The 288,358-nt window shown below is 45.5% G+C and overlaps 1 protein-coding gene across 4 annotated transcripts; it reads right to left on the reverse strand.

Annotated features, from left to right (window-relative positions):
• Positions 1–5,039: 5,039 nt before the first annotated feature.
• Positions 5,040–195,403, reverse strand: ADCY9 (adenylate cyclase 9). Of its 4 annotated transcripts, none has more exons than XM_090023387.1 (11): positions 192,941–195,403; positions 86,720–86,892; positions 77,457–77,561; positions 71,587–71,804; positions 55,943–56,045; positions 48,519–48,727; positions 34,906–35,065; positions 32,378–32,526; positions 29,285–29,326; positions 27,574–27,702; positions 5,040–10,774 (listed from the first exon to the last, which is right to left on the reverse strand). In XM_090023387.1, exons 1-11 carry the CDS (start codon positions 194,871–194,873, stop codon positions 9,583–9,585), a joined length of 4,413 nt encoding a protein of 1,470 aa, XP_089879513.1. In that variant the 5' UTR covers positions 194,874–195,403; the 3' UTR covers positions 5,040–9,582. The 4 variants fall into 4 exon arrangements, with proteins under 4 accessions (XP_089879513.1, XP_089879512.1, XP_089879515.1 ...); XM_090023386.1 differs by having other exon boundaries at positions 71,587–71,807; XM_090023389.1 differs by lacking the exon at positions 27,574–27,702 and having other exon boundaries at positions 192,941–195,401.
• Positions 195,404–288,358: the final 92,955 nt, after the last annotated feature.

Genomic DNA, 288,358 nt, shown 5'->3' on the forward strand with positions numbered 1-288,358 from the left:
CAACAGAAGTGTTTGTAAACAGGCTATTTCTTCTTTTTGCAAAGGGGAGAGGAGAATGCAGTGTAATTATAGAGATTGCTGGGGATGGGGGGAAAAAAGCAAAGGCATGATGGTTAAAAGTCACCTTGCAGGAAACTGGGATACTTTAAAAAATGTTCCCTGTTTTAACTGGAAAGTTTTAAATAAATAGCTAATACTTTTGTGCTGTTTCCACATGCTTTGGGGGCTGGACAGGCAGTGCTACAATGCCTTGGCTAATACTGTAGTAACATCAGCTTTTAAGAAAGCATATAACAGCACAGGATTGACATCAACCTCCAGGTACACAACACTGCCAAGTAGGAACTTTAAGTGGGCATTTGAAAAGAAATATTTTTGCAAAAAATCATAATTATCTGTGAAACCAAATGAACTCTCATATATTTTGTTTTTCTAACTTTAAAAAGTATCTATTTCAGGCTCTTTATAAATCAATCCTGTCACACCCCAGCCAGTGAGGATAGCTCTCTCTGCATAGGAATTGCTTAGTTAGTGTCACATATATGTAATACTGTATACACCAAAGTACAAAATGTCTCCTCTAAACAACTACAGCCTTCCCTCAGCTCTGGAAACAGGATAGTTGCATCTGAGTTTATAATGCACAAGTTCAATTGCCAGCTCAAGATTGCTCACATGAAAAATTTAAAAAACAAACTAAAACCTGAAAAGGGCAGATGTCATTACAAAATCATTTGGGAGTAATTATGCTGAAGGATAATCTTCTCAATCAGGGCTAAGGGAAGCAGCAGAGTTAATGAACCACAACAGTACAATTAATTTCTCTATGTACATTTCCTTGTTCTTATTGGCTAAGATGTGTCTAATTTGCATAATGACTGTATAGCATACAATTCGTTTTCTGCTTAGCTACTCCTCTCCAAGTGCCACATCCATATGCCTATAGCAAACCAGGCTACCTTAACTTTCCCCTCCATCTCCATCCTACTGACCCAACTGCTTCTACTCTTTCTAGCTCCTTCACTTTGCTCTTGAGGAATACATAGTTATTTTTTCCAATTATATGTAACTTGTTTGCCTTAAAAGCTTTAGAACAGATCATGCCATACAGAACAGATCACATGGGATGTGGGAGTGTGTTGTTTATCCTGCCCAGATGGCCAGTATGCAGGGAGGGCATTCATAACTTCTATTTACTCCCAGTTAATTCAGTAATTTTGGCCCAGGGGTTTATCAGCCTAGAATATGGTTATCATCACCCCAGTAATAGGAGATGTCCTCCATTATCATGTAGGCAAATTCTGTCCAACCTTCCTTATGAATCTGCCACTGTCTTTAAACAGCTGTTAGGACTAGTTAAGGCTCTTGGCTTTTGATTTATTACTATTACATCTTTTTATTACTTCTGAAATTTAAAGCTGTTCTCCCCAAGCATGTTATGAGAGTCCCCAATGCTGCATATACATAACATGGCATTGGAAAACTGCTGTGGTAGTAATATGAGAAATTAAATTTCGGTGAATGTTTCTTTAGTAAGTGGGGGTTGTTACACTAGTACCTGTTAATAGAAAAACATTGTTAGCATTGGAAGGGCTGTTGTCGAGTCTGAAGCAGTGCCAGGTGCTGTAGCAGGTATTGCTTTGGGAAATGGTTTAGAAAAGCCCCCCCCCAAATATTGTAGAAATGGTTCTAGCCCTTAGGATTTGGCAACTTTCATAAGAAAACAGAAAGATGGAATTAAATCTATAAATATTGACTATATAATGGGTGAAATTCTGGCCCTACTGAAGTCAATGGCAAGTTTTGTTGGTTTCAGTAGGGGCAGTATTTCATATTGTGTACACACGCACTCATGTATCCATGTAAATTGTAGTGCATCTTCCAACTATTCATGGGTTAGAATTTGTCTTCAAACTGTAAACAAGTATTTGTGCAACATCTAAAAATAATTGAAATTATTAGAAAAGATACTGCGAGAGAGTGTGAAGGGAATTTTAGAAAGTCCCATTGCTTTGATGTCACTTGAATTATGGTTCCCAGAATTATGGGTAGGTCAGAAGGTATATAAACATTCACAAACCATAGAGCTGAAAAACTATCAACTCTTTAGGCCATGACTCAGTCCACACTTCTACTGTATGTAATTTGCTGATGGTAGCCATGAAATATAAATCAGTTAGAACTTATGGCCAAAAACTAAAATTTAAAAGAATCCTTCCAAAGTCATTTCCTTCTGTGCAGTTTTTAAGATTCACCAAACATTGTCTTTCTAAAGACCAAAATAAGTGCTATTAGAGCAAACCAAAAAAACAAAGAAAGAACAAAGCAGATCATGCACAGCTGAGTCAAGGCTAAGTCGCACAGAACAGACAATAGCCGTAAGACAGCTTTCAGTAACTGGTGAACTCAAATTACCCACTCTCCTGCATTGATTTATGATTAGAAGCTGTTCATATTAGGCAGCTGCTGTTGAAGGCATTAAATGCATTGCATGTGGCATAGTTTGCTTTAAAATGCATTACCTCTATTTCTTTTCCTCATTTTGGGTTTGAAGCAAAGCACATTGAAGTCAATAAATAAAATAAATTTATTATTGACTTCAGTAGGCTTGGATTAGGCCATTACATTAGGCAAACCAGGAATGTTTAAGATTCTGCAAGTAAGACAAGGGGACAAAGTGTTAAGAATCTTTCTCTAACAGTCCCTTTTCAAAATACCATCCTAACTGCAAGTGGAGACATCTCTCCTTAGCTACTAAGAAGGAATATTTGCATACATACCATTTAAGCATGGAAGTATAAATTAGCAGCCATCTCTGTTAACAGCAGACCTGATGAGAAATTTAATCCTGGCAAAGACTTTAAAAATAAATACCTACACTTTTTTTTCTCCTACAGTTCAATTCTTTTTCCTCTGAAGGCACCCAAGTGATACCACCTGTACATCCTTTTCCTCAATCCCATAATACATTGAATGGCTGGTAAAAAAATGTTGCAGCTGTTTGAGTCTATCAAAAACTTGCTCAGTGGCCTCCTTTAAACAACATTAGTAAAAGCAAAGAGAGTATGTTTTGGGGGCCCGAATCTCATTGATACTAAGTAGCCATCTTTGGGAGGACCAAGGGGCTTGAAAATGGGTATAAATTATATTACCATAGCATACGTTAACTCTAAGGCCCCATTACCCTAACAGAGAGGGTATTATGGGACTTCAGCATAAAGGAGATTCATATTTTACTTAAATTTTACGAGCAAGGAAAACAAAGCTTATGAATAAAACTCAGCCTCTAAAACAACTAGACATATGATTATGTTTCTCTTCTCTGTTTTCCAGGCATTTTGTTGAGTTAAGCATGTCGTGTCATGTACTCGTATTATCGATCACCATCACATTAGCAGGACGTCAGTTCCTTTCAAGGGTGGCATAAAGTTTAAAAAGACATCAAAACAATATACTTTGTATTTAAGTGGCTGACTTATCAGATTCAACAGATTTTTAGCTCTTGTCAGCTTGTTAGTATGGCACATCTTATCCTCAGCCTATGCCTGCTGACTTAAGATGTGTGCATGTACTTGTATAACTTTTCTCTGGGGATATGCTTGCTTATATGATGAGAGGACGTGTCTTAGAACACTGTTACTCTGGTTATTCCATATTTATACAAGCAGAGTAGGTTTTCCCTTTCTCTTAGATAAATCCACTGATTTTTGAACCTTGTGTATGATACTGCATTTCTTAATTGAGGATATCTCAGACAATGGGCCAGCTGAATAAAACTACAGGCATATAATATGTCTGTAGGTATTCATTTTGGTGAATGGTTATGATTTTTTTGAAAATATAGTGTATAATTTATGATTTTTAGTACTATAGGGATGTTGAAAACTTCAGAGCCATGACTAATGAATATTCGTAGTAATACTGCATCGCCATTTGGATTTACTCAGTGGGATGCTGCCCCAGAACCAAAAAAAGAAAAATATTCCATTATAGTCTAGAGAATAGGTGTGTAGAGAGTTGAAAAAGTCTTTTTCTGGAATAAGAGCCTGTTCCCTGCAGTTTCCTTCAAAAACACTGCACCTTTCAACTGTCAAAGTTATTATTAGTTCAGTCTCAAAAATGTTCTGAGGTCCAAGTTTTGTCCATCTTCCTGGCTGCATATGTAACCTAAGAGTGGAACTATTTTACCTTGTTACTATGCTGTAGAACTGTGATGCTTAATTTTTTCACCATATGGACCTTCCTCCTTTCCTGCTTGTAAATATGAAAGTCCTCTCCACTCCATTCATAATCATGACAACTCTGTAGTATCTACAAAAATGGCTATAAGAATTGAATGTATTTTTAGCTGTTCTTAATTAAATTAAATTGCTGGAAAGGGAGAACCATCATCATGTCACCAGTGAGTTTCTACATGCTATGGTTTAGGCATATTTGCTGTAGAAAATGGATATGTTTTTCTGAAGCTTTATTACCTTTTCTTCTACAGATGGGAAATTGAAGCAGCATTACGTATTTCATTGACTGGGAATGAAGTGATGAAATAACAGCTATTGCCACAGTGTAATTTTAATATGGGGAGTCTCAAACACTATGAGACGAAGCTTGCACTTTCTGTAAATGTGTTTCATATCGTACGTTTGTCTTTGCAGGTTCATTGAGAAGGTTTTTGTTAACATGGGCCCATCTGAACTTTGCTTCAATGAGATTCCATGCTGCTTGCAATTTCACTTCATGTTACACTCCCTCAGATTGCATTTGCTCGGACTTAGTGTCATACTCTAGTGTTTTTATGTTGTGAGGCCAAATATATTCTTCATAAAGAGAATGCAATAACCAACTGAACAATTTTGATGTGATGTTGTTCTATAACTGCAGAAAAGCAGCTCAAAGTGAGGTAAGGAATAAAAAGGATAGGAAATCAACAGTACAGAAGTAAAATCGTTCCCGGACAAATTAGCATTAACAAAAGAACACGGCAAATAAATCCTATTAAACAAGGGAGTCCAGTTAGAGACTAAAACAGTAGTGAAGCCTGGTTGGAGCAAAAAAGTTCTTTATGAATACAGGATCTGGCACCAAAGAAATTAAAATACTGCTGTTAAAATAGAAAATATAATTCAATGCTGGGGGGAAATGCCCCTCCACATATCCTTTCATGCATAATACAGAAGATTGCAGCTGAAAGGGGAGAAAACAGAAAATCTTGAAACCAGGCAAAAATCTTAGACAAAAATTCGATAAGGTTACAACCAACTTCATGCATGCATATTTATAATCTCTCACTGGTACTTTTTGCACATGCTTTGCAACAGACCAAAATAAAGACATCAACTATTTAAGAACAATCATTCACCTTCCGTATTTTACATGGGAGCAGCATATGATAGTTGACATTTGTCCTGACATTGTAAATCATTTGAAAATTCAGTATCAAAGGAAGTTAAGGAAACAAATTTAAGTTATGCGATTTTAAAATACGAAAGTTTACAGGCATCCTAAAAGACTTTCCTCAATCCAGTGATAAGTCTTCACACACTTGGAAGTGTAGTTTATTTTTGCTAATATTTCTTTTTCTCTTTCCTCACAGATCCCTCTTTTCTATAGTGAACCATGCCCAGATTCAGAGGTAATGCTTTCTGTGAAGCTCTGTCAGTGTTGGCAAATTAGTGTTAAACAAAAGGAGAGTGACAGATGTGGTTGTTTAGCCCTTTTCTACAACTCCATCAACCTGTCTCTATCCTATGCCATCTCAAAGCCCCATTAAATTTCAAGGTTAGGTCTGGACTAAGACTATTAGGGGGAAAGCAGGAGCTGCTGACTAGCAGCTAGCATCTTTAGCACTAGCTGCACTGAATAAGGAGCCAATCAGTTTTGTCTTACAGACCAACTGTATCAGCTCACCGGAAAGGTTGCATCTTCCTCCACTGTCTAAAATCTAACACCACTCAAAAGAGACTGATGGCTGAAGAACAACATCCAGGCTTGAAAACATTTAACAACCTTTTTTTTCTTGGTGATTCTGCAGTAATCTGCCTTAACTCATTTTAAAATATAGAAAAGAGAAAACAAGGCACTAACTTTTTTGTAATATCCATTTAAGGTTACATGGCCAAAAAAAGAATTTTTACATTATTTATGTTTCTTTTAAAACTATGGTGCAAAGAGCAGATCAGACACGAAGTATTCTGTAAAAATCTTTTATACTAACCTACTGCAAGCAAATGTGCAACATGGACTGTCTTTTGGCTCTGAGGAACAGAGACAGTTTTTAAGGACATCCACAGATCCCTTATTTATGCAAGGACTGGCACAACTTTTCAAAGGCACAAATGAGAGTTTGGTATGCACCTCCTACTGACTTCAACAGAAGGACCCTTAGCTGTCCTTTGAACCTTAAAAATTCTCATCTATTAAAACTATTTCAGGGATAGCTTTATTTCTGAATTGCATACAAAAATTCAAGATCTCTGAGATGAAGAAGTGAAGGTGCTGTCATTTTCATGGCAATAAGCTAACAGAGGTACACTATTCACAGACATTAAATTTTGAAGCCAAATAATGTTAGCTGCACTTAATCCAGATATTATCACTACACAGAACAAATCCAGCGCAAGAACAGAGAACATCTCGTTTTCAGAGCCCAGACATATTTCTGTCCTCAGCCATTTTACTTGCATAATGGCACAAGAAAAGGTGGCCATGATACTACTAAGTTATGCAACCATTTCAGTACTCTGATGTTACCAGAACACTAACAATACACATGTGGTAAAACACAGTGACTAACCACTGGCTTTATTCATTTTGTAAGCCTTTGTACTGAAAAATAATTGCTGTAATAATTAAAAACAGGTTCTCTCAGTGGCAGGTCCTATTCCAATCCCTGGACTACACTGTTCCCTTGCATCTAGTTTCAGTATGCATATCTCCTGTAGATGCAAGATCATGATGGGTAGAAGTATAATAATTGCATGGTATTTGAAGTTAGAAATAAGACATGGTCACAGCTCGATGGCTCAGCTGCTAACACTGCTAAAATTAACTTCCATTTAATACCGGTAATACGAGTAATACCATTTAATCACTGGACCTACCTAGGCCATCAAAATCAGAAAGAATAAATGGGGTGAAAAAGGGATGTAGCAACTTCAAGAGACATACTCTGGCATGTAAACAATCTCGGGCAATGCCAACTTCTCCACTAGGAGAAAAGCAACAGTTTAAGAAACTGAAATAAAAATTCTGAAGAGGATTCTAGGAGTATGTCTCAGAGTGCATTACACTCATCTTAAAGGTACACAGAAGAAAAAAAGAGACAAAATGTATAGTCACTGACAATGAAGGATGTTATGCACCTTCACACTGAGAAACCCCCCCCGCAAAACTATGACACTATTGCTTGGCAGCAACTATCAAAATCAGGCATAAAGTATTCTCTGTATGAGGGTGGAAGTTAAATGCCCAGTATAGGTTTTTTGATGTTGTTCATTGCTGGAAGTTTTAACACTACAGTCATGTTAAATAGCTACCATGGCAACCAAGGATTTTTGAAACATAAGAAGAGCTGTTATTGTAACAAGAGTATATAGAATAAGAAGCTGGCACTAAAGTTGGACTGCAGATAGCATCTCAAACAGCTAAGCGAGAGCTTGGGCTCTTTTTATGATTTTAACACTAGAGTCACATTAGGAACAAAAAGTAGCGAGTGTAAATATATTATGGTTTCCGTGTTAAATCACTTCTTCACACTGAAGATGGAAAGTTAATTTAAAAATATGAACATGCAGGCAGAACAGCTCTGCATTTCCCCATGTCACCATATTTACCACAGCCAGTGAATTTATTTGGGGATAAATGTTATTTGATGCAGCTAGTATTTGTCTAAATTGAACTTTACAATGTTTAATGTTATCCAAAGTGGGTCATTCAGTTAATAAAAATAGAAATAAGTGTTCTAAACTATGGAAGAGGAAAACAGGAGACTAGACAGTTACCTTGCTGGGGTCACCTGACCCTCAGTTATCTTTCCTGCTTGGTGCAGGGAGCTGGACCCAATGATCTTCTGAGGTCCCGGCCTTACAATCTAGTAATCTAAGCCCCCTACCCTGCAATTGCTCTGTGCAGACAGACCCTATGTCCACACAGATGCTCACTGATGTCATTTTCTGCAGACTCCAGGGTCTGCAACACAAAGTCTGTTGTAGGATTAGTATATTCTTGTGCTTATCAGCTCATGACAACGAGACTCCATCCTGATTCCTGCATGGGAAGCATTATATTTCCTGCTTCAAAAGCAAAGTATAGGGGCAAATTCTGAAAAATATTGTACAGCACCATTAATTTGGTTCAGGAGGGAAGCTAGGTTTTATCAGAATAAGCCTACATTTGGAGTCTTTAATGGTCTCACCAGTTTTGAAACAAACATTTCCCAGGTAACATCCTCAGAGTGGTTGGTAGTTTGAAGGCTGAAACACTAATGGATATCTAATTACTTTTCATTACACTAATTACCACCCCTGTTAATCCTAAAACCTTCTCAAAAACAAAATGAAAAGAAATAGAATTATAAATAAATAAATAAATACATTGTAACCCCAGAACTTTTATATGTTCTCTCTGAAACTAGACCAGCTTTAGGAGATATCAGCTTGACCTAGAATCTCACAAATTCCAATGGGGTAGGGGGCAAAATGAAAATACCTGAGACTTGGATTGTAGACATTTTAACAGTAATTTGTTTGCTTTTGGAACCCTATCCTGAGAGCTGGTGAAGTCAAAACCCTTCTTCCATACCCACATAGCAATGACCATAGGATGTAAGGAAAGCAATATATCCAAAGCACACAATGACACCTACATTTGATCAAAGCAATTGTAAAGGAGAGTGAAGTTAACAGCAGCTGACTGGCTTGCTGTGTCCAAACACTGAGCCACTGTGGAACTCAACTCTTTCTCCAGCCCAACACAAAGCAAAATTTTGTCATCCCCTCTTCCAGCCTTAAACTCCTGTGAATCTGTGAAAAACATCCTCATGTGGTACATTACTGGCACTTTTTATCTCAGTCTCATATGGTAGATACACATACATTCTGTCTGTGTATTTACACAGAAAAGGTCTGATAAGAGTAAAATATTATTCATACAGATATAAAAAACCCAAGGAGTTGCATTATCCAAAAAAAGTGTTTTGCAGGAAATAATAATAAAAATGCTATCTTAACCACAACTTTTTTTTTTTTAAATTAGAGAGATCCAAAACTATAATTTTACTTGGGGCTTCTGTACCTTGATAGGGAGTTCGATGGAGTATATCTGAAGGCACTTAATATTCTCCTCTCAGCTAAAAGATGTTTACACAGGGAGCTGGGGAGTTTGGGGAGAGGGTTAAGGGGCATGGAGGAAAGATGGATGAAAATGAGCCCTGAAGAACTGTGATCTACACAGCATCAGGTGCAGAAAGGAAAACAAACGTACAACCCAGGCATTGAGAATGTCTTTCTTCAAAAAAGAAAACAGCCAACTGCAAATGTCTTTGTGTTTCTATGGACAGAGCACATCATGCAGCTCTCTGCCACTGCATCATACACTCTTAGAGATATTTAACTTTGTCAGTTCATTTGCCTCCTCAGTTCCTGTGTCCTCACAGTTATTTTTCTCTATAGCTTTTCCAAACCTGCACCTGTCTTCTGCTTTCACTGAATCTTTTTGGAGCCTTTTGGAGGAAGGAAGCATGTCCTTGGGTTCTGAGCTGTTATCTGAGCTACGAGATATCTTGTCAGAATTCTGTACAGAAGGCACCAGATTAGCAATCTCGTCGGTTGGAGACCGCCCGATGCTGCCATCCACTTGAACTCGAATGTCTGGAGATATAGACAACTGGTGATGTGGCACAATCCCATTGTCCATGCATTTTGGATAAAGGTATGTCTTCATTTGACCCTTCCCCTTCACATTGACTGTCCCCCTATAATCAAAGTCATACCCCATCTTGTTTAGGACACGGTAGCTCTCTTCACTCACCTGTATCCGGCACTCCACTCCAGTAGTGTCCATCCTGCTAGCAATGTTAACGGTATCACCCCAAATGTCATATAACAACTTGGTGGTGCCAATAACCCCAGCAGTGAGAGGGCCATGGTTAAAGCCAATACGAAGTTTAAAATTAAACCAGAGCATGTTGTTGTTGAAGTCATCTACCACTCTCATCATTTCTTTGGCAAATTCAAACAGGGTTTGCAAATGTCCGTGTGGATGATTGTTATCCTGAGACTGAGAGGTATTTAGTCCTGAAGCTGCCATGTATGTTGCCCCAATTGTTTTGATTTTCTCAATGCTGCTGTAATGTGGTTTGCTCAGCAGTTCATCAAAGTCCCCGATCAGTTCATTCAGGACACGATAGCACTCCTTGCCTCCCTCATAGTTCTCTTCATAGAACTCACTGAAGTTCACAATACTAGCAAAAATTACTCCACCGCTGTCATGGTTTTTGGAGTAACTCTGGGAGACCTTCAACTGCTCTGCCACATGATATGGAATAATATTCCTTAACAACCAGTCAGCCTGATCCCTCATGCTCTGTATTTTGGTACGATGAAGATCAGCTTCTACATCTCCATGGTAGAGAAGGCGGTAACTGACTTCAAACTCCCGATTCAGAAACCAAACCATAAGAAGCAAAAGAAAGAAAACCAGTATTACTTCCTGACCAATCAGGTCTGCTGGCTTCTTTGTATCATTTGGCTCTGAACTATTGCACGCATTCTTCTTGGAACTGCAGTAGGGGAAAAGAACAGAAACAAAAAATAATGTACATTTTTAATGTACAGGTTCTTGATTTAGCTGCATCATTAAAAAAAATCCTTTACTAAAAATAAATTGAAGAAGCATTATTTTGCATACTTAATTATAACACTTTTCGATTTAATTTTCTATTAACCAAACCCATGTTGTGGAACACTCCTGTCTTAAATTTCATCACTATTAATTTAAAGGGACACTGCTGTGTTTGGTAGACTTAGAAGCTGCCCAAATTTTACAGCAGTTCCATTTTATTATTTTTAAAATTATATTTTATGTATAAATAACTTTACTTGTTATATTATTTAAAACATATATTTTATGTATGTATAACTTAGTATTTTGTTGTATTTAACATGAAATTTTGCTTCCTAGATTTGGAAAACAAGATTTTACAACTGATAACAGAACACTGCTGCTTCAAGGCTCTCTTTATGTTTCCCCAAAGGCCTGAAAAATTATATAAACCTTGCAGTAGGCATTTCAGATCAATCTACTGGGACTCTGTAGGAAAATAATTCCAAAGCTGATGGTATTTTTTAGAGAGCATTTTGTCGTCTTCCTGAAAAATCGGAGGATGTGGTCAGGTCATAACTTGAATTAGGAATAAGCTTGTTATGGGGAAAAAGGAAATTTTTCAAGAAGCCAGGACTGAACCTTCGGTGCTTGTCTAGATCAAGGTCAATATTTTGGACCTCATCCACAATTAATGGCAGCATATGCAGATTATAAAACCTTGTTATAAAATGCTGCCTGTGTCAAGGAGCTCTTAAATAAGTCGGCTGCTGCAAACTGAACCAGATTAACCCTCTCACTGGCATCAGGGTATCATCCATTCAATTTGGGAAGACCATTTATAAACACAACACACAAGTGCACTTCCTGAAACTAGGCTGTAATACATACTAGAAATTCCAAGACTTACTAACAGAGTTACTTAATCACAACCTTTTTTAGTAAACTTACCTCAGACCAGAGGTTTCCTCAGAGACAGGAAACTGGACACAGTTATCCAAAACAAAAACAGGGTTTTCTGACCAGAGGCCTCACAGAAGGCGTCTCCTTGAAAACACCTGCAACCCTAGTTTCCTAAAAATGATGGTAGCCTATCTCCACCCAGACTAGACTCAGTGGCTGTATCTAAATGAGACACTGACTGCGCCATCATTGCTGTGCAGCAGGGGTATGTGAAGCAGGCGCTATTCAATTTGGATTTGGCCCGAATCAGGTCAGTGATCGATTCGTTGATTCAAATCGCTGTCCCTGATTCGATTCGGCCAAATCCAAATTTGAAGACTCAATGCTGATTTGGAGAATCAGTGATTTGGATGTAGACACAGCTTTGGAAGTTTTTTCTGCATACCTTGAGGTAGCAGGCGCAGCTCATGAACTCTGCAACTCAGAAGTGTGGGGGGGGCCCTCCATGTGCTCGGTGGCAAACCCAGAAGTGGACCAGAAGTGTTTCTGATCCACTTCTGGGTCTGCCAGGAAGCTGGAGGGACCCCCTGTGTCTTCCTGGCTCAGCAATTGGCCTCAGGGGGACCCCGGGTGCCCACCCCAGGAGGTACCATTCACTGAGCTGAGGAGTTGTGGTCCCCCTGTGCGCTTCCTGGCAGACCCAGAAGTGGACCAGAAATGCTTCTGGTCCACTTCTGGGTCTGCTGCTGAGCGTGCTGGGGGGCCCCCCATGCTTCTGTGGGACACTCCATTCAACCGAGCATCGCAGCATTCACCTGCCTGCTACCTAGAGGTACACAGAAAAAACATTTAAAGCTGTCTCTATGTCCGAATCTCCAAATCAATTCAGAGGGTTTCAATTTGATTCTGAGAAATTAAAGGGCCCTCTGATTCGATTCAGATTCAGAGATTCAGCCACTGAATTGGGCCAAGTCTCCTCCCAATTGAACCAGGAACCGAAGCTTTGCACAGGCCTACTGTGCAGTAGCATCACCAAATGGCTTTTTCATGATGCTGCCTGTGCAGTAGCCCAAAACTACTGTGCAGCATCGCATCATACTTTCTGCCATGTGATGCTACTGCATGGTAGTTATGGGCTACTGCACAGTCAGTATCTTGTGTAGATGCGGCCAGTGTCTCCAATGCCTTTCTCTAAAAGGCATGCAAATTTTAAGCACAAGGGTGCACATAGATGTGCTCATTACATTCTAACTAGAATGTGTTGGAGCGGACTCAATTAACCAAGTCCGCTATAGATTTCATAGACATTAGGGCTGGAAGGGACCTCAGAAGATCATTGAGTCCAGCCCCCCGCCCAAAGGACAGGAAGTCAGCTGGGGTCATAGGATCTCAGCAAGATAAGCATCCAATGTGATCTTGAAGGTGCTCAATATAGGTGCTTGAACCACCTCCAATGAAAGGCTGTTCCAGACCTTGGGGGCTCAGACAGTAAAGAAATTTTTCCTTATGTCCAGCTGAAAGGATCTTGCAGGAATTTATAACTGTTCAACCTCGTCATCCAAACAAACGTTCCCCCAGATACTGGTGGTCACCCCTGATAAACCTATAGGTGGCCATCAGATCACCCCTGAGCCTACGCTTTTCCATAGTTTCTAGGGTCAGAAGGGACCTGAGCTGATCATCGAGTCCGACCCCCTGCCATGGCAGGAAAGAGTACTGGGGTCAAACGACCCCAGCAAGGTGACTGTCTAGCCTTGTCTTAAAGACTGCCAGGGTAGGAGCCAGCACCACTTCTCTTGGAAGTTGGTTCCAGATCCTAGCCACCCTGACAGTGAAGTAGCGCTTCCTGATATCCAGCCTAAATTTACCCTCTGCCAGCTTGTGACCATTATTCCTAGTCACTCCTGATAGTGCTCGGGGGAACAGGGACTCCCCCAATGCCTACTGGTCCCCTCTGACTAGTTTGTAACAGGCCACTAGATCCCCCATCAGCCTTCTCTTGTGGAGGCTGAACAAGTTCAGGTCCTGTAGCCTCTCCTTGTAGGGCCTGCCCTGCTGCCCCTGATCATGCGAGTGGCCCTCCTCTGGACCCACTCCATGTTGTCCACATCCCTCCTGAAGTGCGGCGCCCAGAACTGGATGCAGTACTCCAGCTGCGGCCTGACCAGTGCCGCATAGAGGGGGAGCATCACCTCCTTGGACCTGCTTGAGATGCATCTGTGGAAGCATGACAAGGTGCGGTTGGCCTTCCTGACTGCATCCCCACACTCCCAGCCTATACGCATCTTGGCATCAATGATGACTCCAAGATCCTTTTCTGACTCTGCACTGACCAGAAGGGAGTTCCCCAGCCTATAGGTATGGTGCTGGTTCTTCCTCCCCAGGTGCATCACCTTGCACTTGTCAGTGTTGAATCCCATCCTAGGCTCATCCACCCACCCCTGTAACTTGTCTAGGTCCGATTGCAGGCTATTCCTTCCTTCTAGCATACCCACATCCTCCCACATCTTAGTGTCATCAGCAAATTTGAACAGGGTGCTTTTTACCCCCTCGTCCAAGTCACTGATGAAGATGTTGAACAGTGCGGGCCCGAGGATTGAGCCCTGCAGAACACCCCTGCCCACATCCCTCCAGGTCAAAAATGACCCATCCACCACCACTCTCTGGGTGCGGCCCTCTAGCCAGCTGGTGACCCATTTGACTGTGTGGGTGTTGACACCACAGCCCCCCAGTTCCTTAATGAGAACAGGGTGAGAGACAGTGTCAAAGCCTTCCAAAAGTCCAGGAAAACTATGTCCACTGCTACCACTGCACCATAGGATTTGGTGATCTGGTCATAGAAGGCCACCAGGTTGGTCTGACAGGACCTGCCGCTAATGAACCCGTGTTGGTTGCCCCTAAGCATAATCTCCCCTGCTGGCCCCTCGTGGACATGTGCCAGAATAATTCTCTCAAAAAGCTTGCCCAGGATTGAGGTAAGACTAACTGGCCTATAGTTTCCCAGGTCCTACTTCCTCCCCTTTTTGAAGATAGGAACCACACTGGTCCTCTTCCAGTCCTCTGGCACCACACCAGAGCACCATGAGTGCATGTAAAGCCGTGCCAGGGGTCCCACAATGACCTCAGCTAATTCTCTCATTACCCGACGGTGGAGATAGTCCAGACCAGCTGACTTGAATACATCCAGTGGCTCCAGAAGTTCCCTAACTAGTTCCTCACTAACCCTTGGCCTAGATGTGCCTCCCCTGGGGTCTGAAGGGGGGCCCAGAGGGAGGGTGGTTGTTCCGGTCTCTGCTCAGGAAAATGGAGGCAAAGAAATCGTTAAATATGTAAACTTTGTCATCTGGTGTGACGAACAAATTTCCTAACGTGTCCTGCAGGGGCCCCAAATTATCCGGAACCTTCTTTTTGCCCCCTATGTATGTATTTAAAGAGCCCCATGGCTCTCGCCTGTTGTCGTAAGGTCTCTTTTTCCTGACCTCTGATCATGCGCGTGGCTCTTCTCTGGACTCTCTCAAGCTTCTCCACATCCTGTTTGAATTGTGGAGCCCAAAACTGGACACAATACTCCAGCTGTGGCCTCACCAAGGCCAAATGCAAGGGGAGAATGACGTCCCAGGATTTGCTTGATAAGCATCTATGGATGCAAGCCAGCATTTTGGTTGCTTTACTAGCCGCAGCATCGCATTGCAGGCTCATGTTTATCTTGTGCTCAATGATGAAACCCAAGTCTCTTTCTTCTGTAGTGCTAGCCAGTGTAGCACTGCCGAGCCTATAAACATGCTGCGGGTTTTTCTTCCCAAGGTGGAGAACCTTGCATTTTTTGGTGTTAAACACCATCAGGTTCTCATCCACCCATTTGTTGAGCCTGTCCAGGTCAGCCTGGATCACCCGCCTGTCTTCTGGTGTGGATGCTTTGCCCCCACGTTTGGTGTCATCGGCGAACTTGGCCAGTTCGCTTCTGACTCCAATGTCCGTATCATTAATGAAGATGTAGAATAATATGGGTCCAAGGACAGAGCCTTGGGGGACCCCACTGGTCACAGGGCACTATGATGATTGACTTCCATCAATTACTACCCTATGGGTCCGACCATGGAGCCAATTTCCCAGCCAGCGGATCATGGTGGACCCAAGGCCACGCCAGTTTCGCCAAGAGGTGATCACGGGATACCAGATCGAAGGTTTTTTTGAAGTCAAGAAATATGACATCAATCTCTTCTCCCTTGTCCAGGTGATAGGTTACCTGGTTGTAGAAGGAAATGAGATTGGTCAAGCAAGACCTACCCGCAACAAACCCATGCTGGCTATCCCTTAGGATGTTGGTGTCTGCCAGTCCATTAAGGATAGCCTCTTTAATAAACTTTTATAAGATCTTCCCTGGGATAGAAGTCAGGCTGATGGGCCTATAGTTAGCCAGATCCACTGTCCTTCCTTTCTTGAAGATAGGCACCACATTGGCCTTCTTTCAGTCTTCAGGCACTACACCAGAGCACCAGGAGTTTTCACAGATCCATGCCAGAGGCTGGGCTATGATGCTCACCAGCTCCTTGAGTACCCTGGGGTTACCCCAGGGCCAGCTGACTTGAAGGTATCCAGCTTTTCAAGGTATTCCTTCATGAGGTATTCCTTCGCAAGGTCAGCATTAATGGAGGGCAGGGGACCTACTTGACCTGGACCTCCCTGTCCCATAGCGGGCATGGACGTCCCATGGGACTGACGAAAGACCAACGCAAAGTACCGATTTAATAGCTTGCCTTTTTCCTAGGCGTCAGTTGTCAGTTGCCCCATCTGGTTCAGCAGGGGTCCAATGTTGCCCTTGCTTTTCCTCTGGCTCCCCACATATCTGAAAAAGGACGCTTTATTGTCCTTGATGCTTGAAGCTAGTTGGAGTTCAGTTGCAGCCTTGGCTTTCCTGGTTTGCTCCGTGCAGAACCGGACCACTGCAGAATAATCCTCCTTGGAGGTGAATCCCATCCTCCATCCTTACTTTTTCACCTCAGGAGGTCTGCTAGATCCCCGGAGAGCCGGGGGGGCTGCTATGCCCTCTTGCTGCCTTTCCTCCAAGATGGAATAGAATTAGCTTGTGCACTGAAGATCACTCCCTTGAGGAGCAACCACTCTTCTTGAACTCCCATCTCCCTGGGGTCATGCTCCCTTAGGGCCTGGCTGACAAGCCTCCTGAGCTTGTCAAAGTCAGCTCAGCTTTCCTGAAGTCAAGGACCTCTGTGTTGCTGACTGACTTGCCAGCTTTACGGCGGATGGTGAAGGTGATCAGCTCATGATCATTGTCACCCAGCTTCCCATCGATCACTAGGTCGCCGATTAGGTCACCCCCAGTATCCAATACCAGGTCGAGCAGCGCTTTACCTCTCGTTGGCCCATAGACTTCTTGAGCCAGGTAGAGGTCATCCACGCATGAGAGGAAGCTTTGCGACCGCTCAGATTTTGCTGAGTGATCCTCTCACAAGATGTCTGGGTAATTGAAGTCACCCATGACAACCGTGCTCCTGGAGCATGCGGCCTCAGCCAGTTCCCGGGCAAACTCCTGGTCAAGCTCTTGACTTCGGGTGGGAGGTCTGTAGTAGACTCCCACTGCTGTGTCCCCTGTGCTGTGTTCCCCATGGATTTTAACCCAGAGGGTCTCCAGTTGTCAACTCTGGTCGCCTACATCAGCTTGCAGGGATGCGTAGCTTTCCTTAACATAGAGAGCTACACCACCGCCCCTTTTATCTACACGATCCCTCCTGTAGAGGGTATAGCCATCTATAGCCATGGTCCAGTCATGGGTGGAGTCCCACCAGGTCTCTGTTATCTCTATGACATCATAATTATTTGCATTAAGCAGGGGGACGAGCTCCTCCTGCTTGTTCCCCAAGCTCCTAGCATTTGTGTACAGGCAGGCAAGTGTCCCCTTGGGGGCTGCCTTGCTCACAGATAGTACCAGGGCTGTGGCAGGGTAGGCTCCCTTAAGTGCTTTGGCCTGCTGGCTTTGCAAGGGTTGCTCAGTGGGCCAGCAGTGGCGGTAGTCCTCCCATCCCCCAGGTGGCTTAATTTAAAGCCCGGTGGAGCAGGTCAGCCAATCTGGCTGAGAAGAGCCTCTTCCCTAGGGGAGAGAGGTGGAGGCCATCTCTTCCCAGCAGCTCGCTGCTTCTCTTGCAAAGAACGGGCTGTGGTCATGGAAGCCAAAACCTTCCCTTTGACACCAGCGCTGCAGTCTTTGCTTGACTACGTAGATCCTCCTCTCCCGCCTCAGCCCATACCCCGAGACTGGGGGGATCGACGAGAACACCACCTGTGCCCCAGACCCTTTAGCCCCACTCCCAAATCCCTGTAGTACCTCATGACCCAGCTGGGAGCGCTCTGAGCCGTGTCACTGGTGCCCACATGAATAAGGAGCATGGGATAGTGGTCTGTGGGCTGGAGGAGCTTAGGGATCCTCCTATGTTTTAATCAGAATGCTTTAGTGTTCACTGTCATATGTACTAAGCCTCTGCATATTTCAAAATGGCCACAGGGCACTTTATTTAAATCTCATCAGTTGAGCTTTAGATAAATCATCCTGTGGCTATTTTGAAACATACAGGGGCTTAATACATGTGATGGTGAGCCATTTTAATTACAGCAGCTGTTTGGGAACCGCTCTAATTGAAACAGCCCCCTCTCCTCACTCCTGAGCATGTGTATAGGCAGCCGAAGATTGTAATCCCAAAGCCCCTTTCGAACACAAATATAGGATAGAGGCTGGAGGTTGATCAAAGATGACTTTTAGTTTGTCTCCACAACATCCTTCATATCCATCAAGGGGACGCTTCCATTTCACAAACCAAATGAGGAAATATTCAGTCATGTTACAGGTGTAATTTCTAGTTGCAGCTATCTACCCAACAATACCAGATCTAGACTGGGCAGGATTCAGGAGATGTACCAAAAATATATATGGCACACTACCACAGTTACCATGGTACAGCTCTCCCCTCCATCATTCCTTGTACAGGTGAGACATTGAAAACAGGTGCCTTTGTTACTGTCTGTATTTCCATCCAAATCTCCAATCACATTAGAGGCACAATCCACTGGAAAATGTTCAGTGTGGCCCTGCACATGCATACATACCTAGGATCATTACAGTCACAGGACAGAAGGGCTGGAAGGGACCTTATGAGCCCATCTAGTCTAGCCCTCTGCTCAAGGCAGGATCACTGCAGAGGTAACAGAATAGCTACCTGCACATAGCTAGCATTTTTTGCATTTATTCAGCTAAAAAGATATTTAGATTCTTGAAGGGGAAATGCTGTTCCCCTGATCATATATGAAAATCTGTCTGAGAATCACTGAAACTCTTCAAGCATCTGCTAGACTTTATGGAAACAAGAGAGATTGTTTCGGAGGTACAGAAGTGAATATTTCCATCGGAATCTGGCTAAGGAAGTACAGCATTATGTTATGTCTCTTTTAGGGCTGATATTTCCCTATTTAATATTCTTCAAGCCATATTTTAGCCAAGCTTAATTGTACAGTAGACTGTTTAACATGTTTTAGAATCCACACGGAAGTGGAAAAGTTATGAAGTTATACTAGGCAAATAAAGCCTTTCACATTATAGCACTGTTTGAACACGAGACACAAGTATGAAGCAGCATAATTATTAATGATTCAGTCAGACCTTGTGAATTGTCAATTTTGGCATCACTAGCAACTTCTGACTGATATATTTTTGAAACTGTTGTGGTAGATCAGACATTGGAAAATAAGTCATACAATACCAGAAAGGGCAGGGAAAGCCTAGAGGTCAGTGCATCAAGTTTCTTAAATAGGATTTCCTAATTTTGGTTGTTCCTGTCAAAATCAGGTTTTCATTTTTCTCTCTTTACCTAATTGACTAATACGGGACTCAAAGACAAGGAGATGGTCATTCATTCTCTCTAAAGAAGATTTCAGTCCCAGGAATGGAATAAGCATTCTTTAAAAAGCCTGAGAGTCCCTGGTTCTGTAATTTGATACCAGCTAGAACTTCATTCTGATTTGCTTCAAATAGGTGATAAATCACATCACCTAGGGAGGAAGGATGTGGTGGAACACCTTGGAACAAGATTTCCTGACTGAAGGATACATAAACGTGATTCAGGAAGTCTGTAGTGACCCTGAATATCTCTGCCAGATGGACTAATTTCAGTGACAAAAAAAGCTTGTGCAGAGCATTCTTCAAGAATTCTTACTTTAACTTCTCCTACATAAACAGAATATGAAAGAACAACCCTGTCTTGATGGATAGCAACATAACTAAGGGGGGGATGACTGGGGCACCAGCTCTGGGTGCCATCTGTGGTGGACGGGGAGGGGAAGGGGGAGGGAGAGGAGGGTGCAAAAATAGCAGCCACTGTGCTGTTTGCCTGGCTGATGTGCAAAAAAATCTCAGGAGTATACTGAAAGAGGAAATTCATTAGACACACAATCCACTGGAAAATATGACTTCTGTCTGAATATACTGGAGCCACTATGGTGAGGGTAAGACATACTACAGCTCCAAGAAACTAATAAAAAAATCCCTCTGTTCCTTTCCCATTTATTTATGTTGTATAGTTGACAACACTTTATTTTGCATGCCTTCAGCAAAAACTGTATGTTATGATTTTATTACATTATACATAATTTTACTGTCCATTTTATTGTAGTTTTAGCAAAAGCTGTAAATAAACTGAGACTAGAAGATACCACTTTATGTGCAATTGGGTAGCAAGGGAGAAACTCACTAGCTGAGAAAACCCTTACAAGCCTCAACCAAGCAAGATAAAAGCTTTCAGATATTTTACAGGAGCTTTTAAGAATTTCAAGACCATTAAACCTGTTTACTCTTCAAGAGAGTAAACTTCCTTACTAGGAAATGGAGTTTTTAAAATTGGTTGATTTAAATCTTAAACTGACAGGACTACTTTAAAACAAACAATTGAAGCAATCGTTGAAGTGCTAGCTGGCACAAAGGCCTGAGAAAGAACTTGGCATCTTTATCCAGACTGTGCGCTGAATATAGTACACATGAGAGTTCCTGAGATGGAGTCAAGAGGTTTTCCTTTGGCTCAATCATAAGTCCTAAATATCACAACATAATTTTTTTTTTCTTATAAAAGAGCCTTTTGGAAAGACATTTTCCCTATGAGCCAGTAATCTCAGTTTAGAATTGGATTTTTCTCTCTACATAAAACAGATGTATAATGGCTGTGTTTTTTAGAAGAATGAAAAGGGTGAACAATGAGAAAAGGAGGGAAGATCAAACAGCTGTGCAATGGAATTTGATGGTTCATGTAGAATCTGAGACAATGTAAATGGGATTCTGCCATGAGTATGAGATGCTAAATATCTGGGAAAGATGAAGAGAGAACTTGTGAACAATTCTGTTCCATACTTTAATGTGAGCACAGAACATAAATCAATTTCAAATTATATTTGGATGGAGACGGTGAAGTGAAATTAGAGGCATTTTTTAAAACTATATAGTAGGTTTGAGTCTTACATCTCAAATGACCTGTTCCTTTTAGGAACTATGAGCAGTTGAGTAAAAATATATTCCAACTACTCTGAGGCAGGAGAAATGATTAAAAAGCTGAGTATTTCATAGCTAGAAGATATACTGTTTGACAACATGACTTTTGAAGTGGCACAAGAAGTGGAATACCTTATACTGAAAGGTCATGATGCAAATTCTATATTTTGATTTAACTACAGTACTCCTTTGCAAAAAGCCAGTTCTCTGGGGAGCTTCCATCTGAGACTCCAAATAGTAGCTCTTACTGATGACTGACAAGGATGTCTGGGGACAAGTCTATCCCAACCATGCAACTGGTCCAATAATCACCCACAAACATCCTTGCCTCTCACATATTTCCTGGACCATCACAACTATTAATAGCACTCCAACACTACCAGCTCTTACGGATACAAATCTCCATAAAATCTTGGACAGGTAAGCCAAATGGGACTCAAAACATACTGCTTATAGATCTGTTGCATGACCTTAGTTATTTCCACAATAAAACATTTTCCAGAAAAACACAGGAAAATCCTGCGTGTTAAGTAAGAATGGTGTCTGGATTTTATGACATAGACAATGATAAACTTTGCTAAGCAGTGTGGCCTTGAGTATGTTTAATTACAATCAGTGTATCATAAAACTTTCCAAACTTGCTTTAAACCAGGTTGTTTGGGTACAGGTAGCTGTCTATTTGCAGCAATGCAGAGTTTAAACTGCTACCAGATTAGAGAGATACGAGATTAGTTTATGTTATACTACAGTCACTGCTCTATGTGCATGTTCTCAGCTTCTTACTGAACCATTAGCTTCCCTCAACTTGGAGAGAAAGTAATTCCTATAAATACAAAATGCTTGACCTTAGAAACGATATTATTTAAAAAAGGTGGAAAGAAAAGTACAATTGTAGGTCTGTGGACATAGTTCTAATTCACAATTCTGTTTTAATCCCAGAACATAACAAAGAAAGAATTTTGCCAATTTAGGGTCTTTACAAAGTTTCACATCTTCAGAGCAGGTAAATTTGCATTTTTTGCAAGCTTAATATTGCATCAATGTAGTTCCCATATTTTATTGGAAAAAGACTGCCAATTAAGAATTATGCATTAATGCTGGTACACATTATGGAGGAAGAGTATATTCTGTATTTACTCAGATATCACCCTTACCTTTCCCCCACAAAATTAACCTTCTAAAACTGAAGTGCATGTCTGTCTTAAGTGGGGAAGCTGATTTGTCTGCCCAAAACACGCATGGAGATGCTTTAAGATGACTGCTACTTCTTTTCCCTCTCTTCCCTCCAGCAGCTGCATGGAGAGAGGGGCAGAGTCCAAAAGGGGCAGATCCAGGGTGCAGTTGCACCTGGCTCCACCCAAAGTTTAAAACCAGCTGCCCAGCAGCAGCAGTAGCTTTTCTATTCCAGCAGTGCTGAGGAAGTCAATAGACTTCATGATTCTTTATAACCTATCTGATGTATGGTAATTGCTTTCCACAGGTGTTAATGTTCCCATCCTCTTTGTAATTGTCTTTATGTTCCACTAATCAAACTATCTTTTCTTTGGCAATGTTTTGCTTCTCCTGTTTCACAGCCCTGCAGGTTGTTCTTAGTTCTTTTCAAATCACAGATCTGCCCCCAGTGTCCAGTCTTTAGTAGCAGCTATGGTTGCAGCTTGTGGCAAAGCAGCCATGATCTGCTGACAATTCAAACCATGTGAAAGGGTTAAACCTGTAACTTTTGTCTGAAAAGGAAAGGGAGGGTAAGTGAGCTGAAGATTAGGCTCTACCCATGCTCTATGCAGCCACAACTCTGGCAAAATCTCCCCCAACCCCTTTTATTCTGCCTTCCCCAAGACAAGGTGCATGTCTTCTTTGGGTGCCATGTGGTATTTGAAAAAATATTGTGGGGCATATGTATACATAAATAGGTATGTATAGACATACATACATACATACATATGGTGGTTCTTACTTTAACTTCTCCTACACTAAAGTTAAAGTAAGGACCACTATATATATGTATGTATGTATGTACGTACATATGTGCGACAGGGGCAAGCTTTCACACTCAGTGCAAGCACCGGTCTGCCTCCCGTCTATGGGCCAGCTGCCCACCTCATTTGTCTGCAATGCCTTGATGTAATAATATGAGGATGTTAATCAGTCAGGAGACTGCCCATTTTGAACCCAGATATTTAGGGGGGTATCCGCAGCTCTGTCCCACCTCTACACTGCAGCCCAAGCCTTGGAAATAGCATCCCAGGCAGCTAAACTCAGCTGTACCCTTTACCCATTAGCTGTGGTCCCTTCCCTGGGACCTTCAGCTCCCCCTTAGGCTCCATCCCCGTCTCAGGCCAGTTGGGATCCTGAGCCTCTTGCTCTCAGGGCATCCCTCATGGTGGGCCCCTGGCCCTTTTGACCCCTCTCTGGGTCCTGGCTCTGGCATGTATCAGTCAGGTAACTTGGGTCAGGTCTAAGCTACTTGCCTGCTCACTGGGTTGCTTGACCCTGTAGCGTCACTCACAACAAGCTCAGGCACTTCAAGAAGCTTAACTGCCCTTCCCTGCATTATGTAACCCATCCAAGCTGGGGGCTGAGGTTAATGTGCCCTGACCCGCCTTCCACTGGGGAGGTGATCACTCCTGGCATTTACATGGGGACTGTTGCACCACCAGCAGCCTCACCAGGCTTTCCTGCCCCAGCAGGGTGCAGTTTTAGGTAAGTCCCAGGACCAGTGAGGCCTCCAAGCCATCCCCATAGCCTCATCCTTACCTCAAATGTGTTCCTGGCAGAGCTCAGCAGAGAGGTGTTTCTCCTCTGCTGGCTGATCACAAACTGCCCTCAGCTTAGGGGCCTGGGTCTTAAAATCATCAGGCACCTGCTCTTCCTTGGCACAGTCCTTAAAGTGGCAGGCATTACCAGTGCCCTGCCACAGTACGCATATGTATATAACTATGTATATACATTCACATATGTAGACACAAACACATATGTATATATTTTAATCCAAAGAATCATTTAGAAAAAAATTACAGAGAGTTTTCCCGATACATTTAAAATGTGACTGCAGTTTGGTATCTGACTTTTTTTCCTCGTTATTTATATTTTATAATTATTTATAAAATATTTATATCTTTAGGCTAGGGCTTGCAAGAAAGGCTGAGGGAACCCAATGACTATCTTTCACAGCCTTCTAGTGGGACTTGAGCCCCTAATTTTATTAGACACCCTTGAAAATGCCAGACTTATTCTCTGTTTATAGCCTTATTTAATCCAGAACAAATTAAACATTACAATTCTGGAAGAAAAATATTTTTTATAGTAGAATAATTATTCTGGCTACTAACTTTGTTATTAAGGACTCTGACAATGTAAAAATATTCACTGCAATTACGTCATACTTGCAAAACGGGTTTTTTAAGGTTATTAGCAGCCTGTGAGGTTTTCTAATATCTGCAGCATTTAGGTATCTGCTACTTAAGTGAGCTGGTCATTGGTAATTTTAAGCAACAGAAAGTACCTTGCTGATTTTATGAATAAATAAGTCAATGAAAACTGTAATGGAGGATGGCATGACATTACTTCCCAGAAATCCAACTGCCTTAGAATTTTCTGATTTACATACGGTTTGCTTTAATGACTTAGCTCATATGTTCTCAGCCCAAACCTTCCAAGTAGTCTGGCTTTTCTAAACTTAGAACATTAAACTTAAAACATTAAAGAAAAGAAAGGTATTTAATAAATCACACATACAAACAGCTGGAGCTCTAAGTACGAAGAGGTCAGGCTTTTACTGATATCTTGTTTTGGACCAACTGTATAGTTGGAATTGCTTCTGGACAAGCTTTTGGTCATCAGGGCTAAGTATAGGCAGTCAAAAAGCCTGAGGCTGAATTGATTCAATCTTTACAGGTTAGTATAAGGTGCACAGACTGAACCGATAAGCAAGTGAACAACAGCCATTCATGTTTGATTCTGGAAATGCAGCCACATGTCTGCAGTGGCCCAGGCCAGAAGCCAGGGTGCACTAGAGAACACCTCCCTTCTAGGCTGGAGCAGATAGCTTGGGCCAAGGCTAGCCCACCCACCCTGTCAAGGGGGTTTGCAAGGGAGATAAAGCATTCTGGGTTGCTGGGGGACTGTGAATTAACTTGAATCTGGAGGGATCTGGGACAGAAGTTTAATGAACCAATTTAACCTAAATCAAGTAAGTCTGATACTACATCCATCCAGGTTTATCTTAAACTGGTTTCAGCCACTTTGAAAGCAGTTTATGTGCACTGAAATGCTGTTATGTTACAGATCTGAATTGGCTTCTAATCACTTGTACTGGTTTATGTGTAATTGTTATCCCCTACCCAGGTGCCCTTCCTCAAGCTTCTCAGGACCTGAGGAAGCACACGATGTCCAAACATTGTCCAGCAGCTCTCCCAACTATACAATTGGTTTAATAAAAGATATCACAAAAAAGTTTGGCCTCTTGGACATTTCTTGGACCACCATAGCTACAACAACACTCCAACCCTATCAAGTGTGAGGACCTTTTTCACTGCTTTAAAAGAAAAGGCGGGGGGCGGGGGTGGAGGGGAGACACAGACGGGACTGCTATTTGGTTAACCTAATATCAACTGTTAAAATATAACTGCTACATCTATTGATCCTGTCCCAGTACAAGTTAGCTAAAGCACTGTACAGGCAGTCCTTGACTTACAACTTTTTGAATTACAATGAACGTCAATTGTGCTGTTTATAAACTGACACCCTGTTTTGACATTCTGACATGGGCTTCAACTTTATGACGATCAATACAGCTGCATCCAGCTAGTAAGTCTGTTGTGGTGGAAGGGGAGGGGGACAGGAAGAGGTGTGTGTGGAGGTGGAAGATTAAGGCTCCTGCAGTGAAGGAGGGACCGAGGCTGGGGCAAGCACTGCCCAGCTGGGGCAGGGTGGGCACGGAACTGAGCTGCAGCTCATCAGGGGGGTGCGGGGAGGGATGGGGTGGTGGTTCCTGCCGGTGCGTGCTGCTCATCTGGTGGCTTGTCTGGCAGTTCCCACCGCTTGTCCGGGAGGGCATGGGGGGTGGGTGTGTGCCTCTGGATGTGCAGGGGTGGGTGGGGCGGGCAGGGCCAGAGCTGCACCGTGTTGCGGTCCAGGCAGGTGGCGGGGGCTATGGCAAATTTTTGGGTGGCTGCAGCCTCCCCATAGTCTCCACTCCACCGCCTGCCCTGTCCCAATCTGGGGGCATATGCCTCTCCATGCCCTCCCGCCGCTCACCCAGCTGGGGCAGGGCAAGCGTAGGACAAAGCCATGGCTCGCCCAGGGTTGCTGGGAGGGAGGGGTGCCTCCTGCCACCATGTGCCGCTTGTCTGGATGCAGCACATCAGTTCCATTCTGTGCCTGCCCCGCCCTGGCAGGGCGAGCAGCAGGAGGGCATAGCCCCCACTCCCAGCGCTGCTGCTGCCAGCATGGAGGGCAGCCTGGTGCAGACCTGACCTTGCCCACTCTAGAGGCACCCCCCACCCCCATGTCCCCCTGGACAAGCAGCAGGAGCAGCCGCGGGAACTGCTGGACAAGCTGCCAGATGAGAAGCACGCAGCGCAAGGAGCCGCCGCCCTTCCCTCCCTGTGCCCCTCTGATGAGCCACAGCTCAGTCCTGCACCTGCCCAGCCCCAGCCCTGGTTCTGGCCCCAGCCCTTGCCCCCCAATGCCCTCTCCTCCCCTCTCCCTTCCACCACAATAGACTTACCAGCTGGATGCAGCTGTATTGAGCACTGTAAAGGAACCAATCCCCCCACTTATAACACTGTTCCTATGGGAAAACCAGACTGTTCCTATGGGAAAACAAAACAGCCCTGGGTCCTGGCAGCACCTGCTGCTCTAGACCCACTGCTGCTGCTGCTCTAGACCCACTCCCCACTTCCCCACCTACTGGCTAGCCTGTCTCCTCCCCTGCCACCAGGCCCATGGCGCCTGGGCTTGGGATGTGAGGGGCTCCCGGCTGACTGGGATGCAGAGCTAGTAGGGCCCCTGCCCTCTCTCCAGGGGACCACGCCAGGGAGGCACCCCGAGGCAGGCCCCCACACGCATTTCCTGTGCCTTGAGTGTGTCCTTGGTGAAAGGGTCCTGGGTATGGGTGTCTGACCCACTATACCCTGCTGCTGATGATCAACATGGTGCTCCAAGTGCACCCAAGAACCTGGCCTGGGACTGAGTTTTGATGGTGCAGTGGGCAAGCCCATGCTTCCACGTAATGTTCGCAGCCTGGAGTGGTACCTGTGCCTATGTTATGTGAGGGAAGGGAGGGGCAGCCCTCCTCCCGGTGTAGGGCTTACCAGGTGGGTGTGGCAGGCGTGCCCGGTGGCCAGAGTCCGTTCCCACTGGTGATGAGGATGTGCGGCTCCACTGTCCTGGGGTGCAGGGGCTTGGAGCTGATGGCTGTAAAAGCTAGGAAAGAAAACTTCCTACACCAAAGACAGTGGCTGGGCAAAATTGGATTGTGGTGACAAGACAAGAAAAATCAAGTCTCCACTAATGGTTGCAACCCATTAGGCGTAAAGAAAGTGGAGCTTGCAGCACCCAATACTAGACTATGATAACAATCATACTGAAGGCCAGGGCAAGAGTGGACGAGGATGGTGAGAGCACTATTGAGAAGAACAAACATTGCTCCACTGTTTGAGTTACATAAGCTTCAACCCTCTACCAAACCCAAGTCTAAAAATAAGAATGAAGGTTCCTGTAAAAGGAAAAAATTGTTGGCAGAGACCTGACACACTCATCACATGTATATATCCAAGCTAAGAGAGCAAGAGAGAAAGGCTGAGCTAGTGTAACTAGAAGGGAAGAAAACTATATATGCAATGCAACTGAACTAGCAACTAAAGAAGACAAAAGACTAAATATACATTTCAAGCAAAACCTGTAAAAGGTCCAGTGGATACAGGAAAGATGTCCTCTGCGTGACAAAAAAATGTATGCCTCACTAAACACATCCTCGTATTTTTCAAAACAGGCGTCCAATGCCTAACGTATCAATCATTCAGTGTCTGTCTGGAGTTTTGTAAATAGACCATCACCGGTACAAGCTATTGTAAATTTGCCCCATTGATAAACAAATACCCAAAGATAGGTAACCAATGCCTCTATGTATCCTGTTTAGCCACTCAAGACCCATCACATTTAATTGCTGAGCTAGTCAGTAGCTGCAAGAAGCAAAGGTCTTCACACCTGGACAAATCCAAAAACAGGAGCTAGGAAATTTAACAATTGTAATGTGATGGTCATCCTTTTCCTTTCTGTTTTGTATGGACTTTAATTGACCAACCATCAGGAAAAAATGCTTTGAAGCTATACAGTTAAACAGTATAAAAAGCAAGACAGAACTGCCAGAAGCCACCCTGCACCCAGCTCACTAGTGAAGGACCCAATGCCCTGTGAAAGCTTTAAAGATAATAACTGCTTCCTGCAGTTAGTCCCAAAGTTTATCCTAAAGTTAGTCCCAAGTTACTGTGCAGTTAGTCCCAAATCAGTCCAAGCACACAGTGTTACTGCGCATGATGCAGGTATCAAATTTACGCTCAAGTTGGCATAAGTTGCCATATTTATTGCACAGCATGGGCGCACACGTGTAGATGTACCAAGCAGTAATTTCGTTTACTTGTGCAGTAAATGCACACATGTAGATGTGTCCTGTATATAGTGCTTAAAAACCACTATAAGAGAATTGTGTAATTTATCCCCAAAAGAAACTCTCCATTTATTGGAAACCCAATTTAATAAGTAAGCAGCAACAACTGCTCCATCAACTTCGATGTTTTTATTCTGTGGCACCTGTATAGTTTGTTTTCCCGAGTACTCACGTTAACACAGACATTGTATGCTGTCTCTCCAAGGACTTGACTGAAATCACAGACTTACATGAGTACTTGTCAAGTTATGCTTTAACTAGTTCATACAATTTTTGTAAATGATAATGCACGAAAAGAAGAATTCAAGAAGACATTCCCTCAAATATAGCAGTCTGACACTCTATGACAAGCTTACCTTATGTTCTGTGCTGAATTTAGGCGGGAAGTTTCTATGGAGCTGAAACATAGATGCAATGAAAAGTTAGATAGAAAAAAGCTATTAAACACAGCAACCTGACAAGATTTCAAGCTAGCTTACTAAACCTTTTCTGTACTATAATTGATAATATGTATTGTACCTGTAGGTACATTTCTGCAAAACTTTGCTTGCATGTGACTAACATTACTTTTTACTTAGGAGTGGCAGAAACAGATATCAGTTTCTTCTTGTAGGAGAAAGTAATGGTGCTATAGTTGGGAGAATATCTTTGAATAAATAATTTTCCAAATAAGCTCATCCTCACACTTAGCTGGGAATGCGTATGAGTAGTTTAAAAACACATAATGCACATAATACCTCAGACTTATCTGACCATTATCTCAGGGATACTTTCAGTTTACTTTATTCGAAGCCCTTCCATCAGCATCAGGTTGAAAGTAAAATAGTCAAGCGTGACAAGCACTTTGCATAGTGTCTACATCAGGACAAAGCTCAGGGTAAGAGGCTGTGGAAGCTCCTAAGAAGTGTAGGCTACCTTGTCTATATATGATCACTGTAATATGAAACACAGAACAAAGTATACTATTCCTTGGACTTGGGGGTTGCTTTTATATAAATGGGCCTTGGTAGAGGCAGTGTGGAAGACAGACGGTACTGTGTGCCAGGGTACTGTTTCTTGAACACTTATACTATCTTCTTACTATGTACTGTGGGCTGATGTAAGGGTGAAGACTCAGCCCACCTCTTTTGGGATGACTGGTACTATCAATTTCATGAAATCTCTGATCTCATGTGAGATGTGGAAGTTAGAAGAACCTATACTTTTCATCCTTTCCACTGGCACTGTCAGGGGAGTTAGTGGAATTGCTCTCATTCAGATTGCCAAAAAAGGACTACAAAGCCTGAATGACAATCACCGAAAAAGAGGGTGGAAGAGGGGGAACACATATTATGCACCAGCACAACCGGTTCATTTGTTTCTCTTCAGGACTGGGAGATAATTAATCCAAGTTTAAGAGAGCACAAAAGCATGTCCTGGGATAGATTAGCTCAATGCAGCAGATCTACAAGGAGGTATAAAGACAGATGCTTTTGGTCCACTATGGAGACCCTAGAACAGAACGGGGATTCCTTTGCTCCAGGATAGTTTAGAAAAAAAATTATTCCGAGCCATATGATGAGGAAAGAGACTTAAGAAATCTTGTTAATAATGAAAGCTACAACCTGGGCAAGAAGCTGACACAGGTGCAAAATACTTTTTACGTGAAAAACTGCCAGGGGAAGTTATAGGAAAGGGCTACAATCAATCCAATACGATCAGATAAGGCAATAGTTTCTTAAAACCATTTATTAACCAGGACAGGGTGTGAAAAGGGAAAGGAAGGAAGTTTTACCACCTGCACTTAACTGATAAAAATGATAAAAAAGGTTTCCAACAGTGGAGTCAGTTACGATAGAACATGCAGGGCAGGGACATTGAAGGAAAGCCCCCTCCCAAAATATTTTATTCATATGTCCACCTGCTGCTGGGACTTGAAGTGTTTGTATGATCTCCCTTGTCATATGGTGACCTTCAGTAAATCCTGAAATGAAGCTATACCAAGGGAACCACATCCTGGCAAAATGTCAAAATCCCAACCACTAGCTTTCAGAAACAGAGGGAGAAAAGAGTTGACTGTTGAATGTCGTTTTGATTGATGCCCTTTTTTATTTCTTTCCAGAGAAATGCATTATTTTCCTCATCTAGAACTGATGTCCACTACTGAATGAATAAGAGCTAGCAAACTTTTCTTTTTGCTTTGAAGACCCAGATTCATACACCTTAGCTTACACAGGAAAAATGCCTGAGATGCTTATTGAAGGATTCTTCCCTTTATGCACAAGTTGCTTGGGTACCCAGATTAAATATATATTTTTAATATTCCTTCACTGTGTAGTTCAGGATGTCTCTAAGGAGGTAAAACACTGGCCTCTGGTAGGAGGAAGAACAGGTTAGTATTAGAAACATCTTGAAGAGGTCACAATAGGACAAGATGCAAAGTTCATTGATCAGAAGCTTTGTGAGCTCCTGAGAAGTGTAACCTGATTCTAAAATGTTAAACAGTGAGAGTGACTGATATGGACTCTCCCTCAAGTAAGCCTCTTGCTAGAAAAGAGGTGAAAAATCTCTCCTCAGAAGGAGTTCACTGCTCAACAGGAGAAACACTTAAACGCTTGAACCATAAACACCCATTTTTCTGGAGATATTCTCCTTGAATTATTTGATCCAAAACAGATGGAACAGAGGATAAGAGGGGTCCTGCCAAGGCAGTCTCCAGTTCCACATATAAAACACCGTCCAGGAAGGAACTAGGGAAAGGGACCTCTCATCACTTAAGGTAAAAAACTAAATAAATCCTTAAAAACAACTGAAGAGGGTATGGTGATTAGAGAGGGACATTTTAGAAGTATCTTATGAAAGACATGAAGGAGCAGCAGATTGTGAAGCCCTGGCCGATATACATATTATATCCTTGGCAGACACTGCAAAGCATATACTGCTTTGCCCGAAACACTGGAAAATTTCCTGGGGAAGCCCTGACACACAGAACCACTGCCTGGGCTAGGAGTGACAAGAATGACAGCCTAAAACCCAACCAAATTTACTGCACTGGTGTGCTGGAACACTACATGTAACTTGGTCCCAACATGGAGGACTGATGATCTCCATAGCAGCTTGGAAAAGATCTAGACTTTGACTGGTTTGACGAGGTCAATTTTTCTTCCTTGAATAAAGACCGAGGCAACAATAAAATAAGTCCAGTTGAAAGATCAGCCAGAAGCACAAGTAACTTCTTGAATCAAGGCAGGAAACAAACTGGATCACATACCTAAAGGGAGCCAGACAAGGGCCAGAGACAGAAGCAAATGTGCTTCATGCACCTTCCTACATAATTGAAGGGTAAGAAGATATAATCTGTCTGTCTATACCAGCAGTACATTTCCTGCTTTGAGACTGAGCCAGGTAATCTTAGGGCAATATATGCAGCACACAATGCACTGCCCACAGTGATAACATGCAAATCTCACCTCACTGGACATAAAGAGATGTAGAGCAAGATGAGAAGCACTGCTCCTACAACAGTGGCCAATGAAGATCTCATCCAGGAGCTAAGCTGGCAGAAGTTACAGTACTGAACAATGGTGATCAGAATCGCACAACACATAAACATGGTATACTGAAATGAAGAAAAAGAATGACAAGTTAGCCCTTTCTTGTTGATCAAAGAACCTATACATACAAACAGTTTAAATACAGTAAGTTTACTGTCTCAGTGTAAACAACCCAATGTCCTTGACATAAAAAATTAGTTGCATATTACGTAGTCTAATACATTGTCTTTTCAGTTAACCCAGATAACTTTTTCAGAACTTCAGCAAGCAGCATGAGACTAGAGCAGTTTCTGCAATTAGCAAGAAAGCTTCTACCATAAGTAATTTGTAAAATTTTTGCTAGAGAGTATTCTGAGTTACAGCTTTTTTTATTGTAATTCCTTCTGCATCTCCAGTTTATCATTATACAGTATTGAGATCCTCTTGTTCAAGAAACTGAGTCTGAACATTCACAGATCACCATCATTTAATACTCCAAATTTCCTCATTAATTATTTTTTATAAGGCTTCTCATTAAATCATGCCTGAGTTTTGAACTAGATACTGGGTAGAAAGTATGAAACCTATTCACGCCCATACTGGCTGGCAGATTATTATTGTTTCACTAACAGCTGAATTTAACGTGATAGTTCTTTTGATAAACAGAGGTTGGGCACAAATACAAAAGTGCTGATTGGCATTTGCATTGACCTAAATGCACAGTACTCATTTTTTTTCTATTTAAGAAATCTCAGAAAATTTCCTATTTTCATATATTTACTACGTAAGTTGCATTTTCAGAAATATCTTAATTAAAATGCTCTTTATAGTTTTTCAAGATTTCTAAGTTTCTCCCCTTATCTTTTATCAGGAATGGAATGGGAGAGCATGTTTTGTTACATAGCCACCAGGTAGAAAATGAAAATCTGAAATATTATAGCACAACAGTTAAGCAAAATAGTAAGGGCACATTCCTATTCGTAGAATAGTTTATCCACTAAATACAAACTAATAAAGTTTACATAACTCATTTTTAAACCAAAAACAAAGATACAAATGGCTAAATGGAATTTTAAAATTTCCACACACAACTTAGTTTAAACTTACTTTTTTCTCCCATTTCGGTCTCCTAAAGTGGCAGAGCACTGGTTCTCACTCCAAGTGATGCCCCAGCATGAAGCCAGCCTAGAGAGGGTCAGTAGGTGTCGTGTTTTACTACGTAAGCATGGCTTTGGAAAGTTTTTTTTTAACAGAATTATTGTTACTTTATATCCAGGGAGGGTATAAAATGCTAGGAATAAAAAAAAAAAAAAACTTTGCAAAACCATGTCATAGTAAAAGATGGCACTTACCTGACCCTCTATAGGTTCCATATTCCCAGAGCTCCATACTTGTTGCAACTTCACTGAGTGCAGGGTTATCTGGGACATCTCTTGGAGTGTGAACCAACAACCCCACAACTCTGGGGGACCTGCAACAGAAAAAAGGGAAGTTCATAAATGGTCTTCTGCTGAATACAATGCTTTTACTCACTACTGCTTGGGGCATTCAATGGGTATGGCCCATGAGGTACAGAAAGATGCAAATCCTAGTGTTATCTTTACTTGATTTATTTTTTAAATAGTTAGATGATGATCAAGCACTGTGGTGACTGTACAAGACAGGCCTATAAGGAAATCAAACAGTTTAAAGTGCTTGGCATTTCTGAGGATCAGGCCTATGATTCTACCATTTCTAATTAAGAAAACTGTAGTTTATTTCCTTCAAATTAAATAAATAGCTAAAAGGTGGTAGTATCTTCACTTTCATTTGTAAATTGCTGAAGGGAAAAATAACTAGAGACCCATTTTGAAGAAGCTCAACAATTTATATCTTGCTGAGCACTCAGCATATTTTGACAGTTTCCCAACACAGCACTGATGTTCATTCAACAAAAAGTCATAGTCCAGCATTACTATGATTTCTGTTGCTGAACTTTAGCAATGGGCCATGCAAGTTGTTAGGGATATTCAGTTTCTTACTATATAAAGAGTTCCAACTCTGGTATTTTTTTCAACATAACAAAAAGTTCCTGAGATGTGTTGAGATTTATTTTAACTATTTTTAAAATCTAAAATCAAAACTAGTAAAAGGTGCTTTATACTATTAGCAATACCAACACGTATATGACAAAACACTTTAACTGAAAAGGGAAATACTGCATTAATTCAGATAATATATATAAATTTAATATGACTCCATTTTGTATGTTAAAGTTTTCCAATAATGGTTTTGATAAGTAGGTTACACTGTTCTTACATAATTAATTATATATGCTAGCATACAGAACCAATCCTATCCCTATTGAGATGTATATAAAATTAAAAGGGAATGAAACTTAGGAGAAGACAGAAAGGCTGGTAACCAACTCTGTTGCATCAAAGAGAGTCATATAATACTATGCAATACAATATCCTCCAACTTACATGGATGTTTGTTTCAAACTCATAGGTGACATGGGAAAAGACAGCAAGAGCAGGGAGGGATACCAGAATTGCACCGATGAAATGTCGAGGCAGCCAGCCAGCAATCACCTCCAGGAGACGCTTAGTGCAAGTCATCACCTCCTCCAGAAAGAATGCCATTCTGAAACAAAAGCACTCAAACTTAACTTTTTTCAACATATCAGCCAACATGCCGTATTCACCTATACGAATATGGTAACTCTAGTAGCTATAGTCCTGGGTTCATAACCAGTCACAGAACAATCTCCAGTAGTCACTTGTGTGCACTGGTAAAAGATAAAAGTTATTTTATTTTTCAAAAACTGAAGAAATATCATTAGCAATTAAGAAAATGTGAAAAATAGGTGCCTGCCATTTATTAGTTTTAAAATTTTCATTAAGTTTAAGAATTTGTTTCAAATACAGGTGCCCAACTGGTGGCATCTGGCAGTTAATTTGTGGCCCTGGGGGCTGCTGCTGCCTCCATCACTCTAGCTGAAGCTGCAGCCACGTTCTCCAAGCTTCCTCTATATCCTCCAGCTCCTACTTCCTGGCCCTGTGTACATAACAAGGTGCAGGCAGGTCGATGCATAGAGTGCAGTTGGGGGATGGTGTCCATGTGTAGGTTACAACCAGAGAGCCATGGCTCATGCTGGTATGGCCCCTGCTGGTGTAGTGTGTAGACATGAGACCCTTGGCCACTTTGAAACTGAACAGTCCTGGTTTACAGTAACATTACAGGTGCTTGAAATGTGGGGCTGTATGTGCTATTAGCAAATCTGTGAATGTTAACTGCAGACTTAGAAACAGTTCAAGTATTTGATTTTCTAACATTTGAAAGCCATCAGAACCAGCTCTCCCAGAACATTTCTAACATTTTAAAACCATCAGAATCAGCTCCTGAAATCAGACTTAGTTACCTCTTATTAAGGAACTTGAGGAGGGTATGGGTTGACAGCTGGCACCATTAGCGTACAAAAAGAGCACCCTCAGTGTACAAAAAGAAGTTATGCTAAGCACAGCTGAGGGCCCCTGACACCTCTCACACTTCTCTTCTGGCCTGTTTGTATTTATTATAGCAGCCATCAGTGCAGCTGGCACTGTACAAAACGCTCCTGAAGAAATGGTTCTTACTACAAGGTGCTTACTACCACATTTACTTGCATACCAGATGCACCCTTCCCCTCAAAATTAGCCAGCCAAAATTAAGGGGTATGTTTTAAGTGTGGAACTTGATTTCTGTGCCCGAATGAAGACATGGGGACACTGCAATGGCTGCCGGAGGCTGTGCTGCCTCTCTAGGCACATGCAGGGGGGCAAAGTCCAGTTCTCTGCCAAACTGGCAACAGCTTTTGGCTGTGAAGCAGCAGCAACTGTGACAGAGTTAAAGCTTTGAGCAAGGAGGGGGGTGAGTGATTAGGGGTGTGGGAAGTGGGCCCTATTCTATTTGGATTCAGCCCAAATCAGGGACAGTGATTCGATTCGTTGATTCGGATCACTGTCCCTGATTCAATTTGGCCAAATCTGAATCTGAAGATTAGATGCTGATTCAGAGAATCAGGGATTTGGACGTAGACACAGCTTTAAATGTTTTTCTACATACCTTGAGGTATCAGCGTGGCTTGTGAACACTGTGATGCTGGATGCATCCCACAGGAGTGCAGGGGGGCCCTCCACGTGCTTGGTGGTGAACCCAGAAGTAGTTCTGGTCCACTTCTGGGTCCCGGATGCCCCCCCGCTCCCCCTAGACCCAGGAGGCACCAGTCACCAAGCCGGTGGGATGCAAACCCCCCCCCTTTCCGCCCCCCCCCCCCCCCGTGGGCTCCCCAGTGGACCTGGAAGTGGACTGGAAGTACTTCTGGTCCACTTCCAGGTCTGCTGCTGAGCGCGCTGGGGAGCCCACCGCACTTCTGTGCGATTCTCCTTGTGCCCCAGCATTGTAGTATTCACAAGCTGCCTGGTACCTTGAGGTACGTAGAAAAAGCATTTAAAGCTGTGTCTATGTCCAAATCGCCGAATCTTTCTGAATTGATTCGGAGGGCTCTGATTTGTTTTGGAGAGATTTAAAGGGTCCTCTGATTCAATTCAGGTTCAGAGATTCAGCCACTGAATCAGGGATCCAAGTTTTGCACAGCCCTATGAGTGATGCTATGTGTACAGATGCTAAGCACTGTATTCTTCCCCTCCTGCATGCATCCAGGAGCACTGAACCATGGCGAGACCATGCTGTAGCAGGGAAGGCCTTGGAAAAATATTTTTTTCTTTATTCTGCCTTCCTAAAACAAGGTGCATGTCTTACTTGAGGATATGTAATATCCCAGAAAATAGGGCAGGTAAAGGTCCAAATCCATTTGCTGCAGCTACACATATCCTAGCTAATTCACAAGCCCTGATCTTCACAAGGGGTTAAGGACCTTAACCGTACAAAAATCCAGGTTCTTCTGTATTATTACAGAATTTAAACTAAAGTGCATCTGTCTTTATATTGTTACATTAAACTACTCCTGTCTTTCTTAACAATACGACCAATTACTAGAAAGAGAGACATGGTTTTACATCTTATCAATCATCACTAAAGATGACTGTCATATGAGAACTGCCTGCAAGAATGTTTAAAAAATATCTGGAATTTCAACTATTCACAGTTCTAATGCAGTGAGACAAAGCACGGGTACAGAGCATAGGCCTACAAGTCATGAAGCAGTGCCATACAGGGACATTCAAGTTAGGTCTTAAGGTGCTAGCCTAGGTATCAGAAGCAGTAAAGGTACATCAGTATGGTGTTTTTCCCAAAGCGCTGTGCTAATTTTCTCTGCAATGGTAGTCAATCCAAGGATAATGCTTCTGGAAACTAAGCTAGCTCCTTCGACCCAACTTTGATATCTGTGCCTGAAACTAGGCCTGTATGAAGCAGCAAGTATTCACTTCAGATTCAGATTCAGCTGATTCGGAGGGACAGTGATTCGATTCGGCTTCAGCGATTCGGCCATAGACTATAACAGGGAATCACTAAAATACCTATAACTTTGTAATTTTCTTTGCAGATTCAGATGAAAACAGCAGAGGTGGTAGCTGAAGGCATGACACCTGCCAAGTTTCAAGGAGACAGGTGCAGGGGTTTCTATGAAAGTGCACCTCAAACTGTTGAAAGTAAAACTCATATCACTTATCTGTGTTAAGGCCGAGCGGGATGAAAATAGTAGGGATGGCAGCCCCTTTGTGCGCCCATGAGACCTTGCTGCAAACCTTCCAAATATCTGATAACTCTGAATCAATTTGGAGGCTTCTGATTCAATTTGGACCTTTTAACGGGTATCCCGATTCGATTTGGATTTGGAGATTCGGCCACCAAATCGAGCCGAATCTCCTCTGAATTGAATCAGTTACCAAAGCTTTGCAGTACCCTACATGATACTGTGGTATGTCATGTGTACACATTAGCAGTTACTGTACTGGGGACTACTCACAAAAATTAGGTCACTTACCAGAACAAAGTTTCACATGTAGGCATCATAGAAATATGCAAAGAATAACAGTCATGCACTTAGAATTACTCAGCTCGTTCAGAAGCAAAAATGTCTTTTTCTACTATATTTTAGACTTAAATGAAAGGCATGATTGAAGTGAAAGGTGAAAGCTTGGCAGAGCTAAAGTTCTCTGGATAGATTTAACATTATTATTCTTTTTCTTTAGGTGGTCTGGTTGTTTGTTACTGTAAATCAATTTTGAATTTCTGAACTTTCTTTTTATAGTTTTTGTGAAGGAACTACAACATTGTTTTAAGCGTTCAAGGTTCCATTTCTTTTCTTTCCTCTTTTATTGTGTTACTCCATGTAGCAGGAATTGGAGTCAAGCCCTTGCTATGAACCAGAGAAGCTGGCTTGGCCAGGGAAGAACTCACCTGAGTGCACCCAGGAGAACCACATAGCCACAGGTGCATCAGGAAAAGGGTCTGGGGGTAACCTGGGGAAGGGGCAGGCCTCCTAGGGCACAGGGTCACGTGTCTGGAGGAGCCCACCTTCATTGGCTCAGTGGACTGGCTGGGCAATTGAACAGAAAGCCAGAAGACGGATCAGCATTTGGCATCTCCCAGAGAGGGGAAGAGTAGGGCTTAGGCATAGTGTTGTACATCCTGTGTGGAGATGTGAGATGCAGATGGCCGAACCAATGAGTCCCACAGAAGCCAGGATAAACCTCAAGTAAAGATCTGACCAACCTGACAGAAAGAGATAAATGCAATGGGTGGCCGGGTTCATAAGGGGCTAGTCTGGTAATTTCGGGGATTGGCAGAGTTGGGATCTGTATCTGAGGCACCCAGTAAAGGCACGGCAGTGTCAGGAATAGATAAGAGATTGGAAGAAAATTAATTTAGGGACTGAGAATGACCTTAGAGAAATGATCAAGAAGCAAGAAGGGAATTCATTTATGAATTATGAATGAGTTTATAGGAATGATTAGGAAGCATGAAGTAAATTAGTTTGTAGGTTTGAATGAATTCGTGGGGGTGAATGGGAAACCCATAAGAGAGTTAAGTTATGGAATTATGGAATGAATTTATAAGATTACTTAAAAGAAAATGAGTGAACTAATTTGAGGACTCCACGAGTGAATGTGCATAACATTATGTTTATAAATAACCAGTCGAAATAACTTCTGGATAGTGATTTTGTGAAAGGGGAGAAAAGAGGAGTTAACTGACAGTATAAGGAATATGGAAGGAACCCAGAGAGAGGGGCCCAGGCTGGAACCTTAACATAGGACTGGTGAGAATCTTTCACGACAAACCTGAGTGGAAAGGGACAGGATGTCAGGGAGGTGGTCCTGCAGACAAACCAGTGGCCTAGCCAGATGGATCTTCACCCAAGGAATTACCTAACCTCCCCACAAAAACCAAAACATCAAGGCATGGCAGGAGTGCGGGACAAAGGTCAAGGCATGTTCCAACATAACGGGGACTTGAAGATCTATATGCACTTACACTGCAATTTAATACAAACCTTTTTGTTTACATGGGAAAACCTATCTATCGTCATAGAAAGTTCTGAATAGCAAAAAAAAACAAAAACAAAAAAAAACAGAGAAGGGACAGAGATGCACTATAATTTAACAAGTGTCCCACTAGAGGGAGATACTAGACTTTTTAAACAGACTGGAAAATACAAAATCCACTTAACAGATTTTCATTTAAGTACAAATAAAACAAAAAAAATCCCCAAGCACCCAACCCCCACCTCTCCAAAAAAACCCCTCAAACAAAAAGTAATAGCAAAAAGTAACAAACCCTACCAAACAACTAAAAACCTATGAAAAGCTAATATGAAATAATTCTGACAACCAATTTTTTTTAGATAGCAAAAAAAATTCCTAGATTATGTACAGTGAAAATGGGGTATTATACTCCCAACTCTATCACTTCTGACAGCTCAGGTAAAAGTCTCAGGTTGCCAGTAAATGTGCTGGGGGCTGCTCTAAAACACTATATTTAAAACATGCCGGAACAGACTGGATTAACTCAGTCTGCTGGAGCATGGTAATTACTGTGCTCCAGCCAGCCTCCACATCTTGCGTATTAGATTGCCACACTTCAAAACGGTGACAGGAGTGCTTTAACTAAAGCTCATTGAATGAGCTTTAGTTCAAGAACCCCCAATGCCATTTTGAAGCATGGGGACACTAATACATGAGACATTTCAGCATTTTACTTAAAATGACCCCTCCCCGCTCTGGCTCCCAGAGCATGTATAAAAGTACCCTCAAAGACTTAAGTGGAAGAAGATTTAGTCCAGGTCTTGAAGATTCCACAGTAAGCTTACTTAAATGTGAAGATCACTTTTCCATACAAAGTGCAAACATTAAAGCCTAAATACACACAGTCAAACAGCACAAGGCTGAACCAATTCAATCTTCACAGGTTAGTCTAAGCTGCATAGATTGAACCAGTAAGTAAGTGAACAGACACTGACTTTTGATTCCAGAAATGCAGCCACATGCCTGCACTGGCCCAGGCCAAAAGCCGGGGGGGGATGGTTTGTGGGGTGGGGGGTGCACTAGAGAACACTTCCATGCTCAGCTGGAGCAGACAGCTTGGGCCACAACTAGCCTAGCTACCCTGTGATGGGGGGTTTGCAGGGAAGGGAACAAAGCATCCTGGGTTTCTGGGGGACTGTGAATTAACTTGAATTTGGAGGAGATTTGGGACAGAAGTTCAATAAACCGATTTAACCTAAAACAGTTAAAGCTGATACTATATCCATCTAGGTTTATCTTAAACCAGTTTTGGCCATTTTGAAAGCAGTTTATGTGCACTGAACTTCTGTTGTGCTACAAATTTGAACTGGCTTCCTATCACTTATATCAGTTTATGTGTAATTTCTGTCCCTAGCCTGAGGGTGGCATTCTATTTCACCATAATCATTTAAGTGGCAGTCTTATAATTTTTCAAGTGGCATTCTTTTCACTTGCATGCAGTTACTAGTTTCCTAGCGGTGTAGATCCATACAAGGGTGTGCCGACTACTCACTGGCCATGCATGAGGCTGGTTCTATACGTATGTTCCTTGTGACTGTGTACCAGCACCTAAGACATAGGTCAGGCATTATCCAGATGCTTCCTTGGTGCTCCATTAGAAATTGGATCCCTGGGGGGTTGCAAGAGAATACTGGACAAGGGTCAGAGTAATACTGGACAAGGGTCATGACCTGCTAGCATGGCTGTTACAGTACCAGGCCAGGAAGTCTGAGAGATGCAGGTTCAAACACGCTGGAAGGAGAAGGGGTTATAATTTGAGGGTGCCTGTACATGAGCGTGGAGGCTGCTCTGATGCACTGTAATTACAGTGCGTCAGAGCAGACTTGATTAAGTGAGTCTGCTGGAACATGGGAATTACTGCTCTCCAATAGCCTACCGCATCTCATGAATCAGTGCCCCTGTGCTTCAAATGATGGTGGGGGCACTTGAACTAAAGCTTATTGAACAAGCTTTAGATCAAGTGTCCCTGCCACCATTTTGTAGCGTGGGGACACTGATACATGAGACATTGCAGCACTTTAATTAGAGCGGCTCCAAAAGGCACTTCTTACCCCTGGAGCACATGTAAAAGTGCCCTGAATCTCTGGCTTTTCTCCCCACCTCCACCCCACCTCCATTTTGTTTCTATGGATTTGCATGAAGGTACATAAATATACATCCATCTGTGAATGCAGGGTTGTGTCCAGGAGCAGAATGTCTATCTGTCATACGTGATAAAAGTACTACTTAAATGACTAAAAAATTGTCATTTAGACAACCACAGGGAAACAGAATGATACTGCAAGAGTTGATATATGGGTGAATTGTGGAATGCCAGGAGAAATGAAATTCAAATACCCACACTATGTGCCTATTCCTCCATTGGTGAAATCCCAGTCAACACAATAGAAAAGTGACAACTTTTGCATTTCAGTTGCAGGCGTCACTAGAGCTACTGGAACTCCACATATGCAGTTATGAGACATCTCCTACCTATTCCCAGTGATCATCTGTGCCACCATAATATAGGCAGGCAGAGAGACAGATTTTGTAACATGCAAGTTATGTGTAGATACCACTGTGCAGCTAGCTTTCTCTAGACTAGCCTGCTACCAGACCCCTGAAGGGATGAGGTAAAGCAGAAGGCCTTCTACTGAACCTCTATACTAGGACAACTGTCACCCTGTGGAAGCCATTATAACCAGCCCACAGTAAACTTGATCAGTTAGTCACCATGATGGAGTCACTTCTATATTCAAATGTTTGAAAAATTAATAGTAATGAATTCCAGAAGAATACAACATTCTACATTTGGCAATACTTACATATTATCTCACAGTGATCTTCTGGAACAGCATTTATAGTAAAGTTCCACATTCTGGTATTAAATCTAATTTCATTCAACCCCATACAACCCTATCTTTTATAATACAATGCCTTCACATGTGGCCAGGACGCAGCAAGTTGAGCTGGGACAGAGCAGCCTGCCAGCTGGGGGGTGACTGTGTCTCATAGATACAGCATTCTCTTTAGGAATCCTATTTATACTGGCTTTTAATTCAGAACAAGAGGACACTGCAATAACAACTAGATAAAAAAACCAAAATGCCTGTATTTACACTTAGTTCATAACCGAATGAATTCATATATAGTATATACTGTCTTCTTGTGCAACTGTTTACAAAACCCTTACATGCTGAAAGCTGTAGCTGGTCAATACTCATCTTCCAAGAAACATTTTATAAAATGCAGAGCTGGAAACATGAAGCTCTCTTATACTTCTAATTACATCTATTGGAAGTTAAAGCAGTAAGGTGTCAAATGGTGGGGGAGAAGGACATTCTTCACACTGTACTTTTGCAACTGGAGATAACACTTTCAATATACTTTTAAAAAGAAGTCCACTGCCAAGAAAATATTTAAGAAAAAACTTCCTCAGGCCCAGAACACACCAAATGGATCCAGACCATGCTATGATAAGAAATGTAAAACCTACCAACACATCTCCTAGCCACCCTGAATGTGAAGTAGTGCCTCCTGATATCTAGCCTGAATCTACTCTCAGTCAACTCATGGCCGTTATTCCTTGTTATTCCCAGTAGTGCTCGGGGGAACAGGGACTTTCCCACTGCCTGCTGGTCTCCCTTGGCCAGTTTAGAGACGGTCACCAGATCCCCTTTCAGCCTTCTCTTGTGGAGGCTGAACAGGTTCAGATCTCGAAGCCTCTCCTCATAGGGCCTGCCCTGCTGTCCCTGATCATGCCAGTGGCCTCCTCTGGACCCTCTCCATGTTGTTCACATCCCTCCTAAAATGCGGCACCCAGAACTGGATGCAGTACTCCAGCTGCAGTCTGACCAGTGTCACATAGAGGGGGAGGATCACCTCCTTGGATTTGCTCGTGATGCATCTGAGGATGCATGACAAGGTGCGATTAGCCTTCCTGACTAATCACACATTGGCAGCCCATGTTCTTCTTGGAGTCTATAATGACTCCAAGATCCTTTTCTGCCTCTGTGCTGACAAGAAGGGAGTTCCTCAGCCTGTAGGTATGCTGCTGGTTCTTCTTCCCTAGGTGTAGTACACTGCACTTGTCAGTATTGAATCCCATCTTACTCTCATCCACTCACCCCTGTAACCTGTCCAGATCCAATTGCAGCCTGTCCCTCCCTTGTAGCCTGCCCACTTCTCCCCACATCTTAGTGTCATCCGCAATTTGAACAAGGTGCTTTTCACCCCTTCGTCCAAGTTGCTGATGAAGATGTTGAACAGTGCAGGCCCGAGGACCACATCCCTCCAGGCTGAAAATGACCCGACCACCACCACTCTCTGGGTGCAGCCCTCCAGCCAACTGGCAACCCATCTGACTGTGTAGGCATCGACACCACAATCTCCTAATTTTTCTAATGAGAATGGGGTGAGAGACAGGGTTGAAGGCCTTCCTAAAGTCTAGAAAGACTACGTCCACTGCGACATCTGCATCCAAGGATTTTGTGACCTGGTCGTAGAAGGCATTAGGTTGGTCTGACAGAACCTGCCTCTAATGAACCCATGTTGGTTGCCCCTAAGCATACTCTCCCCTGCTTGTCCCTCGCAGATGTGCACCTGGATAATTTTCTCAAAGAGCTTCCCCAGGACCAAGGTAAGACTAACAGGCCTATAATTTCCTTGGTCCTCCTTTTTTGAAAATGGGGACCATATTGGTCCTTTTCTAGTCCTCCGGCACCTCTCCAGAGCACCACGAGTGCTCGTAAAGCTGTGCCAGGGGTCCCACAATGACCTCTGCTAATTCCCTCAGCACTCTGGGGTGGAGGTCGTCAGGACCTGCTGATTTGAACATGTCCAGTCCCTCCAGAAGTTCCCTGACTAGGTCTTCACTGACCCTGAGCCTGGCTGCGCCTCCCCTGGGACCATAGGTGATCCTGGTGAGGGGGATGACCTGGTCCCTGCTCACCTCCAGAGTATAATATATCTCATCTAAGGCACCAAATGCCCTGATGGAAAATATGTAGGTGAGACTAAACAACAACTGCGCACCAGAATAAACGCACACCAGAAATCTCTCACAGACAAAAACACCCAATTACCAGTGGGGGCACATTTCTCACAAGAAAACCACTCTCTCGCCAATCTCTCAGCTCTAATCCTCAAAGGAAACTTACAAAACAGTTCTCAGAGATGAGCCTATGAACTTCACTTCATCAACCTCCTGGATATAAAAAATCATGGACTAAATATAGACTTTGGATTTATGACACATTATAACCTGCCTGACATTTGACTCCCCAGGTACCTCTCCGCTATTTAACTGCTACATTCATCCCCCTTCTCCCCCACACCCAGCCTGTCTCTCACCCACTGATTCCTCAATTTATATCTTAAGGCCTTGCTGAAGTCTAAGTAAATGATGTCAACCTCATGTCCCTTGTCCAGCTGGTTAGTTACCTGGTCAGAGAAGGACACCAGGTTTGTTAGGCGTGACCTACCCTTGACAAAGCTGTGCTGGTTGCTTCTTAATACCCCACCAGTTACAAGCTTGTGGTTGATGGCCCCTTGACAATTTTTTCTAAGATTTTCCCAGGACTGAAGTCAGACTGACTGGTCTATAGTTTGCAGGGCTGTTCCTCCTCCCTTTCTTAAAGATGGGTGGGTACCATGTTAGACCTCTTCCAGTCATTCAGGACTACTCCTCGAATTCTACAACTCTTCAGACAGCTTCGCCAGAGGCCCTGTTATGAGTTCAGCCAGTTCTTTCAGGACTCTCAGATGCAGGTCATCTGGCCCAGCAGACTTGAAAACATCCAAATGTTCTAAGAGTACCCTCACCTGTTCAGGACTGATTTCATATGGACTGTTGTCTTCCCCATATTCCCTGGGCTTCTGGACAAGTGAACACTCCCATCTGATTTCAGGAATACCAATGTGAAGTATGTAGGAGCTCTGCCTTTTCACAGGGACCAACTGTGGGCTGCCACCCTGTATTCAGTAAGGGTCCTACAGTGGAGCTTGTGCACTGTGGGACCCCTACCCTACAGTAGGGGTCCCACAGTGGAGCTTCCTAGCAACAAGTCATCATTTGCATTTTTTTAACTTAAATCCATAGCTAGACCTTTTTAGGAAAGAGATCAGAAGAACTTTAGCTTAAAGGATGTATTATTTGCACAGTATGCAAAGTATATTCAGGGAAACATTAGAGACTAAGCCATCAGAGGGAATCAGGAATAAGAAATAGCCCTAAGGAAGAAAAGCTCAAGTTTCATTTTTTCTCTTTAATGCCTCTTAGGGCGGAGTTACATGTTACACTTAGACCACAGTATGGATACTTAAAACGCAAGTGTCCACATATTAAAGCTTCTTACCTTGTGCTAAGTGCCCTCTAAGCGTCTCAAAATGATGCCACTTCTAGCAAAGGTTAACTCTGGGCTGTGCTACGTAGCTCATATTAGGAGAACTTCAGTCTGCTCCACAGAGATGAAACGAGCAATTTGCAATCCTCCAGCACCTCAGCACCCAAACAACCCAGAGAATGGATAGATTCCAGGTGTCCTGCCTCCTAACCACACCCTTGCTCACCAGCCCTTTAGTAACAAGTCAGAGTTGTGCAGCCAAGAAATGGTATTAACTCTTAATGTGCTGCTACTCACAGCATTGTCTAACTCCAACACCACCTAGCATTCCATAATTTAGTCTGGTTTAAGTGTTAACATGTAACTCCACCCTTAGGAACATAGGACTGGAAGAACCTCCCAGGCCATCAAGTCCACAGTCCCTACCATGTGTTGGCAATCATTTACCCAAGGAATCTAAAATCAGCACTTCAAGCTCTCACAAATACAAGGAACAGTACTGGAAACACCAAGGACATTGCAGTATAATATCATAGACAAAAGCAGGGGAGATGAGGGAAATGACAATGCAATGCCACCGAATGATAAGGGAGTCATTGATTAATACAGTCTCAGAAGATCCTAGGAAAAAAGAGCTATGCCTCAAATTAGAGGAAAGCAAACTCTCCACAGTTCATTCCAGTCTGACCTAGATGAAAAATTCCATCCTAATGCAACTCTGGCAATTAGTATGATCCTGAGCAGAAAAGGAAGACATTCTAGCCAGAACTTCTGCGTTTCCTAAGTAGAAGCAGAAGCATCAACACGCCACAGTTAACACACAACCCCTCCACCCCCCTGCTTTAGCTATGACCAACATCCCAGTATTTCAGAAGGCAAAATAAAACACTGGCAGGCAAGTTTCTTTGGGTAGATGTAATATCTTTTATTAGACCAACTAAATAATTGGAGAAAAGTTCTTTGCAAGCTTTCGGGCACACACACCCCTCTTCAGGCATTCAGGGTGTGTGAGCTCATAAGCTTGCAAAGAACTTTTTTGAAACTATTTAGCTGGTCTAATAAAAGATATCACATCTACCCAAAGCAACTTAGACCAACATGGGTACAACCAACAGCCCTGCAAATAAAACACTGTACACCAGAAGGATTTACAAACAGAAAAAAAAATCTTCTTGGTCCCTACCGGTAACCAACAAAAGCAATGAAGCATAAGGCAGCTATTCTACAAGACAATTATTGCTACACCCAAACATGGGAATTGCTAATACCCAATTCCAAATATCAGACACACAGACTATTGAGCCATCAATCCCTGTCCTTTCTATAAAGATATCCGATTCAAACTTAAGGTGAATCAAGTTCTCTGTCCCCACCACCTTGCCTGGAAGAACAAAGCTTTGAAACTGAAGAAAAGGGAAAGAAAAATAGGGCTTCCCATTTCATTCAGAGCACTCAATTTTCTTCCAGAAAAACAAAGGAAAGAGACCCCAGGAAGTTTGTCTGCAGTTTAGTTAGACCCTGGATAAGCACAGAGCAGGCTTTCACAGCAAAAATGTCAAGGGAAGGTACCTAGCTACTAACGCCATTTAAGCACAGTGTATTCAGAATGAAAAATTTGTCTTTTATATAATGTAAACTCCATTACCCTTTACTCATGGGAAGGAAGCACCAAGTCATCTGCTTTGGATACTGTGACCTGTGAGAGCCATCCAAGTAAGGATTTTACTGAATAAAAACTTATCTACAAACTGTTAGGGAGAAAGGTTAGGGAATGTACCCTGTGAGGACCACTGAAAATTTTTTCAGCAGAGTGGATTCTTTGTGTGTCTATTACACATCATATACCTTTACATGTCTATTGATAAAATCAAGTACCCTCATATTTTAAAAATTACTACATTTTTGTCCTCAGTCCCATCACTTATGTAAGTATAGGGCAATAGGGCATCCCCATGGCATCCTTGTGGTGGCTGAAACAGACAGTTTCAGATCTCTCTCTCAGGCTATCTCAGGTTGGACATAGGCTATTAGACTTGGCTTACAATGTATGGATTCATTTGTAGTAAATAATAATACAAAAGAGCAGCACATAAAAACCCTTCATTTAAAAATTTACAACATTTTGTCTTCCATAAATAATAACTTATGAATTACTTTTTAATCAGAAGTTACTAAGCTATAAATAAAACAGTTGTCACCTTTCTGTGACATCAGCCATTTTTTTTAGACTTTCATTCACTTTACCTAATTGAGACGATAAGGGACAGCACTTCCAACAGGATGGCAATGATGAATACAACAACTGCTGCAGGTGGGAGAGGGGAACTGGCCATCCCATGTTTCAGGAAGCAAGTGATAGAGAGTATAAGGAAGACTGTTGTGGAGAGGAACACATCCAGGAGTGAACTGAAGGTAGCACTGGCAAATGTCTTCACAGGTGCATTCCTTATAACCTATTTGGAATACAAGGGTGGGGGAGAGAATATGAACAAGTCTTTTTGTTCTTAATTCTTTTGTATTGTAGATCAACAGATCATTTGAAAACAAATGGAAGCAGGAGGAAATACAGAAATTTCATTCCTTATCAATTCAACATAAGTACTTTATGTTCATGGTGAAAGAAACTGGGGTCTCAGTTCAGTTTCTAGTGGATGAGTCATGCAACAAAAGACATTATCAAATTTACACCCTTGTCTGCCGAAATATTTTTAAAGAGCACCAAAATGTTTTTAGTGTGCTAATAATATAGAAAGCCTGCATAAAAACCATGTAAAGTTTATATAAAAATATTTAGAACTAAAAAACAATGACTTAGAGATGTGAACTCCCCCATTTTCCTTTATTAATCTGTAAAGCTATAAACTAGAATCCAGGTGGAATGAACAGAATGTATAGTTCTATTTTCTTTTGAAGCTTCACCATCTTCAAGGTCAACTTAGATTCTGAAGCAAACAAATCAGGTTTAAACACAAAGTAGCTTGTTTTCAAAGCTGCCATGAGCCGACAATTTGATTCCACAAAGGAATTCCTTTTGATTTACAGAAATACTACACCAATTATAGTCAGCAGAACTGACAAATGAACTTGTTTATCATATGCTGCTCACTCTATGCTCTTAACAGCCTAATGCAATCAGCTGTCTGGCACCATTTCTGTAGTAGTGGTCTGTTGTACAATATTTTGTAATCCAAACAGATCTATTATAACAAGATCCTTGAGGCCATGCACAAAGCTGTATGCAGCTGAAACAAGAAAAGAAGCAAAAGTCTTGGAAAACATATAAAGGTTAGTATTATTTTTAAAATATATTGCTGACATGTTAAAATAAATGACTGCACCATAGCAAATATCTTACCATTAGTAACAGGAAAAGGAACAAAGTTGTTGACTGTGCACAAATGTGCAATAGGATGCTGCTCCCACAAATATGAAGCTTGTACTTTTATATCAATTTATCATGTAATATTGGTGCAAATACTCAATATTTATTCTAACTATAAATGATCAGGATACCCGGTCTGGGGTTGAAAGTTTACCCCTCTTTTAAATTTTATTCAAATGTTGAATAAATCCAATAATTCTTTATTTAGATTTGATGCATGGGTTGTATTCAAATTCTGTTGTGACTTGATCATTTTACTGTAGTTTATTTTTTCCTTTGTCTAAAATGTGTACCAGTCTGGAAGATGTAATATTTAAAGTTAGTGGTGCAAAATCAACATTTTTTTCTCAGTTTGAGGACAATCTAAACAAAAACCACTGCGCAATCCTAAATAAAGGATTTTCAGATTTATTCAACAGTTGAACAACATTTTAATTGCCAGAAACAATGCTACTTACAAGTTATACAAACATAAAATATAAACCAGAGTTCAAAATTAGTAATGAATTCTCATGGGATCAAACCTGATGATGTCATCTAATTACTAACCACATTCTGACAACAGGTTTTAGAAATGTTTTGCTAGTTTAAAATTTCCCTTTTCACTGGGGAAAGTTACTTACTTTTAAAAATGAAAACAGAAAACAGAGCAAAGGTTTTCTACATCATCAGCAAACAATGAGCACATATTTTAAACCAGCTTTAAATCAGTTACTATTAGCTCTTAGTGAAAAATCATTAAAGACCAGTATCTGATAAAAGGCAAAATTCATAAAGAAGGAAACGTAACTTGACTCCCTTCGGGATTCTTAGGATATGGACATATGAACAGCTTACCAATGGGCAAAAGGGGAGGAAGTTTTACTGCATATCGGCTGCACTGTGCTAACTATCATACACTTCTCCTGCAATAAGCGGAAGCTGAATTGCCACTAATATAATGATAGGTGGGTGAGTCCCAGACACTAAAGGAGGCAATAACAGAATGGAGCTAGGGGTGCCTCACTCTCCCATTTCTTCAGCCCTCCTCAGGCACCTTCTCTGCAGCAGCTCTGGCTCCAGCAATGGAGAGGGCAGGGCAGCAGTGGTGCACAGGGCGGGAGCAGCAGCTGGAGGTCCACTGCTGCGGGGGTGGGGGGAAAATGTAACTTATTTTTCTACCACTGAAAACTGGTCTTTAAATGGCCACTCAACACCAAAACAACGAGGTGCTTTCTCACCCTGCAGCAGTGAAACTCCAGCTGTTGCTGCTGTACTGTATGCTGCCGCTGCCCACAGCGAAGTACTAGCCAGTTAATCCTGTGAAGTGCAGAAGTTTAGCCCAGAGTGGCAGAGGGGTAGGTCATCACAGTTTAGCTTCTACCTACTGTGCAATGAGAGTATATGCAAGAGCAGTTACTGTGAGGCAAATACAAAGATGTGGCTTTTCTGGAAAATATTCCAATGCCCTAAATAGAACATGATCTGATTTAGCATGTTTATTTGACTTGTATCTAGTAAACAAAACTAAAAAAATACCCCCGTGTTAATTTTATGTCCCAACAGCCACACATATTTGAACTGAAATATTTGATTAAGAAAAAAATGAAATACAGCACACTTAATGTGGTTGAAATGTTATATTCAAACAAATTCAAAGCTTTATGTTGAAAGCAATTATTTTTATTGGAATACTCATAAAAATGTAAAGACAATACACAATAGCATGTACTTCCTTTACATTGTTTGTTTAAATTTAAGGAAAAAAATGAAGGCACTGAAAACTGCTGACACTAATTTTAGCACACCCAAAGAACTGTGCATGATATGCTGTGCTTTGGTTTTGATTTGACCTGCACAGTCAATTTGTGAATTCATAACTTGCTTTTTGGTATGAATTATTATGTGAGTGTATTTACCCTCCTGTTTACAAATCACTAAAACATATATATACTCTCTCACATTTCCTAGGGATAATCACCTGAAAAACACTAATTACAACTTTGAAACCACCAAGCTTGCCCAATATTGTATTGGTATCCATTCATTGTTACCAATGATTTTTATGAAAAATAAATTTTTAGAAAGGGAAAATTTCTCACGGAAAAATAAAGTACTGGAAAATTTTCTGCCCCACATCTCTGCATGGCAGATATATGGTAAAGCTCTTTTAACTCGTACTAAAATGCCCACTTAAAGAGCCACTGAAAGCTTCTGACATGACTTTTACACAGTTTCTCTACAAGATAGATATTTGCAATAGACTTTGATAATGCTGTGGTCTCCTTTCAGTTCTTACCCTAAGGACTAAATACCATTTCATGTCTCCAAAGCTGTTTATCCACTGTGACAATAATTTCACATCCCATGTTAGGACATACTCAGTCCTGAACAGGAAACCACTTTTCTGAATTTAAAAAAAGTCAAGGCCTTAAAAGTGTTGTGTTTCCAAACTGCAAGGGATATCACTGCAAAGGAAAGACTCGCATCTTACAGCAGGGGATATAACTCTTGCATGTGTTTGTTCATATAACTCCTGTCAAGAGGTATAAGATCTCAGATTCATGACTTATAAACAGATAAACCACTCTAGGTCATTTTTTATTTTTGTGTGGCTTACTTAGCCATACAGTTGGAACACATTGAGGCATCTCGGTTTACAGGTCAAAGAACTAAAAAACTCAAAATAAAATAAAATTAAAACCTTTATAAAATACTTTTTCTGTAATGTGTGTAGCATATAAAAGCATGGAAGTGTGAAGCTGGTTTAGGTTTTCTTCTGATTCTTTGATATAAGCATATTTGTTGCTTTGACATTTACATATAACATACCCATTTTAATATCCAAATAGGTAAAATCTTACTTCCATGATGCACGATTTCTCTAGGATTCATGAATGCCTACATGAATTTAGCAATCTGAGCATTTTTGAAAATTATTTTTGCATATAAAGATGTAGTTCTTGTCCTTCTTTCTTTTACTTCCAGTTGGAAAGAGCTAGAGTTACTGTACTGTAAACAGTGTATGCAAATATTATTACTTATGTCCATATGCACATTGTTTTTAATTTCAAGGACTCTAATGGTTTATAAACAGCAGCAAATATTTGCTAACAGTGATGTTCCATGTAACAGCTTTATTTTTTTTCTTGTTTCTTGTGTTTATTGTAACATAAGGTTTATACATAACAATGATCACAAAAGTAAGTAAAACAAGATATAAATTAATTAAAAAGGACACCAGCATGTAGACAGATATGCATGCAGTAAGGTTCTTCCGACCTTCCCCTTTTTGGCTTAGTACAGACAGTCAAAAAGCCTGAGGCTGAATCATTCAATCTTTGCAGATTAGTGTAAGCTGCATAAATTGAACGGATACACAAGTGAACACACATTCATTTTTGATTCCAGAAATGCAGCCACAGGCCTGCAGTAGCCTAGGCCTGAAGCTGGGGGGCGCTACAGCATGCCTCCCTGCTCAGTTGAAGCAGGCAGCTTAGGCTAAGGCTAGCCCAACCCCACTATGAGAGGCAGTTTGCAAGGGAGGTACAAAGCATCCTCGGGTACTGGGGGGACTGTGAGTGAACTTGAATCTGGAGGGGATCTGGGACAGAAGTTTAATACACCAATTTAACCTAAATCAGTTAAATTTGATACTACATCCATCCAGGTTTATTTTAAACTGGGCTCAGCCACTTTGAAAGTGGTTTACTTGTACTGAACTTCTGTTGTATTACAGATCTGAACTGGTTTCCAATCACTTATACTGGTTTATATGTAATTTCTGTGCTGAGGCTTTGAGATTAATGAAGCACTCTCTTGGCCTACAGACACATCTATCTGAAGTACAAAAGCACAAAAATGAGAGGCTATCACTACACTGCAATGGTCTCTAATGAGATCTGCAGTTGTAATAGGCAGGTGGTGTCGGACCCCGTATTCTGACAGGATATGTTCATGTGGGAAGAATGAGAATGATGACTGAAATCACTGTTTGTGATCTTGCTCATTCTTTGACGAAATAAGAGCAAAATGTGGAATTTTTTTCATTAGTACTGGGCTAATGAAGAAGAAAAAATTTGGCTCCTCTCTAGCAATGACTCACAGCTTGTTCTATACTATCTAGGTGTGTCTGCATTACTTGCACAAAGAATACAGTATCAAAATTAAATTGAATTCCCTGCTTTTAATTTTTTACTTTTCTATTTATACCACTTCATTCTTGTATCACCATATACAATGTTTGATTTTAATCTTGTTTAAATTGGTAGAATGTGTAAAACTCATTGTGTGCTTTTACATATGATGGTAAATTATATAATAATCTGATTTTATTGTTAATTTTGTTTTGTTTTAGCAAAAGCTGTAAATAAACTACTATACTACTCTATAATAAGAGCTGCAATATTAGTATTAAGTTACAAAATGCAGTAAATGACAAAGTTTTCATCAATACACATGTATATACATCAGAAAATAAACTACCAATGTCTCAATCTAAAGTTTTCTGCACTTTTACATGTCACAATATAGCATTTTTGTTTAATTAATTTCCAAACAGAGCTCAGTGTAAGTTTAGGTGAGACAGAGAATAAGGAACAAATTTTGCAAGTTTTCATTTTCAAAAGTTAATGAAAGTTAACTTTTAAATTTACGTTCAAAGGAAGGGCAGAGACTCCCAGAGCAAGAGATACAGGGGCTGGAGGTCCCAGATACTTACGACTAACAGAGCTGAAGCAGAGAGCTTTGGACCCAAATCACTGGGCCAGGGCTGGAAGTTTGGAGCCAGAGAAAAGGGGCAGAGACTGAAAAGACCGAGGCCCCAACAAGGGAGTGACTGTGCAGTGACACCTGCAAGGCATGGGTACTGCTGTAGGGAAGGTCAGAGGCCATGAATAACCCTTAAGGCTTAACAAGGCTAAAGTAACAGAGACCCTGAGGTTCTCTGTTACAATATCATACTCCATTTTACATTTAGAGTTAAAACTTTAACCAGTTCTGAGTTGGAAGTAAGCAGCAAATGCTACTTACTAGCTATTCAAATAACTTTGAAAATAAATTAAAAAATTAACTATCATTAATTTTTGAAAATGAAAGCTTGCAAAATTTGTTATTTGTGGTCCCTAGCTTATCTCTGTCTCAGTGACAGTATAGTGACACCTATGATGCACAGACACTGCTGTAGGGGTGGTTGGAGACCATGAATTACCTTTACAGCTACAATTACCCTGAGGGGACCAGGCAGACCAAGCATGAAGTAGGACTGAGACCCAAGGGGTCAGACGAAATTAGGGCTCGCTCTAGCACCCCTACTCAGCCTCCCTTTCTAGCAATCCATAGTTACATAAAGATGTGGCAGGCAGGCAAAAAGAAGAGGGGCTATCCTACAGCCAGAGCAGGGCAAGGGTTGTGTGGCCACCAGGGGTCGTTATGGCCACCCCTGAAGCACGACTTGCTACAGGTATAAATTTAACAGCTGAAATTTTACCAGATAAATACAGAATGTCAATCTTCAAGGCTCAAAATTAGATTACTGATCAAGCTAGGTGAACTAAAATAAGATGGTAGTTTCTTAGAAAGACACCAGCATTAAGAAACAGCTCGTATCTGAAATCCCAGCATTCTAGTTGATAATTGTAATGACTTTGGAAAATGAGTGTACCGTATTTGCCTAAATACAAGATGACTTTGAATTTAAGACAACTCCCACGTAATTAGATTCTATATACGGAAAATGTAAAAAATTGTTACAATTTCATGTATATAAACTAATTATTGGATTAGATTAGATTTTGGCTTAAATTACAACGCTGCTGTAGTGAGGAAAGTGGCAGCATGGGTGGAGACAGCTTGGGGGGCAAGTGGCCCTCACTACTTGTCTCCCCACCAGGCTCTATCCCCTACCTAACCTGTTGCTGCTTAGTCAGGTACAGCTCTGGCTCTGGCTCCATTCCCTCCTGTGTACAGAGCACGTGTAAACTCTGGCACCTGTCCAGCCATACAGCAGCAGCAGCTCCAGCCCCAGGACACTGCTGCAAGGCTGGGCACAGGTTGGAGCTTGCAAGTGCTCCATAACTGGGATGGAGACAGATACAGAGCCAGAGCCATGACTGACAATGAGCAGTAGGGAAGGGTGGAAGACAGGGCAGAAGCTGCAAGGGGGTAGGTGGAGAGGAGTGACAGATGGCTTCTGCAGATTAACAGGGAAAAAAATCCTCATCTTGGATTGGAGTAAATATGGTATTCGGCTCCTACAAACTATATGGAAAGAGTACTACACAGCAAATCAATTCAAGGAAAAACCCACCTCTTCCTGGTAGCTGGTCCTGTAGGCCATCTCCAAATCCCGATCCAGAAAGTTCAGGCTCAGCTGGTTAATAGGTGGTTTGAAGAAATAGTCTTTCATCAGGCTAAAGAGAAAAGAGAGATTACATGAAGATTTTAAAAGGAAAGGAGTTTAACTAAGCTGGAATCCTTCGTTCAAGATACCATTTCACAGGATTCTCTCTTTGGTTTCTCCTTCCAGTGTCATATTGGAACTTTTAATAATTTCAGCCTATAAGGAACTTACCACACACCAGCAGCTGCAGTACCTACAGTGTGTATTTTTGAGTTGGAAGTGAAAACTCCCTGCAACAACACCCTTTTTGGTATCTGTCACTTTAAAAGACAGGTTGCTCCCAGGTGGCTGCTGAGGGTGGCATTTTAGGGCCCAGCTCAGAGAGCAGTTCGAGATCAGACAGCAGGGAAGAAACATCACCTTGCTGAGCTCCAGCTCCATAAACAACTTGGAGGTAAAGGCAGGAGCTAGGGGGGATGGTTTGGAGGCGCCTAGTCTTAAGTTGAGGCTGCATGCTCCAGGACCATGGTTGTCATGGGTGACTTCAATTACCCAGACATCTCGTGGGAGGATCACTCAGCAAAATCTGAGTGGTCGCAAAGCTTCCTACTGTGCATGGATGACCTCTACCTGACTCAAGAAGTCTACGGGCCAATGAGAGGTAAAGCACTGCTCAACCTGGTACTGGCTACTGGGGATGACCTAATCGGTGACCTAGTAATCGATGGGAAGCTGGGTGACAGTGACCATGAGCTGATCACCTTCACCATCCACCATAAAGCTGGCAAGTCAGTCAGCAACAAGGAAGTCCTTGACTTCAGGAAAGCCGACTTTGACAAGCTCAGGAGGCTTGTCAGTCAGACCCTAAGGGACCACGACCCCAGGGAGAGGGGAGTTCAGGAAGAGGGGCTGCTCCTCAAGGGAGTGATCCTCAATGCACAAGCTAATTCCATACCATCTCAGCAGAAAGGCAGCAAGAGGGCAAAGCAGCCCTTCTGGCTCTCCAAGGATGTAGCAGACCTCCTGAGGCGAAAAAGTAAGGCCTATAAAGGATGGAGGATGGGATTCACCTCCAAGGAGAATTATTCTGCACTGCTTTGGTCCTGCAGGGAGCGAACCAGGAAAGCCAAGGCTGCAGCTGAACTCCAACTAGCTTTGAGCATCAAGGACAATAAAAAGTCCTTTTTCAGATATGTGGGGAGCTGGAGGAAAAGCAAAGGCAACATGGGACCCCTGCTGAATCAGATGAGACAACTGACACCCAGGAAAAAGACAACCTATTAAATTGGTACTTTGCGTTGGTCTTTCATCAGTCCCATGGGACGCCCACGCCTGTTACAGGACATGGAGGTCTGGGTGAGGGAGATCACCTTTCCTCCAGCAAAGCTGACCTCGTGAAGGAACACCTTGAGAGGCTGGATACCTTCAAATCAGCCGGCACTGACAATCTACACCCCAAGGTACTGAAGGAGCTGGCGAGCATCATAGCCCAGCCTCTGGCACAGATCTTTGAAAACTCCTAGCTCTCTGGTGTAGTGCCTAAAGACTGGAAGAAGGCCAATGTGGTCCCTATCTTCAAGAAAGGGAGGAAAGTGGATCTGGCAAACTATAGGCCTGTAAGTCTGACTTCTATCCCGAGGAAAATCTTAGAAAAGTTTATTAAAGAGGCCATCCTTAATGGACTGGCCGACGCCAACATCCTGAGGGACAGCCAGCACGGGCTTGCTGCAGGTAGGTCTTGCTTGACCAATCTCAATTCCTTCTACAACCAGATGACCTATCACCTGGACAAGGGAGAAAAGACTGATGTCATATATCTTGACTTCAAAAAAGCCTTCCATCTGGTATCCCCATGATCACCTCTTGGTGAAATTGGCCAATTGTGGCCTTGGGTCCACCACGATCCACTGGCTGGGAAATTGGCTCCGTGGTCAGATCCAGAGGGTAGTACTTGATGGAAGTCAATCATCATGGTGCCCTGTGACCAGTGCGGTTCCCCAAGGCTCTGTCCTTGGACCCATATAGTTCAACATCTTCATTAATGATGTGGACATTGGAGTCAGAAGCAGACTGGCTAAGTTCGCCAACAACATCAAACTTTGGGGCAAAGCATCCACACCAGAAGACAGGAGGGTGATCCAGGCTGACCTGGACAGGCTTAGCAAATGGGTGGACAAGAACCTGATGGTGTTTAACACCAAAAAATACAAGGTTCTCTACCTTGGGAGGAAAAATTTGCAGCATCCTTATAGACTCGGCAGTGCTACACTGGCTAGTACTAAGGAAGAAAGAGACTTGGGGGTCATGATTGACCACAAGATGAACATGAGCCTGCAATGCGATACTGCAGCTACTAAAGCGACCAAAATGCTGGCTTGCATCCATAGATGCTTCTCAAGCAAATCCTGGGACGTCATTATCTCATTGTACTCAGGAGGCCGCAGCTGAAGTGCTGCGTCCAGTTTTGGGCTCCACAACTCAAAAAGGATAGGGAGACGCTTGAGAGAGTCCAGAGAAGAGCCATGCACATGATCGGAGGTCAGGAAAACAGACCTTACGACAACAGGCTGAGAGCCATGGGGCTCTTTAGCCTGGAAAAGCACAAGCTCAGGGGTGATCTGATGGCCACCTATAAGTTTATCAGGGGTGACCAACAGTATCTGGGGAAAAGTTTGTTCACCAGAGCACTCCAAGGGATGACTAAGTCGAACTGTTATAAACTCCTGCAAGACCGTTTCAGGGTGGACATAAGGAAGAATTTCTTTACTATCCGAGCCCCCAAGGTCTGGAACAGCCTGCCATCAGAGGTGGTTCAAGCACCTATATTGAACACTTTCAAGAGTAAATTGGATGCTTATCTTGCTGGGAAGTCCTATAACCCCAGCTGACTTCCTGCTCTTCGGGCGCGGGGCTGGACTGAATGATCTTCCAAGGTCTCTTCTAGCCCTAATGTCCATGAAATCTATGAAAGCATGACCTAAAACTGCACCCTGCCAAGATAGAAAGGTCTGGTGGACCTGACAGTGGCAGGGCAGGACCACTCAAATGCCAGGACAGAGAACCTACCAGGTGAAGGCAGGTTGGGACACCTAAACCCGTGTCCCCACCTTTGGGTGGTTTACTAAGAGAAGTGGGGCAGGGGGCAGATAAGCTTAGGAGAAGCACCTGAGTCCCATGGCCTGTTGGACCCTGGAGATGGGCCAGGCATGCTCAAAGAGGAGTACCTGAGCCCAAGGGGTGTGAGTACCTGATCCCAAGGGGTGTAAGACCCTGGGCCCTGAGGAAAGGGTGGAGTGAAAGTCAGGCACACTTAAGGGAGAGAAGCACCTGAACCTGTCAAGGTGGAAGACTCCAGGACCCAGTGTAAGAGGCAGAGTTGTGTCCTGAGAGATGGGTGTGGTGGTCCGGTGAGGGGTTATGGGCGAAGTAGGTCCACAGCTGAACAATCGCTCAGTCTGGTTTGGGTGAGGGTCACAGGAGAGGCCCAAAAGACCATGCCAGAGCTGACTGAGGGGTGGAGAGCAAAGCCCCAGGATCTCTTTGTGTAGGGCAAAGTGAATGTGGCCTGGATAGGCAGTATGCAAGAGACAGGTTGAGAGCCAGTGGAATGCAAGAGGCCCCAGTGAAGGGGGGATAGTGTGTGGGTGGCCTTGAAAAGGGCAGTATGCTAAAGATTCAACTATGTGCCCAGTTTGGCCTGGCCTTGAGCCAGAGTATCATTACAAAGTGTGACATCTGTGAGGCATGGAACACACAAAGGGATGGTAGGAGCATGTATATACTGCCCATGGACATTTGGCACACAAAGGGCAGCCTCCTGTCTATTAAACATCCTAATCATTTACCAAAACATGGCAGGTGAACAAGGTGGGTGGTTTGCCCAGAGACAGGGGTGGGCCCATACTGATACTTGGCCTTGAAGGTGCCCTTGTCACACTCCCACAAATCATTTGTAATAAATGGAAACATCTCATAAAAAACAAAAAGACAAAAGTCAAGCTAGATATCAGGAGGCACTACTTCACGGTCAGGGCAGCTAGGAGCTGGAACCAACTTCCAAGGGAAGTGGTACTTGCCCCTACCCTGGGGGTCTTCAAAAGGAGGCTAGACAGCCACCTAACTGGGGTCATTTGACCCAAGCATCCTTTCCTGCCCACGGCAGGGGGTCAGACTACATGATCTGTTTAGGTCCCTTCCGACCCTATGAACTATGAAACTATGAAATAGGATGAAGCATGTTCTCACACTTGCCAGGAAGATGTTAGCAAGTCCTTTCGGATACTATCATGCCCAAGGATAAAAAAACATAGATAAATTATTGGTATATATTAATAGCTGCTTTACAGAAAATGAGAGATATGTGTGACACAACTGTCTTTTTAAAAATTGATACAAATACTTCATAATACGCTAATGATGATAACAAAGATGACAAATGTTAGTAAAATTATTTTCCACTTTGAGCACCAGTCATTTTATAATTGAAGTTGTCAGGAAAAGGTATCTGAGATACAGATGAAGAAATTTAGCTTTACTTCCTAGACAGGATTTCTGAAAAACCTAATGGAGGAACAGGAAGCAATGAGCTCTGGCAAACCAGAACTGATGAGCAAAGCAGCAGTTATTAGAAGTACATGTGCATTGTCTTGTGTTATTTTTCTAGTGCCATATGGAAAAGAAGCTTCAATTCTCATTCAGCAGAAGACAGAATATTCTGAGTTTAATCAAAAGAGATTCAGAGAAGAAAAAGTTCTCTTGTGTTAGCTCTGACATCTATAAAGCTTCTCATCTGCAAATATTTTCTTCTCATAGGAGCAGCTGGATGAACTTGAGGTTTCATATGACATTTCAATGTTCTGAGGCTCCAAGACTGAGAGTAAGCTCATCTTTGCTTATTGCCCTGGAGCTTATTATCAGCACTTCATCTACATACTCTCTAATCTGCAGCTTCAGAACACATGATATTGCTCCAACTGCAACTACATCTCCTTCTGATCCCGTTCACTATTTACCAGGATTTTTTATTATTACCATTGTAGTAGAGTAATAAATTTGCTAGGTGCTCTTTACACACAAAATCCCTGACTTAAAAATGTAATCCCTGAAAAGAATGACCCATTTGAAGCTGGGTGCTTCTTTATTATACACGCTAAGCATGAGGGTCTGATACATACGCTGGTAAAGGTGTCTTTAGTCATTTGTTAAATACAATGACAAGTGGATGAAGATATCAAAAATACTATAAAGCTAGTTTCTGGTCATGTTATTTTCCTTTTGTGTTGTTTACTCCTCTACTGATGACAAGGATGCTCAAATGCAATGGCACAGGATAGCAGAAAGGAGATGTTTTCTTCTGAAATGCAGCTGCAGTTAATCCAAGAGATCTAGTCAATGGCATTGTACTAATTAAAGGGGTTGTTGTTTTTTTATTTTATTTTCCATGTTTGAACTGAAAAGGTCTTATTGTCAAACCCCAGTCCTAGGCTGGATTTCCACAGATGTGCCAGAAGACTTGACCCATGAATAAAGGTGATAATCATATGCCATTATCTTGGCCCTTACCAGTACATTAAAAGTGTTATAGGATGCTCTGAGAAAATGCTAAGATCTAAACTAAGCCCTTCTGCAACTCAGGTGATTTTACTGAGTTCTCCATAAAGACCTGGACATCATTTCAGTAGCTATGGGAGATTTCAAACACTCATGCCAAAGTCACATCACGAAGCAGTATCATAGCACAATGCACAACAACATTGCCAAAGATTTTTTTCTATATGAATTTAATGAGTTTTGTAGAGTGGCTGAACAGGCTTTCTTATTTCATGAAATCTTAATGTCAAAAAATGACAGACATGACAATAGGACTTTAAGTGCCAAAGAAGCCGGAAGGGAGCACTTAAGTCATCCAGCACAAATAAATAACTCGGGCCTCAGTGTACCAAAGGTTAGGGCCAACTGGAATGGGGCATCAAGTTCAGATGATTCTAGAGTCATATGCACAGTTTGTTTCCCATGTGGCCTTGGAGAAATTGTCTGATGTAATCCCATATTGTTGCACAGATGATACCTTTACTTTCCACGGAGCAAACAGTACTGAAAGGTGGGAGATTAAAAGGAAACAAATTTGTTGAAGTTAAACTGAACTATGGGCAAAGAAGCAATGACAAAACGATAAAAGAATTTGGAAAAAAATGAGCTTCAAGTAAACTGGACTAGGAAGGGTGCATTTTCCCTTCAGTGCTTTTCTCCAGGTCACTGCAACCAGAACTTCAAGACACAGAAGTACACAATAAGTGTTGTCATGACTGATGCTTGAGAAAGTTAGTAGCATTTTAGAGCATCAGCAGTTGGAACTAAGAGAGTTTTTGTTGCTCTCGGTGGAAAGAGGAATCCAATGGAAAGAAACCTTTAAAGATTATCTCCCTAAAGCAGTGGTTGTCAACTAGGGAGGTATGCATTCCCCTAGGGATACTTAAAAAGGTCCTAGAGGTACGCAAACCTAAGGTGTCCAATAAATATGTTGTGTGTATGCACAGGGGTGCAGCACAGAATGCAGGTGGCCTAGAAAGCAGCTGGGTCCAACTGATAAGTGTGTTATAAGGGAAGGGTTGGGGCGGGGGCGCAGATCGAGGCCCCAGAAATGGGGGAGGGAGTGGGGCTAGGGCAAGGGCAGGAGCTGCCCACTCAGGGCAGGGTACAGGAATGAGCCACACAGGGGGTGGCTCCCACTGCTGCGCACATCCCAAGAGGGCATGGGGGGTGTATGCATCCAGATCTGTGTAGGGCAGAGCAGGATGCTGCTGTGGGCTGGGGCCGTGGCTGCACTGGGCTTTTTCCAGTGGGGCTGGGCCAGGCTGCACTCGGGGCAGGCAGCAGCAGTGTTGGGAGGGTGCTATGGGAGGGGCTGCAGCCACTCCAAAATTTGCTGCAACCCCTCAGATAGCCCCCCTCCCAGCACCACCACCACCCACCCCCAGCGCAGCACAGCCCAGCCCAGCCTGGGAACAACTCAGTGCCGGCCCCAGCCTGCAGATCCAGAGGCACATGCCCATGTGCCCTCTCAGGGGTGTGCCAGCCCTCCCTCACTGCTGTGCCAGCCCGCCCTGCATGCAGATCCAGCAACACTGTGGCAGGGCACTGTTGGTGCCTGCCACTTTAAGGGCTGAGCCAAGCAGCCAGCAAGTGCTTGACTGCGGGAGCCATTTTAGATCCCTGGTTACCTATATAAACAAAGCAGTTTGCTGCTGGCAGGCCAGGCAGTAACACTGCCTGGCAGCAAAGCTGTATGCAACATCCTGGAGATAAGGGCAGGAGCTGTAGGAGATTGTTTGGAAGCTCCTGGTCCTGGGCATGACATAAAACTGCACCCTGCCACGAGTGGGTGGCCTGGTGGGGCTCTCAGTGGTGCAGGAGCCTCCAGGAAATACCAGGCCAGTTACCACCCTGATGAAAGGTGAGTAGGGGTGCCTTAACCCCAGCCCTCAACTTCAGGTGTGCTATTTGAACCATCTGATCCAGGGAAGGCCAGGTAAGCTTCAGGAAGTGCCTGAGCCTGCTGGAGTGAGTGACCCCACGGAGCCAAGCATGTTTCATGAAGCACCTGAGTCAGGAATGGGGAACCCCAATCCCTGAGCGCAAGCAGGAGACTTAGACCTAACCTGAGAGACCCAACTGGTCAATGCTGGGACCAGGACCCAGATAGGGGTCAAAAGGGCCAGGGGTCCACCACGAGGGATGCTCATATAAAGCAGAGAAGCTCGGGGTCCCAACTGGCTTGAGATGGGGCCAGGGCTTAAAGCGAAGCTGAAGGTCCCAGGGAAGGGGCCACAGCTAATGGGCGAAGGGGATAGTTGAGTTGACCGCCTGAGATGCCATCTGCAAGGCTTGGGCCACAGTGTAGGGGTGGAACAGAGCCGCGGATAGCCCCCACCCCAATATTGGGGTGTATAACAGGCAGCCTCCCGCCTAAATTAACACCTCAGTTGTGTTCCATCAAGGCACGGCAGGCAAGACAGGTGGGGCCATGCCCAAAGGCAGGCAGGGAGACTAGCACTGTCGCTAACCTGGGAGCCCTACTCTGCCATAGGCACAAGCCCCCATGCCCTCCTGAGGTACATGTACTGGTGGGAGCTGCCACCCTCTCCCCATGCCCCCTGGACAAGCTGCTTATGGTTCCATCCCACGCTCTGCCCCAGCTCTGCAGCCCCAGCCCCACTCCCTCCCTCATCACAGGGGCCTCGGTTTGTACCCCTCTCCCCCACCCATTAAAAACAAGGAAAAAAAATATAAAGGGATACCTGAGCTGGAACTTTGAAAGAGAAGGGGTACACTTGTTAAAAAAGGTTGAAAACTCCTGCTCTAAAGGAATTCAGTTTAAACTTTTCAAACTCCCCTATCTCCTATTAACTTTCCCTTCACAATCAGACATGGATAAAAAGAAGTTTATCTGACCAGGAACATGGAAGAAGCGAGAAACTACATTTATACAGCTAAACTTAAAACTCAGAGCAATAGTGTATTGTTTACCAAATACATAAACATAATCCTTGAGAAAGGTTGAACATGTAACTTCTCTGGAAAAAAATAACATACCTTTATATAGATTTCATAGACATTAGGGCTGGAAGGGACCTCGGGAGATCATCGAGTCCAGCCCCCTGCCCAAAGGGCAGGAAGTCAGCTGGGGTTATAGGATCCCAGCAAGATAAGCATCCAATTTACTCTTGAAGGTGTTCAATGTAGGTGCTTGAACCACCTCCGCTGGCAGACTGTTCCAGACCTTGGGGGCTCGGACAGTAAAGAAATTCTTCCTTATGTCCAGCCTAAAACGGTCTTGCAGGAGTTTGTGACCGTTCGACCTCGTCATCCCTTGGGGCGCTCTGGTGAACAAACGTTCCCCCAGATCCTGGTGGTCACCCTTGATAAACTTATAGGTGGCCATCAGATCATCCCTGAGGAACAAACAGCATATGTTGCAATAATGCACTGCAACGTACCACTGTTTCACTTATAACACGGTGCATAGTAATGGGTTTTTTCACAGAAATGAAGGGGGTATGAGTGTCATGATACCACAAAGCTATTACATTGTGTAAAAGGTACTGTCACCTCACTGAACAAACAATGATTATTTTTGCAATCAGAGTTGACTTGCATATAGGTCTTGTTCACAGCAATGAGATTTCAAATGTGTTATTGAGAGCCAGAATTGGTATTTTTGCAATAGAGTGTAGACTAGTTATACCACACAGACAGGGTGCTTACTTATAACACTGTGCAAGACAAATTGATAATCTCAGCAATTCATTCCTCCTGAGTTTATACCTATTTATTTCCAAAGTTCAGTTTTCTTTTTGTTATCCCAAACATAGGCTATCCATAAGCAAGCAAACTAAAAGCAACCTGATTCTTTTGTTGACAACAGAAAAGTAATTCATACTTCTCTACTATTCAGATACAGGTAAGAATCCCGCACAAACAACAATCTTACTAGAGACTACCAATATATTAAGCTTGTGCGGAGCGGCTAATATTCACTTCAGATTCAGCCGATTCAGGGGACAGTGATTCAATTCAGTGATTTGAATCACTGTCCCAAACTGATTCAGCTGAATCGGATTTGGAGATGTGGCCACTGCCGAATCAGTCAAATCTCCAAATCGGCCCCATCCCCCACCTGCTCTCCCAGCTCCGCCAAAGGCTGCCCCGCCCAGGCCCAGCTCCCAGCTCTTTAAAAAAAAAAAGAAAAAAGAAAAAGCCCAGCACTTACCAGATGCTGCCAGGTGGGGGAGCGATCCCTGCTACTCCGTGCTGCGTGGGGGGCTCTGCCACGAGCCCGCTCTCCCAGCCCCCCCATGGCTGCCCCGTCTGCCTCAGCTCCTGGTTCTTAAAAAGATCCGACTCACTGGCTCCTCCCAGGCGGGGAGGGGGGCAATGGGGCAATCCCTACAGCCTCCCATTGCCTTGTACTGCACGGGGGGCTCTGCCACGAGCCCCCAGAAGCCCCAAGGCCACTACAGCAGCTGGCGAGCCCAGGGTGGGTTTTTTTGTTCTTTTAAGAGCCGGGAGCTAGGGCAGGTGGAGCAGCCGTGGGGGGGGGGGGGGCTAGGAGAGTGGGCAGGGGTTGGGGAGCTCATGGCAGAGCCACCCACACAGCATGGGGCAGTGGGGATCGCCCCCCAACCTGGCAGCAGCCAGTGAGGTGGGGCTTTCTTTTTTTTTTTTTTTTTTTTTTTTTTTTTTTTTTTTTTAAAGAGCTGGGGACGGGCAGCAGGCAGGGTTGGAGGGCACTGAGGGAGGCTAGGGGAGCAGGCAGGAGATGGGGTCTAGCATCCCATCTCCTACTTACTAGCACAGAGTCCAGATCAAGCTCCCCGTGGAGAGCTTCAAATCAATTTGGACCTTTTAACTGGTCTCCTGATTCAATTAGGATTTGGAGATTCGGCCACCAAATCAAGCCGAATCTCCTCCAAACCGAATCAGCACCTGAAGCTTTGCACGGCCTTACAATATATGTGTAATACAGTGAAAGTTCTAGGCTTTTTTCTAATAATAATAGCTATAATTTTTAATTTTTTAATTGAGAAATGTTGAAACAGATAAACTTTTATATTTGGTGGGCGTCAGCCAGTTTGTGAGTTCTGTTGATTAGCACGGTTACATGAACTACACTGAGCAAGAAGGTCTCCTTGGCAACAAAAGATGGCCACTTAATATGATGATGCATTATTTAATGGAGGGAAAATTTATCTCTGACTATGATGTTAAATCAGGGCTTCATTTTTGTTCCGAGTCAGACAAAAAGAATGATTCATTTTGGAAATGAAGGAAGAAAGTTCTAAGAATATCAAAGCCTGTGATAAATCATCAAAAGCAAGAAAATAGAATTTATCCTGCTTCTGCAACTTCAATTTTTTGTCTTTATATGTTTTAAACAAACAATGCAATACATGACTGACATTTTTTTGGAAAAAATCATGAAAAATAGAAATAAAGGTTGATGGAACTTCTATTGAGCATGGATGGCCTGGGAAGAACAAAAATTTGGAAGAGGATGAATTGGAAAAGAGGATAGACATTTATAAATAATTGAAGAAACAGACCCCTCCTAATGGTATGTATAAAATGAAAATAGACACAAGTCATTTAAAACAGAAACTGGGAAGAAGTTAAATGGACAACAGTGATTGAAAAACTGTGAGCCAATTTTACTTCACTTTATGCCTGAATGGTAATTTTTCAGCTGTGTGACATTCTTTGGTACTTTCATGCAGTTTGCAATTGTTTTAGCCGTTCATTGTGGAAGCTTGTGTGTCCACACAAATCCAAGACTGGCACCTTGCACAGTTGTTCCCCAAATCCCTAGCTAGAGCAGGGCACGAGCAGCTTTGGGGCTCTCTGTGCCCCCAGTCAGCTGAGGGCAGTGGTGGCAGCAGGTGCGTCCCCCCTTCTTCTGCTCAGAAGTATAATTAGCCGGGTTTGATCCTGAGAGGGGAGATGCCATTGAGAAACAGAAGGGAGGGAGTGCCAAACGCAGGAGTGGGGGAATTCTTACCTGCTCAGAGGACTCAAGAGTCTCTACTGGAGTATGGTCTGAACTCAGTTCCTGTTTGGACACTGCAAGAGACCCAGGCGTCCAGAGTAGCAGGGAAATGGAGCCATCAGCATGTGAGCCACATACCAGGAAACCCATGACATCACACTTCTCCCCCGTCCCCCCAAGATCTGCCCCTGGGAATCCAAAAGAGGGAGACATGTGGGACCAGGAAGAAGAAAATATTCTAAGGGATACATGGTTTAGTAAGCTGGATGCTCCTGTTTTACAGTATAGGCCTAGGTTCTCCATCCCTTTCACTCAATGGGACAAAAATTTCCACCCTGTGTTCCACCAATTTCATCTCGTGACTATTAAATGCAAAGTACAGTGGCCCAGCTTCTAAAGGTGGGCTGTAGAAAACCTAGGTAATTCCTAGCCTGAAGTGTGATGTGGGGTCAGAGAAATGTAGGTTCAAATCACAACTGGTGAGGGAATGAGTACCTAGAACCTGGCTCTCCATAACTAAACAACTACTAGGGCTTAAAACATAGGCGTGCCAGTTTCATTCATCTAATTTATTTAGGAAGTATGCGCAGGGAAGCATGTATGTAACACTGTACCTGCCTCACGCTTAGAGATGTGCAAGTATCCACAGCGTATGGGTAACAGAATTGCAAACTATGTATAAGTGCCAAAAATGCCACTTACACAGCTGGAAAACTAATATTTGGGTGCATAAAATGAAACAGAAATGTGTGCACTTGAATATAATAAAGTCATGCTCTAATCACCCCCAAAGCTAAGCCCGCAAACTGACTGGTGTTTTTGTATGTTATCACAACATAAACAGGAATAACATCAAAAAAGTTATCATCTTCTTAATGGTCCACCATAAAGCCTGTACATAATCAATCAGCAGAGGGTGGGTGTGTGTGCGTATGTGTGCGCGTGTGTGTGTGTGAAGTCACAGACTATTGCATTTAGAGATTATACTTTCCACTTACACAGAACAAGAAAAGTATATTTGGGACAGCCAGCCAATCTTCCCAGATACTATTTTCTACACTTTTAATAAATAGACAGTATCACAGGCCTCAAACTTACTGCCCTTAAAAGTCTGTTACACAATTTTTGTAGCTCCAAGTCTGTGTTAAAATTTGGGTATCAATCCAAGAGATATTTGGTATGTAAATATATATGTATACACACACGCACGGTATAAAATTTGGTAAACGTATCTATATCTATCTATCTATATATACACATACACATATATTTACTGGGTGTAAAACCCCTGTTCGTGACAGTGGAGGGAAAATGAAAACCATGAATTTCATAGATTTCATAGACAATCAGGCTGGAAGGGACAGTGGAGGATCACTGAATCCAGCCCCTTGCCCCAGGGGGCAGGAAGTTAGCAGGGATCATAAGATCCCAGCAAGATAAGCATCCAAATGTGTCTTGAAGGCATTCAAAGTGGGTGATTGAACTGACTCCAGCAGCAGTCTATTCCAAACCTTGGAGGGTCAGACAGTGAAGAAGTTCTTCCTTATGTACAGCCAGAATTGGTCACGGCAGAGTTTGTGACTGTTCGATCCTGTCATCCCTTGGGGCGCCCTGGAGAACAGACATTCCCCCAGATCCTGATGAGCACCCCTGATAAACTTATAGGTGGCCATCAGATCACCCCCGAGCCTCTGCTTTTCCAGGCTGAAGAGTCCCATAGCTCTCAGCCTCTCATCAGAAGTTCTGTTTTCCTGACCTCTGATCACATGCATGGCTCTCCTCTGTACTCTCTCAAGCTTCTCTACATCCTTTTTGAATTATGGAGCCCAAAACTGGACGTAGTACTCCAGCTGTGGCCTCCCGAGTACAACAGGAGAATGATGTCCTGGGATTTGCTTGAGAAGCATCTATGGATGCAAGCCAGCATTTTGGTCGCTTTACTAGCCCCAGCATCACACTGAAGACTCATGTTCATCTTGTGGTCAATCATGACCCCCAAGTCCCTTTCATCTGTAGTGCTAAACAGCATAGCACTGCTGAGCCTATAAGCATGCTGCAGGTTTTTCCAATGTCTGTATCATTGAAGAAGATGCTAAACAGTATAGACCATAGGACAGAGCCTTGAGGGACCCCACTGGTGACCATGCACCAAGATGATTGGCTTCCATCAACCACCATCCTCAGGGTCCTACCACGCAGCCAATTCCCCAGCCAGTGGATCGTGGTGAGGTCGAGGACGCAGTTAGCCAGTTTTGCCAAGAGGTGATCATGGGATACCAGATTGAAGGCTTTTTTGAAGTTAAGATGTATGACATCAATCTCTTCCCCCTTGTCCTGATGATGGGTCACCTGGTGATTAAAGGAAATAAGATTGGTCAAGCAGGCCTACCTGCAACAAACCCGTGATGGGTATCTCTCAGGATATTGCCGTCAGCTAGCCTGTATAGGATGGTCTCTCTGATAATTTTTTCCAAGACTTTCTCCACGATAGAGGTCAGGCTGATGGGCCTGTAGTCTGCTGGATCTACTTTCCTCCCTTTTTTGAAGATAGGCACCACACTGGCCTTCTTCCAATCTTCAGACACTTCACCAGAGCGCCGGAGTTCTTGAAGAATCGTGACAGCTGAGCTATGATGCTAGCCAGCTCCTTGAGTACCCTGGGGTATAAACCATCAGGACCGCCTGACTTGAAGGTAACCAGCCTCTCAAGTGTTCCTTCACGAGGTCAGCTTTGATTTCGCAAGGGATGTCCCTCACCCAGGCCTCTCTGACCCACAGTAGGCAGGGGTGTCCCATGGGACTGGTGAAAAACTGACGCAAAGTACCCATTTAGCAAGTTTGCTTTTTCCTGGGCATCGGTTATCAGTTGTCCCATCTTGTTTAGCAGATTAGGGGTCCTATGTTGCCCTTGCTTTTCCTCCGGCTCCCCACATATCTAAAAAAGGACCTTTTATTGTCCTTGATATTTGTAGCTAGCTGGAGTTCCATCGCAGCCTTGGCTTTCCTGGTTTGCTCTCTGCAGGTCCAGACCACAGCAGAGTATTCCTCCTTGGTGGTGGTTCCAGTCCTCCATCCTTTGTAGGTCTTCCTTTTAAGATGCAGGAAGTCCGCTAGTTCCCTGGAGAGCCAAGGGGGCTGCTGTGCCCTTTTGCTACCTTTCCTCCGAGACAGGATAGACTTTGCTTGCACGTCCAGGATCGCTCCCTTGAGGAGCAAGAACTCTTCCTGAACTCCCCTCCCCTTTGGGTTGTGGCCCCTTAGGGCCTCACTGACAAGCCTCCTTAGCTTGTCAAAGTCAGCTTTCCTCACCTGGGCAGAGGACTTCTGTATTACTGACTGGCTTGCCAGCTTTACAGCAGATGGTAAAGGTGATCAGCTTGTGGTAACTGTCACCCAGCTTCCCTTTGATTGTTAGGTCGCTGATTAGGTCGTCCCCATTTGCCAAACCAGGTCGAGCAGCACTTTACCTCTTGTCGACTTCCTGAATCAGATAGAGCTCATCCACACGAGGGAAAGCTTTGCGAGTGCTCAGATTTGGCTGGGCGCTCCTCTCATGAGATGTCTGGGTAGGTAAAGTCTCCCATGACAACCATACACTGGGAGCCTGTGGCCTCAGCCAATTCCATGGCAAACTCCTGGCCAAGGTCTTGACCCTGGATAGGGGTCTGTAGTAAACCCCCACCATAGTATTCCCTGTGCCGTGTTCCCCACGGATTTTAACCCAGAGGGTCTCCAGTCATCCACCATGGGTGCCAATGTCAGCTTGCAGGGATGCATGGCTTTCCTTGACATAGAGAGCTACACCCGTGCCCCTTTTGTCCACTTGATCCCTCCTGTACAGAGTATAGCCATCTATACCTGTGGTCCAGTCATGGGTTGAATTTATTACTCTTTTTAGTAGAATTCTCAGTGGTGAGTTCCTACTGTAGTTAAATAACAGAACGAGAAATAAGATTACAATATGATAACAACTGACATCAGTCAAGAGAATGAAAATGCAGATTAAGGACATGGAGGCCCATTATTTCTTTGTTGTAGACTATTTTTAAGTTACATAATTCTTTCTTACCTGTCTTCTTTAATCACATCCACAAAATGTGCATCTGTCTTCTCTCTGATGTTTTTAAACCTCAGTGGAAGAAGTGCTGACTGATCCAAGCTCACTCCTACCCATCTTCCTTTCTCTTGCAACATTTCATAAAGTGATGTCTGGCTATTGCTGAGCTTTTCTTCCTGTGGAGGACTCAAAAGTCCATTCTGGGTCTTCGGACTGTGTCCACCAGGAACCTGCTTCATAACAAGTGAATATATGCATACAAAAGGTTAATTATTAGAGGAAAAATATAAACAGCACATAGGTTTTATGAAGTACAGGAAAATATTAGGCTCCACAATGAGCACTAATTTAACTTCTGTTTATGCTTAGGCTTCTATTCGTGTACATCAAAAGCTTGACCCTCCTTATACATAAATCACATCTTTAGCTGGATATCTACAGTGGAGTCTAGTTAATTAGTCAGTGGGATAACTTATCACTATGGTCTTATTAGTTGGTACACGGAATCCCTGCTATGGACTTACTGATTTGTACACAGAACATTTTTGACTAATCTGTTAAAACATAATTAGCCATTTACAAGTGTACAAACATACTAAACCACAATGGAATTTGTTCCTGATAATTAGTTAGCTTACAAGGTATAGTATTTATTTATTTAACCTCACAAAGCCCTGGATATTCTTCAGCTTTTCTTGGCTCAGCAATACATAGACAATCAAGCAATCCATTCTGCAGAATTATCTATTTTGGCAATGAGTGCTTATAGAAGGACAAAACAAAAATCTCGACTGAATATTTCACTCTATCATAATCGTTTACAGCAAATACACTGACATTTTTTTTGTCCTTCAAAAATGGAAAGCATGGCCAAATGAGAAAATCAGAAAAATCACAAACTCTGGCAGATCAAATGTAAAAATGAAATAAGGCAGGACAAAGAAAAAAATGAGAAGCCCCTAGCAAAAGATGCTAAAGTTAATAATAAAAACTTTTAAAAATACATCAGAAGCAGGAAACCAACTAGAGAATCAGTAGAACCATTAGATGACCAAGATATAAGAGGTGCACTTAGGGATGACAAGGCCATAGCAGAGAAACTAAAAAAAACCTCTTTTCATTGGTGTTTATTACAGAAGACACTGGGAAAATTCCCATACTAGGCTGAAGAATTGGCCATGTTAAAGGTGACAACAAAATTAGTTTTGGAACAGATCAATAAACTACATACTAATATGTCACCAGGACTGGATGCCATTCACCTACAGCTCTGATGGAACTCAAGGGTGAAACTGTAGAACTGTTGGCAATAGTATGAAACTATCATTACAAATGGCCTTTATGCCAGAGCACTGGTGGATTGCCTACATAACACCAAACTTCAAAAAGGGTTACAGTGATGGTCCTAGGAATCCCAGACAATGAGTTTCACTTCCATCCCTGGCAAGTTGGTAGAACCAATAATAAAGAATAAAATCAACAGTCACATGGATAAATGTGATCTGTTGGGGAAGGATCAGTACAGTTTTTGCAAAGGGAAATTCTGCCTCACCAATTTACTGCAGTTCTTTGAGGGTGTCAACAAGCATGTGCACAAGGGGGATTCAGCTGACATACTATATATTTGGACTTTCAAAAAGCTTTCAACAAGACCCTCACAAAAAACTTTCAAAAGAAAGTGGACTGCCATGAGATTGGTGGAAGGTTATTTCACGGATTGAGAGCTGGTTAAGATAGGAAGCACAGGGTAGGGTTAAATGGTCACTTTTCAGGATGGAGGGAAGTCAAAAGTGGGGTCCCACAGGGATATGTGGTGAGTCCAATTTTGTTCAAGATTTTCATCAATGGCCTAGAAATGGGGGTGCACAGTAAAATCTCCAAGTTTGCCGATAATACTAAATTATTGCAGGTAGTCAAGTCTGGACCTCCACTTGGAACCATAGAATCACAGAAAATTAGGCTGTAAGTAATTTCAGGAGGTCATCTAGCACAATCCACTGCTCAAAGCAGGACCATCCCCAGATCTGGGGGCACATGCCTGCTCCCATGCCCTCCTGGACCAGCGGTCCTCCCTCCGTCCACCACAACAGACTTACCAGCTGGAGGCAGCTATGTCCAGTGTGGTCAAGGACGACTGCCTGTTTAGTCTCAAGTTGCAGCAAGGAAAAACTTTCTTATGAGTAGTAAAGCACTGTTACAGCCTATCTAGACAGTCTATGAAATCTCTACCCTTAGAGATTTTTAAGACCTGGCTAAACAAAGCCTTGGCTGGGATGACATAGTTGGGGGATGGTCCTGCTTTGAGCACAGGGTTAGACTAGATGGACTCCTGAGGTCCCTTCCAGCCCTAATTTTCTATGATTCCATGATTGCACAAAGGTTGGAGAAAAATGGGTAGAAGTAGTGCAGGACACTGGGTAGCAGGAGCATGTAACGATAGCAAAATATATAGAAAAATGGACTTGAAACAAGTTCCAAGAATACAAGAAACAGATAAGATAGTGGCTAGCATGGCACTGGCATGCAACACACTCAATAAAGTCTGTGTTGTGCAGTCCTGCCTTTTTTTTTTTTTTTTTAACTCAAAGACTGTGTATCAGAGTCCTAGAGAATTAGGGCTGGAAAGGACATCCAGAGGTCATGTAGTCCAACCCTGTGCCTGAGCCAGAATCCTCCCTATTCAAACCATCCCATAGAAACCATAATCTAAATTCTGTGCAAGACTATCCACAACACAGACCCAACAATCTAACCTACCACAGGCAAAGCAGAGGAACAACAGCAGCCAAAGTCCTGGTTGTATGAAATGTTGTCAATATATGGTCAAAGGATCCCGAGCAGAGGGCCATGCCCCCTGCTACAGAGGCAGGAAAAAAATCACCACAGTCCATACTAATCTGACCATGAAGTAAAATTCCTTCCTGACCTCAAATATGGTAATCAGTCTGACCCTGAGCAGAGGGGCAAGACCCTTTAGCCAGTAACCTCTGGCCTTGCTCCCAGCAGAAGTATTGGCACACCTCAGTCAAAAAACCCAGCCTTTGCTGTAGCCAACACCCAGGGCCTCTGAAGGAGGCTGATACATGTAGCAGAAGCAGGGGGTGAGGGCAACCAGCAAAATCCAGAACTATGGAAAATTCCCACAGTAGAACATAGGCATAGTTATGCCTAGATTATCCCTGATCAGTGGTTGTCCAAACTCTTCTTGAACATTTCTAGTGATCAAGAGTCCACAACTTCCCCAGGCAATCTATTCCACTGTCTCACTATTCTAACAATGAAGAAGTTTTCCCTAATTTCCAATATAAACTTACTTTGCTATGACTTCAAGCCATTGCTTCACATCCTCCTCTCTGTAGTAAGAGAGAAAAGGTGTTTTCCCTCTTTTATGGCAGCACTTAAAGTATTTGAAGACTGTTATCATGTTCCCTCTTAAGTGCCTTTTCTGCAAGCTGAATGTGCCTGGATCCTTCAGCCTCCCCTCATGACTTGCTTTACAAGCACTTTATCAATGTCCTTTGATACTCATCACTTCATTAAGTTTATTGCAAAGTGTGGTTTCTTGAAAAGTGTGGAAGTCTGGAACATCTTTCTCCTGAAGGGACATCTTTCCCCCAGGAGAAACTGAATGAATGTAGTTTCTGCTGGGACACCAACAGTTCTCCTGGTGGAAAGGTGTGGTTGGACAAGACCCTCGACTTGACAAAGACTGATAAACTGCATGACTATACCATAAGGAACACAGAAACAGAACTAAGAGAGGGATTATAAAATAAAGCCAGTCTCTTGGGAAGGAGGGCTGCCTAAGAAAACCCACAACCATTCTCCTCAAGAAACCTGAGATGCCTAAGTGGGAAGACCTGGGAACCAAGTTGGTTTTTTTTCTTGTGTGGACCCCATTTTCATTTAAGCAAGTATCCTAAATTCACCAGACAGGCACCTGAACGGGTCTCTTAACTTTCCCTACAGAAACATTTTTCTTCTAGCTACCCACTAGTACTAGTGTAGAAAATGCTAGCGGCATTTTATTCATTACTAAACACAGACCTGCCCTAAACAAGGTTAAATGCCATGGTGGCTGAAATGCCAGCAGTTGATATACACCAATAATGTCAACCACTGCTACCACGGATGGAACTGCGTTGACAGAAAATCTGAAGAAAGACTGAAGAAAAGGCAGCCTCTCTGGGAATTCTGTTTGCTGTACAAAGTCTCTGATGGTCAGTAACTCTTACACTCTGGCACTTACACAGAAGCACACTGGGTATAATCATCCTCCACATACCACCTTGTCATTTTTGAAGAATCATATAACATAGACAATATCTTGTGTCTGAAAGTAAAGCCTCCTGCATTCCTCGGGACCACACTGAAATTCTCTGGCCACTCTGATGTAAATTTATAAGAATGAAAGTTTGTGGTTGTTGTTCATCATCATTGCCATATTGTATACATCCTTGTCAGAAACAAAGGCCCCACTGTTTTACCTCCTGTACTAGCACAGAACAAGATGGTCCCCTCCCCCAAAGACCTTATGATCTAAGTTAGGGATAGGCAACTATTTCCAGCGGTGGACCAGAAAACCCATCCCAGGTCAGAGGTGGATAGTCAGGCAAGCACTAGGACCCTGTTGCTACTGCTGTAGCTTATCCCTACAGCAGCACAGAAAGAGTGCTCATAGCTAAAGCCCTGCCACCCTCCCCACAACCACTGAAGCCCCATGTTTGTGGGCTGGATGCAGCTCATGGGCCATAAGCTGCTGATCCATGATCTGTGTACAGGATAAGAAACTGCAAATAAATATAATCAGACACAGTGTAAGGAAATGAGATATATTAAACAGCTCCCCAAGCAGTGGTCTCTGCATACCACCTGGCAGGGCCCCTGTGGCACCTCTTGGAGACTAGCCAATCACCTACTCTAGCCCTGCCTGGGCCTTCCCATGAGGCTTCTAATAGGGATCAGATGTCCTGGGGGGCAATGGTAGCAGTAAGTCCCTGATGGGAGGGCTATAAAACCCTCCGACTTCCAGCAAGGCCTTATCCTTTCAATACTCTTAATAACCCTAGTCCTTGCCCAACTCATGTATTCCTGCTCCTGTCTTGAACCTCCTGGCTTACATTTCCGGTTATGAATCCCCAACTCATTCTTTGTCTCACCTCTGCCTCAGACTCTCCTGCTTTCCTTTCAAACTTGTTCCTGCCTTAGACCAAAGTACCCCAATTCCTGCTTACCCTATCCAGCATATTGGATTCCCTGGCTCCTGACTTCTGGCCTGGTCTTGACTGTGGGCCCATTTTGAACCCCTGGAATGATACAGTGGACTTGGACTGACACCTGGTATTATGACCCTTAACATTGGCTTGGACTTCAAATATTGTTGATCCTCAGCTTCTTTCTGTGTCCTGACCCCTCATGTCCAGGATGTGCCCATGACACTAGCACTTTAAATCTTGTCATGCTTCCTGTATGCATTGTGGTTAAGTTAAATTTTAAGGAGGGATCTGAAGGAGAACAATGAGGAAATTTACAAGGAGCTCTTCCAAAGCATGAGAGACAGCATGAGTTAAAAAAACAAAGTTATTTGTTTAAAAATTTAACATTTGAACAATGGAAATTGGCATCACATGCCAAATGGAGGTATAAGGTAGGGTAGGGCTGGGGAAAGGGTATGGAGGCTCTGAATTTTGTTTAGAACAGTATTCTGAATGGGTAAGAGTGGGACAAAATTATACTCATCAAAAGCAAAGAAAGAGGTTGTGCAGTAATGGAGACAAGATGATGACAGCCTGGAGGAACATTTTAATTGTGTGCATCAGCTGTCTGTTAAAACTCATGCAGAGGAATCAGGAAAATATATACAGAATGGGAAAATGTGTTACCTTAGTACTGTTTTTATGTTCTTCCTGACAGCCATTTTGGATAGCTCCTTCTTCTATACTGACATCACAGTTGGTGGCAATTGTAACACTACATGAAGGGCAAGTCTACAAAAGACAAAAAAAATAAAATCAGAAATATTCAGATATCACAGCAGCATCCGATTCATAATGGGCCCATTTTTGCCACAACAAATTTAATCTAAAAGCAATATGCATCTGAAGGTTTCCTTTCATTAAGCATTTCACGAACTGTAATTGCAGCTGGAGATGGCTTGCAGTCCTTAAATAATATTCTGAATTTTTGCTGTGTGGTTAAGAGAAGAACAACAGAATTGAAAATACTGAGCTAAAAGGGGACAAGGTCTAAGCAGTGGTGACCCAAGCAGGGTGTGAGACCTGGGGCAAATCAGCCTATGTGGGGCCTCACCCCTGCTCTGGGTCCCAGACCCGAAGAAGCTGCTGCCGCCATTGGCATCAGCAGTGTAGGGAGGGGGCGGGTAGCAAGTGGCTGGACATGGAGCCACTGTTCTGTCCATCTCCATGCTGCCGCTGCTCCACAGGGCCCCCCAAAGTGCAGTTGCCTCGATTTGCACCCTGCTACGGATGACCCTGGGTCTAAGTCTTAGAGCTTGCTCCCTTTTAAGCTCCATATTTTCAATCTAAAAAGTAGTTAAAATGATTTTAAATGAAACATAAAGACTATAAACATTATAATGCCATGTGTAGGACTTGTTGATCTTGTCTGCATGATTTTGGAATCGCAAAAAATTTCCAATGTTTAAATGGGGTCATGCTGAGGAAAATTTTGGGAAGCTGTGGTCTAAGGTGTCAGAGAACAATCCCAGAAAAGCATTCCTGCTGTACACAGCTGCACCAACAGAGCGCCATCCTTTTTTCCACCACAGGAAAATATGTATAAGTAAAAGTGCAGTTTTGTTAGTATGACTGTCTTCACAAATATCTGGGTGTCATTATACAAGCTTATGAAGATTTAGCTCAATGTTTGCCAGCAGTCCCTCAAAGTTGAGGATAACGTCTGTCAGGCTTGATGGGTCCTCAGGTGACTGAGGTGCCCAATTCTGGATGCACACACATTCTTCAGCAATGGAGGCATGTTGTTGCAAGGGTGAGTGGGATTTGTAGCCCCAGGTTGGTCTCCTTCTCCTTCCTCTGCTGCTGCTGGTCCACCTCATTATCAAGTCATTGGGCCTCAAAGTGGCACGCACCTTGGTAGACCAGGTAGCACCACACCAAACAGTCAGCAGGTTGCTCCTCCCAGCCATTGGTGTTGATGCCTCCATGCTTGAGGGTGACCTTGAGCATGTCTTTGTACCATTTCCTTTGGCCGCCCTTTGAGTGTTGGCCAACGGAGAGCTGAGAGAAGTGACTCTGGTGAGGGAGGCGGTTCTCAGATATCTGGACACAGTGGCCCATCCATTGGAGTTGATTTCTCAGGAGCAAAGCTTTGATGCTGGTGGATGCAGCTTCATGGAGAATGTTCATGGTGGTCCAGCAGTCCTCCCATTTGAACTGCAGGATTCGACAAAAGCAGCACTGGTGAAAGCTCTCAAGGGTCTTAATGTGGCATTGATAGATGGTCCAGTTTCACTGCAGTAGAGGAGGGTGGTCAGAACGACAGCCTTACAAACCAGGACCTTTGTCGATTTCTGAAGATCTCTATTTTCAAAGACACGTTGTCATACATTGAAGGCAGCAGCACTGGCACAGTTGACCCAGTGCTGGACTTCTTCATCAATGGTAGCCAGTTGAGAGAGGTGGCTGCCAAGATACGGAAAGTGCTGCACATACTCCAGAGCCTCTTCATCTATGTAGATAGCACGAAGGATGTTCAGCTGGCCTGGGAAGGGTTGATGGAGAACCTTCATCTTGGTGACGTTCAAGGACAGGCCAAGTCTCTTATATGAAGCATTTAACACATCTAGGTTCGCTTGCACATCCTGGTCAGAATAAGCCATCACACAGCAACCATCCGCAAACTGAAAGTCGTGGATGTCCTTGGTGGTGCATTTCGTTTTTGCCCGGAAGTGCCCAAGATTGAAAAGCTTCCCATCCAGTTACTGGATACTAATGCCAGATAGTAGATCATCTCAGATGAGGTGGATGATGATGGTCAGGTAGATGGTGAACAGGGCAGGAGCAATCATGCAAACTTGTTCAGTTTGGATACGGAAGGCGTCAGTTTCAGATCTGTCACTCAGGACGGCAGCAGTCATATCATCATGCAGGAGTCTCAGCATGGTGACAAACTTCAGCAGGCAGCCAAGGTGTTGGAGGATGGTCCACAGAGCTTCATGATTTAAGGAATCGAATGCCTTGGTCAGGTCAATGAAGGCAAGGAACAGTTCTTGATTTTGCTCCCTACATTTCTCTTGGATCTACCTGGCAATGAAAACCATGTCTGCAGTGCCCCAGGATGGTCGGAAGCTACACTGGGTTTCCAGAAGGATATCCTCAGCAACAGGACGAAGGCATTTCAGGAGGATGCAGGCCAGGATCTTACCTGCAACGGACAGGAGGGAAATCCCCCGGTAGTTCCCACAGTCAGATTTGTCCCCCTTTTTGTAGATGGTCACGATGGCTGCATTCTTGAGATCCCCAGGGATGTCTTCTTTGTCCCAAAGGGGGAGGATAAGCTGATGGAGTCATGATGTGAGCCGGAGGTCACCAGCATGGTAAACCTCTGTGGGTATACCACCTGGCCCGGAGGCTTTATTGGTTTTCATCTGTTGGATGGCCCACTTCAGCTCTCCAGTGGTTGGTGGATCACTGACGGAATCCACCACAGGGCATTGCGGGACAGCTTGGAGAGTCTCCTCTGATATGGTGGACTCCTGGTTAAGGAGGAGTTCAAAATGCTTGTTTCAATGAAGACGGATGACACCGTTATCCTTGAGGAGCTGTCCTGTGAGCCAGGAGCCATCCTGTGATTGGAGGAGTTTTTGTCCAATGGAGCGGGTCTGTAGGTTGTCTTAGTAGCCTGGAAGGAGTTACGCATGTCACGCTGGTTGGCATAGCCCTGGATCACGTGCGTCTTCTCCTCCCACCAGTTGTTCTTCATGTCATGGATGCATTGCTGGACCTCAGCCTTCATCCGATGGTACACTGCCGTCTTTCACCGAGTTCATGGATGGCTTTACCAGGGGATGAAGGCTACACACTTCCACCTGAGGAGATCGCAAATCTGAGCATCATTGGCATTGAACCAGCCCTGGTTCCGTCACAATGTGAACCCAATAGCATGGGCACAGGCGTCTTGAACAGCAGACATGAGTTGCTCCCAGTGTGCCTGAATGGAGGTGTCATCAGCGGTAAGGACTTGCTCCAGTATACTATACAACTGGGCGTGGACCTCCTCCCGCTGTCCAGGGTCCTTCAGAGCTGCGATGTTCGGCCATCTCTGGGCAGTCTTCTGAGTCTTCCAGCGTCTTGGCGCCAGGCGGATGTTCATCACAAAGCACACACTGCTGGTAGTCCCCCCAGCAGTCTTCAGTTCCCTTCATGGCCCTCATAACAAGCATGTCCCTCAAGTCTCTCTACCTTGGATGACAATGTAGTCCAAGAGGTGCCAGTGCTCCAACCTCGGATGTCTCCACATCGTCTTGAGCTGGTCTTTCTGGCGGAAGACAGTGTTTGTCACAATCAGGCCGTGTTGGGTGCACTTGGTCAGGAGCAGGATACCGTTGGCATTGGCCTTCCCCATGCCAATCTTGCTGATAGTTCTGCTCCAGATTTCATGGTCATGTCCAACCCAGGCGTTGAAGTCACCCAGGAGAATGATCTACTCATCCCTGGGGATGGAGGCAAGGGTGTTGTTAAGATCAGAGTAGAACCTTTCCTTGACTTCCTCATTGGAATCCAGAGTCGGAGCATATGTGCTGATGACAGTGGTGCGTTGGTTTCGGCTAAGGTGCAGGCAAAGGGTCATCAGCCTTTCACTGACACCCAAAGGGAAATCGGGGAGCACGTCAGCAATCTTGCTCCTAACAGCTAGTTTTATCACCTTGTGGTGGAGAGGCTTGCGTATTCCAATAACTCTGAGAGCAATGCTGTCCAGAGCCCACACTCCTGGTAGGGCCACCCATGGTGGTAAAGTCGAGGGGAAAGTTCCAGACAAAGAATGATCCAAGAAGTCCTCAATGGCAGAGCAGACAGAGGAAGGCTCTACCCCCAGTGGCTGCTGAGGCGGAAGAAAGCTGCAACTGAGAAGTGGCTTCAGTCGTTGTGGTTCACTATACCACTGAACCCAGCCATCAACCGCCAAGACTATGTGTACCTGACTGCACACCAGAGTCCCCACACTAAATATGCCATGCATGGGCTTCCATCAGGTCCAAAAGCCCTGTGGCGATGGAGGATTGGCGACAGGAGCATGGCTGTAATACCTGAAGGCCCCCAGCCAAGAATCTGCACACAGGTGGCAGATGCACGATGGTCGTCAAGCACTTATGTCAGGATGGGGTGTCCTTTGGCAGCTACGTCTGCGACTGAGCAGTTACGTCTGTGACTGAGGATGCCCTCTGCTCACCCAGATGGGGAAGAGACTAGAAAAGGTGCCCCAAAATAGGCTGTCCTGTCTCTTCTGGCTGGGAAAATGCACCCAGCGGGATCACCATTCCTGTGGTCGAAATAAGAAAAAGCTAAACTTCGGAACCTGGAATGTGAGAACACTCACTGACAACCCAAAGAGTGATCACCCAGAAAGACGAACTGCCATTGTGGCTCGGGAGCTAGTAAGGCACAACACTGACATCACTGCTCTCAAAGACACCTGGCTCACCAGGGAGGGACAACTGAGGGAGGTCAGCAGAGGGTACACCTTCTTCTGGAAAGGCAAACCAGACTGCGACCCCCGTATCCGCAGAGTCAGTGTTCATTGGTGGTCCCTTGAAGTCAAGGATAAGGTCCATCAGGTTTGATGGGTCCTCAGGTGACTGAAGTGCCCGATTCTAGATGAACATGTTATTTGGTAATGGGGGCATGTTCCTGCACAGAGGAGTGGGATTCACAGCCCTAGGTTGGTCTCCTTCTCCTTCCTCCATCACTGCCATTCTGCCTCAGTACCAAGTCATTGGCCCTTGAAGTAGCACACGCCTTGGTAGACCAGGTAGTGCCATGCCAAATGGTCAGCAGGTTGCTCCTCCCAGCCATTGGTGTTGATGTCTCCGTGCTTGACCGTGAGCATGTCTTCGTACTGTTTCCTTTGGCTGCCTTTGAGCATTGGCCAACGGAGAGCTGGGAGAAGAGAATCTGCCGAGGGAGGTGGTTCTCAGATATCCAGATGTAGTGGCCTGTTCATCGGAGTTCATTTCTCAAGAGCAAAGCTTCGATGAGAAGGTCCCTAATAATTATGAGAATTATTAGAGAATGGAAAAAACCTGGAGACAGAAATGACTGGATTATTTACTTCAGAAAGAAGATAACTTTGGGGACAGAAAAAATGACACAACAAAAGTAAAAAAAAAGATTTATATTTCAGAGAAGACAAATCAGGAGTTGTATTCTCATCTTACAAGAAAGAGACATTAAATGAAATTGGAATTTCAAGATTGGTTAAAAAAGGAAATAAGTTTTCCACACGGTAAAATTAGACTGTGGATGCCATTAAGGCCAAAATTTAGCAACATTCAAGACAGTTTATTTCAAGTTTATATGGATGTTTATGTGGAAATCAAAGTTATCAAGTTCTAACAGTTAATATTAAACACATTTTGGAATACAAAATCTCATGTTTCTCATTTTAAGAATAAGGACTGCTATTGAGAATTAGGATGTGTTACTGTGGACACAGGAGAGGTTTCAAAATTTTTGGAAATCTTTCTTCTTGGGTCCACTCATTTTCGTTGCATCACATGCCCACTTCAGGGCCTGCGTTAACCTATTTTCAGGATGTTCTAATTATCTTGGATGTTTCTATATCAATATTATAGATACAATGTCAAAGGCTGTAAAAGAGATTATTACAAACAGACCAACAAGCCCTATCCCCTCCAAGATTGTTAGACAATAAGCTTATCAACTGAAATTTGTTAATGCTGAAATTTTAAAAAGTAACACCCTCTACTTACTCTTGCTAATAACCAACTGAAATCCTCACAAACAGTCAGTGCCTGGGGCTAGATTAGAAGAGAAAACCACAAAAGGGGAGCATAATCTTTTGCAAACAGAAAGAAGTTTATCTGCAGTGTATGTACATAGACAAGTCAGTGCCATGGTTGTAATTACTTATTCTAGATATTCACAAATAACCAGCCAGTGTGTGGGCCAGACACAATGAATAATAAATTAATGTTTTTCCCAGAACAACAGAGCAGGCATAACCACATACTAATTTAAGTCTTTGGTGATTATAACGCTTCTACAGTAGATTATGATTTCTAATAATAGCAAAAGAATAAGACTGCCAAATATGGCGATTGCCAAAATACATATTGTATTTACTCGAAACCAAGATGAGGGATTTATCCCAATCAGCATGAGGGAGGGGAGGGGAGGGGAGGGAAGATGGAAGCCTCATTTTGTATTTGGGTACCAGACTGGGGTAGGTGGTAGCTCAGCTCTGGCTTTGGCCTCAGGCTTGGGGCTGAAGCTGAGCTGTCACCTGCCTTAAAGCCAGAATGGCTCATTTGTGAGGAAAGGGAATGTGCCTGGCAAGATGTGCAGGTGAGCATAGGGTGGTAGTAGGGAACCTACAGCCTTCCCCACTACCCCTTACCCCCTGTGCTTGCAGTAGCAGCAGGAGTAGTTAAATTGTTGTGTGTGTGTGTGTGTGTACATGTGTATCTCTGTGTGTGTTTAAACTCTAAAGCCTACTAGGGTCTGGCTGGCAAAAAAAAAAAAAAAAATCAATTGCTTGCCTTTTTGGTTTTTTTTAAAGGAGAGAATTATCACTGTTTGAATACCCTGATTGTAGTTGAAAACTGCTGAACAAATCTATCCTATCTCCAATCACAATTAGCCTTTGACCAGAGAACTGACAAGTAACACATTCAAAAGAGAGTTAGGGAATGTCTTATGCTTGAAACTGCTTGTGGATATTGTAAATTAAGTGATACCCAACAACTGTTGTGTAAGTAGTGCATACACAAAGCACAGTTATCTCATGACTAAGGTAATCTGACTTAATCTCACTGCATTTTCACAGAACTGTAATGTTTCTAAGCAAGCATGTCAAAATTTAAGTATCCAGTAACAGTGACCCCAGAATATTAGATGGAGTGGAGGTAACCAAGACAACCCAGGTAGCAAACAAGGCAGTGTGGGCTTTGGACAGACTTTGAAGGGGTCCAGCAACTGTTCCAGGATGGGGATGCATCCACTTATCTTTTTTTTTTAATGTGCATTTATCTGCAAAGTATAATTCTTAACAAAAAAATTCTGTTTGTGGATGCAAATCACTTTGATGTGAAATAATAAAAATGAATCTTCAACCAATTTCAAGTACCAGCAAGTCCCTAACACTGGTACACTTTTCTCCCAAAATGAGACTTCATTGCAGAGTCTGATAGCAACTAGGCACAAGTACTTTCCCTAAGACTTGAAGCTCATTCTTATGGATCAGCTTAGCCCTGTTTCTTTTTACCATACTCTCATTGTCAGTTAAGTACTCGGAAAGTTTAGCTGCCCCGATTAGCATTTTCTCATCTCCTCGCAAGTGAAGCAGCTTCAGTTTTTGCTCCATTTAATTTGGGCTTCTCTGACCATCTTTACTTGCAGACAGTAGCACAACACAACTGGGTCAGTAGCATATTTTAAAGCTAACCATACAAACTGAATACTACCTGTCTGGTAATTAGATGACCGATGTTCAGGGATCCAGGTTTTCCATTTCCCATGGAAAAACAGAATAAAATGAGGATTTCCCTCCTTATTGGAGTAAAAGGTGGATTTCTCATTTTAGCAGAAAAACCCACAAATTTTACAGTTTTGCAGCAAGCCCTCTTCAGGCTGGCAGAGTTCCAGCCTGTAGGGGGTTAGAGGGAGCAGGAGGAGGGCGGTCAGGCAGGGCGCACCATGTGCACATACATTCACATGGCTCCAGGCAGCCTAGAAAAGCAGCTCCTGTAGGTAAGTGTGGCGGAGGGGGAGGGAGGGAAGAAACTGATATTGCCCTGGCGATACATCCCAACTGCATGGCAGCAGTGAGGGGCACAACCTCATGCCATTGCCTTAACTGCAAGGTAGCACAGCAAGCAGCTTTACTGTGTGCCTGCTGTTCCCTGGCATGCCAGGTTGAGCCCACTGGGCTGTGGAGGCCCTGGGGGAGGGCAGCAGATTGGGAGCTAGAGCCTGCAACCCATGCTCACTCTCACTCCTGCTCTGCACACATATCTGGGGGGTGCAGATAGCCCCCTTTCCCCAGGAGTGCACGTTGCAGTGGAGAGTCGTCCCTCCCACCTGAGCCCGCAGCAGGGGAGAGGTGGGCTCCGCTTCTCTGCAACAGACACCACCTCCTGCCAGGGCCAGGGGGAGCAGGGTGAGGGGTACCAGCAAGGCTGCGGGGGCTATGAGTGAGGCCTTTTATTTTAATCATGGATTTGGGGGGTTTTATTAGAGAATTTGTGAGTTTTTAATCAGAGAATTCATGATTTTTTAAAAGGGAAAACAAGGATCCCTGCTGATGTTTCATTTTGCTTTTTATTTGGTCCTTTTTTAGTCATAAATTATGTTATATATAAGAACTTACTCAAAACATGATTTTTTTTTCATGGAAGCCACAATTTGAGGTGGTTTTTGTGAAAAGTGGCATACTCCACGATTTTCAGCAGAATTGGTGGGGGGGTGGGGGGAACAAACTTACTGAAAATATGTTGGCTACCAGTAGACGCCAGCAGTTCTCACAGCCACTGACACACAGAAAGGGAGCCAAGATGGTGGCTGCGACCTCCAACCTCTATGGCTGACTGACCAAGAGGACTGCCCAATCAGTGGAGGGGGGTGGAACCACATGAATGGCAGCCCCCATGGCCAATCATCAGTGAGGGGTGGGGTCTCCACTAGGGGTACACAGCCATTCAGCAGCACGGGTGGGCCTTGCTGTGAAAAACCATGAAAATGGTTGCAGGCACCGCAATCAGGCCACAAAATTGCCTGCCTGCTTCCTTGATTTTGGTAGGTCCCCAGTTGTATATAAAAATAAACAAGCAAACAAGCAGCAACTCTTCCAAAAACCTGGCCAATAACTTTGTTAGATGACTAGGATTTTTCAAATATTTTTTTCAATTTTTTTTTTTTAATGGACTAACCTTTGTTTTTTGTGAGTGCCTGAGAGTCTTTGTCATGTCACCAATGCTCTCAACTGATGGCGCTGCCTGTACCTTGGTACCATCCCCTGACTCCAGGCCAGAAAGCAATGCTTGTGCACAACTGCAATGGGGCTCCTTGACTTTCTGACCAGATATCAGGTAAGTCTTCAACCCTAAAGAAAAAATGGTACAATCAGAACAGTAGAAAGCCACTTAATGATCAGCTTTGTGTTTCTTACATATGAAATATAGAAAATAGATATTCTAGATGAATATTACAATTCAGAAATATATAAAAAATAGCTAACTTCAGTTGAATACAAAACTCAAGAACATGGATAACATTAACATTAAGAAGTTACCAATTAGAATTGTCTATTGTATTTGGAAATGGAAGATGCATTGTTTAGGATTGTTCAACAACCACTGTGCAGTTTATGGAAAACTGCACATTCCTGAAAATTGTTCTACTCTCCTGTGAATGGGATTGGAGTCATGAACTTCAACATTCTAATCTCACTTTGGACATTCACACCCTCAGTGGTCCTTAACATGTTATACCCTGAATTTTAACTTGCTGACAAGTAGCAGTTCCACTGATATTTACATCTCTCAAGGATGTATTACACATTGACCTAAAAATCAGATTATTGATCTTAACCTCCCTTCCTGCATCTATGCAGCAGAGATAATTTGTACATTGCATACCCACAGACCAGGGGTAGGTAAATTCTGGCCCACAGGCCAAATCCAGCCTGCTGGGCCATTCTATCCAGCCCACAGGTCCCCTAAAAAATTTAGTAAATTAGTATTTATTTGTTCCTGGCTGCCTGTCAAAGATGAAAGGAGCCAGGGGCAGTAGGACCCAGGGGGAGCCAGCAGGACCAAGCAGCCCAGTCCCACCCCACCTCCAGCCAATTCCCTGCCCTCACACTGCTCCAGCACCAAGTGGCTCCCAATTGCATCAATGGACTGCAGGAGCACAGGGCTATGCCAGTATCGAGGGGGCGGGGGGAGAGAGGATTGTAGGGAGGGGCAGCGTGTGTGTGTGTGTGTGTGTGTGTGTGTGTGTGTAAGGAGGGGCAGAGTGTGTGTGTGTGTGTAAGGAGGGACAGAGTATGTGTGTATGTTCGTAGAGTGAGATCCACACACACACCCCACCATACACATGCAACCCCCACTGCCACAGATGCACACCCCACACCCACACCTCCCAGCCACCCTCCCCCCACACACAACCTCCCATAAACCCCATACCCAACCAAACACCACAGCCACACATCCTCAGTCCCCCACAAACCTATACCCTCTACAATATACAAGAGTGAGACTTCATTTTAAGCGATTATATACAATCACCTCTACTATACAAACACAAAAAGACAAAAATATATTTTAAATCAATTAATGAATGTTGTAGATGTTTGCTTTTTAGAATATAATTTGGCATTTTTCTGATTCTGAGATGGCAAGTCCCCTTGCTGAAAGGAGTACTTCAGGGGGCAAGGGGAGGGATTGGGGGAGGGACTTCCAGTCGTAAGATGGCAACCAGCGGGCAGGGCACCTGTGAAGGGGCAGGGCTACCCATGAGGCCCTCGACAGCTTGCCAAAACTTGGTAAGCAGCCCTCCACCCAAAATAATTACCCACCACTGCCACAGGCATATCATAAGGGTTAATTTATGCTATTATTGCTCTGAAAAGGTGAAGTGGTAAATAAATGCTAGAAATTTTAGAGAGGTACAGTTGAATTATAATTAAAGAAGTGTAACACTGGTAAATAATAAATATTATATGTATATTTTTGCAATCATAAAATGATTTGAGACATAGTGGGTGGGATACAAGATCAAACAAAGTCTGGCAAATCCTAGCTTGGCATTGTGAAAAATTAACCAGATCTTAAGCATCCATTTAGAAAAGGAGACCTGAAGACCTAAGTGGTTTATCCTATTCTTAATGTTGTTTATTTTCTCAATATAAAAGTTATGACATTCAAGAACATTCTCTAGGCAAGAAGACACAGACAGATGCAAAAGCACTGGAAGTTTACTCTTTGCTGTGACACTTATTTCCAATGGCTTTCCTTCACCTTTTTATAGCAGTATTTTACAATGTAATACATAATAATGTATTATATTTTGTTGTATTGGTGTCTCTTTTGCTGTGTAGCCTCGGAGCTCTTAGACAATATTTTTGTATATGTGTTTGGTAAACACAATTATCTCCACTTTGACTTCTGGGCCAGGAGGGGCTTGTATTATGGTAATTGGAAATTTGTTTAAAAAAGCAGTTTCCACATTCTCCACAACCTTTAACCGCACTGGATTGTGGCTCCTCCACCCTTCATACTTCCTATACGTGGCAAACCATATTAACCAAAAGCAGGTTTTTGCATTTTGCATTAAGAAGTTCTCACATATGGCTCTGTCTCATGTTTTAGTTCTAGTTTGTTAAAATAACTAATTATTGGCACCAAAAAGAAAACTCTAGTTATAAAAGGCACATCTTACTACCTCCTTTATTCCCTCAACCCCTGCCACACACAGTAAACAAGAGCATAACTCAAAATATTTCATACCAAGAACAGACACACTAATACCCCCATTCTGAAAATATATACATAGATATTTTTGTTATTATTATTACTGTTATTAATAAAAGTAATATAAGCAGAGGTGTTCATGTATTAAAACTAAGCACATTTCAAGGATCAAAGCTTAAGAAATTAAAATGAGAACAATTCTTGTCATTTTTTTAAAAAAATTAACAAAAATGCTTTTAAATTTTGAATCTTTGTAACACTTTCCTAAATAACCTTTTCCACTTATCTATTTTTTTGTTTTTATTTGCTATTATATCTCTGCTATCCTGACAAAATTATATTTGCTTTACTACAGTTTGTTGTGATTATATTTGAAAATGAAGCAAGGTAGCTTCTGTGGTCAGTCTAATGAAAGATTTTTTTAAATAAAAGAGGACAACATTGTTCAATAATCTTCTGAAATTAGTTTATTATTTCTGATAACTGATGGTTAAATTGTTGTAAATCTGCCAAGTTTATCATTTTCCCCTTTCATTTACCATTGTAATAGGTTACTAAATACATTTTATCAATAATTATTTTGTCTGGGTCAAAAACATATATATATTTTTTCTAGGTAACCTATCTATCAGACCACACCACAGCAGGCTAGGTATTGCAGCAGTATTACAGTCAATCTGCTAACAACAGAGGGCAGACTGTTTTAGGTAGAAGACAGCTAATATTTGGTGAAATATTTGTATACCTTGCTGCAAAACAATATGAATCCAAAAATCACAGTAAAGAGAACTGTATGGAATACATTCTCACATTTATAAGGGAAACCATACTTTTTGCTCACTTTAAATAAAAAGTGCTTTAATTTGTTCTGTTCATTTCCTCTCCAACAGATTTATTCTAATTAAGTATTTAAAATACCACCCTTTGAATTCCGCTTTTCAGTGAGAAGCTACATTGCCAAACTTTATCCTGCAGCTTACTTCATCTTTTACTGTGAAAGTAAAATCACTTCAATGAGACCTCTCTGGGGCATCAAATATTTGTGAATTTGCTAATCCCATCAGCAGAGATCCTGTATTTGAATGAAAAATACCCTTAATTTATATACTAAATTATACCCTGATTATAAGATGACCCCCAGTAATTAGGTGCTATACATGGAAAATGTATAAATCTGTTATAATTTTCCAGGTATAAAATCTAATTATTAGCTGTTTGCCTTAAATTTGTGCTCCTCCGACTGCTACAGCAGGGAAAATTAATAAGGGGGGTCAGGTAGTCCTTTGCTTTCTGCTTCCGCATAACTTTTTCCCTTAGCAACCCCTTTCTTCTCTCATTACTCTCAGCCCCCCCGCCGTTCCCCCCAAAAAAGGATCTATGTGCTAATTAGCCTCCACTTATGACTGGAACTGAGTGTTTTTGCCACAAGTCCTGGGATACTCCAAAAATGTATACACAGATGAGGCACAGGGCACAGATACACCACGGCAACCCGGTCTGGGGCTTCACCTCTCGGAGGGCGGGACCACACTTATCATATGTGCCAAGCTAAGGGAGGGGCTGACACAGGGAGCTTTGGCATGCAATGTTGTGGCTCACCATGACATGAAAGAGTTGGCAGTGAAAAGGACTGTGCTTAATGGGCACAACTATATATCTTATTCAGATAGGCTATATTAACCTATCTTGTGGTAGGTTCCAATCAGCATTTCTGGCACTGGGGGAGGGTGTCAGAGCTTGTTCTAGCCTCTCCAAGTGTTGGCCTGGTACTGGAGTACCTCCAGGCCTGGTGTTTACTCCCTCTTGGGAGAGCAATTGCCCTTATTTATTTTTTAAGTGCAGTTATTCATCCTGTTTGTGAGATTCAGGACACTTCAGCAATTTGATGTATGCCTTTCCCTATATAGGGAGTGTGAAAACCATGGCCACCCCGTAGATGGCAGAAGATAGTTAAATTCTTAATCTCATCTGAACTCTTTCACAGTTTCATAGATGTTGGGGGCTGGAAGGGACCTTACAGATCATCAGGTCCAGCCCCCTGCACTTGGGCAGGAAAGACTGCTGGGATCAGATGGCCCCAGCAAGATGGGCATCAAGATGCTTTTTGAAGATTGCCAGGGTGGGTGACTGTATCACCTCTGTGGGGAGCCTGTTCCAGACCCTTGACTCTCAACTTAAAAAGACACACACACACACACACACACACACACAAAGTTTCTAGCAGCATGTTTACTCCAAGTGGACCATATCTTCTATAGTCATGCTCAATGTTGGCTGCATTTAATCAACTGTCTGTAATCAACTTTACAGACAGACTAACAGAAGGCAGTATTCTGAAGGATAGCCAACATGGCTTCATTATAGGCAGCTCATGTTAGACCAACCTCATTTCCTTTAATGATCAGTTAACTCACCACCTGGATAGGGGAAATGAGTTTGATATCATATACTTGGACTTCAAAAAGGCCTTTGACCTGGTCTCCCACAATGTCTTCACAGTAAAATTGGGAAAATGCAGCCTCGACTACTTTACTCTCTGGTGGCTAGGTAACTGGCTCTTGTGCTAGCACCCACAGAGCATTGTTTGATGGAACTGAGTCATCATGGCAGAAGGTGACCAGTGGCATCCCTCAGGGTTCAGTACTCAGACCAGTGCTTTTCAACATGTTCATCAACAATTTGGATTCCAGTATTAAGAGGGAAGTGGCAAATTTCAATGACAACACCAAACTATGAGGGAGTGTGGTCATGCTTGAAGACAGGCTGGCAATATAGGTGGACCTCAGCCTGATGTCATTTCAAACGGAGAAAGGTACAATGTTCCATCTGAGGAGAAATAATCCACAACACTTACAGGCTTGGCAGTGCTATGCTTGCCAGCATCACATCTGAATGAGACCTGGGTGTTTGTAAACAACAAAATGAACATGAGCCACCAACATGATGCTGTAGATGGCAGAACTAGTCAAACACTGGCAAGTATCTACCAAGGCATCTCGAGCACAGCTAAGAATGGCATCCTCCTGCTCTACTCAGCCTTGATGAGACTGCATCCAGTTCTGGGTGCTACACTTCAAGAAGAATGGGGAGAAGCTCAAGAGAGTCCAAAGGAGGGCCACGCACATGATTAGAGGCCTAGAGATCAGGTCGAGAGGCTGAAAGACTTGGGACTGTTCAGCCTGGAGAAAAGAAAACTGAGAGGAGACTTGGTGGCAGCCTATAAGTATATCAGGGGTGTACTTCAAGACTGGGGGGCATCTATTCACCAAGGCCCCTGAGAAGAAGACTAAAAATAATGGGAACAAACTGACTGAAGATTGCTTCAGGCTAGACATAAGGAAAAACTTTTTAAGTTGAGAGTCAAGGGTCTGGAACAGGCTCCCCACAGAGGTGATACAGTCACCCACCCTGGCAATCTTCAAAAAGCATCTTGATGCCCATCTTGCTGGGGCCATCTGATCCCAGCAGTCTTTCCTGCCCAAGTGCAGGGGGCTGGACCTGATGATCTGTAAGGTCCCTTCCAGCCCCCAACATCTATGAAACTGTGAAAGAGTTCAGATGAGATTAAGAATTTAACTATCTTCTGCCATCTACGGGGTGGCCATGGTTTTCACACTCCCTATATAGGGAAAGGCATACATCAAATTGCTGAAGTGTCCTGAATCTCACAAACAGGATGAATAACTGCACTTAAAAACAGATGACATTCTTTATCTGAATATAAGGGAATCAATAAGCAAAAAACTGTCATGGCTGAAGGTACATGCAATTACTACCAGAAAAACTTATGGACTGAAAAATATGAAGAAAATTTCTTCATAATCTCAACAGAAGATCCTGCACAACCAGTCAGCCTCTATGTGGGAAACATCTGGCTTAACTACATTGTCAAGGGGTGTGTCTGACTATTTGCACATACCTTAATTATTCTACTCACTGTCCGAAAAGCAGATAAAAATACTTCAGAAAACTAAAGGAAACTGCCTATTTTCAAAGCTTTGAGTTCTTAAATAGAAGATTTATTACTATTTCTTCAATAAAAAGGAATATACTCTATACCCATGCTTAGACCAATACCCTTTCACACACCAGGAGCAGGAAAAGGAAGGTGAAACAGTGCTCCAAAACATTGATCAATGTAAACCTAAGGTGGCCAAATTATTCCTTTTATGAACTATTGGACCAAATCAATTAATCAGATTCATTCAAGCTTACCTTTCCTACTTGGCATTTCATTAAAAAATAAATGAATCTGTAAAGAAGAGTGAGGTTTGGCAAGCTAGAGGACTTGGGTACCTAGAACAAAGTCTGGGAAGCTGAGGATGTGAAAGGTAATTAGCCACGTTAGTCTGAAACCAGACTAGATTGTCACCTAATTGGCATTCCTTTGATTGTCACCTACAGGCCCCAGCTTGGACACATCATTAATTAGTTCCAAGCCCTCCTGGAAAAGGATGACCATCTCAAGACAGCCATGAGGGACAAACCTGTCCTGGCGTACAGACAACTCCCTAACCTCAAATGATGTTTTTCAAACAAAAAATTAACTAACTCCCATCCTAACCAAGGCATCAGATGTTGAAATGGACCCAAATGCCTGCTGTGCCCCCATGTCAGTACGGGACACATCATCACTGAACCAAATAACAGAGTACAACATCCGAGGTTCATACACCTGCAAGCAGCTCTATCATTGTCATATATGCCAACATCTGCTTATGCTGTCCCTCTGCTGTCTACATCAGATAGATGGGGCAATCTCTGTGTGTAAGAACAAAGGAACACCAATCTGACATCAGCTGAAGAAAGAAACAAAGGGCTGTGACAGAACACTTTAACTTCCTTGGACAATCCATCACTGACCTCAGGATTGCTGTTCTCAGGCGGCGACATTTTAAGAATCAGCTTGAATGGGAAATTGCAGAACAAGAAATCAACCACAGACTGGACTGGTTTAAACAGGGTCTATGAATTCTTACCCCACTACCTGGATTAGCTTTTGTGACCCTTCTGTTTCTATGAGTTCTTTGCCTCTCCTTCTGCCTCCGCTTCTTCTCCCTCCTCCCTTCCCACCCTTTGCATTCAAATCACTCTTATCTTTTCACAGCATCTGATGAAGTGAGCTCAAGTTCAGTGAAGTTTGTACTCTGGATACAGTATTTACTTAAATCCAAGATAAGGCTGGAAGAGAGCAAGCAAGTGGGAACACAACTGTGGTCTAGTGGGTAAGCACTGCCCTGGATGGGAAAGGATCTGGGTTCTGGTCCCTGGTCTCCCAACCCCTGTTCTCAATGCTATTTATCCACTGAATGTAATGCAAAAATGCATACGCAGTCCCATGGATGACTGGTGCCATCTTTGTCAGAGGGGGCATGCCCCCACCCCACGAAGTTAATCTTGCTGATAGAGGGAGGAGGGTCCCCCATGTGGCAAAACTTACCAACTGGTGAGTGGTTGCGGCACTCCTGGAAGTGGCTGCAGGGCTTCCAGAAGCGGCTATGACCTACATCCGGCACTCACTCCCTGGCCAGTGCTCACAGCGGGGGCACCTGCCCCTCTTCCTATTGCCTGAGCAGGGAGCAAGACCTGATTGGGGTACACCAGTGCTCTCAAGGGGTACACATGCATTCCCTATGTATCACCACTGCACAGTCCAGGGAGCCTACTGACTGAAGGGCTATCCAATTTCTCAGAGGCTGGAAGCTGCACAGGCCACACCAGCAGGGACTGCACACCGTTCAGGCATCATAAGTGCAAGCCATGGAACCCCTGTTGCACTAAGCTGGTGGGTGCTGCTCCCACTGCATTGTAGATGCCCCAGTTTCATCCTCAACTCCCCAGCTGCAGGCTTCCCTGCTACACCACTGTGCCCTGCCCCACCCCCTGGGATGGGCACAGGAAGTAGTAGAAGCTAGAGGGGGAGCCTGGAGCCCCTGGCTGCTGCAGCTGGAGCAATGAGGGTAATGGTGGGTGGGAGCAGGGGAGGAGGGGAGGGTACAAAATTAATCCCTCATGGGCTGCCAAATTGGACAGTCCCACGTTACTTTGGCAAGGGGAGTACTGGGGGTCTAATTTCTCTCTCTCAAAGCTATTTATTCAATGACTTTTTAATGCAGAAGGCACAAACTGTCATGGGAGCTGGGACTGGAACCCAGGATTTCCCTGTCCCTTCTGACTGTCTTATTCTGTGCCCTAGTAATCTAGTCTGTCCTCCTGTACATCAGTTGCCACTAAGAACTGCCCCTCCTTTCAACACTTTATCTATATTGGGGGTCAAATTTGCCCTGGGCTGGATCTGGACTGCAGAAGCTCCTCCTAGACCAGATCCATGGAGGCATCAGCAGCTGTGATGGATCCGGGGCCAGGACCAGCAGAGCACACCCAAGGGCTAGCAGCAGCAATAGCTGGGCAGCAGGAATCCAGGAACAGGCCGCAGCACGGTTCAGGGAAATTGAAGAGAATTTGGACAATCAAGGGCTGTATCTGCCCTCTTTTGCCCCATACCACCAAAAGCAATGTTGACTGGGGTCTAGGAAGTGCAAATTTTTGTGGCAGGCCATGCTCCACTGGCTATGCCCCCCAAACTGCCAGTAGTCTGCCAGATAATCAACCGGCTAGATGGTTCCACAGGCCGGATCCAGCCCATGGGCCATATGTTTAACACCCCTGATCCCAATATGCAATCCACATTTGATGCCACAGAGGAAGGCAAACATTTCTGAGATTGGCACCAATCCGGCCTGGAGGAAAATTCCTTCCTTCTCAAATCTGGCAGTCATCTTGACTCAACATAGGAACAAGAAACACCAGCCAAGTACCTGAAAAAGTTCTGTCCCATCTCAAAACAGCACTCTTTCCTGTATAGTGTCCTGCATTCAGCAGTGGCCTTCCCAAATGCATCAAAGAAAAGACAAAAAATTAAAGAAACAAAGCAGTAAATATTTGCTTAATCATGAGTTGGAGAAATAACTCCTTCCTAATCCCCACAGACAACTGACTGAAGCATGAGAGTCCAGTAATTCTTACTTAAGAGTTGCAAGTGTTCTGATGCTTGAACATGTGATGAAACTGGCTTTTAAAGTGGCTTAATTGCCCTTTTGCACCGCTTTAAAGGCATCACTGTTTACACCTGTGGTGGCATACTTCATTTTAATTTCCTTGCACTGTATATGTGCAGTGGCGTATTTAGCTTTAAGTGACTTTGTTATATAGCAAAGTAAAACACATCCAATGTATTTTAGTTTGCTGCATAACAAATGCAACAATACAGCTGGAGAAGGCAGTGGGGGATGGTGCATGGGGCACTGGAAACCCAGGTGTGCTTGGGGAAGCTCGGGCTTGGCAGGCTTTCAGCACACAGTGCACCATCCCCACCACCTTCTCTGGCCTCCAGCACACCCAGCCCCCGCCTGCTGCATTCCCACACTGCCCCAGGGGCAAACCCTACCCAGGTGGTTCCAGGCAGTGGGAAGTTGGTGGGGAAGGTGCACAGGGCTCTGAAAGCCCACCAAGCCTGCGCTTCCCCAAGCACACCTGGGCTTCCCGAGCCCCATGCACTGTTGGATTGGGCCAGGTGCTGCCTGTGACCTGCCTGTGCCTGCTAGCATCCTGCCTGGGTGGCCCCAAGGGGTGCTGCTGCCACAGAGGGAAGCACTAGGCCCCCCACAGCTCAGGGGATGCGCAACTTGGCAGCAGCTCATGCAGGCAGGGTCAGCCGAGAAAAAAAAGAGAAAAGTGGCAAGGGGCCCTTTTTTTCCCCTTCCCCTAGCAGAGCCTGCCCATGTCTCACATGACTGGGAGGCAAGCTGCCAGTGGGCCGAGAGGCCCCTGAGCTGTGGGAGGGAGCCCAGACTGTTCCTCCATGGCAGCAACGCCTGCTCACTAGCACCCCACCTGGGCAGTCCCAAGGGGCAATGCCATCTCAGAGGGAAAGACCACGCCCCCCTGCAGCTCAGGGGCTGCATGACCTAGTGACAGCTCACCCAGGCAGGCTCCACTGACAAAACAAAAAGAAAAAAGTGGTGAGGGGCCTGATCTTCCCCCCCTCACAGAGCCTGCCCACTTCTCCCGCAGCCTGAAGGCGGGCTGCTGGCAGGCCCCAAGCTGTGTGTGTGTGGGGAGACGGGGGGGTCCTTCCCTCTGCAGCAGTGCTGCTCCCCAGGCAGCACCTGCCTGCTAGCAGCCCGCCTGAGCTGTGCTGGGGAATGCCGCCACCATGGAGGGAAGGACTGGGACCCCCTCAAGCTCAGGGGCCAACTGGCCTGCTGGCAGCTCATCCCCCAGCTGTGGGAGAGGTGTGCAGGCTCTGTGAAGAAAAAAAATTAAAATAAAAATCAGGCCTTTTGCCACTTTTTTCTTTTCTCACCGGAGCCTACCCACACAACCTACCACTGGGTCACACAGCCCCTGAGCTGTGGGTGTCCCCAGTCCTTCCCTCCATGTTGGCAGTGTCCCCTAGGGCTGCCCTGGTGGGGTACTAGCAGTCAGGTGCCACGTGGGGCATGCCACTGCTGCAGGGGGAAGGACCAGGCCTCCCCGCAGTCCAGGGGGGGAAAAAAAAGGATTGGGCCTGTCATCAGTTTGTTTTTTTTCTGGCAGAGCCTACCCGCGGTTAGGGGGTGGAGGGAGGGGGAGCTGAGCCATCACTGTTCTGTCATAGTGATGGAAGTCCCCAAATTGAAACGGTGGGATTTTAATCAACAGTTAAAAATCTACCAAATAAAAACCCACCATTTCAACTTAGGGAGAACTAAACTCCCACCATGTGTACAAGCAGACATAAAAGGCAATACTTTCTATTGCCTGTAAAAAGTGAATGAAGATTCACAGGTGTGCAGTCTCCATGGCCAGAAGGGACAACCAAAAGCATGATCTCTTCCAGAAACTGGATTAAAGCATATATTTCAGAAAGATATCTAATCTTAATCTGAAGATTCCAAGTGATGGCAAGGGTACCACTTTGCTTGGAAATTGCATCTTATTCCAAAGTTGAATTTGTCAAGTTATATGCTAGAAGAAAATGATCTGATCACTATCTCCAAAGTTTGCACTTTCTTAGGTCATAGGTTCCTCTAACATGGCAGTTTTTAAACACATGTTAACTACTGCTAAAAATAAGGCCTGCATATTCAAACCTTATCTCAGTAGTGTATAATTATTTGATATGAAATGTTTGTTTTAACTTGTCACCTTTTGGAGTACTGGAGCCAATAGTTAGATAAGTACTGTTTGAAAAGGCATGATAATATTTTGGAAAGATGACTAATGTGTATTTTTCTGCTTATCCAAGTTTCATGTATTGTACTAAGTATTATAGAAATCAGCTTTCTCCCTAAGTATTTATTGGCACTGTAGTTCCTTGGGCATGCTTACTGATCCCTGCATTCTGCAAGAGAAATTAAACATAGTACTATGAAATGGCTTTAAATTCCAGAAAAGAACATTTTTTGGAATTTAACTGTAGTATGCTTATTTCATATTACAGAGTAAACTTCAACAGCTTGAAGAATAGTTCAGCAGGACTATATAAACCTTCACACTTAAAAAAATATGCATGAAACTGACTAAATTAAAAAAAAATATTCAACTCGGATGCAATTCTCACATACACCTATTTATATTATTTATATTTCCCGCAAGTTCATCTCAAATTAAGAAGTATAGAACAGGGTCAATATTTTCTCACATATCAACAAGGCAAACCATGACTGTTTGAACAGTTACCGCTTTAATCAAGAACTCATCATTTTGGTGAATAATTCTTTTTTAATAAGTGAATAAGGAGGGGTTACTTTGTTTTTTCAAATACGTATCTTTTATAAATCTTTCTCACACTGTTATTTTACATGTAGTGTAACCATTCACATGCTATTATTTTGTGCGGTTTATGGAGAAGTGCACCCTATAGCATACATTGTAAAAATTTTGATCACCTGATGGATATAGTGGAGTAGGGCCAGTATATTTAATAGTATGACAGAGCAGCAATACTAGTAACAACTACGGCTGTGCGAAATTTCGCCAGCAGTTTCATTTCGATGCTATTTTGACTCATTTCAAGCTCGTAACAGCAAAATCAAAACAAAAGAGAGAGCTTCGAAACTGTCTCAAAACAAAACGAGGCAAGTCAAAACGTTTTGAGATATTCAAAATGTTTTGAGTTTTGCAGCTCAAGCTGGGCTCGCCTGCAGAGAAACAGAAAGTAAATAAGGAGAGGGAGGGGGAAATGGCGGGAAGGAGTGCTCTCATTATTGACTGTGTAGCTGGCCAGTGAAAGTATTCCTTCCCTGAGGTACCTTCCAATCCCAGTCCTCTGGGGGAGGGATGGAAAAACTGCATAAAAGGCAATGTTGTTTGAACTGCCCTGCTTTCTGCCTTTGTGTCAGTTACTGAGCTGTGTGTTCCAGTTTTGCCGGTCAGCAGTTAGAGGTGCAGGGGCCCAGAACCCAGAAGCCCCTGCACCTATCTCCTTGACAGCTGGCAGGCTTCACGGCCTCAGCAGGGGCTAGCAGGCCTGCAGCTTTCACCCTGCTGAGCCTTAACACACACAGTGTCACCCATGTCACGAGTTTTGCTTGTCTGCAGCTTGAGGTGAAGTTTCCCCAGAACCCCTCCACCTACCTCCTTGAAACTTGGCAGGTTTTGTGGCCTCAGCAGGGATAGCATACCTGCAGTTTTGACTGTGGCTTAACACATACACATGACATGAGTTTTGCTTTCACGATTGGAGCTGCAGTTTCCCTCAAACCCCTGCACCTATCTCCTTGAAACTTTGCAGGCTTCATACCCTCAGAAGTGGCTACCATTCCTGCAAGTTGCATCCAATTCATGCCAGAAATGACAAAGTTATAGTCTGTTTCAAACTTCCCCATTATAGTCTATGGGCAAAACGCTGAAACAGCATCAAAACAGCAAAACTGTTTCAATGGAACAGCAGTTTTGAATCAAAATGAAATTCAAAACAAAACTCTGTTCCACCGAAATGCAAGTCAAAATGGAATGGTGCCATTTCGCACAGCCCTAGTAACAATCTCTTCTATACTGTGGTAACTGTAATATGAACATACTTACTACATTTGGATACAAAAGCACAGTTAAAATTATGTTCATAGATTTCATAGACATTAGGGCTGGAAGGGACCTCGGGAGATCATCGAGTCCAGCCCCCTGCCCAAAGGGCAGGAAATCAGCTGAGGTCATAGGATCCCAGCAAGATAAGCATCCAATTTACTCTTGAAGGTGTTCAATGTAGGTGCTTGAACCACTTCCGATGGCAGGCTGTTCCAGACCTTGGGGGCTCGGACAGTAAAGAAATTCTTCCTTATGTCCAGCCTGAAACGGTCTTGCAGGAGTTTGTGACTGTTCGACCTCGTCATCCCTTGGGGCGCTCTGGTGAACAGATGTTCCCCCAGATCCTGGTGGTCACCACTGATAAACTTATAGGTGGCCAACAGATCACCCCTGAGCCTACGCTTTTCCAGGCTAAAGAGTCCCATGGCTCTCAGCCTGTCATTGTAAGATCTGTTTTCCTGACCTCTGATCATGCACGTGGCTCTCCTCTGGACTCTCTCAAGCTTCTCCACATCCTTTTGGAATTGTGGAGCCCAAAACTGGACGCAGTACTCCAGCTGCGACCTCACCAAGGACGAGTACAAGGGGAGAATGACGTCCCGGGATTTGCTCGAGAAGCATCTATGGATGCAAGCCAGCGTTTTGGTTGCTTTATTAGCCGCAGCATCGCATTGCAGGCTTATGTTCATCCTGTGGTCAATGATGACGCCCAGGTCTCTTTCTTCTGTAGAGCTATCCAATGTAGCACTGCCAAGCCTATAAGGAAGCTGCAAGTTTTTCCCCCCAAGGTGGAAAACCTTGCATTTTTCGGTGTTGAACACCATCAGGTTCTCGTCTGCCCATTTGCTGAGCTTGTCCAGGTCAGCCTGGATCACCCGCCTATCTTCTGCCGTGGATGCTTTGCCCCAAAGTTTGGTGTCATCGGCGAACTTGGCCAGTCCACTCCTGACTCCAATGTCCACATCATTAATGAAGATGTTGAACAGGATGGGTCCAAGGACAGAGCCTTGAGGGACCCCACTGGTCACAGGGCACCACGATGAGTGACTACCATCAATTACAACCCTCTGGGTCCGACCACAGAGCCAGTTTCCCAGCCAGAGGATCGTGGTGGAGCCAAGGCCACAACTGGGCAGTTTGGCCAAGAGGTGATCATGGGATACCAGATCAAAAGCTTTTCTGAAGTCAAGATATATTACATCAATCTCTTCTCCCTTGTCCAGGTGATAGGTCACCTGGTCATAGAAGGAAATGAGATTGGTCAAACAAGACCTACCCGCAACAAGCCCATGCTGGCTATCCCTTCGAATGTTAGCCTGGGCCAGTCCATCAAGGATGGCCTCCTTAATAAACTTTTCTAAAATCTTCCCCAGGATAGAAGTCAGGCTAATGGGCCTGTAGTTAGCCAGATCCACTCTCCTCCCGTTCTTGAAGATCGGCACCACATTGGCCTTCTTCCAGTCTTCAGGCACTACACCAGAGCGCCAGGAGTTTTCAAAGATCCGTGCCAGGGACTGGGCTATGACGCCCACCAGCTCCTTCAGTACCCTGGGGCGCATATCGTCAGGGGCAGCTGACTTGAAGGTATCCAGCTTCTCAAGGTGTTCCTTCACGAGGTCAGCATTTATGGAGGGTAGGAGATCCCCATCACCCGGATCTCCCTGTCCCATAGCAGGCATGGGCGTTCCATGGGACTGATGAAAGACTGACGCAAAGTACCTATTTAATAGGTTGGCTCTTTGCTGGGCGTCAGTTGTCAGTTGCCCCATCTGGTTCAGCAGGGGTCCAACATTGCCCTTGCTTTTCCTCTGGCTCCCCACATATCTGAAAAAGGACTTTTTGTTGTCCTTAATGCTTGAAGCTAGTTGGAGTTCAGTTGCAGCCTTGGCTTTCCTGGTTTGCTCCCTGCAGGACTGGACCAGCGCAGAATAATCCTCCTTGGAGGTGAATCCCATCCTCCATCCCTTGTAGGCTTTCCTTTTTAGCCACAGGAGGTCCGCTAGGTCCCTGGAGAGCCAGGAGGGCTGCTGTGCCTTCTTGCTGCCTTTCCTCCATGTTGGAATAGATTTAGCTTGTGCATTGAGGATCGCTTCCTTAAGAAGCAACCACTCTTCTTGAACTCCCATCTCCCTGGGGTCATGGTCCCTGAGGGCCTGACCGACTAGCCTCTTGAGCTTGTCAAAGTCAGCTTTTCTGAAGTCAAGGATTTCTGTGTTGCTGACTGACTTGCCAGCTTTACAGCGGATGATGAAGGTGATCAGCTCGTGGTTGCTGTCACCCAGCTTCCCATCGATCACTAGGTCGCCGATTAGGTCGTCCCCCATAGCCAGTACCAGGTCGAGCAGCGCTTTGCCTCTCGTTGGCCTATAGACTTCTTGAGTCAGGTAGAGGTCATCCACGCACGAGAGAAAGCTTTGCGACCGCTCGGATTTTGCTGAGTGATCTTCCCACAAGATGTCCGGGTAATTGAAGTCACCCATGACAACCAAGGTCCTGGAGCAAGCGGCCTCAGTCAGTTCCCGGGCGAACTCCTGGTCAAGCTCAGGACTTTGAGTGGGAGGTCTGTAGTAGACTCCCACCGTTGTGTCCCCTGTGCCGTATTCCCCACGAATTTTTACCCAGAGGGTCTCTAGTTGTCCATGCCAGTCGCCAACATCAGCTTGCAGGGACATGTAGCTTTCCTTCACATAGAGAGCTACACCCCCGCCCCTTTTATCTACACGATCCCTCCTGTACAGGGTATAGCCCTCTATACCCGTGGTCCAGTCATGGGTGGAGTCCCACCAGGTCTCCGTTATCCCAATGACGTCATAATTCTTTGCACTGAGCAGGAGGACGAGCTCCTCCTGCTTGTTACCCAGGCTCCTGGCATTAGTGTACAGGCAGGCAAGTGTGCCCTTGGGGGCTCTTGCCTTGCCCACAGATTGTGCCAGGGCTGGGGCAGGGGTGGGCTCCCTTAAGTGCCTTGGTCTGCTGGCTTTGCAAGGGTCACTCAGTGGGCCAGCAGTGGCAGTAGTCCCCCCATCCTCCAGCGGGCTTAGTTTAAAGCCCAGTGGAGCAGGTCAGCCAGCCTGGCTGAGAAGAGCCTCCTCCCCAGGGGAGAGAGGTGGAGGCCATCTCTTCCCAGCAGCTCTCTGCCTCTCTCACCAAAGAGCGGGCTGTGGTCATGGAAGCCAAAGCCTTCCCGATGACATCAGCTCCGCAGTCTTTGGTTCACTGCGTGGATCCTCATTGAGCCATTGAGTTATACAATTTTTGCAATTACATAAATGTGTTGAATTTTATGAAGCCCCAATGGACTTTTAAAGTGGTAAGCAAACTGCGAATAACTTAAAATAATATACTAGCAAACTGCCCTTCAAATATGACGGAGGGGCAGGTGGGGACAGAGGCCTGCATCTGGCCCCTCCCCACTTCTCCCTGCCTTGCACCAGGGCCAGGGCCGTGGCCACTCCGTGCCTCCCCCCAGCCGCTTCAGGCCGGGGCTGGGGCTGTTTCCCCCCTCCCCCTGCTACTTTGGGCTGAGACTGAGGCCACTTCCCCTCTCCCCACCGCTACTTTGGACCGGGGCCGCTCCCCACCTTCCCCCTGCCTCTTTGGCCCAAGGCTGCTCCCCACTCTCCACTTTGGGCTAGGGCTGGCAACCACAGTTGCGACAGTCACAACTGTAATGACAGTCGTGGCAGGATACAGCCATCAATCACCCCCCACTTCCCTTTCTGCTCCCCTCCCTCCCCCTCCCCTCTTCCCCACCACCTACCTCTCCACCCTGGCTGTTGTTGGGTGAGAGAGGGGGCGCTTCAGCCCCTGGCTCCATGGAGCAGTGTGCGGGGAGGCAAGGCCAGCGTTGCACAGCCAGCACCCCGCATCCCCTCCACCTCCAAGGAGCAGGGAGGAGGTGGTGAGGCCAGCACTGCTGGCCTTGCCCCCCCATTTCATGCCCTCTGTCATGGCAGTGCTCCAGTCCCCACTGTCATCCCCTGCCTCCAAGGAACATGGGGGCAGGGTAAGGCCAGCTATGCTGGCCTCGCCCTCCCCTGCTCTGGCCCCTCAGGCCCTGCTGTCATGGCTGGACTCTGCTATGTGTCTGTCTGTCCAGAGCACTCTGATTGGCTGCCGAGGCAACAAACCAGAGTGCAAATAAAGCACTAAGGATAGACAGACTAAGGTTTTTTGTAATATTAGAATGTTAAACTTATGTTGTGTTTTATAAAACCACTATACTTACTCTGATTCTCTATGCCCATAGAAGCCAAAAATAAAATTAATGCAAAAGAAAATACTGAAAATGGCACTGCAACTACAGTGGTGAGTATAGCATAAACAAATAGGGATAACAGACCTACAAAGGATGGAGGACTGGAACCACCACCGAGGAGGAATACTCTGCTCTCGTCCAGACCTGCAGGGAGTGAACAAGGAAAGCCAAGGCTGCAAATGAACTCCAATTAGCTACGAGTATCAAGGATAATAAAAAGTCCTTTTTTAGATATGTGGGGATCCAGAGGAAAAGCAAGGGCAAAATTGGACCCCTGCTAAACTAGATAGGACAACAGACAACCAATACATAGGAAAAAGCCAACCTACTAAACGGGTACTTTGTGTCAGTCTTTCATCAATCCCATGGGACGCCCCTGCCCATTACGGGACAGGGAGGCCCAGGTGAGGGAGATTCCTTGCCCTCTATCAATGCTGATCTTGCAAAGAAACACCTTGAGAGGCTGGACACCTTCAAGTCAGCTGGCCCTGACAGTTTACACCCCAGGGTACTCAAGGAGCTGGCGAGCATCATAGCTCAGGCCCTGGCATGGATCTTTAAGAACTCCTGGTGCTCTGGTGAAGTGCCCAAAGATTGGAAGAAGGCCAACGTGGTGCCTATCTTCAAGAAAGGGAGGAAAGTGGATCTGGCAAACTATAGGCCTATCAGCCTGACCTCTATCCCAGGGAAGGTCTTTAAAAAAAAATCATCAAAGGGGCCATTCTCAATGGACTGGCCGATGGCAACATCCTGAGGGACAGCCAACACGGGTTTGTTGTGGGTGGGTCTTGTTTTCCTTTTACGACCAGGTGACCTATCACCTGGACAAGAGAGAGGAAATGAATGTTGTATATCTTGACTTCAAAAAAGCCTCCAATCTGGTATCCCATGATCACCTCTTGGCAAAACTGGCCATTTGTGGCCTTGGGTCCACCACGATCCGCTGGCTGGGAAACTGGCTCCGTGGTCGGACCCAGAGGGTGGTGCTTGACAGAAGTCAATCGTCATGGTGCCCTGTGACCAGTGGGGTCCCCCAAGGCTCTGTACTTGGACCTATATAGTTCAACATCTTCATTATTGATGTGGACATTGGAGTCAGGAGTGGACTGGCCAAGTTCACCGATGATACCAAACTTTGGGGTAAAGCATCCACACCTGAGGACAGGAGGGCAATCCAGGCTGACCTTGACAGGCTCAGCAAATGGGCAGACAAGTACCTGATGGTGTTTAACACTGAAAAATGCAAGGTTCTCCACCTTGGGAGGAAAAACCTAAAGCATCCTTATAATCTCGGCAGTGTTACACTGGCTAGCACTATGGATGAAAGGGACTTGGGGGTCATGACTGACCACAAGATGAACATGAGCCTTCAGTGTGATGCTGCAGCTAGTAAAACGAGCAAAATCCTGGCTTGCATCCATAGATGCTTCTCAAGCAAATCCCGGGGCATCATTCTCCCCTTATACTCAGCCTTGGTGAGGCCGCAGCTGGAGTACTGCATCCAGTTTTGGGCTCCACAGTTCAAAAAGGATGTGAAGAAGCTTGAGAGAGTCCCAAAAAGAGCCATGTGCATGATCAGAGGTCAGAAAAACAGACCTTACGATAACAGGCTGAGAGCTATGGCACTCTTTAGCCTGGAAAAGCGCAGGCTCAGGGGTGATCTGATGGCCACCTATAAGTTTATCAGAGGTGTTCTCCAGGATCTGGGGGAATGATTGTTCACCAGAGCCCCACAAGGGATGACAAGGTCGAACGGTTATAAACTCCTGCAAGACCATTTCAGGCTGGACATAAGGAAGAATTTCTTTACTGTCTGAGCCCCCAAGGACTGGAATAGCCTGCTTCCAGAGGTGGTTCAAGCACCAACTCTGAACACCTTCAAGAGAAAATTGGATGTTTATCTTGCTGGGATCCTGTGACCCCGGCTGACTTCCTGCCCCTGTGGCAGGGAGCTGGACTCAATGATCTTCCGAGGTCCCTTCCAGCCCTAATTAATCTATGAAAACTATAAAACAGCAAGAGCTGTGTTCTGAGACATCCAGTTCTCCAATAATTAATGAATGAGGAGACCCTGGTTGTACAGATTATAAACAAACAGATAAACATTAAATAAATATTAAGTTTGCAAACTCCAGCACTCAAAATTTACAATTTTCCATCATTATGCTTATTCAAGTGGCCAACTATTTTAGTTGGTCTAATAAAAGATATCAGATTTACCCAAAGGACCCTGTCTGCCTTAGCTGGGGGTAGGGAATTATTTTGGGCAGAGGGCCGCTTACCAAGTTTTGACAATCTGTTGAAGGCTGCTTGAGTAGTCCTGCCCCTTGACAGGTGCCCCATGCCCTGATCATCATCTTGGGACTGGAAGTCCTGCCCCCTAACCCCTGACCTTTGCCACCATAAGCCCCTCCCCTTGCCCCCTGGAATTACTCCTTTCAGCAAAAGGTTTTGTCATCTCTGAAACAGAAAATACCAAATTATATTCTAAAAATCAATGGTCATTAATTTAATTAAAAATATATTTTATCTTGATTTACATGCATTTGTGTAATGTACATAGATTATAGTGATAGTACAATAGCTTAAAATGAAGTCTTACCCTTGTATATTGTGGGAATGTGTGGGTGGGAGGGTGGGTATAGGTTTATGGGTGTGTAGTTTGAGGGGGGTAGACAGGTGTGAGGGGTGTGTGGTTGGGTTTGGGTTTTGGGGTCTTATGGGAGGCTGTGAGTATGTGGGGGGAGGACGACTGGGAAAGGGTGTGGCTTGCATGGAGGGGGAGAGTTTGTCCATAGCCTACCCTTCATTCCCACCCCCCGCCCCCGCCCCGTGACAGAATGAGCCCCTGCTAGCACTTCTGCAAGCCCGGACTCCGTGCTTCTGCTGCTCCTGGTCCCGGGACACTGGCATGGGCCCCATGCTCACTACCACTTGCCCCCCATCTGCCACTGCTGCCCTTCTCCTGCTGCTTCCCCATCTCCCCCTCCCTCCCTAGCCACTCCTATACCATGTCCCAGCTGCTCCTGTGGCAAGTGGGGGGAGCAGGGAAATGGCTGTGGCAGGTGGGGCGAAGGGGCAGCAAGCGGGCATGTAGAGCACAGCAACAGCTCGGTGGGAGCACAGGGCCAGCACCAGCAGGGGCCAGAGTGGGGCAGCAGGAGTGCAAGGTCCAGGCTGCCAGGACCTGAGGTGCACTACTCAAGCAAGGAGAGGAGGGAGCCAGCCCGGTTCCATAGAACCCCTGCTAGCCTGGGCCCTGCCAGTGCTGGCCCTGGTGTGCTGGTGCAGGCTCCACTCTCCCACCCAACTGTTGCTGCCTCTGCGCGCCCACTCACTGTCCCTTCCCTCTGCCTGCCACAGCCATTTCCCTGCTCTCCACTGCTTGCCCACCCGGTGGCCAGCACCACATGATTCCCAGCTGCAGCACAGGGACTGCTGAGAGCTGGAGCAATCGCCCATGGTCCTCCCCTGCCTTCCCTCCCTCCTTCTTATCTGTATTCCCCTTGGAGCAGGGAGGTAGAGACAGTCCCAGGCCAGAAGCCTCTGCTAGGCAGAGGCTTCTGTCTGGGGTTCAGGTTAGGAGGGGCTGGAGCGGTGGGGGGCAGGGCAGGTGGAGCCAGGCTTGCTGCTGTGGCTGTTCAGTTCTGCCGCCTGCTCCCCTGGGTCCTACTGCCTCTGGCTCATGTTATCTCTGACAAGCTTCCAGGGGAAGATAAATATTAATTTTCTAAATTTTTTAGGGGCCCCATGGGCCACAGAGAATGGCTTGGCACCTGGATCTGGCCCATGGGCTGTATTTTGCCCGCCCCTGGTCTAAGCCCTCCATTTGTCCATTTGCATTTAGATGGTCTTTACTTATATGATTACTTACTAATTTTCCAATCTAGCAGTCACCAGCAGATTTGACTGCAGGCCTTACAGATAAGACTTCTGTAACTTAAGCTTTTCTAACTTAAGCCAGCCTTTGCAGTCTAATTTAGACTGCAAAAGCAAGCTGTCAGTGTCTACATGGAGGAGCCACTCAGGGAAGACATGACAGGTGCTTTGCTGGTATGTTGTACAACTATTTGTGAGCCCATTCTAGAACATGGGTTATCATGATGCCAGGTTCTATTCTTGATTCTAGACGGACTGTGTGGTGTAGCACAGTGGTGGGCAAAATATGACCTGTGAGCCACATGTGGCCTGCCAGGCCATTCTATCCAGCCTGTGGGGCCCCTAAAAAATTTAGAAAATTAATATTTATCTGCCTCTGGCTGCTAGTTAAAGATGACAAGATGCCAGCAGCAGCAAGATCCAGGGGGAGCTGGCAGCTGAACCCAGCAGCAGCAGCAGCAAGGCCCAGCTGGCCCTGCCCTACCCCCAGCTGGAAGCTTCTGTTTAGCAGTGGCTTCTGGCCTGGGACCCTGGGGCTGTTCCCCACTTCCTTCTGCCCAAGAGTGGAGAATCAGATAAGAACAGGGGGGGAGGTGAAGGGGAATGATCACCAGCACAGCAGGAGCCCGCCTGGCCCAGTCAGCACCATGTGGTTCCCAACTGGTTCCTGCTGCATGGTGTAGTCCCAGCTGTGCAGCGGGGAGTGGCACGTAGGCAGGTGGAGAGTGGTAGTGGAAGCCAGGGAAGGAAGGGAAGTGGCAGGGGAAGGTCAGGGGTGGGAGGGTAATAGATTTATAGACATTAGGGCTGGAAGGGACCTCAGAAGATCAAGTCCAGGGACAGAAAGTCAGCAGGGAGAGTGCAAGTGGCAGCAGGCAAGAGTGCAAGGCCAGGCCTGGTGGCAGCAGGAGCCACCTAGGAACCACGGAGACCGGGCTGCCTCCTGCTGTGTTCTGCAGTCCTTGCACTGCAGCTGGAAACTGCACACGATGCTACAATGCCAGGACCGCAGAATGCTACAGGAGCCAGTCTGGCCTCCGCAGCTTCTAGCTGGCTCCTGCTGCCACCTCTATCACAGGGGCCTGTAGGGGCCTGCAGCTCCTCCACTCGCACTGGGGGAAGCCCCATGCTGGAGCTGGCTGCCTTCCTCTGCCACACAGGTCCCTAGACTCCGCCAGGAGTGGAGGGAGCCCTGCCCCCTTCTTCCCCGTGGAGTCCACCATGGGGCTTCTCCCAGTGCGAGTGGGGGATGGAGCTGCAGGCGCACAGTGTGGAACCCCCGCCATAGAGGCAGCCAGGCAGGCTGTGCTCCTCACCCTGACATGCAGCACTGGCCACAGCCACATCCCAGTGGGTGCCAGAGCTTGCACCAGGCACAAGCTCCCTGAGCCCTGAACCTCTGCCTGCTGCTGCTGCCAGCAGCAGGGACTGTGTGCCATGTGGGGGAGCAGGTGGGAGTCCCCACACCCCCCACCCTCCCTCACACACCCATATCCTACCCCCAGAATCTCCAATGTCTTATAAGATTCCTTGTTGCCTTTCTCCCACCCTTCTATCTATTGTTCCTTCTTCCTCCAGCTACTGCAGAAGACTTTAGGGAACTGCAAACATATGAAAGCGCTGCTAACTATCCTGGATTACTGAAGGAAGATATGACAGACAAACATGAAAAGTTCCACTCTAACTACTGGGAGAACAAATTTTCTGTCTCATACTTGCTGTTGAATAGGGCTAGGGATCTTAAGTCTACCATGCAGTGTTCCAGGCAGACAAATGCTGAAGAGCTGAATTAGCATAGACCTGAGCAAACATTTAGATGCTCCTTATATAGAACTGTGAGTTTTAAAACTGTGTAATCACAGGACTGGGAAACACTTAGAAGTCTACTTCAATAGCTTGCTTAATAACTTGTCATTTACTACAGTAATGTGCCAGATGAACTAGTCAAGATTACCATTCAAACAAGGTATATATGCATTGTGAGGTTTATATTATGAATATATTTTAATTTTTCATGTAGCAAAATAGCATTTTGCTTAATAAAACTATTTTTAACCTTTTTCAAGATTTATCACTAGTCATTCAATAAATCCTCTTGATCAACATTAGATAATGTGATTCAACTTACTTTTACTTTAGCTTACCACTGTGTTTCATTAGTTCACTGTAATAATGGGCCCTACAAGAAGAGCAACACATTTTTGTCCTAGTACTGACACCAGTGTATTTTTTAGTCAAAAGAAAATACCAAGATATCTGTCAGCCAAATAGCAGGAAAACCTTCAGCTGCCATACAATGGATGGGTGCAGGAAGTACTTCTGCTCCAAGGTTCATTCATTTTATACTTTGTCCCATGTTCTCTTCTGCATTCTATACAAACCTAGCAGTCTCCTTGTTTCAAACCAAAGTTGACCCTAAACAACTAGCTTTTCAGTCCACTTGTATTCTACATGTGATTTATGCATCCTTTGCAAGCACATACTCAGACTTGCTGCAAAAAAAAAAATGGCCGGTTAAGTTTCAAACTTCCTTAAGGCATAAAGTTATTAATGATAAGCATAAGGATGTCCATGCTTTGCAAAGTCAATAAGGCAGACCTTCAGTTGGTTAAAGCGATGCAACTCCACTAACTGATTTATATCAGTAGAAAAGTTGGTCCACTAACAAATCCAGTTAATTTGGAGATACTAATTTAGTCAAGTCCATAATTAACTTAGCATGTGTAAAATATATACATGTTTACAATGGTGATGAGGCAACTCTTTTTATTCAGTGTGGTCTGAATGTTGTTTAAGAGATCCTTAATATCCCATTTTCTACATGAGCATGCTCAACATTTAAATATCCAACTATTCTGAATAATCCATTAATAAATTAATGTATTAATAATAAAAAATGTCAATGGGTCCTGAGCATTTCTTACTTTGAAAAAACAATCTATACACCCATTTCACAGTGATTCATGAAAAGTAATGCCATGATTACCATGATTTTGGTAAAAATATAGCAAATCCAGGAACATTTTATCAATAAAATATGGATTTCCTTTCCAAGTGATAACAACAATAAAAAAACAGATAAGTGAGGTCCATGGCCTCCCAATATATTTACCTTATCTGCTTTTTAAAATTAGTTAAAAGTAGATAATTATTCAGAACTTTTTCAACTTTAAAGCCACAGTGTTTTCAACACTATTTTTAAAAAAGATAATAAAACATCTGTATGAGATTTTGTTTATAAAAAAACAAGTCTTTTTTACAAATATTCCCTAAATATAAACAAATATTTCATCCCTGTCATTGCTATTGACCTGATAGGATGGGAATTAAAGATGATGATGAATATTTCTCAAAATTTTGGAACAAAAAGTTTCCATATGGTTCGATCTTGAGAAATCTCCTAAAGGTATAAACAGCACAATATAAATAACTACAACAGTTAATTAACAATTTCCCATTATCAAACTATATTTATTCTCTGTAAATTCTTGTATCAACCTATCATCAGTATATCCGAATGCCTTTAAGTAATGCAGTAAATTATGCAACTAATATCTAACATGCAAGTCTTGTTTTCTCTTATCCTATCCCCAGGGAGAGATCTGTGTCCTAAATGCACTGTTGTGGTTTAATAGGTTTTATTTTGAGGGCTTTTTCTTTTCATTATTCACTCTGGGCCAATCTTTATTCCCCTTCGTGCAATTTTCAACCCTTCCTTTATGATCTGAACACCTAAGCCTGTGGACTAAGCATGCAAAGTAGGGATATATACTAGCCATGGATGTACTACTTGAGTAGAAAAACTGGGGCGGGGTTAAAGGAAATGATGAAGGATGCCAGGAGGACATGGGAACAGGTGCATATTTCAGCCCTACTAGCTAAATGGTGAGAACAATCACACAGGAAGCAGAAGAGCCAGGTTCTGGAACCTGCAGCTCTGTCTTCCCAGCACCAGGGCACTAGTCAGGCATTGCCTGGACCCCTTTTCCAGCAGTCTTTCTGGAGTGGAGCCATTGCCCCTTCATGTAATAGCCATAGGAAAAAACAGATGGTGAGCAGTACAATAGGCAACATCTGGCCCACTAGGAGCAAGCCTCCAGGTTGCCCTATCTTCCAGGCCAACAATTACCACAGTGAACCACATTTGTTTGCTTTCTCCTGGGCCCACATATCTGCCTCACATGGCTGCCCCTGGAGCAAGTGTCAAAGGAGTGCCACAGAAGAGCCTGGAAATTGTCTGATCTGTGGCATGGCTATTACAGCACTATGCCAAGGGTCCAGAATGGTGCAAATCCCCTGAAGATGCAAGACTTAGAACCAGGTCTCTAGCTTCCCAGGTGACTGCTCTACTTGCTGAGCCACTGAGGCTAAAACACAGCAGTGCTATCTTTCTCCTCCCTGCCACACTACATGGGTTTCTGGTTGACTACATTTTTTAGACTTATATGCAACGCATACATCTCCCCCAGCCACAATACCTTCCTAACCAGTATGTAGCGTATTGCGCAAACTCATGCTCACAGTGCAGGAGTAATATAATTGTTATCTGTGTATAAATGGCTTTTCCCCACTTATGTAGCTAAAAAGCTGCCATTCAGATGCACGAAGGGAAATGAAATTCTACCCTCTATGTTCATGTCAGTAATTATGCTAGGTCAGCAAAGCATACCTTGCGCCTGGAGTGGAAAGTCACGATCTGTGATTGTACTTAGCTCCTGTCAGAATTTGTCTTCACTACAAGCTTCTCCCAAAAACTTATTTTAGTCAGTAGTGTGAAGAAATGTAGTCCCTGGCAAATGTGCCATATTTTCTTGCTTAAAGTGTACACATTCCCTCCAAAAACAGCTGCTGAAAATTAGTGTGCTGTATATTCAAGGAAATGTGGTAAGAACTGTTTCTGCCACTTACCAGACAAAAAAAAAAAGTGAAGTCTGAGGTCTACAGAGAGCAGAACAATGAGCAGGGTTTGCTTCCTAGCTGCTTCTCTATCGCTACTTACTACAAGGAAAGAACAGTTTTTTCTTTAATCTGCCTTTCAAAAATGGTGTATATCTTATGCCAATGCTTCTGCTGAAACTAAAACCTGGAGGTTTCTGGCTAGAGAAGCCAACTGCTCCACTCAGGGTTAGTAAGGTACTTTACCCCACAGTCAGACTGGTAGGGAATTGGGGTGGGTTCATCTTCCTCTGTAGTGGGAAGCTGACCTCTTTGTTGGATCTTAAGCATATCTGAACAGCCCTTGCAGCAGCAGGCCACTGGCAACCATTGTCTTTCTCCTTTATCTGTGCCAGGTTAGGGTGTTATGTTCGCATATAGGTGTCCTTCCTTCTTGTGCCCTTGTCCTTGTGAGAAGGTATTTAGTAGATTCATTGAAGTGAGAAGGTATTTTCATTGAATTCTGACATGACCACGCCGTGAGTGCTTCTGCTACGGCCTCAAACTTGTGACCTCCAGAATGTCAACTCTGCTCCTTAGCACCCATGCCACCCCAGCCCTGTGGATAGTTTGGTAACAGGGTTGACTGTGGAGTTGTAGTAATGGGTTAGACAAGGGTTTTACGGGATAGTTTAGATAAGGATGATCTTTCCTCAGGCAGGGAGTTGGACTAGATGATCTTTAGAGGTCCCTTCCAGCCCTGCTTTTCTATGAATCTATTATGGGGCACATCGTATGTGAAAAAATACAATAAATGTGCCCAAAGAAACCCCAAGTACAAGCCCAGTTTTACAGGCAAATAATACTTTTAACAGTATAGTTTGTTTTGCTAATGGGAGATGGTTCCCACTACATTGTACAGTAGGCAGCTTTGCTGGTATAACTGCCCACGCTAGGAGCACTTCACTAGTATAGCATACCTGTATTACAATATCAGCAAAGCACTTCTATTGTAAGTATTAGGTGTGTGTGAAGCGGGCCCTACTCAATTAGGATTCAGCCTGAATCAGGGACAGTGATTCGATTCGTTGATTTGGCTCACTGTCCTCAATTGGATTCAGCTGAATCTGAATCTGAAGATTTGATGCTGATTCGGAGAATCAGCGATCCAGACAGATACAGCTTATTCTACATACCTTGAGGTAGCAGACACAGCTTGTGAATGCTGCGACGCTGGGGCGCATTGAGTGTCCCACAGAAGCACGGGGGTGCTCCCTAGCGCGCTCAGCAGCAGACCCAGAAGTGGACGGGAAGCACTTCCAGTCCGCTGGGGAGCATGCTGGGCACCTTCCCCAACACACACCTTACCTGCTGCCCAAGTGCACCCTCCCCCCACCACACCCATGAGGAACCAGTTGCTGAGCCGGGGGGTGGCGAGGGAGCACCCCAGCATGCTTCCCAGAGGACCCAGAAGTGGATCAGAAGTGCTTCTGGTCTACTTCTGGGTCTGCTGCTGAGCACGCTGGGGAGCTCCCCTGTGCTTCTGTGGGACACTCCATGTGTCCCAGCACCGCAGCATTCATGAGCCGCCTGCCATCTAGAGGTATGTAGAAAAAAACATTTAAAGGTGTGTCTATGTCCAAATTGCTCAATCTTTCTGAATCTCTCCAAATCGATTCAGACGGTCCCAATTCAATTCAGAGAGATTAAAGGGTCCTCTGATTTGATTTGGATTCAGAGATTCAGCCATCAAATTGGGCCAAATCTCCATCGAATCAAATCAGGGACTGAAGCTTCCCACAGCCTTAGTAAGCATAGTCTCTGACTAGCCCCAAGGAAAGCTCTGTCTCCTGCACAGATGAGCTTAATCTTTTTGGTAGAAAGGTTCATTTTGCCAGAGAAATGGTCTTGATAACCACAGTCCACATTCTGGAACTTTAAGTGATCCTGCAAGTCTCAGAGTTCAGTACTAAACTATTTTAAAAAAAAGGAGGATATCTTTGATCACTTAAGGAAATTCAGCATAATTCTTTGAAAAACAAGTGAGATGTTATTAGTAATATCATATTATGTGCAACTGCTTTAAGGGTAGGACACCTTAAATTTGGGCTGCCACTTAGGGGTCACCTCCACCGACTTGCCTTTCTGTCCTTCCTACCTCCTAGTAAATGGGTGTCTTACTTGCCAGGACCTTGTCGTTATAAAGCACAAGCCCTTGATCCTGGGGGCATTTGAGAGCCACATTCCCTTTTCCTCATCTTCTGGCCCAAACAACAATATAAAAATGCTGAGTCTCAGAGGTCTCTGCTCCTAATTATGCTCAGTTTCTTTGGGCTCTCTGCTGCTCACCAGGCCCAGACTCTCAGGATTCTAACAAGTCTACAGTAATCCATGTGGAGGCTGCCACAAAAAAGTTACCAGTATTAGACCTGGCCACCCACATACTCTCTTTATCGTTTATGTTTTTATAGCCTCCACTGGTGGCCTACTTCAGTAGATCCCACCATCTCCTCCTCCAGGCTTCCTTATTTCAGGGAAGCATTACAATCCTCTATTCCCTCCCTATGGATATAACTTCCTTATTCCAGGGTCTCTCATTCTTTCTACTGTGCTAAGGAGAAAACTGCTTCATTCTTGCTTCTGTACATATTAGGGTGCTGTGTGCCCCCTTTTGCCTGATCCAGACGTGCAGACACGTGGTTTGTGGCACTGCAATGCTCTTTGTGGCACCACAAACCACATGCCTGACACATTAAGTGCTGCAAATTTTCAGTGCAGGGGTAAAACTTGCTACCAGGAAATCCTGATAGCAAAAAAACTAGCACGGAAAAAAAAATGGTGCATGCGAGAGCAGCACGCGCTGGCAGACATGGAGGCTGGGTCCTGCTGGGAGATGCTCTGGCTGCTGGCCAATGACTACAGTGCTTTAGTTGTCCCCCAGTGGGAGCCAGGAGGAGTGGGGAATCAGCAGTTTCCTCAAAGCAGGATAATTTGCCCTATACTAAACCGCACGTTCAGGAGTGTGCACTGTGGCAAAAAGTAGTGGCACAAACTATTTTTGCTGCAGCAAGCACATACCCTTGCATGTGGGGATGTGTCCTTTCTGTCTGTCATTCCAAGAGTACTTTCTTTTCCTCTGCCATATGCAATGAAGTTGTGTCTACACAATAAATTCTGGACCAGTTCGAGCCAGAGTCAGCTGCTCCTGGGTGCAACGTCTACATGTGCACTGGGAAAGCAGCAGTTTGAGCTGGGTCAGAGCAGCCCCAGACTGGCAGCAGTCTCAGGGGGTCAACCCCATAGTATACTGAGAGGACAGAAAGGAGTTATTATATGAGTTGTTCTGAATTAGTATTCAGACTATGGAATTTAAATTAACAGGTAAAAACATGTATTTTTGTACCTACGATGTCAGTGCATAATGTTCAAAAACCACTGCCTATAGAGCAACAAAAGTGCACTAGATGCTTTCTAAATGGGCATACAATCAGTTGCCTGCCTCTTGCACTGTGTATCAAACATTTTCTATATGTCCATAGTGAGGACCATATCTTAGTAGAGAAATATCCTATTGGCTTATCTTGCTTCCTATTCACAATCATACAGACCTCCTGGTTTCCCAATTATGGTCACAAAAAATCCTTGTGGCAAACACTGCTATTTCTCATTAATTGCTTAAGAAAAACTACAATCTCATTGTTCTATTTTTGGAGATGACACTATAGAAACATTTTTGTGAAACAGGCTCCAGCTAAAGAATTATTTTTACAAATACACACTATGAGCTTTTTAGAGTGGGATAATATATTCCTTTGGGTTTTGCCATACTGCAGAAGCTATCAGCATTCAATAGTAGAAGGCAGTCCCAGGATTGCTGACCTCTAGCAGCAAAATTTTAAAAGCCAGTTTCAACAGGAATTTTTGTAACAAGATCTCAACCACAGATTGAACTGTATTTAAACAGGGTTTAAACAGGAACTATGGATTGTTATCCCATTACCTGGATTAGTTTTTGTGATCCCATTGGCTCTATGGGTCCTTTGCCTCTTCGCTCCTCCCAGCACTATCCCTATTACCCCTCCTTCCTCTTCTTTCACCTTTTGTATTCAGATCACTCACTCTACTTTATACTCTGCTCTATGCTGTCCTTTTACAACATCTGATGAACTGAAGTCAAGTTCATGAATGTTTATCTACTCTGCTTTCTGACTAATATAACTACCTCCAACTTCTCAGTGGCTCGGGACTGCACTAGCAAAGGCTACACTAGCAAGGGATATGCCAGCAGGGGCCCTGATCCCCAAGAGCCATATGTACCCCCTGCTGCAGCATGGTGCAGAGCCCACCCCCGCCCCACCCCCATCAAAGCCCCTGCTAAATGACTGGTTTGCTATGGTCAAAATCCCCTGCTACTGAAATCACAGCTCCACAAGCCAAATCCAAAAGTTATGTGGGCTGGATTCAGCTGCTGACCATAAGTTGCTGACCCCTGTGATAGATAATGCCTAGTTCTCCCACCTTGCAGGCTGAAAAATACAACTCAATAGCCATAACTGCTGGTTTACACAAGCCCTAAAGAAATGTAAGTTTTAAACATTTTAATCCCCTTCAGCCTTAGAGCTGAATGACAAATGCTGACCAGATATCTTATAATTCCTAAGTTTAAGTTTGCTTCTCGGAGACAATATTTGAAAACCGAGTAGTAGGAAAATCTGGATATCAGTGACACGGGCAAAATCTGCATGCCAGTATCTCAATACAGACTTACTAAACTCTCTGTCCTTTTTTGACTTAAACAGCATTTTGTGAATAGAAACAGGTAACTTATACTTATGGTTTGAAATAACAGCTTTTAGAGGGTGCTGACAGAAATGACGATTGTAGCGTGATCCAGCCCCTGAAATAGAGGTGTGCTGATATGTCAGTCCATATTGGATCAGCAGCAATAAAAGGAAAATTAGTATTATTGGCAATCAGCTTCTTTTGGCCAGTGTGGCCAATAATGTCTCCAATAAATGCTGTGTGCATATGTGCGGATGCAGCATGCATGTGGCCAGGAATGCAACCCTCTTTGCATTGAATGATAAAACAAACAAGGTCTTTACTTTTCTCAACTGAGCTGTGTGGTTAATAAATACATGGGCAACTTTTATCTCCTGAGTTTGGGGGGGGCAGCAGTGGGGCACAATCAGGGTAGGGGGTCCCTCAGCGGCTGGTGGCTGAGCACACTGGCAGCAGAGGAAGTGCCAGCACTTCCACATACAGCACGGCAGAGCCAGTTTCAGCGGGGGACACTCTGTGCCCCCCTACCAGCTGAAGCATTCGCTGTCAGGGGGACACCAGTGCTCTCGGGGGGGGGGGCATGCCCCCTTGTGCTTTCCTATGCATCACCTATACATTATATTACGGTTCATGAGCAACTTAGCCAGGGGAGGCAGATGCTCCCCCAGCGACCAGTCAACGACCAGGGGGTGGGAAAGGGAGGGGCCAGCAGCCAATCGCACAGACAAGGGGAGAAGGTCCCCTCACGGCCGATTGCAGTGCGGCGCTCCCAGAAATGGCCGCAACACTCCCACTCCACAGCCAGAGCTTGCAGGGTGGGCACGGGCACTCCCGCTTCCCCCTCCACTCATTGACTTACAGGGGAGCGTGGCCTGTCAGGGGGTGCACATGCACCCCCCATGCATCACCGCTGAATAAATACTTTGAGATAGCTGTGGATATCCACAGAATGCTAATTTGTCTTTGAGATGAATTGGAGCTGGAAAGAAGTACAGAAGGACAATTTCCTGTGCTCTTTGGAGCCTGGGGTTAAACTTTGGTGTGAAATCTGTCAGTTCAGAGGTTAAAGAAAATGATCTGCTAATTCAGATGTTCTGTGATTACTACAAAAATGCACTTGAATAGTTAGAAAGTGATTAACCAACTTCAAGAATGGTTCAAATGAAGGGCCCATAATGGCACTGAGAACTAGGCAGGATTTCATAGAAATTTGGGCTGGGAGGGACCCCGGAGGATCAGCGAGTCCAGCCCCCCTGCCCCAGGGGCAGGAAGTCAGCAGGGATCATAGGATCCCAGCAAGATAAGCATCCAAATGTGTCTTGAAGGCATTTGAAGTGGGTGCTTGAACCAACTCCGGCAGCAGTCTATTCCAAACCTTGGGGGCTCAGACAGTAAAGAAGTTCTTCCTTATGTTCAGCCTGAATCGGTCGCAGCAGAGTTTGTGACTGTTCGATCTTGACATCCCTTGGGGCGCTCTGGTGAACAGACATTCCCCAGAATCCTGATGAGCACCCCGATAAACTTATAGGTGGCCATCAGATCACCCCTCAACTTGCGCTTTTCCAGGCTGACAAGCCCCATGGCTCTCAGCCTCTCATCATAAGGTCTGTTTTCCTGACCTCTGACCATGCGCGTGGCTCTCCTCTGCACCCTCTCAAGCTTCTCCACATCCTTTTTGAACTGTGGAGCCTAAAACAGGATGCAGTGCTCCAGCTGCAGCCTAACCAAGGCTGAGTACATTGGGAGAATGATGTCCCAGGATTTGCTTAAGAGGCATCTAGGGATGCAAGCCAGTATTTTGCTTGCTTTACTAGCTGCAGCATCACATTGAAGGCTCATGTTCATCTTGTGGTCAATCATGATCCCCAAGTCTCTTTCTTCTGTAGTGCTAACCAGTGTAGCACTGCTGAGCCTACAAACATGCTGCAGGTTTTTCCTCCCAAGGTGGAAAACCTTGCATTTTTCGGTGTTAAACACCATCAGGTTCTTGTCCGCCCATTTCATGAGCCTGTCAAAATCTGCCTGGATCACTCTCCTGTCCTTAGGTGTGGATGCTTTACCTCAGAGTTTGGTGTCGTCGGCAAACTTGGCCCGTCCGCTTCTGACACCAATGTCCACATCATTGATGAAGAAGTTATACAGTATAGGCCCTAGGACAAAGCCTTGAGGGACCCCACTGGTCACAGAGCATCACAACGATTGACTTCTGTCAACCACCACCCTCTGGGTCCTACCACAGAGCCAATTCCCCAGCCAGTGGATCATGGTGAGGTCAAGGCCACAGTTAGCCAGTTTAGCCAAGAAGTGATTGTGGGATACCAGATCAAAGGCTTTTTTAAAGTCAAGATATACAATGTCGATCTCTTCCCCCTTGTCCAGGTGATAAGTCACCTGGTCATAAAAGGAAATGGGATTGGTCAAGACAGACCTACCTGCAACAAACCCATGCTGGGTATCCCTCAGGATATTGCCTTCAGCTAATCTGTTAAAGATGGCCTCTTCGATAAGCTTTTCCAAGACCTTCCCCAGGATAGAGCTCAGGCTGATGGGCCTGTAGTTTGCTGGATCTACCTTCCTCCCTTTCTTGAAGATAGGCATGACATAGGCCTTCCTCTAAACTTTGGGCACTTCACCAGAGCACCAGGAGTTCTCAAAGATCCATGCCAGGGGCTGAGCTATGATGCTTCCCAGTTCCTTGAGTACCCTTGGGTGTAAACTGTCAGGGCCGGCTGACTTGAAGGTATCCAGCCTGTCAAGGTGTTCCTTCATGAGGTCAGCTTTGATGGAAGGCAAGGAATCTCCCTCACTTGGGCCTCCCTGACCCATAGTGGGCAGGGCCGTCCCATGGGACCGGTTAAAAACTGACTCAAAGTACCCATTTAGCAAGTTCACTTTTTCCTGGGCATCAGTTGTCAGTTGCCCCATCTGGTTTAGCAGGGGTCCAATGTTGCCCTTGCTTTTCCTCCGGCTCCCCACATATCTAAAAAAGGACGTTTTATTGTCCTTGATATTTGTAGCTAGCTGGAGTTCCATTGCAGCCTCAGCTTTCCTGGTTTGCTCTCTGCAGATCCAGACCACAGCAGAATATTCCTCCTTGGTGGCGGTTCCAGTCCTCCATCCTTTTTAGGTCCTCCTTTTAAGACACAGGAGGTTTGCCAGTTCCCTGGAGACCAAGGGGGCTCCTGTGCCCTTTTTCTGCCTTTCCTCTGAGATGGGATGGACTTTGCTTGCACATCCATGATTGCTCCCTTAAGGAGCAACCACACATCCTGAACTCCCTTCTCCATTGGGTTGTGGCCTTTTAGGGCCTCTGTGTCAAGCCTCCTTACCTTGTCAAACTCAGTTTTTCTGAAGTCGAGGACTTCAGTATTACTGACTTGCCAGCTTTACAGCAGATGGTGAAGGTGATCAGCTCATGGTCACTGTCACCCAGCTTCCCTTCGATTGTTAGGTCACTGATTAGGTCATCCCCAGTTGCCAGTATGAGGTCAAGCAGCCTTTTACTCCTGTCAGCCCATAGGCTTCCTGCGTCAGGTAGGTCATCCACACACGAGAAAGCTTTGCAACCGCTTGGATTTCTCCAAGCACTCCTTCCATGAGATGTCTGGGTAGTTAGAGTCTCCTATGACAACCATAGTTTCATAGTAGCTAGGGTCAGAAGGGAACTGAACAGATCATTTAGCCTGACCCCCTGCCACAGGCAGGAATGAATGCTGGGTTCACAAGACCCCAGACAGGTGATCATCCAACCTCCTCTTGAATTTGCCCAAGGTAGGGGCGAGGACCACTTCCTTGGGAAGTTGGTTCCAGATTTTGGCCACCTTAACTGTAAAATATTGCCTCCTGACCTCTAACCTAAACCTATTCTCCATCAGCTTATTACCATTGTTCCTTGTCACCCCAGGTGGTGCTGGGGAGAAAAGGGCTCTACCTATTTCTTGTTGATCCCCCCTGATGAGTCTGTAGGCAGTCACCAGGTCCCCCCTCAGCCTCCTCTTGCTGAGGCTGAACAGGTTTAGGTCCCTCAGTCTCTCCTCATAGGGCCTGTCCTGCTGCCCTCTCATCAAGTGGGTGGCCCTCCTCTGAACCCTCTTGAAGTGCGGCACCCAGTACTGGATGCAGAAGTCCAACTGCGGCCTGAACAAAGTCGCATAAAGGAGGAGTATCACCTCTCTGGACCAGCTTGAGATGCACCTTTGGATGCATGACAAGGTATGACTAGCCTTGCTGGCTGCAGTCTGGCATTGGTGGCTCATGTTCATTTTGGAGTCAATGATAACTCCAAGATCACATTCTGCCCCTGTGCTTTCAAGAGGGGGAACTCCCCAGCCTGTATGTATGCTGTGGATTCCTCACATCTCGCTAGGTTGAGTAGAACCCATCCACCACTATGCTCTGGGTGCACCCCATCAGCCAATTTTTTATCCATCCAACTGTGTAGGCATCAATGCCACAATCGCTTAGTAAGGATGAGGTGAGAGACAGTGTCAAAGGCCTTCTTAAAGTCTAGAAAGACAATGTCCACAGTGACACCATCATCCAAGGATTTAGTCACCTGGTCATAAAAGACAATCAGGTTGGTCAGGCAGGACCTGCCTTTGATGAGCCCATGCTGATTGCCCCTGAGCATGATCTCCCCTGCTGCCCCCCCACAGATGTGCTTCTTGATGATTCTTTCCAAGATCTTCCTGAGCACCAAGATGAGGCTTACAGGCCTATAGTTACCTGGGTCCTCCCTTCTCCCATTCTTAAAAATTGGGACCACATTAGCCAGTTTCCAATCCCTTGGCACCTAGCCAGATGACCACAAATGCTCATACAGCCAGGCCAAGGGCTCTGTGGTGACCCCTGCCAGCTCCTTCAACACCCCTAGGTGGAGGGCATCTGGGCTTGCAGACTTAAAAATGTCTAGCCCTTCCAGAAGATCCCTAACTACATCTGCGCTGACTGAAGGCCTGACAGAGCTATCCCCGAGATTGTCCCTACCTCTGGTAGGTGGAATGTCCCAGTCCCTGTTAAAGAAAACAGGCAAAGAAACTGTTAAAAAAAAATCAGCTTTCTTGTCTGGCGTAGCCACAAGATTACCGTTTGCATCTTGCAGGGAACCTGCATTGCCTTGTGCCTTCTTCTTGCTCCCAAGGTACTTGAAAAAGGACTTTTCGTTGTCCTTAATCCTGGACGGTAGCCTGAGTTCCATCTCTGCCTTGGCCTTCCAAATAGCTGTCCTACACACATGGGCCCAGGAGGAGTACTCCCTGCTTGGTGAAAGCTCCTCCCTTCCACTGGTTGTACACCCCCCTTTTAGTCCTCAGGCATTGCTAAATGCCCTTGCTGAGCCAAGGGGGTTTCTGAGCACTCTTACCCACGTTGCTTTTCTCAGAGACTGTTATCCTTTGGGCCTGGAGGATTGCCCCCTTAAGATACGACCATCCCACGTGGACTCCCATCTCCTCTACCTTCTGAGCCCTCAGTGCCTCCCCCACTAGTCTCCTAAGCTCACTGAAGTGGGCCCTTCTGAAGTCAAGGGTTTTAGCCTTGGTATGAGCCCTTGACACCCTGCATTGGGTAGTGAAATCCAGCAGGCAATGATCGCTATTGCTCAGGTGGTCAAGGACCTGCATCCCTCACTAGGTCATCCCCCGTGGCCAGGACCAGGTCCAGCAAGGAGTTACCCCTCGTGGGGCTGTGCACATCCTGGATAAGGTGATGGTCCTGTAATACAGCCAGGAACATACATGAGCTGCCAGACCTGGCTGTCTGCTCCTCCCAGCAAATGCCTGGGTAGCTTAGGTCACACATGACAATAGCGTCCCTCGATCTCCAATCAACTCCATAAGCTGATTGGAGAAGTCCTGGTCCAGCTCTTCCCCCTGGTTGGGTGGTCTGTAGTAGACACCCACCATAAGGTCCCTTTTGCTACGCCCCCCTTGTTGTTTGACCCACAGTGTCTCTGCCCAACCCTCTAAACCCAAGCTAATCCTTGATGATGTGAGGTGCTCTTTGACATAGAGCGCAACCCCCCCAACCATCCTCTCTGCCCTGTCTCACCTATATAGGGTGTATCCCCAAATGCCCACCACCCAGTCATAGGTAGGGTCCTACCAGGTTTCTGTGAGCCCTACTAAGTCTGAATTCTTACTTGCAATCAGGTGGCACAGTTCCTCCTGCTTACTCCCCATAGTGCGAGCATATACCGGGAGCGTGAGGCCTCAGCCAATTCCCTGGTGAACTCCTGGTCAAGGTCTTGACTCTGGGAAGGGGTCTGTAGTAGACCCCCACCATAGTATCCCCTGTGCCATTTTTCCCTGGATTTTAACCTAGAGGGTGTCAAGTCGTCCACCATGGGTGCCAATGTTGGCTTGCAGGGATGCGTAGCTTTCCTTGACATAGAGAGCTTTTGTCCATTCGATCCCTCCTGTACAGGGTACAGCCATCTATACCCATGGGTGGAGTCCCACCAGGTCTCCGTTATCCCAATGACATCATAGTTATTTGCATTTAGCAGGAGAACAAGTTCCTTCTGTTTATTCCCTAGGCTCCTGGCAACTGTGTATAGACATGCAAGTGTCCCGTTGGGGACCTTGCCCTGCCTACATTTTGTTCCAGGGCTGTGCCTTGGCCTGCTGGCTTTGCAAGGGCTGCTCAGTGGGCCAGCAGTGGCAGTAGTCCCCCATCCTCTAGCAGGCTTAGTTTAAAGCCTGGAGGACCAGGTCAGCCAGTCTGGCTGAGAAGAGCCTTCTCCCCAACGGAGAGAGGTGGAGGCTGTCCCTTCTCAGCAGCTTGCTGCCTCTCTCTCCAAAGAGCGGACTGTGGTCATGGAAGCCAAAGCCTGCCTGATGACACCAGTGCCACAGTCTTTGCTTGACTGCCTGGATCCTCCTTTCCCTCCTCAGCCCATAGCCTGAGACTGGGAGGATCGAAGAAAACACCACCTGTGCCCGCAGACCCTTTAGCCCCGCTCCCAAATCCCTGTAGCACCTCATGACCCAGCTGGGAGCACTCCGAGTTGTGTCATTGGTGCCCACATGGATGAGTAGCATGGGATAGTGGTCAGTGGGCTGGAGGAGCTTATGGATCTTTTCCGCAATATCTCGAATGCGGGTTCCCAGAAAGGAGCAAATTTCCCGGGCTAAGGGATCGGGGTGGCAGATTACCTCCTCAGTCCCCCTCAGGATGGACTCTCCCACGACAAACACTGCGTTTAGTCATAGGGAGAGCAGGGGCAGTAGCTACAGCATTGTCTGTGTTGCCTGCGGGAGCTGGAAACTCACCAGGCTCTGCTGGGGCTGCAAGAGTTTCGTACCTGTTGCAAAGCTCCAGTGGAGCAGGGGCCTTGGTACAGCAGGCCTTGGGGCCCCTTGCCACCTTGGTCCCTGGGCTGGACAGTAAGGGAGGTCCCTGAGTCCTCCCTTGTCCTGGAGGGAGACCGTGATCTACCCTCCACCTCCCGGGGGAGAAGGGCTTGGCAGTAGGAGTCAATCTCTTGCTCACAGTCCCTGATGGAGCGCAGTGTCTGGACTGTGGCCTGGAGCTCCTCCAGCTGGCACGCCAGAGACCCACAAAGGGAGGTAGCCATGCTCCCAGGCCCCAGAGCCTGAAAAAGGGACAGGCAACCCCTGCAGCCGAGAACCAGGGACTCCATCTGCGTGAAGCTCCGAACCATGGGCTCCATCTGGGTGGCGGTCTCCGAGGTGCCAGAGCGGGGCGCCGCAGACCCTGAGGGTTCCATCCGTGTCATGCTGCTGGTGGGCTGGCTATGGCTGGGACTGTCTACTCTGGGGGGCTCACAGGCAGGGCCTCGGGCCCTCTCGCTTGCCCTCCTGTGCTAACCCCTCTGCCGGGCCCAGGAACACATCTGTTTGCATGGCCTCTTTGCATGGCTCCCTGTGGGGCTGGGCGAAGTAGGAGCTGGGGGGGACATGACCCTCCTTCAGCCCACTTAGCCCACTCCCAGCTGACTAGGTCCCTCCCTCCACAGGTCCCTGCTTATCTGCAGGCAGGCCAGGGCTCATCAGGGGTCCTGATGTTGCTGCTGGGATCCCTAGTCTCATTGGGGTGCAGTGGGCTTACACCCCTAATTTGCTTTGGGGTTGCTGCTGGGGTCCCTAGGTCCACAGGGGCACAGCGGGCTTACACCTGCGCATCTCGCACTGGAGCCGGGACTCTAATCCTATAAAAGAACTGAGTGCACTTCAAGAAAGTGTCTGGACATGTGCGCCAAAAATTCCACTGCTTTCCTTGTGCATTTGATCTTTGAGGGTACATTACATAACACAGAAAAGATCTTGAAGTTGCCTTCAACCAGCTCAAGCCATGTAAGCCACCTTTCCCTGTTTATATCACAATTTCTGGCCCATACTGTGCTCCTTGTTTGTGAAGCTGAATCTTTCAAGGAACCAGTATGTAAACTACTGGGCTTATCTCTACTTACGGGCAATAGAAAAGGAAATAATATGTAGAAGGGCTAGAAGTCAGACTTAGAAAATTGTGAGATTGCTGCAGGTGCATTTCCTTGTGCTTTGGGGCTGTACATATCCTAAACACACTGCAGAAAGGGACAGGGTGAGCAGTTGCAGGCCTGATCTTACACCTAGAAGCTCAGCAAAACTTCCAAGATCAGGCTGTAGAGCTGCCAGCAACTAGGCTAAGCAGTTTACAGTATAGACCAGTGATTATCAACCTTTTTAGTTTCACTTTTTTTTTTACTATAGAAAAAGAATACAGTTTTCTGTTGCAAAGAACTCAGAAAGACCACAACCATGGATTTCTATTTGAAATTTTTGAGTTTATTTTATAAATCATGCTTGCATACCTAACAGTGCTAACATTGTGTGGCATTCCACATCACCCTTTAAAGGATCTCAAGGCACCCCAGAGTGCCGTGGAATCCTGTTTGAAAATCACTGGTATAGACAGCTGAGTTTTACTTGAATGTCTGAAATGCCAAACCTAGTCAGAATTCATCATGCAGATTTGTGGTACAAAGGTGAGATTTTTGGCCTGGTGTCCATAAGTAAACCTCAGCCAGGGCCTGGAATATGCTAGATTTCTTTTTCTAAGATAAAAAGTAAAACTACCACCTCTTTTGTATAACTGCTTCAGCTTAAGAGACTCCATCTAAGAGGAAACCGGGTAAGTTCAGACTGTCTATCCCTCCAATCTCCTAAAACCAGGTAACTGCCTTTGCCAAATAGTGTGCACTTAGTGTGAATTTTAATGTGTTCAATCTGAATGGAACTAAATTACCAGTCCTGTGCCTTTCTTGATCTGTGTTTTAGCAAGGAGAAGAGAGACAAACAGAGTCCCTTTGCCATCTTCACAAAAAAGGTACTTGTTGCATTGGCTTTGTGACCCTGCCAGCAAAAGGACTACACTGAAATCTTTAATCCAGGTGGGAGATGCACAGATCTACTGCTGAAGGATCACATTCTTTTACCACTGGGTAGAACATCTCTGCTGGTAGCAACCTTTCTGGAAGATTTGTCCAAATGAGGTACTGCGATGGCATCTACCTAGACTTAGTTAACTGTGAAGGGCCTTTATAATGAAAATTTGACACTTTTAGGTAAAATTCTCTTAGTTAGAAAGGATTAGCCAATGCCAATCAAGGAAATAGGCATATTTATTTTTGGCAGCAATACCGAGATAAGTATTAGCTAATGCACACTGAGCAACTTCCTGGTGTGTGGGAAGTGGAACTAAAATAAATATGGGTCAAAAAGCCCATTCCAGCCTGCCAGAAGCCCAGAAGGGATTCATTTGTGGTCCCCAGACTCTCACCTAGCCATCGCTTGCCCCATTGTTCCAGCTGCAACAGCAGCCAAAGTCTCCAGGCTCCCCCTCCCTCCTCCAGCTGTTGCTTCCTCCCCTTGCCTAAGGGGTTGGGGTTGTGTGGCACAGCACAGAGAGCTGAGGGTGACTCTGGGCCACATGGTGGTGGGGAGGGAAGCTGTGGGCAACAGATCATGCTTGTGCAGAGCAGAGATGTGTGTGTCTGGCGGGGTGGGGGGGAACACCACGAGGATATGTGCCCAATGTGCCCATTCAGTGCACCACTGGGTGGGGAGGGGCATGCACAGCTCAGTTAAAGCAGTGGGAGGTTTCCCAGTATAGTGGTAGGGGGTGCCTGTAGCCGATGCAGATGCACGGAACAGCAGCAGAGGGGTCCACATGGCACAAAGTCTAGAGGCCCATGGCTCACCTGCTGGGGCCCCTGGGGCTTAGAAGCTGGACAGCCTTGACTTACACATTACAGCATAACAACACATAGCAGCAGCTAGTAATGACAGCTGCACATTGACTTGCAATGACATGTAGGGAAAATAACCTGATACTTTTCCAGTTTTGCAGGTATAGTAAGGAAAAGCCTTAACCCATTAGTATATCTACCCTCACATATCCTGTGAGGCCACATATTGTTAGCCTGCAGAGAGGATGTTAGATGTACTAGTCTTCAGTCAAACAGAACGTAGGTTAGGGTGGCTCATTAGAGACTAACTTGTTCAGAGGAGAACCTTTCAAAAGCAACAACCCATTTTGTCAGATGCATCTATGAAAGCTCACATCTCTGAACCAGTTAGCCTCTAAGGGGCCACCCTGCCCTACCTTTTGCCTAGCATGCACAGAACATCTGTTCATCTCAGTCCTAGTTTACAACATTACAAAGATTCAGTATGCTCTTGTCAGAAAATCAGTAACCACCTGGGAATTTTTTATATTTTTCTGTTTGATTCCCTAATTTGGAGACAGACTGCTGGCCTTCTTGCCAAAAAAGTTTATGTACACCAAAAAACACACTTTATGGTGTTGTTTATGTACACCTACAGGAACCAGTATCTATAGTCATTTCTATATTTATTGGTCATGATACCTTTCATGAGGGCAAGGAAAGGAACACAACCTAGGGATTATTGTTAATCCTGCTTTATGCAGTTTGAGAGAAACAGAGGCTTTCTTTCATACACTTAGAATGTCTCATAAAGTAATCTCTGAATCAGATTTTTCAGAATATGAAAGAATCAAGGGCACTTTCTCTCCTCAATACTTCATTATAACACTGTTAGACCTACTACTCTCATACATTTCTGTATCTTCTCTGTTAGATAATTTAAAGAGATAAATTTCTGATTGAGAGTCTGATATTGGAGTGGGGACAGGAAACCTAGTAGTCTTCTGAATGGCTTTCTTGACCTGGGAGGGATTTAAATAGAAGTTTGTATTGGACTGGGTTGAGAAGGGGCTTTCTAAGGTCCTCAGCTTTGTTCAATGGACATTCTTAGGTGCAGCCTTGACGTGGCTAGCACAGGGGCAGCAGTTTCTAGCCCTGAAGGTTGAAGGGAGTTCTTGACCTGCTAGCTGCATTGTGAGAAAGAGGTGGTCTGATGCTATTAGTGGATAGTAAACTTGAACTACTGAGAGGCTGGACAGGTGTTAGATAGAGGTGCACCAATAAATCAGTTCCTATCATATCAGCACTGATAAAAGAAAAACTGATATTACTGGCAATTGGCTTTTTTGACTGATGTAGCCAATAATGTTGTTGATAAATGCCGTGTGCATGGGCGCAGGATGCACACAATCAGGAATGCAGATGGCAGCTTGGAGAGCAGTGTCTGGCCGATAAGTCTGTTGGGGGGAGGGGGCATAGGAGAGGGAAGGTGCAGGAGGGGGACCAGATCAAGGCCCTCCCAGTGAGGGAGGAGCTGGGGCTGGGGCTGGGGCAGGGCTAGGATTCATCAGGGGGGAGGCGGCTCCCACCACTGCACACACCCCCAGGGGAGGCTTGTGGGGACATGGATGTGCACCCTCCAGATCTATGCACGGGGTGAGGACAGGCTGACTCTGTGGGCTTGGGCCAGGGATAGTGCCAGGCTCTTCCCAGCAGGGCGGCTGGGTTGGAGCTGTGCAAGGGCAAGCAGCAGTGGCACTGGGAGGGGAGGCTACAGGGTGGGCTACAGCCACCTCAAAGTTTACTGTAGTCCCCCGTATCCCCCCTCCCAGAGCTACCATCTCCTGCTCCAAGCCCTGGCTCAACCCCCCTGCCAGAAAGAGCCCTGTGCTGCCCCCGGCCCCAGCACACAGGAGCAGCAATCCGCCCTTGTCCCGTGCACAGATCCGGGATGCGTGCAGTGCATATCGGCAATTGGATCGGTATTAGCCGATACAGCTCATTAATAATCAGCCATCAGTATAGGCCCATAAAATCTTTATCAGTGTACCACTAGTGGTAGATCATGCTGTAGACTGAAAGGAAAGGTCTTGTTTACGGGGTCTTCTTACAAGCTTTCCTGGCTCTCTGCCGAGTCACTACTAGTAGTTCTATGCTGCTACAGTCACTGCAATGAAGATGCTGAGTAGCTGCTCCACAATCAAGGCCATGAATCAGTGCTTCAGCAGTTGTGCAGACAGCTTCCTTGGCCCTTTAGCACTCCCCCAACATGGAGAAAGGAGACACTATTGCCTAGGCCAGGTCCACAGAACTCTGCTGCTGTGGTGATATAGTTGCTTTCCAGAACTTTTCTTGTTCTGGGGATGAGCCATCTGGAAACCCTACCTCTGGGTCTCTCCTGAACAAGTAAAAATCTCTATGCATCTACCATACCGGGGTGAGCAGGGGGTAGATACAGTAGACACAGTGTCTCTCTCTCTCTCTCCGTCTTAGTTTTCTCCAGAACGCTGCACACCTTGCATGGATAAGTAGGAAGGAATAGAAAGTCACACTGATTACTAGAGAGAGAAGATCGGGCAGAATGGCACATTAGAAACTAACTGGTTGTAAAGAAAGAAAATCCCCTTTTGCCAACAAAAGACGACCATGAGATGCTGCAGATTTTTACCCAGCCTTTCCCCTGCTTTCTATAACTCTGCTGTGCGAGACAAGCAGAGGCGATATGCAGCTGAAAACACAGACAAAAACCTGAAAGTTCTGAAGCTACAGATTTGGCCTGTCTTCAGTTCTCCAGAAGAACAGGTTCCCAGTGTCACAAATCTATAAACCACATTATGAATAGGAATGAATAGTCAGTGACTGCTAAGGGAGTGGGGGGGAGCTGCAGGTAAAAAACAAAGTCTTTCTTCAAACTCTTTCGTAACTATTCAGATCTTAAATCCATACTGTATTTTCCTTATTGTCAGATCCCCTAATGTCCCCCCTCCCCACCATTTCATAATTCTTTAGCTCAGGGGTAGCTGATCTGCAACACTAGTACTGCAGAGCAGCAGACTGAGCAGAGGAAGGGGTTGGGTGTGGCGTGTGGGGAGGGTATGGCACTAAGTTGTGGGGCACCTGCCAAAAAGGTTAGCCTCTACTGCTCTAGCTCACAAACCCCTAACAATTTATCCAGTGCAGTTATACACTGTGAACAGAACCCTTTAGGACTCTTAAAATGGGAAACCCAGAAACAACCCAAAATAAGCAGCCCAAGAGATACAGGAAATAATGTATTATTCAAGTTCATGTTAAACTAGAGACTGCCAGTTCTGAATATAACTGAAGCAGCTGCAGCTTTTCTAATTAAAAAAAAAAAATTAAACCATTCTGCTAATTTCTGCCCAGCAGATTTACTGGCTAAAGGGGAACAAAAATATTTAATGAAGTCTGAATTGAATTTTGAGTCTTAAATACCTAAGTAGCTTTCTGCCTAGGTTGTACGTGACAATGGAACTGTACCATTGCAAATATAAGTTGGTCCTTCAAACACACACAATGAACTATGACTATGACTTTCTTTAGATACCTCGAATTGTCTTGAAATTAAGATTGAAAAAATATCAGAAGTTTGGAAAACTGAAAATACTTTAAAGCCTTTATGGAAAAAACACCTTAAATTTGTATTCAGTGGCACAAATATTGCAGTCTAAAAAATTATGGTTCCAAAAGATAAATATGTTGGTGGTTGTGAAAGTTTAGTAATCTGAAGCAAAAAACCTCCTGGTCTCCCTGGCAGAACAATTTAAGTTTAAAGCCTTGCATCTATTTATAGAACTTGGGCACATGTCACTACAGTAGTTGATTGTGCTGTGCAGCTGTTTTGTATATCTAGAATGGCAGGAAAGAACAGACTGCACTTTGATCTTTCCCTTTTTTGGAGATTTAGAACAACAACAAAAATTGCCAGTAGGAAGGCAGACAATATTTTTGGATGGCAAGCGTACCAGTTTCAAAAGCTGTGGTTTATATCCATAAGACTCCAGGAGATTATTTTTAGCAACCCTGTAAATGAGAATTCGGAATTTGGAAATGGACAAACTATTACACCTGTCACAAAAATAAAGTTGCACTGAATCTTCCATTTAAGTGATGCACATATAAAGACTACCACACTAGATGGCCCATTCAAACTGAATACCATTATTCTGTAAAGCTACATGGATCATGTCTCAGGAAATGAAAATCAAATATTTGTTCAAGATAGACTTTACAAGATAAGACAACCATGTACAAGCATTAAAACCTGTCAGTTTTTAAGCTATAAATTACATTTAAAATGCACAAAACAGACTTCTTGTATTCATAAAAAAAAATAGAAACATGATTTACAAAAGTTAGATCACAGTTCACAAAACTGCAAAGTATATATACATGGTTATACAAAGTACATTTTTCAGGCATAAATCTGAAACCCATACTTTCCAAAAAGTTCTTCCAAAACTTCTGGCTTGGGCCAATGTCTGTTAAGGCAGAAACTCTTCCCAGACTAGTAGATAAGTTGCTTTGCTTATGCATCCTTAAATTTTGTAGCTCTAACCTCTACATTAATCAGGTATTTTATGAGAAAAATAAACTATCATAAGGGATTAAGATAACCTTACAACATACTCTTATTATTCAACTGTATTGAGTTTTTGGACTTTTTGTGTTAAACTCAGTTTCAAATCTTCAGTGTTCTGAACGAAGAGGAGGGAGTTAAAAGCAAAACAGTTTAAGACAAGGAAAAGGAAAATTTGAGCTGGTGGCAATTCACTGGCAGCCTTTTTGGAAAAGGCCAGCCCATTGGAATTTTCATCAGAAAAAGCTCCTCCAGTGCTACAGCTGAAATGTCAGAAGTTACACAGAAAATGATAACCAACAATTTTATCTTCTTGCAACTATTACATGTTTGCCCATGTAATAATGAGATTGGATTAGTAGAGAAGGTTTTAAAATTAAATCTACTAGTTCAAATTTTATTTACGTACCACCTTACAGTCCACCACCAGCTCTCTGCAAGATAGTGACTAAGAAGATACAAACCTCCAACACCACTAATCAAAAATGATAGGACAAATGGTTAATAAAAAGTCAGAAAGATGTTTTTCCCAAAAGCTGGTGACCAAGTAAAATTTGTAACATCTGCTGCATACTTTTACAATAACTTAGCCAAACTGGTACTCTAAAAATCCCTTCTAGTGATATACATATCCATTCTGGCAAATTCCTCTGGAAAACATGTTTTCATGCCTTTGGCAAGAAGAGAGAGGAGCAAATTGTATGTTATGCCAAAAATCTTCAAGCGACAACAGAAAATTTGGGGGTTTTATCACCTTTTCAGGTAGCATAGCATATAAAGAAAAGAGCCATGAAATTATCCATCTAGTTAGATGCTGCTGCATGTTATACGTAATCTTCAATTTTAAAGAAAGTAAAGGTCAGGGTGAGCAAATGACAGTTTTATAGCGCTCGTTATCATCATATCTGAGCATCTGGAAGAGATTACTGCTGTCACGAAACCTACTCCGACCGTCAGAAATTAAATAAGTCTACACTAAGCATCTATAAAGACTTGGAAGTTCTTCATTTATATCCCACAAAAAACATTTTCTAGTCTGCTGGTGATTTGATTCACACCTTACAGAAATATATACCTTACAGAATCCGAGATGACTTTGAGTTTAAGATGACCCCCCTCCCCCAATAATTAGATTCTAGATATGGGAAATTTATTAATTTGTTTAATAATTTTTCATGTCTAGAATGTTATTATTGGCAGGTCACCTTAAATATGCTCCCCACTACCACTACAATGGGAAAGCAATGGCAGGGAGGCAAGCAGCAAACAAGGAATCACCAGCCTGATCCCAATACCTTGCTCCTCCCCTACATTTTCCATGTGCTGCCACTTGCTCCCCCCACCCTACTATCTGTCCTCTCAGTACCTGCCTCCCCACCGTCACTTACACTCAGTCACAGTTCCACCCCACTCAAACCCAGGGCATGGAGCACATGGTGGCTCAGGCTCCACCTGGCCAGGCAGCAGCAGTTGCAACAGCCCCAGCCCCAGGCAAGAGCTGCTGCGAGTAGGCCAAACAGGGGCCAGAGCCACCCTGTGCTCCATGTCCCAGGCCAGAACAAGGCTCGAGTAATAGCCAGAGTTGGAGCCATCACTGAGGGTAACTGTTGGGGGGGGGGAGGGTGTTTAAGTAAAGCAAGGCAGTGGCTGTAGCTCCAACTCTGGGGCCAGTGGTGCAGCAGCTGCCTGTCCCCTACCTTGTACTTGAATCCAAGATGATGGGCTCCCCCATGAATATTGAACGGGGGGGAACCTCATCTTGGATTTGAGTAAATATGGTACGTGTTAAAATAAATTGTTAAATTACTTAAGTAATGCATAGTTCTGGGCAGCTACCTGGACCTAAGTCTACAAGTATATTTAAAAAATAACCAGCAAATGACCAGGATATGTGTTGAATTAAATATTGTGGGTATTAAGTTGGCACCCACAGGGAGCTAGGTTCTTTCCACACTCACAGAATCCATTCCCTGCTTCCAAGATCTTTTCTAGACTATGAAGTAAAAGGTGTGACATTACCTTGTGGACTCGCTGACACATTCTAAACATGCTAAACTGATTCAGCTAAAACCTAGGAGGAGTCTGGGCTTTAACTCAACGAAGGGTACTGTCAATGGCCTACCACTGCAAGGACAGGAAGTAGTTGTTAAATATGCTCAAGAAATCCAAGAAAGCGGACCATATCCCCTGCTATAGAGAAAGGAAACTCCATTAATCGCTCTCCCCCCATACACACATATCAAGAGGCAGGGCCAATCTAACCATAAATGTGACAACCATAAATGTGGCAATCAGTCTGACCCTGAGTGAAGGAGAAAGACCTCTACCCAGAAACCTCCCAGGCCAGGTTTTTTAAGTCCCAGCAGAAGCATCAACAAACCCCAGTCAAACCACCCAGCCTTGACTAATACCCAATTCTTCTGAAGAAGGTACAACAAGAAAAACTGTGACACCATAGCAACAGAAAGGGAAAAAATTCCTTCCTGGGCAGCTAAACTCAGAAGTATGAGATAACCATACACCTTCCACTCCATGCTGCAACCTGGGGACCACAAACACTACTCCATGTATCAAACACATTATTAGACCAACTAAAAAATTGCCAAAAAAAATCTTTAAAATGATCTTTTTCTGCAGAAAAAAACAATTTGTTTTGTGATCTCTTAGTAGGTCTAATAAAAGGTATCATCTCTGAACCGAGAGTTCTAGAGTTTTGCATTACTCTATGTATCATACATCCTCACTGGACCCAGAACTACCCTTTCTATCCTCCTATCCCCTCCACAAACTTATCCTAGCTATTTTAATTTTTTTTCATAACAAAGCTGGTTGCAGTGTTCCGCATCATTCTCTTTCATTCCGAAGACAAGGTAAAAGACTTCACAGGAGCCTCAATCCTGCTCAGGTACTACTACGTTATGAAAAACAAGTAGGGATGGGAAACAAACATTGGGGCTAGTAAAGAAAAAAAGAGCTATGGTAAAATTTCAAAAGCCTGTAAGACACCTGAAATGTGTCACCTCAAAAGACACTTCAAATGAGACTAACTCTTAAATGACTTAAGGCAGGGGTGTCAAACTCACTCTGTCCCCAGGCCAGATCCCAACTGTGGGGCTCCTCACAGGTTTTATATACATTAGGGCTGGAAGGGACCTCACAAGATCATCAGGTCTAGCCCCTGCCTAAAGGGCAGGAAATCAGCTGAAGTCAAATGATCCCAGTAAGATAGGTATCCAAGTATTTCTTAAAAGTGTCCAGAGTAGATACATGCACCACCTCTGGGGGCAGTCTACTCCAGGCCCTGGGGACTCAGACAGTAAAGAAGTTTTTCCTTATGTCTACCCTAAAATGGTCTTCCAGAAGTTTGTGACCATTGGACCTTGTCTTCCCTTGGGTTGAACCTTGTCTGCCCTGGTGAACAGATGCTCTCCCAGTTTCTGATGCACCCCCCTTATGTACTTATAGGCTGCCACCAAGTCACCCCTGAGCCTACACTTTTCCAGGCTGAAGAGTCCCATGGCTCTTAGCCTCTACACATAAGCACATGGCTCTCCTCTGGACTCTATCAAGCTTCTCCACATCCTTTCTGAATTGCAGAGACCAGGATTGGATGCAGTACTCCAGCTGCGGTCTCACCAAGGCCAAGTAAAGCAGGAAGATGACTTCCTGGGTCTTGCTTGAGATGCATCGGTAGGTGCAAGCCAGAGTTTTGTTTGTTTTGCCAGCTGCAGCATTGCCTTTGTGGCTCATGTTCATCTTGTGGCCAATCATGACCCCCAAGTCTGTTTCAATCATGGTGCTAGCGAGCATAGCACTGCTGAACTTATAAGTGTGATACAGTTTTTTCTCCCAAGGTGGAGCACCTTGCATTTCTCAGTGTTGAATGCCACTAGGCTTTGGTCTACCCACCTTGCAAGCCTGTTGAGGTCAGCCTGGATTGCCAGCCTATCCTCTATGATGACCACACTTCCCCATAGCTTTGTGTCATCAGTGAACTTAGCCAGTCTGCTTCTGACATGAGAATCCAGATCATTTATAAACACACTGAAGACTACAGGTCAGAGAACAGAGCCCTGGGGAATGCCACTGCTCACCATGCGCCATGTTGATTCAGTTCCACTGACTATCACTTTCTTTCTGTGTCCAACCATGGAGCCAGTTCCCCAGCTATCGGACCATAAGGTCGTTGAGGCTGCAGTTCCCCAATTTTACCATGAGAACATCCTGGGGCAGCAGGTTAAAAGCTTTCTTGAAGTCCAAATATATGATATCAACCTCTTCTCCTCTGTCCAAGTGATGTGTCACCTGATCATAGAAGGAAATAAAATTGGTCATGCAAAACGTACCTACAATGAAGACATGCTGGCTCTCTCTCAGGAACTTGACTTCTGTTAGCCTGTTGTTAATGGTTTCTTTGATGAATTTTTCCAAGTTCTTTCCAGGTATTGAGGTCAAATTGACTGGCCTGTAGTTCCCTGGATCTTCCTTCCTCCCTTTCTTGAAGATGGGCACCACACTGGCCCTCTTCCAATCTTCACGTACCTCACCCAAGCGCCACGAGTTCTTGAATATCCTTGCCATTGGCCGCGCTATGTCAACCAGTTCCTTTAGCACTCTTGGATTCATTCCATCCAAGCCAGATGATTTGTGGATGTCCAGCCTCTCAAGGTGTTACCTCACAAGATCTATGCCAATTATGGGCATATGTTCACCCTTTCAGAGGTAATCCTGCATCTTGTCAGGCAGGGTGATCCCCCTGGGCTGGTGGAAGACCAAAGCAAAGTAATCGTTACAGAGATTGGCTTTTCCCTGGGCGTTGATTATCAGCTGCCCCATTTGGTTTCGCAAGGGTCCAATGTTGCCCTTGTTTTTTTTCCGACTTCCCATGTATCTGAAGAAGGACTTATTATTGTCCTTGATTTGTGTAGACAGTTTCAGCTCAGTTTCAGCCTTGGCTTTTCTAGTTTGCTCCCTACAGGTGTGGGTCAGTGCTGAATACTTTTCCTTAGTGGTGTTTCCTGTCTTCCATAAGCTTCTCTTTTTAGATACAGGAGGTCCATGAGTTCCCTATTGAGCCAAGGGGGTCATTCAGCCCTTTTGGTGCTTGTTCTATAGGCTGGAATGGACTTCCCCTGTGCTTCAAGGATTGCATCCTTAAGGGGTCATCACTCATCATGGACTCCCCTCCCTGTCAGATTATGGCCACTCAGGACCTCAACAACTAGCCTCCGAAGCTTGTGAAAATTGGCTTTCCTAAGAGGACTTCTGTATTGCTGACTGGCTCACCAGGTTTGCAGTGGATAAAGAAAGTCATCAACTCATGGTCACTGTCACCCAACTTCCCTTCAATTCTCAGGCCACTCACTAGATTGTCCCCTTGGGCCAGTACCAGGTCCAGCAGTGCCTTACACCTCTTGCTGGCTTGTAGACTTCAAGACAAATAGAGCTCATCAGTGCATGTGAGGAAGCTTTCCGACCAATCAGATTTGGTTGAGTGCTCTTCCCACAAGATGTCAGGGTAGTTGAAGTCTCCCATGACAACCATGCACCGAGAGCATGCAGCCTCTGCCAGTTCCCTAGCAAATTCATGGTCAAGCTCTTGCTCCTGATTAGGAGGTCTGTAGTAGACTCCTACCATTATATCCCCTTGACCACACTCCCCGCAGTATCCCCAGAGGATCTCCAGTCTCCCTCCTTGGTTGCCAATCTCCACTTGTAGGGAAGTGTACTGCTTCTTCACATAGAGAGCTACACCCCAGCCCTTTATTGCAACACAATCTCTCCTGTACAAGGCATAGCCATCTATACCTGTGGTCCAGTCATAGATGGAGTCCCAACAGGTCTCCGTTATCCCTCTGAGATCTTAGTCATTTCTGTTTAGCAGAAGGGCCAGTTCCTCCTGTTTGTTCCCCAGGCTCCTGGCATTTGTGTAGTCAAGTGAGCCTGCCATTGGAGGCCCTAAGCTTTCCTGCACTCCTAGAAGAGCCCTGTCCCTGGGTTGGGGTAGAAGTGAGTTCCCTTGTACAGCTTGACCTGCTGATTTTATGGTTGACACTTGGTGGGCTTCCACTGGTGGTTATCCGCCCATCCACTGATGAACTTAAGTCAAAGCCCAGTCAAGCAGGCCAGCCACTCTGGCTGACAAGAACTTCTTCCCCATTCAAGTTAGGTGAAGGCTGTCCCTTCCCAACAAATCACTGTGGCCATACAACCTAAAGCCTTCATGATGGTGCCACAGTGTTCTGTTTACTTCCTCAATTCATCCCTCCCTCCTATGCCCATGACCCGTAACCTGAACAATTGAGGAGAAAGCCACCTGCTCCCAGAGTCCTGTGGTCATTCATAACGCAGCTGGGACTGCTCTGAGATGTGTCATTTGTGCCCACATGAATAAGGAGCATGGGGTAGTGGTTGGAGGGCTGGATAAGTTTTGGGTTCCTCTCAGCTACATCTCCAATATGAGTCCCTGGGAGGCAGCAGACCTCATGGGTTAAGGGGTCAGAGTGGCAGATCACTCCCTCAGTCCCCCTGAAGAGGGAGTCTCCCACAATGACCACTCCGCATTTCTTCTTAGGGGTGGCTTCTGGCTGCCTTTCTTCCTCAGATTTAGGAGCCAGTGGCTCTGCTGCCTCTACTGATGCTGAGAAGAGTTCACACCTGCTGAGAAGATCCGGGGGGGTGGTGACCCTGGTGTAGCATGACTTGCAGCTGGAGACCTTTGTCCAAGCAACCCCTGGCTGAACATTGTGGGAGCTCCTCTTGTCCACCCTTGTCCTGCCAGCCAATCTTGCCCTTCCTTCTTTCTTCTGGTGAAGAGCCTCACAGTAAGAGTCAAACTCCTCTTCACCATCCCTGATGGCACACAGCCTCTGTACTGCCAGTCACAGAGTATCTCTGGGGTGCAACATGTCCCCACCACGGTACAGATAGCAGTCTGGGCTACTACTGTGTCAACACTTCTCTTCAGGCTTTCCGCCTAGAGCCTCATGCCCCTCCTGCTCGCCCTCCTGTGCGAACTTCTGCACTAACTCATGTTTGTGTGCTCTGTTTGCGCAGCTCCCAGGGAAGCTGGGTCAAGTAGGAGCCAGGGCAGGCATGATGCTCCTTGGCTTCTCTCAGCAGCCTCTAGCAGCTGTCTAGCTCCCACCCATGGCAAGCCCCACCTACTTCCCAGCTGTGCTGGGGGTCAGGGTCTGCCACATGACTCACTGGGGGTCATGGGCTCACAGAAGCACGATGGTCTTCCGCCTGTGCATCTCTCTCCGGAGCGGGCCCCAAACCGCGGCTTCTGCCATTGGCAAACCCTTTTAAATTCTGCATATGTGCAGTGCGCCTGCTGCTGGCGCCACACTGCTCTCAGGGGAAGGGGATCCCTGCCCTGCCAGAGAAGAGAACAGGTAAGTGCCCTCCTTTCCCTATCTCATGTGCCAGGTGGCATCAGTTATGTGGCTCCCTGGGGGAGGATCCAGGTAGGCTAAGTAGGATCCAGATGGGGAGAGGGGATGTGAACCTTCTCAGCTCCTCTCAACTGCCTCCCATAGCTGTCTAGCTCCCATCTACTGTGTGCCCCACCTACCACCCAGCTGCACTAAGGGTAAGGGTTGGGTTCCACTGCATGTCCTGCTGGGGGTCCTGGGGATCCTGGGTTCACCGGGACGTGACAGGCTTCCACCCATGCATCTCTCTCCAGAGCTGGACCCAAACTGCAACAGGCTCATTGGCAGTGGCAGGACAAGTGGTGCCAGGGAGCCATGGGGGTTAATGCAGCTGTAACTCACATCTGTCAACAGCTAGCATCCTGATGCATACCATACCCCTGATTTCAGCACCCCTGCCCCACTTGCCCTGCCCCTGGATTTCCAACTCCTTTAGGAGCCCCACAGGCCAGATAATATGGCTCTGTTCGCCTGATCCAGCCTGCATATCATACATTTGATACCCCTTACTTATGGTATATCTGCACAGGCTAACTCTTAAATGACTTATGGAAGGGGTGTCAAACTCATCTGACTCCACAAACTAGATGAAAAGCACAGTTAATCCACATCAGATGTTAACGTATGGGCTAATTTACACAATGGAGAAAAACGGTATATTATCCTGCACTAAGTTGTGCGCTACCATGGCTACACTGTTTTCAGTATAAGCTTTACATAATTTTAAACTAGTTCATTATCTCTAAATCACATTACAGTGCTCTGTGCATATACACCTTAAGTCAGCGGTGTCAAAGATATGGCCCAGGGGCTGGATCTAGCCTATACAGCCATATATTCTGGCCTGCAGGGATAGAAATTTGACTAGGAAAAGCAGCCATTGCTGTGGCTCCGGGAACCACAGCAATTAACACTGCTTCTGCTCATTCTGCTATCAAATTTCCAGCCCTGAGGGCCAAACAACATGATAGCAGAAGTCAGTTCAGGGTAATTTACTCTTTTTTCTCTGTAGAATAATTTAGCCCAGGGGCAGGAAAAATTGCCTGGTGGGCTGGATCCAGCCTGTGGGCCATGTTTCATATGGCCCAGGATGCCCACCAATAAACTGCAACCCACCAAGCCCTTGCACCCCTGAGGGTGGAAGCAAGACACCCACGCATACAGCCCCCCCAAAACACTCTATTGTGCCTTGCTCCTAGCCTCATGGGTGGAAGGCCCTGGCCCGGCCAGCAAGCAGCTTCCAGGCGGGGCTGCTGCCCCTGCTGCAGCCACCCCCACGGGAACCTGCTTGGCTTTGCTGGTGTCTAGCTTGCAGTCAGTAGAGGAATAGCAGGGTGATGGCTGGTGAGAGCAAAGGAGCTGCAGCTGGGTGGAAGAGCAGAGAGCAGCATGGAGCCCATGCCCAGGGGGGCAGCAGGAACATGGAGCTCAGCTGGGCAGGGTATGGGTAGCAAGCAAAGTGTGCGTGGGGGGGATCATCTCCCCACATCCACCACTCCTATGGTGCACAGCCCCCAATGCCAGCAGTTCATGCCTTGTGCAGGTGCTGGGGTGCTGGCAGCTCCTAGATGCACAATGGGGGGAGTCCCGCACTGGAGCTGGCTATTTTCCCCAACCCTGCTGTGTGGGTCCCCAGAATCTACCAGGAGTGGAGGGAGCCTCGCCCACTGCTTCTCCATGGAATCCATTACGGGGCTTCCCCGAGTGCGAGCACGGGAGCTGCAGGCATGTCACATGGAGCCCCCATGATAGAGGCAGGCAGGGCAGGCGTGCTCCACAACACCATGCACAGCTCTGGCTGGAGCTGTGCCCCACTGGGCAGGAGTGCCCTGAGACCCCCCCCCCCCACTTACTGCTGCTGGCAGCAGGGGCTGCACGGCCATGTGAGGGAGTATGTGGGGGTTTCCAAACCCTACACCCTGCCCCCACAACCGCCACCAACAGATACACATACCCCAACATACCCTATGGCCCCCCACCACACACACCACCCTACACACATATACACCACCATACAGACACAACCCCCACCCCACATGCAACCCACACCCCACACCCAATATACAAGGGTAAGACTTTATTTTTGAGTTATTATGCAATCACCTAGAGGTGACTGCATACACTATGCAAACACAAATCATGACAAAAATATTTTTTGTAATAAAATTAAAATATGTTATAGTAAGTTTTTTACTTTTAGTGTATGATTTGGTTTTTTTCTGGTTCTAAGATGTCAACACCCCCTCTCAAAAAGAAGTATTGGGGGACAGAAGGGGGCAAGAGGAGGGACTTCCAGTGGCAAAGGTCAGGGATTAGGAGGCAGGACTTCTGGTCCCAATATGGCAAACAGGGGCAGGGCAACTGTCAAGGGGCAGAACTACCCATGCAGCCCTCAACAGCTCACCAGCCAAAATAACAGCCCACCCCTGAATTAGCCTATGCTGAGCTTGTTAATGATGTAGGTTTACTGTTCTGGCACATGGTACATTTATTATCTACATCTGAATCTACATAAGATATCTGCATTTACCAATGCAAGCATATTCTTAAGCCCCCAAAGATCTCTCACAGGGAGAGAAAGGTGTCTCAAGGTGGGAATCAGTTTAAGTGTTTTAAGATTGTATCTAAACAACAGAAATTATAAGGAGTGGAAGACAGTGGAGAAACAGTACTATTTTGCAAGTAACACAACAGAATTGACATAAAAGAACAAGTTTGTAGTAGAGGATATCTGTGCAATTATATACTTTTGCCAAAAGTGTTCAACAGCCCACAAAAAATTAAGTACTGAGGACTGTCAGAGATGTTGGTTAAGAAGAAGGATTTTGCATGTTAAGGGCTGAAGAGCAGAATAATGACAACTAAGGTAATAAAGAGAGCAAGTGATGTTCAGTGTGGCAGAGAAATAAAAGGGATGGATGGAAAATAAGTCTAACGCTGAAGCCAAAGATGTGGTGTCTCAATTACCACCTTTTTCTGTGTCAAAAGTGCTTACAATGTTTCAAGAAAAAAGTCTTGCATTCAAAAGCTTGTCTAACTCTAGACTTATTAGTCCAACAAAAGAGATCAACCAAAAATAATTCTTGCCTCACGTATAATACTTTACCTTTTCTAACATTTTATTTTTCCTCACAAGCAGATCTCATTTACTCTTCCACGAACCTTAATCTTTTAATAAACAGGTTGCCAATTTGAATGCTATACAAAATCTTGATTCACAGGACTGATGTTTAAAAGGGAATTTGGATGCTTTCCTTTGCAGGTCCTCATTTGATACCAATACAGATTATGTGAAATGAAATTATTTCTGTAATAAGTTTGATAATGATGGGGATAGATTTGAAATTTACTGAGTATACAGAATGGAACATTAAAGGATACTATTCAAAATATAATTTTAAGAATAAAAACAAAAATATTTATTTTAAAATCCTGTTCATTTTCTTCTTGAGTATGTTTTTCTGCTTGTAGCTCGCATCCCTTTTTCCTCACACTATATTCCTTTTCTTAATAGGGTAAAAAAAAAAAAAAAAAAAAAGTGTCACTCCATAGGCAACTCAATGCCACAAGATACCCAAGAGGTTTCCAAAATGACTACATCAACTCTGTTCTGTTTCAGATTACTCCAACATGGAAACCTCCAGTGGAGATTATTGACAAGAGACTCACCCTTATAGCCCTTAAACAAACATTACAATGAAGCCGATAGCATCACTAAGTCCAGCAAAGTGTGGGAGGTATGATTCAGAATCCACAAGATGCATCATATGTCTCAAAGTAGGTTCACAGTCAATGATTAGCCAAAGTAGATCTGCTGGAATTACACAAATAAAGAGAGAGACTGGTTCAGTGTAGGACAGTTGCTGAATTCAACACCTGTTATGGCAGTATTTTTGAAAGACTGTCACATTGTGTTGATACTGCACTGCAACATTCCAAAAGCCTCAAATTGGCACCATCCTTCTCTTACAGTTCTTTGACACACAAAGGACAAATCGAGGGACTGTTAAGAAAGTGGTGCAAGGTAGAAGATGAAAGGGAAACCCTACCAACAAAATCAAGTGAAAAAACACACTAGGATATCAAGCAGGTCATCTACTCCAGCATCTCAACTGGAGGTGTGCATATTCGGCCAGAACCATTCTAATAAGAGACTGAGCCAATGCAGTACACAAGCTGGCAGAGAAGAATGCAGTGTTGCATTGCTAAATTGGTGTTGAAGATCTAATAGTTGCAGAGACACGTTACTATCCTGAATGCAGGTGGTAGGAACAACAGATGCAACAAGTCTCTTCCTTCCCTTTTGCATGTGGAGATTGCACAAGAAGATATTTTTTCTCTGGAAACAAGAGCATAGCATCAAGTAATCAATGACCTAGATGCCCATTTTGTACAGAAAAGTGTGTACAGTGTGAAAGATACACTTGAAGGATATTGCACTTTAAAAGAAAATGAAGGTGGTGAACATCTTCTGGCCACACTGAAGGAAATGAAGCAAGAACTTCAGACTTACTACAAGACCACCTTCTGGTTTCGGCACCAAAGAAATGCAAATTTTCCACTCCTTATCTTTCAAACTGTGATAACTGGTAAAAATTGTACAAGTAGTTGTAATTTTGCATATAAATGATGAATAAGCTGTTGGCCCGCAGTTCAGAGAAAAGTTTTTGGACACAAAACTTATACTATGCTGCTCTCAAAATCAAAGCAGATTTGAAAGTTACAGCCAGCATGAAAGGATATAGAACTCTGAAGAACAAGCCCAAAAATGTATTTCTGAAAGCCTTTACATATCGATCTATTTGATTTTGGAAGATGACTCAGATGTTGAAAGTCTTGTGCAAAATAAAAATCTAGACAGAGATATAGTTAATATACATGTCAGGATCTGGTTTACCCGCAATTAAGGGGCAAAAAGCTAACACCAAAGCATGTTGGGTTAGGATTGTTGATAAATTATGCAACTAGATCCAAGAAGCTGGTACAAAGTCTCCGTGCTTGTAGATGCAGCATACCACATGACATAGTTCATTGCATCGAGACCACCATTGCTAAGAAAAACTTAAAAGGAATTTTGAAAAAAATGGAGTTATCCCAAGGAATCTCATTCCCAGTTGTTTTGTTAAGTTTTCAGCAGGCAACCTCAACATTTTGGAGGAGACACTGGATGAAAAACAAATACTTCATGAAATGCAAATTGTAGCACTTCAAAAGGACCATTGAAACCAACTGAGATTGAAGAAAGCACCAACAAAATAGGAAGGAAAAGAACCTTGAAAGATGTACCGCCTAAATTTAACAAAGTCATTCCAGCAATGATAACTCCACAAGTCATTGACACCACCCATCCACAGTACAGGTATTAACTGTAATGAAAAGCTTGACAACACAGCTGTTCAACAGATTTCAGCAGAGCTACCATGGATACTGGGTAGAACATCAGCTGACAACCAGGAGATCATTGCCATACCAGAGTGGACAGAGTTTAACAAGTTTCTTTCTGATGATGCTTCACCATCATTGATAGTTGGATTTTGTCCCATGCTGCCTGCACCAGAATCTAGGTACAACACCATTTGGTCTGTCATCATGCAATATAAAACAATTGCAGGACAACTGGCACAACAGTCATAACTTTTGAGCAGACATTGTACTGCAGAGTGAAATGAATGTATGGGCTTGGCCAGAAGGAATAATCATTTGACTGTGAGGCTTGCATATCATCATGGTTTACTTACCAATTGGTCAGCCTTTTGCCACTTCAGGACTTGAAGATTGTTGGACAGAAAGCAAGTTATTTTCAGAAAACACTGCCACCAAAATAATGAAAGGAATATTGTACAACGTGCTATCAGAGCACACAAGATAACATTCAAAGCTATATGGCATATTTTGATAAACAAATTCATTTTGTGGTTGTCCAGTTCAAGCAAAGGATTGGATTATGATGTCACTGACCAACTTTCCAGTAGCATAGCTGTTGCATTCAGAAACAATTATTACAAAGCAGGAAGGAACACAGTAAAAGAACTATAAGCATATCTGCCAATGACTGTCACTCTACTTCCGGAATTTGTGGAAGAATACTCCCATCAAGGTATGTACTGGATGAACTAATTTGGAAGTAGTCAATACTTCCTTGTTCTTCATCAGGGTTGAATGTGAAGGAAACTGGCATAAGCATTTACATGCCTTTGAAGAAATGCTTCTGTTGACAGCTGTGCATGATCATACCAATAACACAGGATGGGCTCTATCTAGAATATCTTAAATGTATGAAGGATTTAGCAAATTTTGCTCATACCGTATATGCAGAGTTTACAGAAGAACGATTCAAGACAAGAAGAAGGGTCAAGACAACTAATCTCCCATTTGTAAACATTAGAGCTATCAAATGACCAAAAATATTGATTGCACTTAGTTGCATGATTTTAGAAAATTAGCTGCAATTAATTGCCATTTTAACTGCACACCTAAAAACTCAAAATTATGCACAGAAAAATTCAAAATTATGCAAAATTATACAGGTACTTCGTATGGTTGAGGTGGGGGTGGGGAAGAATTTGTGAAGGTGTGGGGGGGCTGTGGGGGTGTGTGCAGGCTTTGAAGCCTGGGCTGGGGAGGTCCCCATATGCCCTGGCAGGATACAGGGTCCTGTGGGTCAGGACCGAGGGGCAGCAGCAGGGCAGTGAGGGCTGTGATTTAGGAGTGAGGGGCAGGGGCACAGCATGGGCACATCATTGTCCCACCCTCACCCCCGAGGTGTCCTCTTTTTTAAAACTGGAAATACAATAACCCTACAGGAATGTAGCCCACTGGTGTGTAGATCAACACCCAGCAGGTAAGTCTGTACAGGGGGAAGGGAGAGGCAGATCAAGGCCACTACAGTGACAGAGGGAGTGGGGCAGAGGCAGGGGTTGGGGTAAATGGGGCCCCAGGGTTCGGGTGAATCGTGGCATGGAGCCACAGGCATCTCATCAAGGACGCATGTCCCCTGCCCACCTCGCGGTGGGAGGCACAACATGGCGTTGTGCAGCTCCTGGGGCAAAAGCAGCAGGGTACAAGCTCCAGCCAGCAGCAGGCGGCCAGCCTCTATCCAATACACAAATCCACCTCTGTCCCTTGCACAAATGCCCCCCCATCTTCCCTCTCCCCTTCCACAGACTTACCTGCCGGACACTGCTCTACACACTGCTGGGCTGCTTTCCTGGCCATGTGCATGCTGCGGCTGCTCGTGTGTGTGTGTCTGTGTCTCTATGTGCACCCATCCCCCTGCCCTCCTGTTGCAGCAGCCTGGAGCCTGTGCCCAGACTTCCCTGAGGCTCCTCTGCATTGCAACCACTGCTCTGCTGGGCAGCTGGGAGGCAGTGGTGATGGTGGCTTCAGCGTGGGCTCCAAAACCATGTGCGATTAACGCATTAAAAAAACATAATGCAAGAACTAAGTAACACATTAATTGTGCACATTAACAGCAATTGACAGCCCTAGTAAACATTTCAAATGAGCCAGCACTAGGGCACATTAACAAGGTTTGCAGAATTGCCAGTGGCATTGTAAATATACCATGCAACAAATCAGCTAGACAATGATGGGAGCTGAACTACAACGAAAGAGGTCACCTAACCGACAAGGTAAATCATATGTTTTGGAGCAATACAACACCTTTCAATCATAACCAAACACAAACGACATGAATGAAATGAGATACAATGATGATAAGTTATTACAGAGCAATTTGAAAGGTTCCACTTGTTTAAGGTTTCTAACTATGAGCTGTTACATATTTCTATGGGAGATCTTGTGCTAGAAAACATTGCATTAGACATTCTAAATGCACATGAAAAGGAAGAGAAATCGTGAACGCCATTATCCAGAAATATCTTACTGCAGATGCTACTGAGAGCTTCTATGCACGTACACCCAAAGCAAAACTGAAAACTTTCAACAATGTGAAGTCTACTACGGTATGTTGCAGCAAAATGAAACAGATGCAGAATGCAAAGGAGATCCAGCAAAAGCTACTCACAGTGGTTGCAGCAGGTAGAAGATTAGATGTGCACTCTCTCTTACAGCCCAAACTGTCTGGATAACCTCCATCACTTTTTAAACCTAACAAATAGCTCAACAGGGTTGACAAAGGAGCCTTGTCATAGGTCTTGATTGGAGATAAACAGTAACTGTAACAGATGCTACTTCCAAGAAATCAGCTGTTATTTTTGAAAGCATGGCTCTTGCACAGAGAACAGGAAAGCCAAAAACTGCATGATTACTTGGAGATTTGGCCAATTCCTTCCTGCAACAAGTGTTTGCCAATGATGCCAATATGTGCAATCAAGTTGACATTGTCTTTGATTGATGCATATCACCATCCACAAGTGCAGGCCCAGGAATAATAAGGACTCAAAGTACTAAGGTGATCTGCCAATTCATTAGCAGCAGATTTATTTCAGTACTGGCATCATGGAGTAGTTTTATATCTTCACCAGCAAACAAAGAAAACCTAGTTAATGTTTTGTGAGGGACTTCTTATGGAATCATGCCCGTGTTTCTGAAGGTAACGAGTGCTCATTTTTGGTAGTTTCGCTGAAGGCAAAGCAGAGCGCTCTGGCTCATGTGACAGTTCGCAAATGCATTCACATCAAGAAGAGGCAGACAGAAGAATGACCTTACACAGCAAACATGCAGTCAGTCAGAGATACTCCTCTAGTACTCTCCTGTGATGACACAGACATACCAGTCCTTCTCCTACGGCATAATCTTGCCTAAAGTTTGGATTAAGAGAAGCTACCTAGTAAGATTAATTCCAGTTCATGACATTGTTTCAGAATTGCCTGAGCCATTCCTTGCATTTCTAATTGGAGTCCACAGGGGTTGTGACACCACCAGCCAGTTCATCTGGTCATGCTAAGAAAACTGTTTGGCAAGTATTCGTTCAACAACCATAACTACTGCCAGGTCTAGGAAGAAGGCCTGATGTTGATAAAGATGCGTACAGTTGTGCAGAAAAGTTTGTTGTGTTGTTTGTATCAGCCATCAACATCTTTGACAACCCTTCTCGATGTCAGGGTGAAATTATTCCATCAAGGAAAAGCCCTGGATAAACTTCCACCTACATGTGACACCCTTGTGCACCATGTACATACAGCCAATTATCAAAGTCTTGTTTGGCAAAGTGCGCTTGAACCTAAGCCCACCATTGCCATCACCTGACCAGTGTGGTTGGCAAGCTGCAAATGATGTTTATGTTTCTATCATAAACATGCCTGAACCATTACCAGCAGAATTCCTTTGTATAACAAGTTGCAAATGCAAGACAGAATGCCGGGGACCAGCACACTTGTGCAAGCAAGGTTAATGTACCCTGCACTCCTGGCTGCAAGTGCCAGACGACAGCATGTTGCAATCCATATAATAACTACAGAGATTCAGAAACAGATTCAGAAATTGATTCAAGTGATGAAAAGCTTTGAAAAACTGCAATTAACCATTGTATTAATGTTATATATACTGTTGCATTACCATTATATCAGCATTGGACCAGACTCTTACATTTTCCTATTGCCTTGAGTCAAATGTCTGTGTTTTTCATTGCCACTAAGTTATGTATTATTAATATCTGACTTCTCCGCATTGCAAAATAAAAAAGAAATTGTACTGTCCTATTCAAGATAACTCGAACAAGTAGGCTAGCCTGAGTTATAATGTTTTTCAGTACTGTAGGTCTGCTATGAAATTTGTAGTGATAGAATTTGTGAGGTTTTAGTAGTAGAGTATTGTTTACTAAGCTTTTTAATTACACAAGTGGATACATACATGCTAATATGTCATCCATTTTGGAATCCAATATGGTTACCTTGACAGACATGTTATGAGTGAGCTCCTTGGCTTGTATAGTGTTGGTTTCATCACTGGAATTAATTTGCTAACCCTATTGGGGACTGAAATATTGACCAAAACATGAATTCAAGGCAGTGTCTTGGATTCCAACATAGCAGCTACACGCACTACTTGCCAGATTGGCAACATGATCTTCTGACACAGGTAGACCACCTGTACCTGAAACACACTATTGACACTTGTGGCAATGAGTTACTCATGACAACAAAATCTAAAGACCTTATTGGTAAATTTATACGCTACTATATATTTAGAGTCGATACACTCTGGAACAGCAACAGTCTCTTACTCATTCTTCATATAGCATCTGCCATAATGAGGTCTCAATCTTCATTAGGAATTTGGGGCTTTAGAAGAAGACTAAAATAATTCTAAGTAATAAATGATATTGAATGCCCTTATTTCGGGCACTGGACTGCAACAGCAAAAATTTCTGGTAAATGCAAAACTATATTTTACTACACTTTTAATAACTAAGGAGGACATTTTTCACTCTCTTAGCTACAAATATTTGCTTGGTCAAGTAAATTGATGTAATGTACATGTCTTCCTCAAGAAATAATATAGCTATACATTTCCTGCATTAAATGTTGATACTGGTTTTCACTAGTCTTTCCTGCACATTGGTATTAAAAATCAAAGTGTAAATATAAGTTATTGCCCTTAATTATTCTTTTCCTATTCCAAAATGTATCCAGTGGTGTCACAATTCATCACCATGGAAGCAACAGAATATCAGTCTCTGGACCCAGGAGGAAGGTGAAGAAGTGAGGCTTCAGTAGTTAAAAAATGGCAGGCTATTGTTCATATGCTGGTGGAAATTATAAAACTAGTAGGGTCTCCATGCTTCTCTAAAAGATGTCTAATTAAAGATTCCTAAGCAGAAATAAAGAGGAGGAAGATATTTCCCTGTGAGGGAAGAAGGCAGTTCAGAAGAAAATAATTGGGTAGAAATGCTACCTTACCGCTAGAGGTAGGTATTGGGGAATGTAATGCAGTAGCATTTTTTCAAGTGGATAGCTCCAATGTCTAGAGGGAAAACTGTTCAGAATAGCCTCAAGCCAAAAGCTTAACAGAACTCAGTAATAGTAAAAGATATTAGGGAATGGACAAAAATGAGAAAGTATTAGTTTGCTTGTAATAAATAACAGCACTTCACAATCTATAATAAACAATTGCAATTGTTTATATTTATAAAAGGTATCTCTGCAGGAACATCAGTAGTGGGGTTCCACAGGGCTCAGTCCTCAGGCCCACATTGTTCAACATCTTCATCAGTGACTTGGAAGAGGGCGTAAAAAGCACCCTGTTCAAATTTGCTGATGACACTAAGATGTGGGAGGATGTGGGTATGCTAGAAGGAAGGAATAGGCTACAATTGGACCCAAACAGGTTACAAGGGTGGGCAGATGAGGACAGGATGGGATTCAACACTGACAAGTGCAAGGTGATACACCTGGGGAGGAAGAACCAGCACCATACCTACAGGCTGGGGAACTCCCTTCTCGTCAGTGCAGAGGCAGAAAAGGATCTTGGAGCCATCATTGATGCCAAGATGAACATGGGCCGGCAGTGTGGGGAGGCAGTCAGGAAGGTCAACCGCACCTTGTCATGCATCCACAGATGCATCTCAAGCAGGTCCAAAGAGGTGATCCTCCCCCTCTATGCAGCACTGGTCAGGCCGCAGCTGGAGTACTGCATCCAGTTCTGGGCGCCGCACTTCAGGAGGGATGTGGACAACATGGAGAGGGTCCAGAGGAGGGCCATTCGCATGATCGGGGGCAGCAGGGCAGGCCCTGCGAGGAAAGGCTACAGGTCCTGAACCTATTCAGCCTCCACAAGAGAAGGCTGATGGGGGATCTAGTGGCCTGTTACAAACTAGTCAGAGGGGACCAGTAGGCATTGGGGGAGTCCCTGTTTCCCCGAGCACTGCCAGGATTGACCAGGAATAACAGTCACAAGCTGGCAGAGGGTAGATTCAGATTAGACATCAGGAGGCGCTACTTCACTGTCAGGGTGGCTAGGATCTGGAACCACCTTCCAAGCGAAGTGGTGCAGGCTCCTACCCTGGGGGTCTTTAAGAGGAGGCTAGACGAACACCTTGCTGGGGTCGTTTGACACCAGTACTCTTTCCTGCCATGGCAGGGGGTCAGATTTGATGATCTGCTCAGGTCCCTTCCAACTCTACTGATTATGAAACTATTATATTAGACCATTCTGCAAGAGGCTTAGAAAAAATAAGACATTTCCGAAGTCCAATGTATTCATGTATTGTGTAAAATCCAAGACAACTTCTGATTTTTTAATCAATATATTACAAGCCTAAGGAAATAAACTTTCATTCAAAATATGTTGATTTTTTTCCTTAAATAATCTCCCTAACTATGACCTTGCATGCTACCTTCTAGGCCACAGCAAGTTTTACATAAAAACTGTATGATTTTACAGACAGATTTTGTTACCATCTAAGAAGCTACATTAATACTATGAGAGACCATTATAATGTACTCTTGTTCAGTATGCAAGAAGATGAATCCTCTCAATATTATTCCTACTGCAAAAAACATTAAACATTAAGTTGAAATGTCAGACTGGCTCAGTCTGAGCTAAATTTTAGCTTTAAGTGGTGTCAGCTGTTGTGCAATGACAAAGTATTCTAAAAGCTTCCATCTCATTGGTTTCATGCCCAAATGGAAGTGAGCCACTCTTGATGACATAAATACACTGCAATAAAACTCATGTAATTACTGCTAAACTCAAGAACTATGTTCAAGTAACATTTAGGATCTTACTTAAACCCACAAAGACAGGAAACTCAGAGGAGAGATTTCTGATTCCATTCTTAACTTGTGCCACATGCCTAGATATTTCAGAACAGAAAGTATGTAAAAATACAAAATACTTTTCTAAGCCTGAAACACGAGCTAAAATGCAATTTTCAAATAGAACAACATAATTTAATTATTCCACCTTCTCATTGTGAAAACTAATACTAGTGTTAATGAACACTATATACAAAAGTCAAAAGATGACACATTCAATGCAACAGGGAAAACTTTCACATTGTACTGGACATGTAACATCATTAAAACACAAATAGGAGTACTGGCCTTCACTGGATTTAAAATGAAATCATTATGGCTGGCTCATGCATTGAGCCAAGTCTGCTGATTTAAAGTTTCTACCTACCACAGATCAGACACATCACCTGAGACACACCAAGACATGTATGAACATGCCTAAATTAGAGCAAGTATCTTGACAGAGAAGGCTAAAATGAAACAGAACTTACCAGAGTGCCTAGTGACAGGAACATATTAGACAGCCTTAGATATACTAGAGCAATTCACATTTAGAGAAAACTTTTGTCTATTTGACTGAATTTAGCATATAATTAATAACTTCTGGTTGATTTCTAAAATATGAACTCAATTTTTAAAAACTATGCTGTACAATCAACCAGCAATACATCACACTAACATGGAACTCTATACAATAACTGTACAAAAATAGTTAATGCATGGTGGCCAATTTTTATACTTCAATATTTTAGACAGAATTAGTTCTGAAACATTCTTAGTTTATGTTATATGCCAACAAAATTCAAAACCCTATGCATAAAGGGAAGCTTCAACACAAAAACAATCATCAAAACCAATAAAAGAAGAGAAGAGTGCATAGAGTATGAAATAACTTAATCCAGTTAAATAAGTCTTTACAAATGAGGGGAGAAAAACCTCTCCAGGACAGAGACCTCAAATACCATATTTACACAAATCCAAGGCAACTTTAAATTGAAGACAACTCCCCAATAATTATATTCCAGACATGAAAAATTATAAACTTGCTACAATTGTCCCTGTATAGAATCTAATTATTGAAAGACTGTCTTAAATGCATTCTCCCAAAGCACCAGTGGGGGTAAGGGACAAGACCCCTGCCTGCACCCCCCCCAGCTATTTGCTCCCCTGTGCCTGCCTGTCCCCCTGCCGCCTGCCCCACTTGCTCCTGCCACCCCCTATGCCTGGTCCTGCCCCCTGTTCCTCTTCCTGCTTACCTCCTAAGTGGCTCTGGTTCCAGGGCTGTCAGAAACCTTGTTTTGGCTCCAGCAGCAGCTCCAGCCCCAGCCCAAGCCCCAGCTCTGGCCAGGGAGAAGCAGCAGTAGCAGCTCTGGGCCTAGCCAGCTCAGGGCTAGAGTTGAACCTGAAGTTGAAGTTAAGCAGCAAGAGGAATGGGCAGACATGAGCCACCCCAGCCTGGAACAGATGATGGTTCAGCTCTAGCTCCAGCCCTGAGCCAAAGCCAGAGCTGACCGTTCACCTGCCCCCAGCTGGTGATGAGCCTTTTCCCTGCCCACTCCCTCCCCCCACTCCATTTTGACTGAGGGAAAAAAATCTTGGTTTGGATTCAAGTAAATACAATACTAGAAATATATTTTCTAGCAAGCATCAGTTTTTACTACTATGTTCCTCACGATTTTCAACTCCATTTCTCCCACTTAGTCACAACCCTGGGACCATTTATGAGTTGGCACAGCATATCACTTCCCCTCCCTAAGGCTTCTAAAAAACTAACAATGCAAGTTAGTATAAGTAAATGTTTACTCTTTAAATCTGTACATCATCATAAGGGTGTACCAGCAAGTCACTGGACATTTTTCCAAGTAAGAAAATAAGCTTGGCAGCTAGTTTTGGTGAGAAATTTGTTTCCTTTTATGGACCACAATGTCAGTGAGATGGGAGGTGGAATACAGAAATAACCCATTCTGCATGTTAAGTCATAGCTATTCCCTTTTTGCAAAAGATAAACCTTCCCACAGATACCCTGATGTTTCCTTTGAAACTGCTTAAAAGAACTGCATTAGTTTATTCATTTAAAATAGTTCTGTGATTCATTCACTACTTCAGTAATTTTAAAGTATGAAACAGATGCATCAAATGGATAAAATATGAGTTTATGAAGCATCTCCCATGATAAACTTTATTGTATTAATCCAGAAGTAAGACATTTCATACGCAGAGAGAGAATTAGTCTGAAGTCAACATCACAGGCAGAGGAAGAAAAACAGGGGTGGGCTGAGCACCCTTCATAGATTTCATAGACATTAGGGCTGGAAGGGACCTCGGGAGATCATCGAGTCCAGCCCCCTGCCCAAAGGGCAGGAAGTCAGCTGGGGTCATAGGATCCCAGCAAGATAAGCATCCAATTTACTCTTGAAGGTGTTCACTGTAGGTGCTTGAACCACCTCCGCTGGCAGACTGTTCCAGACCTTAGGGGCTCGGACAGTAAAGAAATTCTTCCTTATGTCCAGCCTAAAACGGTCTTGCAGGAGTTTGTGACTGTTCGACCTCGTCATCCCTTGGGGCGCTCTGGTGAACAGATGTTCCCCCAGATCCTGGTGGTCACCACTGATAAACTTATAGGTGGCCAACAGATCACCCCTGAGCCTGCGCTTTTCCAGGCTAAAGAGTCCCGTGGCTCTCAGCCTGTCATCGTAAGATCTGTTCTCCTGACCTCTGATCATGCGCGTGGCTCTCCTCTGGACTCTCTCAAGCTTCTCCACATCCTTTTTGAATTGTGGAGCCCAAAACTGGACGCAGTACTCCAGCTGCGGCCTCACCAAGGCTGAGCAGAAGGGGAGAATGACGTCCCGGGATTTGCTCGAGAAGCATCTATGGATGCACGCCAGCATTTTGGTCGCTTTACTAGCCGCAGCATCGCATTGCAGGCTCATGTTCATCTGGTGGTCAATGATGACCCCCAAGTCTCTTTCTTCTGTAGTGCTATCCAACGTAGCACTGCCGAGCCTATACGGGTACTGCAGGTTTTTCCTCCCAAGGTGGAGAACCTTGCATTTATCGGTGTTAAACACCATGAGGTTCTCGTCTGCCCATTTGCTGAGCTTGTCCAGGTCAGCCTGGATCACCCGCCTATCTTCTGCCGTGGATGCTTTGCCCCAAAGTTTGGTGTCATCGGCGAACTTGGCCAGTCCACTCCTGACTCCAATGTCCACATCGTTAACGAAGATGTTGAACAGTATGGGTCCCAGGACAGAGCCTTGAGGGACCCCACTGGTCACAGGGCACCATGATGAGTGACTGCCATCAATCACAACCCTCTGGGTCCGACCACGAAGCCAATTTCCCAGCCAGCGGATCGTGGTGGAGCCAAAGCCACAACTGGGCAGTTTGGCCAAGACGTGATCATTCAACAGCTGGTCGAATGGTCTAATGATATATTAGCTTATAACTTGAGAATGGCTGGTCCGATCTACTCTAAACCTTCCAAAATCGCTGAAAACCAATGGAAGAAAATTATAGATGGGTTATTTTTCACTTGACCCTTTTTGGGTCTTCCAGTGACTGGGATTACTTCACTTGTCAGATAAACTGGCACAACTTCATTTTGGATGCAGTGAATTCATTTCAATTGTCACTATTATATTGATGCTCTCTTTTTTTTTTCTTCTCTCCTTGTCAAGTATTAAATGTTAAATATGTTATACTATGTTCTCTAAAAGTAACATCTGCAGGTAAAAATATTGTTTGTACTAAGTTCTTTGAAAAGAAAAACACTGTAATATTGATTTACATGAAAAGCTAGCATATCCATAAAACATTGTGTTCAACTGATGTGTGTGTACGTATATGTAAAATCCACATTTGTTATTATATCTATATAGATAGTGGCATTTCATTTTAATTGCAACAATGTGGAGTTTGGATTTTTTTTATCAGAGAATTTGGGATTTTTAAGCAGAGAAAACCAAGATTGCTGCTAACGATACACAGAAAGGATACTGCCTACTACTACTTAGCAGCTTCTTACATTTAGTAAGTGATTCTCTGTGCTAAGATACATAAAATTAAATCTCACTGATAAGCCATATAGGAGGTCAATATGGCTTTATAAAATTTTTTTTCAATATTTTAAACCTAGGAAGTTATGTAGAAAACTCATTTAAGTGGTATTTTGGCACATATATGTAGGTAGGGTTTCTGTTTCATTGTGGACATGTGCACATAGCTCAGTTGAAGTCTGAACATGTGTAGGTACCTGGCTATGCACACATGCCCCTTGCACATACATAGTGGCATCCAAGGCCTTGAAATGTAGGTAGCCCAAAACTATAATTAGTGTGTGGCAGACAGCAGTTTCTTCAATCATGAGAGGAAGAGCAGTCCTCCCATGCTTTAGTTCCAATAGCCAAGTGATTAGTGCATTCTCTTAGTAGCTGAAGTACCATTCTAGGTTCTAGGGCCCCTTCACCACATCACAGGTCTGGTATTACCCTGGATCTCTGGCACTCTTTTGAAGCTGGCATAAACCAGCCCAGAGTGGTAGATATGTGGGGGCAGGAAGACAGACGCAAGAGAGTGCGGGTAGCTCAGTGAGATGTGTGCTGTCCTGGGAAGGTGTGGGAGGCCTAGGTTCTAGCCTGGAGCTTTGCTCCCATGGAGGCAGAAACTTTTCCTCTGCACAACCTTCCTTTACTCTTTGCTAGTAATTACTATACACAAGGAGTTTCAAGCTCAGCTTGAAAAAGAGAACTAAAGCTGCACCTCAATAACATCTGACTCACAGTATAGTTTGCAAACAGGTGTGCTGGGAAATCAAATACAAGCCCAAAGTACCTCTGGGTGAGGAAGGGTCTAGAACCTGGGTCACTAGCTTTCCAGTTTGAGTGCCCTAACCACTTAGCCTTTGAAGCTAAAACATAGCAGGGCCCCCTCTTCCACTTCATTTCCAACACCTGCCCTCTGGTCTGCATGTACATAGGCAATAATTACAGAATCGCATACTATTTTTCTATAAGCCTGCAGTCTTATTCAATGCACAAGATGAACTGTGCATTGAATAGCTTAATTACAATGTACATTGAATGTGGAGGTCATTTGTAGGTTCCCTGTCTAATTTGCTACAGAAGTTGTAAGATGTCTAGTGAATATAGCAGGGGACAGGTACAAGAAAGATTTAAACATTAAAACAGCTGATGAGTATCACGTAAAGTTGGATTATAGTGCCTACCTGTGAAAGGTTTGCTTTAACTGCACGCTCCCAAGGACAGACCCAGGTGGGTGCAGTAGTGTGGATACACTTTCCTTCTGCCCCTGATGCTGCTGTCTCCAGTTGATCCGGGTACTGGGGGGAGCCCCAGAGCCACTCCAGTCCCACTCCAGCCACAGGTTACAGAAGTGAGGGATGTCAGGCTCGGCAAAGGACAGCAATGGTGGCACACATCTTCCTCTTTCCAGCACCTGCTCCTTGCCCACCCCCACCCCACAAACCCTGTGTGCCCTGCTGATTGGAAGCAGGCACTGGAAGGAGGAACCTGGGCAGAGAGTGAGCCCCAGAGCTGCTCCTGACTGGCTCCTGCCCTGCACTGCAGGGAGCAGTTGTGTGGGGAGTTGAGCTTGGCTGGACCCCAGCTGACTTCTTGCCCATTGAGCAGGGGGCTGAACCCATTATTTCACAAGGTCCCTTCCAGCCCTAATTTCTATGAAATCTATGGAAAGGCAGCACTGGCACACAGGTTCCTCCTTCTAGCACTTGCTCCCAGCCACTAGGGGACACCTGCAGAGGAGGGAAGGTGGCAAGAAGCAGGAGCTGGAAGGACGAAACAGTACGCCACTACCATTGTCCCCAGCCAAGCCTGGGACCCCAGATTGCTGCCCCCAATAGTCCCCCAAAAGAGCAGCTCTGAGAATCAATAGACTAGGGTGCTATAAAGAGAAACTCATTCAAGTTCATGAAACATTAAGATACTATAGGAAAGCCATGGAAAAACCATGACAAAAATTAACGATTCTGAGCACTATTTGGCTATATCTAGTAACTAAGGTATGTGGCCACATACTAAAAAGAGAGTAAAAAATAAAAACTACCCCATGCTCCAAGTGAGGCAGTAGTCCTATGGAAAATAATAATAATAGATCATGTAATTAAATGCAGTATCATAATGCAGGGGTCACCAACCTGTTAGAGCAGCAGGATGGGCTGACAATAGGGTTACCATACATCCAGGTTTTGGACCCCTGTGCTGCACCCAGGTGGGTTTTTAAAATAAGAAGAAACATTCAGGTTTTCTGCTATCTGGGACTGGCTGCGCCACGGTGGGAACAAGAGGCAAACTGATTGGCTCTCGGGGGTCACATGCTCCCCATGTAGGCTCCAGTGACAGAGAGCGTGCGTGTAGGAGAGAGTAAGGGAGGCTGCGGGTTGGGAGTGAGGGACACCACCAAGGCTGGGAGGAATGCAATGGGATGCAGATCACAAGTGAGAGGCACGGGGGACAGCAGGGTGACTGTGGGTTAGGTGTGGCAGTACCAGGGGGCCGTGGGTCAGGAGAGAGGGGCACCAGCAAGGGGTGGGGGATAGGTGCTGCTGTTTGGGAGTGAGGGGCACTGGCACGGCGGGGGTCAGCAGGTCTGGAGTGAGGGGCAGCAGCAGGGTTGGGAAGGGGGGATGTGGCTTATCAGTGAGGGACAACAGAATAGGCAGAGGCAGGACACCCCCCCCCCCATGACAGGTGTCCACTTTTTTGGACCTCAAAATATGGTAATCCTAGCTGACAATCCCTAAACCCTACTGTCAGTCCCCTGCTGTTCCAATCCCCTCTTGCCAGATCTGCCACTCACCAGGTGCTACCTAAAGCTCTGGTGAATGCCAAAAAGGAATGGCAAATCTGGCAGGATACAGAGCATGAGGCTTTAAAAATCTATTTTAATTCAGCCCCTTCAAATTGGTGCCCTATCCCAGCATTTCCCAACCAGTGTACCGTCAGGCACGTCCAGGTGCGTCGCGGCATTTTGGGCTGAAGCCACGCCCCCTGCTGCTGCGGACACAGACACATGGGGAGCATGTCTCCAGCCAAAAATGCAGTCCTGGCTGCACGCGATTCCCCCCAACCCCCCAGTTGGTGTCTGGCTGGTCGCACACCACCTCTCCCCGCTAACTCCGTGTCCAGTGTGCAATAGTGCTTTTTTTATTTAGGTAAGCATGCCATGGGGTGAAAAAGCTTGGGAAACACTGCCTTATCCTCCTGAATTAGAACTTCATGGGCTGGATCAACGTTCTTCATGGGGCAGATCCATCTCACAGGCCATAAGTTGCTGACCCCTGTCATAATGCATAATGTATGCTCATAAAGAGGCTGAATTTAAGGCTAATTCTGCCATTTTCTAGTATTACCACCTTAATGCCCAAGCTTTTTCATTTAATAGTCTTTAAATGAAGTATTTTGGAATGTCATAAATAATAACCAGTAAAGCGACATAGTAATGATTAGTGGCCTTGTTTGTTTCTTCTACTGAAAAACACTTCCTTTTCTTAGTCCAAAAAGATGAGCAGCCAGAGCAAAATATGTCACTCGCCTCCAGAGGACAGGAAATATTTTTTGCCACATGGACTTAGAAGATACATAATCTCATTTACACAAGACAATATACATAATCTTCTGATGAATATATATTCACGAGAAAATTAGCACCCTGTAACACTTTAATGTTTTTATTGCCCCAAAGCTAAACAGTAAAGAAAAGACAAGATCTCGGATTTTTTTCCTCTCTCTCATCTTTAAATAGTTTATATGTATTCTTTAAATATAGTAAAATCCAACTATCTCCCTAGTTTATGTTCAACAATTAAAATAGAGACATAAGAAACCCCCTCAATTTATGGAAATTGGCCTTCACACCGTATAATGAATAACGTTGGTTTCAAGAATTTTTTTATCACTAATAAAAGGTACAAAATTGGGACACTACTGATAGCAGGCCCAAGTGCCAAAATCCGAAGGGTGGACGTTTGGCTTCTAAAAAAGAATGAAGTAACAGGAATTTGAATTCTGAGCTTAAAGGATAGTTTTATCAGAGCTTGCAAGACTTAATTAAGGCCCCATGAGGAAAACCTGGGCACCTCCTGAGAGCAAACAGAACAGTTTCCTATGATAAAAAGAGTAGAAAATATATTGATTTTTAATCCAAGAGTAATCCATTTTGGAAAAATCTGTAATCTTTTTGGACTTCTCAAGCCTTCATATTTTTTTTCCCTAGGCAACTCTATTTGCATTTTAATGAAAATTCCTTTGCAATCCAGTATGTTTTCTCCAAGACGCTAAAAAGCTACTCAACTCTGAAGAGTATTGTTTAAGTTGTATATATTTTTTACCTTTCAATTTCCATGATATGAAGATGACTGATGTGTTTGGATCAGTTTTGAAAATTTCTTTTGAACTGGCAGGATAAGATCATAGAGAGATCAGACAATATAAGGTCCCAAACCATGGTGCTGCACAGCATGGCACAACCTGCAGTCCTGGGAAGGCCTGTGCGAAGCGGCTAGTATGCGCTTCGGATTCAGATTTGGCCGATTTGGGGGACAGCAATTCAATTCGGTGATTCAAATCACTGTCCCAAATCGATCTGGCTGAAATCACACAGGCCCATCCCACACCTGCTCTCCCAACCCTGGCAATGACTGCCCTGCCTGCCCCAGCTCCGGGCATTTATGTGGCCTTTTGCTGCTTTGAAGTTGGGAAGCTCTGCTCTAACTCATAACAAAAAACAGGAATAGCCATATTTATGTCACTGTATGCAGCAGTTAAACAGAAAGGATTAGGCAAGCATCTCAGTTCTCTCCCCGGGGGCGAACTTCCATTTTAGTAGTTTCAGGACAAAAATGGAAAAACATGACTGTGCTGCACAAGAAGTGCAAATGGATCCCGCAAATGGATGATCAGTATCAACATGTCACGCACTAGGCATATCTTGACTAGCTTCACTGTGAATCTACACAGGAGCTGAGGTCCACCTGCAGGAATTACACCTGCAGAAATTAATTTGCAGGATGAAAATCATAGATTGTATGGTACTCAGACACCCTTAAAAAAATGAAAAGTACAATTATAATCCAGTTCAGTCCAATCCAATACAGCTAGAAAAGATGAGGGAACAAATCCTTCTTATACAATGAGAAGGCCTCTGAAGACATCAGTAATGATGTCATTCTAACATTCTGACCTACCTCTTGTAAGCAACTAAAATCCATCCTTAGTCACATAATTCCAGTCCAGTGGTTCCTAGAAGGGGTGCTGCAGCACAGTGGAAGTGCATTGGAAAAAATGATGTTTTTTCTTTCTTTTCTTGTACCCTAAGGTGGGGGGGGGCACAACATGTGTGCAGAGCAGGGCACAGTCATGTCTCCAGGGTGCAGGCAGGGTACAGCAGTAGCACTTTGCAGGAGCGTGTGGGGAGACGCTGCAGGAGCACCATGACCAGACATCTCCAAACTGCTGCTGTTACACCCCAGGGACAAGGCTGCCCTGCACACCTGAGCTCTCAGTACTGCAATCCGATGTGCCCTGCTCTGCACACACGCACTATGCCCACCCCACACTGGGCAGGTAGGTATGGATTCCCCTGCTCCCTTTCCAGGTTCAGCTGCTAATGGGCAGCCTGAAGCCTTCTTGCCCAGCCCTCACCCCTGCCATGCTGAACTCCATCTCACCAACATGTGTCCCTGTGTCCCCTCCCCAGCCATGCCTGTCCCCCAGAGCTTCACAAGGCAGCAAAGAGTTGGTTTACAACCCCCCAGCTCAGTCCTGGGGTGCACAATGAAGAAGTTCTATGAACCCTGTTAGAGAGGCTGCTGTCCTAGTTCAGCCAGATACCACCTCCCCTGAGGAGGGCTTTCACCACTCCTGCCACCACCACTTCTCCTAGCCTCCCCATTTGCCAGCTGTGGCATGAATGCAGCTTCCAGCCGCTGGAAAGCTGCACTGGAACTGGACATCTGCAAACTGCATTTGCACCACCACTTTTCTAAGAGTGAAGTGTGCCACCAAATTTAATCCAGAAAAAATATGCCCCAAGTATCAAAAGTGAGATATATCTAAAAGCAAGTTCAATTAGTTGATTGCATATTATGTCTCCTAATTTTCAGGAGAACCCACAGAGTACTAGACACTCTGCAAATGCAAACATGACAAACTACCTTTACTTTTGTATTAATTAAGAAGAGCTGAAAGGATATTACTTCCCTGTCTGTTGCATCAGAAACTTATCTAGACTAGAAGGTTACAATAATTGCAAAAATCTTCTAAAATGGCATAATGACAAGCGTAGAGAGGGTTAAAATTTAGCAATTTAGAGGAAAAAGAATTAGTAAGAGTGTTTAACGTTCATTTGCTTTTAACACGTTTAATTTAAATTTGACTAAGCAATATTTCAACTCATTGTTAAAAGAGTTAACAGTTACTATTAAGGAACAAAAGCTCAAAATAAATATCCCTGAGAAGCTCCTTAGGTATACTAGAAAAGGCAAAGATATCTAGATATGACATTTCTTATATATCAACATTAAAAAAAACAAGCAGGAAAACACTTTCCGGTGTTGTTCTTTATGAATCGTGAAGCTGGAAAAACGAAAGCTGGAAGCCCACTTTTTAAAAGTACTTCTAATGAAACTCCCAAAATACAATCCTTCCCAAACTTAGCCCCTAATAATATAAAGGCCACTGCAGCCAATGGAAAGACTCCCACTGATTTCAGTGAGTTTACACTCTTTATTCCACATTAAACTTAATTTGAGGAAAAAAATAACATTTCTAGTGCTCATCATTGCCAAAACACAGCTGTAGAAAAGGGCATGAAATAAAGACCATAGAGTCATCTTAAGCTTGGAAACAACCTGAAAAAATATTACTGTAGTGTAAACTACCCCATTTATCTTAACATGTTAATTTAGAAATGACAGCCTTATATATACTGAAAATAGGGAAACAGTTTCATTTAAATTGAATATAATTCCCAGAAAAAGAAAAAAAAATTAAGGTTGGGAGCATATTCTTAATTTGCAGAGATTTACTATTTTTCCCATCTGAGTATTCAACACTTTGGAAACTCTGAGCTAAGGCTACATTGGAAAGAAATCCAAACACAATCAGGTACAGAAAAACACACAGCTAAAATATCGCCAATTTTCACCCCAGTGTATTATGGTACTGTTCAATAACTATACATTTATGGATTAATAAATTAGAATAATTATAGTGCAAGGTCAAACTGATTTCTTAATTGACAGATTTAAGACTACTTTAGTGCACTGAGACTGCATATTTCCACACTTTAATTTCTTTTAAATTTAGTTAAATCTTAATTTCCAAAGACTTTGGAATAATTACAAAATGTCCCTTTTTTTTTTTTTTTTTTAACTTTTGTATTGCCAACATGCACTCAACCTTAATGCCGTTTTAATAGTTTTTACCTGAGAATGTCCTTGGGTTTTTTTTAGAGTTTTTTTTAATGCTATACACAGGCACTAAACACAAAACTCGAAGAGAATGCTACCAGCTTATTTTTCTGATGATTTGGAGACTTGATTTTTTAATTAACTTCTATTCTGTCCCCACTAAGTCCTTTGTTGAAAGTCCCCCTTCCTCTTCTCTGCTGTCTCCCTAAATCTTCTTAAGCATTTCTTATAGTTCTAGTCTTGTCATTCATCCCTGATTATTAGCTCTGGTCTGATGGGTAGGGTTTTTGGGGGACAGAAGAAAGGGAAGTTGGAAGAGGAAAACATTGGGGTCAAACATTTTCCTTAAAGCAGCTTGGCTTCATTTCCATTGAAAGACAGTGACCATTACAAAAGGGCATTCTTCTGATGAAAGGTTTAAAGGTTCCCTCTTACTGGGAAGAATAGGATATTAGGGAAAACAACCATTTTTTAAATGTATCCGCAAGTGCCACTATATTTTGTGAATATTTGCCATGTCACTGCAAGATCTAGAAACTTTGAGACAGAGTACATGTGGCTTTGCTCTTCAGTCCTGTAACTATGGTCTGCTGAAACAGAGGAAGCAAGACAAGATTTATTTAATTAATTAAGTAATTAGTTAAAAGTTCCAGGGTTTCAATCCTATCTTTCAAATTCATAATTTGGAATATGTTTCAGGATACCAAATTATAAAATTTATATCATTTTAACTCTATTCACAACAGTCATTGCATACATCAAATAGCTTACATTTTCAATATATTAGCAAATAGATGCAAACCATTTAAAAAACTAGAAGTAAGCAAAAGAGAGAAATTATAAAGATACAGTTACTTATGTGTGATCCAGTAATGGGTCACAAATAAAAGCATAAATGCAGTCATTTCAATAGAGGAGGAAAAATGCACTGTTTGTTTGTAAAATGTTCTGGTTCTCCTCCAAGTTTTAGGGTCCAGTCTGAAAATAACTATTTAAAACAGTTGCCATATGGGGGGGGGCAGGTTGCTCACCAGTAAATATAATTTTTCTGACTGTGTAAGTCACGGCTTTTATGGCTTGTATCCCATGTTTCAGTGAAGGAGCTATTCTTTTGGGCATCCAAAAGCTATATTCAGAAATGTAAGAGAACATCCAGGAAGAGACAAGTAACCAATATTTCCGAATAAACATAGCAACACTTCACTTTTGATTTATTTCCATCCCCTACTTCTGATAAAAACAAGATACCATTCAATGTGTGCAAATACAATAATTCCCAAAGCAATCACAACAAAACACAGCCAATGAGCTCAAAATAAAACTGGTCCAGAAAGTTATTCTTGCACAAACAGAAGGCAAGGCAGGTAGGCCCCTTAGGAACTAAGTGGTGCAGAGGCATAATCTTTCATAGGCAACAGGGCTACTTTGTCCATGCAAAGAATATTTCCTCACCTCTAGTCCTTAATATTTTTCCTAACCAGTGATCTCATTGTTTTCCTTTGTTGTGAAGGCAACACTTTAAAAGTAGTCTATAAGGAGGACCCGCTTTGTATGCGACAAGCAAGTCTTAGCTAAAGAACCCCTATTTCCAACCCATAATAAACAGAAGGCAGGGCAGGGTGGTAGTTTAGCCTGCTTACAGATGTTAAAAAAAAAAAACACAAAAAATGGTGCTTTACTTTAAATTCAGTGCACTCCTGTGCCAAGCCCAGTACATGCTCAGAAGAAGGACTGTATTAGCTGGACGTGGCTCGTCCAACACCTTTATAGACTGGGCAATTCTGTGGGGCTTTTTGGCAGTTTTATTTAATATCTGATTGAGTTAGCTATTAGATAAAAACACCCGAAAGCCCTGCTGAAGCACCCAATCTATACAGACACTGAGGAGCTGGGATGAACTAACACGCTGCTTCTTCCAGCAGTATGATGCGGTAAAGTATGATGTGGGGGGTCTAACATCTGTAAGCAGCCTCAGAGACTACCTTAGGTTCAGAGAAGCATGGGCTTTCATCAGCAACAATCTACTTTGCCAGAGGTTATAAATGGCCTGAGCATTAAAAATAAATGAGTAAATAAATAAATAAGAGATGCCTTGAGATTCCAGGATAGAGTACATGCAAGTCCCTGCAGGGAGTGATCTAAAGAAATCTTGAGTCATCAAGAACTACAGTAAGACAACAAATGTTGGTGCCATATCCTTCCTTAAAGCACTTGGCACAGAAAGCCTGTCAAACTATTCCAGGAGAGCTATACATTTTAAACATTTTGGTAAGCTCCAAAAACGAGTACAATGACTCCAAAGTGCAAAAAGAAATAAACAATTTGAAAAAAAAAAAAAAAAAAACAATACATTTTTCCAGGATCCTGCTAGCCCCAGTCCCCATGGGTGTTCCCTACAAGCCCAGGAGCAGGCTCCAAGAGGGAGAACCTGCCTGCTGCCACTGCTGTTGCCCTCAGCTTAACCTGCCAATCCTGCACAGACTGCCTGGAGCTCCCGCAGCCCCTGGGTCAGCTGGTGACAGTGGCAACAGCAGGCAGGGAAAGGGCAAATGGAAGGAAAAGTATCAGTGAACACAGAAAGGAGGGGAGCAGTGTTGAGAGCCCAAGAGGGGTATTCTTACTTGACTCATGGACTTAAAAAAAAAAAAAAAAAAGTCCCTAGCTGTTGCTCCTATGGCATAGTCTGTCCATTCTCAGGGGCGGGGTCAGGGGTCTTGGGCGCACCCACCACTGAAATGTTGGTAGCTGCACCTACACCCCCGTTTACAAAATCCTGGATCCACCCATGAGCACCAACACAACAAATGTTGCATACACTCATGCATGGCTAAAACTTGCAATTTGTGTTCTCTCTCTCTCTCTCTCTCATGTAACAAATATTTGTTAATGCTTTAAAGTTTCTAAAATAATTGTCAAATCAAACAATTTTTTTCAGTCATTTATTGAAATGTATGTTTTACTTTAGTAAAAAGTTCTGCTATAAAAAGACAAAAGAAAACCATAAATACAAAAAGTTGAATTCATCATAAATTTGATATTAGTCAAAATAGTAACTTTATAGTTTTCCTTTTTAATAGCTTAAAAGATTAATCTGTATCACTACACAGGTTCCTCCTTTTCTTAACTTCACTGAAAAAAATGATGCTATATTAAGGAAATGTGTGGGAACATGGCTCGTTATGGGAAAACATCCTGCATCGCCGAGTTTTAAGGGTAACTTACAAACAGTGCCCTAAATGGGATAATCAAGCCCACACACACACACACGCATGCACGTGCGTGCGCGCGCGCGCACACACACACACACACACACACACACACACACACCATGGAAACCAAAGCAGCATTCTAATTATAATACGTGGCATTTCATCTATTTGAATGCACACACACTGGAACATTTCTAGAGTTTTCTCTACAAACTTTAAACACAAAGTATTTAGAAGATGACCTTTAAAATAATTCTGCTGCTAAACAAAAAGTAAGCTTCTCTTCCCACAGTCTACTGTATGGCCATATCAGAAAAAATTTAACATTTCTAATATTCTTAATATTTTTAGACAGAAGCATGTTTTGACCTTCCAACTGTTTTCCAGGATTTGGTTAATGAAGTATAGATGAGAGATGTGCCTCCCTATCAACAGCCTGATAAAAGGGACTTTTACATATGGACTTTTCACATTCTTCATTTCTCTCCTCCAGAAAAGCAACAAGTCAGTCTATATTAACCATTGTTGCATATCTACTGAACTTCCCATTCCAAGTACCATGTCCATAAAGAAATCCTGGTGGAATGAGTGCATTTCTTTATGACACTTAGGGACATGACAAACAGTAACTTCCATCAGTCCTCAAGACTGCCAAGAGCACCACAGCCTATATGACAACAATTCTAACACAGACTTATTTTTAACTTTCTTTAAAAAATCTAGGACAGCTATTAGGAAAGGTGGTTCCAAACACAAGGCAGTCACAAGGGGAAGAAAAAGAAATCCTTGCCCCAGAAAGTCAGTCACCACTTAAGGTTTTAAATTAACTTAATCAGGAGAGGAACCTGTTCATTGTTATTTTCCTGGATAATAGCCAACAGCCTAGAATCTAAATGTATTTTTTCCAATCACAAGGGAGTTCAAGAACCTATCTAAAACAGGTTGTCTTTTAGCCATTTAACAGTATTTTGATTGCCATTTACAGGGATTTCATAGATTTCATAGACCCTTGGGCTGGAAGGGACCCTGGAGGATCATCGAGTCCAGCCCCCTGCCCCAGGAACAGGAAGTCAGGAGGGATCATAGGATCCCAGCAAGATAAGCATCCAAATGTGTCTTAAAGGCGTTCAAAATGGGTGCCTGAACCACCTCCAGCGGCAGTCTATTCTGAACCTTGGGGGCTCGGACAGTGAAGAAGTTCATTCTTATGTCCAGCCTGAACTGGTCACAGTGGAGTTTCTGACCATTTGATCTGGTCATCCCTTGGGGGGGCTCTGGTGAACAGTTGTTCCCCCAGATCCTGATAAGCACCCCTGATAAACTTATAAGTGGCCATCAGATCACCCCGAGCCTGCACTTTTCCAGGCTGAATAGCCCCATTGCTGTCAGTCTCTCATCATAAGGTCTGTTTTCCTGACCTCTGATCATGCACGTGGCTCTCCTCTGCACCCTCTCAAGCTTCTCCACGTCCTTTTTGAATTGTGGAGCCCAAAACTGGATGCAGTACTCCAGCTGCGGCCTCACCGATGCTGAGTACAAGAGGAGAATGATGCCCTGGGATCTGCTTGAGAAGCATCTATGAATGCAAGGTAGTGTTTTGCTCACCTTACTAGTCGCAGTATCACACTGAAGGCTCATGTTCATCTTGTGGTCAACCATGACCCCCAAATCCCTTTCATCTGTAGTGCTAACCAGCGTAGCACTGCTGAGCCTATAAGCATGATGCAGGTTTTTCCTCCCAAGGTGGAGAACCTTGCATTTTTCGGTGTTGAACACCATCAGGTTCTTGTCCGCCCATTTTATGAGTCTGTCCAGATCTGGCTGGATCACCCTCCTATCCTCAGGTGTGGATGCTTTACCCTAGAGTTTGGTGTCATTGGCGAACTTGGCCAGTCCACTTCTGACACCAATGTCCACATCATTGGTGAAGATATTAAACAGTACAGGCCCTAAGACAGAGCCTTGTGGGACCCCACTGGTCACAGCGCACCAAGATGATTGGCTCCCATTGACCACCATCCTCTGGGTCCTACTGCGGAGCCAATTCCCCAGCCCGCGGATCGTGGTGACGTCAAGGCCACAGTTAGCCAGCTTAGACAAGAGGTGATCATGGGATACCAGATCGAAGGCTTTTTTAAAGTCAAGGTATACAATGTCAATCTCTTCCCCCTTGTCCAGGTGATAAGTCACCTGGTCATAAAAGGAAATGAGATTGGTCAAGCAAGGCCTACCCGCAACAAATCCATGCTGGGTATCCCTCAGGATATTGCCTTTAGCTAGTCTGTTAAGGATGGCCTCCTTGATAATCTTTTCCAAGACCATCCCCAGGATAGAGGTCAGGCTGATGGGCCTGTAGTTTGCCAGATCTGCTTTCCTCCTTTTCTTGAAGATGGGCACCACATTGGCCCTCTTCCAATAATCGGGCACTTCACCAGAGCACCAAGAACTCTCAAAGATCCATGCCAGGGGCTGAGCTATGATGCTCACCAGCTCCCTGAGTACCCTTGGGCATAACCCATCGTGGCCAGCTGACTTTAAGGTATCCAGCCTGTCAAGGTGTTCCTTCACGAAGTCAGCTTCGATGGAGGGCGAGGAATCTCCCTCAACCGGGCCTCCCTGACCCACAGTGGGCAGGGCTGTCCCATGGGGCTGGTGAAAAAATGATGCAAAGTACCCATTTAGCAAAATTGCTTTTTCCTGGGCGTCAGCTGTCTGTTGCCCCATCTGGTTTAGCAGATTAGGGGTCCAATGCTACCCTTGCTTTTCCTCCGGCTTCCCACATATCTAAAAAAGGATTTTTTATTGTCCTTGATATTTGTAGCTAGCTGGAGTTCCATCGCAGCCTTGGCTTTCTTGGTTTGCTCCCTGCAGGTCCGGACCAGAGCAGAGTATTCCTCCTTGGTGGCAGTTCCAGTCCTCCATCCTTTTGAAGGTCTTCCTTTTAAGACACAGGAAGTCTGCCAGTTCCCTGGAGAGCCAAAGGGGCTGCTGTGTGCTTTCTCTGCCTTTCCTCCGAGATGAGATGGATCCTAAAAACTAATATTTAGTTTCCACTGCAATCGATGGCATTCCTTACGTCACGAAAGGCTTCCCATATAAATAAAAATCTGTAGAACTGGACCCTGATCTGCCAAGTATCTTGACTGCATTTCACTGGCCTTATTCTAGATCAGTGGCTCTCAACCTTTTTAGACTGGAGGCACACCCCAGAAAATGTCAGATCTTAGTTTTTATTTTTCTATAGTAAAAACAATAGTGAAAAGTAGAGCAATTCTTCTGCTGCAAAACTCAAAGTCCACAGCTAGTCATGTTTTTAATATTATGTATTCCTATATGACAACTGGGTTTATCTTACTTGCCCACCTAACAGTGTTAACACTGTGTGACACCCTGCAGCACCTTTGAAAGGATCTTAAGGCACCCTGGTTGAGAATTACCTGGTGAATCTCACTCAAGATCTTCCTCTATTAGCTCTCAGCTGACCAGTGGGTGGGCATAAATTTCAAACTTCCACATAATCATTTAAAATCATAAGGAGAGGGGAGGGAGAAAAGGGAAGGGGGGAAAAAATCTGTTGACATTCTCTGTTAGTCTCTCTGTATGTCCTACACATACATTCATTTTGTACTGTTTTTTAAACATGAGTATAATTTGTTAGAATAGCATTCTGCTTTATTAATAATTGTGATAATTGTTTGTTACTTTAACATGCTTTTCTAACCTAAATATAGTGCGTGGTTGGATGTTGGTGCACTATATATGTATGGCCCCACCACCAACAACTTGAGAAGCCCCCACCCACTATTAAATATTTAGTACATATTTAATATGTACTAAATGTAGCTTTTAAATTACTTGCATTTTTAACAGTTTTTCAGCTATGTACTGCTGTATTGTCATAAAATACTCACAAAGAAATGTACTTTAACGTATATTTTAAAAAACCTAATTTCCATGCACTGATATTTCTGCCATAACAAATTAATGATTTACCCATAAATTGAAGTTATCACCTTATGTGAATTACTACAAAAATAATTCGAATTAGCAAGGTTTATTTTTAAAAAACCCATAAAGTGCTAAGGCTTTATCTAATTTATAAACTAATAGTAAGCAATGTAAGAATTAGCAAAATCCTTTACTCTAAATGGATTAAATAAAGAAAGCATGTTCACCATAACAAAGCACAGCCTTCTCCATTATGGCAAACAATGAAATAATGCATGCACAACATTTTAACTGTACTTGCTCTCTACTCATCAATGAAAAATATTTGATGAATACAATTCACATTGTTACTTAAATTAGCCCCCAAAATATACACACATAAAATGATAAACACACTAGTGAAGTGAAGAACAACGAGCAGAAATTGGGTTGATTATAATGAGCCATGATTGTCAATTGACTCCCTCAGCACTGCTTGAATAGAAATGCCATTGCTGCTGCCAGACAACGGGTTTTAAACTCTGGGTGGAACAAAAATCAAAACAGGGTGCAGTTGCATCACTGCAGCCCACCCTGGATCTGCCCCTACTGGAAAACGCCCCTACTTACAGCTGATGGAGGGACCACTAGGAAAAGCAGCGGTACCAGCCATCTACAAGCATCTCCATGCTTCTACTATAGGCAGAAAATCAACTTCCCCACTTAGGACACACAACCCAATTTTGAGAAGCTAATTTTGTGGAGAAAGGTACAAGTGATATACAAGTAAACACAGTATTAAAAAATACTGTGCATTTTTAATGCCATACAGTGTAAAGAAAAAATCCTTGATATGATACAAGTTTACTTAGTCAATCCATATGCTACCTTTCACAAGAGAGGCTCAGAATGGCTTGCAATAAGAAAACAGAACAACTTAAAACAGGAGAATGAAAAGAGAACAGAAACAACTTAAAAGGAAACTAGAATATCAAGATAAAACAGAGACCCCCTAAACAATATCTCATCTTGGCTTGGTAAATGCCTGCCCAAAGACAAATGTGCTTCTGAAAGATGTCTAGACTGAGGCTCTGGCAAGCCTTAAGAGGGGGGCAGCTCCAGAGCCGAGGAGCAAACGTGGAGAACATCCTCCTACCCATTTGTGCCAAGTGGATTTGGTGTACTGATAGTATTTGTAGGGGGTTGCTCTCAGCTGACTTTACGGACTGCAAAGAGGCATAAGGAAGAAGGCAGTCCCTTAGGTACATAGGGCCCAGACCATTTAGGGCCTTATAGGTCAAAACCAGCATCCTGAATTGCACTCAGAGGACTACTGGGAACCAATGCAGACTCTGGAGCACTGGAAACAACTCTGGTGACCCACCCCTGTATTCCAAATCTCTGCACAGTCTTGCCCAGCAGCCCCATATAATTAGTGAACTGGGGGGAGGGGCAACAAAATGGAGCCCTGGGGGAGCCAAAACAAAAGGTCCTGAGGAGGATGACAAGAACCTACCCATCACCACTTTCTGGGACCTCCTTGCTAGGAAAAAGTGGAAGCAATTTAGAGCTGCCCTACAATTACCCACCAGTCAAGTAAATGCTTTATCAGCACCTCATGGTCTACTGTATTGAAGGCCACTGAAAGATCAAGTAAAATCATCAGGGCACAGTTACCCTTGTTACTATGCAGGCAAACATCACCTACCACAAGCACAGTTTCTATGCTATATCCAGGTTGAAAGCCAGGCTGAAACAGATTATTTAATATTAAAACTGAATTTCACATATAAGGTAAGAGAAGAAAGTGTAATTGAACAGATCAAAAGTTCTTGCTAACCTGCCTACATAATGTAGCAGGAATAAATGGCACAGCATTAGAGGGGTTCCAAACGTTCCTCCAAAATTTGGAAAATAATGGCAATGAATTCCACCTCATCCCTGGAGGTGTTCATCTGTAAGGTCCCAAAGTCTGCCGTACTGCACCCTCTTCTTCTCAGTGCTACATGAGACCACCAAGGGCTTCTCTGCACTGCCATAGCAGTATGCTCCAGCCAGGACAGGTCTAAGCATTCCCTAATCACCTAGACCCTCAAGCACACCCCATACTTGGAAGTAAAGATAAGGATACTGGAGAACATGCCAATGAGGCTGCTCTCAAGCCCTTAGTTTCTAGTGTGTTCACAAGTGACTGCTGGGGACAGCCCTGGAATATCCTCCCTGTCATACTTCCAGATTTGAAGCAAGACAATATGAACAGGGACCAGGGTGTATTCAGATTTGTACTGATCACGATGTTAGAAATGGAATATTGTTAGAAATGGAGTATTGTTAGAAATGCACAGCTTGCATCTTGCACCCGATAAGAAAGAAACGCTGCCAAGGACTTTTTTCCTTTCCCAGCCTTGCCACAGCTTTTCTTATGCTAAATCGCAGACTCTCCCCCAGCTTCTCCCTAGCCTTTCTCATACAGATTACAGAAGCTGGAATTCAACTGACTGTGTCCTTGAAAGGGGGGGGGGGTTGAACTCTTGGTGACCTATAGTAATCTCTGAGCATGCTTAATTAGCTGATGCATATTTACCTCTCCGCCCTGCATACTTAAGTAGTTAATTATACTATACATGCGATGTATCTAGTGATGTAACCACATGTATGCTTGTATGAAACGGAAGTGAGCTGTAAGAGTTCCTGTTTCTGCACATGTGCCCAGGAGGGAAAAGATAAATACAGCCTGCAAAATTCCTTGGTGGGTTCAGAGTAATCTGAGTTTTTGACTCTGCTCTGACCCTATTTGCAAATACACCTTTTGTGCCACCTAATGAGTGTGTCTGTCATTTCTGTGGCCTCCAGAGAAACGAACCGCTTTATGCATCAACGACATACTACCACTGCAATGTAGACAAACCCTGAGGGTCACATGCCCAGTTGTCAACAATGTCCAATGAATGCCACATCACATACTGCATCTACCCCTTCTTCTTTTGTACGACATTTTAGGATTACAACATTCATAAATTAATATCTACATTTGATAACCATTAAACTGCTTCAGGGGTAACTGCATGATTGATTTTAGATTGGCATTAAATGATCTAATTGGGCAATCATTCACAATGTGTTGCACGGTGTGAAAAACTGCACCACAATCATAACCCGAATTCTACCACTGATGTAACTACATCTTCTACTAAAAGGTCAGCTCTTGAATGCAGAGCAGCTGGCTCGGGATGAACCTTGTTAAGACTAAAGTGATGATGGCTGAAAGAAAAAGACAATTTAAACAAGCTAAAAGACTGCCCTCACCTTCCAATGAAGACATATGTATGGGCCCCGTGTGTTACAAGGGATGCAAAAGTCTCAGGGCAAGGGTGTCAAACTTGTCTTTCCCCACAGACCAGATTAAGTGCAAAGCCCGTTCATGGGCAGGACTGGACCCATAGTCTCCCTTCCCCCTTCCACCATGCTGGATCCAGGGCATGTGGCATATGCTCCAGCCACTCTATGCACAGCACTGTTCCAGGATCCACATCACATGCAGAACCCCCTCCCCAGCCATTCTGGGACTGCACCGCATGTGACATAGGTCCCAGAGCAGCCAGAACATGTGCCATAGATCCAAGAGCAGGCACCATGTGCAGGGCATACCATGGGCCCTGCACGCAGGAACAGTTGAGTACGTGCCATGTGTGGGCCACTTCAGGTGTTCAGCTGAAAATGTCTAGGAAAGGACAAGCAAGAAGGAGGCCATAAAGGTGTTCTATCCACCTGGCTGGAAAGTTATAATGTTTGTTCAAAGTGGAGCTTTCCAGCCTGGGGTGATAGATGGCTGCAAGATGGGTCCCCTGGCCTCCAACAGAGCCCAATAATTGAAAGCCTATCCTCTGCCATGAAAGGGGAGAGACTGTCAATGATCAGCTGGCAGCTGCTGAAACAACAGCTACCAAGGACACCCTCCTCCCCACCACCCAGCAGAGATGGTAGGGGCTGAGAGCTGTTCTCCTCATCCCTGCCCCCCTTCCCCTGTAGTGCCACAGACAGAGCTCCAATTCTTCCCAGGGCTCTTTCAGTATCAGCAAGAAAGAATTCCCTCACCCTCAACCTAACTGCCCCCCCTCACTTTGTGCCTACCTGCTCCACTGAGCCTGGGGGCATGTAGCTACTTGGAAAGTCCTGGAGACAGCTGAGACTTGTTTAAGCAGTCATCGCAGCAAGGTCCCTACACGGCTTCCTGACAGCATGTCACTGAGCAGGCTATCAGGAAGTCAATCACTCTACCTCTGTCCTTCTTGAAGAGGAAGGGGAGGGACAGCAGGGGACTGTGGGATACTGGGGGTTCCAGGGACCCTTTTACATGAAACTGAAGAGGTGTTACATGTGGCACTAGAAAACAGGTACCTAGAAAAGTTGCTACTAGAAACAGCTAACAGCTTGTGGCAGAATCACTATGGTTTTCTGCCAGAAATCACTTGGCCACCTGTATGCTCACTTTCTGCGATGGAAGAAGGCTTATTTCCCAACAAAATTTTAAGACATGTCCATGGCCAGAGTTAAGGATAAAACATTCTTAGTGGAGAATATCCAACTATAGAACAATACTTCCAAAGAAGATTAGGATAATCCAGAGTCTGACTGTTTTTAGGAAATCCTGTAAAACACTTAAGTGTTTCCCACCATAGCAAGAATAACATTCACAGTATATCCGCTCCTAAATACTCCCATGTAAATATTCAAAATAAACAACCCAATGTTGTAATACAAAAAAGACCACACATGCACCTACAAAAAATATTATAGACAAGAGTTTTTACTCTCAGAGAACCAGAACTAGGAAGTCAACTCTTGTAACACAGAGTAGAATTCTATTCTTTATGTACCTTAATAGCAATTTTCCAGCCATACAAGTAGCTTTTGTGCAGTTGCACAGTTTGAGGTTCTATCACCTATGCAGTGTGGACACAGACATGCATGTATATTGAGTGTACTCAGTAAACTATGTACTGGTTGGGCAGGTATAGTGCTTCTTTTGAAGCAGTACACCTTGCACCTCAACTGGGTAGAACAGATAGACAGCACAAGGAACCTTTCTGCCCCAGTGGGACCAAAGGTCCAAGCTACAACTCTGATCCTTTCCATCTCAGTAAGCCACACACTCTAGCTTGTTCTTTTCCTCTGCACCACACATTTTCTTCTCTTGGCTACCCACATGACCAGCTTCAAAAAGGAAAGGTGGAGAAGGGATAGAAAAATACCTAACCTATGGTGTGGTAGTTAGAGTATTATGCTGGGAAGTTAATACTAGGCAAGCAAGCTTAGAACTCAACTTTGCAGCTTCCCAGGTAACTGCCCTAACCACTCAGCTGTTGGGGATTAAAACATGGGAGAGGTGTTGCCTCCCTGCTTACTAATCATGGGTGTTTTGTTCAGCTACAACTTCTTGACTTACACATTCACAGTGGGTAAACATATGGAACCACATACCTTCCTGGAGCACAAAGTAAAATCATATTCTGCCCTTAGATATACAGTGATGGGTGGCAGGAAACAAACTTAAAAACAGGGGGGAAGTCATCATTACCGAGCTAACAGACAAACTAAAGAAATGTAGAGGGCTTATTCTGGGAAAAGTAACATATACACAAAAATTGATTCAATTCGTCTAGCTTAAGTCTGAAATTCAAGCTGAATATGGGCTTGTTTTAATTTCTGACAAACCCTAATACATAAATACTTTTTCATGGATTTTTAATAACCATATGTAAGACACATATGGATGTTCCTTTCCAAAATCTTATGCAGTAACTCAAACAAGAATTTGTGTTGTATACAACAGTCTGAGAATGAAAGCAAAAAAATCTAATGATATTAACAAAGATGACACACATATTGCAATTCACTATATATATAGTGAAATAATATTTATAATAAAGGATATTTGATGCTGATCTTTCAATGGGCCTGCTGAAAGTTTCTATAAATGTCAGGTACTTAACTCCTAAAGGTACTTCTGGAAAAATCCCATTTTAAAAGGTTTAGTTTAAACATCCACGGGGTTAATAGACCCTGATCTTGCAAACATACAATGCATTTATTTTAAAAATGTGAGTAGTCACATGGGACTACTCAAACGATTAATACAAGCAGATCTAAGTGTCTGAAAATTGAGGTCTATGAGATTTATTAACTACAACATCTCTCAGCTGCACAGAGACCAATTTTCTAAAGGGTTCTAATTTTAAAATGGCTTTAAAAATTACTAAAAACTATTAAAGACTATAAGGAAATTCAGTTTGTTATTAAAAATAGGAAAATCTTCTGCTTTTGCCTTTATATGACCTAGTCAGATAAAGCATTGAACTACGAGACATGACACCTGAATTCTTTTCCTGCACCTAACAGTGACCTGCTAAGTTACTTTACACAAATACTTCAGCACAATGCCCTGCGCCTCAATTTCTCCATTGGAGAATTTCTCTCATTTCTAAATTGGAAATCATGATAGAGTCTTTTGTAAACTATGGCTGAGATGTTCTATATGAGCTATTATTTATTATTAAATATAACTATTATGTTAGAAATCATATTTTAAAAGGTCTGAATGTAAAGAGCAGACATAATATTTTGCATACATGAGAAAAAAAATTAAGGGTATTTGTACACACATTGCACTTCAGTAAAATAGCAAATAGCTGAAAGTATGTTTATGTAAAAGTATTTTTAAACCCCATTACAAAAATCTACAATCATATACTAATTCAGTAACAGTTTCCTGTCCAGGTAAGAACTATGGCTTCAGTAAATGCTAACAGCCCTCCTGTTTACAACTCTGACTGAAGGGATTTCCAGCAGCAGTCATGTTTCATAACTCATATTTGACCTATTCATTCTAGCATTACCAGTGAAAGAAATTTAATTACTGTGTATTACGGGTCCCTTATTAGCCTCAGGCTTTTCAAAGGACTTAGGCAATCAATGCACCACCACACACTCTTGCAGTATTTTCATCTAAGAAAACTTCTGGTTCTTAATCTACAACACTTCACCAAACAGTAACAACGTTATTTTGATCATATCTTTAATAGTTTAAATATTATATGGCTAGGCAAATATAGATATAATGGTAAAGTCAATTCCAGGAGAGTCAGGCTGAAGAAGTGAAAACTGCAGGTAAAGATTTCTCCCAACTACATACAGCTTTCTATGGAATTCATCAAGAAACACAGATTTTAAAAAACTATGATTTCTATATATATAGGTTTGGTAGGATTTGATTTTTTAATTGGTAAACATTGATAAATGTCAATTTCACCTTACAGTCACAGACCAGCAAAAAAATATTTCCATTGTTAATGAAAGAAATGACAGAAAGAAGATGTAAAAAAAAAAGTGATGGCTCATGGAGTGTGTGGTGACAGGAGGAGCAGTCCTACAGAACTGTGCTAACTGCTGTTTGGATGGCAACTCCCAGACACCCTAGGGGACTGGGAACAAAGGAAAAGGAAGGCCAGATCTTTAGTGAGCTCGCCCTGCCCAACAAGCCACCCCTGCACCAAGCATTTCATGGCCCCCATGATCTCAGTTTCCATATGGGACTCATCCATCACCTCAGCTTGACGGAGACCCCACCAACAGCCTGACTGGTTGCACCAGTGCTCTGTGAGGGAGAAGTATGCATGATCTCCACCCTGGCTGCTGCAGATATCCACAAGGAAGTGTAAGGCTACCTGTGGACCTGCTTTGCACAGCTCCTCCCACAAGTACTTCCCTCATGCCTCATACAGGGAGGGCACCACTGTCCTGCTCAAGGTGGTATGTGCGGGTACTTTGTACGATGGGGCCACAAGCGCCATGAGCTGCCTGAACCCTGGCTGCTCAACTAAGGAGAAGGGCTGGCCATCCACAGCAAGCATCTCCCCAGTGGTCTGGGTGATCTTGCTCGCCTTTGCAACATGCCCCACTTTCTGTCCACCTTCCCCCCACTGTTCCCTGGTGCCTGCCTCTGCTTTGGGGGGACAGAGACTTTGGAGCAAGAGGGGGACTTCTTTTTGGACATGCTCCCACTGGTGCCAGGCTGAGGAGGAGCAAGGGCAATTGGGTGGTGCCTGCAGAGATGCATCAGCATCCCTGTGGTGCTCACATGTTTCGTTCCCTTATCCCAGCTGGTTTTGGCTTGGCAGTGGAGGCAGACAGCATATGTGGGATCATCTGCCAGATCAAAATGATCCCAGACCACACTACACCCTCGCTTCTGGGGTGCGGGTGCATGCGTGGACACTGCTTTTTCCCCCTCCTCAGCAAGCAGAGGCACAGCAACAGAAGGAGCAGACTTGGCTGAGCCACTTGCCTCTACAACCTCTCTCTTAGCCTCCTCTGAAGTGCCTTTTGTGGAAGGAGACCTGGCTTTAGGGAAAACTTGAGAGGTTTGGAGTACAAACTCAGCTGATTTCCTTGCCTTCCCCAGAGTTTCCCTTGCTATGGCACTCAGATCCAGCTCCAGCTCTTTCTCTGGCACTGGATAGAAAGCGGGGCACGTTGCAAAGCTGAACAAGATCACCCAGACCATTAGGGAGATGCTTGCTGTGGATGGCCAGCCCTTCTCCTTAGTTGAGCAGCCAGGGTTCAGGCAGCTCATGGCCCCATCATACCAAGTGCCTGCACATACCACCTTCAGCAGGACAGTGGTGCCTTGTATAAGGCAAGCAGGGAGTACTTGTGGGAGGAGCTGCATAGGGCGAGCACCAGCCATAATCCACCCCTACCACCACCATGACAACAAATAGCATAGGAAGTGAAATGGGGGTGAAGGAGACTTCATGCTGGTGCTGCTTGTTGTCACGGTCGTGGGAGGGAGGGATTATGGCTGGTGCTTTTGGAGGGGATGCAGACTCAGGCAGTGGCACTTCTCCCCTCTCCTTGCTGCCAGTAGAACTGGAAACCTCCTACCTGCTAGTTGTAGCAAAGAGGCTGCATCTCAGTTTGGGGGGAGGCAGTGGAGGTGGGGAAACTTACAGTTCTCCTTCTACCAGCTCTTCTGCCCCTCCCTAAAGGCTTGCCAGCTGCCTTCCCAGCATGCTTCATAGTGTGTTTCATAGTGCATTTGGTGTGCTGGAAAATCTGTGTGTTCTTCTATAATGTAATCTGTATTTATGTAATATATGTAGATAATTGTATGTATGTGTTTATGTAATGTACACATGTATTCATGTAATAAATATATAAATGTATGTATGTGTTCCTGAATAAATTCTATATTATAATATGCAATATATGCTGTGCTTCCCTGAACAGTGAATGGAATGCACACTGTGACAGAAAGCACAGATTTCTTTTCTGGGGGAAAAGAATCAATATAGACTAACAAAAACAAAATGAGGATTTGAGGGGAGGAATAAATTGAAAGGAATGAATTAATATAATAATAAAAGGGCATTAGGAAAGCAAAAGGTATTGGATCCCACTTGCTAATAACAGGCTAGCAAGTAGGAAGTGATAGCTTCTCTCTGATGCTGCTGGAAGACACAGCTCAGTAACTGACCCCAAGGCACACAGAAAGCTCAGTTCAAACACTGCTGCTTTTTATGTTGTTTTTCCATCCCTCCCCCAGAACACTGGGATTGGAAGGCACCTCGGGGAAAGGATCAGTCACTGGCCAACTACACATGTCAATATCAGAGCAGTCCTTCCCCACCGTTCCCCCTCACTCGCCTTAGTTTCTGTTTCCCTGCAAGAAAGCCTAGCTTCAAAACATCTCAAAACTTTCAAAATGTTTCAAGTGTCCTTGTTTTGAGGCTGTTTTGAAGCTTTTCGCTTCATTTCAATTTCACTGTTTCGAGCTCAAAACGAGTCGAAACAACACTGAAACAAAACACCCAGCAAAGTTTCAGACAGCCCTAGTCTATTGTTTTTTCTTGTTTTGTGGGTGACTTGTCTTTTATTGTAAGCTGCCCTGAGCCTGTCTGGGTAGGTCAGCTTATGAATCTAAATCAGGGTTTCAAGCTCATTTGGCCCAGCAGGCACAATGAGTGGCACAAGACTGGTCGATAGGTTGGATGAGTGACATGGACTTGATCAGGCCCACAGCTGGCCCTGTGCACTGGATCCTGCACATCAGGCTGGTCTGGTGCAGACACCATGAGCACCCTGGACCAGTCCTGTGTTCTGAGTGCTACATGTGTACCTGAACTGGCCTCACAAGCCCCATACAATATATGCAAGATCTGGCCCCACACATCATGTCCAGTATGCAGGGCCAGTCCAGCATACACCACATGTAGCATGAGGGTCTGATGTGAAACCAATGGTAGAGAAGGCTGTAAACCAATACAACAGTATATGGTTATAATTGAGATAATCCAGTTTTCAAGGTCACTGATGAAGTGAACCATGAATAGGTAAAACAGCACATTTCTGGCAGACATCAAGGCAGACAGAGCAGTAGTTTGCTATTATAACTAAAATTTCAATTTTCAAAAGTTCAAGGCTTCTTGCATATTAAACTTTTTACATGTCTAAAATATATACTTCTCCATAAAATTGCTGTGTATAGAGGAAATTCCTTTAAATTTTAGTATTCATGTGGACTGGGAAAGAAAGGGACGGGTTTAGGACAGGGATGGGCAAAACAGCGAATATGGCAGTTGAAAAATAGAAGATGAAATAGCAGAAAATAGCAGATGAAATTCAATACTGATAAGTGTAAAGTAGTGCATATGGGGAAAAAATATCCTAAAATATAAATACATGATGATGCCTACATTAACTTTTACCACATTGGAAAGAGAACTCAGAGTTATTGTGGACAGTTTGCTAAAAGCATCAGTTTGGTGTTTAGTCACAGTCAAAAAGGCAAATTAAAATGTTAGGAATTATAAGGAAGGTAATTGCAAGCAAAAGAGAAAGTATCATTAAAAATCTTTATAAATCTGTGATGCATCCATGTCTTAAATATTATATGCAGCTTTAGTCTCCCCACCTCAAAAGAGATTCAGAAGAACTAAAAAAGGCACAAAAAGGACAAGAACAATACTAGAAGTAGGGGACATAAAATGAAATTAATAGGTAGCAGGCTTAAAACTAATAAGAGGAAGTTGCTTTTTTGGGGAGAGGTGGGGTCCATAATTAACTTGTAATTAAATTGTGGAACTCTTTGCCACAAGACCTCATGGAAGCAAATGGCTTAACCCAGTTCAAAAGGTGACTGGACTAAACAAATTCCTGGAAGAAAGGTCCATCAGTAGGTATTGATCATGGAGATGCAGTCTCAAAATCAAAATTTCCTAAAACTAATTGCTAGAAGCTGCAGTGAGAGAGAACCAGGGGACAGAAATCCTAGACATAGCTCAGTTCACCTTTCCTCTCAGCATCCACTTTCTGCCACTGAGAAAGACAGGTCTATTTGTTATGTAGGCATGGTAGAACTAGCCTGACCAGGAAAATAACCCTCAGTGGTTAGAGTAGTGATTCTCAAGCAGGGTGCCCCAGGATGCCCCACAATCTTAGGACAGTTAGGTATGCACACATGAGTCACAAGATAAACCCAGGGATTTCAAATAGGAATCCAGTGTTAAAAACATTCTTATCTATTGCTGTCCTTCTGAGTTCTTTGCAACAGAAAACCTACTCGATATTTTACTACAGAAAAATAAAGTAAAAACTAAGAGCTAGGACCTTCCAAGGGATGCCTTCATCCTAATGAGGGATGTGTCTCAAGTCTACAGATGGGAGCATCAGGTCTAAAAAGGTTGAAAAATACTGGGTTAGAGGTAGGCAACTGACTGTATAAGAGAATATTGGAACAAAGGATTAAAAAAAAGCAGGAATGGAAGTGGAGGTCAAAAGTTAATAACTAGGGTTCCAAGTGGGGACATCAAGCAAAGGACACTGGCCAGCATCCACTGTCCCTTGACCGTATCTAAGGAGCCCACGGACACTACCCAGTGAACTTCTGCTCAGACATATGTATATGGATAAATTTACAGAAAACAGCCCCAAAGTCACCTAGGTTGCTCCCCCACAGCTATTGCCGGCTGCCTGATTTGAAAGATGGGCAGCTTGGTCAGGGCCAGAAGGAGGTTGATCAGAAGGTACTAGGGTTTTGTGGAGCTATGAACTGGGTATGATACTACGCTAAAAGACCTATGGTCTGACCCAGTAAGTGGCATTTCTTAAGTTCACATGTTCTTGTATGCTGGCTGCTCAAAAGTAGGGCTTCATTAGGGTCTATCATACAGGCCTATATGTGTGTTGACTACATGCATAAGTAATTTCTCATTATTTATATACTGTCCAGGTAAAGTGGTTATTATAAAAACTTTTTTAGAACAAGCACTAAACCACATGTCAACATACCATAAAAGGCTTCAAATACCAAGAACACCTGATGTGAAGTTTTAATGTCCCCCTCCCCCACAAATGAATAACCTTTACTTCAGGACTCCATAATATGGAGCAACCAAACAAACTTTATTCAAAATTTAAAGAATTTTACTTTTCTAATGACAGTCTAAAACCTATATGGGGTAATTGGGTAATGAAAGAAAAGCACTGTTAAATATACTTGGCAATAACACTATTATTCCTTTCAAAAACACTCGCTTCATACAAAAGATTTATGATGCTTGATAATTACTTTGGTTTCAGTGCAAAGTTATTTCCCTTCACAAATAAATATTTAGACAACAATTCTTCACAAAACAATGCTACAGCAAGAACAGACAGACAAACCCTGAAGAAACCTAGATGAGAACAGAAATTAGATTCTTCGCCTTTCTTTCCTCCTCTTTCTTTCTGCTAATACACTTCAAACCTACACATCAAGCCAAAAATTTGAAATGCCCATTCTGTATTTTTCCTGTTTATAATTTTATTTCTTCTTGTTAATATGCTTTTGCAGAATTTAACTAAATTAAATACAATTCTTCTACCACCGGGGAGTCAAACTCATTCAGCCCTGTGAGCAGATGAGAGTCTCTGGGCTGGTCTGTGGGCCAGACTGGGCCACCCTGGGACACAGCGCTAGTGCTGTGGGGAGCATGCAATGGCCCTGCTCCAGGGCTTGTGCTGCAGATGGCTCATAGGCTCTACTCAGCACTGTGGGTGCTGCCTACAGCACAGGGTGCTGGCAACAGGGAACACGCTGCACGTGGCGGCCTGCCAGACCGGCCCTGCACACTGGCTCCAGGGCTGGTCCAGAGCAGAAAGCATAAGATATCTGAAAGTAGTCAATACAAATATAGGCCTGAATGATGGGACCTAATGAAGCCCTACTTCTGAGAGACCAGAGTCTCCAGAGTACAAGAACATAAGAGCATAAGTGCCATTTACTGGGTCAGACCATAGGTCCAGCTCACCCAGTATCCTATCAGTCTAGCTCGTGTACCAAACTGGCTCCACATACCACAAAGGGCATATGAGGTTGATTCAAGGCCCTTGGGCCTGGTTATATGGCTCTGTCACCCAGATCCAGCCCTGTGGGCCATACGTTTGACACCCTTGAACTACCACATAGATGCAAGTTTTCTTTGTTCTTAAAGTCTTGCTGAATGCTTTTCATCTTGAAATATAGCGGAGAAGTAGTCAGCACAAAGTAGTGGGGGCCAATCTTTCTGGCAGGTATGCTCCAAGTTAAGTCGCACTCCTTCCCCAAGTGATCCTCACCCCCTCAAGGATACAGTAGTTTGTTTCTCAAGGGAACAGGGCCTCAAGCTTCTGGCTACCCTCAAGAGGAGTATAGCAAAGGCAGGACTCTGCTGGAAGAGGAGCTGTCAACACCAAGAGCCAGATTAACTCTTCCCTAGCCCCACAACTGCTGCAGTTTTACAGGGCTAACAAGGATCAAAAGCCCTGAATTGCATGGCAGCTGCAGGACCAGTGTTAGGTTAACCTAGCTCTTAGCAGTCACATCTGACACCTCTTCTCACATCTGTGGAGACTGAAGCCTCCCCCCTCCCCTCCAATTTAGTGCCTCCCCTTATTGAGTACCTGGGGATCACCTATCACGCAGAAGCTGCTTGTGCCACCTGTGTCATCCATCCCACAGATTGACCATCCCTGGTAAACAACCATAAATAAGATAAAAGTCAAGGGTGCCAGTCATCCACAAAAATAAGCAACATTCACTCAGCTTAATTAGTATGTATGCACTGGTCCCTAATTAACAAGCAACTTATACAATTACTCATTATTCTATTGCCAGGTAACATGACCATATAGGTTAGCTTTTTGTTTTAATTAAACAATTCAATAGAGATGTAATATTTTCTTAATAAAGTGCTGCCTGAACCTTAGATTATGATCTGAAAATAATAAATCTGAAGTTAGAAGAATTCTTTTCTTTTAATACAAAAGCAAAAAATTACTGACATGTTTATAATGATCACTGTCAAATAGGTGACATTTATTCAATATTATAGAATACATGAATTCCAAAACAGAAGCCTAAGCAGCCTTTGTTTTGTTGGTCTACATTTGTTCTTAGTAAATACCTGGAACAAACAAGTAGAAAAGGGGAAAATCTCACCTTATTTCCAGCTATGACCCCCTCCTGCCTTATAGGAAGGAACTGTTTACATGCATAAACAGAATCACAGTCTCTGTAGAAACAGGTTAGTGACAGAGAGAAGATTCAGTATGCACCTGAACCTTCCATAATCTTAGCAGCTGTAAGAGTACATTTTTTCTCTTGTAACTGCTCCCCACCCCAACCTCTCTGCAATGTAGGTAATAAGATTAAACAAATCCTACTATTCATTCATACCCCACTCTCACTTAAGATTTCCTTGCCTTAAGGAACATCAATTCTCCTGTACAGCAGGAATAGACAGCTGGAAAAAAAAAAAAACAGAGCACTGTGGTTTGTGCCAAGATAAGTTGCTATTGGCAGAAAAAAATAATATATTTTCAAGCCCTGCAGCCATATAAAAGGCTATTTACGGAGAATCAATAGCATCACCAAATTATGAAAAATGTATTTTAATATCAGATTAATCTCATTTACCACAGGAAAATTCTACTTAAATCTGTAGTAAAGCAGGTATGGACATTATGGATGTTTCTTAAGAAAAAATAGAAAGCAGTAAGAAAGAATACTCCAAACTTCTGGTCTTTGGCTTCTCAAACAAAAACTACTAGCAGTTGTCAAATCTGAATAGGTAGGCATTCAGCTTCATTCATGCTTCAATGCTACAAAAATGGATCTGCCTTCTGGAACCATGAATTATTACGTTTTGCCAACTAGATGAGGGAGCAATACAAGATCCAGTTATAATTTCCACAATTAAGTAGTGTATATATAACCACACTGAACACCTTTTCTGTATCTTCAAAGCCTTTAAATAATAGTTATTTAGCAATGTCATAATAAGGTACAGCAATTTGTTGCTAAGTGCTGTGATCACAGGTTTCTCCCAGAGCTTTAGAAGAAACCAGGACAATAAGTACTACTAGTATTACATGGCTTTCAGTAGCACCTAGATCAGTGATTCTCAAGTCAGGTTGTCACGGCACCAGGGGGGCCCTGAAATCCTTTCAAGGGTAACAATGCAATGTTAGCACTGTTAGGTGTGCAAACATGATTCACATGATAAACCCAGAGATTTGAAATAGGAATCCAAACTGTTATAAAAACATTCAGACCTGTTGTGGTCTTTGAGTTCTTTACAGGAGAAGAACTGCTCTATTATTTTTCTTTAGTCAGAACATGAGTGAAAATTAAGAGTTGGCATTTTCAGAGGGGTGCCTTGAGTCTAAAAAAGTCGAGAACCACTACTCTAGATGCACTGAAATCAGAACCCTATTGTGCAGCAATTTGTGCTAATTCTATGAACCCATCATAAAAGACAGACTTTGCCCCAAATTGTTTACATCCTTCTAGAATAAAGACTTGGGTCCTGTCAGCCCTTTTTTCCTGGAATAGTCTTTGGATGATCTGAAACTAAAATATTATGACATCATGAAAAACAAGGGAAAAAAAAGCTACAGAGCGAAAAAGACCAGACAAAAAACAAAATAAGTATCCAAGCAGAACCTTCATGAAAAAGAGATCCCACAAAGGCTCCACAAACCTACTGCAAACATTCGACCAGTCTCAGGTATTTAAATGGCCTCACTAACATGCTATGCAAGTACCTCACATTCTTCTGCGTATTTACAATCTCATAACTAAGGGGGAGCGTGGTGCAAAAAGCCCAACTGCAGCAGCAACTGCCACGCGTGTCACACAGCTGCCTAGCTACATCTCTGTGTATTTACCTTCTAACAAATGTTGGAAGTCAGGAAATTGAAAAACAGACAAAGTTAGTTGTCCAAAGGCAGTAAAGTTTGTGGTTGAACCAGAAAATAAAATTAATGCTTTCTAACTCTTAAGCTAGAGACCTAACCATTAGGAATTCTGCTTCTTATCTTATTTCACAGGAAGGGGGCTCAGATTCAGTGATAAGAAGTACAACAAAATCTTTAAAAGACTGAAAGAGGAGGAAATTGTTAAGGCATTGATAACTTTCTTTACCTGTTAGTTTAACTGACGCCCATTTAACCTCAAATGTCTCTCAAACATTTTGGGAGAAGAAATCTCTCAATTAAAAGCCTACTTCTTCAATAAAAGACCAAGAAAGCTCCCACTCCTCCTAGTACCCAAGAAGACTTAGCAAAAAATAAGGAAGGAAAGATTAAGTTTCTTGGAATTTCTAAACTAAAAAACCTAGGGAAAAATAACTATTTACAATGGTGTCATTGGATCTTCTAAAAATCCAATGGGTAGGTAGTATGATAACTGAGAAACCTTGCCACTATGTATTATCTTTTACAGAACAGAGGGTCCAACAAGTATGCAGTATAAAAGAATCAAAAAAAAATAAAAAAATCAGATGTCAGTGTGGCAGGAGGCTTGGTGCTCCTGGCACCTTAAGAGTTGGCAGGCTAGGGCTGAAGCAGCCTGGAGTTGTGGCCAGGGCTAATTTCTGGAATCATCTGACCCTGGAGGAGGATAGGCCCAGACTTTGAAAGGAGCCAGAAGTAACATCCTGGAGGCGGCTGAAGGAACACTGCCAGAGCAGGATGGCTGCAGCTCCTGAGTGCCAGCACAGAGTACAGCCTGTAGCAGTTTAGAGGTCTGGGGAGGAACTAAGAGGAGGGAGTAGTTTCTGGGACCGAGGAAGAGATCCAGAGCCTAGACTGAGGGACTGAGAGTGTAGGACTAGAGAGGGTCCAGGAGTCTATTGAGCAACTGAGAGTGTGGGATCAGAGAGGATTCCAAGAGTCCAGAGGAGGGGCTGCATAGAAGGTAACATCAGTGAGTGAGGCACAGGGCATGGTGCAGGGATGGACTGGAGCTATGCAATTAGCCCATGAGGCAGTGGCCACAGATACCTGGTGGTCATTTGAGAGCACAATTCGGGAAGCCCTGGGGCAGCCTCCCTGATATAAAAGTAAAAGACATCAAGGCGTGGCGAACGATAGAGTGTGAGGGCTGAAGGGGCTCCAGGTACTTCACAGCTTCCCCTGGAGAGGCTCCCTGTCACAGTCATCATTACGGAAACCTAAAGCTAAGCTGAAGGTTAGGGAAAGACTGGAAAGTGAAAACCTCAAACTCCCCTTTTTGGCTGCTCACTCTTACAAGCAATCAAATCATGAGTTAAAGAAAATCTTCCTAGCACTTCAATAACTCACAAACACAGAACTGGATCTTGTCCACTGGTCCTGGTCACATGATAAGGGAAGGGAAACAAGCAGCCGTTGAAAGAGACATAAGATTTCAATTCCTTATTGCTCCCAATTTAAAATATTTTAAAAAAAACTTCTTGAAATAAGAGTCTGATTTTTTTTTTCAAATCAAGCACGGTTGCTTGACTAAGCCAGTAGTACTGCTGTTACTTCATTACATTCCCCTCATATTTTATACCAAAACCAGTTGCCCTGAGCATGTAACAAAAATAATTAGGAGACAAGAACAAGTAGCTGGCTATGTTGCAAACCAGCTCTCGGCACTAGTTATAACAGAAAGGATTACATCCAACATACTTGCATATCAACTGATGGCTTTGTAGGGCAGAAAAAAAACCCCCACACATCTATAAGTATATACACTCACTTATTTTTATTTTTTATGTAAGTCTAGATAAAGTTGTAAAAGAAAGGAGGGAAAAATACTTTAAGCTATTTGCCATATTTTCCTCGTTAAAGTAATTGTTCCATTATCACGGAATGGGCCAAGCCAGGACAAAATGGCTCAAAAGAAAATGTTGCTCATCATCTAAGAAGTCATCCACTTCTCAGTTCTTGTTCTAATATAATCTGAAACCTACTCAATTTCAAAACTAAAATGGTTTGTAGTTTTACACCTCACAGAGTCCCTTCCCAAATTTTATATTAAAAAAAAAAAAAATCACACCTTTATAGCCTCTATTTCTTTTCCCACTTCCTGTTCCTAACTGTCTGTGCATTAAATACTGTCAAAAACACATAGTAAAACATTTTAAAATAAATTTTCATTTCTAATTTTTCAGGTAAAAATATCCAGACAGAGGTACAATATTTAAAATTGACAATGTCCCTTTAGAAGAAATTATCATCTATTCTCTGCTGGGTGAGTATATGTGTAATAGGCACATTCCATTTCCTATGCCAATAGCCCCTCTTTTTTATACTGAAAGTAGTTCAGCTTGAGCACTTCCCCAAAATTCAAGCCCAGCAAGGTAGTCTTTCAAGCTGAAAACTCTGACACCATTCAGGACTTTTTAGAATGCTACCAGTACTGTAAACTACCTACTGAACCCAAAGGCAGTCAGTGTAGACCATGAACTGCTGGCTGAAATTGCACACAGAAGTATGTTGCTTAACAGGTTCCCAGGTTCTGCATTAGCTCTCACTTCATGTTGCCCCAAGTATGTCATATTACATACAGTAAGCCAGTCAGGAAGAAAGACAAGCATGGATTATAAGTGTCAAAGTCCAGTTTGAAAAGAAAAAAATTATATAATCTAAAAGTAGACAAGAATGGAAAAAGGCTAATATGGCTGGCTATCACTGAAAAATGGTCACCCAAAAGGTATCTGCACAGCCTCTGCCAATGCAAACATATGCTAGGCAGAGCAAATGCATGTCCTTAATTGGTAGGATAGATTACTTTTACCATATCTCACAGCTGCTTTCATACAGAGACATTAAACCCTACAGAGACTATTATCATCTCAATCCAGCTCGTCCATTTTACTTAAATTGGGCTTCAATAAATCAGTTTTCTCTGGCCTAAGAGATGAAATAATAGACATAGTATAGCTGAATGCAAGACATTCATCTTCAGTCTGAATCACGTGTGAAAAATCTATAGCTATGTATCATCAGTACACTAAAAACACTATAATTCATGCTTCCTTGCTGAACTTCCTAGTGGCTTGGTGTAGGCCATTTGAGTAATGCAAAATGGAACCTTGGAGGCCACAGGTGAACGTCCTCATGGTGAAACAATACTTTCTCTACACTCCACTCCCTGAGCTCTTAGATAAATAAACACAACCAATTTTCACAATCCTCCACAGGAATGTTAATGCTCCTTTGTGTTCAATGATAGTGAAGGGAGCAATAGGTTTAACACCACCAAAACAATCTTCATCTGGTGCTAGAAGTGCATGCACAACACAACAAAGCCAACCTTTGTACCACACTGGCTCTCTACCCAAACTGGCAACAATAAGGGAAATCTTAAGTATAAGAAATTGAGAGTGCCATCTACCCACAACTTTTTCAATGATTTTCAGTGTTAAGAGGCTATTCAACTTGGGTAGTAATGGGCCAGATTTTCAATGCTGGGGGAAAGGTTTTTTAAAAAGTATAGTCAATGTCTGTGCCTCTTCAGATTAAATGTAATGTATCCTCAGGTGTCAGTTATATCAGGAATTTCCACAAACATTAAAAATAGTAAAATGGAAAACTGCAGTCCAAAGAAGGTAAAGTGACTCCGGAGCTTCCATCCCCTCCATCACCACCAATTTCTCTTTCCATCCATGTTTGCTATATTATCACCTCTGTACTCCAAACGTAAGGACACAGTGTTCTCATCAAAAGGATAGGCTGTGGTCTTGCCATAACATTTGCCATATATGATTTAACTATGCCCACTTGCTCCTAATGTATTATACCAATTCACTGTCACTTACCCAATTTGCCATCTCACTGTTTTGCACTACTCTCTCCACTCTCCTATTTTCCTAGCTCACTGACCTTTCTATGGTTTTCATCCCTGCTAGCACCAATAGATTTCCCTCTCTCCTTTCCCATCATAAACCTCTACTACAATTCCCATAAGTTCTGCCCCTCCATTATGTCCTTCATAGCCTTCTTTAATGAAATAGCTGTACTTTCGGTCAAAAAGCACTCCTTTTTGCCTGCAGTTCAATTCAGACTGCAAGGTCTGTGGAGTAAAAACACATGTGTGCTACACCCGTATGTGGCACTACAGTATATGGCACTACAGAAAATCAACATGCTTGTGATGTATGCACTCACGAAGGGGTATACTTTTATGTCAAAAGATGTATTCAAAGACAGGCACAATTAGATCCACAATATGGCTATTATTTATGTATTCTTTTAAGGACTGATTTTTTTATACAAGAAATCAAGATTTTCCATTTAAAATGAACATCATGAAACAATGAATTTTAGATACCTGCAAAGGTAGTGAAAGATACTGAAAAGATCTATTCTTCCCCCTGTATTTGCTGTACATACCTGAAATCTTTTTAGACCTTCTGAAATGATAGCATATGCTACCCCACATCAAGTAACTTCTTCTAATTCAAGTTCTAACTATGATGACTTGCTATCAACCTGCCAAATATGCAGTGTTCAATTTCTTCTGTGAATCCAGTACTTATTTTTCCCAAATGCTTTTTCAGCTAGGTAAATATAACAACACTGCAATACTGTTATAGGCTTTAAAACCCAACTTTTTCAGTGCCCAAACTGTTTAAGGCACATTTTGCAAAACATATAAGTTTCATGCACATGAAGTCAACTAGCAGGTTATCTAATGAATGATACACTGAATTAACACATTTAATAATCCACTTTCTACTGCTTGTGATGCCGACAAGGAAATTCTAAGTAATTCTGACACTGACAAAAATATGAAGTATTCCAGACATTCTTTCATATCTATCATACCAGCTTAGTGTCATAGTTGTACATCCCCTATGGTAAGTTTCTGAATACTAACTTGTATTGTACATATAACAAGTGTGGTCAAAACATACATCAGTGACAAGTGAAACAAGTATTATACTTCTTGCATTAAAAAAAAAAAAAAATCAGTACAAAATAAACACACATACCTTTCAACTGGTCAGCCACCACACTCTGGCCAACTCGTTCAATCACCTTTCCATCCTCCATCTCATAACGGTCATCCAAATATTTTGCAGTAGCTTCTGAAATATGGACTTTTCCAGCAACCCCCAGCTGCTCCATTAAATTGGCCAAGTTGACATCATTGGACCACACATCAAACTTAAACCTCCTCATCCCCAAAATACCACACAGGACTGTCCCAGTGTGAACACCAACTCTCATGTTCACCATTTCTTTTTTCTCTTGGCAAAACTGTTCAATGGCTTTAATCATACCCAAACCCATCTCAATGCAGCAATAGGCATGATCTGCTCGGGGCTCTGGACATCCGGCTACACAGTAGTAACAGTCTCCCAAAGTACTTATCTTCTCACATTTTGTATCCTCACACAAACGGTCAAAGCGGCCAAATAGGTCGTTCAAAAGCCCCACCAGAGCATGGGCAGATTTGTTTGCACTCATTTTAGTGAAACCAACAATATCCGCAAACAAAATACTCACTTGCTCTATCTGCTGCATTTTAAAAGGACGGAAAATAATGGGAGTTTTCTGTATGGAAGGTTTTTTCTTTCTGCTTTTGGGGCTTGAGGTGGAATGACGTTTAACTGAGTTCTCACTTTCGTCATCCCCCTGTTTCATTAAGTCATCAGCTATTATCCTTGGCATTACAGAATGAATCATCCTCTCTTTCAGGGCTTTCTCTACTTCCAAGTCTTTTCCATGCATGATTGACTGCCCCACTTTCAGGAATGTGCTCCTTGATCTGACTTCAGACATGATAAATAAATGAATGCCAATAGCATGGATGCAAATGTGAAGCAAGGTTTTGCTCATCAACTGCTCCCAATAAGCTGCATTGGCTTCAATGGGCGTAAAATTATATTCAACACGGAAATGATAACCAAAGGTTTCAAAAAGGACTGAGTACAACAACCCAAGGAACAAGCTTAAATACAAGGGTAAGTGCATCACTGTGTAGAGCAACAAGAGCACTTCAATACACATAGAAAAACTGCCTACTTGAGAAAGAGAAGCATCTGCCGTTCTTACAAGAGACGTATGATTGGACATGTCGCCCCTCTCTGACAGAGTTGTCAGAGCTTGAAATTGAGGAGCCAGAGTCAAAGTAAAAACCAAGAGAGTGAGGATCAGTGAGGTCCAAACATAATGGCGTGCATAAGTCTGAGTGAAGGTGAACATAAAAAATGCTATGCAGACCAAAAGGAAGCCCAGAGCTGGCATGGTGAAGACCAGTAATTTCTCTTGCATGTGAATGCTGAAGTAGATGCCCCAGACCAGGCAGGCCACCCCAATGTAGAAGAGGGCATAGCGAAACCGGCGCTGTGTCTGGGGGAAGCACCTCTCCATACAAGCCTCCTCCAGGTTGTTGGAGTCGAACTTGGGGTTCCACCACTTGGACGAGGCCCTTTCGAAGAGCTGAGGCACCTTCTTCTGCCTGCGGAGGCCAGAGCTGCTGCTTGCCCCTCCTCCAGCTGCCCGGCGGGGGCCTCCCGACTCCCCGGAGCTGCTGCAGCTGGAGGAGATGCTGTACTTGCAGTGCTTGGCAGAGGTGCAGCCCTGGTGCTGCTTCGGGTTGATTCTGACCGTCACGCTGTTGCTGTCTCCGCTGGAGTCGCAGCTCACCTCGGTGCTGTGGTGATGCAGCAGCTGCTGGTGCGGCGGGGAAGCCATGTTGTCAGCTCCTCCCGAAGCGCTGGGGTGGGGGGGGTGTTGTCTCTCCAAAGCGCACTCGGGATCGGGATCGCGATCCCTCAACTTCCTGCGGCGCGGCGGCTTCTCGGGGCCTGGCGTCTCGTGCCTCACGCGGGGCAGGACAGACGCGAGCCCGGGCCCCGGGCAGCCCCGCGTCCTCGCGTCCGAGGCTCCATGGGCCGCGCCCGGCCGTCCGCTCACCATCCGCCGCCGGCTCAGGCTCGGGGGGGCGGGACAGGCCTGTCCTCCATGGCTCCGCGGCGCGGGCAGTAACGGCAGCAGCTCGCGTGTCCCGGCGCGGCGGTCCTCCCCCAAGCGGGGCCGGCGGCGGCTCGCTCCCAGCCGGCGCGGCCTTGGGCCTGGAGCCGCCCGCCGCACCGCACCGCACCGCACCGCAGAGGGGCCGCGGGGTCGGGAGGGGAGCGGGCAGAGCCCCCGCGCCCCGGCTCAGGCGCCCGCGCTGCTCCCCGGCCCCGCCGCGATCGCCGCCCCCGCTCCGGCCTCCGCGCCCAGCGCCGCGGCCGCAGCCCAGCCCGCCCCGGCGGAGGCGCCGCGCGGTAGGGAAGGAGGCAGCTGCCGCCGGCCCGGGCTCCTCGGGGAGGCACCACCCGCTCCGCCGCCGTCGGGCAGGGGCAGGGGCAGGGGCAGGGGCGAGCGGCGCCGCTGTCAGTGGAGCAGCTCCCGGCCCGGCCGCTCCCGCCTCCCCGAGCCGAGGGGCGGCGCTCCCGGGCAAGCACCGCAGACTGGGGAGGGGGAGGGGGAGGCACCGCCCCCCACGGGCCCCGTGCGGGGGAGCCGGGCTCCCGGCCTGCGGGGGGGCGAGGCGCAGTGGCACGGGCACGGGCACGAGCACGAGCCGGCGGGCGAGGAGCGGCTCAGGGGCCACTCGTGTGCCCGGCATCGGCCCCGCTGGCGGGGGGAGCAGCCGTCACGGGACCTGGGCTCGCCTCCTGCCCGCGGCGGCCAGGAAAACATCCTCCTGCTCGGGAGCGGGGCGCCACGAGCTCCCCGGCGAGAGGAGCCCCCTGCGCCGCGGCCACGCAGCCGCTGGCCCGCCAGGCCGGACGCCTCGCAGCTGCCGCACGCTGTCACGGGAGCCGCAGCCCGGCGGGTTTGCCTGTAAAGCAGGGGAGGGGGCACAACCCCCCGGCACATCCGCAACAGACTGCGAGGTTCAGTTCAGTAGGGTTTGGGTAACGTCTCCTGCTAATCTGGACCGTGTTGCACCATGTGAAGTGCTATTTGATGCGATATAGGTGCACCCAAAACCACTCTGCTGCCTGCACGAGTCGCCATTTCCCTTGTTCGTGGCTGTCACCCAGCTTCTCGGGACACTTTATATAAATATCTCAGTGCTACTGAATGACCTCTCCTGAACCTGTTGTTCCTTCCCAGAAACAGCAAAGGGTTGTCTTAGAGGCAGTAATTTCTTCAGCAAAGAAAAGGAATTAGATTTTATTTTTCTGGTTAAACAAAAGCGGTCAGGAATAGGTCAACCCTCTCAGAACAGAGAAAGACACCAGGCTGTCACTCACCTTTCAAAGTGTCGGGTCTGTGTTGGGGGAGGGAGAGTTCTGCTTGTTTGGGGTTTTTTCCTGGTCTTTATTCCTTTTTTTGCTGACACTTGTTCTGTTGTTTTCCATGTGCTTCCTTTTTGCTTTCTTTAGTGGAAGATGGTGAAATCTGAAAGGTAGCATTCAGCATCTATTTACAGTAGAAGTTGAAGAGTGTATTGTATCTGACTCAATCAGACAAGCAAAGCTTCCTTTGTGCACTGAGGAGCCTCTGTTTTTCTTTCACATCCATGTTGCTGCTTTTTATACACACTACCCAGATTCCTTCCTCAGGATCTGTTTCCCTTCTCTCTTGGCCTCAGAGGGACTCTGCTGTTGTCACCGTGCTTTCTACAGACCACTGTCTCTCGCTACAAATGCTCAGATTTTAACTGCCATGACTTGTTTGGATGGTTACATTTAATTTCTTCAGCTACTAAAGAGACATCACTCAAAACATTCTGCCTTATTCTGATCCTCATGGTTGTTGACCCTAAAAACCCATGCCATGTTATTTAAATAAGTACATGTATCTGGACCCATTAAACTGGGGGTCAGACCTGATGATCTGTTTCAGTCCCTTCTGACCCTAAGCACTATGATGCTATGAACGCTCAGCAGAGCTCTTCCTGCCTGGAGTGACTTTTTTTTTTTAATTAACAAAAGAATATGGATCTTTTTTGCGTGATTAAATAAAATGCATGTCAACAACCAATTTAACCTTTTTATATCCATGTTGCAAGAAGGTCAACTGGAAACTTGCATACAACTGAATTGAACAAAATGGACAAAAAGTATCTGACTCTATTCCCCTTACCCACAATTCCCTGAATTCTGTTATCTCTTCCTCCCAGATCATTCACATTTCCCTCCCCCACCAAGTTCTCTGCTGTTTTCACAGTACTTTCTTTATTTTTTCCCTTCTCTTTCCATCTTCCATTTCCAGTCATCGCCCTTAAATATTTCCCCAAAACTCAGTTCTACCTTCAAGTCCCAACTGCCCAATCCCAACTTGTAGTTGCAAATCAGTCCCAATTTTACCCCTAATTTCTCAGTACCTGGTTCCACTTTCAGCTAACCAGTTCCTAAATGCCCAGTTCTCAGCTCCTGACTGTTGTTCCTATATACTCCATTCCCAAATATTCTTAGCAGCCTGACACCCATCTTCACAGATGCTCAGCTCCCACTTACCAATTCTCAACTAACCATTTCCTGTTTGCTTCCCAAGTGACCAACTCCTTTGGTCACTGTATAGCAGTGCCTTATTGTCCCAACTTGTGTTCCTTGTTCTGTGCAAGGAAATCACCCAATAAATCTTTATTTGAATAGCAAGACAAAATAATATTTATAATACATTTATTATTTTAATAACTCTAGAATTACAGGACAGCAGAATATTAAAATATTATTTACAAAACTATGCTCTTTTGTGAGGCATTTAGATATCAGGTTATAGCACAAGGCACAGCAAGATTAAACTATTACTATAATTATTTAATACTAAAAACAGTAATAATTGTAGTAATAATAAAAGGAGGGTTTATTGCTCTATCTAATCTTTCCTAATCAATCAGTATTTTTCAATGAGTTCTGCCTACAGGGGTTATTACTCTTATTTAAACCCAGTTATCAGAGAACGCTGCACTCAGCTCAAACTGCAAGGAAGCCCTGTGGCTTTCTCCATTTAACTCCATCCTGGTAGGTTTACTCAAACATACTGGGAACAGCTAGAATTTGTGCATGCTTGTCGTATTCACATCTTTACCTCATGCATGAAAATGATACAATTTATCTTGCAGATCTGGAATGACTGAGAAATTCTTCTAAAGATTATGGAGGAATTTGAGGTAAAAATAAATAACAAAATCTGATACCAGTATCATAAGTTTAATAAATATTCTATTTCTTACAGGATCTCTTTGTGAGCAGCTGAACTGGATATAGACATATGTGTATTTATTAGTATAATTTACAATCCTGCAAGATATATATGCTGTTGTAGAGATTATGGGGTGTGAGATATGAAAATCAAACACAGCTAGTGATTGAAAAGGGATGCTGTTTTGGGAGGAGTTTGTGTTCTGTGATGCCTTTTCCAGCCTTCTCTGGAGGTTGTTAATAATTGCCAGCCCGTACTAGCAGCATTTATTTAATAGTTTCCTTCATTTAAGGTGGGTGAAACAACTCCTCCAAGTACTGGGAATACAGAGGTCTAGTACAGTTGTGAAGGTCTGAGGTTCTTGATTCTCATGGTATTGGGCATGTGAAGACATGGTGAAACAAAAATGCCTGGAAAATGATTTCATCCATAACTATTTCTCAGTAAACTGGGTTGTCAGCACAGAAGAATCCTAGGGTGAAATTTTGCCGCCATTGAAGCCAGTGGGAATTTTCCACTGATGTCAGGAAAATCAGGATGTCATCCCTTTCTTAGGTGCAGTATGACGAAGTGTCAGTGGTAAATAACCTTGAATTTTCATGATGTGAGAAAGGAGAAGGCCCCTGACTTTGTTTATTAGTTAATCTGCTTAATAACATTTTGAACTAACATTGATTGCAATTATCTAAAACTGGGTACCTTGAACCAAGGGGCATTTGCAAGATGCATGGCCATGCTTCCTGTGTCCAGCCTTATGACTAGGTTTCCCAGAACTAAGAGAGCATGTCTGTCTTCTACATGAACCCTGGGCTGAAATTAGGAAGGGTGGTTTTAGTTCACCAGTCATCCATCCATCCATTGAAGTCCTGAGCTGATTAAATTCCTCAGTTCTGCAGCAATGAGATCACTGAGGTTAACTGTCTTGGTGATTTTAATTTTCATGCTGACAATGAATATTCTGAGTTGGGTCAGGACTTCCTGATGACCATAAGATTTTTTAGGATGTTTGTAGTTCAACACATACAACTGGCCGTGGTTCCAGTTTGGGATTTGAAGTCAGGCAAGTGGTTATTATATATATGTCACAGACCAGCCATTGCCTTCTGAATACTGAAGTTGTGACACATCTCCCTTATCGAGATAAAGAGAGGTTAATGATACAAGAGGTTTTTCAGAATGTTTTGAGAGATAATGTTTAAAACAAAGGTCTCTTGGGCCATTGAGTCCAGTTATCTATGTTTACAGGCTTGTTAACCAAAAGACTCCTCAAAATTATCACTTTGATCCCTCAGGCAGGGAGCAAAATCAGTCTTGCAGTAGACCAGTAGATTCTCTGAATCAGCATTGAATCTTCAGATTGGGATTTAGCCAAATCAAATCAGGGACAGTGATCCGAATCAACTAATCAAATCACTGTCCCTGATTCAGGCCAAATCAGAACTGAATAGGGCCCATTTCACACACCCCTAGTTAGCATAGTTGTGGGATGTCATTAAGCAATTTTATGGATATTGAGAACTGAAATATTAGTTGTCTGCAAATGTAAAATGGTGGTATGATAGCAGAGCACTTAGTGTCTCGCTAGCATGAGTTAGAGCCTCATTCCAGGTTTTGCTGAAGAACGTCTTTATTTATTTAGATCGACCCTGCTGTAAATAGGTAGCTATTCATTCAGACTGGAAAATGAATGTAGTTGGGCAAGAGCTACATTACACATTTCTGTACAATTGGCTTCAGATAGTGTTATACCTTTAATACTACTAATCCAATAGGCTACTTAGGTTCAGGTAGACCTTTGACGTTATTTTAAACCCAAAATACAAGAAACCATAAGAAAGTTAGAGGGGCATTGCTGAGTATTGCTAGGGGTGGGTTAGGGGGGAGTGCAGTGGAGTGCACACGTGGGAGACACAATGGAAGTAGACAAGTAGGGCGCATCCAGACAAGCCCGCATGTGCCTCTTGCTGCATCTCAGAGCAGTTTGAGACGTGGCAAGAGGCACACTGGAAACAAAAAAAGTTCCCTGCCCTGCATACTTGCAGTGCAGATTCAAAATTTGATACTCTCTTTCCCCCACACCTACAGTCCCCCCACACTTACCCACACACCACATGCCTCCCACACATCCCTCTACACCCACCCACTCATCCTCTCCACACCCCTTCCCACCTCGCTCCTGAAAACCTCACATCCCCCATCACACACCCAGTGTGCCCAGCTGCCAGACACGTTGAGACCTGCTGGCAGGAGCTGTGGCTGCAGCGGCAGCTGTCCCCACATACCAGTTAGTGATGAGGTTGGGAGGAGCTCTAACTGTTCTATGATAAGAAAACTAAAAGCAAACATCAAAGCAGGTAGATTTTTAGAATTTATTTTATTATGATGATGGAGACACTGGTAGGCTTCCAAATTGCTTTAACATTGTAAATATATCAATAAAAAACATTGTCCAACTGATCTCTCTCTCTCTTTCTCTCTCTCAATATATATTCTAATATTATAAAAGCCTAAGTCTGTCTGTCTGTTCGTAACGCTTTATTCATGCTCTGATTGGCTAACACATAGACAATCAGAGTGCAAACACGCATTCAAACAGGTGCTGGCAGTGGTGGAATGCCCCCATGATGGTCGGACACGGCGGACAGGGGTGGGCCTTGCCCCCTCCCACCCTGCTCCCTGGAGGCAGGGGCAAAGGAGCAGACAGAACAGGGAGGCAGCGCTGGCCTCGCCCTGTACTCCCTGCAGGTGGCAACAATGAAGTGGAGTGGAGGGGGGACCAGGCCAACAGAGCTGGCCTGCCCCCACCCTTACTCCTTGAAGCTGATGGCAGTGGTGGCACAGGGGGGAGTGGGGTTGGGATGCCAAGGGGCAGGGCAAGGCCACCAGCTCTGGCCTCAGCCCGACCCTCCTTCCTTCCATCATTGCCACTTGCAAGGCCCAATGCAGCAGTGGTGGGAAAGGATCGGGCCCACTGTGGGTTGGGGGAATAGCAGGCGCGCTGCAATGGCAGTGGCAGTGGTGGTGAGAGGGTAAGGGAGGACTGGGCCTGGGCCTGGGCCTGGGCCTGGTGCAGCTGGGGAAGAGGACCGAGCCCAAGCTGAGGGAGAAGCCGGCCTGCCACCGCGGTGCAGGGGAGCAACAGGCCCAGCCTGACATGGCAGTGGCTGGGGGAGGGGAGGAGTGAGCCTTCACCCCCCTCAGGCCTGGGCCCACTCCTCATCCACCCCTCTCTCCTTTGTTGGCTCCAAGCCCACTCCTCCCATTTCCCCACTGCCACTGGGTTGGCCCAGGCCCACTGCTCCTTCTGCTGTGGCAGCCTGGCTTCTCCCCACCTTCAGACCCAGTCCTCCCCCACATTAGGCCTAGACCCACTCCTCCCCTCCCCCTGCCACTGCAGCAGGGAAGGTGGGAGTGGCCCCAGACCCCAAGTAGCAGGAGGTAAAAGGGGAGTAGGCCCAGATGTGGTGGGGTGCAGAGCTCCATCCCTGTACACTTCCCCCCTCCTCCCACCATCATTTCTGACGCGCGCGCGCTTGTGTGTGTGTGTGTGTAACTGAACTCAACCCCAGAAGGGGCCCCAGGACCCAAAAGCTTAGGGATTGAACCTTGCTGCAGCCTGCCTGTGAATAGAAGCTGCAATTAGTAATGGGGAGAAGACAGGCCTAGTATCCTTTTCCCTCTGTGGGGCAGAGGGACCTGTGTAAAGGAAAAAGGGTCATAAGGGAGACTTCCTTAGGAGGGTACGGTGTCAGTCTGGGAAGACTTTGCAGAGATTTAGCTGAGAAAACAGCCTGGGACTAGGTGGGTGATAAACCAAGGGTTGTTTCAGTTATCAGCACAAGGGGCTGTGTGTAGGAATTGGTGAAAGGTGCTTTTGGGGAGAGGGAACTCTGTGTTTCTTTTGCAGATACAACAGACAGCTGGATCAGGGGAAAGCTCCTCTTTCACATGCAGGCTGTAGCAAAGAGCAGAGGCACCAGCAATATTACTATGTTGCTAACGTAAAGGAGAGCTGATGTGGACCCTGCAGCTGCTAAAATTCACTTGAGTCTCAAGGTTTAAGCTGGGGAGTTGTACTTAGGGTGTTCTTTATTCAGTTGGTATAAATTGTTCCTAGTTCCTTGATACCCTGGCTTTGACAATTAGATTATTGTTATCCTGATTTGATATTAACCTCATTCATATGTTGACTGTTTTGTAAATAATTGTGTAAATAATTAAACTGTATGTACTCTAGCATGTGGCGAAACCACAAAAAAGCACTCCACTGAGAGGTGGGCCGGGAGGTCGACTGAGGCTATTGTGGGGTATTTTAAAGAGTGAATTTGGGATTTTTTTTACCAGAGCTTTTGCAGTTTTTAAATAGGGAACACCAGGATTCCTGCTGGTGAGGCAAGTGGCAGGATCCAGGCAAAGGAGCCTGCTAAGGCTAGCACCCAGGACCCTGTTAGAGGTGGCTGACCTCCTCGGCAGTTGGGGTGAGGACGACATGTTTTGACAGTTCAGAGCAGGCCTCCACACTGAGAGCATCTTCCGGGCAATAGCTGCCCAGATGGCAGGGCAGCGGCGCACATTGCAGTAATGCTGCACAAAGTCCAACTGTGCAGCCAGAGCCTTCTGGCAGCTGGCCCAGAAGTGCAGATGCCTCTCCTGCAGCCATGCAATCCCCATCCACGTCTGGCAGGTGCACAGCCTTGGGGCCATGTGCTGTTGCAGGTGGCAGCAGGTCATAGCCAGGCAGCAGTCCCCACTGCCAGACTGCTGCAGTGGGTAGAGGGTGCAGGGAATGCTTGATTAGGGCTGCTTCAGTAGTCCAGCTGGCACAAGGGGCTAGTGTTCCCAACTACCAATTGGCCAGGCCCCAGAAGCTCCTGTCTATTTGTAACATATAATTACCATGGGTCCCAAGGCCCACCTCGCTGACTAATAGCCCCTATTGTATGTGGGCTAATGGATGAAAGGTATGACAGAGTTCTGGGGACAACAAAGGCAACAAACAGGGTGGGAGTGTTGTGTGGGTCAAAGGGTCAAAATGTGAAAATGAGTGCTCCTGAGGGGGACATGAAGCAGAGCGCCCCCCCCGCAGGCCACATACATTGGTCCTCAAATGGCATCCAAGGAGCCAATGGATGCTGCCCAGTAGTGCTCCGCTCAGAGACATGCACGGACCACTGAGACAAAAGTGGCTCCTCAGTCCCCAGGCATCTTCCTGGCCAGAGCCTCCTTCCTGGTCATGTACAAGGCCCACTTGGCCAGGGCCGGGAGGAGGTTGACCAGGAGGTCCTGGGACTTGCTAGGGTTGTGGATGGGGTATTCAAAAATAAAAAGGTGGGGGGTAAAATTCATCCAGAACCTCAGGAGGAGGGTGGAGTACAGGCTCCACTGGAGTACCCCAGCTGCACTCTTGCTGAGCAGGTCCTACCACTTGGTGTCTGGGCAGGATGCAATGGTGGTATGGTGGATCATGCCGTGCACAAGCATGTAAAGGTGGTGGTGATGGATGGTGGAGAAGCAGACCAGTTTGGTATCTTCCAGCCAGCTCAGGTGGTGGAGCAGGGAGCACCATGAGACCGGGCAAGGTACCGGCCCCATGACAAACTCCGGTGGACTAGAGAACATGGGGGTGGGGACTGCCATCTCATAAGACCTGCTTGACAAAGGCAAGAGCATTGGGAAGTAAGGCAGATTTCACCTCCTGTACTAGGTGGCAGGTCTCACGCATCATGGGTAAACCCATGCATCGTACCAGCGCAGCAGGGTCCACCCATACAACCAATGGAAAGGAGGCACTATCACCAAGGAGGAGTACTCCTCCTGGGCCCATGTGTGTAGGACAGCTATTTGGAAGGCCAAGGCAGAGATGGAACTCAGGCTACCGTCCAGGATTAAGGACAACAAAAAGTCCTTTTTCAAGTACATTGGGAACAAGAAGAGGGCACCAGGCAATGTAGGGCCCCTGCAAGATGCAAACGGTAATCTTGTGGCTACGCCAGACAAGAAAGCTGATTTTTTTAAACAGTTTCTTTGCCTGTTTTCTTTAACAGGGACTGGGACATTCTACCTACCAGAGGTAGGGACAATCTCGGGGATAGCTCTGTCAGGCCTTCAGTCAGCGCAGATGTAGTTAGGGATCTTCTGGAAGGGCTAGACATTTTTAAGTCTGCAAGCCCAGATGCCCTCCACCTAGGGGTGTTGAAGGAGCTGGCAGGGGTCACCACAGAGCCCTTGGCCTGGCTGTATGAGCATTTGTGGTCATCTGGCTAGGTGCCAAGGGATTGGAAACTGGCTAATGTGGTCCCAATTTTTAAAAATGGGAGAAGGGAGGACCCAGGTAACTATAGGCCTGTAAGCCTCATCTTGGTGCTCAGGAAGATCTTGGAAAGAATCATCAAGAAGCACATCTGTGGGGGGGCAGCAGGGGAGATCATGCTCAGGGGCAATCAGCATGGGCTCATCAAAGGCAGGTCCTGCCTGACCAACCTGATTGTCTTTTATGACCAGGTGACTAAATCCTTGGATGATGGTGTCACTGTGGACATTGTCTTTCTAGACTTTAAGAAGGCCTTTGACACTGTCTCTCACCTCATCCTTACTAAGCGATTGTGGCATTGATGCCTACACAGTTGGATGGATAAAAAATTGGCTGATGGGGTGCACCCAGAGCATAGTGGTGGATGGGTTCTACTCAACCTAGCGAGATGTGAGGAATCCACAGCATACATACAGGCTGGGGAGTTCCCCCTCTTGAAAGCACAGAGGCAGAATGTGATCTTGGAGTCGTCATTGACTCCAAAATGAACATGAGCCACCAATGCCAGACTGCAGCCAGCAAGGCTAGTCATACCTTGTCATGCATCCAAAGGTGCATCTCAAGCTGGTCCAGAGAGGTGATACTCCTCCTTTATGTGACTTTGGTCAGGCCGCAGTTGGACTTCTGCATCCAGTACTGGGTGCCGCACTTCAAGAGGGTTCAGAGGAGGGCCACCCACTTGATGAGAGGGCAGCAGGACAGGCCCTATGAGGAGAGACTGAGGGACCTAAACCTGTTCAGCCTCAGCAAGAGGAGGCTGAGGGGGGACCTGGTGACTGCCTACAGACTCATCATGGGGGATCAACAAGAAATAGGTAGAGCCCTTTTCTCCCCAGCACCACCTGGGGTGACAAGGAACAATGGTAATAAGCTGATGGAGAACAGGTTTAGGTTAGAGGTCAGGAGGCAATATTTTACAGTTAGGATGGCCAAAATCTGGAACCAACTTCCCAAGGAAGTGGTCCTCACCCCTACCTTGGGCAAATTCAAGAGGAGGTTGGATGATCACCTGTCTGGGGTCTTGTGAACCCAGCATTCATTCCTGCCTGTGGCAGGGGGTCAGGCTAGATGATCTATTCAGGTCCCACCTGACCCTAGCTACTATGAAACTATGAAACTCCAGTGCCTGTCTCTGGAGGCTGGTCCGGACCTCTGGGGGCACCAGCAGGGTGTAGAAGTGGTGCCAGAGGATGGAGAGAACTGGCTGGTTCAACACCAGCGGGGAGAGACATGGCAGCAGTCCCACCCATGCCCGGATCTGCTCCAACCTCCCTTGTATCTGGCTGATGCCAGTTCTCTGGCAAGGAGGGGTTCATGGGGTAGACCCCCAGGTAGAGCAGCAAGCCCACGCTCCAGCAGATTCCATTGAGTGAGGGGGAGACTGAGTACACCTGCCACCTATCACCCACCGTCAGGCCAAAGGTCTTGATATAGCTGACGGGGCAGAGGAGGCTGCTGAGTACAACGCCTTGAGGGCCTCCACCTATGCCAGGTGTCCTGGGTCCTGGACTGTGAGGAGTACATTGTTAGCATATGCTGACAAGACCAGCTGCACTGCCAGATCCCAGACCACCTACCCTGCCACCCGCCTCCAAAGGAGGATGAGGAAAGGCTAAAAGGCCACAGCATACAGCTGGCCTGACAGCAAGCAGCCTTAACACACCTTTCACCTGAATGGGATGAACTGTCAGGGTCCAGTTGAGTTTGAACAAAACTCTGCAGAGGCATACAGCACCTGAAGAGCCCACATGAAGCACAGCCCGAAACCAAAGGCCTGCAGCATGTCTGTGAGGTACCCATGATCCTTCCCTGTCAAACACCTTCTCTTGATCAAGGGACAGGAGGGCAAAAGACAGGCCATCCCAGTGCACTATTTCCAGGAAGTCCCAAACCAGGTACAGGTTGTCAAAGATGGAATGTCCAGGCACTGTGTACGTCTGGTCAGGATGGATCACGTCCACCTGCATGGACCACAGGCACAGTGAGATGGCCTTTTCTGCCACCTTGTAGTCCATGCAGAGGAGGGACATGGAACACCAGTTCCTCAGGTTGTGGGGATCCCCCTTCTTTGGCAGGAGGGTGAGCACAGCCCTCCAGCATGACAAGGGGAGCTCCCCACTTCTCTTGGATTTGGCCCAGATGGCAGCAAAGTCTGGGCCAAGGGCATCCCAGAAGGCCTGGTAGAACTCCATGGTCAGCCCATGGATGCCCAGCGTCTTGTTGCCAGGCATCAGGCGGAGGGCAGCCAAAAACTCAACCAGAATCAGAGGAGCCTCCAACCAGTCCCAGTCACCCATGCTGACCTGTGGGAGTCCCTCCCACAGGGTCCAACAGGCTTTGGCATCAGTCGAATCCAGGGAGAAGAGCTCTTCATAGAAGGCTCATATATGCTGGTGCATCTCACTTGGATCCATAAGGGGGGTGCCATCTTGGATCCATAAGGGGGTACTTCTTGGAACCCCTGCCTCCTCTTCAGGGCATAGAGGAAGCAGGAGCCATGGTTCATCTCCCAAAGAAGCTGAACACGAGTAGACAAATCCACCGCAGGCGCGGTGATCGTCCAGAGTGCAAAGCTCTTCCCACTTCTCCTAACACTCTTCACAGAGGAATGGGTTGGTTGGGTCAGCAGCCAGGCACCTCTCCAGCTCCAGCACTTCATGCTCGAGCTACTCCTGGACCACTTAGCTCTGCTGGGCGTGCCCCCAAGCATAGCCGCAGCAAAAAACTGGATGTGCACCTTCCCCACATCCCATGATTTCTGAGCCAAGGGGAAAGCTGCCCATTGCTCCCACCAGGCCAGCCAGAACACCTGGAAGGCCTCTCTGAAGCCCACATCCTCCAGCAGGCGGGCATTAAAATGCCAGTAGGCTGACCCCAGATGTCTGGGTTGCAGTGTGGTCTAGACCCAAATAAGGTGGTGACTGCTGAAGGGGGTCAGCTGGACACCAGAGGAGTGGGCCTGGGCAGAGTGTGGCAACGAGATATAAATTTAGTCCAACCAGGGGTGGCATGCCTGCTCCTCCCCTACCCTCATGTAGGTGAAAGCATGGGTGCTGTTAGGGTGACAGGTACACCAGATGTCCACCAGGGACTATTCTGTCAGGATTTCTCCGAGGATGCCCACAATGGTCTGGTTCTGCTCCCTGGCTGGCCCTGCACATCCAGGGTGACATTAAAGTCCCCACTAAGGATCAGGCACTCACAGGGATTGAGGGTGCCGATATAAGTGGCCATCTGGCAGAAAGCAACTCGAGGTCCTTCGCAGGGACATACATCTTCAAAAGGTTCAGGACCATACCCTGCAGTTGGACCTGGAGGTGCAGCAGGTAGCCTGGCACCACCTCAACATCTTGGAGAACCTCCAGCTCCAGGCCTGCAGAGAACAGAGTGGCCACCTCACAAGAGGTAGCTGAGAAGTGACTAAAAAAACAAAAACGAAAAACCCCCACAAATCTGCCTACCCACTCCAGCCTCCAGTTAGGCTCATTGGCCAGAATCATCAGGGTCTTCTGCAAGTATACCACAGGGTACACCCTGTCCTGAAGAAAGGGGAGCACCCAGCATCTCCAGAGACCCTTCCTGCAGCTGTGGATGTTGAGGGTCATGACCCTAAATGACCCCATGGCTGGAGAGGTGGAGTAGACAGTTCCACAGGGGGCCTCACATGCCTCAATGCCCAACTTGGGGCATGCCGGCTCATACAGCACCCTCCCATAAGTGTAGGGCATCTACAAAACTGCAGGCGTGCCTATTGATCCAGGCATTACAGTGCTTGGACGCTTTGCCTTCCCCCACCAGCACCCTTGCAGTGTTGAGGACACTGTCAAAATCTTCCCAATGGTCCAAGGCAAGCTGCACCTTGCTGGTAGACCACTGGGGACCGTGTACTCACAGTCAAAAAATGCAAGTAGCTTGCTACTGGGGATTGCCAGAACTGAGTGGTCTGCAGGCTCCACAGAGCCTGCCAGTTCTCAGGCATCCTCTTCCTGGTCCTGGGACTCAGCAGATTCCTTAGGCACCATCTGAACCAAAAGGTCCACTAAGACCCAGACTCTGGTTGGGATTGGGAGAGCTCTGCAGCCCCTTGGAACAGGGATGGGGATAAAAGCAGAGGTGGGACTCCTTCACAAGATGGCAGGCAAGAACTGGAACCATGGGGATCTGTGCAGAGTCCCCGACAGGATCAGCCCGTCAATCAGGGGATCCCACCTCAACCCCCTCTGGTGTGGAACCATAGGGCAGGCTGACAGCAAGGTTTTTCTAGGAGAGGGGGGGAGGAGACCCATCAGGCACTGGGGTGTCATTGGTGCCTACCTCAGGGTCCTGGGAGAGAGGACTCATCCCCCTCAGAACTCCCCCCTCAGAACTCACCAGGGTGAGTCCAGGGCCCCTGTCACCCCCAGATTGTTGTGAAAGGAGGGGGCTCTGCTGCCTGACCTACCATAGAGTTAGCCGAGGCCAAGGCCTCAGCGCCCCTGGTCTCAGGGGTCAGGTTCTGGCCAGTGGAGGGTGGGGTTTCTTCCATGGGCTCCTGCTTGGGACTGGCCAGCAGCTCTGAAGCCTCCTCCACAGCCCTGGGCCGCTCTTGCCCCTTGCATAGTGGTCTTGCGGGGGGGGGGGGGGGTCCTCCACCTTGGAGGGCTTCAGCTTTGCCTGGGCTTTCTGTTTGGCTTTGCACCTTGAGGGGACCTGCACCCACTTAGCCATGGGGTGGTCCTCAGGTAGACAAGCATTGGTAGGAAAGGGTGGGACTGTAGCTCAGTGAGCTTCAACCCCCTTCATCCCCCCTCCCCCCACAGTCCCGATCTGCCCCTATTGGATTCAGTAGCCCTGCTGTGATCTCTGTTTTTCTTTTTTGGTTTCCCTTTCCCCTATGAGAAGCAATGACAGAGTAGAACCAGAAAAATCTTGCGGGCTATGCTTGGGGAAGGTTGTGGTGGTGGGAGGGGAGACACATAGACTCTGGAGACTTGATCTGGCTTACTTACCCACACAACAAACACCAGGGCAGGGGGAGTGGACCACAGGACTTACCACACAAGGACAAAACACAGAGGGGAGGCTGCTAAGGCAGATGTAAAAGATGACTGGAATGGTGGAGGGGCTTTGTTTGTTGAAACTCAGTCCAGATGCCCCTCAGGCCTCTAGCCAGGCACTTAGTAGCAGGGCAGGAGGCAGGAAACAAAGCACAGAATCAGACACAGTGAAGCAGCTGTGAAGAGTGCAGAAGCAAACAGTCAGTTAGGGAAGTAATCCAGTGCAGGTGCCATGCAAGACCGTGCACCAGGGAATCCCCCTTCCCTCTCCTAGATAGGGTGCCCAAAGTTAAGAAGGTGGGAGGTGAAGTTCATCCAGAACTGCAGGAGGAGGTTCTGGAGGTGGAGGGGCTGCAGCCTGGTGCACTCGAATGTCATGTGCTCCAGGGTCTCCCTCTGCCTGCAGGAGGAGCACTCAGAAGCTTCTGTCTATTTGTATCTTCCATATTAACCTCAGCCTTAAGGCCCACCCAATGAACTAATAGCCCCATTGTGGGGCCAAAGGGTGAAAGATACAAATAATTTCTTGGGACAAGAAACGTGAAAACAGGATAGGAGTGTTTTATGGGTCAAAGGTCAAAACATGATACAAATGGACCTGATGGGAACACCAACCAGAGCCCCCCAGGCTGCATCCACTGGTCCCCAAAGGCATCTAAGGAGCTGGTGGATGCCGCCCACTGGTGCTCTGCCCAGAGACATGTTCAGACAAATGCAGGAAAGCAGCCCCGCAGTCTCTTTACACATTCCCAGTTACAGCCTCCTACCTGGTCAAGTACAGGGCCCACTTGGCCAGAGGCAGGGCCAGGGCCAGGGGAAAGTTGACCAGGAGGTCCTGGGCTTTGGTGGGGCCATGGATGGGATGACCAAAAACAAAAAGGTGGGGGGTGAAATTCAACTAGAACCTCAGGAGGAAGTTCTGGAGGTGGAGTTGAAAGGGCTGCAGCCTGGCGCACTCAAGGGTCATGTGTGCCAGGGTCTCCCTCTGCCCATAGAAGGGGTACCCAGAAGCTCCTGTCTATTTATATCTGTCACAGGATGGGGTCCTCAAGGGTGGCTGTGTTCTCCTAGGGCCCCTTGACCATGCCAATTTGGCCTGGTGAGCACCCTCAGTTCTCACCCACAATGTCTTTGATTGAAATTTAAAGATAGGGAGGCTGCCTTTAAGTCCTCTTGGACACAGTTTGATAGACTTTCTGAACCCCAAGCGTTCCTGGACCCCTTGTGGATCCCATTTCATAATGGATGTTTCAGGGGCACCCCAGTCTTATGGGCTATATGCGTGGCTCCAACTATCCCTTTACTACACCCCAGGCCTCACAGATGGTATTGGCATTGTCTTGCCTAGGCCTCATTATAATTCAGCCCCTTGTCCTCACTGGGCTCTCCACAGCCCTGTCTCTGTACCTCTCTGGTGCCAGGGTTTGTGCACTCCCCAAATGCCAAGCCCTCTCTGGCACCAGGGTCCCCACTCTGCAGTGGGCCTCCAGTGAGGCCTCCTCCTTCCCCAAATAGCCTCACCAAATCATCAGTCTTATAAAACGGCAAACAAAACATAAGCCATTGGGCTATAACATAACACAAGCTACGTAAGGTGTGCTCAGCCCCTCTACGTTACCCGGGGCAGAACCCAGTTAGGCCTGTTCCCTTCACGTACTTTAGGAGGGCTCCTTCTCCCTTGGCCACCAACAAATACCTCCTAGTCCCCGTCCTGGGGTTTATATGGGCCCAAGGCCCTGCCCCTTCCGGCCAGCTGACCAGGTGCAGGTGCAAGCTAATTTCCTCATTAGCTGGTTGCCATGGCAACCTGCACCTGGGCTCCTGTCTGGCTCCTTGGGCTCTCCCCAGGCAGTTTCTGCTGTTTTAGGAGCAGGCACCTAAGTGCCCTGTGACAGTAACATTCAAATACCATGGGCCCTAAGGCCCACCCAGCTAACTAGTAGCCCCTATTGTATGGGGGCTAATAGGTGAATGCTACAACAAAATACTTGGGACAACTAATGAAAAAAACAGGACAGGAGTGATGGTCAAAGGGTCAAAATGTGAAAATGAGTGCACCCAGGGGGACACCGAGCAGAACCCCCCAGAGCCACTCCCACCAGTCCTCAAAGGCATCCAAGGAGCCAGTGGATGCCACCCACTGGTGCTCTGCCCAGAAATGTTCATGGACAAGTGAGAGGAAAGCGGCCCTGCAGTCTCTGGGCACCTTCCCAGACAGAGCCTCCTTCCTGGTCAAGTACAGGCCCCACTTGGCCAGAGCCAGGAGGAGGTTGACCATGAGTTCCCAGGACTTGGTGGGGCCACTATGGGGTGACCAAAAACTAAAAGATGGCTGAAATTCAACCAGAACCACAAGAGGAGCCCGCAGAAGGGGCACCCAGAAGTTCCTGAAGGCAAGTAGCCCTGAACTGCTTGCCAGGGTAGCTTCTTATACTGCTGGCCCCAGGCTCTAGCTCCCCCTGGCTGCAGATCCAGGGGGAGCTGGGCTGGGTTATTTTGCCCCAAGTGGCACAACTTGCCCCACACCAAAGCACACATCTGCGCATGTGCGCTAAAGCAAAAATCCCTGGCTCAAATTTGTGCCACTCCTATTTGAGATGCTGCAAGTGTATGTGCCTGCATGTGGGGACACACCTGTAGAGGTAGAGTTCAGAGACTGACTCAGAAGAAAGCATGAACTAGCACTGGATGTATGGAGAAGCCTAGAGAATAGGCTGTTATGTCAGAATGCTGGATGAAAGATTTGTATTTCTGAACATGGAAAATATCTCTTGTTGCTTAATTTTCCTTACTATCAAGAAAACAAGTTTTTGTACACTGATAGATAAAGAGAATTGCATCAAATACTCCTTCTAACTGGAATGTCCTAAAAGATCCTGGATTTTGGCTAGGAATTTGGGTCAAAACAAGTTACAACATTGTGGGGCTGTCCCCCAATAACTGCTGTCTCCAACCCTTCCCCACCTTTGGCACACTGGTTTAAAGATGGCCTAAGCAAATGAAATTAAACTGAACAGCTCACCCTTTTGAATATGAAACAGTCCAAATCTGTGGATCATTTTGGTACCCTGCAAAAAACATCCATTTTTTTAAACTTTTGGGAAAGTCTTAGCTTATTAGATTGTAGATTGCTGATCAGAATTACTGGTAAATTGAGAGAATTGTTGATGCGGGTGACTTTTGTAATGCTGCAGGGCAGATATCAATGGGGCTAGATATCAATGGGGCTAGAGTTATGGATAAGTAAGTTTTCTATATAAATCTAAATAAAAATGAATCTCTGAGGTCCTAGTTATAGCTGGTAATCATATAACTTTCATGGTATGAAAGAGAATAATGTGACTGTCTGAAATACAGCAGGTCAGCTGGTAAATATCTCCATTAGTCCCACTGAAGTCAGAGGAGCTTAAGTGCTAAGAGTCTGGTCCAGAGTTGCAAGTTTATAAATACAAGAGCATAGAGTAGCACAGAGCAACTTCTTAAAACAACCTAAAATAACTGCATGAAATAGACATATAATTTGTCTACATGATTTTCAAGCATATACAACATTGAAAATGGATTTTAGATAAAACTATTACTATATTATATTCCAGTAGTATCCAGAGTCCCCAGTCAATCTTATAAAATTCTTCCTTGTCAATGCCCAGAATCTGTCTTTCTCAGCGTGGCAGCAAAGCATTGTCAGTTGAAGGCAACTTGTTCCTGGATTTTTTGTCAGAACCCTTGTTAGATAAACTACAGATTTTAATCACCACCACTGCCTCTCCTCCTATCAGGTCACTCCCTCTATACTCTCATTTTACATCTTGGAGAGAGAGAGACAAGAGAGCACCATGTGCCTTGATTATGTTGCTTCATCATCCCTAAGCATAGCTCAAGTTTGGACTGAAAGAGCAGCTTCCAAGGACTGAGTCAACTGTGGAGTGGCAGGCCACCATCCCAACCATTCCTTGGCTTCTTTTGTCATTATCAAGTTCTATTTATAATAGAAATGTTCACTATGTCTGCAATATCTCCTATTTATTTATGTTAGCTCTTCACTATGGGAAGAGCCTAGTGCTGCCCCTCTGAATAACTGCGTATTTAAGACGGATCTTTGTGCTGTTGGCAATATTCTTTCACTCTGCTTCTGTCGTGACTATTATTCTCTATCGGGTTTGTTTGAGAAACAGTTTAAGTACATGCAAGTCAGCACTAACCAAAAATGCCAACCGTGTTTGTATTCATTTCAAATATTTGGGTAATGTTTGTCTTAACGGGCAGAAAATGGTTCAAGGACATATTTGTTATTTTTGCTCTGTATTCTGGTTCATTTCCAGCAGGACTTTTATCCCATGGAACATAATACACCTAGGGTGTTCACCCAAGCAGCAATTTTTTTATTGATGAAGTCTGTAGCATCCTTTAAGAAAAATATCTCTCTCTGGTAACTTTCTCGACAGTCAAGGTGAACAAATAATTATATCACTATAAACCAAATACCAGTATTGATTTCAAACCTTGCATTAATTTCAGATTCTGAAACCACTGATATAAATGGATACTCCAATTTTCTGTAAAGAATTTTAGACCTCTTTTCAAAATCTATTGCAGTCATTGGTCTTCCTCAGAGACTGAGCTAAAGGAACCAAATTTTCAGTGTGGTATTTCAAAGAAGGGTACGTGTCTTTTTCAGACATGTCATATAAATTACATATCTGAGGTTTTAGACAAGGCTATTTAATGCCCACCAAGGCCCTTTGCTTTCATTTCTAGTGGTTAGCTCATCTGTTTATCTTTATTTCTTAGCATTTATAACACCACAGATCATAAATTATGTGATTACATAGTGTGTTTCTATTGAAATTTGTTCTAATATGACTATGTATTCCTTTTGTCAAAATTCACAGAATGAATTTGTGTATTTCAAGAATATGAGACCAGGACTATTCAGTTGATCTGGCTAGAATAATACAGGAGTATTTTAGTGCATGGACATGTGATATAACTGGGGGTAAGGGTAACGGGGAGGAGGGGCATGGAGATGCTATTTAGGAGTATATGAATTTTTCTCTTCCAACATACAATAAAAATACTTATAATTTGGAAGAAGGTCAGGTACTTTGGGTGCAGATCTCTTACTCTTCATTGTTGTAGAAACTATATGTTTATAAGAGGAAAATGCTTACAACCTAGTTATATATCCAGCGGTTGGCAGGATTGTGGGGAAAAATGACAGATAAACTGTTCCTGATTTCTGTGCATTGATAGACAGCAGGCTCTCACTTTCTGACCAATCTCCCAGTCTTTACTGACTGGCCTTGCTTTCATTCTGAGTCTTGTTTTGAATCCAGATAAACACTAAGTAAAAATACTTAACGTAATTAATAAGAAAACATTTGTTCAGTTTTCTGTCCACACAGTCAGTGGTTAGACATTAGAAAACATTGCTCCTTTTATTTATTTTGGATGGACTACTGAAGTTCCTGCCTTCTAAGATCAGAAAAAGCCTGGGCTGAATGTTATCATATTAATGCCACATTTCTGTAAAAGAACTGGCATAAAAACTGTGTAAACAATGGTTTTCACACCATTCCTTTGTGAAGCAGAGGAATTTGGCAGGGCTAAACAATAAATATTTTCCTTTTATTTCTTAAATATAATCAGGTACTTAGAGTTTAAAAAACTGCCTTGTGCAGTGTCAACTTTTTGAGACATCGAGCTTTATCAGCTAGATCAGGAGTGTGCAAAATATGACCCATGGGCTGGATTCGGTCTGTCAAAATATTTTACCCAACTCACAGCTGCTCCTCTGAAGGAGAATTGGATCCAGCCCAGAGCTGCCCTGGCTTTCGGCGCTTCTCGTTCTTCTCCCTTCCCCATGCCAGCCAGCTGTAGCAACAGCAGCCACTCCTATTATTTCCTCAGGCAGCCAGCACTGTCCCACCCTCAGCCCCCAGTGTAAGCTCCAAGGCAGAGGCACTGAGCTCCTAGCTAGGCTTCTGCCCAGTGAGGCTGTCTGCAAGCAGCTCTGACTATAGCTGGCATGTCAAAGCTCAGGTTGTCTCCACTGGCAGGGAAGGACGTGCAGGGGAAAAGGGCCAAGAGCCACAGGTTGTCCATACTCTGCCAGGCCAGGGCCTGGTAGGGGCACAGGCAGCAGTGCTGTGCTGTGTTCCTGTGTGCTGCTTTGGGCTGCACCATGGCACAGCAGGAGTAGTTGGCACAGCTCCTGCCTGACCCTGAGTCTCCAGCACATGGCCAGGTTGGGCAGTAGTTGTGCCACCTGGAATCACATGGCCCAAAGTGGGGTGCAGGAAAACAGCACAGCACTGGCCCAACCACATGCTGTTGACTCAGGGTTGGGGGAGGGCTGGGCGGGGCTGTGTGTGTGGGGGGGGATTGCAGTGAGAAGGGGGGAACAAAGTGTAGGTTCCCCTAACCTTTGTTCTGTCTGCTCAGGGGTGTGCAATTATTTGGACTGGAGGGCCACTTAGGGAGTTTGTGTGAGCTATTGCTGGGGGAATGACTTCTGATCTGGCCTGCGACAGCTCACCCAAACTCTCTAAGTGACCCTCCAGACCAAATAATTTTCCATACCAGAGCTAGATTTTGCTGGCATAACCTATGCCCTGAATCAGGTTTATTGGTATAAAAAGGGAAAGAGAAGGAGATCAAAGACCTTCGATTCACATTTGTCCTTAATGGAAGCTTTCTCTTCTAGGTCAGTGGATCTCCTCCGGCGGGCTTTAAACTAGGCTCGTCGGGGGAAGGGGAAGATGAGGGAGGAGTAAGCCTTGGACCGCTAAACCAAGCAGCTCCCACAAGTACAGCCCATCCTAGACCAGTGAGCAGAACATATACACAGGTAAGCAACAGGAGCCAAGGCAGTACTGAGAGTAGGGGGCCAATGCACACATCTTCAGGAGGCCTCAAATGCCTCTACACAAACGCATGTAGTATGGGAAACAAGCAGGAGGAACTTACCCTCCTGCTAGCTGACACCAACCCAGACATAGTGGGGCTCACTGAAACATGATGGGACCCAACGCATGACTGGGCGGTGAATATCGAGGGCTATAGGCTGTACAGGAGGGACAGGACAGGGGTGTGGTGCTTTACATTAAGGAGGAATACACAGCCTCACCAGGTAGCACAGAGTCAGAGGAGGGGCACACGGAAGTGCTCTGGGTTAGAATACAAGGCAGTCGAGGGGAAAGAGACTTAACGGTGGGGGTCTACTACAGACCACCCAACCAAGGTGAAGAGCTAGACCAGGAATTCTTAAGTCAGCTCAAGGAGGTAGTTAGGTCAAAGGACATGGTCACCATGGGTGACCTGAACTTTCCAGACATTTGCTGGGAAGAGCAGTCAGCCAGGTCTGACCGCTCGCGTAGGTTCCTAGCCCAAATGCAGGACCTCCATCGAACCCAGGAGGTGCACAGCCCCACCAGGGGAGACGCCTTCTTGGACCTGGTGCTGGCCACGGGAGATGACCTGGTGAGGGGGCTGCGGGTGCTCGACCACCTGGGCGACAGGGATCATCACCTGCTGGAATTCACCATCCAGCACAAGGTGGCAAAGGCCTGCAGCAAGGCAGCAGCCCTAGATTTCAGGAGGGCGGACTTCAGTGAGCTAAGAAGAATAGTTGGGGAAGCACTGAGGTCCCGGTGGGGAGGGGAGCCAGGTGTCCAAGAAGAGTGGTTGCTCCTTAAGGAGGCAATCCTCCAAGCACAAAGGGAGGTAATCCCAACACGGATCAAAGGGAGCAGGAGGGAACAAAAGCCCCCATGGATCACCAAAAGCATCTGGGAATGTCTTCTAGCTAAAAGGGAGGCGTACACCCAATGGAAGGGAGGGACCATCACCAGGGAGAATCATCCTGCGGTTGCCCAAGGATGCAGGGGGCAGTCAGGAAGGCCAAGGCGGAGATGAAACTGGGACTAGCTTTCCGGATCAAGGACAACAAGAAGTCCTTTTTTTAAATACATAAGGGGCAAAAAGAAGGTACCGGGTAACATGGGGCCCCTGCAAGACACGCTAGGAAATTTGGTCATCACACCAGATGACAAAGCTAACCTATTTAACAACTTCTTTGCCTCCATTTTCCTGAGCAGGGACGAGATCAGCCCCCCCCACCGGGCCCCCCTCAGGCCCCAGGGGAGGCGCACCTAGGCCAAGGGTCAGGGAGGATCTAGTCAGGGAACTTCTGGAGGGACTGGAGGTATTTAAATCAGCTGGTCCAGACGATCTCCACCCCAGAGTGCTGAGGGAATTAGCTGAGGTCATTGTGGGACCCTGGCACGGCTTTACAAGCACTTGCGGTGCTCTGGTGTGGTGCCAGAGGACTGGAAGAGGGTCAATGTGGTTCCCATCTTCAAAAAAGAGAGGAAGGAGGACCTAGGGAACTGTAGGCCAGTTAGTCTTACCTTGATCCTGGGCAAGCTTTTTGAGAGAATTATTCTGGCACATGTCCACAAGGGGTCAGCAGGGGAGATTATGCTTAGCAGCAACCAACACGGGTTCATTAGAGGCAGGTCCTGTCAGACCAACCTGGTGGCCTTCTATGACCAGGTCACCAAATCATTAGATGCAGGGATAGCAGTGGACATAGTCTTCCTGAACTTCAGGAAAGCCTTCAACACTGTCTCTCACCCCGTTCATACTAAGAAACTGGGGGACTGTGGTGTCAACACCTACACAGTCAAATGGGTTGCCAACTGGCTGAAGAGCTGCACCCAGAGAGTGGTGGTGGATGGGTCATTTTCGACCTGGAGGGATGTGGGCAGTGGGGTTCTGCAGGGCTCGGTCCTTGGGCCCACACTGTTCAACATCTTCATCAGTGACTTGGATGAGGGGGTAAAAAGCACCCTGTTCAAATTTGCTGATGACACTAAGATGTGGGGGGATGTGGGCACATTAGAAGGAAGGAATAGGCTGCAATTAGACCTAGACAGGTTACAGGGGTGGGCGGATGAGACTAGAATGGGATTCAACAGTGACAAGTGCAAGGTGATGCACCTGGGGAGGAAGAACAAGCACCATACCTACAGGCTAGGGAACTCCCTTCTTGTCAGTACAGAGGCAGAAAAGGATCTTGGAATCATCATTGATGCCAAGATGAACATGTGGGGACTCAGTCAGGAAGGCCAACCGCACCTTGTCGTGTATCCACAGATGCATCTCAAGCAGGTCCAAGGAGGTGATCCTCCCCCTCTATGCGGCACTGGTCAGGCCGCAGCTGGAGTACTGCGTCCAGTTCTGGGCACCGCACTTCAAGAGGGATGTGGACAACATGCAGAGGGTCCAGAGGAGGGCCACTCACATGATCGGGGGTAGCAGGGCAGGCCCTACAAGGACAGGCTACGGGACCTGAACCTGTTCAGCCTCCATAAGAGAATACCTCAGGGCGTATTCTTTGAAGCTTCTCCAGCCCACTGACCACTACCCTATGCTCCTCATCTATGTGGGCACCAATGACATGGCTCAGAGCACTCCCAGCCAGGTTATGAGGTGCTACAGGGATTTGGGAGTGGGGCTTAAGGGTCTGGGGGTGCAGGTAGTGTTTTATTCGATCCTCCCAGTCTTGGGCTATGGCCTGAGGAGGGAGAGGAGGATCCAGGTCGTAAACCAAAGATTGTGGCGCTGGTGTCATTGGGAAGGCTTTGGCTTCCATGACCACAGCCCGCTCTTTGGCGAGACAGGCAGCAAGGTGCTGAGAAGGGACAGCTTCCACCTTTCTCCACTGGGGAGGAGGCTCTTCTCTGCCAGATTGGCTGACCTGCCCCAGCAGGCTTTAAACTAAGCCCACCGGGGGATGGGGGGACTACTGCCACTGTTGGCCCTCTGAGCAACCCTTGCAAAGCCAGCAGGCCAAGGCATTTAAGGGAATCCACCCCTGCCCCAGCCCTGGAGCAAGCTGTAGGCAAGGCAAGGGCCCCCAAGGGGACACTTGCATGCCTATACACAAATGCCAGGAGCTTGGGCAAGGCGTAGCTCTCTATGTCAAGGAAAGCTACGCATCCCTGCAAGCTGACATTGGTACCCACGGTGGATGGCTTGAGACCCCCTGGGTTAAAATCCAGGGGAAACACAGCACAGGGGATACTATGGTGGGAGTCTACTACAAACCCCCTATCCAGGGTCAAGACCTTGACCAGGAGTTTGCCAGGGAATTGGCTAAGGCCACATGCTCCCTGTGTATGGTTGTCATGGGAGACTTTAACTACCCAGACATCTCATGGGAGGAGTGCTCAGTCAAATCCAAGTGGTTGCAAAGATTTCTCTCATGTGTGGATGGCCTCTATCTGATGCAGGAGGTCTATAGGCCAACGAGAGGTAAAGCGCTGCTCGACCTCCTACTGGCAATGGGGATGACCTAAACAGCTACCTAATGATTGAAGGGAAGCTGGATGACTGTGACCACGAGCTGATCACCTTCACCATCCACCGTAAAGCTGGCAAGTCAGTCAGTAATACAGAAGTCCTCGAGTTCAGGAAAGCTGACTTTGACAAGCTAAGGAGGCCTAAAGGGCCACAACCCAAAGGGGAGGGGAGTTCAGGACGAGTGGTTGCTCCAAAAGGGAGCAATCCTGGACGTGCAAGCAAAGTCCATCCCGTCTCAGAGGAAAGGCAGGAAAAGGGCACAGCAGCCCCCTTGGCTCTCCAGGGAACTGACGGACCTCCTGCATCTTAAAAGAAAGACCTACAAAAGATGGAGGACTGGAACCACCACCAAGGAGGAATACTCTGCTCTGGTCCGGACCTGCAGAGAGCGAACCAAGAAAGCCAAGGCTGCAATGGAACTCCAGCTAGCTACAAATATCAAGGACAATAAAACGTCCTTTTTAGGTATGTGGGAAGCTGGAGGAAAAGCAAGGGCAACATTGGACCCCTGCTAAACCAGATGGGACAACTGACAACTGATGACCAGGAAAAAGCAAACTTTATAAATGGGTACTTTGTGTCAGTTTTCCACAAGTTCCATGGGATGGCCGTGCCCACTGTGGGTCAGGGAGGCCTGGGTGAGGGAGATTCCTTGCCCTCCATTGAAGCTGACCTCGTGAAGGAACACCTTGACAGGCTGGATACCTCCAAGTCTGCCGGCCCTGACGGTTTACTCCCAAGGGTACTCAAGGAGCTGGCAAGCATCATAGCTCAGCCCCTGGCATGGATCTTCGAGAGCTCCTGGTGCTCTGGTGTAGTGCCCGAAGTTTGGAAGAAGGCCTATGTCATGCCTATCTTCAAGAAGGGGAGGAAGGTAGATCCAGCAAACTACAGGCCCATCAGCATGACCTGTATCCTGGGGAAGGTCTTGGAAAAGATTATCAAAAAGGCCATCCTTAACAGATTAGCTGACGGCAATATCCTGAGAGATACCCAGCATGGGTTTGTTGTGGGTAGGTCTTGCTTGACCAATCTCATTTCCCTTTACAACAAGGTGACCCATCACCTGGACAAGGGGGAAGAGATTGATGTCATATATCTTGACTTTAAAAAAGCCTTCAGTCTGGTATCCCATGATCACCTGTTGGCAAAAGTAGCTTACTGTGGCCTCGATTTCACCATGAGCTGCTGGCTGGGGAACTGGCTCTATGATCGGACCCAGAGGGTGGTGGTTGATGGAAGCCAATCATCTTGGGGCATGGTCACCAGTGGGGTCCCTCAAGGCTTTGTCCTAGGGCCTATACTATATAACATCTTCATCAATTATGTGGACATTGGTGTCAGAGTTGGACTGGCCAAGTTTGCCGAAGACACCAAACTGTAGGGTAAAGCATCCACAACTGAGGACAGGAGGGTGATCCAGGCAGATCTTGACAGGCTCAGGAAATGGGCGGATGAGAATCTGATGGTGTTCAACACTGAAAAATGCAAGGTTCTCCACCTTGGGAGGAAAAACCTGCACCATGCTTATAGGCTCAGCAGTGCTACGCTGGTTAGCACTACAGATGAAAGGGACTTGGGGGGTCATAACTGACCACAAGATGAACATGAGCCTTCAATGCGATGCTGCAGCTAGTAAAGTGAGCAAAACAGTGGCCTGCATCCACAGGTGCTTCTCCAGCAAATCCCAGGACATCATTCTCCTGTTGTACTCAGCCTTGGTGAGTACTGCATCCAGTTTTGGGCTCCACAGTTCAAAAAGTATGTGGAGAAGCTTGAGAGAGTCCAGAAGAGAGCCATGTGCATGATCAGAGGTCAGGATAACAGACCTTATGAAGACAGGCTGAGAGCTATGGGACTCTTCAGCCTGGTAAAGCGCAGGCTCAGGGGTGATCTGGTAGCTACCTATAAGTTTATCAGGGGTGTTCATCAGGATCTGGGGGAACATCTGTTCACCAGGGCACCCCAAGGGGAACGGTCACAAACTCTGCTCTGACTGATTCAGGTTGGACATAAGGAAGAACTTCTTTACTGTACTAGCCCCCAAGGTCTGGAATAGACTACCGCTGGAGGTGGTTCAAGCACCCACTTTGAATGCCTTCAAGACACATTTGGATGCTTATCTTGCTGGGATCCTATGATCGTATGCTGACTTTCTGCCCTTAGGGCAGGGAGCTGGACTCCATGATCCTCCAAGGTCCCTTTCAGCCTGAATGTCTATGAAATATATGAAACATATTGTACCATTTTGAGGGACTGCAAAAACATAAACCCAGTGATTCACAGCATATGCAAAAATTAACGCCCCTGCATAGAATAAGCATTAACACTTTGGAACAGGTAAGTCAAGGCATCAACACAATAAACACATATGTGCATCAACTTAAATAACCCATGTATGTTGATGTAGCAATACCATAGATGTACATGGGCAATAATACAGGTATGTTCCAATAATAGGCAATAAACACATATAGGCAATGAAGACAGATAAATCCATATAAACTCCCTTGAGGAATACCCATAACCATATTAACCTCTACAGTATTAAACAACAACAGTCAAAAAATAAGGAGGTTCACTCGGCACCTTGTGGGGTGTTCCCTGGAGCCCTTCCCCTTTAGGGCTCTGGGATTTGGGCACACCTCTTCCCACAATGGAGGAGGGTAGAGGCGGAAGACCTTCCTTTCCCAAGCCCACCTCCCCTGTGGAACCCACTTCCCCAGCAACTCCCGCTCCCACTTTGAAGCAGCCAAGTCTCATCCCCTGGTGGCCTGTCCTGCAAGGGCCTCCTTATGGCGGTGCCTCTGGCTCCTCTCAATGACCTGGTGCCCCGCACTGGGCATCCCAGGCACTCCCATGAGAGCTAACCCCTTACTGGCTCTGATTTCTGAGCCTCACACTGGAGATCCTTCCCTTTCCTGGGCCCTGCTCTGGGCACCAGGGCTCTTTTAGTTTAATGCAGAGCCACAATGTGGGGCTCCAGTTACTTGGCCTAGATCTGGGGCTAACTTGAGCAGCCTCAAGTTGCTTCCAGAGCCAGCTCTCCATGCCCTGACCTGTGCACCATGTTGGGCCCGAGGAACCTCAAGGTGCTCCCAAGGCCAGCTCTCTATGTGCCAATCCACGCACTGCCTACCCAGCCACTTGCTGATTTCACAGGCTCAAGCCGCCTCAAGAAACTTCGAAAGCCTGAGCACCGTTCACTGATTTGTACACTGTTAAGGATCAGGCAGGGTCCCGAGGATGGTCGCCTCCAGAGCTCCACTCTCCTTGTCATCCTTTACCACGTCTCTCTCCCCAGCATGCCAAGCACTCTCTCCTTTTCTACACTTCAGGGACTCCACCCCTGAAGTTCTCTGGACCTGGCAGGGCAATGTCGGCCTGGTCTTGAACCGGGTCCACATTGCTCCTTGTCCCCTCCCTTCAGAGAAAGGGCATGGCCTTGTTTACGCTGGCTTGCTTCTGATTGGTGGATGGGCTCCACCAATCGGAACTGCTGAATCTCGAGCCCAGGACTCATGTTTCTGACATATTATAGAAACCCTTCTTGTTTCCCTTCACATCCCTTGCTAGCTGCAACTCCAACTGCACTTTGGCCTTTCTGACTTCAGCCCTGCGTGCCTGAGCAATACACTTATACTCCTCCCTAGTTGTTATGGTTGCCTTGCCCATGTGGACTACAACACTGAGAACAATACAAATAATCAAACTTGTTTGGCAAAATGCATACCATCAGCAATGTGAATTATAATCAAGACTGCAAATTCTGTATGAATTTCTTATTTCATTTATGGTGGGAAGTATCCCTGCCTTTTTAAGCAGATAAGTTAGTGTGGGTTGGTCATTCACCTTGGAGTCAAAAAAGACTGGAGGGCTGTAACAGAAGCGTAAGAGCTGAGTACATGGGGGCCTAAGGGCCCTGGCCTGCCTCAGAAAGAGGCTGTCACCCAAAATGCATAAAACTTTCCACATGTCCATCATCTAAAACTCCCCACCACCCCCAGCAAAAATAAAAGTTGGCACCTATGAACAGAAATATGCCCACTGTCTGAGCAGACAGAGTAGTACTGATGTTTCCAGAAACAGCCACTCCTAACCTGCCTGCTAACTACAGATCAGATCAATAGTGGAGGGGAGAATAAAAAGGAAATGGGAAGGTATTTGGATGATAGGTTTTCACTCCACAAGATTTTTAGTTTGTCTTTCATTTGGGACAGCTCCAATCATCTGATCCTTCCAGAGAGATCACTAATAATAAAAACAGCACTTTCAGGGCCTCAGGGTGGAAAAAGAATTTTTTGCAATTGAAATCTGCACATCTTTCCTTTTTCTTTGAGCATGAATGAAACAATGCAGCCACTCTGAAATGGATATCTTATATGAAACTATGACAAAGAACTAAATAAGCCAATAATAATATTTTGCATAGTTACAGGAATATTCATCCAAGGATTTCAGAGTGGAATGATGGGATCATGCTCTGCAGATAGGCTAAATAGCTGTCAATATTATATTATGGGATGGGATTTCTGCTTATATTGAGAAACCTAGGAAATCATGTCCAAAGATACATTAAAAAAAATTATTAAGATTGCAAAAACAAGGAGTCAAAAATGACAAGCTGTCAAAAATAAGATTGCCTGTCCAACTCTATTCATCCCCTATGTTTATGCATTATAATACAGTCTTCAATTACATGGTCACATATACTGGGGTTTCCCCCCACCCCAGGGCCCACACCTCTTTCAGCAAGCAGGATTGGTCTGTTTTGGACATGTATAGCAATGAGATTGTCACCTTTAGAAGAATTATTGCAGAAGACAGAGGGCATGTAGCAAATGAAGCTGAGGACTGCAGGAAGAAAATTACAAGCAGTCAGATTATTCAGTGGAGAAATGGATTGTCTCCCTGTTTGTGTTGCAAAGTTTCTATGTGATGCTAATCTCCATAAAACCTTTTAAAAAGTCACTACCCATGTGTTCCTCATTTTCCAGGTGCCTAACATGAGACTGCAGGTTGTGGCCTTGGCTGTGTGAAGTCTCGCTCCTTCCCTTGCAGATATCAGCTGTTTCGTGGTAGCTGGGGATGGGTTGAAAGTCTCTTTTCCTTGAGAAAAGGAGATCTATGAACCTGGGAAGGGATTCTACTGCCTGTGCTTCTCCCACTTCTTTTTGCAGCTGAACCTGCTGCTCCGCTTCTCTTAGCAACCCTACCAAACTTCTTTCTCTCTGTGTACATGAGGCCATATGGTGTCCTCTTTCTCCCCTGGGACCTCAGGATAGGTGCAAGCAGCTACTATGCCTCCGGGACTGATTCCTAGTGCCTCCTGACTCTTGACTGTGGCTCTTGTCTTTTTCTCTCCGTCCTCCTCCACAGAAATTCCACCAGTCTTTTTCACAAAAGGGAGTGGGGAGAGGCTGGCTGCAGTCTCTGATGTTTTGGTTGTCCTTGTCAGCCTCTGACCCCAGGCCCAGTGCTGTAGCAGGGCAGGGGGCAAGTGGGGCAACCACTCTGGGTGCCAAAGTGAAGGGGCACCAACAAATGTTGCCCAGCTGGGGGAGGGTATAGGACAGAGCCATAAGTGGCTTGTTTGGGGGAGTGCAGGGACAGGGGAAGAGCAGCTCCTGCTGTTGCATGCACTCCCAGGCAAGCATGGAGGGGCATGTGCCCCCTGGATCTGTGCAGGAGGCATAGGGAGGCTGTGGGCTTTCCCCCTGGGTGGCAAACTTTGTTGCTACAGCACCGTCCAGGTCCATCACACCTGGGAGTCAGAGGACCTCACACTGCCCTGTTAATTGTAGTTTTTCCATGTCATCTTTGGATGAGAGAGGAGCCTAGGGGTTTAAATATGCAAAACATTAAAACAATTATATTCTAGTGTAATCAATAGATTATGTGTAAACTGTTCTCTTTCTTCATGATACAACCTAATTTTTTCAGTTTGCCACAGAACATTGGGCATTATTTAAATTATTGACTGAGTGAGTCAAGTACAAAAGCATGCATTTTCATGGTGCTAAAACGAAATTAATGTTATTAGTGCAAACCCTAATTTTTGTGGGAGCAAGAAGCTAACCCCCTTTGTCTATGCCCACATTGTGGAAATACATTTCTTAAACTTTATGAAGCTTTAATAAGCTTTAATTGGCTCCTAATACCTGCTACATGTAGAAAACATTTCTTATGCATTGTCTATTGTACTAACAGTAACAATATGTGATCATTTTATAAGTATGTGATAATTTTATAAGTAGAGACATTGAAAATGTAAATGGCCTCTTACCAGACCGTCATAAGGGAACAGTTCTCCATCCTGGGAGTAACCCTCTTCATGCTTTTCCCAGATGTTACTGATAGCACAGCACATAGTGATCACCTTGGGGATGCATTTAATGTTGCCATTATGCTTCAGCTATCCCCCACACACTTCCTACTCCCAAAGCACATACTGTCACCATATTGTCATGCTCAGATGGTAACTGTTCATGTCAGAGTAATTAGGGCATGGAGTAATTACCCAGGAGAGCAATGGGTAAACTGCGTCCTTGAGAAACAGAGCAGGCATAGCCACCCAATAGAGAATTCTCCAATGTGCCTTAAGAAAGTGCCCTGTTATGTTGTTGCCTCTGGAATTCTTTGAAAATTCTACTCTTACAAATAAACGTTTTTGACAAGCCTTTGTTGACAAAAGTGATTTTGGCACCTGTATCCACAGAATAATATCATACATTTGTAGTTGAAGAAATCTCTGACACACTGTGGTGGGCAAAGAAAAAATAATTCCACTGATAGTTTTGCTGCAGTCAGGAATGCCCTGCCTCTGCTCAAAGCCCACTCTGATCTTAAGGATGTTCATGATGACCACTATCACCAATGGACACTTTTCCAATGCAACAGCACTGAGTGTGGCCTCCAAAAAGGCATAGCAATTGTGTTGTCCACAGAAACTGAAGCTCACCTATGACTAATCTTGCACTGAAACATTAAGGTAAAAAGATTTGGCTCATGCACAACAAATGTTTTATTACATTTTAGGTTATGTAATCCTTGATGTGCTCAACTTTTTACATGGAGCCCCTTTGTATAATCCTGTACCTGGGATTTTCTGTGGATTTACAGGTTGTCTTATTTAAAAATCTGTGGAGTATGCACAAAAGAGTTGTGTAAACCAGTAATGATATTTTTAGATTCTTATTTTTACCCTTTTTATTTCAATAACTCAAAAAATAGACATACTACCATGTATTCAAAAATAAATACAAAATTAGGTTCCATTTGAACTTGTAGTACAAGCCAGAAGATGAAAAAGTTAGGCTTTACACAGCAATAGTCAGACAGACAAATAGTTATACAAAAACCATTGTACAAATCTTCATTTTTTATTATTTCTCAAACTACTAGTTGTCATTCTCTCCATGGCTATCTAATCAAATCTGACACTGTCTGTCACTGAAAGGGGGGGGTCCTGTCTGTAGCTTTCAATGGAAACTTGAGGGACATTTTAAGGGAAATACATGTTGTTGTTTCTTCAAAACAAATTGCTTTAAAAAAGTTCTTTCTCTAGCCTACTTGCCTTTTTGTCATGTAACATCCACACACTCTTGGGGTTGCATATGGTAAAGTGTGTACTTTTGGTTGTTGTATATTGTGCTTTTATGTGGGCAAGATGGCCCCTGTTGTTCTGGCCATGTGCTCAGTGCATGGCAAGTTGAGGCCTGTATCTAGGCAAAGGTTGTAAAATCCTCTGGACTCATTGGCCAGAGGAAGCAGAAGATCCTCCAGGCAGGTTGTTTGGGAGAAAGATTGTACTGTGGTGCTCCCTGACTGGACAAGGCTGGGGTGATGTCATGCAGGGGGATATAAGATGAGCTAAGCTGGTTTGGGGAGGAGGAGAAGCTGCTAGGTCCTCTGAAGACTGAAGTTCTTCCAAGGGAGAAGGAATTTGCAGAAGCAAAAAGGGAAACTAGGGTAGAGGAGAGAAAGAGAATTGTCCCAGTGTCTAGGAACTCCTCTCTCCATTTCTTCCCCCTTTTTTGTGGTTTCAAGGGATTAATACTGTGGGAAAGAGTATTGGTTCCTTGGGTTGGCTAGCCAGGAATTAGGCCTGACAGTTCTAAACAGGGTTGAAACCTGAGAATTTTTGATTCTGCCATTTTTGGGCTGGGGTAAAGGTTTGAAACTTTTTTTTTTCCCCAGTGGAGCTGTGGACCCAAATTACCTGCAGCCTAGGCCTAGAGGGTAGGCCTGGCTTTTTCCCTTTGTTTCTTTGGTATTTTACTCCAGGCAAACTGTATGGTTGGGCCAGCTGTAGCCATTGATCAACCTGGCTTCTTTTGGAGTTCGTCCTGCAGTTTCATTTTAGTGGGCCATATAATCCAGCCCAGAAGTCTTGGGGTGTATGTATGCTGGCTGGAGCCACAGTCACTCCCCACATACACACTCAGCCTCTCTGTGGGAGAAAAGATCAGCACTGAGCAATGTGGAGCCACTTGCAACACAGAAAGACCCATGCTCTTAAGCAACTTCCTGCAGTGCAGTGAACCCAAGGAGCAGCTCAGGACTCTCCAGTGTGGGTCCCCCTCTCCAGCCCACTGCAGAAGGGCAGGTATAGAGGTACAGGCCCCCAAAAATACCTGTTGGGGAGCCCCAAATCCCAGACTGCCTGGGTATGGGTGAAGCCTCCCCAAGAGGGTGCAACCTATAGATGTTGCTCTGTAGTTAATAGTGTTTTAAAATTATATTTAACATTTTGTTTTATTCCCATTCATAAATATGGGGTTTTTTGTTTATACTGCTTGCAAGAAAGGGGTTTTTGTTAACATGGGACACCCCAGCAAATGTAGTGTTCCCAGATTTTCTGAGTGGGGGCTCAAGCCACGGGTATAATTTATGAGGTACCCTGAAATTTGAACCTGGCTCTTTTTCCTGCCAACCAGTGCCCCAGCAGAAGGGTTACAGTCATAACACCTAGTTCTTCCTCTGGCCTAAGTTAAAGACTGGTACTATAAAACTGCATGTATAAAAGTGGCAACTGTGGCAAGAGTAAATCTCACTTTAATTATCAACCTAACTTCCATGCTTACTACAAATTTTCACTCCAAAGTCCATACTTTGTGACATCTAGTCAAGTTTCAAGTCTAGTCTAGTCTAGTTTCATGTCAGCATTTTATAATGTCACATGTATGAAGAGGACAGAAAAAAGTAGCCATTAATGGAAAAAGAAGTACACAACATGTGCATGTCATGTTTTTGTCCTGGCATTAGAGGGAAAGTCTGTGGATCAGAAATTGGCTTAAAGATAGACAACAAAGAGAAGCTATAAATAGTCAGTTCTCAGAAGGTGGAAAGGGGAGTGAATAGTGAGGTGGCCAAATGTCAGGAATCAGGGCAGCAGATGGTCATTAGTCCCCAGCTGGCACTGATTACCAGAGTGGGCTTGCTTGCTGGTAGTTTAACTATCCCCAGCCAACCCCAGTTATCCATATTGGTGTGGCTGCCTGGATATCAGCAGCTGACTGATTAGCAGGGATTGTGGTTTTCTCTGTTTAAAAATCACAAATTCTCTCCTAAAAAACACAAGCTCTCTGATTAAAAAACCCAGGCTTTTGATATGGTATCCCACAACATTCTTGCAAGCAAACTCAGGAAGTATGGGCTAGATCAGGGGTTTTCAACCTTTTTGGATCAGTGTACCCCCAGCAGCCAGACACGGCAGAACAGGATGGTGTGTGGTCCCACTCCATGTCTGCCTGCCCACGCATACCCCCTAGGACCTTCTCAAGTACCCCCTTGGGTATGCGTACCCCTGGTTGACAACCCCTGGGCTAGATGTATGGACTATAAGGTGGGGAAAAAAACTGACTATAAGGTGGGAAAAAAAACTGAGCTCAGAGGGTAGTACTCAATGGCTTGATGTCTAGTTGGGCAGCTCATGGAGTGCCCCAGGCATCGGTCCTGGGGCCAGTTTTGTTCGATGTCTTTATCAACAAACTGAAAGATGGCACAGAGTGCGCTCTCAGTAAGTTTGCAGATGACACCAAGCTGGGGGGAGTAGTAGATACACTGGAGGGTAGGGCTAGGATTCAGTGACCTAGACAAATTGGAGGATTGGACCAAAAGAAATCTCATGAAGTTCAACAGTGACAAGTGCAAAGTCCTGCCCTTAGAACAGAACAGTAGAGGCTGGGGGCTGACTGGATGGGCAGCAGCTCTTCAGAAAAGGACCTGGGGGTTACAGTGGACAATAAGCTGAATATGAACCAGCAGCATGCCCTTGTTGCCAAGAAGGCTAATGGGATGCTTGGCTGCATTGGTAGGTGTATTGCCAGTAGGTCAAGGGAAGTGATTATTCCTTTCTATTCAGCACTGGTGAGGCCACATTTGGAGTAGTGTGTTCAGTTCTGGGCCCCCTACTACAGAAGGGATGTGGAGAAATTGAAGAGAGTCCAGCAGAGGGCAACAAAAATGGTAAGGGGGCTGGGGCACATGACTTCTGAGGACTGGCTGAGGGAACTGGGCTTATTTAGTTTGGAGAAGAGAAGATTAAGAGGGGATTTAATAGCAACCTTCAACTACCTGAAGGGTGGTTCCAAAGAGGATGGAGCTGGACTGTTCTCAGTGGTGGCAGATGACAGAACAAGGAGCAATGGTGTCAAGCTGCAACAAAGGAAGTTTAGGTTAGATATTAGGAAGAATTTTCTTACTAGCGGGGTAGTAAAGCACAGGAAAAGGTTACCCGGGGAAGTTGTAAAATTTCCATCCTTGGAGGTTTTAAGACCTGGCTAGACAATATGCTGGGATGATCTAGTTGGGGATGGTCCTAATTTGAGCAGGGGTTGGACTGGATGACCTCCTGAGGTCCCTTCCAACCTTAATTTTCTATGATTCTAGGGGGGAGGAGGCAATTTGGTAGGATGTGAATAAGAATCTTCCTGGCAGCAGAGAGGAGGCAATGCCTTAGTAGTTCCCACACACTGACCTGTCCCATTTCTGGAAGATGGTCACAATGTTGGCATTCTTTAAGTCAGGTGGAACTTCCCCATTAACCAATATTTTGATGAGAAGTTGGTAAAAGTTTTGTGCTAGTGCTGTTCCGGCAGCTTTAAAGACCTCTGTGGGGATGCCATCTGGGCCTGGTGCCTTATTGTTCTTGCCCTGAGTGACAGCACACTAGACTTCCTTGAAGGATCGGGGAACAGCAAGAAGTTCTATTACTGGGTGTTGAAGGATGGACTCAATGGTGGCAGCTGAGAACTCAGATTCATGGTTGAGTAGGATCTTGACGTGCTCCTTCCAGCATTGCTTGATGGATGCATTGTCTGTGAGATAGGTGGAGCCATCTTGGGATCACAAGAGGGTTGGGCTATTGGAACATGGCACATAGATGGCTTTTATTGCTTGAAAGAAGCTTCTCATATTGGTCAGAGAAACTCTGGTTCTCCATGGCCCTTGCTTGCTACCACTGGTCATTGATGCCCTGTAACCTCCTCTGAACTACAGCTTTGAGCTGGTGGTAAATCTCTCATTTTTGCTGTTCAGAGGGTTCATTTTGCCAAATGAAGAATGCAGCTCTCTTCTGATGGATAAGTGTTAGGATTTCCTCATTGTTCTTGTCAAACCAATCTTGATGATCTCCTGAGGTTCCTTTCAACCCTAGGGTTAGAAGGAGGTCATCTAGTCCATCCCTTATATCAGGACCAAATTGTTCCCTTCTATATTTTCTTACCACTTTGGCCAGTAGTGTTCTATATACATCCATTAGTAGGACTGAAGAAAATGTTTCACAGGGTGTCTATACATTTAAAGCCACTTTCATCGTTATGCTATTGAGACATCCTCTGTGACTAGAAGGCCTCATTACACCACTTGCAACAGTTGCAAGTCATTAAAATGTAGTGACCTATTAAAGTTAGTACCTGTTAGAGGAGAACTCTCATCTGACAAGGAACAACATAGCAACACCAAGAAGGCAATTAGAATATGTTAAACTGCTTGAACATGGCTATTTCTATCTTTCTCTAAGTTGTCCTTGTGGGAATTTCTAAAATTTAAAACTTTGGTGCCAGAGGCATCACTAGCATTTTCAGTGCCCTGGACAGGAGAACAGGGGTGGGAGTATGTGCTGCTGCTGCTGCTGCTGCTGCTGCTGCTGTGAGATCCCCACACCCTGGCTGTTGATGCTACAGCACAGACTCACTTGTACCTTGGATGCTGCTACCATTTTGGTGCCTCCTTCTAGCTCTAATTACGCTACTCCTCAATACACTCTTACAGTTGAATTATAGGAGGATATTTCTGAAAGAAAGTTGGCATAAGCCATAAATTGCTGCTAGGCTACTATTCATAGCTGTTATCCTGTCATCATCTCCATATAATGCTTCTATATATGTAATGTTATGTTTTGGAACATGTTGCCTGTGTATTCCTATGCATTTCCTATATATATAGGCTGCAAGTCTGACAGCAAACACATTTGCACAAGGCTGAACCTCCCTCACAATGCATTTTTAATTGCAAAAAATAAGCAAGCAGATAATGTGACTTATGTGTTTGGTCAAGACAGCTCAGATTGTATGCACTGTCTTAGTGTCAGGAGAACCTGTTCACGAGCAAGCTATAGACCATGAATTAGCAGCAGAATGTATTCAGCAAATAAATTCAGCCTTTTACAAGATGGGCCCTGTCCCTGGAGTCAAAGTAATGAGTGGCACTTACCAGCAGCTCAGGACCGGACGTGCACAAGGTGGAGGGAGGAACCTGCGCGGCTCGTTAGCCGCCTTTTTGTTCAATTACAGCCAGCTGATGACATCAGCATTGGATGCTGGCCAGCAGCAATAAGAACGATGACCACGGCTGCAGAGGGGGTGGATAGCATGGGCAAGAAGCTGCAGCTGCCGTTGGTGACGAGAGGAGCCTCCGCCGCAAGACTCACAGAGCCAGGAGAGCCGACAGAGACACGGGTGGAGCAGGGCCAAACCTCCCGACGGGAGCCCGCACTGGACAATGCAGGAACTGTAGGCACGACACCTGAGGAGGTGGCTGGAGGAGTACCCGGGAGTGACGCGACCCACAGGTGGGGTGCTGGGACAACGGGGCATGGAGAAAGCCGCACCAGGGAGGGAAGACCACTGGAGAGCCCTGAGGGGGTACAATAGGAGTAAGCATTGCCGCTAGGCCCAGATAGAGTGACGGTTAGAAGGGAGGAACACTGGAGGTGGTCAGCCCAGGTCAGGCCAGAAGAAAACCCAGGGAGTGTTCGGGGTAGACCAATAAGAGGGTATGGAGAGACAGGGCGTTTGACATTTTGGTTGTTTCATTTGTTTAGTCAATCTTGGCTAAGGGGCAGAGAGCTAGGGGAGTGTGCCCCGGAGACCGAGGCTGAAGGGAAGCCTCTGTAAGTCTATCTTTTTCCTTTGAATACCTTCCCCTGAAGGGAGAGGTGGAGGCAAGGAGGGCCGTGGGGCAGATCCTTACAGCAATCACCGTGGCCAGGGGCTGTTGGCACTTAGAGGCAGGCCAAGAGGTGTTGCTCCACAGCTGGGAACAAGGACAACGGACAAGTGACACACTGAAGGTAGTGTGAGGCCGGGGTGTAGGGTTGGCAGAGCCCCGTGAGTGACCACCGGGGAATCCTGGGCCACAGGGTACTCCATCAACCAACCCCTCCTACTGAGGAACATCAAGTCATGGCAAGGAGAGAATGGGGTTGGGGACACGGGAAGAAGAGAGCTACTCCAGCGCAGACAAGATCCCGACAGGTGTTTGACATCAACCTGTAGGGCAAAGGCTGCTCGAGAGTGGTTATTCGAAGCCCAGTGGTCACAGGCCCCAAGACATTTCTCCTGGTAACATTAACAATCTCAATCTCTTCACAGACAGTTCTTATAGGGTGCTATGTATGACAGTCAACATTTACCATTTTTATGTATGGACTAGCCCATCGTGAATGATGGGGGGGCAGGCGGGCAGCGATGGAGTGGCACCACCCAGTGCCCTGCAGTGCTGCCACTCTGCCTCTGGCCCTGTGCACCCTGCACCCCACCGTGTTCCCCACATCCCCTGCATCTGGCCCTGTGTGCCCCCCACATTCAGCCCTGTGCACCCCACCAGTCCTCGCTTCGTACCACACCCCCCATATCCAGCCAGTGCTCCCCACATTCCCTGCATCCAACTCCACCTCCCACATCCAGCCCCATGTGCTCCCTCACCCCCTGCGTCTAGCCCTGTGTACCCCCCCACCCACTGCCACTCCACCCTGCACCACCCCCAGCTCCCAGGAATAGGGGAGGAAGGCAGCTTGCACACGGCAGTGGCCACCGACACCCAGCAGCAGGCAATATCCCCCCCTCCCTGACCCTCTCTGCTGGCTGTTGTTAGGACTGGGTGGCGGCGGCAACAGGGGGTGGGGAGAGCATGTGGCAGTGATGGGGGGGCACTGCCCCCAGAAACTCCCCCTTCCCCTTCCCACTCTCCTCCCTCCCTCCTCTCCTCCCCGCTGCCTCCCCATCTCTGCCAGCTGTTGTTGTGGGGGGAGGGTGGCATGGCTGCTCCCTCGCTCCCTCACCCCCATTGTCTTTAACACTCTGGATCCTCGAACCCAATCAATGCGCACCCTCTTGGCAGCACATGCACAGTTGGCCCAGAGCATTATGGACAGACAGACAGACAGACTAAGGCCTTTATTATATAGAATGCCAAATATACAATGTTAACTGATAGCGTTTGTGCTCAGCTTTCCTGGAGGACAGTATGTTACAAAGTAACATTCACCGCATGACTGGGCGGTGAATGTCAAGGGCTATAGGCTGTACAGGAGGGACAGGATAGGAAGGAAAGGTGGGGGTGTGGCACCCTACATTAAGGAGGAATACCCATCCTCATCAATTAACAAAGAATCAGAGGAAGGGCACTCTGAAGTGTTTTGGGTTAGAATACAAGGCAAGGGGAAAGAGACTTAACAGTGGGGGTCTACTACAGACCTCCCAACCAAGGGGAAGAGCTCGATCAGCAATTCTTAGGTCAGCTCACGGAGGTAGTGAAGTCTAAGGATGTGGTAGTCATGGGGGACCTGAACTTCCCGGACATCTGCTGGGAAGAACAGTCAGCCAGGTCTGACCACTCACGTAGGTTCTTAGCCAGAATGCAGGACCTCCATCGAACCCAGGAGGTGCACAGCCCCACCAGGGGAGACGCCTTCTTGGACCTGGTGCTGGCCACAGGAGATGACCTGGTGAGGGGGCTGCGGGTGCTCGACCACCTGGGCGACAGTGATCATCGCCTGCTGGAATTGCAGGACCCCGGCACAGCTTTACGAGCACTTGTGATGCTCTGGCATGGTGCCAGAGGACTGGAAGAGGGTCAACGTGGTTCCTATCTTCAAAAAGGGGAAGAAGGAGGACCCAGGAAACTATATGCCAGTTAGTCTTACCTTGATCCTGGGCAAGCTTTTTGAGAAAATTATTCTGGCACATATCCACGAGGGGCCAGCAGGAGAGGTCATGCTTAGGGGCAACCAACACGGGTTCATTAGTGGCAGGTCCTGTCAGACCAACCTGGTGGCCTTCTATGATCAGATCACCAAATCATTAGATGAAGGGGTAGCAGTGGACATAGTCTTCCTGGACTTTTGGAAAGCCTTCGACACTGTCTCTTACCCCGTTCTCATTGAGAAACTGGGGGACTGTGGTGTCGACACCCACACAGTCAATTGGGCTGTCAACTGGCTGGAGGGCCGCACCCAGAGAGTGGTGGTGGATGGGTCATTTTCAACCTGGAGGGGTGTGGGCAGTGGGGTTCTGCAGGGCTCTGTCCTCGGGCCCGCACTGTTCAACATCTTCATCAGCGACTTGGACGAGGGGGTAAAAAGCACCCTGTTCAAATCTGCTGATGACACTAAGATGTGGTGGGGATGTGGGCACACTAGAAGGGAGGAATAGGCTGCAATCGGACCTAGACAGGATACACAGGTGGGCAGATGAGAATAGGATGGGATTCAACACCGACAAATGCAAAGTGATGCACCTGGGGAGGAAGAACTGACAGCATACCTACAGGCTGGGAAACTCCCTTCTTGTCAGTGCAGAGGCAGAAAAGGATCTTGGAGTCATCATTGACTCCATTATGAACATGGGCCGGCAGTGTGGGGATGCAGTCAGGAAGACCAACCACACCCTGTCGTGCATCCACAGATGCATCTCGAGCATGTCCAAAGAGGTGATCCTCCTTCTCTATGCGGCACTGTTCAGGCCGCAGCTGGAGTACTGCGTCCAGTTCTGGATGCCGCACTTCAGGAGGGATGTGGACAACATGGAGAGGGTCCAGAGGAGGGCCACTCGCATGATCAGGGGGCAGCAGGGCAGGCCCTATGAGGAGAGGCTACGGGACCTGAAGCTGTTCAGCCTCCACAAGAGAAGGCTGAGGGGGGATCTAGTGGCCTGTTATAAACTAGTCAGGGGGGATCCCTGTTCCCCTGAGCACTGCCAGGAATAACGGTCACAAGCTGGCAGAGGGTAGGCTTAGGTTAGATATCAGGAGGCGCTACTTCACAGTCAGGGTGGCTAGGATCTGGAACCAACTTCCAAGAGAAGTGGTGCAGGCTCCTACCCTGGGGGTCTTTAAGAGGAGGCTAGATGAACATCTTGCTGGGGTTGTTTGACCCCAGTACTCTTTTCTGCCATGGCAGGGGGTCGGACTAGATGGTCTACTCAGGTCCCTTCTGACCCTAGAAACTATGAAACTATTGAAGTAACAGATTGCTGGATTCCAGGATAATTATATTGAAGTGTGTTGCATACTCCAGTGAAACACTATAATGGTTTTAGGTGATAGCTAGATATTTCCCTCTAAAAAAGAGAAGCCTCCAGGGTACAGTGATAAAGCAAGAAAGAGGTAGTCAGGCTAATCCCAGAGAAGAGCAGCTTTATTGTGTTGTGACTTTTGCCTGTCTAGCAACATTTCCTCTCCTACCACATTATCTGCAGTTCCTTCTTTTTAAATGTTGGACTCCATTTTAGAACTGCTAAACATATGCTACATCCCTCATTAGTGTGCATGTTTGGGAGCTAGTCACACTTATTTTTTACTTTTTGTAGGCTAGCTTTTATTGTTTGGGAGGAAAGTATGCAAATGTAAAGGACAGGTGGTTCAGATATTTCTGTCCACAGGTCCTCCCATCCAAAATGGTAAAGTTTGCAGGCGTACAAATGTTGCAAATCAAAAATGGCACAAAAAATCACTAAGTGGTCAGCATTTCCTGTGAGTTGTACAGAGATGTGCAGGAGATGGCCCTCAGCTCTTGCACAGAGATGATGTGTGTGAGGAGCAGGACAGGTTCTAGACAGCAGCTGTTCTCTAGAGTTTTGTGGATCATCAATTTCTTCAGAGAAGTGTTTGTGAGCACAAGTCTCTGTAGTGGGTTCAGGCTGAAAACTGATACTTGCTACCAGAGGCAATGAGTATGTGGGGGCCCAAAGACCCTGCCCCCTCGGGAAGAGGGCTTTCACCTGAAATGTGTAAAACTTTTCACATGTCCATCATCTTAGTGCCCCCACTCCCCCGCAAAAATAAAAGTTTGCCCCTATGCTTTCTACATCTATAAAAGCTGAAAACCCTGAGTCTGTTGTTGCATAGGTCAGGGTCTAAAACTCATGGAGTTGCATAGGCAACCTGCCCTGCACTCTGGACCTAGCCCACAAATCAACTCTGCATTTCAGAACCTGAAGACCAACAGTGAAGGAATGGCAGCAACCAGTGGCAGTGGCAGTGGCAGTGGCAGTGGAGTAGCAATCCCCAGCAGCAATTTCTAGAAGCCATCCCTATTCAAAGGGGCATGGGCAAGCAACAGAGAAGCCTGCAGGTGACTGCACTCACAATCAAGCACAACTGCCTGATTGGGAACAGGACCCATCTCTTTGGTATAAGAACAGGCTCTGAGCAGTGGAGCCAGCAGTTTGTTATGACCAGCTGGAGGGAGAGCATTACCCAGCTGGAGTTGGTGCTCATGTAACATCTTGGAGGTACAGGGCAGGAGCTATGGGGAAGGTGGAGGCTCCTGGTCCTGGGGTATGACCTAAAACTACACCCTGCTGGGGCTGGATGGTGTGGTGGGACTGCCTGTGGCAGGGTAGTTCCCAGGAAATGCCACACCTGAATCTCCCCAGTGAAGGGTGAGTATGGGATGCCAGAAAGCTGCAGCCCCCTGTGCCTTGCGGGTTACCCTGTGGAGGGGAAAGGCTAAGGGAGCACACCCTGAAGACAAAGCAAGGGCCCAGGTTTATGGTGTGGAGCCTGAGCTGGGGTCCAGGCCATGAAGGGGCATGAGATGGCCCAGGTCCACAACAAGGCCTGAGGCATATAAAAGGAACCGGGTGTGATGCTCCAGGGGGGTGGGATTCTGAGCCCCAAGAAGGAACTGAGTGTGAGGCTCCAGGGGCAAGGGGATTGAAAGCCCAGTGTTCAGCAGGGAATTGAGGCCCAGTATGGGAAATAAGGGGACCAAAAGGGTCCAGAAACAGGCAGACAGCCTGTAACAAAGGGAGTGACTGGGAGCTCCAAGTAGGTGATTGTGAGCCCAGTGTGAGGCCACAGAGATCAAGAGTCCTGACATGAGGGGATAGGAATTGCAATCCCCAGTGTGAGGGCACGGGAGTGAGAGTCCCAGTGTGGGGTATGCTGTAGTCCAGGTGTTAAGCCAAATAAGCTATAGACTGGATGTTAGGCCATGGATACCATCTGTGAGGCATGGGAAACGGTATAAGGGGAAGTTTGGAGCTGTGTATACCCTTGACATCAGGGCAATTAAATGGGCAGCCTCCTGCCTAGTTTACAATTTTCAATCAACCTCATCAAAGGCATAGCAGGTGAGGTAGGCAAGCGGTTAGCCCTGAAACAAGTGGGCAGGCCAACAATTAGACCAGTCCCAGGGTGCCTACTTGTTACATAGCAGCAGAGGCCAGCAACATCTGGGATTGTGGATGAGTTGTGTGGAGCTGGTCAGTGGGCTGGATCCTGAGTGGGGGGTCAATCTATGAGCTGGATACAGAGCACAGTGCTGTGTCATCTGGTCTGCAGAGTCATCAGTCTGCAGAGCTGCCTGTAGAGCCAGAACTTTGGCAGTGCCAGCATTAATTACTTCTCCTTCCACCACAAAATTTCTGGTCCCATGAGTAGCACCATGGACCAGATGACACAAATTTGCACTCCAGATCCATGCTTCAGATAATGGGAGCTGTGGCAATTAACACTGGCACTGTTCATCCTGCCACCAAGGTTTCTGTTTCCATGGGGAACTGTGAAGGCCAGAAAGCACAGGTCTGTGGGCCAGATATAACCTGCAGACTGTATCCTTGATATCCATGTCTAAAGTACTAGAGCTGTGTGCTGTAGGTGATGACAAGAGAGATTCTGTTGCCCTTGTCATGGGGTTGGTATTTGTGCTAGAGAGCCTCTCTAGCGAGGCATCTACTTCTCTCGGCATGATTCTCTACTGCCTCACCCCTACGGGCAGACAGCTTGGCCTGCTGACCCGATTAGTATAGTGCCTGATGCTCTTATTATAGTGCCACGTCTTGATGTTTACAGTGTGGCAGTGAAGATCGTGCTGCTGGAACAGAAGAGAGTAAGAAGTGCTGGGGCAGCTGGCCTGAGCATGAATATTCACTGATGAACTGGACAGAAGCTGGGAAGCAAGATGCACAGAGGGCAGGAATGCCACAGTTTATTAGCTCCTGCCAGTTTTGGTTGGCTGGGTGCAGGACCAGGAAAGATCAAAAACCGCACCCTGCAACAACTAGAAGAAGGGGAGAAGAAAGCAAAAGTGGACTGGAGATAGACCAGAAGATGTGGAGAGAGTTTTGTGAAGAGAAATTAATTTACTAAAAGAAGAGAATAGCAAAGATCACCCCAGGAGGGGTAAAGGGATGAAAGCAAATAGCTTTCTCCCTTTGAGGCTCGGAGGAGTTTCCACACTTAACTGTAGTGAAACACTTGAGGGGAAATGACTGATAGGACCCAGGGATGAACAACCCATACCATGACCAGCCTGCAGTAGAAGACATCCAAACCATGAGTGACGGTACTGCAGACCAGGGCATTTGTGCAAACAGATGCTCTGAACTCTTCAGCCCTCAGAGGCACTTAAATGCTTAGTAAAGAGGGGCTTATCTATACACAGCTTGTAATGATCAGCTTATCAGGCGTATTTTACAAAGATAAAGCAGCTGAGTAGGGTGGCTAGCCTCCCTCCTTTTTTCTTAAGTACATCAAGTCATGGCAGGAAAGATTGGGTGAACAAGCTAGAAGAAAAAGAACTTCCCCATAAATCTCAGCTGGGATATCCTTAATACGCCCGCTCCAGGGAGTTCCAGACTACTCACTACATGAATAGAGAGTCACACAAAGTAGGGACACTCCCACAATAGTTATAAAGGATGGGAGGAAGGTCTTATGTCTCCTTGCATCAGCAATTGGCCAGATCAAGCAATGCATCCTTCCCTACACGCATCCTGGTGCCAACCAGATGTTAAAGTCACAATTGGGTAAGTAAGGTTCTGCTGCCTTTCTACAGTGGCTTTCTAAATGTCCAGGGCAACCAGTATAATCCTGAAGCCTTAAAAGAAAAAAAATAGTTCCTAAATGAAAAACAAATCTTGCAATGCAAATATTCCCGCTTTAAACCAAAGCTTCTTCCATTATGTCTTAACAGTGTTTCACATTGATCAATCACAGTCCTTCCCAGTAAAGGGACTGAGGGGTGAGAAAAATGCCAGTCTCTTACTGGCCCATTTACTCATGGTTTGATGTTTTATCCCATTCTCTCTCCACAGGATCCTCTCTGCCTGTAGACCACTTGTTGCTCCAGAGCTTCCATGAGGATTCTCTGGGTAAGTCAATAGGCTCCTCCAAGCCTCTATATGTGGGGTGCAGCCTCAGCTCCCACCATTCACCCCTCTTATGGAAAACAGTGTCCAGGCACAAATTGCCCTAACTCCAGGCTTCTGCTTTCAGTCCCCCGTCCTTCAAGTCCTGGGCAGCTTTTATCCTGATGTAACCCAGGTGTCCCCAAAATGAGTGCTCCCTCCTCACCAATAGAAGGGGAAAGCCAGCAGGGCACATGTGCTGGGGGTAGTAACTGCAGTCTACTTGCAGTTCCCTCCCACCTGTCATGTCTCAATAGAGGAGGAACAGAAAGCAGTGTCTTAACCAGGTACAAATTATATATATATAGGGTGGGGGTAGTGAACTAAGGTGAGTATTACAGGTTACAAGTAAATATAACCATAACTATATACATATCCAAATGCAAGCAGGTAAGCAAAATGGTCCCAAATGGTATGAACAGGTAAGTACAACAATAAATGGCACTCTAAAATACAAGACATACAGTTAACAGTTAACTAACAGTCCAAAATGCATGGAACATATCAAACTATCACTAGACACTCCAAAATATGAGGTGGAAGAGTACTTCCCCCTGAGTGTCACTCCCCATTGGGAGACCCATTGCCCATTGACTTACATGTCCCAAGGAGCTGGGTGGCTAGTGTCCATAAGCTGCCCTGGCCTGGCTAATGTTTTTCTAGGGCAATGTTCAGTTCCAGGCCCCAGGGGAGTGGCGTGACTTGCTCACATCCCAGTGGTTCAATCCTTTCTCAGCAGAGGGAGTTGCGGGCCTGGACCGCTTCATACGTGAACAGGGCCAGGTCTCTCCAAATACTGCTCCCTGTACTCAGGGACCGTTCCATTCTGGGGCCCTGGCAAACACACCCCAGGAGATAGGACCCAGACCACCCAGCCACTCCTTCTTCAGGGCCTTACACCCCACGATGACTCACCGTGCAGTAGCACTGGTTCCTGTGCCTGGCCACGTACCGGGGTTGGAGACCCGAGCCACCTCGATGTGGTCCCCAGGGACCTGGTCCCTTGCGGACCCTCTGTGCAGCGAAGCCTGCACCGCTCAGCTGCTTTTGCCCAGAGGCAGAAATTTTTGTGCTCTTCAGGGCAGCCAGATACACCTGCTGGGCAGCTCTCCCAGATCTTCTTGGACCCAGGACCTCTTCCCTCTTCTTGGTCCTTCGCTGACTGTGCCAAGTGCTCAGCATGCAGCTGCTTATATCCCCTTCTGGGGCTTCTCCCCAAAATTGAAGATGAACCAATCAGATGGCTGCAACATGCAATCCCCAATTAGGCTCCTGCCCCTCCCCCCCCGCCTTTGGAGTAGAACCAGAACAGACTCTCCTCCTGGTTCCTCTCCGCCTGTCTCTGATTGGTGGGTTTTGCCTCACCAATCGCATTTGTTGTTTCCTAAGCCCAGAGACCTGGGTGAAGCCTGGCAAGCCCACTACCCTGACATCCGGGCTCCACCCAGGCTGGTCAGAGTGAGCACACACTGACAAAATGTGCCGGTGCTGAGGTTCCTCTCCTCAACATCAGTGCTGAATGTGCCAGCTCGTCTTTCTGCCAAAGCTTCCCTTGTACTTCCGGTTTGTCTGCTTCAGTGGCAGCTGACTTCTTGCTGCCACAGTCTTATAACAGGTTGGTGTAGGTCTGAGCCTGGCTCTGATTTGTGTTCCAGTTTTGGGACCATATTCAGAGAATCATAGAGAAGTAGGGCTGGAAGGAACCTTGAGAGGTCATCTATTCCAACCCCCTGCCTGAGGCAGGATCATCCTGATCCAAAGCATTCTATACAATCCACTGTCTAACCATTTAATAAAACTAAACAGTCAACCCTGACTCAAAATCCAAGACATAACACTGTTACCTGCCACTGGTAAAGCAGAGGGACCATGGTAACCAATGTCCTGCTGCTGCAAAGTCTATTAATATACATCCGAGAGATCACAGGAAGATCCAATAACAATGGATAAGTTGGATAGACATACTAATGTGATTCACAGTGAAATCATTAACAAGCTCTCTGTAACTGGAGAAGAGCTGTCACTGGTAAAATGGTGTTGTATGAATCGTAAGTGTAGGGATCTGTAGGAGGACTTCATAAGGCATACATCCCAGTCACTGTGATCAAAACAGATAGGGATGTAATGTAGGGCAGAGCTGTAGACAGTGGATCTAGTGGTATGCTTAGGATTCAAACTGATTGCATAGAGATAGCTTTAGTAGTCAGTTGGTTTCTGATACAAGTGGTTTTTGATAAAAAGACTCAACAGATTTAGGTTAAATCAGTTTCATGAACTTCTGTCCCAGATCACCAGAAACCAATTCTGTCCCAGAAGTTAATTGCCCACAAGGGAGGAGTGCTCTTGCACCCCCGGCTTCTGGCCTGGGACACTGGAAGCATGTGGCTGCATTTCTGGAAACAGAAGTGAATGTCTGTTTACTTGTTTATCGGTTCAGTCTACACAGTTTAGACTAATCTGTAAAGATTGAATTGATTCAGCCTTGGGCTTTTTGCCTGTCTGTACTTAGCCTTATAGACTAACTTTAAGACACTGCCTTACCTTTTGCCTGATTTCAGACTAACCACCTCTATATGGGTTTTTTTAAGTATATTTTTGTCAGCCTAACATAGTCTCAAAACAGCTGGAAGGATTTTGTTTAAAGTACATGGAAAAAAATTATCTTTGGCTGAAACAGAACAGGGAGAATTTCAACCCCACAGCAGAATTTCTTTTCTTTTCTTTTCTTTCTTACTTTCTTTTTCCCCCCAGAAAGTTAGGAACTAATAAAAACAGGGAATTATAATTTAAACTGTTTTGCAATCTTTGGCCCCAATCCTTCAAGCACTTTAACACAGGCTTAACTTCCTGTACGTGGCTAGTTCTGCTGACTTGACTGGGATTGCTTATCTGTGTCAAGTTAAGTACATACATGAGTGTTTAAAGGAGTGGCTCTTTAACCATAGTATTTGCTACCAGGAAAATGCTATTGTTTCATATATAGAGATCTTAGAGCACTGAGATTCTTTAGGTCAAAAAAGAAGTCTAGAAATTCAGGAATAAAGATTCTAGAGACAACTGTAAAACTTTCCTCTTGTGTGAACAGGATCTTTTGTTATGTGATTTCAGAGCACTATGTAGTGGCAGAAACTTATTCAGCAAATATTATAAACCACATTTAAAAATAGCTTGAAACTGTAGTCATTTGGAAGATACTGACATTCTACTTGTAAAAAGTATGGTGTCCATCATAGGGCTTCTATACAAACAGAACAATTCAAGCTGAGACATCTTCGCTTGCAGGTAGAAACCAATTGCCCACAAACATTATATCACAGGAATATGTTCTATCTGCCATGAAGCAACATGCTGAAAAATTCTGAAACTCTAATAAATCATCTCTACAACTCTAGCTTTAGCAAACATTTATCATCTTGTTTTTATGTATAAGCCAAGCTGCCATTAAACTGACTCATGTCTTGGCATTTCAAGTTTCTATACAGAGTGACAACATTTGCAAGCAATAGACAAAAGTGAGTTCCACAGCCCATGCAGAATCTTTCTATTCTTCATCATTACTGCTCAGTGAAAATAATGAATTTCTTCTGCTCTGATAGCAGGATCTCACTGTACTGAGTAGGACCTATGTATAATATCTGCAGACTAGTGACTTGTCTGCAGGTACCCTCTGAGCAGATATGCAGATACCCCTGCAGTTTTGTGCATTTGCCCACATATGGCTCTTCCAATGTTCCTCAGGCCTGACTAACAGTATCTCTGCTGATATGGTCCTGTGACCATACACATCTCTGTCAATGCACATGAATCTCAAACTTTAGCCTCTCCTGCTTGTCCAGTTCTCAGAAACCACACAGTTCTGCTCATGTCCTTTGGTATCCTTGCTACATTACCCATGTCCCCACACAGCTCTGTTGGTACCATTTTCTTATGCTTTTCACCACCATAGATCCAGCACTTTAAACAATTAATTATTGAAACAAGAATCTTACTTGCAGTGTTAATATTATTTAATTTTCTACTTCCTCTCCTACATCTGTCCTAAGTCTTTTTCTCTTCCCCTTCTATTTTTTTACATTGTCCATTGTCATGGATAACTAATCAAAGAGAAAGTCTCTCTCCCATGTACTTGAAGTAGAAACTCTATTAAAGTAAGGTGAGCAATATAATCCTTAACCCATTATCTGCCTCACTCTCTGTCCAGATTCAAATTACCAGGTTTATAGGTCGACCCCCAGTTTTCCAGTGTGAAAAGTGAGGATTTTCATAGGCATGACATATAAGTTGGGGCTGGGCTCAGCCTTTGGCTGGTGTGGCCCCATCCTGTGTGAGTGGGCTGGGCCATGCCTAGAGTGCCGAGGCTGGCCTAGTCCACTGCAGGGTCCAGAGGAGGGCCACCCGCATGATCTGGGGACAACAGGGCAGACCCTACAATGACAGCCTGCGGGACCTGAACCTGTTCAGCCTTCACAAGCAAAGGCTGAGGGGGGACCTGGTGACCATCTATAAACTCACTAGGGGGGACCAGAAGGGTTTGGGGGAGACACTGTTTCCCCTAGTGCCCCCTGGCATAACAAGGAATAACGGCCACAAGTTGTTGGAGACTAGGTTTAAATTAGACATCCATAAGAAGTAGTTCACAGTTAAGGCGGCTAGGAGCTGGAACCAACTTCCAAGGGAAGTGGTGCTGGCTCCTACCCCGGGGGTCTTTAAGAGGAAGCTTGATGCCTACCTAGCTGGGATCATTTGAGCCCAGTTTTTCTCCCGCCCAGGCTGGGGGTCGGACTTGAAGATCTACAAGGTTCCTTCCGACCCGACTTCTATGATTCTATGATAAGTGGCACTGCTGAGCATTGAGCCCAGCCCTGTCCCCTACAAGCAGCACCAGGCTCGGCACTCAGCAGCACTGCTCACAGCAGACAGGGTTAGACTTGGTGCTTGGCTGGTGCAGCCACATCCCCTGTGACCCCAGTGCCTTTCGTGGGGGGATGGGGCTGTGCCAGCCAAGCGCCAAGCCCAAACCTGTTGCTATCCCTGTCCCTGTCCCTGTCCCCTGTGAGCGATGCACCTCCAGCCAAGTCTTTCCCTGTCTGTTCCCTGTCACTTGCGAGTGGCGCCAGACTTGGTGCTAGGCTAGAGGCATACCGCTTTCAGAGGATGTGAACAGAGACAGGCTCATTGTTCAGCTGGCACAGCCCCATCCCCTGTGAGTGGTTCCAGGCTTGCTGTGAGTGGTTTGCGGAGTACAAAGCCTGGCTCCATCTGCTGCAAGCAGCACTGCTGAGAACTGAGCCTGGCACCAGTTGCAGGGGATGGGGCTAGGCTCAGTGTTTGGCTGGCATGACTTCATCCCCTGCCTTGCTTTGTACTTCTTCTGTAAACCTACTCTTGTAGGGTGGGTGGGCTAGCCTTGGCCCAAGGTGTCTGCTCCAGCAGAGCAGAGGTGTGCCTCCTGGCTTTTGGCTTGAGTTACTGTAGGCATGTGGCTGCATTTCTGGAATCAAAAGTGAATGTCTGTTCATTCGCTTATCAGTTCAATCTATGCAGTTTAGACTAATCTGTAAAGATTGAATCGATTCAGTCTCGGGCTTTTTGACTGTCTGTACTTAGGCTGTCTCTCTCACCCTGCTTCACTGTAGATCTTGTGCCTAGAACCCTCCTTAGCCCCATTGTGGGGTGCGGGAAGAAAATATTAGAACTTCTATTTATATTCATTTTTTATCTCATCCTTTTTTAATTTCTACTTTTTGTGTATGTTTTATAATGTTTTCTGTGGGAAAATTTCAATTTTGCTGATTTTTTTTTTCCATTTTCCACTAGGGAAATTTAAACAAAACTCTTTGTTTTGAGTCACCTAAATAAAATTTTTTGTTTTGTTTCATGTTCAGCTGACATTAATTTACATGTGCTTGAGCTGCTCTCGTGTCTTATACTCCCATTCTTCCTTTTATGTAGGGCTCCCTGGCTGTGATGCATTGTGGTCTCCTTGCTGGCTGAACCACGAAATCCAACCTTTGAGCCTTTCCCATTGAGAAGAATAGGTGTATTTGGGGAATTTTTTTTTGCAATTTATAATTTCTGATTAATCTTATGGGGTACTTAACCTTCATGACTGTACTGCACACAAATGGCTAGTATTTGAAGAAGGTTGACTAGGGCTGGGAGACACTGCATCTGTAAGGAAGGGTTGGAAAGTCCCCAACAAGACTATGGAATGGGGTGATAAAGGAGGGATTTTAAAAAGATTCACAGGAGGAAAATAAGAAGCACAAGAAATGTTAAGCAACAGAAGGGAAAGAGATGAGCGGGTTTGGATAGTTTGGGGTGGAAAGGCTCAGTTTAGCTGTGGGACCATCTGTACCAGAGAAACAAGCTAAGCTGTAAAGACTCCATGATTCAAGAAGCAAACTATGAGATGCTGCAGAAAGATTCTGGGCCACTTCTTAGGGTCCAGCCCCACCACAAAAATGTTAGAATCATAGAAGAATAGGGGTTAAGCCATAATTTTGTTTAATCTTGTGCTGTAGGCTGAATCATTTTGCTGTCTGCCATCCTGGAGCCATATTTGTATCTCCTTACTTAATTTTCTCCACGCTTAAATGTTTCCAAGGATGGTAATTCGATGGCCTCTAGGTAATCTGTACCATTACTTAGTCACCCTCATAATCGGAAAGCTCTTCCTAATATCCAATCTAAAAATCCCTTGTTGCAATTTAAGCCCAGGACTTCTTATCCTGTTGCCTGCGCTTTGATCACTATATTCCTTATAACAATGCTTTTTGTATTTGAATGTTGTTATCAAAATAGCCTTTAGACTTTTGTTGTCTAGATTAAAATAACCTGTCTTCCATTCTTTTTTTTCTTATCTCAGTTTCCTGAAAAATCATCACATATTTAAGCAAGCTACTTGCATGCCCCTCTACTATAAAGATACAAGGAATGATAGATGCAGTGTTTCATTAAGACACTGTGGAGCAAATTCTGTAGGCACTTTCAGTTTGCAAATACCTGTCAGTTCATCAATTAGAAGATTGAAGTCCTTGTCCTTGAATTTTTCTTCAGGATCTGCAAAAGGATGCTTGACAGTGACAGTCTTCATGATACCAGCAATCTTTGTTACCAGGGTTCCAGGCTGGTGCAACCTTGCTTCTTAAAATTATCTTTAAGTAGGTCCAACATGTGTGTCACATGGGTATGTGATGTTCAGCCAAAAATCCAGTGAGCTCTAGTTTTGCTGTTTTTGACATCAGGTTTGAACTGAACTTGCTTGGTGCTTGCTGTTACTTGCATACATGTAATGACTGATTTTTAAAATTTTTATTTTGTGTTGGCACCAAGTACTTTGCTTTTTCTTGGCATAGCTTTGATTTGGCAGCATGTTTGGCAACTATAGCTCCTTGCTTCCATGGAATTATAAGTCACAGAGGATGAAATTCTAATTATTTCTGTTCATCAAAGTATCAGATTTTTAGTGGTCTACATCAGTGGTACCAAACCTTTTCACCCTGTGGGCTGAACGGGCAGTGTCTGATCTGGCCATGCTACTGGGGAAGGGCCAGGGCCCAGCTCCAATCCATCCATGCAGGGCTTGAGAATTTGGCAGCAGGGAAGGGGTGGCAGTATTAATTACCCCTGCTCTCCTGCCACTAAATTTCCTTACCCATAGGGGTCCCCTTGGGCCAGATGCCTTGGCTCCATAGGTTGGGGTTTGAACCCTGGTCTAAATAGCAATTTTGGCACTTACATATAGGTAGGGATTCTCTTCCTGGGTGTGTAGCCCTGGACACATAGAGGGGGAGGAGGATAACCCTTCCATGTTTTAACTGAGTGGTTGGGTTACTTCCTGGGTATGGCAGGGGTCCAGTTCTCCCCTCCTGCACAAGGGTTTGATTCCATACCTCTGTGATTTCTCAGCACAGTTATGGGGCAGGCTTTAAGTAGGGTAGTATCCAGTACCTGTTTTAAACTGAGCCAGTGCCCTTGCATTTACTAGTCATTGGCAAAAATGGTTGGGGATGGGGAGGGAAGTGTCTGCTTTTGTGGGAGTAAACCTTCAAGCTAGAATTCATGACCCCTACCATCCAGACCAGCAGGCATCTCACAAACCACATGTCCACTGTTTTGCTTGTTTTTTTCTGTCCCCACATACATCTAGGGGCTAGTCTCAAAAGAAGTGCTGGACAGCTTCTGGTTGATGTCTAACCAGTGGTGTGGTAGTTTAGATTGCTTAGAAATCAAAGACATGCAGGTTCAACCTCCACTGGGCAAGTGGTGCCTAAAACCTCAGCCTCAACCTCTGGCTTTCTATTGGAGTTACCCTAGCTGTTCAGCTATTGTGAGTGAAAGAAGGGAGGTCTTTCCTCTGTCTAACACTAAACATAACACCAGTTATATTTTTGAGGATAATTATGCTTTTGGGCCTTAAACACCAGTATGTATCCACAAGGTGCATGCATGTGAGCCAGGCCCAACCATCCACCGGTCACTCAGGCCTGCCTCACCACTTGTGGGTCACTCAGGCCAGTGTGTGTGGCCTCTTGCACATGTTTAGTCTACATGTGTAGCAGGTGCAAACATGTATGTGTCCACACTGCCAGGAAACAGAATTCACACTTCTATGTAAGTACTAAGAATGCCACTTAGATTATTAAGAAACTACCACTTATGACTACAGGGAAACAGCATGGTAACCAGACTATAACAATCCACTGAACAAAGGATCAGCTTCTCACTCCTTCCAGTAGCACTACTCCAATGTTTTGTTAGCCAAGTCTTGAGAGAACTGAGGTAGGGAACTGTGTGCAGGGTTTCTTCCCTTTGCATAGATCTCAGGCTACTAATTGAAGAAGAACAGTGTTTCAGAATGCTGGGCAAAGTCTCTCTGTGTGTCTGTTTGCTTTCACTATCACATGTCCCTGAAGAGTTAAATCAGTGGTTCTCCACCTTTTTAAATTCAAACTGCTCCTTGTTAGACTCAAGACACTCCTCAGAAAATACCAGCTTTTAGTTTTCACTCATTTTATAACTACAGGAAAATAATAGAGCAATTCTTCTGTGGCAAAGAACCCAAAGACCACAACAGGTCTGAATGCATTTTTAACAATATGAATTCCTTTTGAAATATCTGGGCTTATGCTGTGAATTATGTTTCTACGTCTAGCAGTGCTAACATTGTGTGGCACCCTGCAGTACCCTCGAAAGAATCTCAGTACAGCCTAGGGTGCCGTGGCACCCTGCTTGAAAATCACTGAGTTAATCTATAGCCCAGGCTACCTACATGGATGATGTTTCTGGCAAAAGGTATGTTTAAGACCTGGAGGAATCTGAGGGGACAGGCAGTTATCAGGGAGTCACAGCTCTGGAGTGGTGCTAGGCAAAAGATCTATATCTTAAGAGTTTGCCAAGACACCCTAAGCTAGTAACAGTGTCTGAACTCTCTTCACACTTTGAAGGCTTGAAGAACACAGGGCCCAGTACCCTGGGATTCAACCCAGCAATCAGTGCCAACACAGTAGCTGGTGAATGTCCAAGAGGGTGAATGTGACCAGACGTGAGAAAGACCACAAATTAAAGGTTCCAAGTCATAGCTGTTTAGAATTTTTGCTAAAAAAATATATGTTTGGCACTTCTTTCCAGTTTGGGGCAAAAAGAAATGTTAAAAATATCAGTGTTAAACACAGGTTTTCAGCTCCAGTTTTCAGTTAGCTAGCCAGAATGCTGGACAATCATATGGAAAGGGGAATCTAAGTTTTCATTTTGTCTTGTGGAAAGTGAATCAAGGCATATAGATGTGTGGAAAGGCAGAACATAATTTCCTGGCAGAGTTTTACGAAGTGGCTTTCGCTCAATAAGAGCTCATGCTGACTGATTTTGATATGAGGTTATCATGATATAGTGGCCTTAAAGAGACACATTAGCTTGGTCTCCAAAGGTTAAAGGAACAATGCAGTATATTAACTCACTGTGCATCAACCCCCTTCAAAATTAACCCTTTGTCTTTCATGTGGATAGTACTCTGCATTGATATATCTATGTGTGTGTGTGTGTGTATACACACTGCATAAATCAGTACGCAGCTGCTGATGTCTGCAGCTTTCTAAATGCATGACATTGGAATGAGCACAATTTTGCCATTATTTAAGGTATTAATGCAACCAAGTTCTAAGTATCGCATTTTCTGGATGTACAGAACATCATTAGTTGGTATTTATTATGACAATATGCCCAGTATTTCACAAAACTAAAAGAGTCAACATAATCCTTGTTCCAGAATGCTTACAGGCAGCCACACAGACAATACTGGGGGACCTTCTGGAAATAATAACTTTTTATGTGATTTTTTTTTCTGTTTTAGAGTTAAATTATTTCAATAAATGTGGCACAGGAAGTAAAAGAACATCATGGTGACAGAGTACCTGGACTACACTATGGCCCTTATTTTGGCTTGTATTTTACTGTGCAGCTACAGCTTCCACAGTGTTTCCAAAGATAACAGGTGGTCAGAAGCAGCTGTAGCTTCTGCTACCCCAGTGGTTCTTAACCTTTTTAAACTCAAGGCCCCTCTTGGAAAATTGCAACTCTTAGTTTTCACTTGTTTTTTTTACTACAGAAAAAATATATAAAGCAAATCTTCTGTTAGAAAGACCAGAGCACCCAAAGATTCTAGTATGTATCTTGTGAATCGTGTTTGCACACCTAACAATGCTGACATTATATGGCAGCTCATGACACTCCTGAAATTCTATCAAGGCACCCCAGGGTGCAGGCAGAACCCTGGCTGAAAATCTCTTCCATTCCTCTGTATATAGCATTGCAGCTTTCAAAGCCTTTTCTAAAGCAAGGGAAACATTAAAACTAGGAATACCAAAAAGTTAAGGAAAAGAGCAATCGGCATGAAGGGAAGAGATAATGAAAATAGCTAGTGAGGAGATAAAGATAGAAAAGCCACTCTCCCCGCACAAGAGGAAACGACAGAGAGAGGATACTAAAGCCCCTTTAAAAAGATGCATTAATTTTTATTTCTGACCACAACAGCACAATTGCACAGAATTTTAATGACAGCTAGTGGAAAATTGGGCTTTTAACCAGATATATATTCTCCACCCTGCTTAAAGTCTTTGATTGTAATAGTGATAACTGTAATTAATAACAACTCCTCAGCTGGAGGAAATCATCCAGAGTAATGGGATTCACAAAGAAAGACAGTGGGATCTTTATAATCCATACCTCCAGGCACACAAACTCAGACTCCTGGATACGTGACCTAGCAAAGTAGCCAGGACACCAGTGGATTCTATAGCCACATTTTATTTTAAATTCCAGTAGGGATTAGACACATATTAAAAACCAGGTTGGTGTTTTCATATGTACAGGATAGAACTTGATGAGTAATTTTAAGTGTTGCCTTGACCACAGCCAGGGTAGAAGCACTATTCATATCATGCTGTTACAAAGTGGCTAATCATCTTGGAAAATATGACTTAGACTCCTGAGGCACTTACAGGCTTTTGAACATTCTACCCTTTATATTTTGCATCCATGGCATTGTCTCTCTAATGTCCCATTAAAAAGCTACCACTGTCCTGTAATGAGAATAACAAATTTACAGAGGCCCCTTCCCAGTAATGAAACCCTATAGCACTGAATGATACTGTTTTCTTACTTGGCTTTATGTATGTGTAAAATGTTCCCTAGGTCTTTAATACAAATGGGTTGTAAAGTGACTTCTGTAACAAGCATCCGCTGTGCAGTATTCAGAGTTGAATGGGCAATGTGCGTATTAGTCATCTCAATCCACCAGTCAGTAGTATATGTGCTGTTTGCTTCAGTGCTGGGGCTGGAATGAAAAGCACAGTTGTAGCATGATGATAGCAAAGCTTCTGCATGAACTATTTACAGAGCAAATAAATGCAGCTGCTCAGTAGAAACAATGTACAGGCTTGTGTGTGTAAGAATTAGTAATGAGCTAAGACTTGTTCATGAACCAAAGACTGTTACTGTAAAAATCCATGGATTATTTGACCTCAGTAACCACAGAATTGTGAGCAATGAAAAGTTTATTTGCTTTACGCTTACCATGACTAGACAGAGCTGCCTGTCACTCATAAAACCAAGATGTCCCATTACTTCACCCTTGATGGTCTACTGCAGGGGTGGGCAAAATATAGTCCATGGACCAGATCCAGCTTGCCAACTGATTGAATCTGGCCCATGGGTGGGCACCTGCCAACTGATTGCATTCAGTCTGCATCAATCTGTATGGGGCCAAGCCCTGTCTGCTTTTGCCTGGGGGAGCCCAAACTCTGGCCTCAGCCCCAGCCAGCATGCACAGCTTCTCGACTGGGCTGTTGTTTGTGCAGCTGCAGCCAGTCAGGTACTGCTAGGCTCCTCCCATCTCCAGTGGCTTCTCCTCCTCCTGCCCCTGCTGTGCTACTCTGGGCAGAGTGGGTGAGGTGGCTGGGAGCTGAAGCTGGAGCCCTGTGCACTGGGGCAAGAGCCACCTAGCTGTAGCTTCTCCCTCCCATGTCTGGGCATCTGTTGCCCAACACCTATCTCCATAGCTTCCCTGTGCTACCTGCTGCCTACGCAACAGGGACAGAAAAAGGAGGAAGAGTAGATGCTAGAGTTGGGGGGAACCAAGCAGTACCCAGACAGCTGAAGCCGCACCTGGAGCAGTCCCTACAGGAAGCTGTGCATGCTGGCTGAGGCTGGGGCCAAAGAGAGTGGGAGCATGGCATGGGCTACCCCAGGGGAGAGCAGGTGGGGCTTAGCCCCATGTGAAGTGCTGCAGGGGCAGCAGCAGGCCGGATGGGTGGGGTGGACTACACCTGTACCTCCTGAGCAAGCTCTGCTGCACAGGCCCCCTGCCCCTCCCTCGCTCCCCCCACCCCATCCAGCTCCTGGGACCTAGCACGCAGGCAGTCCCCCCACATATCTACCCCCATGGCCTCCTCCACACCTCCACACCCCACATTCAATATACAAGAGTAAGACTTTATTTGGAGCTATTATGCAATCATCTCTATACACACTCAAGAAAACAAGAATCTGGACAAAAAGTATTTTATGAAATAAAATGAAACTGTTACAGTAAATATTTTATTTTAGTATATGATTTGTTTTTATCTATAATTTGTTAAAATGATGTCTTCTGAAAGAATTTATGTGTGTGGCCCTTGACAACTCACCAAAACTCATTAAACGGCCCTCTACCTGAAATAATTGCCCATGCTTGGTGTAATAGTGCCTTCTAGCCATCAGCCCCGTGAATCCATGGCACTAAATAGAAATGAGGAATATTATAACCATGGAATTGTTCATGCAGTAGACATGGGCCTGGCAAAGTGATGGTATTTTGAGTATGGACTGTGAGTCCAGTGTGGTAAGTGACATTCCAAAAATGATGGACAGCCTCCTGCCACACTTGCCAGTGGCTTTCATGGCTTCAGAAGTCTAGAAAGTCTCAGATTAGAGGCTGCCATTCTAAGGTCTGCTTGGCAGATATCTGCATAATCACCCCTCCGCATGACACAGCTGGATTTGACCATGCCCTGCACAAACTCTTTCTGTGTAGGACCACACCTTTTCCTTAGTTCAGTTGTTTTATAACAGGTTCTGACTTTTGGCTAGGGTCTGCTCAGCATGTCTCTCAGACCATGGGTGTCCCTGCTAAAGCTCAGCTTTGTCTTCAAATTCTGCCTAGCCTCTGGTGGCCAGAACCAGAGGGGTCACTATCATGAGCAATAAATATATGCTCTTGGAGACATCCAGGCAATTGTCTAGCAGCTAAGATTAGTTAATGCAAAGCTTGCATGTTTGCAACCCGCAAGTGGAATTTGTCTGTCACAATTTAACCAAAGTGTTGAATCTAACTTTTTGCACTGATCATGGGACTGACTGGGCCCCAGAAATAAGCAAAACTACAAGATTAGCTGATCTAACAGGTTTTTTTAAAGGTCAGCCATAACAAGATCTGACCACCTAATATAATTAGCACATTCCAAGGAATCCAAGGAATAAGAAACCGAGGGGTTGAGCTTGGGCAGAGTAATGCTAATTTAAAACCTCAAAGTAATGTGGTGTAATTTGCTTATTGGGTGAACATGAGTTTGGGCAGTAACCTTTCATGATAATTTCTAATACCTTTTAATCCCATAGGGTAACAGCTATAGAGCAAGATTGTGAGTGGCTCTAAAGGCAACAGATTAGCAGAAGATAAGGCATGAAGGAACATGCATGTCAAGTAACCAGTTTGAAGGACAGGACAGAAGGATCATTGCCGTACCAAGCCTGGACTCCAGACTTCCAGTGTGAGCGAGAACTGGATCCTAACCAAGGGACCTTCCCAGTGACCCCTTGGACGGCGTTGATCAGGGACGCCTGACTTCGCTGGAACACCTTACCGCATACCTGGCATAGAGGGACTGCCGATAAGTTGCCAACCCCATGTGGGAACTCTTTGTCATTTTGTCTATCTCTTATTATTTACTATTAGCTCTTTATTATTGTACTATTTGTGTGTCGCATTCACGTTTCTGTTAACTGTTGTATGCTAAGCTATAAGTAAATTTGCCTTTACTTCACTCCTGACTCGCCTCCTTGATCCTGAACCCAGCAGCCTAATGGCTGATACACTCACAGTGCCTAGCTGGCCTGTGACACTAGCCTTGCCTCTAGCTCTTGATTTTTATCATGGATCTTCAGCTCCTGACCTCAGGCTCACTTTTCAGACTTGAGTTGTGACACAGACCCTGTCAGCTCTCTGCTCTTACCACTTCACCAGATCATCTCCGCTTCAGTCAGGACTGGTCACTTCAGTACCTGTAAATCTACTGGAAGAATGAATGCAAATGAGGGGTGGGGCCACAGCTGAGGCCAGCAGTTTATGTGACACTTGATGATCCTTGATTTCTGTAAAGCAGCCCCAGTTCACGCTGAGAAGCAGGTCTGAATCAGCAGCACTGCCTAAACAACAGTTAGTTTTAGGATGGCTGGCTCCAACTGCACCCGTGGTGTTTGGGAGTCTCTGCCACCCACCATCCTCTGCTTTTCATACATAGCCTTTTTTTCTCTCAACAAGTAGTTGTAAACCAGCCCCAGATCCTTAGTGATCCAGACATCCCAACGTGCCAGGCAAAGAAATGGGAAGAAATCAGAGTTCCTGCTGCTTTTGCCAGCAGGGTGGATGCTGACTGGGCTGAAATCAGGGGAAGGCTGTGAAGATCCAGTTGTCAGCAGGTGCTTGTGCAAAGCTGCCTGCAAAGGCAGATGGAGAAGGGATAGAGTGAATAGAGAACTGTCAGCAGTTTGTGCCTTCAGGCTTTGGCTACAAAGAGCTGATGCCAGCCAGAAGTATCTTAAATGTTCCAAATTTCTCATGAGAAGAGCATCTGAGCAGCAGCCTGCTGTGATATCCTGAGTTCTCTGTGTAACAGAACTAACCAGCTCCATGAAGATGCCATGCTTACAGAGACCTTGGGACTGTAGAACATGAGTTTGTGTTCCAGGTTACTGATTGTAACCTGCAGCCTGTGGCTGCTCTGATCTGACTCAGCTTGCTGCAGAGCAGTTGGCTGAGGCATCAGGGTGCTCCAGTAGTGGCTAGGCAGCAGGCAGCCCCCACACTGAAGCACTGTTGTGCCCCAGGCATCTCCATCAGTGTCTACGCATGTGTTGCTGTGTATTAATGCAGCCATAAGGATAATACTTGTGCTTACAAGTAATAACCTTCAGCGGAATTAATTAGTTTACTGTGATCTAATAGGGCCACACGTGTAGAAATTGAGGCTTTACTGTGGAGCTAATTAAGCAACTGTGCAGTAAACATCTTGTGTACATGTCCCCAGTGATTGGCAGAACAATTTTGCACATTATAATAACAATGCTAATTATTATTATTATTATTTTACAACTTTTTTGTGATGTGATTGTTATGAGTTTTGGACATTTAGGTTCTTTTTATTGGTCATCTAAGTCACACGACACACTTCTATCTTCTGATTGGAAGAATATATTCCTTAAGTCAGTTTCCAGTGTGTTTCTGTGATGATCAATCACTGGATTAAATCAAGGAACTTGAGAGTCAAGAATCTGCCGCCCCGACCCCTTAGCCCAGCTCTGCTACTTCCCGGGGGCCCGCATCCGAGACATTGTGGAGAGAATCCCGCAGCTCCTCCAGCCCACAGACCACTACCCCATGCTCCTTATTCACGTGGGCACCAATGACATGACTCGGAGCACCCCCAGCCAAGTCATGAGGCGCTACAGGGAGTTGGGAGCGGGGCTTAGGGGTCTGGGAGCTCAGGTGGTGTTTTCGTCGATCCTCCCAGTCTCGGACTATGGGCTGAGGAGGGAGAGGAGTATCCACGCAGTGAACCAAAGACTGCGGAGCTGGTGTCATCGGGAAGGCTTTGGCTTCCATGACCACAGCCCGCTCTTTGGCGAGAGAGGCAGCGAGCTGCTGGGAAGAGATGGCCTCCACCTCTCCCCCCTGGGGAGGAGGCTCTTCTCAGCCAGGCTGGCTGACCTGCTCCACCGGGCTTTAAATTAAGCCACCTGGGGGATGGGGGGACTACTGCCACTGCTGGCCCGCTAAGCGACCCTTGCCAAGCCAGCGGACCAAGGCACTTAAGGGAGCCCACCCCTGCCCCAGCCCTGGCACAATCTGTGGACAAGGCAAGAGCCCCCAAGGGGACACTTGCCTGCCTGTACACTAATGCCAGGAGCCTGGGCAACAAGCAGGACGAGCTCGTCCTCCTGCTCAGTGCAAAGAAATACGATGTCATTGGGATAACAGAGACCTGGTGGGACTCCACCCATGACTGGACCACGGGTATAGAGAGCTATACCCTGTACAAGAGGGATCGTGTTGACAAAAGGGGCGGGGGTGTAGCTCTCTATGTGAAGAAAAGCTACATGTCCCTGCAAGCTGATGTTGGCGACCGGCATGGACAGCTAGAGACCCTCTGGGTAAAAATTCGTGGGGAATATGGCACAGGGGACACAACGGTGGGAGTCTACTACAGACCTCCCACTCACAGTCCTGAGCTTGACCAGGAGTTTGCCCGGGAACTGACTGAGGCCGCTTGCTCCAGGACCTTGGTTGTCATGGGTGACTTCAATTACCCGGACATCTTGTGGGAAGATCACTCAGCAAAATCCGAGCGGTCGCAAAGCTTTCTCTCATGCGTGGATGACCTCTACCTGACTCAAGAAGTCTATGGGCCAACGAGAGGCAAAGCGCTGCTTGACCTGGTACTGGCTATGAGGGACGACCTAATCAGCGACCTAGTGATCGATGGGAAGCTGGGTGACAGCGACCACGAGCTGATCACCTTCACCATCCGCCATAAAGCTGGCAAGTCAGTCAGCAACACAGAAGTCCTCCACTTCAGAAAAGCCGACTTTGACAAGCTCAAGAGGTTAGTCAGTCATGCCCTCAGGGACCATGACCCCAGGGTGATGGGAGTTCAAGAAGAGTGGTTGCTCCTCAAGGAAGCGATCCTCAGTGCACAAGCTAAATCTATTCCAACACAGAGGAAAGGCAGCAAGAAGGCACAGCAGCCCCCCTGGCTCTCCAGGGACCTAGCGGACCTCCTGTGGCTAAAAAGGAAAGCCTACAAAGGATGGAGGATGGGATTCACCTCCAAGGAGGATTACTCCGCGCCGGTCCAGTCCTGCAGGGAGCAAACTAGGAAAGCCAAGGCTGCAACTGAACTCCAACTAGCTTCAGGCATCAAGGACAACAAAAAGTCCTTTTTCAGATATGTGGGGAGCCGGAGGAAAAGCAAGGGCAACGTTGGACCCCTGCTGAACCAGATGGGGCAACTGACAACTGACGCCCAGCAAAAAGCCAACCTATTAAATAGGTACTTTTCGTCAGTCTTTCGTCAGTCCCACGGGACACCCATGCCTGCTATGGGACAGGGAGATCCGGGTGATGTGGATCCCCTACCCTCTATAAATGCTGACCTCGTGAAGGAACACCTTGAGAAGCTGGATACCTTCAAGTCAGCCGGCCCTGACAGTCTGCACCCCAGGGTACTCAAGGAGCTGCTGAGCGTCATAGGCCAGCCCCTGGCACGGATCTTTGAAAACTCCTGGCGCTCTGGTGTAGTGCCCGAAGACTGGAAGAAGGCCAATGTGGTGCCGATTTTCAAGAAAGGGAGGAGAGTGGATCCGGCTAACTACAGGCCCATTAGCCTGACTTCTATCCTGGGGAAGATCTTAGAAAAGTTTATTAAGGAGGCCATCCTTGAGGGACTGGCCCAGGCTAACATCCTAAGGGACAGCCAGCATGGGTTTGTTGCGGGTAGGTCTTGTTTGACCAATCTCATTTCCTTCTATGACCGGGTGACCTATCACCTGGACGAGGGAGAAGAGATTGATGTCATATATCTTGACTTCAAAAAAGCTTTTGATCTGGTATCCCATGATTACCTCTTGGCCAAACTGGCCAGTTGTGGCCTTGGCTCCACCACCATCCGCTGGCTGGGAAATTGGCTCCGTGGTCAGACCCAGAGGGTTGTAATTGATGGCAGTCACTCATCATGGTGCCCTGTGACCAGTGGGGTCCCTCAAGGCTCTGTCCTTGGACCCATACTGTTCAACATCTGCATTAATGATGTGGACATCGGAGTCAGAAGTAGACTGGCCAAGTTCGCCGATGACACCAAACTTTGGGGCAAAGCATCCACACCAGAAGATAGGCGAGTGATCCAGGCTGACCTGGACAAGCTCAGCAAATGGGCAGACGAGAACCTCATGGTGTTTAACACCGAAAAATGCAAGGTTCTCCATCTTGGGAGGAAAAACCTGCAGCATCCTTATAGGCTTGGCAGTGCTACGTTGGATAGCACTACAGAAGAAAGAGACTTGGGGGTCATCATTGACCACAAGATGAACATGAGCCTGCAATGCGATGCTGCGGCTAATAAAGCAACCAAAACGCGGGCTTGCATCCATAGATGCTTCTCGAACAAATCCCGGGACGTCATTCTCCCCTTGTACTCGTCCTTGGTGAGGCCGCAGCTGGAGTACTGCGTCCAGTTTTGGGCTCCACAATTCAAAAAGGATGTGGAGAAGCTTGAGAGGGTCCAGAGGAGAGCCACGCGCATGATCAGAGGTCAGGAAAACAGATCTTACGATGACAGGCTGAGAGCCATGGGACTCTTTAGCCTGGAAAAGCGCAGGCTCAGGGGTGATCTGATGGCCACCTATAAGTTTATCAGTGGTGACCACCAGGATCTGGGGGAACGTTTGTTCACCAGAGCACCCCAAGGGATGACGAGGTTGAACGGTCACAAACTCCTGCAAGACCGTTTCAGGCTGGACATAAGAAAGAATTTCTTTACTGTCCGAGCCCCCAAGGTCTGGAACAGCCTGCCATCGGAGGTGGTTCAAGCACCTACATTGAACACCTTCAAGAGGAAATTGGATGCTTATCTTGCTGGGATCCTATGACCCCAGCTGACTTCCTGCCCTTTGGGCAGGGGGCTGGACTCGATGACCTCCCGAGGTCCCTTCCAGCCCTGATGTCTATGAAATCTATGAAATGTGTTCTTCTACACCATGAACTTAAAGATAACTCACCTTCTCTGTGCAGTGACACCAAGGGAGATGTGTAAGATACACTTTTTATTGGCTTACCCATGCATATAAATATGAATTTAAAATACACTTTCTAAGAATCCTTAGAAAGACTTGCCAGAAATTCACAGCATCTGCAAGTGAGAGATCTTGTGACCAAACTTATGATAAATTCATTGTTGTTACTATTACATGGGAAACAGTCTCAGAAAGGATGTGAACACACTCGCAATATTCATGTTTAGAAATAGGCAATAGTATTTGTGGATTTTTTTTAATGACCCATAAAAGAAAGGTGAAAGAAAACCAGGCATAAAACACAGAGGTGAGTCAAATACAAGCAGCTTTATTTCCTGTCAATAAGCAGTGACATGTTTTCTTTTCTTTTAGCTGCAGTGGGTTCTGAAGATGTGAGAGTTCTTGAATTCTTTGAACATGCTTCTCTGCTGTATGCTCTTGCTGACTCCAGAAAAATTAAGATCTGCAGTGTACTCTTGTGTTGCCCCACTGAGTGGCAGCAGCAGTGAAAACTTTAGAGCAGACAGAACATGGGGGCAAAACCTTGTTCCAGTAAGGTCACTGGCAAAACCTCCATTGAGTTAGTTCACTGTGGCCAGGATTTCACTGCAGGAATTTAACCCTGTTACCTAGCCTGAGTAGGGTCAGATAAAAGAAAATATAGGACCTCTAAGTGACTGCCACTGGAACTGGCAGTGTGTGAATAATAAAACCAGGAATGACTCTCTCTCTCTTTTTTCTTTTTAGCTGAAGCTTCTATCGAGGCAAAAAGTGCAGTCACAGTGATACCTGACCATTACACAAATTTGTACCAGTTTGGATGAACTGTTTATATAAAAATTAATAAACGAAGAAACAAATATGTAAACCATTAAATCAGTCACAACATTTTTCTTCAGAACTTTCTTAAATGAAACATTTCATTATTTCAAAGCAAAACATTTTGGAACTTCCTTCAACTTTATCACAGAACATTTTTAAAATGTTCAACATAGAAAGAAAACATTTTATTCAATCCCAATTTATTTTTTTCTATATTTTTATTTGGTGAAAATTTTTGAAAAACCTTAATTTTCACTTGGCTTGAATTTTTTTTTTAAACTTTTCAGAACTGACAGGGAACTGAAAAAAAGTGATCAAGACATCTCTTTTTGCAAATTATTCTGTTAAATTTCAGGTACCATCATTTTCGGTTGTGGGTTTTTTTGTTCCCACAATTTTGTGGCATTCTTGATGTGAAGACAGTAGTTTACTATGAGGATGAGTACAACTAAGGGTTTTGTTGAGGTTTCCAAGAAGTCATTTAGAGTGTTCCCTAGTCAGAATGTCCCAACAGCAAAACCCCAAAGGGAGGCCAATTGGCAAGAATTTACAGAAAAATGATTTCGCAATCATGACTGGCTTTTTTTTACATTAATAACCCCTCAACACACAAAACATAGCAGAGAGCCAAGGCCCCAGTCATGGGCTTCATTTGAAATCTTTGTCTTCAGCTTTGGGAGAGGGTGTAACAGGGAACCCTGGTCCTCTTATTGAAAGGCAACATGGCCCCTTTAAGGACAGGGTCTTTGTAGCACAGGTAGCCAGCAGAGCCGGCATTAAAGAACAGCCCTGTAGCCAGGTCAGCTGACAGGGGTGTCACATGACCAGAAGAGGGCTCAGACCCCAGCTATATAAGCCATGGGCTTGAGCTAGTCAAGGTGGCTAGCTTTGAGAGTCATGGAGTTAGGAGCTCCTGGCAGTAGTGTGGTGCAGCCCCTGAATTTACAGTGGGACTGGAAGGAAGCACCTCTGCAGGCCTGGGAACAAGGGAGAATTACCTGGGTCAGAGAGAGCGAGAGACTCATTATATAGGTAAGTGGCCTTTATCTTACGTTAAACTTGGTGAGGATTTGGGTGCCTGCCAGAAGGCTGAGGTGTTTTAAGTTACACTGGTGGCTTGGGTTTGGGACTAAGGGGTGGTTTGGAGGTCCTTTTAGTGTTCTAGGGGCACCTAATTGCTTGAGCCATGCAGGGGCAGTCTTGAGGTATAACCAGAGGCCTGGGAGTAAGGCCAGATCCCTGCTCAAAGCAGCATTTTGGGGTGGGATGGGGTGGAGAGCCCAGAGTCCTGAGCAGGGTGGCAGACAGGGACTGGGGCCCAGAATCCATGTCTAGAACAGTGGGTATGGGTTCAGCAAGAGTAGTGGGGCAGAAGCCAGGAAGGCTGAAACCCCAACAAGGGAAGAAAGGCCTGAGGTGGCCTGGAGACCTAGGGACAAGTGTCCCAACTGATTGGTGATTTAAAACACCCTGTGAGGCCTGGGGTGTGGTGTAAGGATGGAATGGAGGGAGTCATGCAACTAGCCTCTAAGGCAGCTTCCTATCCTTCAGTACTAACAATTTTCATCAAAGGATAGCAGGTGAAAGAAGGCTACGCTGCTCTGAGAACAGGACACAAGAAATTCTCTTGACCTCCAGGAGCCTCACAGCTGCCCCTGGAGCCCTGTTACAGGGGGACAGGGAAGAATAGGTCTGACTTTCTCCTCTACTTTGATGGATAATATCCCTGTATGTATCTGTGCCTGACTCTAGCATGTTAGTTGTGGCAATTCAGATGCTTCCAAACTAAGCTGTGACCTGAACTCTGACTGTTGCCACTTTGTGTTGTCTGTTAGTTGTACATCTATTAAGCTGGATGCTAATGTGAAATACATGTCACTTCACAGCATCAGTGCTGAATGGGCACTAGCATGCGGCCACCTCTGGGCTAAAACAAGGCAGCTGTGTAACTATCCCTTGTACCTGAAAGAACAGAGGAGTAACAGACCTGTCAGTCTAGACTCTGGATTTCATACACATTAGGCCTGGAAGGGACCTCGGAAGATCAAGTCCAGCCCCCCTGCCCCAGGGGCAGGAAGTCAGCGGGGTCAGAGTATTCCAGCAAGATAAACATCTCTTAAAGGCTGAAGAGTCCTATAGCGCTAAGCCTCATCATAAGTCCTCTTCTCCTGCCCTCTGATCATGTGCCTGGCTCTCCTCTGGACTCTCTCAAGCTTCTCCACATCCTTTTTAGATTGTGGAGTCCAGAATTGGATGCAGTATTCCAGCTACAGCCTCATCAAGACCAAGTACAGTGGGAAGATGACATCCTGGGATTTGCTTGAGAAGCATCTATGGATGCAAGCCAGAGTTTTGCTCACTTTGCCGGCTGTAACATCACATTGGTCTCTCTTATTCATCTTGTGGTCAATCATAACCCCCAAGTCCCTTTCGGCCATGGTGCTAGCAAATGTAGCACTGCTGTGGGTTTTTCTTCCCAAGGTAGAGACCTTGTATTTTTCAGTGTTGAATGCCATCAGGTTTTCATCCACCCATTTTCTGAGCCTGTCAAGGTTGGCCTGGATCACCGTCCTGTCTTCAGGTATGGACGCTTTACCCCAAAGTTTGGTGTCATCGGCGAACTTGGCCAGTTTGTTTCTAATACCAATCACTAACACATCATTAACGAAGATGTTAAAGAGTATAGGCCCAAGGATGGAACCTTGGGGGACCCCACTGGTCATGGCGCACCATGATGATTTACCTCCATCAACTACCACTCTCTGGGTCCAACCTCGGAGCCAATTTCTCAGCTATTGGACTGTGATGTAGCCAATGCCACAGTTCGCTATGTTTTCTATGAGATGATCATGGGATACCAGATTGAAGGCTTTTTTAAAATCAAGATGTATTATGTCAATCTCTGCTTCCTTGTCCAGGTGATTTCTCACCTGGTAACAGAAAATGAGATTGGTCAGGCAAAACCTACCCGCAACAAACCCGTGCCGGCTGTCCCTCAGGATGTGTGTCAAGAATGGTTTCTTTGATAATTTTTTTTCAAAGATCTTCCCTGGGATAGAGGTCAGACTGATGGACCTGTAGTTCCCTGGATCTACTTTCCTCCCTTTCTTGAAGATAGGCACCACATTGATGTTCTTCCAATCTTTGGGCACTTCACCTGAGCGCCACAAGTTCTCAAAGATCCCTGCCAGTGGCTGAGCCATGGTGCTTGTCAACTCCTTAAGTACCCTGGGGTGCAAACTGTCTGGGCCAACTGACCTGAAGGTGTCCAGCTTCTCAGGGTGTTCCTTCACATGACCTACATTGATGAAGGGTAACAATTCTCACTCACCCTGGCTGTCCTGTACTATATTGAGCAGGGCCATCCCCTGGGACTGGTGGAAAAACAGACTCAAAATACCCATTAAGCAGGTTGGCTTTTTCCTGGGCATCGCTTGTCAGTTGTCCCATATGGTTTAGTAGGGGCCCAACGCTACCTTTGCTTTTCCTTCAGCTACCCACGTATCTAAAAAAGGACTTCTTATTGTCCTTGATACGTATAGCCAGTTGGAGTTCAGTCACAGCCTTCGCTTTCCTGATTCACTCCCTAAAGGTCCAGACCAGTGCAGAATACTCCTCCTTTGAGGTGGATCCAGTCTTCCATCCTTTATATGTCTTTCTTTTTCGACACAAGAGGTCCACTAGTTCACTGCAGAGCCAAGGGGGCTTCTGTGCCCTTTTGTTGCCTTTCCTCTGAGATGGGATAGACATTGTTTGTGCTTCCAGGATCGCTCTCTTGAGGAGCAGCCACTTATCCTGAACTCCCCTTCTCTTTGGATTGTGGTCCCTTAAGGCCTCCCCAACAAGCCTCCTGGTTTGTCAAAGTCAGTTTTCCTGAAATCGAGGACTTCTGCATTGCTAACTGACTTGCCAGCTTTATGGCGGATGGTGAAGGTGATCAGCTTATGGTCACTGTCTCCCAGCTTCCCTTTGATTGTTAGGTCACTGATTAAGTCATCCCCCTTTGCCAGTACCAAGTTAAGCAGCGCTTTGCCTCTTGTCAGTCCATAGACTTCTTGAGTCAGCTCATCCATGCACATGAGGAAGCTTTGTGAGTATTCAGATTTGGCCAAGTGCTCTTCCCACAAGATGTCTGGGTAATTGAAGTCTCCCATGACAACCATGCACTGGGAGCATGCAGCCTTAGCCAGTTCCTGGGCAAAATTCCTTGTTGAGCTCTTGATCCTGGCTAGAAGGTCTGTAGTAGACTCCCACCATTGTGTCCCCTGTGTCATGTTCACCATGGATTTTTAACCCAGAGAGTCTCCAGTCATCCACCCTAGGTGCCAATGTCTATCTGCAAGGACATGTAGCTTTCCTTGACACAGACTTACACCCCCACCCTTTTGTCTACACTGTCTCTCCTGGACAAGGTATAGCCATCTATACCTGTGGCCCAGTCACAGGTGGAGTCCTACCAGGTCTCTGTTATCCCTATGAGATCATAGTCATTCTTGTTTAGCAGGAGGACCAGTTCCTCCTGTTTATTCCCCAAGTTCCTGGCATTTGTGTACAGGCATGCAAGTGTCCCATTGGGGCCCCTTATCTTCCCTAAACTTTGTTCCAGGGCTGGGGTAGGAGTGGGTTCCCGTGAGCACCTTAGCCTGCTGCATTTGCAAAAGTTGCCCAGTGGGCTTGCTGTGGCAGTAGTGTTGTTCCCCACCCCCACCCCAGCAGGCTTAGTTTTTAAAGCCTGGTCGAATGGGTCAGTGGACTGCTTTTGTGGAAGCCGAAGCCTTCACGATGACACCAGCACCGCAGTCTTTGGTTAACTACTTCGATCCTCCTCAGTCCATAGCCTGAAACCAGGAGGATCGAGAAAAATACCTCCTGTGCCCCCAGCCCCTTAAGTCCCATCCCCAAAGCCCTGTAGCATCTCATGACCTGGCTGGGATTGCTCCAAGCTGTGTCATTCATGCCCACATGGATAAGGAGCACAGGGTAGTGGTCAGTGGGCCAGATGAGTTTTGGGATCTTCTCAGCTATGTCCCAGATACAGGCTCTGGGGAAGCAGCAAACCTCCTGGGATAAGGGGTCAGGGCAGGAGATCGCACCCTCAGTTCCCCATCCCCACCCCCCAGCAGGAGTCTCCCGTGATGACCAATCTATGAGTGGCCTTAGTGAGAGCAGGGACAGTAGCTGTGGGTAAGCTTGCATTGCCTGCAGGAGCTGGCAGCTCTGAAGACTCAACTGGGACTGCAAGAGGTTCGTACCTGTTGCAAAGCTCTAGAGGTGAGGGAACCCTGGTGCAATGGGCCTTGGGTCTGTTAAGCATCTTGGTCCAACCCCCTGCCTGGACAGTATGGGAGATCCTCGAGTCCTCCCTTGTCCTGGAACGTGAGCTTGGTCTACCCTCTGCCTCCAGGGGGTGAAGGGCCTGGCAGTTGGAGTCTGTCTCCTGCTCACCACTCCCGATGGCACACAGTCTCTGGAACAGCCTGGAGCTCCTTCTATCTGGCACCCCAGAGACTCCAAAATGGATGACAACCCTTGAGCTTTCTGCCACCTCTGTTCTTGTCTACAGGGGCATGAGGATGTTTATCACAGAAAGTTCATTGACTGCATCCTACTGCCAGGGTTACCTACTATAATGCATGGACTCCTCAAGTTCACTCCACCCAGCAGAATGGAGTTCATAGAATCATATAGAAGTAGGGTTGTGTTGGACCTCCAGAGATCATCTAGTTCTATCCCCTGCTTAAGGCATGATCACCCTAATCTAAACCATCTCACACAAATCCCTGTCTAACCTAGTTCTAAAAATATATAATCACCTATCATACAAAGCATATTTCCCAAAAGCACCCTAAACTGATGCAAGTAAAGCAGAGGGATGAGGCCTGTTAATGTCCTGCCACTGCAACAATTGTTAAAATGCACTTGGCACACCCAAGGAAGAGGACCACAAACCTCACTGTAGAGGAAGGCAAAAGAACCCACAGCGTGTACCAATCTGACCACAAGGTAAAATTCCTTCCTTATCCCAAATATGGCAATTGGTCTGACCCTGACCAAAGGGGTAATACCTTCTGACCAGGAACCTCCAAGTTTGAGTTTATCAGGAGCACTGACACACCCAAGTCAAAATCCTCAGCCTCAGCTGCAAGAAACCCCAAATACTTTTGAGGCCAAAATCCTGAGAGGACTGCTGTGGGAAAAGCTGTTCCCTTGTGTTTAGAAAGTGACTCTGTCTTAGTGCAGGTCATGAACACTGCATGCCCCCAGAGACTGGGGGGCCCTGTGAGCTCCTGCAGGAGGCAGTGGTGCTGTCAGTGGTGGAAGCATGACAGAGGCAAGCACGGAGCTGCTGCAGGCAGCTGCAACGCTATTGATGGTGGGGGAGGGGAGGCAAGCACCGGCCAGTGGCCAGCGACCACCTGCAGATACCACTGGCAGCATTGGCGGCAGCTAGCACCAATCATGGACTGCCTGCAGATGTCACTAGCGATGTAGGTGGCAGGGAGGGGGGTGGCAACTGGTGACCACCCACAGGGTTGCACTGCCATGCTCAGCAGATGCACATGAACCCACATGCACCCCCTACACATCATCAATGGTGTAGGTGCTTCCTGTACACCAGTATAGTATAGGAGATGCTTTACATTCAGAGTCAGATGGATGGAATATGCACAAGCATTTGTCTTTTTTCCCCTCCTTTTTGCAGTAAGAATGAGCTTATTTGCATATACACACATGTACACCTTGGCCATGTTTACACATGCAGGCACATGAGCTTGCAGCAGCTCAAATACCAGTGCCACAAATTTGTGCCAGAGATTTGTGCCTCAGCACATGTGCCTGAACTTTGTTGTGGGGCAAAGTGTGCCACTTGGGACAAACTGACCCTGCCCAGCTCCTCCTGAATCTTCAGTCACGGGATGCTAGAGGCTGGGGGCAGCACCTGTTCTGGCCCCAGCAGTATAAAAAGATGCCCTGGTAAGCAGCTCAGGGCTACTTACCCTCAGGAGCCTCTGGGGGAGGAGCCTCTGGGAGGAAGCTCACCATGCCCCTTCCTGTTCCAGGCTGCTGCTGCTGTTTCTTGCAGCAAGCTTGGTCTGAGGAGCTTCTGGGAAGAAGATGGCCAGGCCCCTTCCTTTCTGGCTCCTCCTAGCTGCTGGCTTGTTCTCAGAGGTTTTGGGGGTAAGTTCGCTGCACCCCTTCCTGTCTTGGGCTGCTGGTGTTACTTCCCCTGTGCTGCACGCTGCCACCCTGCTTGGGGAGGGGCCCACCACACCCCAGCTTCTGCACCCCTGTTCTGGCCTGCTGCCCAGCCTACCATCAAGCTGCAGTTGGGAGACAGCCTGGGGTTCCTGTGGGGTCCCAGGGAGCGCATCAGCAGCCAAGGGGAGAGAGGGAGCAGGGCCCCCCTGCCCCTAGTCATGTCCAAGCTGTAGCTGCCCCACCCCCACAAACCCTCACCTTCTCCTACTGGAGATTCTCCACCTGAAGACCACCCCATGGCTAAGTGGGTGCAGGTCCCCTCTGAGCACAAAGCCAAGAGGAAGGCCCAGGCATAGTTGGAGCCCTCTGATGTGGAGGACTCCTTCTCCCCCCCCCCCCGACCAAGACCACCACATGGGGGATAGGAGCAGGCCAGCTTCTGGGGCCTCCCCTGCTGCATTTGACACCCTACCCTATGGAGGAGGTTTCCAGGCTGCCGAAAAGTCCCAGCCATGAGGTCGTATAAAATCGTGACTCTCAACAACCATGGCTGCAGGAAGGGTCTCGAGAGATGCTGGGTGCTCTCCTTCCTTCAGGAGCAGAGGAACCCTGTGGTATTCTTACAGGAGACCCACATGACTCAGGCTGACAAGCCTAATAGGTGGCTGGAGTGGAGAAGCAGGGTCTTTTTTAGTCATCTCTTGGCTACCTCTTGTGGGGTGGGCATCCTGTTTTCCCCAGGCCTGCAGCTAGAGGTTCTCCAGGACATTGAGGTGGTGCCGGGCTGCCTGCTGCACCTCCTCCAAGTGCAGGGGCTGGTCCTGAACCTTCTGAATGTGTATGCTTCTGTAAAGGACTCAGTGTTGGTGGATTTTTTCTGCCAGGCAGCCACTTACATCAGCACCCTCAACCTTCGTGAGTGCCTGGTCCTTGGTGGGGACTTTAGCATCAACCTAGACACATGAGACCTGTCAGACAGGAAATGGAACAAGGCTGCCATGGGCATCACTGGGGAGATCCTGACAGACTATTCTCTGGTGGAAGGCAGGGGGGCTGGTAGCGGAGCCAATGTGAGGGTGGGAGAAGAGCAGGCATGCCACTCCTGGTTGGACTGGATCTATATCTCTTTGCCGCAGTTTGCCAAAACCCACTCTTCTGGCATCCAGTTGACCCCTTTCAGCCATTGCCACCTTGTCTGGGCCCAGGTCATGCTAGGGTTTGTGTGTCTGGGCTCAGCCTAGTGGCACTTCAGTGCCAGTCTTCTGGAAGATATGGGCTTCAGGGAGGCCTTCCAGGAGTTCTGGCTGGCCTGGCAGGAGTACCAGGCAGCTTTCCCCTTGGTTCAGAGATGGTGGGATGTGGGGAAGGTTCCCAGCTGGCTTTTTTGCTGCAGCTACACTTGGGGGTACACCCAGCAGAGGGAGGTGGTCCAGGAGCAACTCGAGCAGAAAGTGCTGGAGCTGGAGAGGTGCCTGGCCACTGACCCAAACAACCCATCCCTCTGTGGAGAACATCGGGAAAGGCGGGAAGAGCTTTGAGCTCTGGACAATCACCACACCTGCAGTGCGTTTGTCCACACGTGCATCCAGGTCCACCAAGAAAAGGACTATGGCTCCCACTTCTTCTACTCCCTGAAGAGCAGGTGGGGGGCCAAAAAGTACATCACCTGGCTTCTGGCAGGCAGTGGCACCCCCCTCATGGATCCAGGTGAGATGTACCTGCACATGTGAGCCTTCTATGAAGAGCTCTTCTCCCTCGACATGACTGACCCCAAAGCCTGTTGGACCCTGTGAGAGGAACTCCTGCAGGTCAGTATAGGTGACTGGGGCCAGTTGGAGGCTCCACTTACTCTGGCTGAGTTGTCAGATGCCATCTAACTGATGCCTAGCAACAAGACACCGGGCATCCACGGGCTGACTGCTGAGTTCTACTAGGCCTTCTGGGATGACCTCGGCCTGGACTTTGCATCAGTGTGGGCCAAATCTGAGGGAACTGGGGAGCTCCCCCTGTCATGCTGGAGGGCTGTGCTGACCCTGCCAATGAAGGGGGATCCCCACGACCTGAGGAACTGGCATCCTGTGTCCCTACTCTGCACGGACTACAAGGTAGTAGCGAAGGCCATCTTGCTGTGCCCGCGGTCTGTGCTGGTGGATGTGATCCATCCTGACCAGATACACACGGTGCCCGGACATTTCGTCTTCAACAACCTTTACCTGGTTCCAGGACCTCCTGGAGCTAGCATGCTGGGAGGGCCTGTCTTTCTCCGTCCTGCCCCGGACAAGGAGAAGGCATTTTATGGGGTGGATCATGGGTACCTCATGGGCAAGCTGCGGGCCTTTGGCTTTGGTCCCCACTTCATGCGGGTTCTCTAGGTGCTGTACCCCTCTGCAGAGTGTTTGGTTAAGCTCAGCTGGACCCTGATGGAGCCCATCCCATTCTGGAGAGGGGTGTGTCAAGGCTGCCCGCTGTCAGGCCAGCTATACACCTTGGCCCTAAAGCCCCTCCTTGTCTTCCTGTCAAGGCAGGTAGTGGGGTTTATGCTCTGGTGTGGCTGGTCCTGTCAGCATATGCTGATGATGTACTCCTTGTGATCCAGGAGTTGGGCAACTTGGCACAGGTGGAGGCCTACCAGGCATTGTATTTGGCAGCCTCCTCTGTCCAGGTCAACTGGGTCAGGAGCTTTGGCCTGATGGTGTGTGGCAGGTGGGCTCACTCCCACCCATGCTCCATGGGATCCACTGGAACATGGGCTCACTACTGTACCTGGGGGTCTACCTGTCTCCCACGAACCCCTCCCTGCTGGACAACTGGCACCAGCTGGAGGCAAAGGTGGTGGAGTGGCTGCAGGTATAGGCAGGACTCTTGAGTTGTCTCTCCCTGGTGTTGAACAGAAGGTCTTGTCCATGCTCTGGCAGTGCTTACACACCCTGACTGTGCCCCCCGAGATCCTGGCTGGGCTCCAGAAATGGGTGCTGGCCAGGATGACACCGGGTCACTACGGAGGTCCTGAGCCTCCCCTTGCAGGAGGATGGCCAGGGCCTGGTTTGACTGCACAATCAGGTCCTGACACTCCACCTTCAGGCCCTAAAGTGGCTGCTGTATGCTGTCAAGAGCTACGTGGCGTGGGGCCAACTGGGGCTCACCTTCCCCTGCCACTTCCAGGGGCTGTGATATGACTGGCAGCTCCTCAGTCTATGTGGCTTCTACCTGCAGGACCTGTGAGAGCTACCAGAGTTTTACCAGGACCTCCTCCAGGTCTGGAAGCTGGTCTCTGCCTCCAGGTCCCCTGCAACACTTGCCCAGAGTGCTGACCTGATCACTGAGCCCCTCCTATGGAAGCCCCAGCTGGAGGTACCAATAGCAGAGGCACCCCAGTTGCAACAGTTTGATCCTGGGTGCGATCACCCACATCAGAGACTTCCTGGACTACAATAGGCCTGCATGGGTGGACCCCTCTGAGCTAGCTCAATGAACAGGTCTACCCATGATGTGTGCAACCTCCTGCCTAGTCCAGGAGGTGAAACCTGCCTTACCTCCTGACACCCTTGCCTTTGCTGACCAGGTCCTGTGCAGTGGTGGTCCCCACCACCCCATGTCTTCCAGGCCACTAGCAAATTGCCTGTCAAGAATGACTGGTGGAGGGGGGAGTGGGCGGGGCCAGAGGCCTGCATTCACCCCCCTCCAGCAAGGGCTGAGGTCGCTCCCCACCTCCTCCCCCCTGCCCCCCCTTGCTTCAGGATAAAGCCAGGGTCAGGGCTAGGACCTTTCTCCCCCCCCACTGCTTTGGGCCAAGACTGGGGCTGGGGCCACACCCCCTTTCTGCCTCTTCCCCCCCGTCACTTCGGGCCACGGCCTCACCCCCCCCATCCATTGCCACCATCATGGTGGTGCAGCCACCAACACCTGTCCAAATCCAGGACATTGCGACAGGATCCCTAAGCTCCTCCAGGACCACTATCCCATGCTCCTTATTCATGTCGGCACCAATGACATGGCTCAGAACACTCCCAGCCAGGCCATGAGGAGCTACAGGGATTTGGGAGTGGGGCTAAAGGGTCTGCGGGCACAGCAGGTGGTGTTCTCTTTGCTCCTCCCAGTCTCGGGATATGAGCTGAGGAGGGAGAGGAGGATCCATGTAGTCAACCAAAGACTGTGGTGCTGGTGTCATTGGGAAGGCTTTGGCTTCCATGACCACAGCCCGCTCTTTGTCAAGAGAGGCAGAGAGTTGCTGGGAAGAGATGACCTCCACCTCTCTCCCTTGGGGAGGAGGCTCTTCTCAGCCAGACTGGGTGACCTGCTCCACCGAGCTTTACACTAAGCCCATTGGGGGATGGAGGGAAACTGCTGGCCCACTGAGCAACCCTTTCAACATCAGCAGGCCCAGGGACTTAATGGAGCCCACCACTTGCCTTGCCCTGGTACAATCTATGGGCAAGGCAAGAGCCCCCAAGGGGACACTTGCCTGCCTGTACACAAATGCCAGGAGCTTGGGAAATAAGCAGGAGGAGCTTGTCCTCCTGCTTAATGCAAATAATTATGATGTCATAGGGATAACAGAGACCTGGTGGGACTCCACCCATGACTGGACCATGGCTATAGATGGCTTTACCCTGTACAGGAGGGATCGTGTAGGTAAAAGGGGCAGGGATGTAGCTCTCTATGTTAAGGAAAGCTATGCGTCCCTGCAAGATGATGTTGGTGACCAGGGTGTACGACTGGAGACCCTCTGGGTTAAAATCCGTGGCAAACATGGCACAGGGGATGCAACGGTGGGAATCTACTACAGACCTCCCACCCAAAGTCCTGAGCTTGACCAAGAGCTCGCTCGGGAACTGGCTGAGGCCGCATGCTCCAGGGCCATGGTTGTCATGGGTGACTTCAATTACCCAGACAACTCATGGGAGGATCACTCAGCAAAATCTGAGCAGTCGTAAAGCTTCCTCTCATGCATGGATGACCTCTACCTGACTCAAGAAATCTATGGGCCAACGAGAGGCAAAGCGCTGCTCAACCTGGTACTGGCTACGGGGGATGACCTAATCGGTCACCTAGTGATCAGTGGAAAGCTGGGTGACAGCAACCATGAGTTGATCACCTTCACCATACGCCGTAAAGCTGGCAAGTCGGTCAGCAACACAGACAACTGATGCCCAGGAAAAAGCCAACCAATTAAATGGGTACTTCGAGTCGTTCTTTCAAGGCGGTCCGGGTGAGGGAGATCCCCTGCCCTCCACTAATGCTGACCTCATGAAGGAACACTTTGAGAAGCTGACCTTCAAGTCAGCTGCCGCTGACAATCTACACCTCAGAGTACTCAAGGAGCTGGCAAGCATCATAGCGCAGCCTCTGGCACAGATCTTTGAAAACTCCTGGCGCTCTGGTGTAGTGCCTGAAGACTGGAACAAGGCCAACGTGTTGTCTATCTTCAAGAAAGGAAGGAAAGTGGATCCAGCTAACTATAGGCCCATCAGCCTGACTTCTATCCCGGGGAAGATCTTAGAAAAGTTTATTAAAGAGGCCATCCTTAATAGACTGGCCGACACCAACAACCTAAGGGATAGCCAGCACGGGTTTGTTGCGGGTAGGTCTTGCTTGACCAGTCTCATTTCCTTCTACGACTGGGTGACCTATCACCTGGACAAGGGAGAAGAGATTGATGTCATATATCTTGACTTCAAAAAAGCCTTTGATCTGGTATTCCATAATCACCTCTTGGCAAAACTGGCTAATTGTGGCCTTGGGTCCACCATGATCCGCTGGCTGGGAAATTGGCTTCATGGTCAGACCCAGAGAGTAGTAATTGATGGAAGTCAATCATCATGGTGTCCTGTGACCAGTGGGGTCCCCCAAGGCTGTGTCCTTGGACCCATATTGTTCAACATCTTTCATAGATTTCATAGACATCAGGACTGGAAGGGACTTTGGGAGATCATCGAGTCCAGCCCCCTGCCCAAAGGGCAGGAAGTCAGCTGGGGTCATAGGATCCCAGCAAGATAAGCATCCAATTTCCTCTTGAAGGTGTTCAATGTAGGTGCTTGAACCACCTCCGCTGGCAGACTGTTCCAGACTTTGGGGGCTCGGACAGTAAAGAAATTCTTCCTTATGTCCAGCCTGAAAGAGTCTTGCAGGAGTTTATGACTATTCGACCTAGTCATCCCTTGGGGCGCTCTGGTGAACAAACGTTCCCCCAGATCCTGGTGGTCACCCCTGATAAACTTATAGGTGGCCATCAGATCACCCCTGAGCCTGCGCTTTTCCAGGCTAAAGAGTCCCCTGTCTCTCAGCCTATCATCATAAGATCTGTTTTCCTGACCTCTGATCATGCGCGTGGCTCTCCTCTGGACTCTCTCAAGCTTCTCCACATCCTTTTTGAATTGTGGAGCCCAAAACTGGACGCAGTACTCCAGCTGCGGCCTCACTAAGGCCTCGCCACATCTTCATTAATGATGTGGACATTGGAGTCAGAAGCGGACTGGCCAAGTTCGCCAATGACACCAAACGTTGGGGCAAAGCATCCACACCAGAAGACAAGCAGGTGATCCAGGCTGACATGGACAGGCTCAGCAAATGGGCAGATGAGAACCTGATGGTGTTTAACACTGAAAAATGCAAGGTTCTCCACCTTGGGAAGAAAAACCTGCAACATCCTTATAGACTCGGCAGTGCTACGCTGGCTAGCACTACGGAAGAAAGAGACTTGGGAGTCATCATTGACCACAAGATGAACATGAGCCTGCAATGCGATGCTGCTGCTACTAAAGCAACCAAAACGCTGGCTTGCATCCATAGATGCTTCTCAAGCAAATCCCGGGATGTCATTCTCCCCTTGTACTTGGGCTTGGTGAGGCCGCAGCTGGAGTACTGCATCCAGTTTTGGGCTCCATAATTCAAAAAGGATGTGGAGAAGCTTGAGAGAGTCCAGAGAAGAGCCACGCATGTGATCAGAGGTCAGGAAAACAGACCTTATGATGATGGGCTGAGAGCCATGGGGCTCTTTAGCCTGGAAAAGCACAGGCTTGGGTGATCTGATGGTCACTTATAAGTTTATCAGTGGTGACCACCAGGATCTGGGGGAACGTTTTTTTCACCAGAGCGCCCCAAGTGATGATGAGGTCAAACGGTCATAAACTACTAGAAGACCGTTTCAGGCTGTGCATAAGGAAGAATTTCTTTACTGTCCGAGCCCCCAAGGTCTGGAACAGCCTGCCATTGGAGGTGGTTCAAGAACCTATATCGAACACCTTCAAGACTAAGTTGGATGCTTATCTTGCTGGGATCCTATGACCCCAGCTGACTTCCTGCCCTTTGGGCAGGGGGCTGGACTCAATGATCTTCTGAGGTCCCTTCCAGCCCTGATGTCTATGAAAGCTATGAATGCTCCCACTCTGGTTGTTTCAGACAACCAATCAGAGTGTGAGTGAAGCATTACAGACAGACAGACTAAGGCTTTTATAATTTTAGAAGGATATACTGTACTTCCAGAGTGCCATACAAACACTGACAGAATATGGCACCCTCCACTGCTAAAAGGCAGAGGTTGAGTAGGTAGTATTACTATGATGCTGTTTTCCAAGTAAAGAGGCAGGTTGGGAGCTGCCAAATCCAACCTTTTAAAACTCGGTGCCTATAGTCAGATGCCTACATTTGTATTTAAGTCTTTCGAGTCCTGCAGGAAAAAAGCATGAAAACAATATTAGCCGACTGTAACCTAAAGACTTGGAAATCAGAAGGCAATGAATACAACAATAAATTTTGGGTTTTTTTGCCAGCCTCAAGACCAGATATTCCCAGGCCAGTTTTGTCTACCCATACTCATAATCAACAGACTCTTCTAACACCTACTGTTTCTTCTCTGCTAGGTCCATCCAAGGATTACAGCTAGCCATTCCTTTACCACAGTCTATCAGTGCCAGAGAGACATTTCCCTATTGGGCAATATTATGCCTTTATTTTCCTGGGTTTAAACACCCACTGTATCAGCACACGTTCCAGGCCAGAGTACAAAGGAGCGATTACCAACTCTAGAAAACAGGACTGTTTCCCTGGTTGGCTGGAGATAGTGCTATTATTAGGTCTATCATGGTTTATTACAAGTGTAATCAATAAGACTTAGCAAGGTCTGTGGCTCATGTTACACAATTTTGTTGCATTCTCTTTTTTCTCATATTTGAGGCATGCTGGGATTACATAAAAGGAACAAGCCTTAGAGAGTGTTACGTAAGGGATAATTTGCAATAGGTCTTGATACTTGTGAGGTATTACTACATGCCTGAGAGCTCTAGCTATGGCACACAGCCAAAGACACCAGTGCTTAAGACATGCTCTGATCCTGTGGGAGCTGCTCTTTCTGTTGCACGCTCTTCCACAGAAAATAACTGTATTTTAAAAACAATAATATAAAATAGTGTGCAATTTATGCATTTAAGATAGACTGTCAACTAAACTGAAGGCTGATGGAAGGGAGGTAAAAGTCCATGCATCTTCCTGGAGTTGTCCCAACATTGGATCTGGACATACAGGTTTTGATTTCACTTTCTCCTTGGACTATCTTTATTTTTTTTTAAATGTTATATTTACATTTGTATCCAGTGTGTAACTAAAAAGTAAATGGATTATATGACATTATACCTCCATACAGAAAGCCAATTGCAAATTAGGAATTGGTGAGACTGATTGTGACTTCTACAGTTATGTTTGCATCCTCACAGGACTTCTCACAAGGTTGGTCATCTGCAAAAATTTGAATGATTGTCTTCAGAGCTGAAATGACCAAGAGTTTCTTTGTTGCTTAGGTGAAAATGAAAGGGGCTGTGCATTGTGAAAATGGTGCCAGAAACATGTAGATATTGTCCAAAATATCTAAAGACACTATCCTTGGATAGTGCCTGACATCTCACTAAAGTATTCTGGAAAGGAAGTGGTAAAAAAAGTGAAGGACTATGCTTTTCTGTCGTCAGGCTGCCTTGACAAGCTGTTTCAGTGAGGCATGGTGGTGGTATTTTCATCCAGGACCCAAAAGGCATTGCAGATTCTGCAGATGATTGACTCGTCAGCTTTCAGTTCTCTGCTGACTGGGACATTTTTCCATTGTTATGTACAGTCCCACCAACTCCGAGGCTTTGCGGTATTTGCAGTATTTGCCTGGGAAGCCAGAGAGCTAACTTCTAGGCCTGCTTTACTTGAAAGGTTTTGAACCTGTTTCTCTGACTTCCTGGTATGCTGTTCTCCCACAGTTCAGGTATTACTCAGACCTTTCTCCCCCACTTCTTTGGTAGATGAGCTACTAGCCCTTGCATTTACTAATTATTGGACAAAATACTTGGATAGCAATGCAGAGGGAAAGTTTCTATTGTATGGTTACCATATTTCCAGGTCCAAAAAAAAAGACACCTGTCACCAGCGGGTGGAGGGAAGAAATATGGGGGGGGGGGGACAGTGACATGCCAGTGCCCTGTCCCTGCCCATTCTGTTGCCCCTCACTGACAAGCCACATCCCTCTCCCACTGCTGCCCCTCACTCCAGACCCACTGACCCCAGCCCTGCCAGTGCTCCTCACTCCCAAACAGCAGTATCCTGCCCCCTACCCCTTGCTGGTGCCCCTCACTTCCAACCCACAGTCCATGCCCCCCCAGCCCTGGTGGGGCCCCTCACTCCAGACCCAAAGCCCCCTGCCCTGCCCCCCAGCCCTGGTGTTACTCCTCACTCACAACCTGCAGCCCCTGCCCCCCCAGACCTGGCAGTACCCCTCACTCTCTACTTGCAGACCTGTAGCCCCCTGCCCTGTTTCCCAGCCCTGCCAGTGCCCCTCACTCCTTACCCAAAGCCCCACCAGTGCCCCTCACTCCTGACCCACAGCCCTTTGCCCCCCAGCCAGCTCTGCTGCCCAGCCCAAGCAGCTCCCTCATTGCATGCATGCCCGCTCTCTTACATTCTCTCTCCCCCTGCCCCTGGAGCTCACATGGGGAGCATGTGACCCCTGACAGCCAATCAGCTTGTCTGCTGCTCCCAATGTGGAGCAGCAAGACCCAGATAGCAGAAAACCCAGACATGTCCTCTTATTTTAAAAACCTGCCTGGATGTCCAAAAAAGAGGACATGTCTGGGAAAACCCAGACATACGGTTATCCTATTTCTACTTCACTTGGAGCAAGGCCCTAGGCTAGAACCTAGGGTCCACACTTCACTAAGTCACACAGCTTCTCACTTGGCTGCTTCCTTCTGGCCAAACAGATCTCCTTTTCTTGCCTGTCTAGGGGACCATCTTCAAATGTAGGAACAAGAAGGAGCCTGGTTACTGCCTGACCTATGGTATGGTGCTTAAGCTAGGAAGCTGGCCCCTTTCAGGTGAGGGGGTTGAGAAGCTGGAGATCCCAGTTCTCAGGCAAGTGCCCAAACCACTCAGCTTTTGAGACTAGAAGGGGGGTGAATTCTCCTTCATTTAACAACTGTAGTCATGTTTTTTTATTGCCTGCATTTCCATGGTTTTTCAATGCCTGTATTTCATTGCCTCCATTACAAGCATGTGCATGTAAATGTGTTTATACATTGCCAGTGGGTGTGTCTACATAGATGCTACTGCACTGTGGTTACTGCGCATTTATTTAGTACTTGTATAATCAAGTTCTAAATACATGCTACTGTGAAGTATTTCTGGAAAATTTTCCAGTTCCCTAAATAGAACATGATCTGATTTAGCATGTTTATACTTAGTAAACAAAACTAAAAAAGTACCCCCATCTTAATTTTATGTCCCAATAGCCGCAACTATTTAAACTGAAATATTTGATTAATAAAAAAATTAAATACAACACACTTAATGTGGTTTAAATGTTATATTCAAACAAATTCAAAGCTTTATGTGGAAATAAATTATTTTTATTGGAATACGATTGCTATATTAGCATAGGGTAGGGGCAGGCAAAATACAGACCATGGGCCAGATTTGTCCCACCAGACCATTCTATCCAGCCTTCAGGGCACCTAAAAAGTTTAGAAAATTAATATTTATCTGCTCCTGGCTGCCTGTCAAAGATGACAGAAGCCAGGGGCAGTAGGACCCAGGGGAAGCTAGCATGACCCAGGAGCAAGACTGGCCCAACCCCACCCCCAGCCCCCTCCTACCTCTGCCCTTCCCACCCCCACCTCTGCCTGCAGCTGCTTTCACTGCTTCCCTGCATGCCAGCTTCCAGCACTATGTGGCCCTGGGCTGTATTGCTGAACCACAGGAGCATGGGGCCCACGCCAGTACCCTGGGGCCAGGAGCAGGAGTGTGTGCGCAATGAGGGAGGGAGGGAGAGGGAGACCGTGTGTGTTCATAGGATGAGTCCCACAAGCACACCCCACCATACATATGCACCCACACCCCCCTTTCACTGCCATACACACAGAGCCCCACCCCCACACCCGGCTCAAACACCCCAGTCACCCTCATCCCACATACATGCCCCCACAAACCCCATATGCACCCACACCCCACATAACCACACACACACCCACATGCTCCCTCACCCCATGCCCACACCCCTATCTACTCCCACACCCACATCTTCCCTACACCCCATGTACTCACACACCCACAGTCCCCACAAACCTATACACACCCCCATGACCACAACATACAAGAGTAAAACTTCATTTTAAGCTATTGTGCAACCAGCTCTATGTACACTACACACACATGTAAATCAGGACAAAGATATTTTAAAATCAAATTAATGAATGTTGTAGATGTTTGATTTTTACAATATCATTTGGTATTTTTCTTGTTCTGAGATGGCAAACCTCCTTGCTGAAAGGAGTATTATGGGGGGCAAGGGGAGGGACTACTAGTGGCAAAGGTCAAGGGTTAGGGGGCAGGACTTCTGGTCCCAAGATGGTGACCATGGGGCAGGGCACCTGTCAAGGGACAGATCTACCCATGTGGCCCTCAACAGCTTGCCAAAACTTGGTAAATGGCCCTCCACCCAAAATAATTGCCTGCCCCTGCCATAGGGTGACTTGTAGACACAACCTTAACAGACCAAATTACAGCCAGAAGTTAGAATCAACCTATAAGAAAGCCTTCTATTTCAAATGGTGCAAGGTTGTTGGAGCATTAGGAATGAGAGTCTTGCTTCTTTTGTCAACTGATAAGGAATGGTGCTGATTCTTACCAACTTTGTGCTGTTGTGTCAGAAAATCTGTGCTCACAATACTTGGAGCTAAGGAAAAAGCAAAGCTCCAATTTAGGTGTCTCGAAACTGATTTATTAGAAGCAAAAGTGAAGATCAAATAGGTTTGACACTAGGCTGAGATGAGCTAGACAGGAAATTGTGGGGGCTGCACAGACAAAGGCGGGACATGGACTCCATGGGCTAGGCCAGGCTGGGCTGGGCTGGGCTAGGAGCACAACACCTTTGCAGGCTACAGGTGGGAGTGGGATGGGTTCAGTTGCATGGGGCAGGCAGCAGCAGCCTGGGAGGGAGGTGGGGGGCTTGGACAGGGGTGGCACTGGGAGAGGTGGCTATGGGGGAGAGAGCTAAGGTGTATTTTGGGGTGGCTATAGTCCCACCTCCCCCCAGCACTGCCCCTTATAGGAAAAGGTGGTGCCAACATCCCCAGTGAAGGATCAGGATGGCAGTATTAGCCAGAGTTAGATTATTGCTGCATCTGTATTAGCTGCAAGATCAGATGCATCATTAAGAATATCATTTTAAGAGCTCTTCAGTTGCTATCCTTCCACTTGAAGTAGGGCAGAGAGTTCTGCTAGAGAGTCTTCTACCTTCCACCAATAAAAAGTCTTTCTTCAAATATGTAGGAAGTCGAAAGAAAAAATAAGTCCAACATTGGACCCCTGCAGAATCAAATGGGGCAGCTGACAACTGACACCCAGGAAAAAAACTAATCTCCCCAGTGATTACTTGGCATCAGTTTTTCACCAGCCCAAGGGGATCATCTTGTCTGACAGGACATATGCCTACATTTGGCAAAGAACTTGTGAGGGAACACCTTGAGAAGCTGGACATCCATAAGTCAGCAGACCCTGATGAAATGCACCCAAGAGTGCTAAAAGAGTTGGCTGACATCTTAGCTTGACCACTGGTATGAATATAGAGAACTTGTGGTGCTTGGGTGAGGTTCCTGAAGACTAGAAGAGGGCCAATGTGGTACCTACCTTCAAGAAAGGAAGGAAGGAAGGAAGAACCATGGAACTACAGGCTAATCAGGTTGACCTCAATCCCTGAGAAGGTCTTCGAGAAAATTATCAAAGAATCCATCAATAACAGGCTGATAAAAGGTTCCATTCTGAGAGATGGCCAACATGGCTTTGTTATGGATAGATCATGCCTAACCAAACTCATCTCCTTCTATGACCAGGTGACACATTACCTGGGCAAGGGGGAGAGGTTGATGTAACTTACTTGGATTTCAAAAAAGCCTTTGCCTTGGTATCACCAATGCCCTTATGGCAAAATTGGGGAACTGCAGCCTTGACAACCTCGTGGTCTGATGGCTGGGGAACTGGCTCTGTGGTCAGACCCAGAGAATGATAGTTGATGGAACCAAGTCAACATGGTGCATGATGACTGGTAGCATCCCTCAGGGTTCAGTAATCAGACCACTACTCTTTAATATTTTCATTAACAATTTGGATTCAGGTGTCAGAAGTGGACTGGCTAAGTTTGCAGATGACACCAAACTATGGGGAAGCATGGTTACACTGGAGGATAACCTAAGGATTCAGGCCAACTTGAACACGCTTGCAAGGTTGGCGGATATAAACCTGATAACCTTCAATATAGAGAAATGCAAGGTATTCCACCTCTGGAGAAAGAACCCACACCATACCTATAGGCTCGGCAGTGCTTCACTCACTAGCACTGTGTCCAAAAGAGACTGGGGGGTCATAGTTTCATAGTTAGTAGGGTCGGAAGGGACCTGAGCAGATCATCAAGTCCGACCCCCTGCCATGTCAGGAAAGAGTACTAGCCTCCTAGCCTCATCTACCCTCCTCTTAAAGACCCCCAGGGTAGAAGCCAGCACCACTTCTCTTGGAAGTTGGTTCCAGATCCTAGCCACCCTGACCGTGAAGTAGCGTCTCCTGATATCTAGCTTAAATCTACCTCTGCCAGTTTGTGACCGTTATTCCTAGTCACTCCTGGTGGTGCTTGGGGGAACAAGGACTCCCCCAATGCCTGCTGGTCCCCTCTGACTAGTTTGTAACAGGCCACTAGATTCCCCTCCAGCCTTCCCTTGTGGAGGCTGAACAGGTTCAGGTCCCGTAGCCTCTCCTCATAGGGCCTGCCCTGTTGTCCCCTGATCATACGAGTGGCCTCCTCTGGACCCTCTCCATGCTGTCGACATCCCTCTTGAACTGCTGCTCCCAGAACTGGACACAGTACTCCAGCTGCGGCCTGACCAGTGCCTCATAGAGGGGGAGGATCACCTCCCTGGACCTGGTTGAGATGCATCTGTGGATGCATGACAAAGTGCGGTTGGCCTTCCTGACTGAGTCCCCTCATGTTCATGTTGGCATCAGTGGTGACTCCAAGATCCTTTTCTCCCTCTGTACTGACAAGAAGGGATTTCCCCAGCCTGTAGGTATGGTGCTGGTTCTTCATCCCCAGGTGCATCACTTTGCACTTGTCGGTGTTGAATCCCATCCTATTCTCATCCGCCCACCCCTGTAACCTGTCTAGGTCAGATTGCAGCCTATTCCTCCCTTCTAGTGTGCCCACGTCCCCCCACATCTTAGTGTCATCAGCAAATTTGAACAGGGTGCTTTTTACCCCCTCGTCCAAGTCGCTGATGAAGATGTTGAACAGTGCGGGCCCGAGGACCGAGCCCCGGGGAACCCCACTGCCCACATCCCTCCAGGTTGAAAATGACCCATCCACCACCACTCTCTGGGTGCAGCCCTCCAGACAGTTGGCGACCCATTTGACTGTATAGGTGTCGACACCACAGTCCCCCAATTTCTTAATGAGAGCCAGGTGAGAGACAGTGTCAAAGGCCTTCCTGAAGTCCAGGAAGACTATGTCCACTGCTACCTCTGCATCTAAGGATTTGGAGACCTGGTCATAGAAGGCCACCAGGTTGGTCTGACAGGACCTGCCTCTAATGAACTCATGTGGTTGCCCCTAAGCATAATCTCCCCACCTGGCCCCTTGCGGACATGTGCCAGAATAATTCTCTCAAAAAGCTTAGCCAGGATCGAGGTAAGACTAACTGGCCTCTAGTTTCCCGGGTCCTCCTTCCTCCCCTTTTTGAAAATGGGAACCACATTGGCCCTCTTCCAGTCCTCTGGCACCACATCAGAACACCACAAGTGCTCATAAAGCCATGCCAGGGGTCCTGCAATGACCTCAGCTAATTCTCTCAGTACTCTAGGGTGGAGATTGTCCCAACCAGCTGACTTGAATACATCCAGTCCCTCCAGAAGTTCCCTAACTAGTTCTTCACTAACCCTTGGCCTAGGTGTGCCTCCCTTAGGGTCTAAGGGGGGTCCAGAGGTGGGGTGGCTGTTCTGGTCCCTGCTTAGGAAAATGGAGGCAAAGAAATCATTAAATATGTAAACTTTGTCATCTGGTGTGACGACCAAATTTCCTAGCTTGTCCTGCAGGGGCTCTGAGTTACCCGGAACCTTCTTTTTGCCCCCTATGTATTTAAAAAAGGACTTCTTGTTGTCCTTTTTAAAGGTCATGATTGACCACAAGATGAATATGAACCCACAATGTGATGCTGCAGCCGGCAAAGCAAATAAAACCCTGGCTTGCATCCTCCCGCTTTACTCAGCCTTGGTAAGGTTGCAGCTGGAGTACAGCATCCAATTCTAGGCTCTACACTTTAAAAAGGATGTGGAAAAGCTCTAGAGAGTCCAGAGGAGAGCCACATGCATGATCAGAAGCTGAGAGGCCTGGGACTCTTCAGCTTGGAAAAGTGTAGGCCCTGAGGGAACTTGGTGGCAGCCTACAAGTATATCATGGGTGTATATCAGGATCTGGGAGAACATCTGTTTACCAGGGCTCCCCTAGGGAAGACAATATCCAGCAGCCGCAAACTACTGGAAGACCGTTTTAGACTGGACATAAAGAAAAATGTCATTATCATATGAGTCTCCAAAGTCTGTAATAGACTGCCCCCAGAAGTGGTGTAAATTCTGGACACATTCAGGTTGCATTTGCATGCCTATCTTGCTGGGGTTATCTTACTGCAGCTGACTTCCTGCTCTTTGGGCTGGCTGGACCTGATGATCTTGCAAGGTCCTTTCCAGCCCTGTCTATGAAATCTATGAAACAAGAAGCAATCTGGACTTCCAGTTTGAAAGGCACTAAGGGGCTTGTAACCTCACTCCTGACCTGCAAATACAGAGAGCAGTGATATTATTCTGTGCCTGAATAGACTCTTCCAAGCCACTTGGTGTACTATTACTATCCTTTACAACTAGAGGAAGGCCAGTGTGCGTTTAAGATCAAATGTGGGAACTACAAAGAAATGATGCAGCTCTCAACCCCAAGGGAATTCTTTCCTCCATCTTATGTTTTAAGTCATTGATGCCTGTGGCAGCAAAGTATGGAGACTCAGTACAGTATTAGATTACCAGTTTCATCCTGCAAGATGCAACATGCATCATTCTAATCATTAGTCTAGACAAAATTAAATCACTGACTATAACTATTAAGTATCCTCCAGATCCACATTATGACCAGATCAGTATTTTAACCCATCTGGTCGTGATATTGCATAGATGATTGTTGTCTGATTCTTGGGAATCATCATAGGTACTATCTCAGGGTAATATATAGTAATATTCATTGTTGTGTTTTCCACCCTTTAGTTGCCCTCTAAGTTGGAGGTTTTGTAATATCTAATTTCTGAATGACACTACAGATCTACAAAACCCTGATTATCAGTTTTGTTGCATAATACAGGCAGTCCTCAGACTTGCGACACAATTGGTCCCTGAAAACTGCTTTGTAAGTCAAAAGGTCTCCCGCAGTGAGGGAGGGATTGGGTTTGGGGCTTGGGCTGGGGCTGGGACAGGAGCTTCCCAGCCAGGGCAAGGGTGTCCAGAACACAGGTACAGCTTGCTCTAGGTGGGCACGGCAACACTGGGAGTTGGGGCTATGCCCTGCTGCCACTCGCCCAGCCAGAGTGGTGGGGGGAGGCAGTGGAGGCACTGCACTGCCTTGGACAACTGGCATGCAGCGGCAGGAGCTGCTCCAACCTCCCTGAACCTACCAGATGAGCCATGGCTTTACCCCACCCCATCCCGGCAGGGTGAACAGTGACAGCAGCAGGGCATGGCAGGGGTGTGTGCCCCAGATCTGTGTAAGGTGGCTGAGGCCAGGGCTGCACTGAACTGTGCTCCAGGTGGGTGGTGGGGGCTATGGGGAATTTTAGGTTGGCTGCAGCCCCCGCATAGCCCCTGCTCCACTGCACATGCCCCTGCCATTCCCTGTTGACATTTGCCCAGCCAGGGCAGGGCAGGGTGGGTTGAAGCCACAGCTAATTTGGGAGGCCAGGGTGGCTCCTGCTGCTGTGTGCTGCTTGTCTGAGGCAGTGCCATGCCTCCACCCTGCACTCCCATGCCACAGCTGAGCAAGTGATGGGAGGACAGAGCCCCCTTTCCTAGCACCTTCCTCCTGGAGCACAGCCCAGTGCAGCCCTGGCCTTGCCTGCCCTGTGCAGATCTGGGCCACATGCCCCCCCCAGCCCCATGCCCTCCTGGACTGGTGATGTACAGCAGCGGGAGCTGCCCCCACCCCTCCCTGCACCCCCTCACCCCAGCTGGGCAGCCCTTGTCTCAGCCCCAGCTACAATCCCTCCCTCACTGCAGGGGCATTAATCTGCCCCCCCATGCCCCTCCCCTTCCCCCCCACCACAACAGACCTACCAGTTGGACACAGCTGTGTCCAACATCATAAATGTGCAATATGCATCAGAACTTTGATACAGGGTGTCAATTTACAAATGTCATAAATGCCTTTCACCATAATCAAAAAGTCGTAAGTCAAGGAATGCCTGTATCAGTGAAATATAAGTGCTGAGGGAGGCTACTGAGCAGTTGCCTGGTGCTTGGATCCTGCTTTTTTCTCAAATGTTCCATGTTAACTGTCAGGACAAGATCATTAATGAAAACATATGTAGCTGATACCAGCAATTGCTTCCCTCGGCATTGGTTTAGCTTCCTTGGCTCTTTTGGTATGGATATATTAGAGTGACAAACTAATGAATTACAAAGCAGGTTTATCAAAGAATGCTGCTACATTATTGGCAATGATGTGGTGATAATGAGGTGCTTGCCTCAGTGGCACAGAACACGGTGAGAGCCAATAGGAGTTTAGCCTGATTAGTTGTGTCTGAGATCATTCTGTGAAGGCCTTATTCGAAATCAGTTATCCTCCAGCTTCCTGGAGTCAAGACACCCCTTGGAAAATGCTATTTTTGAATTTTCACTCTATTTTTACTACAAAAAAGTAATAGAGCAATTCTTCTGTTGCAAAGAACTCAGAAAGACCTCAGGTCAGAATGCTCTAATGCTAAGGATTCCTATTTAATACCTCTGGGTTTATCTTGTGAATCATGTTTGCATGCCTCACAATGCTAGTATTGTGAGACACCTTTCGGCATCCTTGAATAAATTTCAACGCACCTCAGGTCCCATGGAACCATGATTGAGACTCACCATTCTAGATCTTGAATTCTTCTTGATATTCTTATGTCTATTTCACTTTCTCTGTGTCTATCCTTTTTTCTTGACCTTTAAGGCATAACTTGGAAAACAAATGGCACTTTCATGTGTCAGCACTATTACATCTATAAAAATATGACTCTAAATTTCCCCTCTCGTTTTAGGAGAGCACAGGATTCTCCTTCATGTCTTCTCCTGAAGGGAAACTAGGCTGTCTAAATCACTCATCAGGTAAATAGGCCCTTTGGCAAACTGTCCTGGTTAGAATAATTACATTGACTTCTGTGGTCACTTTTGCTGAAGAAACAGTTTCCAGCATCAGAGATCTGGTGCTCAGCGTGGCTGTGTATTGAAATCAATTTCTGCAGTTTCCCCAAGAAGAGCTGTAGGGTTCTGGAGGTCCCTTGATCCAACCCCTTATTCAAGGCAGGATCATTGTTGCCTAAGCCACTCCAAACAAATGCTTGCCTCACCACAACCTCTCTAGGTAATCTGTTCCAGTGCCTAACCACTCTCCTAGTTAGTTCTTCCTAATTACAAATCTGTATTTCCCGTGTTGCAATTTAAGCCCGTTACATCGTGCCCTAGTCTCTATGGACTAATAATACTTGATAGCCATCTTTATAATGATCCTTTTAATATTTGAAGACTTATTAAATCCTCTCTTAGGTATTACAAATCTGTTGTTTGATTACATGCTCCCATGTCATCCCATGTATTGAAGTTAGATGACTGGCTTGTAATTCCTTGGCTCCTCTTTTATCTCTTTTTAAAAGACTGTTGCTGTATCTTTCCAGTCCCTTTCCAGTCTTTGGGAGCCTCACCTGAGCTTCTGAGCTATGCCCTCAGCAGTTAAAATTCCTGCAGTGAAGAGTTTATGACAGTATTGGGTTAATTTCTCATTTGCAATTATTCATGAAGCAAGTTCAATAAATAACTCTTGCTGTCTTGGTTATTCCCCAGCAGTTTTTATTGAGCCCTGGATATTCAGCTTCAACACTAAGCTCTCAGTTGGGCCTAGCAGGTGCAGGTGCAGGTGCAGGTGCAGGTGCAGGTGCTTGTGCTGGAGGGGCATGGGGTTGCATAGTGCCTCACAGAGCTTTCATGTTTGCAGGGGGCTGCATCTGTGGAACTTACCACTAGAATAGTACAACAGCTCCCTTTCTCTGTGTGTGATCAGCAAAGAGGGCAGGGGTCATGGCCTTTTCTTTTGGTGTAGCCTAAGCATTTGATAACTTTAACAGTCTAATTTTCAGAGTTGTTCCTTTCTGTCTGACTGTGCAAATGCACTATCCTTATACTCAGGGAAGAGATGACCTCAGGCAATGC

Source organism: Crocodylus siamensis, chromosome 12 (assembly GCF_052110815.1).
Source record: "Crocodylus siamensis isolate JL-2025a chromosome 12, ASM5211081v1, whole genome shotgun sequence".
Classification (NCBI taxonomy): domain Eukaryota; kingdom Metazoa; phylum Chordata; order Crocodylia; family Crocodylidae; genus Crocodylus; species Crocodylus siamensis.

What these genes read in the sequence shown, in the direction of transcription:
- ADCY9 (XM_090023386.1), bottom strand. Translation starts at nt 194,873, where the DNA reads ATGGTGAGCGGACGGCCGGGCGCGGCCCATGGAGCCTCGGACGCGAGG. An exon ending in GGTGGCTGACCAGTTGAAAG is followed by an intron (nt 86,893 to 192,940) that starts GTATGTGTGTTT and finishes TTTTTTCTTTAG; the next exon opens with GGTTGAAGACTTACCTGATA. An exon ending in GGCACTCACAAAAAACAAAG is followed by an intron (nt 77,562 to 86,719) that starts GTTAGTCCATTA and finishes TGTCTTTTGTAG; the next exon opens with ACTTGCCCTTCATGTAGTGT.